At 53.3% G+C, this 225,273-nt stretch overlaps 5 protein-coding genes across 18 annotated transcripts; 1 reads left to right on the forward strand and 4 right to left on the reverse strand.

Moving 5' to 3' along the window:
- The first annotated feature begins 55,167 nt into the window (after positions 1-55,167).
- KIFC3 (kinesin family member C3) lies at positions 55,168-85,155 on the forward strand. Of its 6 annotated transcripts, XM_037516459.2 has the most exons (21): positions 55,168-55,421; positions 57,842-57,984; positions 62,359-62,497; positions 65,308-65,510; positions 73,060-73,125; positions 73,686-73,829; positions 73,947-74,186; positions 75,010-75,183; positions 75,719-75,866; positions 75,948-76,078; positions 77,273-77,384; positions 78,601-78,782; positions 79,871-79,975; positions 81,108-81,238; positions 81,776-81,899; positions 82,070-82,199; positions 82,276-82,505; positions 82,841-82,975; positions 83,355-83,466; positions 83,950-83,976; positions 84,182-84,219. In XM_037516459.2, the coding sequence occupies exons 1-20, from the start codon at positions 55,250-55,252 to the stop codon at positions 83,952-83,954; spliced, it is 2,826 nt and encodes a 941-aa protein (XP_037372356.2). In that variant the 5' UTR covers positions 55,168-55,249; the 3' UTR covers positions 83,955-83,976; positions 84,182-84,219. The 6 variants fall into 6 exon arrangements, with proteins under 6 accessions (XP_037372356.2, XP_037372355.2, XP_037372354.2 ...); XM_037516458.2 differs by lacking the exon at positions 83,950-83,976 and having other exon boundaries at positions 62,362-62,497; positions 84,182-85,155; XM_037516457.2 differs by lacking the exon at positions 83,950-83,976 and having other exon boundaries at positions 55,169-55,421; positions 84,182-85,155.
- Positions 85,156-85,524: 369 nt separating this feature from the next.
- On the reverse strand, positions 85,525-105,215 carry KATNB1 (katanin regulatory subunit B1). Its single transcript, XM_037516466.2, has 20 exons — positions 105,084-105,215; positions 103,680-103,984; positions 99,472-99,602; positions 96,101-96,218; positions 91,346-91,446; positions 91,020-91,061; positions 90,308-90,391; positions 89,966-90,081; positions 89,615-89,686; positions 89,310-89,460; positions 89,004-89,194; positions 88,761-88,891; positions 88,301-88,369; positions 87,603-87,670; positions 87,332-87,451; positions 87,088-87,237; positions 86,774-86,850; positions 86,627-86,701; positions 86,292-86,408; positions 85,525-86,008 (listed from the first exon to the last, which is right to left on the reverse strand). Exons 2-20 carry the CDS (start codon positions 103,717-103,719, stop codon positions 85,876-85,878), a joined length of 1,986 nt encoding a protein of 661 aa, XP_037372363.1. The 5' UTR covers positions 103,720-103,984; positions 105,084-105,215; the 3' UTR covers positions 85,525-85,875.
- Positions 105,216-108,685: 3,470 nt separating this feature from the next.
- On the reverse strand, positions 108,686-132,283 carry DRC7 (dynein regulatory complex subunit 7). 2 transcript variants are annotated; one of them, XM_054697084.1, is made up of 18 exons: positions 132,280-132,283; positions 125,591-125,828; positions 125,032-125,206; positions 123,942-124,067; positions 123,011-123,205; positions 121,399-121,557; positions 119,525-119,743; positions 117,581-117,712; positions 115,573-115,645; positions 114,448-114,576; positions 114,172-114,300; positions 113,096-113,316; positions 112,094-112,309; positions 111,377-111,487; positions 111,182-111,292; positions 109,867-110,061; positions 109,122-109,261; positions 108,686-109,028 (listed from the first exon to the last, which is right to left on the reverse strand). In XM_054697084.1, the coding sequence occupies exons 2-18, from the start codon at positions 125,785-125,787 to the stop codon at positions 108,935-108,937; spliced, it is 2,622 nt and encodes an 873-aa protein (XP_054553059.1). In that variant the 5' UTR covers positions 125,788-125,828; positions 132,280-132,283; the 3' UTR covers positions 108,686-108,934. The 2 variants fall into 2 exon arrangements, with proteins under 2 accessions (XP_054553059.1, XP_037372364.1); XM_037516467.2 differs by lacking the exon at positions 132,280-132,283 and adding an exon at positions 127,227-127,271 and having other exon boundaries at positions 125,591-125,829.
- A 73-nt stretch (positions 132,284-132,356) lies between these two features.
- ADGRG3 (adhesion G protein-coupled receptor G3) lies at positions 132,357-154,933 on the reverse strand. Its single transcript, XM_037518139.2, has 13 exons — positions 154,781-154,933; positions 153,875-153,978; positions 148,840-149,002; positions 142,718-142,853; positions 141,077-141,223; positions 140,232-140,366; positions 139,719-139,758; positions 139,502-139,602; positions 139,262-139,374; positions 136,784-137,064; positions 136,530-136,623; positions 134,588-134,862; positions 132,357-133,172 (listed from the first exon to the last, which is right to left on the reverse strand). Exons 2-13 carry the CDS (start codon positions 153,927-153,929, stop codon positions 133,060-133,062), a joined length of 1,653 nt encoding a protein of 550 aa, XP_037374036.2. The 5' UTR covers positions 153,930-153,978; positions 154,781-154,933; the 3' UTR covers positions 132,357-133,059.
- A 2,762-nt stretch (positions 154,934-157,695) lies between these two features.
- ADGRG1 (adhesion G protein-coupled receptor G1) lies at positions 157,696-196,225 on the reverse strand. Of its 8 annotated transcripts, XM_037516470.2 has the most exons (16): positions 189,514-189,816; positions 180,240-180,367; positions 171,295-171,392; positions 170,375-170,794; positions 168,819-168,948; positions 168,339-168,486; positions 167,694-167,825; positions 167,294-167,410; positions 167,055-167,100; positions 166,677-166,780; positions 165,767-165,885; positions 165,095-165,244; positions 164,109-164,377; positions 163,048-163,156; positions 161,472-161,740; positions 157,696-160,552 (listed from the first exon to the last, which is right to left on the reverse strand). In XM_037516470.2, exons 3-16 carry the CDS (start codon positions 171,356-171,358, stop codon positions 160,422-160,424), a joined length of 2,208 nt encoding a protein of 735 aa, XP_037372367.1. In that variant the 5' UTR covers positions 171,359-171,392; positions 180,240-180,367; positions 189,514-189,816; the 3' UTR covers positions 157,696-160,421. The 8 variants fall into 8 exon arrangements, with proteins under 8 accessions (XP_037372367.1, XP_037372372.1, XP_037372374.1 ...); XM_037516475.2 differs by lacking the exons at positions 180,240-180,367; positions 189,514-189,816 and adding an exon at positions 196,204-196,225; XM_037516477.2 differs by lacking the exons at positions 180,240-180,367; positions 189,514-189,816 and adding an exon at positions 190,027-190,115.
- Positions 196,226-225,273: the final 29,048 nt, after the last annotated feature.

Raw genomic sequence — 225,273 nt, forward strand, 5'->3', positions numbered from 1 at the left:
CCACAGCTATTATTTTTAAGAAAAAAAATTCTTTCCTGCTCTAAAAGTTCACAGGCAGGAAACAGAATGGGACTCCAGCCCCTATCCGTAGCTTTGCTGGAGAATTGAAGGGGTATTGATTGAGTGCTTGGGGGTTTCTCCTTCACCGCTGACTCCTTCCATTCAAGGGTAGGAACCATTCTGGCAGAAATGTACTGGGTTTGGCTAAGGGGGGATATGGCAAACCTGATCCCATCCGCCCATGTCATTTATCTTTGCCGGGCAGTCACATTAGGCGTGGTTAGGGTGTTGAGAACTTGATCGCCCCCAGACTCTGCTCATTTCAGAGTGGACACCATTATCTCAGAACAGATTAAATGGAAAGGGCTTGTTGGCAAGGAGCTGTGAGTGATTCTGGGCACACCCTTCTGCCTGTCACCCCACTCTCATCTGCACGGATTAATCTATTGCTTCTTTCTGACACCCTTGCATAGAGATGATGGTAGCGACTTCAATTAATCTGAGAAGATGAAAGAAATCTCACAGCGTAAGCTTCCCAGCTTTCTCCAGATCATGTCATGCTGCTTTTATGATTCAAAACAAGAAGGAAAAAGTCATTCAGTCAATGAATATTTTATTGAGAAGATTTTATTTGCATATTGATTGATGCTTAGGGGAATGGGTGATTAAACACAAAAACTTGTACTGGACCATTTGTTTCCACCAACATCAATAGACCCAAAAGGTCTGCCATTCCAATGGGTGCTGCCCACTTTATATAAAATTACGGGAACATTGCAAACTGCAGAAGGGTGCTTGTAAATGTGTGTTATTTGCTCATCAAGCTAACAACAGAACACTCACTTCTCCTTTGAAAAAAATTAAACAATATGGAAGCTCCCAGGCTGGCCTAAACATTACTAAATCCCAGAGTAACAAACAGATCTGTCTTTTCAATGACACATCTCACGATCTGAGTAATCGTCATATGGAATAGAACAATAATGGACATGATTATTTTATCCTTTAAAAAGACTTATATTAATTCCTTCTCGTTTGGTAACAGCACATTTACATGGATGCAAAGCCGTCACAGAAAAAATTCTCCCCGACTCCCGACTGCTCTATTCCCCTCCATGAAAGCAACCACTGTTAATCTGTCCCTTTTGTATCCTTTGAGTGATTTTTGGAGCTTACACAGGAAACGTGTAAATTCATTTTTGCTCCCTTCTCTTTTTATTTCTTTGTGACACAAATGGTAACATACTCAAGCTGCTGTTACTTTTCACTTGATTTCTTTCGAAGGTTGTTTCCTGGCACATAAGGGCGTCTCTGTGTCTCAATGACTGCAATCCAGTTGGTTGTGTGGAGAAATCAGCATTTCACTGCTTTTCCTTTGATGGGCATCCTTGCTGTTTCCCATCTCACACTGTTAAAAAAATATTGCTGCAACCAAAAATCTTACACAGACATAATTTCACTGGTAAACTCTGTTTTTTAAAGAAGGGAAGTCTGGCAATTTGTGCAATTTTTTTTCCTTTACCATTCCCATATTTGTAAGACATATTCTGAGATACAAGCATAGCGAATGCTTCCAATTCTAGCAAGTATTTCTGATGCATCAATAAAGTAAATGTATTGCCCTTCAGAGTAGATGGCAAAACATTTCAAGGGCACCTTCACTGTGAGATCCTATTTTATAAGGAATCTTTTTTTTTATATGAATGTACTTCAACCTTTAGCTATCAACCCTTGAATATATGCTGCTTATTATATCAAGCAAGAGGTTTTCGAGGTTCCTGAAAATTGTACTAGAGAGAAAAATTGATTTTGAAATGAGATTAGCAGTGTCTTAATTTCACTGAACTATCTCATTAAACTTGACACTTTCATAAAACTGGGATAGTAGATAAATTGAATTTGAGGCTGGTCTTATGCCCCAAGTAGAGTTGGACTGATTGGTGACCAAGGTGTGGCTGGCACAGCTCAGGAAGACAGTGATTCTGAAATTCTGCAGCTGAAACAGGCCCTTTATTGATGTTTATCGAACCTCTACTCATTTAAAATGGCTCATCATGTCTTGCATTTCAGTAGAAAGTAAATAGCAAGTTGTTTTTTTAATTACATCACTATTTTAAATGAGATCCAAAACCTAGAACCTATTTAAAATGCTATTATCAAAATGTATTCCACTACCTGGAAGAGTTTTCTCTGTTTTCTTAGTAAACATGAATACTGCATTTACAGTCTGGCTTTCATCATATCAGAGTGCATTTTAATTAAAGCATTTAGACAAGTGTTCCTGACTTGTGGCTTCATTTTGGAAATGGATGAGAATGGTAAACACTGTGGTAAGAAAAGTTAAGTGTATTTCTGCACTCGCTCCCTAGCTGATCTGCAGACACCACGGGGCTGGGATCCATCCTGCACTCCTGTTGCTGGAGGGGTTTCCTGTGACACACCCCATCAAACCTGCGCGAGTTCCCTAGGATCCTGAACCCTCAAAACCAGCCCTTTAAGTCTAATCTCACCTAGTGGTCTAACGAAGTCATGAGCTTCTGGTTCCCCACCCCCTTGCACTTGGACTTGTTCAGTGATGCAGAATACTGACAGGTTCAGCTCTGGATTCAATCTGCCTGGCCGCCACCCCCAGCCCAGCTGGACCACAAGCCACTGCTGACCATGACCCCGGCGAGCTCCATGGACATAACACCTTGCCCTGCACTGAGCTGCTGGAAGGGTAGAGAGGCATTGGCAAGTCTGAATGGGCACGAAAAAAAAAAAAAGCCAGCTCTGCACCTCTGACTCTGCTGCAGTTGAAGTAGAGAGGAAACCCCCTAGAACTCCATCTAGTCCCAATTCTGCCTCTGCCTGGGTTTCGGCTCATTCTTTCTTCCTCAACTGAGAGTTTGTGCAAAGGCAGGCCTGGACATATGTTAATGATAACAATATAGATCACAGCTTTCCCCACCAGCCACAAATGTATTTAATTCAAATTCATACAAAATCAGGCTGGAAAACACCTCAGCTTATCTTCTGGGGACGATCACTCCATTCTGGCCTGTTCTCAGAAGGCGCCTATGTTTGCTTAATGCTCTGCTCTCACTGCCTTGAAATTCTGATTAATTTTTTTTGAACAAGGGCTCCCACCTCTGTATTTACACTGGGCCCCACAATTGAAATCACCTGTTCTGGCCTGCTTGGGATCTCCCCTGATATCCGAAAGGGAGAGGGGGAGATGTGTATTTTGGGTGCTCAGCTTCTCTGTCCTTCCAGCCACAGGATCCAGCGTCCCTTTTGGAAGGTCATCTCTCACTTGTGCATGGGACCCTGGTTAGGCCAGTTGGTTCTCTGTCCTGGGAGCTGAGTCTTGAGAACTAGAGCCCCTGGCTGCCCCCTCTTCCTTGATTTAGTTTTGGGGAGCAACATGCCCAGCCCAGTGGGAGACGAAGCCAAGGTTTCAGGCCTGAGAAGTTCCCAAGGAGGCTCTTTCAGGAAGGGGAATGGTTTAGGCCACGGCTGCCCTTCTGGTCTGGCACCCACTTCCCCACCTGAGGCTGAGGGGGCCACTTGATCCAGTTCCCACCATGGAATTGTAAGGGTGATGGGAAGACTCCTCAACCAAGGGCCCCCACGATTCCCCCTTCCTGAAAGCACCTTCCTGGGAACTTCTCAGGCCTGAAACCTGACTCCAACCCTTGGTATATAAAGTCTCATCAGGTCAAGTCTCTGAGTTCTAGGACTTCGCCTCCTGTGACAGGTAAATATACAGGGAGTCTCCCTGGAGACTTCACACACCTGGGCCTTAGCCTAGGGACCCAGCCCAGCTGCAGTCATTTGGCCTCTCCCCAGGATAAGGGGAACTTTGTCCGCCTTTCAGAGGAGAGCCATTAACCAGGTAAATGGCTACATATCTAATGATCACAGCATGAGAAGAATCTCAGGAGATAAGGGCTCTTTCCCCAGAACACAGAGAAAGCCACAGAAATTGTCTTCCCTATTCTCCGTCTCCATTTAAATTACGGTAGAGGTTGCAATGGTCAACTCCACTTTTCAAATAGCTGAAACCAAAAGCATTTTGCTCTTCAAAGAAAAGGGAAAACGAATGTGAAATGTTTCTGGACAGGTCCAAGAGAATAAATCAGATCACACTGAAGACTTCGTGTATGTGTGAGCCTCAAAGAAGTATAAAGGTTTATAATCTTGAGATTGACCTCAAGTCCATGGAGCAGAATCTACTGGGTGACTTTTGGAAAATTTGTAACCAGCAGCACCCACCAAAAAAGGAAAAATTCCAGGAGGGGGAAGGTGAATGAGCCACTAAAGCTTGTACAGAAAATGATTCCTTTGCATTTTATCAGAAGCTAATTTGTTCTGTTTTATTGACGTATAATGGACAAATAAAATGGTTAGATATTTAAAGTGCACACATGGCTGGTTTGCTATACGTATACCTTGTGAGGATTCTGGTTAATTAACACATTCATCTCCTCCCATGTTTGTGTTTGTGTGTGTGTGCATGTGTGCGAGCTCGCAGAGAGCGAGAACACTTAAATTCTCTTAGCAAATTTCAATTATAGAATACAGTGCTAACCAGAATCTAAGTTTAGTTGAAAGGATCGAACTGAGGATGTAGGTAGATTTTTTTTTTTTTTTTGCAACGTTACAAGATGACAATGGGGAATAAGTGCTTGCAGACCAAAATTGGAGATTACAAACTGTGATTCAGGTCTGAATTCTCCATGGCAGTCTGGGGTAATTCTTCCAGATATGAGTAATGCCCCTGGAGATAATAACTGAAACAAAGACTAATGCTCATTGAGTCAGAGGGTGTCTCCTACTTGCTTAGAAAGCCATCAGAGGGGACCCACCCACCTTTAATTGCAGGACCCTTATACTATCTGCACAAGATGGCTAAAATGAAAAAAATATATAAGGTATTGCTCTTGTCAGCAAGTGATTTCACAGTGAGTGGCTGTAGGGTAAGTGAAAAATTATCAGGCTTTTCCAACCTCCTGCCATTAGCATTAATGATGGAACCCTGTGATCCTACATGCATGCCTGATGGCGGACACTTGGGGTAGGGTGTGGGCGAGCATAGGTGGGCACACCTGGGCTGAGACTGGGCTTCTAAAGGCAGCGTCACAGGGATGAGAGCAGAACGAGAGAGAAGGAAGAGACTAGCAGAACGAGAGCAGAATCAGCAGAGAAGCAAAGGAGAAGCAGAGACTACAAGAGAACGCCAGAGAGCTCAGGAAGAGTGAAGACTCACCGGGGGCTGGGAGGCCTGCCAGCCTCCCAGCACCCCCCCAACCCCGTCTCCCCTGCCTCATAAAAGCCCAATAAAAGCCTGAAAAATCCACTGAGGGCTCCAGGACCCTCAACCTGCTTGGATCATAGAGACCCTCAACCTCCAGGACCCTTTACCAACCTGCTTGGATCATAGAGATCCTGCTCTGGGCCTTCCTGGCTCATTACAAACAACACTTACAGTTATGTGCGCTTGGGATCTGGATTTGTTCTGCCTAACAACGTCTTCTGACCTTGGTGGCATACCTAGAAGAGAATTACGTTCTGAGAACAATACAGCAACAGAAGCGGTCAGCTCTGGGGACTTTACGCCTTTCCTGAGAGTTTTGTTTCATTATAAACATTGGTTCCTGCTGAGTTTGCTTTGACTCTATATTCTGTGTATCTGCAGGCTGCATCTCTGTGGCATCTTCAGTGAGCTTGCTCCCATTGCATACCGAGTGTTCTATGCTTAGGCAGAGCAGGGGAGCTCCTCTGTCCTGGGTGCTGTTCGGTTGTGAACCATCTCTGCAATGTCGCCTATGTTGTCCCTGGTTCTTCATCGGATCCTTGAAGTTAGTCTCGACATTGCTCATACTTGGACTTGTGTGAGCTGCACTGCTTCACTGAGCACTGTAGTACTGTAGTCCTGTGCCTGACCTGGGCCCCAGCCACTGCCCCGGATGCACTGCCCTGTGCTTCCTTTCCATTGGGTTCTGGGTCTTGCAATCTCGACTCTGGCTTTCTTATTATTTCATTGCATTTTAGATTTTTAGGATGTGGATCTTACGCATGTATATCCATGCACATAAGAACCCAAACATCAAAGAAGTGGGTTTTTGGTTTTTGGTTGTTTTTAATCTGGGATCCAGTGTGGCATCTGGAATTTTCCTTTATTCTTCTCATATGGGGTAGTCCATTGTTTTAGAACTTTGGTACCACTAGTCTTTATGATTCCCCTATAATTTATTCTGCCCAAATGATCATGAAATTTTTTAGAATAGTGTCTGTTAGAAGCTCAGAGTAGCCCCTATTTGTTCATTTATAATCTGAGCATTCTAATTCTTCCAGTGAAATGGAATCTTACTGACAACATAAAAAGCACCAGCAAATTTGACCAGCAACTCATCCAGCTTAAACTTTAACTGATCCCGACCTTGACTGATTGAAGCAAAACATTTTCATTTGAGGACTTTAGTTTTTCTGTCTCCAACCACTTGATTCTTGTGCAGTTTTAGCTCCAGGTGGGAATGGAAAAAATGGACGTATCTGCTCATCTATATTTTTATTTAAATGGTTAGCAGTTTAGCCGACAGGAGAGAAAAATAGAAGAGAAACAAAAACCCACACAAAAAATCAGCCTCCCTCCTAGGAAGCTCATTCTCTGAACAAAAGAAATGATTTCTGTCGAATTAAATAATTCACTTATCCACTCAATGTAACTTTCCTTACTATTAAGAAAACCCAAAATGAAATGCTAGGTCCAGCTGATAGGTGCACAAATAGGGTGCCTCAGAGGGCCTTGGACACCCAAGATAAGAAGTGACATTTTCCAGCGGAGTCTTTGTTGTGTGGCATCAGCTCATTGAGGTGACAGGTCCATTAATCAAGGGACACTTATATCCCGCAAGCCGGAGAGGCGGGCTTGGATTGCTGAGTGTTCATTACAGGGAAAAATGACTCTTCTGAAAACCGCCAAGCAGAACCCACTTATCAACAAAAAAGCACCCACGGAGACACAGAATTTCCAAATGGAATCTTAGGATAAAATGGGGGAGTTTGGAGAATAGGAACACATTTACATTTCAACGGGAGCCGGCTCAGAAGGTAATTTTTCACAACAACCTAATCTATCTTAAATCACCATGAAATTAATTGCAGGTGTTTCCTTGTCTCGCTTTTTATTACAAAGCAGATGGCTTTGCCCTGGGCTCCCGGGTGGACCCTCTTTGGGAAGCGCTTTGGTTACCCAGGTAAGCGTTATTTGAATTTAAGCATTTTATTTCTGTGAAGTTTGTTTTTCAATTCTGTGTGCTGGAAACTCTTTCTGAATTTGTCAGCTAAAATTGAGCCGATCCAAACAGAACATCTCATCCTTTATGTAACTGTATTAGGCAAAGGAAAGGTACATCTAGCAAGCAGACGGGCCGAGGCTTGTATTTAATGGCAGGTAAAATATAAAAATCAGGCACCAGCCTGCCTCTTCAGCCCATCACCCAGAACTTGCTACATTCTTGTAAGGTGCTAGCCTGGGCCAGCAAGTCATCATGCCCTTCCTTCAAAGCAGCTTCCAAAATCTACCCATTGGGTTCTGATCCCAGTTAAAAAAAAAAAAAAAGTCGCTTTATTCTCCTCCTGGAGTCTTTTCCCTTTCCAAATAATTCCAGGTTATAAATATCACAAGGGAGAAATATCTGGGGTGGTCTGTTTTGGCTTTCTCAGTTTCCTCTTTGTCTCTAGCCACACAACATTCTCGTCGTTACAAAGGGCCTTGGCTTTGGCCTTCAAAGAGATGATCACTGCAGGGCCAGATGGGCCAGAATTTCCAAGGGCGTAATAAGCACAGCTCGTGCATCAACAGTTTCCCAGACCCCAAGAATGTACGATGCCTAAGAAGGGGTTTATAAACGAACACACTCTGTGATGGGGGTTATTATTATTTGCAAGTGTAATTATGCTCCACAATGGAATCTTCCTTTACAGATTGTTTAAATGTGGGTCTGATTTGTCTTGCTCCCCATAGAAAGCCTCTTAAGTGTCTAGATGTTTGCCCAGAAAGTGGGGGTAAAGCTTGGACCTGTGGACAGATTATTGCAAGCCTCAGAGTCCTTGTTCTTCAGCAAATGTTCAATTGAAAAAAAAAATCACTTAGCAAATTTGGTTGGTTCTTGATTATGCTAACAAAAGTAATTTAGAAAACAAATACCGGACTGAAGAAAGTTTGATGGAACTTACACATGAACGTTATTTTGAACTAGAGTCTGATTATTTTGCTGCCTCTCTCACATCATCCTCAATATCTTCTATAATATTTTCATAGGCCATGTTTGGATTTTAACATTTCTTACCACACTCCGATAAAGATGAAAACAATTTGAAAAATACATATATATTCTTAATGAAACACTTTGGTTTTGTTGGTTATTAGCATTTAATGCTATGGGTTCTTCAAAAGTACATTCCCTCCCAAGGAAAATATTTAATTAGGATAACAAGCAGTAAATTGATAAAAGAACAAGAAGACCAGGATAAACAGGAAATGCTTTGTTGTCTTTCTCACGTTTCAGGCATCCTAATTGGCTGCTTTATGCAGGTTAATTAGTTATACCATCACCAGGATAAAGGACTCAAAGTCACTAAAGTCAGGCCTCTGGGTTTGACTTCACACTTGACCTAATTTCTTGCTGTTGGTGAAATAATGAAGCTTGGGGTTTGTCGACGCTCTCCTCACTGCTATGGTGCCTAGTTGCCACGAGGTGGCGCTGAGCCTTGGCTCATCACTGCGGAGACTCAGGGCATCAGTGGTCCAGCTCTGAGCCAAGTGGACTGGAATTTGAGAACTGGAAACTCCCTTCAAATCTCATCCAGGTAGCACTTTTGCCTTACAAACGAGGAAACAGGAACTCAGTGAAAATAAGTAATTTTTTAGTGTACTGTTGACCTCTCCTTGTGCTGCATTTTTTTTCTTGTTTGCTTGTTACCAGCGCCAGTGTAACCTCATCACCGAGAGTGAGTGCAGGAGGGGATAAAATTCAGAGAGTGATGCAGTTAGATTGCCTCTGTAGAAGAGCACCTTGGCGGCTGTGGGGCTTCGTTTATTCACACAGTGCTAGGCAGGGGAATAAAAAAAAAAAAAAAAAAAAAAGAGGGTCCTGGGAACTCACAATGTCTTAGGAAATACAGAAATGAGAAAAAAACAATCACACCCTAAATGAAAGATGTTCTGATAGAGGGGATGGTAGTATACTCTGCTTAGAGGAATTTCAAGCAAATGCATGAGGAATTTAAAGGGGAGATATGGAGAGACTGAGGCTGAGGACACAGAGGCTCCTGAGAAGGGGGGGCCTCGAAGTCAGAGAAAACCCTGAGTGGAGGTGCAGGGGCTGGGGTGTGGCTGACACTGAAGGCCAAGGGGTCTGGCAATCCTGGAAGGAGGGAACCACTGTGAGGGCCTTATCCTGCGTGTTATGCTGGGAATTTGCCCTTGATCCTGAGGTCGTGTGACAGCCCAGGAAGGAGGAGAGCTCAGAGAATGGTGGCAAGTGCCTGCAGGCCCGGAGGCAGAGGCAAGGAAATCTGGGGAAGGCCGGGGTGGGGTGGGGTGGGGGGTGCCTGGAGGCCTCAGGGATGCAGCGTGATGATGGAAGGGGAGAGAGTTCAGGGGTAGAACCCAGAGATTCCTCTGCAAAACAATGCCTGGGGGCCTCCCTGGTGACGCAAGGGGTTAAGCACCACACTAGGAAGCAATCCACAGCCTCTGCAGCACAAGTTCGATCCCAGCCGGTGCAGGGGCAGGATGGGCACAGGGCAGGTTCTCTATGATTCCAGCAGACCGGGTAAAGGAGAGTCCTGGAGCCCTCAGTGGCTTTCTCAGGCTTTTATTGAGCTTTACATGTAGTGTGGCTAACAGGTACACGGCAGGCAGGAGTGCTGGGGGGCCAGGCGGCCACCAGGCTTCTAAGCCCCTGGCAAGTCTTCACTCTGGTCTTCTCTGGCTTCTTTCTCCCCTTCTCTCTCCTGCTTCTCTCCTGCTTCTGCTTCTCTTGCAGACTATCTCAATATTCCCATGGCCCACAGAAGTAAATAACACAACAATGTACCAACTGCAGGTGCCCCATCAGACAGGGCAATCCTAATGGTGGGAGGGCAGAGAAGCCTGAAAACCATTTACGCTACAGCAGGCCAGGGAGCTACCCACATGGCAGAGCAGACCTCTCCTGTCTCACCCGCTGCTCCCCTCAGTAGTGTATTTCAGTCAGTCTGCCTGTTCTGCTCCCCACTCTGTCTCTGATGAATCCTCTCACCCCCCCTTGCCTGTACCCAGCTCTTGTATGCATAAATAAATAAATCTTTAAAAAAAAAAAAACAGTGCTTGGGATTGTAACCGGAATCTTTTTTTTTTTTTTTTAAATATATGAGATTTTTATTTATTTATTTTAAAAGATTTATTTATTTATGCATACAAGAGCTGGGGCACAGGCCAACGATGCGGGGGGTGAGAGGATTCACCAGAGACAGATTGGGGAGCAGAACAGGCAGACTGACTGAAATACACTGCTGAGGGAGCAGCGGGTGAGACAGGAGAGGTCTGCTGTGCCATGTGGGTTGCTCCCTGGTGGGCCAGGGATCAAACTCGTGCTGCAGGCTTCAGATTGCTTCATAGTGCAGTGCTTAACCCCTTGTGCCACCAGGGAGGCCCTGTAGCCGGTGTCTTTAGAGGGTCGCTGCATCTCTAGCTCTTGGATTACTTATAAAGCGTGGGCGAAACTGTTCTAAGTAAATGCACTTATTACTTGGATAATGTCTTCAAAGTTATTTTTAAAACGCATCTTGATAGCCTTCCAAGTTGAAGTACAACCCTGGAGAGCACCCCCCAACTTAAAAGGATCACTTATCCACCGCCCCAGCCTCCTCCCTCAGCTCTGACTAATCAGCACTAGGAAGAAATAGACCTCTCCCTGCCGCCTTCTCCAGCCTCCGTATCTTCTGGGAAAGTGAAACTGTCCAAATTCTGTTCCATCAGAGTCTTCTGGCTGCCACCACTGATGGGGACTGAGGACACCTTTGTTCTCTCCTGCACCCACTATTGACAATGGCAACCTTTATCTCGATTTTGACTTTGCTCCTTTCGTCCAAGACTTGTCTGGCACCTTCTCCCCTTTCCTATGGGCCCCCCAGAAGGTGCCTCATATATGAGACACACTTCTGGGCTTCAACGGTCCAACGGTTGGCTTTGGGCCAACCCAGTTTATCTGTGCATTTACTCATAAGGGGATGGGTAACTGGGTGTTCCATGTGCAGACTTTTTTTTTTTTTTAAAAAAGATGCATACAAGAACTGGGGTACAGGCCAGAGATTTGAGGGGGGTAAGAGGATTCACCAGAGACAGAGTGGGGAACAGGACAGGCAGACTGACTGAAACACACTGCTGAGGGGAGCAGCGGGAGAGACAGGAGAGGTCTGCAGCGCCATGTGGGTAGCTCCCTGGCCGTGCATCGAACACGTGCTGCAGAGGCTGCGGATAGCTTCACAGTGGTGTGCTTACCCCCTTCACACCAGGGAGGCCCTGTGAAGACTATTTTAACTATATTCTTGTCCTCTTTATTGCACACAACTTGTATAAAAGTTCCCTTTCCATTAAAAGGCCTAGAGTATGTTTTGTCTTGAGGTGGTGGATGGCAGAACCTATTTAGAGCAGGCAGTTTTGGGGCATGTGGGGCCCCTCACCCTGTCCTGTAGCACCTCCATACTGCAGACAGCACTGTGTTCTGAGTGTGCTGTGGGGAGGGGCCTCTAGTTCCACTCATTCCCGCCAGCCGCGTGTTTCCTCCAGCACTTCCAGGCTGGTCCCATCTAATTAATGAGATGGATGAATGAACACCCTAAGTTTTCAAGGGGGTCGGACAAGACGATGGAAGCCAGATTCGGTGATGTGTGACAATATGTAAGTTAATTTCACTTGCGTGTCCATGGAGACGTTGTACACTTCGTTCTGTCCTCACCTCTTTTCCTTGTGAGCCGAGAAAAGACTTTCATTTCAAGCCTTGTTTTTATTTTTGTAGGTGATGTGTTTTGAAATGAAACCAGTACTCCAGCGTTTCTACTTATTTACACAGTGGCCCTCCCTTGGCGGGGTGCAGTGGGAGAACAGTGGGAGGGGAGTTTCCGAGGCCAATGTAGACAACATAATCTCGGGGTCCCTGGCAGCTCAGCACGAATGGGTGAGCCCCCTGGTGGGGCTTCTGAAAGCTTGGTGAAAACAGCTGTAATTAGGATCTTTTAAAGTAATATCCTTTTTACCCTTAATTAAAGCTGTTCGTGCCATTTTAACAGCTCCAAACAAAGTTGTGGGGGAGGGACACTGGAGACAGCGTTTTCTTAAATTTGGAAGTGGAAGCAGGAATAATACTCAAAGCATATACATTAGTAAACAATCTATTTTTATTGTGCGGGAAGTGTCTTTTAGATAGAAGGTTCTGGAAAAGCTTTGCCTCTTCTCTTTGGAGTCAGGCCTAATATGACCTCTGCTGCCGAGTCCAGCAGTTTGTGTAAGCGCATCTGGAAAGAAAGTTTCCTTTAATTTCTCCAGAATAGAAACTGGTTCAGTCTTCTGAAATCAAAAAGGGGGTGGTGGTCCTATTTATTGACAAAATTCTAAGAATATAAAATAAAGGTGTCTTTTTGTTTACTCCCTTTTGCCATAAAACCAAAGGCTATTTCATTGACTATTTTCCTGTGCGTTTGTTGATACCCAGGGAAGTTAAATTTGTTTCAAGAAATCAAATAGGTATTGTCATTTCATGTGTGAGGGAGGGGTGGGTTAAATACAGGCGTGCTTGTAAATTAATGAACAATAGGAAGCAAGTGGTGTTTAATTACACACTTAGAGCAGGACCAGAGAAAAACAATGCTGACTGTCAGGATGTGCGCTGGGGTTTGCGTCCACACAGAACGCACATTGTCTTTCCACCATTCAAGTGTATCCAGAAGAAAAATAAAAAATAAATGAAATGAAAAGCAAATTAAAATGCAACAAAGACTGGAGTTAGCTGCTTCTAAGAAGACTTTATTGAGGCCTCTGACTGGGGTGATGAGGTTCTGAGATGAAAAAAAGCTAAATGTCTCTGCTTGAGTATCAGGATGTTTGAAAAGAGAAGAAAGGAAGTTTTGGGGCCTCCTAGGGAGTGAGGAATGAGAGAAGAGACTGGGATGTGAAGATTTGCTTTATGCCCCAGAATGTGGCCTGTTTTTGTGAAAGCTTTAGGTGGATTTGAAAAGAATGTGTGTTGTGCTATGACAGGGGGTAGAATGTTCCATGAGTGTCAATTCCATCCAGTTGGTTGATCATGTTCACTTCTAGATCCGCAGTTTTCTGCCTGTTCTATCGAATACTGAGCTCGGTGTGTTGACACCTTCAACCGTAATTTTGGATTTGTCTATTTCTTCTTTTAGCTTTATCAGTTTTTGCTTCATGTATTTTGAGGAATTGTTGTTTGCTGCATATACTTTTAGGATTGTTCTCTCTCCTTAGTGAAGGGACTTATCATTATGTATTGTCCCTCTTTATCCCTGATAATTTTCCTTACTCTGAAATTTAGTTTATCTGGATATTAATACAGCCACTCCAGGCTTCGTTTGCATGGGATGCGTTTTTTCCATCTTTCTACTTTTTTTTTTTAAGATTTATTTATTTATGCCTACAAGAACTGGGGTACAGGCCAGAGGTGTGGGTGGTGAGAGGATTCACCAGAAACAGAGTGGGGAGCAGAACAGGCAGACTGACTGAAATACACTGCTGAGGGAGCAGCGGGCGAGCCAGAAGAGGTCTGCTGTGCCACGTGGGTAGCTCCCTGGCCAGGGATGGAACTCATGCTGCAGTGGTTGTGGACAGCTTCATAGCTTGTGTCTTAACACCTTGCGCCACCAGGGAGGCCCCTTCATCTTTCTACTTCTGATAGCCTTAAACCATTATAGTAAAGTGAGTTCTTATAGTAGCATAGAGTAGCTTTTACACTTTCTGTCTCTTAATTGGTGTGTTTAGATTCTTACATTTAATGTAATGACAAGTATGTTTATTTTAGATCCACCATTTTATTATTATTATGTTAGTTCCCTTCATTTTTTTCCTGTATTTGCCTTCCTTGCCCTCTTTTAGGTTATTTGATACCCCATCACTCTGAGTGGAATGTAGAAACCTTCTGACGTTCTGTTTCCTCCCCCCCCCCATCAGCTCGTGGAACAGTGATGGTTGCTAACACAAGTGTGCTTTCAACTAACCCTCTTGAAGTAGAACATGAATGTGCAGGACTTCGGTTCAGTGTGGGAGTTTGAACATACGCCTTTATTCTCATCCCTTCCTAAACCCAAGTGAAATGACCATAAAGGATTAAAAAGGTAAAACCCCACAAGGATGAAGATACCAGAACGGGAAACAATAGCTGATTAAAGGTGTCGGGGAATCTGGATTTAGGGACACTTGGCCCAGAGGAGGGAGCGATGAGGCACTGAACCCAAAACAGGGGTGAAGTGAAACTCTGACTCAGAACAATGAGCTCTTGGCCACATTCCTTCTCTTGAGTCTCAGGAGACTGGTGGTGAGGTGTATGCCTGACTTCGGAACCGGGGCAACTCACTTCTAGGGAGACTGATCAGCTCGAGAAAGGACCTTGAGCTCCTGACAGCAGAGTCCCTCCAAGCAAGGTCTAGATCCCCCCATTGCCCTGCAGGAAGTCCTCAATCCCCATCTCTACCCACCACAGATTTGCCAGCTGACTTTGGGGGGCTCCACCCTTAACAGACCATCAGGTCAAGCCAAAAAAAGTCTCTAATGTAACTGTAGATGCCAAAACAAACAGGAAAAACAAGACACAAAGCCAACAACCCATTGACAGCCAGAGAGGCAGAAAAGCAACAATAAACACCCACCTTATCATTACAAACACCTACCTTATCATCAATAGTTCCAGAGAGGTGAGATCCACTTGTACTCCTGAGATGTTATTTAATAAAAGAGTAGTTAAAAAAAAAAATAAGAAAACCTCTAGGGAATTAAAAATATAATGTTAGGGGGTAATCAGGAGGGGTTGCAACTTCAAGCTGAGGGATTTTTCCTAGAGCTGCAACAGAGAAAGAGAAATAAAAAATAGAAGAGAAAGGAAAGAGACCAGCAAATCGGGGATTCCCAAAAACAGACTCATGTGTGTTCAGAGAGGACCAAGAAAATGAAGGGAGGGAAATATTTAAGTAACACAGGAAATCTCCCATAATGGAGGCAGCAAGTGCCCTGCTGGGGGTGGGGGGTGTCACATCTTGGACAGCCATCTCTGCAGTGGGTTTTCTCTCAGCGTCCCACCACTCAGGGCAGGAGGAAAAGGAGCTTATCCTTCTCTTACATAAAGATTCCAGTTGGGCAGGTTGATGTTGAGCTGCATCCCTGGGAGAAGAGGAAGCAGACCCCCGGCTCCAACAACAAGGGTGCCAGGCTCTGCGCCCCAGCCCCTTAAAAAATCCCCATTACAGCTGTGTGGAGTACCCTCAAATTACTAACAATGGCGCTACCATATGACCCAGCAATTCCACTCCTAGGAATTACCCAAAGGACATAAAAACATTCCTTCGAAAGGTAGCCTGCACTCTTGTGTGTATTGCAGCACCATTTATAATAGCTAAGCTATGGAAACAACCAAAATGCCTCCAAACAGATGACTGGATCAAGAAGATGTGGTCTAGATACACAATGGAATACTATTCAGCAATCAAAAAAGATAAACTCATGTGCCATTTGCAGCAACATGGATGGAGCTGGAAGGGATCATGCTGAGTGAAATAAGTCAGAAGGAAAAAGAAAACTATTGGATGGTTTCACTTATAGGAGAAATATAGGGAAACCAAACAAGGAGTCAGAAAAAAAAAAAGACAATAGGCAAATTATAAATCTGGGACAAAAAGCAGGGGAGGAGGAGGCAGAAGGGTCAAAACAGAGGATAGAGGAACACAAGGGACTGTGGTGATGACTGTTCTGATGTGATGGGAGATTTGTGGGGGTTATCCCTGAGGGGAGAAATCAAATATTGTACAAAAGTGAGCAGCAATAAAGCAATAAAGCCATAAAAACAAAACAAAAATCCCCATCGCAAACAAAAGTGCACCCCTGGAAATCCTTTGCGATCTTAAAACTTATCCGGGAAGAGCACATTCAGCCCCATCCTAAGCACCTCTGTGCAAAAGCTGCTAAGAGCAAAGTTTATTTCTTCCCTTTGTTAAACAAAGGGGGGCATTGACTCTGGAGTTGAAGATACTTTCTGATTCTTGGACAAGGGCCGCCGTGTGCCCACCAAGCACTTTGAAAAGTGTTTTCAAACAGTTCCATCGGTCATGAGCACGTCAGCGCCTTTGTGACACACACCCAGCAGTTGATCTCAGTGGACCTGGTGTGGGCAAGTTTGCCATCCATCTCTGCCAGGTAATTCGTCTCAATGAAACTGGTGTGTAGGGAATACACTGCTGAGTGAAGTTAGGTTTCATCTCTGTGCTTATTTCTAACTTAGCCTTTCTGCAGACATCACCAGGATCAGAAACTGTTCCAGTAGCTGCCTTGACTTGGCTAACAGGGTTTTCGTCGCCCAGATTAATGGAGCTACAGGTTTAAACCTCAAAGCTTATTACTAACCTCTCGGCTAATCCCTGCACCATCTGCTCTCTCGGCGCTATTGTTGTCTGCTTGTTAAAAAGCACATCCAAAGAGCGTTATTCATCATGACATCTAAAGGGAAAACATTTTTAGGACTCTTGGATTAATGTTTCATCCAGGGAAGAACAAGAAGAGAGAAATGAAGTCATCACAGGAATTCTCCCACAAAGCTGGAATTTATGTAAATATTTTCCACCTTGAGAACCAAGTGAAGTTCAAGATCACTGACTCCAGGGAATCTAAATACTTTAGTTTTTTTTTTTTTTTTTAGAGGCATATTTATTTATTTGTTTGTTTGTTTATTTATACAAGCACTGGGTACAGTCAGAAGCACGGGAGGGTGAGAGAATTCACCAGAGCCAGAGCGGGGAGCAGAGCAGGCAGAAGGACCGAAGTACACTGCTGAGGGGAGCAGCGGGCGGCAGGAGAGGTCTGCGCGCCATGTGGGACCCTCCTCCGGTGGCCGGGGAGCAGCTGGGGATCGAACCGGCGCCGCAGAGGCTGCGGGCAGCTTCGCAACCCAGCGCTCAACCGCTGCGCCACCGGGGAGGCCCTTTAGTTTTTTTTTCTTCCAACAGATTTGTGCAACCTTGAACAGAGTCTAAAACTCTGCAAGCTTTCTCTTTCAGGCTGCCTGAGAGTACCCCACGCATAAAGTCCTAAAACACGTCCCTCTTTTTGCAAAAACCACTACGTAGTCATTCTTGGGGCTTCTTGAGAGTGAGAGACGCTATCGTGTCTATACACAGAACTGAAAATGAGATTCATGTGCATCTTCACGCTGGCCTTGAATTTCAGCTGTGTGTGTGGTCTTCCTCCAGTCAGGTAAATCACTCCCTGTTCGCTTCCAGCTTTTCATTAAAGAAAACAATGACGACATAGCAGATGCAGCACACCTCTCACTTCCCAAGGGCGTCATAGAAACAGATGAACACCCATCTGGACAGAGTGAGCCTACAGCTTTAGTGGATCCCCCAAAATAGGCCTCAATTTCAAGGCTGTGGTTCTAAAATAATAACTTAAGACAGCGTTAGCTTCTATTTGGTTTTTCATGAACCACAAAGACGCTCCAACAATAATTTTTGGAGTATTTTATTTTATTATTTTATTTATATCCAAAAGGGCAAGTTTATTATGAAAAAAGGAGACATAGTCTGGCAGAAAGAGCTGCCCCTGAAAGAGACAGGTTGATTAGAGGGACGCCTGCATAGTCACAGGTGGGCAGCCTTGGGACAGGAGCTGGCAAGAATTGTTTGAGTATTTTAAAAGGGTTTGCAAAGGACTCCTCTGGACACATCTAGACTTAATCTGAAAAGACACACTCTTGAACAATAAGAGAGAGGAAAAGAAATCTTCAACTCCCTTTCTATGCCCCCACCACCTGCAGACCCCTTCTGGAGACCCGTGTCCCCTGCTTATTACAGAAAGGTGGGCGGGGCCTCTCTGGTGGTACAGGGATTAAAGTCTCAGGGCTGTTAAGTTGTCGCCAGCCACTGTGGCCTGAGTTTGATCCCCGGCCAGGGAGATGACCCACATGGTGCAGCAGACCTCTCCTGCCTCGCCCGCTGCTCCCCTCAGCAGTGCATTTCAGTAGATCTGCCTGTTCTGCGCCCCACTCTGTCTCTGGTGAATCCCCTCACCCCCCCGCACCTCTGGCCTACACCCCAGTTTTTATATGCATAAATAAATAAAAATCTTAAATTTTTTTAAAAAAAAGATGGGCAGCCCGTCGTGGGTCAGAAACGAACCTGTTCTATTTGGAATCAGAGCAAAACAAGTTCCTTTGCAGGTCATTTCTTTGTTTTGCTCATAAAAGAGTGACCCCAGGTCATAGTCGAGCTCGTGAGATTCATGTAAGTCGGAGGTTTCTCAAAACCCAATACCCAAGGGTGTGTCTGGGAAGGAAACTGGAGCTGCTGGCTTGGGACACACGTGGTGGTACCACTTTGAACCAGCCCAGGAGTGAAATTTCTAATCTGCTTTTCTCCTTAAGCCCAGATGGAGGGGGAGAGGAAGGACAGGGAACGGGCCGCCTGGGACTGGCACATTAAAGTCGGGGCGGGAGGGTTTGCTGAGGTGCTGCACCTGTTTGGGCTGAAGCCCCCATCCCTCTTGGCCCGGCAGCTCATTTCCCCCAGGACGGCACATTCCAGCGTCTGCAGCGAGCCACTCCCAATGGGATCACTTCCCCTTCGCTCTCTTCTGCAATCCTTATTTTTATTTAGAAAGCTGAGTGCCCGGATGCCCCGCATTCAGGTTGGTGGCAGCGGAGAGGCCACAGGTAGGGAAAGACACGTCCTATGCTCTGCTTCTCCAGCCTGCTCGGCTCCAGAGACAGGAGGCCACAGAGCTCTCAAGGCACCCGAGGACACAGTGGGTGGGAGTCCTCTCCTGGCCAGCCCCACCCAGGGATAAGGTAGGGTGCTTCTTCCGCCCGGCCACTAGCTCCTAAGCTCAGAGACCCCCTACCTCTGTTGGGGTGCAGTGGCTTCCAAGTGGTGATGATGGGGGGCCGCCTACATGGTCTCCAGTCCCAGCCCCTCTCCCTCTAGCTCCTCTCCCGGAGGAGCAGAAAAGTCAAAACAATTTCTCGGTCTCTTTCTCATCTTTGACAGAAATGCATACTTCTTGGGGTCTCCCTTCATTTCACAGATCTTAACTGAACCCCTTCCCATGCCAGGTACTGTACAAAATAAAAAAGACACAGAGTTCCACCTTGTAGAGTGTCTTGCCAACCCCTGCAGAGGAAAACAAGGAATACTGGACACAACCACTAAAGATATCATTAGGCCTGGCAGAAGGAATTAGGGAAAAGTGGAGTAGGGTGAGGGAGTCAGGGAGCTGGTGGGCAGAAATGGAAGGCAAGAAGGCAGGAGAGGGTTGTCATTTTCAATAAGGCAGGCAGCTGCGCTGAGGTCAAGATGTCTGAGACAGGGTGAAGGTGGGCGGGAGGGAGCCAGGTGGGTACCTGGGGTAGGAACGTTCAGGGGAGGAAAACAGCCTGTGCAAAGGCCCTGAGGTCCTGGTGGACTTCAGGAGTGCTGGAAGGAGTGGGAGGTTTAGAGCAGCAGCCACTAGAAGTCTCCGGCTTTCACTTGAAGTGATGTGGAAGCCGTGGAAGGTTCTGAGCAGGAGGATGACATGGCTTGACTTTGATTTTAATAGGATTACTCTGGCTACTGAGCCGAAAGTGTTCCTAGTGGGTCAAGGGCAGGAGCTGGGAGACCAGCTGGCCCCTATTGCAGGAATCCAGGTAGAGCTGGTGGGGAGCAGTGCCAGCGGGGAGTAGGGGTCAGATTCTGGAATATATGAGATTGGAGACAAGTTACAAGTTGTAACTCGGAGCTGGGCAGGAAGAGCTTGGGAGGTGGATGTGAAAGAGAGACAGTCCAAGATGCCTGCAAAGTTCCCTGCATCCTGAGGAAGGATGTCGCTGTGGTTAGCTGGGTGGGAAGGCTGGGGGTGAAGCAGGATTTGGGGGGGGGGGGGGATAGAAATCAGCATTTAATTTCGGATGTCTTATGTTTCCACTTGCATGTTAGGAGCCTAATTAACTTTATTTTGCTCCCCCACCCCGCTCTAAAAATGCTAATTTTTCTCGAGACTGATGAACCCCAAAGGACTCACTGGCTAGAAAATTTGGAGAACAGCATTTCAAGACCCTTGCTTGAAACGAGGGTCGTTCCCTGGAAGCTGAGGGAGAGTCTGCTCTCAAAGCCTTTTAATTGCTGGACAAAAGACTGAATGCCTGCCTGTTCAATGCCAAAGCTACAGCTGATCCAACAGGGAATTGGTGAACCGAGCAGAAAATTCCAGGGCACAGGCTATCCCAGGCTCCAGTTTGGAAGACTTTGCTCATAGCCTGCATTGGGCGAGGCCGTCATGTTTGTGGTTCCAGCCCTGGTGTGGCTGAGCTCGAACTGCTGGGCCCAGTGGCGGGGGTGGTGGAAACCAGGGGAGAGGCACCCAGTCACAGGCCAGGAGGCCACCCCCAGCTGTCACTGCTGGCACTGGCTTGAACCTGGTGCCCCCAACGAAGCTGTTCTCACCCAGCTCCAAGCCCCCTCCCCAGAAAGCATCCTGCTCTCAGAGGCAACAGTCTGCAACTTGCAGGTAAGAAGGAGAGAAGCTTCTCCGGGATAGAGTATGGACATCTGTCCTGCAAACACATCTGGAGGTTGACAGATGTGGGCATTTCTAGCATGTTCTAGCATGTTCTCAGAAAGCTGCTGTTAACTGCACAACTCTGAGCTGGGGATCAGGTTTGTCTATGCAGCCGGGGTTGAGTTCAGTACTGCTCCATCACTTCCTGGCCATGGAATCTTGAGCAAATCTCTTAATCGCTCTGTGCCTCAGTTTCCTCATTTGTAAAGTAGGTAATGAGGAGAAGCATAGAAAGGGCATAGGCCAGGGCCTGGTTGACAGCAGGCGCTCAATTACTGGTGGTTAGTATTCCTGTTCTCAAGATACTGCCTTAGAACTCCAAGTTGTTCAGAATGAATTGAAAATCCTTTTATCTAATTTGCCTTTGAGATAATTTATCTTTGAAATTCTTTCAGTTCCACGCACACCACCATGTTTGTTTAGAGGAACTTGAATATAATTGTGTTAGGATCCTGGCTGGGCCCTGTGCTGGCTGTGTGACCTTGGGCAAGTCACAAAACCTCTCCTAAACCTCAGTTTGGGGACCTATTAAAATGGAAATAAAAGACTGTCTTTCACTGGGTTGCATGGAGATAAAAAGAGATAGTCAGTGCTTGGAATATGGACCTAACTTATTAGTGTGTGGTTGACCTGTTTTAGTGAAATGGAATTATTGAATTATTATGGAGTAGATTTTTTTTTTTTTTGCTATTGTTGCTGTTCTTACCTTTGATGAAATGACAGAGCCTGAGACGGGGTTGATGAGTTGTTGAGTGATTCCCCATTTGTGGCCTTGGATCGTGTTAATTATTTACAAGTGTGTTATCTTGCGCTACTTGATCGATTGAGCTCTTCCCTCAATAAATATGTACTGAATGCTTGTTCTGTCCCAGCTGTGAGCAGGCTAATAGGGCTGTCTTTGTTGGAGCTTGCATTCCTGGTGGGGAGGCAGAAAGACAACAGGATGATTCCAGATGGCAACAAGAATCATGATGAGAATAGAACGCAGAAGGCGGGCAGGTGATGGAGGCTGGGGTGGTCAGGGAAGGCCCTCTGAACAGGTGACATCCTGAGGAACCCGAGGATGCACAGGAGCTGCCTTGAGAAAGGGAGAGCTGGGGTGGCGGTGTGTGTGGCGGGGTGACAGGGTGGACAGAAGCTCAAACACCCTGAAATGGAAAAGAGTCTGGTGTGGTGACCTGAGAGAGGCCCCTTGTGAAGAACAGGGGGTAAAGCACGTGAGGGGAGCTATAGGGAAGGCCCTGTAGCACCTAACAGGTAATAGTAAGGAATCTGGGTTTTATTTGAATGTGTTGGGAGCTGTTGGAGGGTAGTAACCCACCCCCTCCCCCAAGTATCATGTGGCTACATCTCCCACTTCCTTCAGATCTCAAAGCACTTTCAGTGAAGATTTCCCTGGCCACGTGGCCTAAAACTGCAACCCCCTATTTACAGGCCTGAATCCAGCCACTTACCACCCCAGCCTTCCTACCTGGTGTTGTTGTCTCCACAGCTCTTTGTCTCCTGAACACACTCTATGTTTCAGTCTTTGATTTTGTTTCACTCTCTGATGAGAATGCAAGATCTAGAATGACCCAGTTCTAGAATGGTCCAAGTCTAGAAAGGACTAGAAAGGTCTAGATCTAGAAAGTGTTGGCCCAGAGCAGATGCACACATATTTGTTGAATGCACACTGAAGAGTGACATGTTGTAGGTGTTGCTTTTACAAGGTTCCTCTGACTCCCCGTGAAGCAGGTTTTGGGGGACACAGGGAACCTAGAGAGGAGGCTCCCACTGTCTTTTAGGATGAGGGCAGTGGGAAGTGGTCTGGTTTGACTTCTTGCCTGTAGGGCCTGCTGGACTTGCTAGGGCTGGCGGGTGGGTTTTTGGAGTCAGAGGACTCGATCCAGATCTCTGACTTTGTAACAGGGTGGTCCCCAGGAAAGGGGGAGGTTCCCTGCCCCACCCAAGGGAGGGTGGAGCTGAGCAGGAAGAGGAGAAGCTGCAGAAGAGACTGAGGAAGGAAGCAGGATGGAGCCAGGAGACCTGGAGGAGGCGCGTGGAGCCTAGAGACACGTGAAGAAACTGCGCTTGTCTTGTGGTCGTGGACTGGGTGACACAGATGTGGGTGAGACCCGTGGGGAGGTGACCATGGCAGCTTTTATCTTGATGTTGATTTTGCTCTTTTCCTTCCGGGCTTGTCTGGTTGTTTCTGACCCTTTTCTGTGGGTCCCCACTGGAAAATGCTTGAGACTTGGGGCAGGCTTTGGGGCCTTGCTCTGGGCCGATCCCATAAGGATGGACTTTTACCCACAAGGGGACGGGTAACTTTGGGTGCTTCATTTAGAAACTAGACTCTTTGCCTTACCTGTATTGTTTCCTAGTTTTATTAAAGTTCCTTCCAATTAAAGTCTCCTATGTTTTGTGTTGATGTGGCGGATGGCAGAACCCATTTAGAATAGGCAGGTTTGCGGGGTTTGGGCTGCCCCTCTCCCTGTCCTATAACAACTTGAGCAACTGAGGACGACACTGAACAGCTGGGGAGGGAGAAGCCAGCGAGAAGACACGAGACTCAGAGCGCTGTTGCCAGTGGAAAAAGATGCTGGTGGAAAAGAAAGCACTTACACCACTGGAGAAATAGTCAAGTTGCCAGTTATGTGTTGCTCAAAGATCATGAAATTTTAGAAAAGATCCAAAAGTTGATCTGAGTAAATTTAGATAAATAAAACTGACATTTTGATTCCATTTGAGTACAAAGCTTCAGATAATAATGTTAGCCAACATTTCATTACCTTCAAATAAATGTCAATAAAATCTAAAATAAAGCGAAGGGAATGCCAGGGAGGGAAGTCTTGAATAGAGAGGAATTTTTTTCCCTCTTTCGGTTACAGAGATAATTACCGACACTGTTTATTATTTTAGGGGAGGGATACCACCCCCAATAAGGTTTTAGGGCCAGGCCACTGAGTTTCCTTCTGCAGGGACTAGCCAGGCCTCCTCCTCATCCTGGAAGCCTTCCAGCCAAGTCTCCACTCCACCAGGAGCTCCCACATCTGTGCGTGCAGGGCCTTTTTGCTGCTCGCTTTTCACACACACAGACGCTGCAGATTTTTCCAGGATGAGATTTGCTGCAATTGTAAGATGCAGGCACCATTCCAGAAGCAGGATGACAACACCAAACCCAGGAAAGCCTCTTGCTTTGTGGGAAGTGGAAGCTGCAGCCCCATAGCAATTTCAGCCCGTTTGGAGAAGTCATAAAGCAATAATTTCCATCTAAAGATTTTCCTGCCCCTGTGAAAATGACTCGCTGATGGCTCATATTTTCCCTCCCGGAGCTGTGCTTTCGGAGCCCTGCCTGGTAACAGATTCGCATGCAGCCTCGCCTTTGAGGGAAATTGCAGCAGACAGGCGCGGGCAGGGCTGGAGCCGGGTGGCATGTCTGGAACTCCCGGGGAGTGCTTAGTATTCTGAGTGCGTGGAGCTGCCAGAACCCAATCCCAACTGCCTCAGCCACTGCGCAGCTCACAGAGCCCTGAATTCCCAATCTCAGAAGCTGGTTGCAGGTTTTAGCTGCAGCTAAAACATCAGCTGCTTTTGTAGGTGAACGCAAGTTTAGTTCCACCTCTGATCGCTGTTTTTGGGGGTGCTGCTCACCTCCTGCCTCCCCCTGCCCCACCCCCATTTTACTTTTCTTTGTCCCTGGGTGGCAGATTTGCTGGCAGTGCATAGCCTGGTACGGAAAATGTGCCTCAAGAAAATAAAAGATGTCCCTGCTTTGCCAAAGGATGGAAGCTGTGCTTTGCTGCCTCCTCACCTCCTATTTGTTCCCCAACCCCAACTACTTAATTCTGGTTCAGCGAGTGAGTGGGGATCAGCCACTGGGAGTCAGCGGCTCTGGGTCCGAGCCCAGAGCCACAATTGCCACAACCACGCTTCATGACTCTCCACGTGAGCCTCAGCCTCTACCTCTTCCACTGCAACAATGCTCTGCTCACAAGGCTGCTAGGAGGAGACGCGGGGTTCTGTGTGAACTGACCGCCCAAGACCTCGACTCCAACCCCCCTGTTGTGAACGCCACCAGTGGAAAATGGGCTCCCTCTCATTCTCATACATCCCCGAGGACACCTGTGTGCCCACCCCACCCCAGAACAAATGCTGCAAAAATGAAAATGTCAATTAAATGGTTGCTAGGCAACGTGAGCTCCTGTTTGCTGCTACCTTGCAGTGTTGTGATCACTCTTCCCCACTGAGGTGACTGAATTCCTCCGTGTTGCCTCCTTCCCCAATCCTGTCTCTCTTGCAAAACACACATACTCATGAGCATTCACACACACACACACACACACACTACACACACTACACACATGGAAACCTGTGGAGACTAACAGAGCCTGTGGGGTTTCTTTAAAGAACTGAGAAGAAAACCCCAAAGGATATGTTGGGGGCCAGTGTGTACATTTTTGTGTTCTTTTTGTGCCTTTTGGGGACAGTTCAATAACATGTAGGGAATTTTCAGCCTGAGACCAGAAAAACTCCATCCTTCTTTCTTTCTTTTTTTTTTTTTTTTTTTTTTTTTTTTAATAGAGGCATGTTTTTATTTATTTATTTGTTTTGTTTGTTTGTTTTGTTTATACATGCACTGGGTACAGTCAGAAGCGCGGGAGGGTGAAAGAATTCACCAGAGCCAGAGTAGGGAGCAGACCAGGCAGAAGGACTGAAGTACACTGCTGAGGGGAGCAGCGGGCGGCAGGAGAGGTCTGCGCGCCATGTGGGACCCTCCTCCGGTGGCCGGGGAGCAGCCGGGGATCGAACCGGCGCCACAGAGGCCGCGGGCAGCTTCGCAACCCAGCGCTCTACCGCTGCGCCACCTGGGAGGCCCTCTTTTTTTTTTTTTTAAGATTTATTTATTTATTTATACAAGCACTGGGTACAGTCAGAGGCGTGGGAGGGTGAGAGGATTCACCAGAGCCAGAGCGGGGAGCAGAGCAGGCAGACTGACGAAGTACACTGCTGAGGGAGCAGCGGGTGCGGCAGGAGAGGTCTGTCACGCCATGTGGGACCCTCACCGGTGGCCGGGGATCAAACTGGTGCAGAGGCTGCGGGCAGTTTCGCAGCCCAAAGTTCAACCACTGCACCACCGGGGAGGCCCTCTATCCTTCTTTCTTTCTCACCTTTGATGAGCTCTCCAACTTCTTCAGCAACTTTAGCCCTTTATCAGATTATGTTAGCTGTTGCATCCTTGCCCTTGTTTATGACAAGGTCTAAAACTTCCTACGTAGGAGGAAGATAATTTAGCTCTCTCATCTTCTCTCTTCATACCTGTTTCATCTACCCCCAGCCTTCAAACAGTGATCATAATTTTTGACAAGGTCAACATTCAGTATTTATATGTTATAACATAAATATAACTTGTGAATTAGTCATGCAGAGTACTGTTTTACTTCCTTTCATACACAACTTTGGTTCCCCCAGAGCTAATGATTATTTCATTTTTTTATTTGCTTGGTTGTCAAGAAATCCCATTTTATCCTCAAACTGCTCAATTTAAGTGTGTATCTCCTCAGTCAGTATTCAATCACATCTGTGTAATCTGGCAGTTGTTTTATTTTTGTGGCTTTTTTTTTGTTGTTGTTGTTGTTGTTATCGCTTCTCGGCCTTTTGGCTAAGATCAAGTGTTGTTGTTGTTGTTGTTCTTGGTGCCGCGGACCAGCACAGCAGTGAACGATGAGGCCGTCTCAGGGTTGAGAGACTGCGTAGGGTGGTCAGGGATTCGGTTAAAGAAATGACAAACAGACACACTTCAAGAGTGAAAATCTGAGTGTAATTTTATTTGAGTTGGTGACCAGTATATATATGTTTTCTAAAAGCATAGGAAAGGCGAACATCAGTGAAGAAATCAGCTTGCTTATAGGTTTAGCTTATCATTGACAGGGCAGTGATTTACATCTGGACCCAGGCGCATTCCTAAGTAGTTAGGCTATTAATTTTTCTTTTTGTTTTATATGATTACTTTTTGTTTTAACTACTCACTATTACTATTAATTAACACGGGTGAATTTTACTTTTCACAATGTAATATTTTTATCATTTAGATTAATACAAACAAGGCTAAGTATACAACGGAGAAATTATTAAGCTAGCAGTTCAATTAATACACAGAGTTTAGTAACGTTTCATTTGAATCAGCCTAGTTATTAGATTTCGTATGTTCTTTTTTAATCGGCAAACCAATGACCTTTTAAACAGAGAAAGAGAAAAGATTTTAGAGAGACAGTTGTATTAGAATAAAGTTTGTGGGTCTAGAGAAGGTGAGATAAGTTTCCGTGGGGACAGCATTCCTGTAGTGGCTCCTGGTGGTCGTTATCTTTCAACAGGCTTCCGTCTTATCTATGTCTTCAGGCGGTTTTTGCTGTTCTCCTCCTGCGCGCTGGTTGCCCAGCCGGACCTAGGGATTCCTAGAGGTCACTGCAGGAGGAGGTGCAGCAGGTATATTTTCAGGGGGTTTTGCTGTTCTCCCCCTGCGCGCTGGTTGCCCAGCCGGACCTAGGGACCGTGGCGCAAGCCATTAGCCCTAAGGGTCACTGCAGGGGGAGGTGCAGCACTTGGGACCCGCCCTCCTTCCTCTCACTCTCTGAACTATTGCATATTGGTTGCCCTCACATCCTTTTTCTTTTCTTTGTTTTTTTTTATACTTAAAAAAAATATTTTATATAATTTTTTTAAAGATTTATTTATTTTTATACAAGAATTGGGGTACAGGCCAGAGATGTGGGGGGTGAGAGGATTCACCAGAGAACAGAGCAGGGAACAGAACAGGCAGACTGACTGAATACACTGCTGAGGGGAGCAGCGGGTGAGACAGGAGAGTTCTGTCTACCATGTGGGTTTCTCCCTGGCCCGCCGGGAATTGAACTTGTGCTGCAGTGGCTGCAGATTGCTTCGTAGGTTGCGTCTGAACCCCTGCACCACCAGGGAGGCCCATTATTTTATATAATTCTTACATCATTTTTCATTTTTGCACAATGTGTGCATTTTATTTTGGTTATATTCCCCATACAATTCCCACCCCCCTTATTTTGACCCCAATCCTTCCTCTCCCCACTTCCCCCCCCCCATAGTGTGTCTCTGGTTTATAGTTGCTTGTTGATTTTGATTTTTTCTTTATTATAGTTAGTCTTTTTCCTGGTCCCTTATTTAGGTTTTCTAAATTCCTGCTATGAGTGTGACCATGCAGTATTTTAAGAGAAAATAATACTCTTAACTCTTCCAGGAGGGTCTGGTAAGGTCCATGAGTGGTGGAGGGGCTTCCACACTGACCCTGGCTGGGTTTCACGCCAGCGTCCAAAGTGAGGAGCAAGTGTCTGGGTTGGAACTGAGTTTTATTAGTCATGCACCTTTTGAGTAAGTCACTTGACTCGCCTGTTAGTGTGTGAACCGGGACAGGCGAGAGTAATGGTTATCTCATAGAGCTGTTCTACATGAGAAGTCACGGAAGACACCCTATGTAGAAATACCCAATAGACAAGTGCGCTTATTCAAACCGCGTTGGTCACGCCAGGAAATCCACACAGAGAGTTGTAATGCAAACCATCAGAGTGGTAGGGCAGGCGCTTTATTTCCCGTGTGTGTGTCCTCACTGCTTTTTGGAACTCACCCTCCTTTGCCTTTCAAAGCAGGCCAGGATGCAAGAGGCAATTGTTTCTTTCTCTCCCCTATGGATAAATGAGCTGATTTGATGTTGATTTTTTAAAGATTTTTTATTTTATTTTTATTTTTGCATAGAACTGTGGGCAGGCAGAGGTGCCGGGGGGGTGAGAGGATTCACCAAAGACAGAGTGGGGAGCAGAAAGGCAGATCTACTTAAATACACTGCTGAGGGGAGCAGCAGGCAAGGCAGGAGAGGTCTGCTGCGCCATGTGGGTAGCTCCCTGCCTTGGGTATCGAACTCAGGCCATCGTGGTGGGCCTTCACGGTGGTAGTGCTGAGACTTAACCCCTGGGCCACCATCAGGGAGGCCCCCTGATATTGATATTTTTTGTTTTGTTTTGTTTGACTGTTGCCAAAACCTGATGAGGAAAACTGCTGATCACTGACTCAAATATCGGTGCTGGAACGCCTTGGGGGAAGAGGAGCAGCTCTCCCATGACTGCATGCCTAGAACAAAAGAGATCATCCTCCGAGCTTACTCACCGGGTGGAGGGGCCCTGCAGGGATCTTGTCAGGCTTGGCACAGAGGAAAGCCAAGGAAGGAAGCTTTTGTTGTTGCTCTTTTATTCCTCCTAGTTTTACTATCCCAGGCAGGTACCTCCTCCTGTTTCCTAGATCTGCTTCCTGGGGAAAAACAGTGGGCAGTGACAGCCAAGGCTTGAGCTTTGCTAATGAATTGATGTTTCTGCAGAATTGGGAAGCTCACCCAGAGTCAGGGGCGGGGCCTCATGGTCAGTGTCGCGGTCTTTGATGCTGGCACAGTGGCACCCTGCCTCTGGATCCTGGGGTCTTGGGGTGCCGTAGGGAAACCACTTGACCCAAGGAGCTGGGAGCTCCTATCTGAGGTTCAGCCCTGGCCATCTCAGCCATGGGCACAGCTTTGCTACCCCCTGCAGGACTGGTCCCCATGGGTGGGAATCCTCTGGGTGTTTGGCACCCACACCCCCAGAATGCTATGGCTAAGCTATGTTCAAGAATTAGGGAGGGGGTCCCAGTGGAGTCGATACCCCCTCTTTGGAGACTTAACTGCTCTCGCCACCATTACATCTTATACAAAATGGAAAGAGGAGGGACTCCCCGGTGGCGCAAAGGGTTAAGCACCGCATTATGAAGCATTCTGTAGCCTCTGCAGCACAAGTTCGATCCCCGACTGGCCAGGGAGCTACCCACATGGCGCAGCAGACCTCTCCTGTCTTGCCCGCTGCTCCCCTCAGCAGTGTATTTCAGTCAATCTACCTGTTCTGTTCCCCACTCTGTCTCTGGTGAATCCTCTCACCCCCGCACCTCTGGCTTATACCCCAGCTCTTGGATGCATAAATAAAATAATCTTAAAGAGAAAGAAAAGAAAGAAATACTGCACTCAGGTCATTAAAAAAAAAAAAAAGCAAAGAAAGAGCCACTTCAAGATTATTCCACAAAACCCCTCTTTTAAAATACTTTTGCATAAGCCAGGGAGTCCTCAGGCAGGGGTTAGGAGAAGGGGTGATAGAGGACTTAGCTTTATCCAGAGCCTTCTGTTTTTTAAGGCAAAGCATCTGACTACTGTAATTAGCTGTAATTTAAAAATCTCTATGGTGAGACAGCACCAGAGTCTTGCTACCTGGCTGTGTGGGGGGGGGGGTGGGTGGAGTGGATATCCTGGGGGGAAAATACCTTTCACTAAATTTCCCTGCCACCAATGACTACACATCATTCACTTTATACCCCATCTTCCACCCTCCCCAACAAAATAAGAAATTATGAGGGATCTAGTTTATAGTAGCGCTGCTGGCTCCTTGAACTGGTCCACTTTCTGGAATGCAAACTGCTGGGGGACCCCTGCTCTGTCAGGTGAAGGGCGGGCCCAAGTGTCCATGGGGACAGTCTAGGCCTTCACTGTACACACCGCAGCATCACCCAGGAGCTGGGCAGTGCTGCAGTGTCTGGGCCTCACTGCACCTGAAGCTGCCTTTTAACAGCATCTGGGTGCTTGGCATGCACAGTCCTGTTTGAGAGGCATGCTCTTGGGAGGGGGCTGGGGTGCAGTTTAGAACACCTTGAGAAAGGCCCTTGTTGGGCGAGCAGGGTCGGGCAGATGTGGTTCTAACTCTAGCACTGAGTCTCGGTGTAAGACAAGCTCACCTGCTGGGCAACAACACCACTCACCTGGAAGCAACCCCCAGGTCTACTCATTACTCAGCCCTCTGCTCTAATTTCACGGTTTCTGCCTGAGGTTGTGTAATCCCGGACTCGCAAGACTCAAGCGTGGCTCAGTCATCAGGTTGATGATTTCCAGCTCTGGTGACGCCTCCGTTGCCAGTGACACTCTCCTTCCATCACTAAGGTCACCTCGTCTAAACTCTTGCCTCAGAAACTTGGAGGAAAGAGGAGGCTGACCTCACAGGGTGGCCTCGGTTATGGGGGCTCGGCGACTCCCCCAAATTTACCAATATCCCAAAGCATAACAATCACTTGAGGAGGCAGGGACATCAAGATCACTTTTTTCCTTTTCCAAACAAATATTCTTCTGTTTTTGTCTGTTTGCAAGTGTTTTTCTATATAGAAAGCATTTTATTTCTACCCATTCTCACTATACCCGTATAGAGGGGAAGGATTCTTGGATTTCCCACTGAAGAGAAGGTGAAAGAGCCAGAGAGGGAGAGTAACTTTCTCAAGGGCACACAGGAAACTGAATAGCAGTGAAGTGAGGAGACGACATAGTCCAGAGCCTTCTCTGTCCTGGGTTTTATATATAAGGTGGTTATATGCAGGGTGGAAGAGCCTGTTGTTTTCCTTCAGGTGAGGAAGAAAAGCTCGAATATTCTTTGGAATATTCGGTTTCTTCCAGCTGGAGGTCAGGCACCTTCAATGGCACCTTCTCCCCATGAGAAACTGAGTCCCTAAATCTTTTTTTGTGTGTTTGTGTATGTGTAGAAGAACTGGGGTGCAGGCCAGAGGTGCGGGGGCTGAGAGGATTCATCAGAGACAGAGTGGGGAACAGAACAGGAGGCTCTGAGGGGAGCAGCAGGCAAGCCAGGAGAGGTCTGCTATGCCATGTGGGTCAGCTCCCTGGCAGGGGATCGAACTCAGGCTATTGTGGTAAGAGCACTGAGACTTAACCCCTAGGCCACCAGGGAGCCCCGGCTGGGTCCCTAAATGTATCTCATCTGTTCCAGTGCCTTCTCGGAAGGCCAGGAGCTGAGACTGGCCACTGGCTCACTCAGGAAGGAGGCAGGTGCGTCTGGCCAAGAGGCCCTCCCAGGGGCAGACTCACACCGTGGCCCCCAGATTACGTGGGGGCTCCTCCTTTGATCCTGGACCCTCAGAGGGGAGTGGATCTGGGTCCAGATCCTGCTTAATCTTTCCAGAGCCCTCTGCACTTTTGCCCTTGTGGGTCCCAAAGAGAAAAGCCTCAAAATACATTTTGCCAATATGGGGATGGAAAGATGAAAATATCAACGTTATATGTTAAAACATTTTCTTTGCCCTGAAAGGTTATTTTTTTTCCCTTCTAATTTAAGGGAAATTGAAACATTTTCCTGGGCCCCTGACAGCTCTGTAGGGCTGGGTGTCTGCTGCTGCACTTACCACTAGTCGGCCTTGCAGTGACCTTGCACTGGGCTTGCAGTGACCTTGAGCAAGTTGTCTGGCTTTCATGAACCTCAGTTTCCTCCTCTGTAAAGTGGGTGTAGCAACCAAGTCTGCTTTCTAGTGGCTTGCATGGAGGTAGCCCTGGCATGTGGCTAGTGCTCACACGGTGGTGTTGCCGCCACTGCCCTCTGCTGGGGGCTGAGGGGCTCGCTGCAGGGGGCTCAGTGCCCACCCTGAGGGGTGCCAAGTTCTTCTTTTTTTTCCCCCCAAAATCAAGAGATTTAACGCGCCAGGTACTTGTGGACGGCCACCGTGGGTAAGAGTTTATGCTGCTGGCCCTGGTCCTGTGTCATAAAGCATCGGGGTCAGGAGAGACCATATCCCATCCCAGGCTTGCACCCCAGCCTAGAGCTATTGGTCCCCTGTTTTCTCTTCAGGGGCTCCACCCTGAGGAACCCAATTACAAGCAGATCTACTTGGCAGAGGTGTAGACAAGGCCTCAGTCCTCCCTCCTGCCGCCCACATTGCCTCCCTGGCCTTTCCCCTTTTTCTCCTCATCCTCACGGCCTCATCTGTACGTGGGCAGCCGCATGCAGGACCAGTGAGGGCCAGGCCTTTACAGACGTCATGACCTGGGCCCCGTCTTGGCTCTGGCGTTACTTGGGCAGGTTGCTTCACGTCGGCCTCCTTGCCTGGGAAAGGGACGTGACCTGAGAAAGGGGCAATTGCACCGGTGACGTGAGATCACACAGGCAGAGCACTTGCTCGGTGACAGCACAGCCTTCCTCGTGAGGTGGAAGGCAGCAAGGAGGAGGAGGCACACAGACTGCTCAGAGGAAGGCCTGCAGCAGTTTGTGGGCAAAGTTAGACTGCCTGGGTTATAAATCTCCACCCTGCTACCTGCTGGGGGTGTGATGTTGAGCAAGTACTTTACCTTTTGTGCCTCAGTTCCCTCACCTGAAAAAGGAGATTATCACAGAACTTACCTAAAGGGGCTGTTAGGTGGAATGAATCAGTTAATCCTCCGAGGGTGCTCACGTTCCTGTTGTGCTGTGGGTACGGAGTAGATGTCAGGCACTTTTTCTCCCCCTGGTACATACAATCACAGATGGAAGCTTCTAGAACTTACAGAAGTTTTGGAAATAGGAATTCTCAGTTCCTTCCTTTCTGACGTGTGAGAGCCGCGCTCCCTGTTCTCTGGAAGGTTTGTAGCTCAGGAAGTGTAGGGGAGCTTCTGACTCTCTGTGGGCTCACAGTTGCTAAGGCCCAAGCTGGTGACTTCTCCTCAGCCTAGAAGATGGCCGTGTTCCCAGGGAGGCCATAGCCCTGAAAATCCCCCCCCCCCCGCCCCCATGTGTCGTCCAGGCAGCGTGAAGCTCTGAGGAGAGCTTGCCTCCAGGAGCTTGAGGGAGAAGGGGAAGAAGGGAATGAAATCACAAGTGGTCTCTGTGTCAGCTCCAAATTTGTGGAAACAGGCCTGTGTGAGGCTCTGTCTGGTGAGTGGCCTGGTGGACAATCAGGGCCCTTGGTTCTGGCCTCAGCTCTTGCCTCGTCTTCATTGTGGGCAGAGCCCTTGGCTTTAGAGATGGCTGCACAGCAGGGCCGGGGAAACTCCTGGCTTTTGAGAGCGCCAAGGTCAGACCCTGAGCCTTGGGCTGTTCACAGTTCTGTTTCCTTGTGGAACCCCTTTAGTCTGATGTGGACCCTGCATGAGAGGCCATGCAGAATGGGCTTTCTCTATAGTGCTTTCCTGGAGAGACTTTTGTTACCCCGTGTCCTCATTGGCTGCTGGCATAAAATATTAATACCTAACCCGGAGCCTTCCTGGTGCAGGGTCTGGTTTCACAGGCTGGAGGTGGCAGCTGCAGGCAGGGTCGACAGCAGGTCCCAGGGCTCCTGGGACGAGCAGCCGAAGCCCAGCACACCTACTCAGCAGCCACGGTCTGGGGATCTGAGGTGAAGGAGCATAATGACTCGGAGAGGTATGTACCCTGGTGGACAAAGCGTGATTAAGAATCTGACTTCTGGAATCCGAACCAAACTCTGCTAGCTGTCTCTGTGACAGTCAATGGAACAAACTGGGTGTTCCCTTTATAATGACTGAATCAACACACACACACACACACACACACACACACGCACCAATGGGGTGTATATCTTCTTTTCTCCTGTGCCAGGACTTCTCAATGTGGAGTCTGTGAGCCGCCCTCTGGAAATTGAAAGCAAAATAATTGCAGTTATTTTTTTCTGGGGAGAGGATTTTAATGTTTCATTAGCTCCTCAAGGGGTCCGTGATTCCTACCCCAAATTAAAAGTGATGATGCTAGCAATTCCACTTTTAGGGGCACCTACCACTCTTTATGAATGAGAACAAAGATCCAGGGAAAAGGACATTACCAGAAGCATTGTCTGGGGCTGCAAAAGACTAGCAACTATGCAATCATCCGTCTGTGGAGACTGGTGAACGGCTGGGTCTGTTCATCCTTTGGAAGGTACAGTTAAGGGGGCTGGGGGGACAGTGTCTCTGAGTGCTGTGCAGGGCTCTTCAAGGAGTTGAATAAGAAAAGCAAAATGCAGAGCAGGATGTGTGCTGTGCTAACATCCGAGGCCGAGCGGGGCATTTCTTAGTATGAGATTGCATGTGGAGAATTTCCTTGGGAAGGACCCACTGGCCACTGGCCTTGATGATTGTTTCAGAGAAGGCAGATCGGGGACCAGGGGTTGGGGTGAGGGGGAGAAGAACTTTCCACCCTCATTTGTGCCGTTTGAACTTGTTTGACTTAAAAACAGAAAACCCCACAGGGCAACATGCAGATTTGGCTTTCAAAAGAGGCATGTGAATGGCAGAGCTGGGGCCGAGAGGGGGGCAGCTAATTCGGGTGGGCAGCTGCCTCCTCTAAATTAAGAAGGTGGCCGAGGGCAAAGCCTGACTCACAGCTGGCCCCACAGCGGCCTGGGGAGTTAAGTGGAGTGGCGTCCTCATGGCTGGTGTTTAACAGCCTGCTGCGTGCAAGCTCGTATCCTCATAATCACAGTATCTAGGGCTTTCATGGATGAAGCTCAAAGCTCGTGGGCAAACCCCATTCAAGCTCCTCAGAGACCTTTGAGGCTGGGGTGGAGGTGGGGTGACTGCAGTGCAGTGGGTTGGTTGTGAGTGCCTTTGTTCAGCCTCCCCTGGGGAAATCCCCCAGGAGGTCACCCATGTGGCTTGACAGCTTGGGATGGCCCACGGACAGCCTGGGCAGCAATCAAGGTGCCAGGCAGGCCGGGCTGGGGATCACATTCCTCAGCATGAAGAGCTCTGTTGACAGGGGCAGAGCCTGGCCCATCCTTCACACGCTGGATTCCGGCTGCAGTGATAGAATTGCACAGGCTCCAGATGCAGGTTAACTATTTGCCTGGGGCCGAATGGGGGACTGGTCAAGAGGCGTTAGTGGGGCGGGGCTGACCTCACCATCTGCTTCCTTCTTTCCTGCCTCCATCGTGATCCTCACAGAGGGCTACTCCATTGCTTTGCAAATGTGTTCTTTCTCTCAGGTTGCCAGGAAGTCACAGGCCCAGCTCCTGTCGGGTGGGCTGCGATGCCCATGGGCACTCTGCTCTCTCACTGGACTCCCAGCCTCGGGCATTCCACCCTTACCCCCGTGCTGGGCAGGCTCACTGCTCCCACAGAGGCTCATTGTACAACTGCAATATCCATCCACATCTGATTCGCACAGGACTGAGGGATTTCCTAAGCTGTGAGATAAACACTAGGACGGTTCCCAGGCAAGTCTGGGCTGCTGGTCACCTTCCCTGGAAGTCTGCCGCCAAAGGAACATGTTCTCCCCTGGGAAAAGGACCCGCCGCTGTGCCTCCCCCAGGGGCAGGGAGCATCCATTTCTGCTTTTTTTCCATAAGCACAAAAAAATTACAGGTATTCCCAGGTGCCCTCCACCTAGATCCCTAAACATTTGACATCTGCCTTATCCTTTTCTCTCTCTGAAGTTGCAGACATGATGCCCTTTGCCCTCAATCCCTCACTGTGTGTTTCCTAAAATCCAGAGGTTCTCTTTATAATCACTGAACGATCATCATAATAAGCACATTACTATTGAAACAGTGCAGCTATCTAATCTGCAGATACCACTGGGATTTTGACAATTGTCCCCTATCCTGCCCTTTATAATACAGCTCAGGTGTTCATTCAGTGGTCATGTCACCTTAGTCTCCTGCCACCTGGAACAGTTGCTGAGTTGTTTGTCACGTCACCTTGGCATTTAGGAAGATGACAGGCCAGTTATTTTAGAGCATGAAAGACTCTCCAGCAGTACCTGACACATAAGAGACAGGTTGCCATGGTTGAGCACCTACTGTGTGCTAATATAGGTTGCCATGCTTGAGTGCCTACTATGTGCCAGGCCAGGCTCTTCACCCACACTTTCTTATTCATCTCTTTGACAACCCACAATGTGATGTGATTATTTTTGTTTTGCTCCGGGAGGTTAAGGGCTTGCCTGAGGTCAGTGAGTGAGTGAGTGGGAGCTGGGCCTGGACTGTAACCACAGAGCACTGGCTCCTAAGCACTGGGCCATTGTGCCCTGGGAAATTTTCTTGGTGTTTATTTGCAAGTGTTCAACTTCTGCAACTCTGAGGTCAGCAGTCGTGGTCCAGTTTCCCAGCCACCACCCCTCATACCCCCAACCCACTGCACCTCTAGAGATAAGACGCTGACCCTTGTTCTTTCCCCAGGATTACATGAAACCAAGGGCAATTAGCTTTCAAAGCCTTGGAGAGACTGTAAGGAAATGCATGCAGAAGATTAGGGGTGAAAGTTCATCTTTGAATCTAAAAATTCCTGCTTCCTGATTCATCCCTGTTATGGGCTGGCACAGGCTATGGACTAAGGAGCCCTCCCTGGTCTGGGCTGTGCCTGTGACTGTGCTGAAGCAATGAAGGCTGGTCACCTGGCTTCCCAGAGCTGCAGCCTGGGGTCTGGTCACCCTCCTCCAGGAAGACCTCCTGGCTTGAGGTGCAACAGCCCCAGATAGCCCCTGCCTCCTTTACCCTGTCCCCATCCCTAGCTCTGCCCCTCCAGAATATCTCTCCTTAACCATTGCACATAAAGGTATTTGACTGAAGAGTGAATGAATGAATGAATGGGTGCAGGATGCCTTGGGACCTACCTTTCCCTTCTCACCCTGACCTTTATGAGTAACCTTTATGCTCTCTCCAGCCTCTCCATGGGGTGTGCTGGTTGGCCATGAGGTCTTGTCTGCACTGCTTTTGAGAAAACAGTCTCCTTCTGTCCATTTCTGCCCTGGTGGCATGTTTGGGGTAGAAGAAGGAAGCCTGTGTGGCTGGAGTTGAGCTGAGGGGTGTCATTGGGGCCAGCCCACAGGGCCTCATCAGTCGCAGTAAAGAGTTGGATTCTGTCGTGAGCACCACACTGGAGAGTGTGGAGAGTGACTTGGACTCCTTTACATTTAAGAACTTTCTGGCTGTTGTGGTTGATCAATAGGAGGTCCTCCCGCCTCACACCACACTGCCCATGCCTTCCTGTTGCACCCCTTGCCTGCATGGCTCCAGAGTGCACTAGCTGGCCCAGGTCTCCCGGCCCTGTTCTCCCTCTCTCAACCCCCTCCTGGCCCAAAATGCCCCTTGTATGCTTTAAGATGCTCCCCCCAAAAGGACCCACCCTTTTAGCCTCAGGTCCCCATGAATGCCCTTCCCACAGGGACTGGACTCAGGCCAACCTGGCTTGGCCACTCACCAGCAGAGTGACCTTCTCCTGAGCCTCGGTTTTCTTTTTTTTTTTTTTTAAACTTCATATTTTTTTAAAGATTTTTTATTTATACGAGAACTGGGGTACAGGCCAGAAGCGTGGGAGGGTGAGAGGATTCACCAGAGACAGAGTGGGGAGCAGAACAGGCAGATCGACTGAAAGACACTGCTGAGGGGAGCAGCAGGCAAGACAGGAGAGGTCTGCCGCACCATGTGGGTAGCTTCCTGGCTGGCCGGGATCGAACCCGCACTGCAGAGGCTGCGGACAGCTTCACAGCGCTGCGCTCAACCTGCTGTGCCACCGGGGAGGCCCTGAGCCTTGGTTTTCTCCTTGGAATTTGGGGGTACCGACAGCACCTATCCATGTGCGGATTAACAGACAACACTAGACTGTGTCTGGGGCTGCCCCGGCATGGAGCTCACCGTGGCCGTGTTCATGTCTTGCCCCAACTCAGCCAGGAACAGCGGAGGGATCTCCCTTTCGGCCACACCAACTCCTCAGTTCAGCTGTGAAGGCCTCATGGGTTCTTCACCTGGTGTTTCTCTCCTTGGGAATGGCTCCAACAGCTGGCCTTGCTGCTGGCAGAGAGCAGGCGACAAGGGACTGAAACCCGAGAGGTGAGTGTAAACCCCGGATTTATAGTGCCTTTTATGAGCTTGGCAGGTGTAGCTCAAGTGGGTGTTATCAGTAAGCGCAGCAGGGCCATGGATCACGCCAGGTAAATTGCCTCAACCGGAGTGGCAAGTCTCAAGGTGTTTCCATCAGACCCCCATAGTGGAATGTGCTGGAACTGGCGTCACAAGACCTGCCGCTCCTTACCTGTGTGACCCGGGCCAGGTTAATTAGCGGGAACCCTTTTCCTCTTGGTTTGTGGCACAGAGAAGGAAAGGTGACGACGATCAGGAGAAGCTTTGTGACCTGCTGGGTGCCGGGAACCTCTTTGAGGAGAGGGTGATGAGGGTGATGTCGGGGCAATATGATGTGGGCACTAGGATCAGAAACTGGGGTCCAGTCCCGACTATGTGAACTCAGGCAAACTGCTTAAACTCCCTGAGCCTCCGCCATCTGTACACTGGCGCTAAGAGCAGTATCGGGGCTCTTGTATGAATGACACATGACATGCTGGATGGACCAAGATCTCCCACAAATTCAAGGTCTTTTGGAACCGTGATTGTGACTTTATTTAGCAATGGGCTCTTTGCAGATGTAATCAATTTAAGATGAGGTCACCCTAGATTAGAAAGAGCCCTAATCCAAAATGGACCGATGCCCTCAGAAGAACAAGATTTGGACAGAGACAGGGAGGGGGGAGCACCACGAGGAGATGGAGACAGAGGTTGGGGTGACCCGTCTACAAGCCAAGGGCTGCCAGCAACCATGAAAAGCTGAAAGAGACAAGGCAGGGATCTTCCCCAGCGTTGGCAGAGGGATTGTGGCTCTCGACGGTTTGGATTTGGGCCTGCAGCCTCCAGAACAGGGAGGGAATAAGTTCTTGCCATTAAACCATCCAGATCGTGGTGATTCGTTTCAGCAGCCACAGAAAACGCATGTGTGTCTTACTCCAGACACAGAGCGCAGTGCTGCAGAGAGACCGCATAGAGGTCAGCCATTATTATTATTATCGTTCTTATAATTATCTTTATTAATGGTTCGCGTTAGGTTGTGATGGCTGCGGACGTGGCTGGGGGCGAGCTCTGCAGCCGCCTTGGCCTAGAGTCTTAGCCTAGGGAGGAGGGCGGGTGGCTGCCCCCCTTGGTCTCCACGAGCCTTACCTGGATGGGGGCAGCTGGCTCCTGTGACTCCTGGGGGGCTGGTTTTGAGGTTTGGGGTGGGTCTAGTATGGGAAAGGGTGGTGGCTGCCCTGTGGCCTCCTGGGTGCTGCCTGGTGTGGCAAGAACCCAGGCCTGGTTTCTGCAGCCCATCTCAGCAGATGCCTCATAAACCTGTCTGGCAACAACATTCCTCTGAGTCTCAGGCCAGCGGCTGTCACCCCACAGCCCGTGATGGTTTTGTAACGCGCTTGATGAGGAACATCAGCTGTGACTTGCTTTGGCAGCTCTGAGCCCAGAGTTTCCATGCTGGACACAACCCTTGTCTTCTGCCCAGTTTCTGTTCAGAGATCCCCATGGGTTTTAGAGGCCTAGGGTGGGGGGGTGGAGACACAGCCTTGAGGATTCCCTGGACACATCGCGACTTCCTCGGGCCTGTCACAGTTTCTGGGTTCAGGACAAGTGGTGTCGTGGTTACATTTCAGGGGAGAGTGGGCCGCTGAGAGAAGTGGCCTCGGTATTCCTGGTTCTGGCACTTTCATTGGGCTGGCCACTCTCTGTTAGGGCCTGGGTTTCTCGCCTGTGAATGGGGGAGTCTCAGGAGCTGGAGAAATAGAGGGCACCCCTCCTCCCCCAACAATGACGCGAACACATTTGTTAGGACTATGATTAGCAGGTCGAATGGCTGGAAGAGGGTTTGATGACATCCTCTTCTGCATGTGTCCACTAATTTATATCAGGGCAGAGCAGCCCCTGGGGAGAAAAGGGACAGGGTGCCAAGCGGAAGTCACGGAGAAAAACCCATCTGCTCGGCAGGGGGTGCCCAGCTGAATCCATTGTAGGAATGGAGACTAGGGCTTCCCAGCAGAGCACAGGGCACAGACTTAACAGGTGCCCAGAGCTGGCTGCTTGCCTGGGAAGAGAAGTGGCAAGGAAAGGAGTGGGGGGGCATGGAGGGGCACTTGGGGTACATCAGAAGAAGTCTGTGCCACCACGAATCTGGGCAACGTCTGGGTGGGACAAGCCAGGCCGGCCATAGTGGGGATGGAAGACATGTCCCCCTTCTCTGGCCTGTGGGGGCTGTTTCTCAGGAGCTCAGTCCTCATGTTCACTTTTGAAGCCTAGTTTCCAACATCAGGCACTTGGGGGCACCCCCAGCCTCCCTGGAGAGGGGGTTCAGGTGTCAGCATTGGTCGTCCAGAGCATTGCAGTTGAATAGTCAGGTCAGGTGCTGATGTGGTCACAGCTCAGCCAGTGGGGGTGCTGGGCAAAGAACCTTGCAAGCAGCCCCTAGGGCTTCTGGGAAAAGTTTGGAGGGGCACCCATAGAACACTGGGGTGACTGGAGCTTGGAGCATGCACACATGGGGCATTCTGTGCTGTGGCTTTGAGCTGGCAAAACCAACCCTGAAGCTATTCTGTTATACAAGTGCACGGATTCTGTTCCGGGCCAGCCTCTAGGACCTCCTCAGAGCCTTGGTCAGTACCCAGAGGCCTGATCTCCAGGACTACGAGCATTGCTGGTTTGGGTCTGTGTCTGAGGGTAAAGACAGGACTGATGGGAAAGGGAAAGCCGGCCACCCAAGTCCCCAGCCTTAACTCTGCCAGCGTCAGGCCCCAAAGATGGTATCGTTCCAGCCATGATAGGGTGAGGCCTGAACTTTCTTTGGAGTGTGTACAGCTCTCTGTCTCTGAGCTCGTTCCCTGTCCAAGTCCACTCCCATTTTCATGCACACTTGAGTTTAACAAACAGGATTTGAGCATCTGGAGCTTTTTTAATTTTTTTTTGGCCTTTGTTGCAAAGCTCCAGGATTTGAGTATCTGGAGCACTGTTTTGGCTTTGTTGCCGAAGAAAGAACAGCAATAAGGATAATGGTGGTGGGGCCTCCCTGGTGGCGCAGTGGTTGAGCGCTGGGTTGCGAAGCTGCCGGCGATCTCTGCGGCGCCGGTTTGATCCCCGGCTGCTCCCCGGCCACCAGAGGAGGGTCCCACATGGCGCGCAGAACTCTCCTGCCGCCCGCTGCTCCCCTCAGCAGTGTACTTCGGTCTTTGCCTGCTCTGCTCCCCGCTCTGGCTCTGGTGAATTCTCTCACCCTCCCGCGCTTCTGACTGTACCCAGTGCATGTATAAACAAAAACAAACAAACAAATAAATAAATAAAAACATGCCTCTATTAAAAAAAAAAAAAGGATAATGGTGGTTACCCTAATAATAGCAATAATTTCTTCATCTGTCCCATGGGGTAATATTAATACTTGCCTCCGGGGGTGCTGTAAGATCATTTACATAAAGTGCACACACAGTGCCTGGCACATAGTATGTGCTCAATAAATATTTCCCATAGTAATCAGAACCATTATTGGTTGCCATTGATTGGTTGCCATCGAGGATCAGAGAAGTTAATGCCTTACCCAAGTTAATGCACAGCACGGGAGCCTGAGTCAAGGAACTCCAGTGTAATGGAGGAGACTGGCTATTCCCCCGCAAACTCCTCCATTACACTGGAGTAATTGGAGAGCCAGACTGGGGTCAAATCTTCAGGGCAAATAGCCCAACGTGCACCCCAGGGCAGGAGGAGAAGGCATTGCTAACTTATATTCCCTCAGTCTTTGCCAACCAGTGTGCGGGCTTGGGGTGGCATTTTATGCCAGGAGTGTATGGGTCTGTCTTGAGGCTGTGACCTTCCAGCCACCTTGGGTGTCCTGAGTCCCTGGGTCTCTTGCCTCTGAAGACGTGCACTGCAGGGGCTGTGGGAACACCAGACTTACCTTGGTGCACAGCCCTCCTGCTGGGACTTACTGGTCACAAGCAGACGGCCAGGCTGGAGGCTTGCTTCAGAGTCGAGAAAATCCTAATTGTTGGCAAGTAGGTACTTGGCAGCATGCGGGTTTGACCGCAGGGCTGAGATTCTTGAGAGCAGCTACAGTCTGCAAGACGCACTTCTCTTGTTCCTTTACGGCTAGGTCATCCTGTGCCTTATGCCCCAGGAGGCGGGCATGAAGGGATGTGTCTGCATGGATGGTGGTGGTTTGGCTGTGCTTCCAAGACCCTCTGGGAGTCTCCGCTTCCAACACTGAGTTGCCCAAACAGCAGGAGTGGCAGGCGCTTCTGTCTCTTATTGGCCCATTTTGCCATCCGTTTGAGTCCCCTGCACCTGTGCATCTGGCTCAGGGTCAAGTCTGAGCTGACATTTCCTCTGGGACGGTTGCATCCGTCTGTGTCCCCCACTGCTGCCAAGCAGCACCAGGCTCTACCAGTTTACGGAGGGGCCCTCAGGAGCAGCAGGAATTTCACATGCACACTGTGTAGATTGCAGCCGTGTTTCTAAGCCACAGTGAGAGATTCTGGAAGCTTCTGGATCTGGCTCTTTGTTTCCAGGCACACCCCATTTGGGCAACACTTCACTTTGACTCTCAGATCATCTCCATGACACTCCCCCTGCTTTGGCATCCGTCCATTTTCCGGGCCTCCCCCCTGTTCCTCCAAGCCCACACCTGTTCTTCTTTAGCCTCAAGGAAAGCAGCACCTGGGGCTGGGGCTTCCGCACTCTGGCTGGAATCTGGAGCCCTCGCCTGCCACTTGGTGTCTTCACATAAACCTTTACCTGGCCCTGGAGTGGGGATGCTTGGAGGGGGTCGTGAGTTCTGAGGACCCAGTGCCCAGGAGACAAATCCTAAGGTTGGCCCTGGCCTACCTCTGTGCAGGCCTCTCCTTCTGCTGCCCCCCACTCCCTCCCTCACCTCCTTTCTCTCTCTCCTTTCCTTTCTTCCTTCTTTCCTCTTTTAGACAGCCTTATTGGGATATAATTAGCATGCCATAAAATTCACCCATTTAAAGTGTACAATTTAATGGTTTTCAGCATATTTGCAGAATTGTGCAACCATCACCATAATCTAATTTTAGAACATTTCATCAACCCAAAAGAAATCCATTAACATTCCCTCCCCGGGTCCCCCCACCTCCCAGCCCCTGGAGGTTTTCATTCGTGAAGCTACTGTAAATGGTGACGCCTGAACCCCAGGTCCTGCACTGGAGCCCCTCTCTTGTACTAGGCCTCCAGCAAGCAGAATCACAGAATGACAATCATCCCTTCCAACTTGCCCACCCGCTCCCTCGAGGCTTGAGGGCCAAGACGGTGACCGGTCGACCCTCCTCTTTCACCCAGAGAGGAGAAGAAACCAGCCTGAGGTCACACAGTCGTGGGAAACATCACTGCCCCCCTACTCATGCTGGGGCCTCCTCCTGGCCATTCTTACAGTGGCTCAGATCTTCCATCTGTAGAATGGGAATTATACCCCCTGCACGCATGAAACTGTGAGGCTGACATGAAATCAAAGGCAATCTTGTGTGTAGTCCCGTGCCTAGCACACAGCTCCCCTCAACAGAGGCAGCGTAATCATAGTCCAAGGTTGATGGCCTTGGCCTTCCAGGCCCTGCATATTCATTCTGGTTGTTTGGGATGGTTGGGGGGCCACTCCGTCCCCCCTGAAAAATGACAAATGAGAGCCACTGAAACTACCAAGTTCCCCGCGGCTTCTTCCCTGCCCCCTGAAAGCTGGTTCTGTCGGCAGGGCGGGCGGAAGGTTGAGACTTGTCTTGATGACTAAGAAGTCAGAGCTGTGGGAGTCTGGTTAATCAGCAGCAGCGTCAAAACTTCCTGTGGCTGTTTGCAAACATGGGCCACCCCCAGAGGAGGAGGAGGAAAGACCAGGGCTGGGGGAGAGGCCTGTGGGCTGTGGCCGCCGCACCTGAGCCGTGCTGCTGTGTAAAGGTCAGCATGGTGGTGCTGGAGGCTGGCAGGGGGTGGGCCATCATGGCTGTGGTTCCTGGGGCACATGGATTCCCTCACCTGGCTGCTGCCTTGGCATGCCCCGCCCCTACCAGAACTTCCCCAGTGTCCCTCCAGGAACAGAAAACTTATTTTAATGCCCAGGTCTCTGAAGGATGCTCTTCCCAGGAGTTGATTGATTTATTCAAGAAGCCAGAAAGTGTCAGAGCAGGGGTAACCTCGGTTGCACTAATGATTGCCTGGCTAGACTCTTCCAGGGTTTAGAATGTTCCAGAACCTACCCGGGAAGGTTTTTGGGGGCTGAAGGGATGCTTCAGTGCTCCCTGCCTTTCCTAGCCCAGCCCAGCCCAGCAGACTGAAACACGGCCCAGGAATCTGACACTCCCCTCTCTTGACAGCCATCACTCAGACATCTTTTTACATGCCTCGTGTCTCACAGGGGAGCCAGCCTTCAGATCCAAGAGAAAAACTGTAAATTAGCGCGAAAAGTCATGCTCGTCAAAACTGCTGCCAACACTGTGTAAAGTGTAAATTTGGTGCCGTTTCCTGATGGCAATCTGGCGGCATGTTTAGAAAGTAGAAAAAGCAATACTCAGACTCAGCTCAGAAACACTTTATAGAATTTAACAACCTCTCTCCGCCCCATCCCCACACCCCCAGGTGTTGATGGCCAAGCTGTTTATGAAAGTGAAAAAAAAAGAGGGCTACTCCCATAATTGGCCCCCAGTCTCGGTCAGCTCATTTGGCACAGTCTTTCTGTGGAATATTATGCAGCCCTTAAAACATCTTTTTCAAGTCACTTTTACTGAGTGCTGGCTGTGCCCCCAGACACTGGGCCCCAGTGCTGAATGGAACCTGGGCCTCACTCTCAGTCCGGGGCCTCCAGTTCAGAAAAGAAAAGGCGTTAGGAGGAAAAAATAACTTGGGAAATGCTTGTTATATGATTTAAGAGGAGAAAAGGCAGAGTAGAAAATTGTAGCCTCTTTCTTCCTCCCACTATAAACTCACTCGAGTTTCTGGAACGCAGCTGCTGAGCTGTGGATGTGAGGAGCTTGTCCTTATTCTTGCAGCAACCCAATAGGTTAAGTACCAGCAACACGCCCATTGTCAAAGGAGGAAACTGAGGCATGGAGGAAGTGACTGAGCCACGGATCAAATCCAGGATCACCAGATCCCTAAAAACCCAGTTTTGATCATTGTCTGTACCGTCTCCCCTTAATATAGAAGTCATGTCTGTTCAAAGTCAAATACAAAAGAAAATTGAGGTCAATGACTATAAGTTAAAGGTGGGGGGGACAGGTGTCGGTAGGGGGGACCCCCTCTTGGTTTCTACTATGCTTGTACAGAAAAAGAAACTGAAGTTTAAAAAATAGTCACCTAGAATTTGCAGCAGATGAGGAGAAATGAATAGGGAACTATTTTTCCTTATTTCCCAAGTTGGGAAAAAATGGGGATGGTGTACATAATGCACATCTTAGTTTAGAATAGGAGATAGGATGATTTGGGAGCAAGAAGTGGAGGGGGCTGGCATTTGGGTGAAGGATGCCAGGCCTTTCAGGGTCCATGGGAAGAGAGGACTCAGAGGAAGGGGGGGCAGGGCAGGTCTTATCTTCCAGGCCATTCTTGCTAAATTTTTTTTTTTTAAGATTTACTTATGTATGTATACAAGAACTGGGGTATCGACCAGAAGTGTGGGGGGTGAGAGGATTCACCAGAGACAGAATGGGGAGAGAACAGGCAGATTGACTGAAATACACTGCTGAGGGGAGCAGCAAGCGAGACAGGGAGGTCTGCTGTGCCATGTGGGTAGCTCCCTGGCCGACTGGGGATCGAACTCTTGCTGCAGTGGCTGGTGATAGCTTGATAGCGCTGTCTTGAACCCCTGCACCACTAGGGAGGCCCCTCTTGTTAAATCTTTTTATTACCTGCTGCTTCAGTACATCTCTCCTCAATGTTTGCATTCCTCTCATTTTTATAGTGCAGGATATGATGAGGGGGGAGAGGAGGGAAGGCAAAAAAAAAAAAACAAAAAAAAAAAACCAAAACAAACCAACCCTCTGTTTGCTTTCCTCCCAGGAGTGCTAGGAGGTGGGTATCTCTGCCAAATTCTTCAGGTCATAGAGAGGTTTTAGGTTCCCCTTATCTGAGAGTAGGAAGCTAGCTGAGTCCAATCGCCCTGGCAAATGCAAAAAAGCATTCTCTGCCTAGACACTTGAAAACAGGTGATTTTACTAGGGGGAGGGTTGCCTTGGTTGGTGGCAGTTAGTTCTCCATTTAGAAATGGGAGAACTATTTTCCCTATTGGGTCTCCCTGGTGGCACAAGGGGTTAAGTATCAGCACTGTCTGCAGCTACTGCAGCAAGAGTTCGATCCCCGGCCAGGGAGCTACCCACATGGCGCAGCAGACCTCTCCTGTCTGACCTGTTGCTCCCCTCAGCAGTGTATTTCAGTAGATCTGCCTGTTCTGCTCCCCACTCTGTCTCTGGTGAATCCTCTCACCCCCCACACCTCTGGCCTGTACCCTAGTTCTTTCTTTTCTTTTTAAATGGCATTTTACATTTTTTTTAATAAAGGCATTTTTTTTTAAAATTTTATTTATTTATTTGTTTGCTTGTTTATACATGCACTGGGTACAGTTAGAAGCGCGGGAGGGTGAGAGAATTCACCAGAGCCAGAGCAGGGAGCAGAGCAGGCAGAAGGACCGAAGTACACTGCTGAGGGGAGCAGCGGGTGGCAGGAGAGGTCTGCGCACCATGCGGGACCCTCCTCCGGTGGCTGGGGAGCAGCTGGGGATCGAACCGGCGCCGCAGAGGCTGAGGGCAGCTTCGCAACCCAGCGCTCAAATGCTGCGCCACCGGGGAGGCCCCTGTACCCCAGTTCTTGTATGCATAAATAAAATGAATCTCTTAAAGAAAGAAATTAAAAAAGAAAGAAGGCACCCTTGGCCTGGGAGTGGAGGGCATTGGGGAGCAGGAAAGGAGAGGGCCAAGAAAGGTACCCTGTTTTCAAATGTGTGGAGTATCTGGTGCCTGTAGGAGCTGAGTCAACAGCAGAGGTGACACAGCAACTTCCAGTCCAGCCCAGGGTCGTCCAAGACACCACCCCTTCGTGTTGGAGCAGGGTGGCTTCTGGAGAGTTCTCTGGGCTGAGCCTCAAGCCAGCCCCTACAGTAGACCAGAGACTGATGCCCAAGGCTGCAGCTGGGAGTCAGACTCGAGCTCCCTGGGCTGGGTGCAGAGCCCTGTGGTCCCCTCCGCAGAGCCTCTGCAGCTCACTATTTCAGGGTGTTGGAAGATGTGTATTCAAAGTAGTGGCTTGTTGAGTCAGGATTATTTAATAGGCGACTCTTAATTCCAGAATGTTCTCTAACTTCAAGAACTGTTACCCAGAACTGTGTAGGGAGGTTAACTTCACAGCTGCAGGGTGCTCCTTACAGACCACATGGGCATAATCACTTAAGGATCCAGCTCTTCCTTCCTTTTGGTAAGAATTAGCATCAGTTTCTATGGAGAGAAAGTCTATTTGGATATGCTTAGTGTGCCCTGCCCACCCCTCTGAACTGTACTTGGTCTGTTAATTTATTCAATGAAAACATGTGGTACCAGGCACTCCAGAGGCTTTCCCAGTGTTAAGTCAGGAGAAGTTCTGCCTACAAGGAGCTGATGTGGAGAGAGGCCACTGCAATCCCCAGCAGGGGTTGGGGGTGGCTGCCTGGAGGTGAACAGTCAGGGATTGTGATGCCTGGGAGGGTCAGGGAAGATGATCTCTAAACTTGGAGGACTTGAGGGACAAGCGGGGAGTTGGCCAGGTAAAGGCGGGTGGGGCAGGTGGGAGTGAGAAGGAGAGAGTTCACCAGGGCAGGCAGGACTGTTGCAAAGGCCTGGGGGTGATCGAATCACAAGTTAAATCATTAAAACTGGAAAGTCTTGTAAATCTTATCTGCACTCTATTCTGGGTTACTAGGAGAATCAGATCAAACACAATCTGGCATTTATTCCGCCCCCTTATTTCCCTCTGGGCAGAACTCAGGCCTGTGGCTACCTGGGGGTGATGTCTGAGAGATAAGGGGTTTCAGGCTCTTTGAGCAAATAACAGGCACTGCTACTCCCTGACAGGAGGACTGGGTGGATGTGGTTTCTGATCTATAGTGTTCTGACCGCTGCCTCCCTGAGATAGCTGTGCCTGTGCCAGAGGATGGACAGGAGGTCAAGGCCAAGGCTGAGCCCATCAGTCCTTATTTAGTGGTACAGGACCTCAGGGTGAGAATCCTCCACCCTCCCTGTGGCAGCCTCCAGATCAAACCACCAGTGAAGTTTCTGGAATAGAAATGACCTTGAAGTCACTGGTATGTAGTTCCTGGTGAGGTAGTACATTCTTCAACTAAATTCCAGCAATCGTGAAGCAATTTGTTTTTGTATTTCAAGGCAGACTTTTGCTAGAATGCTGAAAAGTCCTCCTAAAACTTCAATTTTCTTTCTCCTTTGCTGGTTCTTTGATTTTTTTTTTTTTTTTTTGCATTTTGCTTTTGGGTCTTTAATTTGAATAAACTCTTGCACCCTTGCCTATATACACATGGTCGCATTATATATTATACATACACACCCATTAGGTTCATATTATTGTTCTATCACCAAGGGGAACAGGATGGTGCCCACCACACAGGGTATTGAGGGTTAAATGGGAGCTTGTTTATAAAGGGTTTAGTGCCGTGCCTGGCACCGTGTTAGCTTGAATAAATGGTCGCCTTTATGTGCATAGGGGAAAAGAAAAAAGGCTGCACTAAAGTGTTGGCAGCTTTATCTCTAGTGAGTGGGGTTATGGTTACAATGAACATCTTTTTTTTTGTAATCAGAAAAAAGAACAATAAATGTTATTATTAATTTAAAAATCTGGCTTTGGCTTTGCCGGAAGGAACCTGCAGTTAATGTCAATGTACTGGCGTGCAAATAAGACAAACTGTCCCGCGTTACACCAGGACTTAAAGACAGACACTCCACCACCTTCCAGCCAAGTGAAAGGGACACGCTTGGTCAGGAATCTAGAGAAATTTCACCCCATCTAAACTTGCAGTCGCTCTGACCACTGGAGGGCAGGCAGGGGGGGATCTGAGTAGGTAAATCCCAAATGATGGCCTTCACTCCCATTGCAGGGGGTGGGGGGAAAATTGGGGGTGATCCTGCTTCTTAACTGGCAATCTCTAACTCTCCAGGGAACTATTCCAGGAGAGTGACATTTATCCTCGAGTGGGCCTTCACGGGGCATGGCAGTTAGAAAATGACCCCCATGAGCCCACTTCCAGCAGAGGGATGGTGAGTGGCCTGGTCTGGCAGCCAGGACCCTCTGAGCACCTTGGCTGTGTCTCTGGTTGAGACTCTTGACCGCCAGCCCAAGACCAGGTGGCAGCAGGAGGCAGCACCCTCCTGGAGCCACAGTGCCCTCCAGTACCCTCTTTGCCTCCTGGGCCACCCCCTGCCAAGCAGGAAGGGGCCAAATGCCCATCCTCCTTGGATTATCTGCAGAAGCACCAGCCTGCGCTGGGCTTGCTTCTGAGCTTCTTTCTTCTCCTCCTTCCGCACCCTGGAGGGGACTGTGCTGTTGACTCTGGAGTAAAATGCCGCCTCTGTTTGGGAGACAAAGAACAGAGTGGCTCCCTCGGGTCAGCTGTCCCTCCTTGGCTGGCCGGCTCCCCGGCCTCCCCGGGGCCTCTTCTGAGGCATCTGTGACGAGGGCCTTGTGAGGCTAGACTGGGAGCTGCTGTCTGCTCGGGGAGCCACTGCCCTCTGAATGTGTCTTCACTGGCGCTTCAATGAATATTATTTTACCTTAAAATTACCTGCGCGGCTTCCCTGCCCTGGAAGATGTGAATTTGCAGGGGCCTGGGTGGGTGTGCGGTGGCTGGAGAGGCAGCCTGGCCTGTGTGTTCCTGCCAGAGCACAGGTGTGAAAGCGCATGTGCATGCTGACCAGCGTGAGAGCAGTGGGAAAGTGTGTGCCAGAGGTGAGCGGGAGTGTCACGGAGCACATGAGGGCATGCGTGTGACAGTGTGGAAGTGTCGTGTGCGCTGGGCAATGTGCCAAGCATTTGTGGGGCAGCAGGTGGGAAAGCACCTGTGCTGGACAGTAATTTGAGTGGCGTGAGATGGGGTGTGTGCAAGAATGGGGACCAGAATTTGTGGACGCATGTGTGTGAGAGAGCGAGCGCGCCACGGGAAGAGAATGTGTGAGGACTAACCAGAGCCCAGAGCGAGCGAAAGTTTCTGGTCCAGGGCTTGAGGCTGTTAAGGTTGGAGTGTGAGTGTGAGTGTAAGTGCAAGTGCAAACGCACGTGTGTGCGAATGAGTGTGGGCATGTGTGTAAGGACGGGGAATGTGCTCGTGTGAGCAGAAAAGCATGTGTGCAAGCAAGCGTGTGTGAGGCGTGTGTACTGGCGCGGGGCCTGCACGCAGCACGAGCACGCAAGGCGACGCGTGTGCACCGGCGGGGGAGTGCGCGCTTGTGCACCGGCGTCGGGACCAAGTGCGCGCTTGTGCACCGAGGTGTGGGGGCGCGGGTGGAGGGGGTGGGGGGCGGGAGGCCGAGTGGGCAGGCGGAGCACGGGGGGGGGGGCTACGGAGTGGGAGGCCCGCGTGTGGGTGTGAGCGCGCGTGAGTGCATGTGAGCGCGCGCGCGCCGCCCCCCACTCGGCTCCAGCGGTTGCCATGGGAACGCGCCGCGGCCCGAGTTAATCATTTCCTGTGGAAAGTGTGCGGGAGGGGGAGCGGGGCGGGCCCAGGAGGCGGCGGCGTGGAGCTCCCTCCCGCCGGCGGGCCGGGCCGGGCCGAGCCCCGGGCGCTGCGGCGAAGCCGGGATCCTGCCTCCCCCAGGCCGGTGAGTCGGGGCCCTGGGGCGGGCCGGAGTGCACGGGGTGCTCGGGGCGCGCCCGCTCTGCCGCTTGGGGCGCCGCGTGCCGGCCCCAGCTGTCTGCGGGACCCGCTCGCCGGACCGCTTGCGGGGGTGCGGGGTGCGGAGGCCGGGCTCTGGAGCCCCAGCGCTGCTCGGGTCCTGGTCAGCCGGTGCGTGCCTTCTGGACAGAACCTGGGACCTTTTCCACCCCCCCGGCAGGACAAGGGGCCGGGCGACACGTTCCCAGGGGTGGGATCAGCCTCGGGATCCCCTATTTGATTTGTTTGACCCCGGAGAGTTGGAAGCTACCCAATAACCGCGCGCCAGCCCGCGCCACCCTCTCACCTTGCAGGGGATCCCCTTTGCAGAGCTCCCTTAAAGGCTGCAGTTTTGGACCCTCCTGTCACCACCTCCCCTGGTCAGTTTGCTTTGCCTTTTGCGGGGCAGCCAGGAGGGGGGGAGCCAGCTCGGAGGTTATGGAGGAAGGCCAGGGTCTATGCCCTCCCGGGCACTGGGGAAATGAGCCATTGACAGCTGCAGCCTTGGGGGTCCCAGCTGGGAGGGGCACAAGAAGCCACCTCCTTCAGCTCCCTGTTGTGAGTTGGAGCAGAACTCTGGGTGCAGTGAGGGGCCTCCCCTGGAGAGTCTAAAGAAGCAGCTGTATTTAAATCCTTAAGTACCATTTGTCACCTTCTCCAAACCCCAACACATCTGTCTCAAGGTGTGGGGGCTTGCAGCCTCTTACCTTTCCTGCTTTTCCTTCCACCTAAGACTGGGTGAGCACCTCTTCCCGTCCAGGAATATTTCCTATGCCCTTGATAAAGTAGCCATCTCCTTTGTGGGGGAGTCATTTGCAAGGAATGCAGACTCATAAGGGCCCCAGTATTCGTACTGAGAATTTTAGGGATACAGGCTGATGAGTTTTGCCAAGCTTATGGGTCCCAGGGAGGTTGCCCTTGGAAGGTCCAGGACGTTTGACTGTTTGCAGGGGAGGTCTGGGTCCAGCCACCCTCACCTCTGCCTGCTCTCCCAAGGAGACTGAGCTCTCCCCAGTAGCAGTCTCTGGACAGTTCTCAAGTCTTTCCCCCAATCAGTGCAGCATCCTGGGTCTGGGTGGGGGTGGTGGTAGGGCTGCAGGTCTACCGCCTTGGCCTAAATCCAGAATGGCAGCCCTCCTCTCCTGCCCACCCCTCTGTCTTCACCCACCACTGGACAGAGGTCACTGAAAAAGAAAATGTTTGAGTTCTTTGTGTGTACCACTATTGTTCTATTGTATTCAGAGTGTCGAGTCCTTATCCCAAGGCGGTAAGTGCAGTTCCTTCCATTTTACAGATGGAGATACTGAGGCACAGAGAGGCAAAGTAATTCCTCCAAGGTCCCACAGCTAGTAGGTGGCACAGCAGGCCAGGGCAGTGGACCTGCAGCTTTTGCTATAACCACTCCTCTTTGATGCCCCCTCTGCCCTCCCTTCCTCTGGAGTCCTAGGTTGTTGGTAAAGGTCCTGCCTTGGGCTTATTTGAGAGTCTTTGATGCTTCTGACCTTCACACCTCCCCCCACCCCCACATCCTCAACTCCCCCTCCTACCCCTCCTCTCCCCAATGTTACTAAATTCAGCTGCCTTTCCTCTTCAGGATCTTGCACACACCCTTCCTCTTGATATCTTTCTGGCTGCCTCCCGGCTTCCCTTCCTGAAAGGCACAGAAATGTCTCCTGTCCCTGTCCCTCAGACTGAGCTTATCTTCAAGTCCATCCCCTCCACTGTGGAACCGACTTCAGTGCCCTGTACCATCTTACCTTCCCTCTGCTGGGCACGTCGTGGAGTGTCTCCCTGTGTGCCTGCTGGGCAGCTGCTCCTGGGGCGGGGGGTTGTGTGCCCGGTTCTGTGCCAAGCAGCTTGGAGAAGAGGACTTTGGCTGCTCCCCCTGCTTCCTGGAACTCCACGCTGGTGTGCCTCCGTTGCTTCAGTGCAGCCGGCCCACATATTTGGATGATCCTCTGAAGGCCTGCCCTGCGGCCTTCAGGAGCCTCCTCCTCCAAGTTGTCTTCCACAGTCACGGGAGGCGGAGACTGAACTCAGCCAGGAGCCTGGCGTTCTTCTAGGGCACTGTGCACATCGGGCACCAGATCTTCGGGCCGCTCTCCTTCTGCCTCTCGGTGCTTCAGCCTTTTCTGCCCCACTGCCCACCCAGCATGCTCGAGCCTTTCCTATTGTCAGTCTCCTCCTTCCCATCCTAATAAACTTCCTCGAAGAGCAGGAAGTGACTGGCTTCCTCTGAGCCCTTCCTGCCCCTCGGTCCTTCCCAGGTCAGTGCTCTGCCCTGCTTGGCTGACGTTCTCTTAAGGAGTGCCCCGGGCTTTCTTGCAGTTTGACCTCTGTGGCGGGGCTTACTGGGAGCTGACCATCCTCTCCTCACTTCCTGATAACTCTGAGGACTCTGCACTGCTTGGCATGCCTGCCACCCCTCTAGGGTTCCCTCCCCAGCCTCCCTCCCCACCAGGAGTGAGTGCTCCGGGTCACCTCTTGCCTTGCCCAACCTTTGGTGATTGCACCCTCACCTGTGGCACCAGTGACCTTTAGCCCTCTAGCTGAGTCCCCGCCTCCAGCACGCGCTCTCTCTTCCAAGCTTCAGTCCAAGCTTGTGCGCATTCATTCGGGACATTCACAGGCCATGGCAGAGTGATAGACTGGAGGTGGGTAGAGTGGGCAGGTGCTGCGGGGCTGTGAAGACAAATGTAGCCGTGAGTCCCACCCTGGGGAGCCAGAGTGTTGGGGAGGCGGGCTCTGTGCAAACAGATAAACCACAGAGAGCAGTCAGTGCTGTGAAAGTGGGGAGGCATGCGGAAGGCGGTCCACGGTCCAGGCAGCGTCATTTGGAAGTTCCTTGGGTGCCTCCAATCCCACTCTCTTTAAACTGAGAGCTTACTCCATTTTGCCTCTCTGAGCTGTAAATGGCATCACTGCCCATGTTTGGGGATACAGTTTGGTCCCCTTAGGTGCCCCGAAGGCTGCTCTGCACATAGTATGTGCTTGATAAATACTTGGGAAGTACGTGCTTGAAGTCTGTGCTGTTCATTTGCTCAGTTCACAAGGGACCCATGGGACTTTCCATCCAGACCAGCGTTCCCCCGCCACCTCCCTTCTCCCACACCACCTGGAGCTCCCTGCATCCTGTCTGAGCAGTGAGGGCTTCATGAAGTGCTTGCCTCCCTCCTGCCTGGGAGCTTTGAGGTCATGCCTCTCCTGATCAAAGAGGCCCCCTGGAAGGTGCCTGGCACAAAGCAGCACTTGATAAATAATTAGTAAATGGAGAATGAATGAATCCTTGTAGCCCAGCACCTAGCAGGGGGCCTTCCAAGTTGTAGGCACAGGGTGAAGGCTAGTTGAATACCCGAATGAGCTGACGCTGAAAGAATTTGCTCTATGGAAGCCTGGCCTGTCACTGACACAGTCTGAGCCCCTCCTTAGTGAAATGTTAATTTTCAGGGCTCCTGGCCAACAGCGCTGGGGCTGTGCCTGAGCCTCGGGGTTGGGCACTTGGGGGTGTGCAATCAGAAAATAAGATTGTCTTGGGGGAAAGGATCAGATAGAGACTCAGGCTTCCTCTTTGCGGGCTTGGCCAGTCATCCCGCTGCCTTCCCAGTGGCCGGGCTGAGAGGTGGGGTGTCCACCACGTGCTGCCCCTACCCGAGCACCTCCTGGCCCACCATGAGCCTCACTCTGGGGAAACACACATGGACAAATGATGCCAGGGTCTGAGTCACCGGGGAGCCCTGGGGTCTGGGGAGTGGGGTCTGCTGCTCTGGGTCCCAGGCCACCCCATTCCATAGACCATTCCAGAAGGGGGCCTGGGGTCTGCCCAGGGGTGCCGGTGAGCATTCTTCAATCTCGCCCCCCTTGTTCTCTCCTAGGCTGCCCGGCGCCCAGAGGAAGCCGCTGAGCCCCGGGCCATGGTCCCGTCTCGCAGGACGTGGAACTTGGGAGCCACGCCCTCGCTGCGCGGCCTGTGGAGAGTGGGCCGGGCCGGGGAGCCCGACCCGGGGATGGCTCGCCCCGCCCCAGCCCCAGCCGACCGGGCCGCCCGCCCATTCCCACACACCGGCCCGGGGAGGTTGAGAACTGGTGAGTCCGCATTTTTAAAATGCCTCTTTATTTCCCTTCCTTCCTCCAGATACCAGAGATGAGACCGGGGTTTCTCGCAAGTTCGTAGGCTCAGTCAGAGCTGTCAGGTAATTACAGGGTGCCCGGGCGCCCGCGGCGAGCGGGCGTGGAGTCAGGGCGTCAATCTCGCCGGCGCTCCCGCCTGGGTCGTCTGTAAAGAGAAGTCGTGGACGCCGAGTTAAACTTTAACGCGGTGGCTGGAGCGGGGGTGAGCGCTGCGGAGCGCCCCGGCACGCGCCCTGGCCCCTGCGTGCGCCCTGGCCCAGCGCCCGGCCGGGTCAGCGCGACCCCGCGGCCCTTGGCCGAGCGCACCCCCTGCTCTCGCTCCGGTGCCTGCCCGAGGCCGGTAAACAAGGTAGGTGAAGTGGCTGCCGGCTGCCGGCGCCCTGCGCAGCGCTGACACTTGATCCGCCGGGGCTGGCCGGGGGGTGGCCAGAGGAGTGGACGCAGGCTGCCCCGGAGCGTGGCCTCCCTCGTTTGGGTGCCATGCGCCTAGGGGTAGGTGCCTTCCAGGGCGGCTGCTATAGGGGCCCTCTGCAGGTGGGTGGTGAAGGAGCTTGCAGTCTGGGGTCCCCCCCTACTGTCCCCCTAGGGGAGCTGTCAACACCAGCTCTCCTTTCTGGGTCAGGTCCCCTGGTGACTCCAGCATCGAGGCTGCTCTGGTGCCCTCTGGGAGCTGAATGGCCCTGGGCTGGGGAGCTGCCGTTGACCCCATCACAAGCTCCACTAGGGCTGGTGGTCCTGAAGTGTGGGGAGAGAGGGGTCTCTAGGGAAGGTGACTTCAGGGGGTTGCTGAAGTCCCTCCTGACCTACAGGCTGGTTTAAATGACCAGCCTGTCTTCCTGCCATGGTGTCTAAGCCCCCATGGAGTCTGAGTACAGAAGGGGACACTGAGGCCCTGAGAGGACATAGGCAGACTTCTGTCTAGTCCCCTCCCACATTTGTGCATCACAAAGGTGAGGTCCTTTAAGGTCTCTGCAGGAGACAAGGCTAGGTATGATCCTGGGGGCCTCCCAGAAAAGCTTGGTCTTTGAGAGGTCAGATAGCCCCCGTTTTCTGGAAGAGTTCACTCCCAACCACAAATGTAATATGAATGAGTATTGCTTTTCAGGGGCGGTGGGCGGGAGGGGATAAGAACAAACAACCCCAAAACATGTTCTCTTGGAAAACTAAAAACCAAAAGAAACCACATAGGGGAGTATAAAAAAAAGAAAAGAAAAACCACCCATAAGCTTGTCACTGAACATTTTATATCTTTCTTGCCTCTGTACGTGTGTATGTGTGCGCTTGGTCTGTTAAATGTGTATTATAAGGATTATCTGACCATATAGGCTTTTATCCTTTTAAAATTTAAGTGCAGTCAAATGACATTCTCTGAAATGCTAAGCAGTGCCTGCCCCTAGATGGGGTTTCAGCCCATTTAGTTGCCCCAAGGCCCCTCTGCTATCCCCCACTAGCCCCCTAATCTTACTGCTGCCTTGAGGGGGAGTAGGTGAGCAGAGGATGCATTAATACGTGGGATCAGAATTCTGGCTCGTATAACCCTGGGCACGTTATTAACTCTCTGGGTCTCCAGTCCTCACCTATCAGGGCTGAGTGAGAAGCTGATGGCCATTGTGGTCTGCATTTGTGACCACTTCCTGTGTGCCTGGCCCTGTGAGCAGTTTATGTGTATTAGCCCCTTTAATCCTCACCACAGACGGTGAAGTAGGTTCTTCATCCCCATTTTATTGACAAGGAAACTTAAAATAAGAAGGGCTTTAAGCCTTGGCCCGTGGCTGGCATTTGGGATATTATTACGTCACCTGCAGTCTGCCCCTGTCAGGTGAGCCACTTTCCCACACTGTCCAGCCCACAGGCTGTGGAGGGGAATTTGAGGTGGGGTGGTTGGGGGGGTCATTGCCACATCAGCCCTCTCCCCCTTCTGGTGAGGGAGGCAGTGTGTTGGAGGCAGCGGGGAATAGTTTTGACTGGTTCTGATTGTGTTTCTGGAGACTGCTGGGTCAGGCCACTCCTGGGGTCTGTAGGAAGGCAGGGGAGAAATTGCCACCTAGAAGCAGCCTGGGCCATTGGGTGCTCCCCTGAGGGTTAGCACAGGCAGAGTGATGTGGGTTTTCTTCAGCTGCTGTCTGTAGAGGGTGCTCGTGAGCAGGCCCAAAAGCTGCTGTAGAAGTAGGGGAGCCCCCTTCCCCACCCCACAGGGTCTTGAGCACCCTTCCAAAGAGAATCTTGGGGCGGCTTTTGGTAAGAAAGGAGCGCAGCCTCTGGCTGGCACCAGGCTTCCCAGGCATGGGAGTCCCATCCAGGCCTGCCCGAGTCTGAAAGCTACGCTCAGCCAAAGCCTGTCAGAGGGTCTCACCATCTTCTCTGTCCTGGGGCAGCACGTGGAAAAGACACTCCAGCTGGCGGTGACGAGGACTCCGGTGCCCGAAGTGCAGCTCGCCCAGCCCTAGCTCAGTGCCGAGCCCTCAGCGTGGACTGGGCTGGCCCTGGGAGCCCCCACAGGCTCTACCTGACCGTGCAGGTAAGCACTGAAGCCTTCAGAAACAGGAGGGGTGGGGCTGGGCCGGGTGTGCCGTGGCCTCTGAGCCCCACCAGCTAGGTCCCGGGACTCCTTAGGGGAAGGAAGCACCTGGAGACCTGCCTCTCTGCTAAGCTCCTAGAGCAAATTGCTCCATCCGCCCCGCGAGCTCTCGTGGATGGAGCAATTTGCTTTATTAAGCTATCTCAGGGAAAATCTCCCAGGAGATGACAGAAGCGTTTCAGCCACTCCCTGGCTGAGGTGCTAAAGTGGGAAACGTGGAACCCTCACTGAGAAGCTGTTAGGAAAACAGGCAGGTTTTAGGGGAGCTGTTTGTTTATTCCTCTTGTGCATGACTCCATGGGATAATACTTTCGTGATTTAAATATGGCTTTCTTGTTTTCTGTGCGAATTCAAAGCTAGACAGAGGGCTTTGCCGAAACTTGGGTGCTTTGAAAGTCACCAAGTGACAATCAAAAGACAAACTATAACATTTTTGTATATTTGGTTGTAGAAAATAATATATGACAGCAGGAACAATAGCTCCTATTTCTCAAATGCTGACTTTGTACCAGCTACTGGGCATATGTTACATAACTCACATCGGTCCTCATAATCCTCATAACAATATCAAAACATAGTTATTGTTTTAGCTGTGTTTTATGGATGATGTAATAGAGACTCAGAGAGGTTAAGTAACTTGCTACTGGTCACACAGCAATCTGGGATCTTTACTAAAAATGACCAGTTTTATAACACAGAGTATAAAGAATTAACACCAGACAGAGATGCAATATCTAGAAATTAAATTCTTCCTGTATCTATGAGAAATCCACTATTAAAGAATTTGGTGCTTATCTTTCCTATGTAACTTTTTTTTTTTAAAGATTTATTTATTTATTTATACAAGCACTGGGTACAGTCAGAAGCGCGGGAGGGCGAGAGAATTCACCAGAGCCAGAGCGGGGAGCAGAGCAGGCAGAAGGACCGAAGTACACTGCTGAGGGGAGCAGCGGGCGGCAGGAGAGGTCTGCAAGCCATGTGGGACCCTCCTCCGGTGGCCAGGGAGCAGCCGGGGATCAAACCGGTGCTGCAGAGGCTGCGGGCAGCTTCGCAACCCAGCGCTCAACCGCTGCGCTGCCGGGGAGGCCCTCTTTTTTTTTTTTTTTTTTAAATAAAGATTTATTTATTTATTTATACAAGCACTGGGTACAGTCAGAGATACGGGAGGGTGAGAGAATTCACCAGAGCCAGAGCGGAGAGTAGAACAGGCAGACTGATGAAATACACTGCTGAGGGGAGCAGCGGGCGGCAGGAGAGGTCCGCACGCCATGTGGGACCCTCTCCCTGCGGCCGGGGATCGAACCGGCACCACAGAAGCTGCGGGCAGCTTTGCAACCCAGCGCTCAACCGCTGCACCACCGGGCAGGCCCCTATGTAACTTCTTAATTACATCCATGCAATGTTTACTTATGCCCACTATTTTGTGCTCTTTCCCTCAATAGTAAATCTTGATGATTTCTCCTTGCATGTCAGTATTTAGAGAACTACTGCATTCTTTTAAACTGCTGCATAATAGTCTACTTCAGGATTTACCGTAAATTATCTAGCCAAACCTCTGTATTATTTCTGATTGCAGTGAATTCTTTAAACAAATATCTGTGCATTCATGCAGCTGTAGTTTTGAGTTACTGCAGGCCAGCACAGGTTTGACGCTTTTAATTTGAATTTTGATAAAAGAAAATAAAGCCAAGAGCTTTAACAATAATAGGTATACCTCCTGTATGCCTGGGAGAGACTTAGCATAACTGAGTAACTCCTACACTCTGAAATGAACGCATTTGTTAGTAGATATTTATGAGGTGCTTACCTTGCCCAGGGCTGTGCTAGGTCCTGGCACCCAGGGAAGAAGAGAAATAGACCAGACAACCCAGCAAAAATACCAGATCACAAATATGTGAATGTAAATTGTGCAGGGGCCATGGACACAGTGGCAGAGGACGAAGAACTAGCTATCTGGGGGTGCTCACGCCAAGGCCCTTCACCCCCTGAGAAAGATTGTGCAGGGAAGGGACCACCTTGAGGAGACAGGTATGCGTGGAGGGCAGAATGGGGTGTAGAAAACATGTACCCTTTGAGGGTATTCTCCCTCTTGGGAAGGAAAGTCCTGGGCCCATGTGGTACTTGGCTGCAAGCCTTAATCTGAACCTGGACCCAGTGTCTGATGGGGCAGTCTTGGGCTTTGAGGTTCTTCTTGCTCCTTCTGCTATGGTTCATGTGAAAACTGATCCAAACATTCCTTCTTCCATCTGTGAGGTCTGAAGTCGGTGCAGGAACAGTTAAGGGAACCGGAGTCCATTTCTCCTGACCCGAGTCATTGGCAGTTAAATCGGGAGGTGGTCAGAAACTGGCTGCTTTCACTTGGGCGGTGGCTGTGCTCTTGACTTTTGATTATGGGCTGTGGGGTTGTGGTTACAGCTGAATCCTGGGGTCAGCAGATCTGCTGCAAGGATCTCCGAGAAGCTCCTGCCAGCAGCTAGTCTCCACAGCCATGTCCTGCGGGGCCCCTTGTAGCTCCATGATGTTGACAGGCTCTTGGCAGCCCAGCTTGTGGGGCCAAAATGGGGACCCACAGTGCGGTGACCCAGTAGGCTTCATGACACCCCCTTCCCCCGAGCTCTTCAGCAGCTAAAACCTGAGGCTATCCCTACAGAGACGCTGCAGAAATTCCCAACTCCCAGGGGCCTAGCTGCCCTTCCTGTGGCTTGGCCAATGGGCCAGAAATAGTGTAACCTTTGCTCTGGTCTGGCAAATGGAAACTTCCAGCTGCCACTGTGGCCGCTACCACCGACAAGCCTGCTTGTGATGGTGTGGCGGCGGGTTGAAGGGCAGGGACAAAATTAAGTTGGCGGGAAAATTCCTAAATTCAGAGATGTGCTCACCACAGTCTCTTCTTGGGTAGAAGTGGGGTCAGCAGTGGAGGGGAGTGGATTATGCACTAGCCAGCCTGCTGATAATGCTTTTCTCTCCTTTACAAATCTGTGGGTTTTTTTTTTTTTTATTATAAAAGTTTGTTTTAAAAAAAGGAAGAGTACAGAAATAATATAACACCACTGGCTACCTGACAGGGAGATGTCTCTCACTTTCTACACAAGCTGCTGGAGGGGGTGGTTATTATTGTTTCTATTTTAAGAAGGAGGAAAATGAAGCTTCGGGAAGGGAAGTGACTTGCCCACCAGCTCACAGCTCACATGAGGGAGAGCCTGGCCTTTCTGGCTTGACTTTGGAAGATAAAAAAAGGCAAAAAGTGGCACTTGTCTCTTTGCTTTACTACTGCGAGCTCAGGGACACACAGAGACACCGATTAGCCCTCTTCCTAGAGAACTTCTGTTGATGTTGAAAGGCAAAATGGAACACTGCAGATATTTACAAGGTTCACCGTGCCAGCACCAAAAAGGTCCAGGATGAAATGAAACATGTTCCTCTCCCTTCTTTGCACACTCTCGGTTAAGTCTCTTTTCACTCCTTAAAAGGTTTAAGTAATGCCCTATTTTTCTCTTAGCCATCACACCATCCCGACCTCCCAGGCAGAACCGCTGTCTATAAATTTCTGCTGATTTTTTGCCGATGCAGAAATTGTTATTTCTATTCTCAAACAGGATTGCACGTACCTGCTGTTCTGCTAGCCTGAGAGGTCTTTTTGTTTGAGCTGCAGGTGAATTTCTCTGGATAAAACTCTGCCTCTCCCCTTCCCCTGCCCCCTTCCCTGCCTGCCCACTGGCTTCCCCTACCTCGGCCTTCTTTGCCTCAGTTGGTCCTCCACCAGGAGACAGGGGCCCATGGTCCCTGTGTAACCATGTGGCTTGGGGGAGCCCACGGCCTTCCTCTGCTCAGCCGGCCCCGCATGTGTCATCTTGGTAGTGTGATGACAAGGCTGGGAAGGGAGGCACAGATGACATCATGGGGGAGTTGCCCTAAGATTGCCCTGTGCTCTGTGGGGCTGGACAGCCCTGTGACTGGTGGGGCTGTGGGCCTGAAGTGAGCGGGCATGACTCATGCTCCAAAGAGCCCGCAGGGATGGCTGAGTGAGCTTGTCCGTCTGAGGTTTCTGAGGGCCTGAGAGTGTTCTCCACTGGTGCAGAGGGCTGGCTGCTGCTGGTGGCCAGAACGCACTGCCACTGTCTCTCTGTGAGATCTGGACACAAGTTCTTCTGGAATCTGGGCCTTAATGTCACCACCCACCTACCCACCCAGTGGAGGACAGGCCTGCTGGGCCCCGGGTCCTCACCAGCTCCAGGTATGCGACATCCTCAGGCCGGAGGGTGCCCCCTTCCTGGCAGTCCCCTTCACGTGAGGATTCTGGTTGTGTCTTGGCAGCAGGCCCTGCAGGACAAGGGGTACGAGAACAAGAGTCAGGGGAAGAAGGAAGAGAAGCTCCTGAAGAGGCAGGCGCCGGCCCCCAGGCGGGACCGGGTGGCCCGGGAAGCTGGTGGCGCCATGAATGTTGAGAAAACAGGTAAAGGAGGGCTGCCCGCCAATCTGGAACAGTCCTGGCTGAAGCAGGAGCTGGAGGGGAGGCTTGCGGTGTCTACGTGGTCCTCCCTATGAGGCGGCCAGCTGAGCCCAGCCTGAGATGGAACTCAGAGACCCCAGAGACACCCTCTTCCCAGGGCCACTGGGGCCCCACCAAGTGATAAAGAGGCTCTTTGGCCCCTGTGGGCTGGGGTTGAAATTCTCCTCTTTTTGTCTTTTCCTCAGTCCCTATCAAAAGCAGGTGAGGGCGGCAGCCTCAAAGACGCCACCGCACGCAGGCCGAGCCTCTCCTCTCGAGTCTCTGTGTCTGTGGGGGCCAGAACAGGGCTTCGCTCTGATGCCTTCATACCAGGGAAAGTGGAGGTGGTCTCTCCACTCTTCTCTGTCAAGGCTGACTAATTCTAGAAGATTCCACAGGCTCCCTTTGTGGGGTCTCCCTGTGGGAAGCCTGAACCCAGAGGTAACTGGGACAGAACATCCTCAAATAGCCCCGCAATATGTGGGGGAAAGAAAACCAGAGTCAGTTTTCTCTCTAGAGTTCATCTGTGGGCCTGAACTTGTCCTGTGGTTGGCAGGAGCCGCTCCCTTGCCTGAGGCTATGTCTGGGCCCGCAGGTCTTAGGGTCTGGCCCACAACATGTAAGCAGATAGGCTTTGGGAGGGAGCATCATCCAGTCAAGCAGGAGAACATTCCTTCTGCAAGTTTGCTGAGAAGAGAAAGAAAGTCAAGAGCGAGGACAGCACCAGGCCCCTGTCTCCCTGAGACCAAGTGTCCACAGGGTCAGTGCCTAGGCAGGGCCTCCGAGGCTTGCCCCCAAAGCTGACCTAAGAGCATGCAGCCCCCTTGGCACAAGGTCCCTCACCCCCAGCGCCTCTTTGGTCTCCCCTCTCCGCTGGCGTTCTGGAGCTTCTCCAAGGCCTTTTCTACCCCAGCAAGCACCCTCTAGCCCCATGTGCTCCCAGGCATTGTGCTGAGGAGGGAGGAACCCCAAGGCGTGGGACCCAGGGCACCTCAGAACCTTCGGTAATATGAGCAGTGTCCCAAGGAAGAGAGCTTCTCCCCGTCTCATTTTAGCCCACGGCCAGACAGGTGACATGCTCCTGCGAGTCCCTGCTGGGTTCCAGGCTGCTCTTCTGAGACGCGGGGATCCCCTGCCACATGGCTCTTGAATGGGAGCCCCAGCTCCTGGATGTGGGATGCAGAGTACGCCCTACCAATCAGGGCCACCCCCAGAGGGCTGAGGACTGGAGGGTCACGTGCTGCCCGTGGCAGCCCTGGTGCAGGCCTGGAAACTTCCATCTGACCTCACTCTAGATCAAGAGCAAAAGCTCAGCCACCCGTGTGGCATGCAGGCTGTGGCAGGTGCAAGGCCCAGGGCCACGCGGTTCACTAGCTAGTGGCAGCTCCTGCTAGGCCTTCGGAGAGTCTGGAGCTGAATGAAGGTGCCCCAAGGAGTGGAAGGACACCAGTGGGCTTGGGGTGTGCTTGGCCTGCTGTCTCGAGAGTGCAAATTGGAGCATCTCACTGTCTCCCTTTCTGGGGACGGTGCTGACAGTTGCCCTGCCCAGAAGTTTCCCTAGGTTTCTTGCAGTCTCAGAGACTGGCTGCCTCCCAGTGCGTGGAAGCTGCCAGCTGGGTGTGTGACTTCAGGCACAGGTGGCTTTCTTCACAGCATAGGGGAGCCCCCCAGTCCGGTCTGCACGGGGCTGGCATTCCATGTGGGGGAACCCAGACGCCCTGGAGCCTCAAGAGAGCGTGATGACTAGCAGCTCGCAGATGCCTTGCTGCAGGCTTCCTTTCAGACACCTGGCTCTGCCTCTCAGGGCCTTGGGCCAGAACCAGATTGGGCGGCCTGAAGGGAGGAGGCAAACCCCTCTCCCCGGTACCCTCTCCTCCACCCCACTTCTGCCTCACCCTCACCAGCTCATCCTCCGAGACCACATCCATTCCTGGTGCCCTCCAAGCAGTTAGAACAAGCCTCCCGGCCCCTTTAGTAAGTCACAGGCCTTGAGTCTGTGTCTTTGTCCATCTGTCCACCTGTCTACCTGTCTGTCTCTCTCCTGCTCCGGGTGACAGGACAGTGGAAGCCATGGGAGGAGGAGGACTCAGCCTGAGGCTCTGCCCACCCCGGTATTTATCACTCCTCATCTGTGCTCTCTGCCTGCTCAGTCCTGCCTGGCGCAGGTCCCCTGGGGGCCTGGCTGTGCCCCCTGTGCTGCGTCTGTGTCCATGTCCTGGTCTGTCTGTCCCTTGCACAAGCACCCCCTCCCCTTGTTCCCTCTCCTTGTGCAGGTGATCTCTCCCTGCAGAGGGCGGGGGCAGGCTGGGGAGCCCCATCCTCTCTTCTGTACTCTTGAGAGGGTTTGGGTTTTAAAGATATCCTGTTCCCCCAAGAATAGCATTTTCTGGGAGTAGAACTCAGGCTCCTGGGCTGCTGCTGGAAGGCCTATCTGTCTCAGCTGCCGTTCTCTGCAGGCCGGCCGTGGAGAGGGTACTGCCCATCATACCCAGAACGCATGGTTTAAGGGAGGATTCAGCAAAAGTGGCATTCCTAAGCCCTGATCTGGGCAATGCTGCCCCCTAGAAGCTGCCCACTGTAGAGGCTTCCTCCGAGGCAGGCCCCGCAGGTCCCCAGCTAACCCAGGCTGCTGCTCCCCCCAGCCCTCACCCGGTCCCCCCCACCTGCTTGCATCCCTTTCCCTCCTCGATGTCTACCCTGCCTCGACGGCATCCCTGTCCCCCACCAGGGTGGGGCCTCTGCTGCCCTCTGATCGGCCGCTACTTTGCTCATAGGTGGGCGGCTCTTTGGCAGCGGGAGGTGCTCGAGCCTGTCGGGGCCGCCACGTGCGGCCCCCGTGGTGCATAGGATGGTGGAGGCCATGTCCCAGCTGCAGGAAGAGAAAGCCCGGCTGCAGGAGGAGCTGGCAGCCCTCCGGGAGAGGCTAGCCCTCCGAGACAGTGACCAGCAAGCCACATCCACCCAGCTGCAGAACCAGGTACCTGGGGAGGCCGGGATGGGCAGACACCACTGCCCACGGTGGAGCAGGTTGGAGGACGTCGTCCAGGGCACCTGGTACCCACCAGGCCACAGGCATAGTGTACAGACAGGATCCTCTCTTGGCTCAGGGATGCACAAGAGGGCAAGATGGCAAGAATCAGAGGCCCGGGCCTCCCGCCTGGTCATCCTTGCACTTCACTCCCCACGGTGACCAGGCATCAGGACCCACCTCTCCAGAAGGGATGCACCAGGTGTGCAGGCATGAGACCTGGAAGATACAGGGGTGCTGCCCTGAGGCCAGTGCTGAGTGCATCCCATCTTCATCTGTGCCCGGGACCGGGCAGCCTGAGTGGACAGAACTTGCATAGCCTCCTCCTGCTCCCCATACACAGAATACTGGCAGGGAAGGAGAGGCTGGTATAAATGTGCCGGGAGGGGGAGCACTCACTCCTGGGGAGCCAGGAAGCCCTGGGTTTATGTGGGTGAGCTTTGTGCATGTCTCAGCTAGCCAGGAAGATATTTAGGCAGTGAACCCTCTACGGGGGTTTGACCACTGGCCTTGCTCCTGGTGCATGGTTGCTTCATTCTCCTTCCCTACCTCCACCCCCAAGTCAGCCCTGAGGCCCCTTTCCTGGGACTCAGCCCCCTACACCCATGTCAGGGTCTGTCTCATGACTGACCCTCCCCACTTTCCAGGGTCTCAGCTCTGGGAGCCATGTCAGCCCTATCGGGGATCCGGTCCCTGAGCTCTGGGTTGTCTGCAGAAAGCCTTGCCTTCAGGAGAGGCCAAGTTATTCCTCTGTCCCAAGAGCCGGTTGCTCTGTCAGTCAAAGAGATGCCCCAGCCGTGTGGACCTGCTCCCTGTACCGTGACTGTTCACTTCCAGGAGCAGAAAATTTTTTCCATGCACCTTCAAGCGCACCGTTCCCAGCCTGCACATGTGTTCTTAAGAACCACACGTCCTGACCACCTGCCTTTGGCTAAGTTGGGTGTGTCTCCTGGCATCCCCTGTGTCTCTGTCTTACACGCTGACTTCATTGTTTATTGTCTTCCGGCCAGCTTGTCTGATTAATGGGGGTTCCCCTGTCACCTGCTGCGGTGCCTCCCTGTCTTCTGCCCTCAGATGTTTGCTGAGTGCCTGGCACATAGCTGAGAGCTGGGGATGCCCACGTGGGCAGGCACACCCTGGCCTGTGCAGCCTGCAGTCTGGGAGGACAGGCATTTGTTGTGTGCACACATGTAAAGTTGGAAGAGCGTTGAGGTCGTCATGCACCCAAGGCCTGAGGGCTGGTACCAGGGGACTTATTCCAGGAGGTAGGGTCTCTTGGGGAGGTCAGGCAGAGCCTCCCCAAGAAAATAGTGCTGGAGCTGAGGTCTGGCCCAAAGCAGAGGAGGTGTCTTCTAAGCTGAGGAATAATCCGTGCAAAGGGACTGTGGCAGGAGGAACAAGATGAGTCTAAGAGAGGAACCAAGGCAGGGGAAGCAGGAACATGGCACCAGGCGGCACTGCCCTGGAGGACTGTGGGTTGGCCCAGAGCCCATTCTGCAGGATACACGTGTGGTCTGCTGCAAGAGCTCAGCAGCAGCTCTGCCTTCCCTGAACACACCATTTTGGGCTGTCCAGGCATTTCCCTTTTCAAACAAGTTGTGTTTTCTTAAAAAGCTTTCCTGAGCTCATCCATCTCAATTTTATTACGATATAATTTACCCGCCATAAAACTCACCTCTGTCAGGTAAGCAGTTTAATGGCCTTAAGTATATTAAGATGGTGGTATAACCATCACCACTCTCTAATTTCAGAACATTTTCATCCCCCTGAAAAGACCTATTAGTCACCTCCCTGCAGCCCCCGGGACCACAGATCTGCATGCTGTACCGATCTGCCTTTTCTGAACACTTCATACCAATAGAATCATAATAAAATGTGGCCCTTTGTGACTTTAAACAAGTCTTTAAAAACATTTCCCCCTCTACTAGCAAAATCTACTTTTTTTTTTAAAGATTTATTTACTTATACAAGAGCTGGGGTACAGGTCAGAGGTGCAGGAGGGTGAGAGGATTCACCAGAGACAGTGGGGAGCAGAACAGGCAGACGGACTGAAGACACTGCTGAGGGGAGCAGCAGGCGAGACAGGAGAGGTCTGTTTCACCATGTGGGTTGCTTCCTGGCTGGCCAGGAATTGAACCCGCGCTGCAGAGGCTGCAGACAGTTCCACTGCGCTGCGCTCAACTGCTGCACCACTGGGGAGGCCCTGCAAAATCTGCTTTTGTAAGAGGAGAGGTTGAAGGTGAGCATCTCAGTGTTTTTGGTGTCTGAGCCCCAGCTCTGCAGAGACCCCCAAGTCCCTGCTCCTCTACATGCTTTGGAGAATTCAGAATGGCCCCTGGTATTTGCTCACTCTTTGCCTTTGAACTTTCTGACAATTTTTCCCCCAAAATTTCTTAGGGGATGCCCCTGAAGCTCCAGGTCTCGGGGCCACTCTCCAGAGGGTCAGACCTTGTGGCCAACCTCGGGGGCCTGGAGCTGGGTTCCAGTCCTGGCTTTGACACCGCTCGTCAGCCGTGTGACCTTGGGCTAGTCAATCACCAGACCCAAACTCGGGTTCCTCCTCTGTGAGATGTGATGGCACCGTGATAACAGTGCCTGATGAGACAAGCCAGTGTTGTTGGCGTTGCCACCTCCGCCATCAAGGTTACCAGGGAGGGCTTGAGATTTGGAATCACGCGATGAGGCTTGTGTTCCCAGCTGTGCGGCTGCCTGGCTGTGCAGCTGCAGGAAGTCCTCTATGAGCCTTCATTTCCTCATCTCTAATCCCAGGCTGCTAAGTGATGCTTCCCGGTTATTCGGCAGATAGATTTTGAGATCGGGCAGAAACGTGGACGGTAAGCTGTAAAGGGCTGTGCCTGGACAGGTGTGGCTGGTCTGGTTGACTTTCCTGGCTTTCTGAGTGTGGCTTCTTTGAGAAAGTCCACGTGGGGTACACTCCACCTCATGCCCCACCTTGTCCAGACTTGCCCTCTGAACGTGGCTGCTTCTCCATGTTGCTGTTCCTGAAGGGCAGGGTAGCCTAGTGGTTAGTGAGAGCCCTGTGGGGGTCACTCAGCCCACGTTCCCGTCTGAGGTCCACGACTTTGTGGCCAGGGGACCTGGGGCAAGTTGCTAAACCTAGGCCTAGTCTTGCAACCTCAGTTTTTCTTTCTGCAAAATGGGGGTACTGATTGCACCCACTCATGGGATTCATGAATTAATTTTTTCCAGCAACATTTGGTAGTTTTCAGGGTGTGGGTGCAGCTTGTTTTTTTGTGCTGTGCTTTATTACACTCTGCAGATATTGCAGTTTTTACAAATGGAGGGGTGGTGGCCACCCTGCCTGGAGCAAGTCTGTATGAGGGCCATTTTTCCAAAGCACGTGCTCACTTCCTGTCTCTGTGTCACAGTTAATTAAGGCATGTACAATTATTTTTATACCTAATGCTCTTGTTCCTCATAGACCACAGTAGAGTGCGGACATAACTTTTTTTTTTAAGATTTATTTATTTATTTATACAAGAACCAGGGTACAGGCCAGATGCGCGGGAGGGTGAGAGGATTCACCAGAGACAGAGTGGGGAACAGAACAGGCAGACTGACGAAATACACCGCTGAGGGGAGCAGCGGGCAAGACAGGAGAGGTCTGCCATGCCATGTGGGACCCTCGCCGGCTGTCAGGGATTGTACAGGCGCTGCAGAGGCTGCAGGCTGTGGCCCAGCTTCACAGTGTGGCGCTCGACCACCTGCGCCACCAGGGGAGGCCCGTGGATATAACTTTTGTATACCCGGGGAGACCAGAAAATTGGTGCAACTTGCTTTATGGTGATACTTGTTTTATTGCGAGATTCATCTTAGTGCGGGGGTCTGGAACTGAACCCACAACAGCTCTGAGCTGTGCCTGTACAGCTTTTTGCCTCCCTGGTGAAGTTTATTCCTCAGTATTTTATTCTTTCTAACGTGACTGTAAATGGAATTGAATTGTTTTCTGAATCCCTGTCTGGGTTGTTCATTGCTCGTGCGTGGAAACAACTGGATTAGACCCTCGGCAGTCAGGACGGAGAGTCCCTGTTCTCAAAGTGTGTCTCAGTGGCTGAGGACTTGAGTGTGAAAACTTGGCAGAGGAGGCAGGACAAGGTGGATGGGTTCAGGCGGTCAGTGGTCTCGTAGACAGGAGGAGACAGAGGGGGTGCTCCCCAGGGGTGTCCCTCTGGTCTCCAACCTGTTTTCCTTAAGGCCTCAGGATCCCAGGTCTTCTTGCCTTCCCAGCTCAGCAGAGTATCAGCCATGCTCCTGGGAGAGACCCCTCTTTTCCTCAGGAGACAGCCAGTTATGGGCCGGTGTGGTGGGAGGTAGGCAGGTAATCAGCAGGTTGTCTGCGTTGATAAGAGCAAACAGCTGAGAAAACAGATCTGAGAGGGCAGCCCCACCCTCTGCTGAACTGCTGAGCCAAGGAAATGGGGGTTTGTGTCAGATCAGCAGACTGGCCCCAGCTCCCTCTCCCTGCTCCCCCAAGCAGAGGCAGGCCTGAGGCCCCTCTCCACTAGGTCCGTGTCTCAATTTCTCCGACTGACGAGGAGCCTGGGTATGGGGAGGGGGTGGGGTTGACATCTGTGCGGACCTGTGGGCCTTCACAGCAGCCTGTCAGGAACCTCTTCTCCTTTGGCCTGGCTCTTTGTGCCCCTTACCTGTCACCTCAAGTGTTTATTGAGTATCTACTATGTGCTGGTAGGCCACCTGCTGGGGCTGGGGCATAAGGGATGGTGGGGGGCTTGTGGCTCACGGCCAACTCTATGGTAGAAGGTGAGGCTTTCTAGACTCCTCCTGGGCAGGGGCTGATGGGACACATGGGTGGAGCCAGGGCTCTGGGCAGTTAAAAGCTGCAGGGACTTTGGCCGTGGACCAGCTGCTGCTTTGGCAGTTAAACCGCTAATGAGAAGGGTTGTCTGTGGAGAAGCTTCGGCCACCACAGGGAAGGTGGTGACTGCCCAGTGCCCTGTGCTCTTGGGGGGCAGGCCTGTCCATGCCCGAGACAAGCAAGGTGACTAAGTGCTGACATCTCTGGCAAAAAGCAGTCTTTTACAGGTGCTTTCTCAGTCTGTTGCCCACACCCTCCAGTCTGCCCCATGTTGTAGGCACTTCCTTTGGGAGAGCCCCTTGGATTCCAGACTGAGCCTAGGAGCACCCAGAGTTTCGATTGTGATGCAAGAAGGCAACAGGAGTCTGGGCTGCAGGAGGGTGTTAGAGCATCCTGGCCTCCCAAGTAAACACTGGGGAACCCCATTTTCACTGCATCGGGGTCTGAAGGCCAGGCCGATGTTGGGGACAAGCGAGGTCACCACACACTCAGCCTGGTGCTGAGGAAGCAGCCTGTTGGGGGCACCGGGTCAGTGCAAGTGGACCTTTGGGGGGTGATTTCTGTGTGAAGGGTGTGGGGGTGGGTGATTCCAGACTTTCAGAAGGCAGTAGACCCACACCCTGTCAGGTGGGGGAGCACAGGAGGAATATATATTCTTTGAGACTTAAACATTACTCTGAGAAGCATAAAGGCTTTGTCTAATATAATCCTACAGTCCAGAGGGCTTTGCTTTCTTGTACTGCATGCACGACTTTGGTTTTGGGATTTTTCTTTGACTAAAAACATTGCTGGACCTTGATAAACGTTAGTTAACATCGTCTGTGTGCGTGTATACCATAGTTTACTGGACTGCTCCTCTCTGCTTGGGTTTTCGGGTTTCCCACATCTCAGGACTAAGGACTTAGGCAGGCACCTTAGGCGAGCTGTCCCCCACTGCCCTCGAGGCTCAAAGGGACAGCTCCAGGCCCCAGGCTCTTGGCAGAGGGGCCATGGTAGTGCGTAGAGCTGTGGCCCAGTGGAGTGAGAAGGAAGGTGGAGGTAGTGCCAGAGGTGACCTGTGCAGCCCAGCCCTCAGGCTTCCTGCTAGTCCACCAGGCCCTCCCTGGGCCTTGTGTCTAGCAGATCCGTCTCCAAACTCAAGCGAACAGCCCTGGTGTCACTGAGCTTTCTCGCCAAGGTGGGATGGAAGCCGTGGTCCACTTCAGAGAAGCAGAGGCCTCCTCCAGCCCCAGACGGAGCTCAGAGGCTGGGGTACCCACAGACTGTGGGTGACATTTCACCATGTCAAAGGAAGAAAAGACACCTCACCATGTAAAGTGGGGAGATTTCATGCACACCAGAAAATCCCAATGTCTGGCCTCTCTTGAAAGCCAGAAATTGGGAGATACTGGGCCTGTGTCTCTTCTCTGAGCCTCCTCCTGCAGGGTGTGTGTGGAGGCTGCCTCTGTCAAGTGCATCCTGGGTGTCGGGTCCTGCTCTGCCCCACACCTGCCTCGCCGGACCAGCCCCTGAGTGGTCCTATGTTTAGTTGTGAGAAGCCAGGTCCTCGTGGCCAGGATGAGCAAAACACCTCCCGAGCCTCCACAGAGTGAGCCTGACTCTGATCGCACAGAATGTTCTGCAAGGAAACCCCCAAATGTGCTCTGGTGAACCCCAGTACCCAAATTTTTGTCTGCATCTTGGGTTCTCCCCTGAGCAGGGTGCGTGGAGCTGGGCTGTGGAGCACCAGGGAGTGTGCTCGGCTGGAGGCAGGTCGCCATCCTGGAATGTTCTCTCAGGGCTGAGCTTTGGCGGAGCTGGGTCACCCAGGCCTCCTGATGGGAGGTGCACCCCTTTACTTTTCTTCCAGACTGGAAACTCTAGTGGGTGCAGGTCCCGCATGCACCCTAGTCCCCAGCAGACACACCTCCACAGGCCGACTCAGAACCACTCAAAGTGGAAAATTCTAGGGGCTGGGCAAGGACCAATTCAATTTTGTTGTTGTTTTAAAGATTTATTTATTTATGCATACAGGAGCTGGGGTACAGGCCAGAGATGCAGTGGGTGAGAGGTTTCATCAGAGACAGAGTAGGGAGCAGAGCAGGTGGATCCACTGAAATACCCTGCTGAGGGGAGCAGCGGGTGGTGAGTCAGGAGAAGTCTGCTGTGCCATGTGGGTAGCTCCCCGGCAGGGATCGAACTCGTGCTGCAGTGGCTGCGGATAGCTTCATAGGTTGCGTCTCAACCCCTATGCCACCAGGGAGGCCCCGATTCAGTTCTGTAGTGCCTAAAGCCTATGCATTTGGGGGGAGGGCCTTTTAAGAAAAAAGGATATAAAATGACATCTACAAAAATAGGCGCAGGTCTTGGCAGGGGCATGAGCAAGGCCACATTCTAAGGTTTGGCCTCCTGAGTCTCTAGGGAGCTGTCTTGAGTGTGGCCCGTGGTCAGGTGTGCCGCAGGAGTCGCCTCTGCTGGGCTCGCTCCCCAGACTTCCCTGGGAGCCCAGGCTGGCCCGTCTGGAGGTGGGACAGGCACTGACCCTCAGAACCAGGCCAGCCTTTTCCCATCTGGAGTCCCGGCTGTGGCCTGGTGCTTGAACACACAGAGCCAGGCCAGAGACCCAAGTGCAGGCTGGAGGTGAGGACAGGACTCATTGCAGCCCTGGCTTTATGCTGGCAGGTGGAGAGCCTGAAGGAGAAGCTCATTAGCCAAGCCCAGGAAGTGAACCGACTCCGATCAGAGCTGGTGAGCAGCCGTGCCATCTTGGGACGCTGGGTGGACGGGCAGCCCTGGGCAGACTGGACCTTCCAGAAAAGGGTGGTGAGCCCCCCGTCTCCCCAGACCGGGCGTCCAATCCAAGCAGGGCCGCATCCTGACCAAGCAAATGACTGCCCGCCTCAGAAACACGCCCGAAATACTTGCCACCAATCACTAGGCCCTCAGAGGTCGTGTGGCCCCCCCAAAGGGAGGGAGGTTCATGCTCATTTGCTGACGTAAAAAAGGAGTGTGAACTCTGTGTATAAATATGACTTTTCTTGTTACTTTCACACTCAGGAAATAGCAGGGAAGGGGCGGGGGGCAGCCGGGAGTGCAGGGCCTGGCTCCCGCCCGCTGGTGCTTTCTCTTTCTCTCTGTTTCTCTCATGGGCTCCTCTCTCCTCTCACTCCTCTTTCTTTTTCTGCCTCCGGCTTTCTCCCCACCTCTTTCTCTCCCCTACCCCTGCAATCTCTCGGCCTCCCCCCGCCTCCTTTCTTACCCTGATCCGGCTCCACCACATGCCCCCCCTGGGCCCTGGCTCTCTGCAGGGAGGCACCGACTTGGAGAAGCACCGAGACCTGCTGATGGTGGAGAATGAGCGACTGAGGCAGGAGATGCGGCGCTGTGAGGCTGAGCTGCAGGAGCTGCGGGCAAAGCCGGGGGCGGCCTGCACCAGCTGCGAGCACAGCCAGGTGAGCACAGACCCAGGGTGGTCCTGGGGGGTTCCCTCCCCAGCAGGACCCCAGTGCCTGATGGTGACCCCTGCCTGCCTGCCTCACACTTGTCTGGGGCCTCCCGACTGCCTGCAGGAGAGCGCCCAGCTCCGAGACAAGCTGTCGCAGCTGCAGCTGGAGGTGGCAGAGAACAAAGGCATGCTGTCCGAGCTGAACCTGGAGGTGCAGCAGAAGACGGACCGGCTGGCCGAGGTGGAGCTGAGGCTCAAGGACTGCCTGGCTGAGAAGGCCCAGGAGGAGGAGCGGCTCAGCCGGCGCCTGCGGGACAGCCACGAGACCATCGCCAGCTTGCGGGCCCAGTCGCCGCCGGTCAAGGTGAGCCTTGGCCGGTGGCAGAGAGCAGTGTGTGTCTGGGCTGTGCTGGGCCTTGGGTCCAGGTAGGAGGGGCTTGCCTGGTGAGTGTGTAGGTGTGAGCAGCTCCAGGAAGCAGGCCAGGTCTGCACGCAGCCTCGACCCTTCCCCATTTTGCTGTCCAAGACCAGGAGCATAGTAGGCACCCTGGAACTGAGGCCTGCGGCGCCCACCTCAAACCAGGTTTCCCTGGATTCCGCCCTCGTCTTACCCTTCTGTGTGGGTTGCTGCTGCTCTTAGTAGGCTTACCGAGATGAGAAGATTCCAGGAGCCCTGCAGCATTCTGCAAAGTGCAAACCTGGTGGCTCCTCCAGTTTTTTTTTTTCCAATTAATTCATTAATTAAAATTTTAGATTTATTTATTTATGCATACAAGAACTGGGCCCTGGGTCCAGGTAGGAGGGGCTTGCCTGGTGAGTTGGTAGGTGTGAGCAGCTCCAGGAAGCAGGCCAGGTCTACTTTCAGAGGAGGAGGCGGGGGTGAGAGGATTCACCAGAGTGGGGAGCAGAACAGGTAGACTGAATGAAATACACTGCTGAGGGGAGCAGCGGGGAGTCAGGAGAGTCTACTGCACCATGTGGGTAGCTCCCTGGCCGGGGATCGAACTCATGCTGTAGTAGCTGTGGATAGCTTCATAGTGCCAATGCTTAACCCCTTGTGCCATCAGGGAGGCCCCTCCTCCATTTTTTTCAGGAGCTCTTGGTGGGATGTTTGTTGAGGGCCCCCTCAGGGCCCTGGGTGAGGTTGAGGTGCCCACCCACCTCCACGTGCCTTTCTTGCTTCCCAGTATGTCATCAAGACGGTGGAGGTGGAGTCGTCCAAGACCAAGCAGGCCCTCAGTGAGTCCCAGGCCCGGAACCAGCACCTGCAAGAGCAGGTGGCCATGCAGAGGCAGGTGCTGAAGGAGATGGAGCAACAGCTGCAGAGCTCACACCAGCTGACCTCACAGCTCCGGGCACAGGTGGGCCTCGTGGGGGTGCGTGTGGCTATTGGGGGGCATGTGCATGCAGGCCTGGAAACCGAAGGTGGAGAGCAGTGGTTGAGCACTTGGGGATCCGATGGTCTTGGGGCCCAGTCCCTCCCTTCCCTACTGACCGTGTGACTAAGGGCAAGTTTTGTCTTAGTCTGTTTCCTCCTCTGTAAAATGACCTGGTCACAGAACCCACTTCACTGTGGGGCTCAGGGACAGTCACAAGAGCCTCTGCACAGCTTGGCACACAGGCTCTGGGAAAGTGGCCTGCAAGTGCTCGCCCCACCCTGCTAGGGTTTGTCACTCGTCACCTGTTTTGTGTGGAGACCCAGGTTGGTGTTGGAGCTGATGCAGGAAGGAAGCAGTAGCTGCAGAGTTCATAGTCCTGTGGGGGACAGACCAGGCCATTTAACTCCCTCGTGTGTGTGTTCACGGTGTGTGCATGGGGTGGGGATGGGCTTCATTTCCACACCTCTTCCCCTCCCTCCTGAGCCCCGAGTACTGAGCCCCTGACCCTGGCCGGCAGATCGCCATGTATGAGTCCGAGCTGGAGCGGGCACACGGGCAGATGCTGGAGGAGATGCAGTCCCTGGAGGAGGACAAGAACCGGGCCATCGAGGAGGCCTTCGCCAGGGCCCAGGTGGAGATGAAGGCCGTGCACGAGAACCTGGCAGGTGAGCTGGCTGGCTGGGCCCCGGCCTGCCCCATGCCGCAGCCCCTCACCCACCCATCTCACACCCTCCTTGTCCTCTTAGGCGTCCGGACCAACCTGCTGACCCTGCAGCCGGCTCTGCGGACCCTCACTAACGACTACAATGGGCTCAAGCGGCAGGTGCGCGGCTTCCCCCTGCTGCTGCAGGAGGCCCTGAAGACGGTCAAGGCGGAGGTGAGTGCAGGCTGTGGGCCTTCGGCTCCCCTCCCCCGATGCTGCCACCTTCAGACCCTGTTTGGCCTGCCCAGGGGCAGGTGTTTGGGGAATTGTCTTAAACCAGATCCATTACCCGCACGTCTTTATCTCAAATGTGCCACATACTTCTTAGATCTGTTGTGGTTAATTTAATTTTTTCAAGCTGCACTTGCACAGTATGAGAATAGCCAACGTCTCTTAAGTGCCTCCTACATGCTGAGCCTTTTATAGCCATTGGCTTGAATCTATACCCAGCTCTGCAGGGGAGAAAGACTGATATATTTTGGGAATAGAAAATAGTTTTCTTTCAAAAAGAAAATGTTGTTAATACATGGTAGAAAGTGCAAACCTTGCAGAAAGGCATAAGATGAAAAGGAAAGGCCTCTTTCTGCCACCCCATCTGGCTCCCAAGGACAGCCCGCCCCCAGCGCTGCCCCAGTGCAGTCTCAGTATGGTGAAGCCTGTTGATGTAATGTGCATGTGTACGAACTTCCTTTTACCAGCTCAGCTCTGGTAGATCCACGAGTTAGATGGTGTTACCCCACTTTACAGATGAGAAAATCGAGCCTCAGAGCCACTGAACCACTTCCTGATTTTCCCAGCTCCTCAGGGTAGAGCTGGAATTGAGTCCAGTCAGATCATGTTGTCAGGGGCCGTGGCGTTGAGGTCCGAGTCTCAGCTCTTTGCTTTTTTTTTTTAATTAAAGATTTTATTTATTTATACAAGAGCTGGGGCACAGGCCAGATGTGCGGGAGGGTGAGAGGATTCACCAGAGACAGAGCGGGGAACAGAACAGATATATAGACCGAAGTACACTGCTGAGGGGAGCAGCGGGCGAGTCAGGGGAGGTCTGACACGCCATGTTTGTATCTCCCCGGCCGGCCGGGAATCGAACCGGTGCTGCAGAGGCTGCGGACAGCTTCACAGCACTGCGCTCAACCCACTGCTCCACCTCAGCTCTTTGCTCCATAAGCGGGGCAGCTTGAACTATCGGTGGATAATGTGTCTGGGGCTCAGTTTCTTCCTCTGAGAATGGGCCTGCTAGCAGTACCCATCCCGAGGGGTCTTTGGGAAAATGTGATGTGTGACAGCACATGCCAAGCGCTCAGCCTGGGGGCGGGCAGTGAGCAGGCGAGGGCCGGTCCCCCAGCAGCGCTGCACATCCCTCTCCAGATCGGCCAGGCCATCGAGGAAGTCAACAGCAGCAACCAGGAGCTGCTCCGCAAGTACCGCCGGGAGCTGCAGCTGCGCAAGAAGTGCCACAACGAGCTCGTGCGGCTCAAAGGTGACTGCAGGGGCGGCTGGGGTGCCTGGCATTGGGGTCCCCAGCCTGGCTTGAAGGTGATTTTGCTCTTTCCCACGGCTCCTGACACTGCGTCTGGGAGCTGAGTCCTGCCATGGAAGCCTGAGTTATCACCCCCTCCGGTGGCTCCAGAAAAGGACAGAGAAGTCAGGGAAACTGCTGGAAATGGCGTGGCTAGTAAATGGCCCACCTGGGTTTGGCCCTGCATGAATGCAGGGTGTGGTGTGAAGTACTGGATGGTGGGTGCTGGAAGGCCACTTGTCCTGACCGGGGGGCCTGGTCAATCTTGAGACTCTACCTGGCCACTGCACAAAGACCTAGGGAGCGCCTACTCTGTGCCAGGTGCTGTTCCAGACACAGATGTGGTCGCAGGCCCCGCAGATGCCATCCCTGCCTGTAATACACCCACTCCAGTTGGGGGAGCAATGACCCAGCGCTGCCATTACCAGGGCGGGGGCTGGGCTCAGAGAGCCCTGGGGGTCTGACAGCTGGGCTGTCCTGGGTGCTTCCTGGAAGGGGTGAAGCTAGTGTTGAGACCTGAACTATGAGTTGAAGGAGATAGGGGATGCAGAAAGGCGGGGCTAGTCACCACTGCCGCCTGCGGTAGAGTTTTCCTTCATCCAGGAGCTTGAAGCCAGGGGGTGGAGTGATCAGGGTCATGCCTCCAAGCACCCCTGGGGTACCGTGGTGCCTGTGCCCTTTCAGTGTGCTGCCAGTCGTCCACCTGCTGTCTGGTCCCGTTTGCCCATCTGATTCCTAAGCCTTGTCCTGGCATTCATAATGCCTTCTAGAAGTATAGAACAAGTCCCCTGGCTCATGGGAACCCAAGTCCCTCATTGTGTAGATGAGGAAACTGAAGCCCAGAGATGTAAAGAGAGTGTTCATTTGGTTTCCCACCCAGACTGGGTGAGTGTCTGAGCCCCACAGTTGACATTTCTTCCTTGTCCCCAAGGTGAAGTTCTCATTCTCAGTTTGTTTGCTCATGAAGGAACTATACTGACGAGAATTCATACTATAGTGTGAATGACTGATAGCAGTCATTTGTGGGACACCCTGCCCTGGTGGGATGGAGGGGCATGCTTAGAAGGGAGGCCTCTCCTGAGTCACTACCCTGCTCGCAGCGTCAGCGGAGGCCATTGTGGAGGCAGTCTGGTCTTGACCGAGCCTGTACCTTTCTCTCCTCCCCACCTGCAACCAGGCAACATTAGGGTGATTGCTCGTGTCCGGCCAGTCACTAAAGAGGATGGGGAGGGGCCTGAGGCGACCAATGCTGTGACCTTCGATCCTGACGACGACTCCATCATCCACCTGTTGCACAAAGGAAAGCCTGTTTCCTTCGAGCTGGACAAGGTCTTCTCCCCGAGGGCCTCACAGCAGGACGTAAGTAGCCCTTTGGAGGGGCAGTAGGGACAGTGAGCAGTGGAGAGAGGGGGAGGCTCACAGGGAGAGGGACAGCTGGAAGGGCAGAAGGAAGTGTAAGAGGAGGATGGAGAAGATGGAGAAGCCTGTGGCACAGGGTCTCTTTTTCCCCTCTGGAAGAGAGAAGGTGGGAAGAGAGAAGCTGAGACTAAGCCCCTGATGGGTGAGAGCCTGCAACCATTGGCCTCCTCCCACCTGAAGGCCCCACCCACCCCCAGCTCCCACCCACCACACAGCCCACATGACTCCTCCCATCTGGGTGAGGTTGCCCAGGTCCCTTCTGCGCAGGCTTCCCTTCCATCCACATGACCCCTGCCAGCCTTGAAGCCCCTCCAGCCAGGACCCCTCTCAGGGATTAGTCTCTTGGGTCTTCTAGGGCCTCCCTTGTTGCCCTCAGCCCCAGTGCAGGGCCCTTGACTTAGCATCCCCTCTTCTCTCCGGCCATCTACCCAGCCTGTTGAAGGGCAGTGCTTACTGCCCACAGGCACTGGAGGTGGGGGCTGCCACCTGGGGGCTCAGGAGCTCCCCCCACCCTGGCTTTCCTTGCCCCTAAGGAGGACTCAGCAAATGAAGGCAGAGCCAGCATGGGCCTGGCACTTCTGGCCTGCCTGGCCTCCTCTGGGCACCTGCCAGTGCCCACACGTCCCCATGCCTCATTTCACCTTTGCTCCTCTTCTCTGCCCTGTAGTGGACAGGCAGGCAGGCCAGACGAGGTGCCAGACCTGTGCTGGCTCTGCCTTCATTTGCTGAGTCCTCCTGAGGGGCAAGAAAAGCCGGGGTGGGTGGGGAGCTCCTGAGCCCCGGGGCTGGCAGCCTGCACCTCCGGTGCCTGTGGACAGTAAGCACTGCCCTTCAGTCTTTCGGCAACCAGGTCACCACTGACACCCAGTCCTAGTGACAGGAGTTGTGAAATCTCCCACAGCTAGCGGTTGCCCGTAGTAACGTGCTGCATTAGTGCTGAAGGAGAGTGGCCTGGGAAGCTGGTGCTGGCCTTGCAGCTGGCGGCCCTGGCAGCCCCTCACCCTCCATCCCGCGTTCCCCCATTTCAGGTATTCCAGGAGGTGCAGGCACTGATCACCTCCTGCATCGATGGCTTCAACGTCTGCATCTTTGCCTACGGCCAGACGGGCGCTGGCAAGACCTACACCATGGAGGTGGGTAGTGCCTGCCACACGGGCAGGGGCTCAGAGTGAAGACCCCCCTGCTGCTGCTGCTGGAGCAGGGGTTAGGTCTCAGTCTCCACAACCCCCCGAGCAGAGCCCGTGGTTATTAGTGTTGACCCCCAGGCAGCAGGCCCCAAAGAGGGGACACCTTACCCAGGTGCACCTGTTGTTGTCCTGCCAGGTGTGGGGAAGGGGCAGGCGTGCTGACAACAGGGGGGCCCTGGCCTGGGATCAGGAGGGGTCAGTCATGGGCAGGATGTGGGTTTAATGCACTCCCACTGCGTGACCACCCCATGTTGGGCCCTGGGGGCATCAGGATGAATGAGGCAAGTGTGGGCCTTCGAGGAGATCCAAGGACAGCGGGTGACACTGGCCAGTGGGGGCCATCATGGGGTGCCCAGCTTTGCCTGTGGCCCCAGGATAGGGCTCATATCCCTACTTATGACCATCCCCCTCTCTCTGGGGTGTGGTTGGGGACATGGGGCATTGAGAGGAAAAAGAATCTTGACTGTAGAAAAATTGCAAAGCTGCCCCAGAGGGTGTCTTTGGTTTGTTAGCATTTCCCTGGCCCTCGAGGGGGTGCTCTCAGGCATTGGGGACAACAGGCTTGCCATGTGCCTGGGCAGGAGCTGCGAGTACTGAGTGGGAGTGGGACGGAGGTGCCATTTAAGGGGAGGTGCGGGCTCCATGTTTCTGTCTAGAAAAGCCAGCCAGCACATCCCAACCCAGGCACTTGCCAGCGCTGCCTGTGCCACCTCTGCACAGAGCCTGGCTCGTGCCCTCCCTGACATTGGGCAGCGGCAAGGTAGTTAGGTTCCCACTGCCCCCTTCCAGGTGGCCCCCCCATGTGTGTCTGGTGCCCAGCACCCTGTCAGTGCTTCACCTGGGTGGTCTGCTTCAAGTCCCGGGGTGGCCCTAGTGGGGTGCTGTCATTTTAAAGGTGAGGGGGACTGAGATGCCGGAGGTGAGATTGCCTGCCACTGGTGGAAGGGCAGAAGGGCAGCCAGGTGAGGGCTCCGGGCAGTGTAGTGGGGCGTGGGGCCACAGATGCCGCGTGCATGTCTGCAAGGCTCACCCTTTGTGGCGGGGTGGCAGGTTCACTGGGGTTGTCCTTCTACCCCAGGGGACCCTGGAGAACCCCGGCATCAACCAGCGGGCCCTGCAGCTGCTGTTCTCCGAGGTGCAGGAGAAGGCGGCCGACTGGGAATACACCATCACCGTGAGCGCGGCCGAGATCTACAACGAGGTCCTCAGGTGGGAGGCCCCCCGTGGGAGGCCCTCACAGGGGGCTCAGGCCTCCCGGAGCTTGAGGCCCTGAGGCTTTGTGTGGAGCCATGGGGGATAGGAAGCAGGGTCTCCCCAGAGGGCCAGGGCCATAGAAGGCAGTCAAGAGCCCAGGCAGGCTTAGCCCTAGGTTCCGACGGGTGGGGCCTGTGCTGGGGCCGACCCCAGGCAGCAGCAGGGAGGAAGGCTCTCTCTGAGCTCGTGAGGGGCACCCCAAACAGGCGCTTTTTCCCCACAAGCTGCTTCCCCCTACCTGTGGGCTGCTTTGGGTGGCAGTAAACCAGAGTGGGGCCTTGGAGAGCCCTGCCACGGGGTCTGTGCACCGGGGCACTGCAGGGTTGGTCCCCACCCTCTGCCAAGTGCAGGGGGCCGCTGGCGGAGGGCAGGGACACTAGCCGAAGCTCAGGGGTCGGGCCGGGGGACATTCTAGCCTGGGGGAGCAAGGCGTAGTGCAGCCGAGGCAGGAGTGGAGGGGGGTGGGTAACGGCCGCCTGCGTGTCCCTCCAGGGACCTGCTGGGACAGGAGCCTCAGGAGAAACTGGAGATCCGGCTGTGCCCAGACGGCAGCGGGCAGCTGTACGTGCCGGGGCTGACCGAGTTCCAGGTGCAGAGCGTGGAGGACATCAACAAGGTGCGGGGCCGGCGGCCAGGTGGACGATGCTGAGGGGACCCGGAGACAGCAGGGCGGGAGGAGCGCAGAGCCGGGGTCCACGCGGGCGCTGCTGTCCGGGCCTGGCAGTCCCCCGCGGCCCTGCGCTCAGTTTCTTCCTCTGCGAAGTGCTGAGCGCGTCGCCCCCGCAGGTGTTTGAGTTCGGCCACACCAACCGCACCACGGAGTTCACCAACCTGAACGAGCACAGCTCCCGCTCGCACGCGCTGCTCATCGTGACGGTGCGCGGCGTGGACGGCAGCACGGGCGTGCGCACCACCGGTGAGTGAGGCCCCGGCCGGCCCGGGCCCCTGCACCCCCGTGGGGCGGCCTTGACCTGCCCGTGTCCGCCCCGCAGGGAAGCTGAACCTGGTGGACTTGGCCGGCTCGGAGCGCGTGGGCAAGTCGGGCGCCGAGGGCAGCCGCCTGCGGGAGGCGCAGCACATCAACAAGTCGCTGTCCGCCCTGGGGGACGTCATCGCCGCCCTGCGCTCCCGCCAGGGCCACGTGCCCTTCCGCAACTCCAAGCTCACCTACCTGCTGCAGGACTCGCTCAGCGGGGACAGCAAGACCCTCATGGTGGTGCAGGTGAGGGCAGAGGGTGGGCAGGGTGGGGTGGCGGTCAGCGTCCGGGGGTCCAGGCAGCGCCTAGACCAGGGGTCCCCTCCTGGGTACTCCGTGCTGTGCAGGGAAGGGACCCTTGTCCTCAGCAGCTCCAGAGTCAGTGGCCTGCCTCCCAGCTCCCCCTGCAGACCTGACCACGTGCACCTCCATGTGCCCCCATCGCTGCCACCTCACCTTCTGACTCCCCCCAGAAGCTCTGGCTGTGAGCTCCACCCCCCCCCAAACCTGGAGCGTGCTGCCCCTTCCAGTTCTGTGGGGGCAGCTGGCTCGGGTGGGGTGCGAGCTCTCCTGTCTCCTAGGTGTCTCCCGTGGAGAAGAACACCAGCGAGACGCTCTACTCCCTCAAGTTTGCTGAGCGGGTGCGCTCGGTGGAGCTGGGCCCCGGGGTCCGCAGGGCAGAGCTCGGGTCCTGGTCCAGTCAGGAGCATCTGGAGGTACCGGACCACTGTAGGCCTGTCTCGGGGTGCCCCTGGGACAGAGACTCCCGGGTCATGAGCGGGAGGGCGGGCCTGGGGAGCAGACAGGAGATGCCCGAGGGGGTAGAAGAGCAACTTGAACCCAAACCTAGTGGTCTCTTTAGCCCATTTCTTCTTGGCCTCGGAGGCATGTGTGGGTCATCAGCTGAGGGGCGCCAGGAGCACAGGTGCCTGGTGTTGAGTTAATGCCCTTGAGCTGGTGCAGTTCTCGCGATCAGGAGGTGGAGGGCTGGCGCCCATTTTAGAGACGCGCAGTTTCGGGAGGCTAGGAGGGGAAGGAAGCATGGAGGGGCCAGGGCAGGCCCCCTTCCCACCCCACCCCTGTTTCTGCCGACAGTGGGAGACAGCGTCCCAGACGCCCCCACAGCCCTCAGCACGCGCCCATTCGGCTCCCAGCTCTGGGACCTCGAGCCGCCCGGGCTCCATCCGGAGGAAGCTGCAGCCCTCAGGTGAGCGTTGGGGCGCGGGCCGGGCGGGTGGCAGGAAGGCCTCCCCAGCAGCCATCACAGCCACCGGGTTGCCTGCACCTGGATGGGCTTTTTCTTGTTTTTCCTTTTAAAAGAGTGTATAAGAACTCTCCAGAACCTGTTGCCCGACCTCAGCCAGCCTTGGGAAGCAGTCACCCAGGGCTGGGCTTGAGGCCCCTTGGTGAGGGGGTAGCCCCACTGGGGCTGCTGTCTGAAGGGCCAGGACCCTGTTCTAGGCTGGGCTGCCTGTGGCTCCCAGAGGTGGGAAAGGCAGGGCTTCACTCCAGGGAGGAGTGACTCTAGCCCCAGGACCAGAATGAAGGGCTCCACCCCACCCCCAACTTGACCCCACGCATGTAAGGGCCTGGCCGATACTTGAGTTCAAAGGAGCAGGGGCAGCAGAGTTCAGGGGGCTCCTGGCCCAGGGTAAACCCACCAGTGAGACGTCTGTCGCTTTGATTTCAGCCTGAAGGCTGGCGCTGCCGTCTCCAGGTGAGTGTGGGGCCAGCGGCCCAGGGCTGCCGCCCACCCGCCTGCCTGGCTGCCTTGGGTTGCAGGGCTGCGCCGGGAGTTCTGCTGCTCAGGGCTGGGCCTGTCCCTCCGCTGTGTGCTGTCTGTGCGCTTCTGCCCGGCTCCCGCCTGCTCTCAGGGGTCCCCAGACTGTGCCGGTGCTGACAACCCTCCTCCCCCCCTGCAGGGAAGTCCAGGCCGGTGCCTGTGTGAGAGACGCGGTCGTCCCTCGGGCCAGGAGCTGGGTCCTGAGGCCTCGCTGGCCTGCTCCTGCTGCAGTGCTGGAGCCTGGGAGGCAGAAGGCAGTGTGGAGGCTCCTCCTGGCCTGTCTTCCCTCAGAGATGAGAAACATGTTCGAAAGGAAATGGTGTCTCTCGGCTGTGGCTAGCATGGGCTGGAAAGGTGGGGATGGCCTGTTCCACCTGGCGGGCCCAGGCTGCCGAGAGCGGGCCCTTGTGGAGAGGGTAGTAATGTGTGGGAGGGTGGCCCCTGCCGACCCAACTCTCCCCAGCCTGCAGGGCCCTTTCTGTGGTGGACGGGCTGAGGCAGCCCAGGAACTGTGGGGACTGGGCGGGCCGGCGGGTGCCCCATGCGGTCCACGCCCCCTCCCGCACTGGCGTGTACATAGTCCTCCTAGGTGTACATAGGAGCAGGCCCTGCCGCCGTGGGCCTGGCTGTATTTATGGCTGGCAGGAGGCCAGTGGGCGGGGATTCTGCTGCTCCCCTCTTCTGCCTGCCATCAGGCACTCTCCTTGCTCACTGGCCTCTTGACATTTTTCTCCCTCTGAAATCCTATTTAAGAACTTTTGGAAGTTTAGCCATTTATACTTATGAAAATAAAAGCCTTTTTACACAAGTGTAGCCTGAAAGAGTTGCTCTCGTGACCCCAGTCAGATCACAGGGAGCAGGGCATGGGCAGACACTGTTGGCCTGCCTACCCCCTCCCAACCTGCCCTCTAAGTCACGGGTCCTGAATGTCCACCAGTGGGAGGCCCAGCTCCTCCCACCCCCGAGTGTCTGAGGACCCCAACCACAAGTGTAGTTGGTCTGCACCTGGCCCCAAACTTGGGGAACCTGAGTAGGGGTTAAGAGGGGTCCTCCCTCTGAGACTGAACCCAACAGCTGCTGTCTTTGTCAGCCCTTTGGGGCTGACACCCAGGTCAGGAGAGCTTATTCTGCCCAGTCAGCCCTGGGGGCTCCAGCAGGGAATAAAGATTGTTCAGAATCCTCCTCCTTAGAGGACGGGAGTTGCCCTTGCAGGCCCATCCTTAGAAGGCCCCTGGGGAGTTGGGGGAGGGTGCTGGGCCCTGGCCAGCCTGGTGGTGGGTCCTGCAGTGCACCCTGCAGTGTACAGCTGTTGGCTGGCCTTGGACATCTATAGGACAGCTGAGATGTGACCAAGGCAGAGGGGTGGGCTAGTGGGGCCCACCCCTCACCTGTTTGTCCTGTCCACAGAAGGGGGTGTTGCTGTCTCTTTCCTCTTCCAGAGTTATCTGCGCTGGCCACCGCTCTGCTGCCCCCTGCTGGCCACAGTTTGGCACAGGCTTGCAGGGAGTGTTCTTTCTGAAGAGGCCAGGGAGGGCCACATGACCAGTAAGGAAACCAGGCCATAGTTACAAATTTAATAAAATTTGCCTTATAAATTACAGCAGCAGCCCCAGGGCTCGGTTTGCTGCCCCAAGAAGCAAGAGCTGGGCCAAGCTGGGCAGCCGTTGCCAGAGTTGTTTGAGAGTTCGGGGCTATGGAGGTGGCCAGTGAGCCGATGCCGCCACCTCCATGATGGCCACAGGGCAGCAGTGGGGGCTGGGCTGAGGCTCGTGGGCAGTGGGCACACCAGGAATCAGAGTGGGGGCTGAGGCGCGCCCCCACCCACTGGTCTCCTCAGTCCAAACTGGCCATGAGCAGGTGCAGCTCGCGGAAGGCACTGCCGTGGCGGCCGCTCAAGCCCGACTTGCTCTTGACGAGGCCGCTGATGCTCCTGAGCTGCTTGTAGCAGAGCCGGCACTTGTGTAGCCTGTGGGCCGAGGGCAGGGTAGTGTGGGAGGGACGCAGAGAGCAAGGCCACTGTGACCCACATCCGACCCCAGGGCTGCCGATGGTCTCATGGTGCCCACCTCCTCCCAGAGGAGAGCTGAGGCCCAAGTGCAGAGGACCCACCCAATCCCAGCCAGGGCTCAGGGCAGAGCTGGGCCACGGAGGAGCCTAGACGTGACCCCCACTCCGAGCAGCCACCCCGGCACAATCACCTCACAAGCGTGCCCTAGAGCCCTGTACCCCAGCACTGCCTGAGCCCTCACCTCTCCTCCCGGCTGATGTCCACACCAACGGAAGGTGGGGCTGACAGGATGTCTGTGATCAGGGGCAGAAACCGCTGCAGGATCAGCTTCAGAGAGGTGCAGCCCGTCTGGACGTAACTTCAGGGATGGACGACGGATAGAGCCACAGACAGAGGGAGCAAAGGCAGATCAGAGGTGGCATGGGCTTGTTTTCACGCTGGTTCCTCCAGCGCTTAGAGGGGACAGCAGCGCAGCGGCCACACATGGGCACTGGCCTGGCGCTCCCTGCGGCCCCTGCGGGGGCTCCTGCCCCCGCCCCTCCCCCTGGGGAGCAGGTGCGGCCTCCCGGGGCATACCTCTCATACTTGCTCTGCAGAAGCTTCTCGATCTGTGGCAGGACCGTGGTGCACAGGTCCAGCTTCCACAGGGAGCTGGGGAGATGGCAAGACATGCTCAGTGCCCCACCCCGGCCGGGCACCCACCCCACCCACCGCAGCACTTACGCTTTCTGGTTGACAATGTTAAGGAGATCCACCACCACCGACAGGTCGTTGATGGCCACGGCCGAGTCCACTGACGTCTGTGCAGACAGAACACCTGTCAGAGGGGGCTGGGGACAGTGGACCCAGCCGGGTGTGGTGTGGTGATGGGGTTTGCTGTGGGTGTTTGTAAGACTAGCTAAAATGAGCACGCGGCCAGGCCCAAGAACAGGTGCTGAATACAAGCAGCTTGTGAGGATGGTAATGACCAAGGGCCCCCTACTCCTGCCCCGGGCCTCCCCGGGTGCAGCCCAGCGCAGGGCAGGGGCAGGGCTTGCCTTGATGTCGCCCGTCGTCCACACGGCCCGCACGGTGTCCAGGTTCTTGTGGCGGCTGGTGAGAACGACACACATGGTGTCGTGGCCTTTGCGGATCTGCGACATGGCGTCCTCATCAACCAGCTCCGCCTGCTGGGGCATCTTCACGGCCTGGCAGGACAGATGCCCAGAGGCTAGCAGCAAAGCTCTGCCCTCGCTCCCCCCAGGCCTTCACCCCACCCTTGGGCTGGGTCCCCCCACTTACAGGCAGGAAGTCGGAGGCCTTCAGTCCAATGGGCTCATTCCGGGTGGCAGGGATGATGGCAGGCTCGGCCTTGGGAGCAGGGGTGGGCGTGACGACTGGGGGCCGGGGTGGGACTTCGAGCTGGAGGGGTTCAGAGCTCAGTGGGCGGCCAGTCTGAGGCCTTCCTCTCTGCCCCTGGCATGGGAGACCCTCCATGCTGGTTCAGGACTCCAGCCCCACCCCACCCCCGCTGCCCTGGTGCCCTCACCAGGTCCTCCCCAGCCGGACATACGTTTGGCACCGGAAACTGCGTGTCCACGGCTGGGCTGGCCTTGGCTGCCTCCTTTGCTGTGGCCACGTCTGTGGATACGAGGAAAGGTTCATTGGCTGGAGTCAGTGAATGGGAATGGTGGGAAGGCCCAGCTTGGGGTGGGATGCCGGCTGGCGTATGTAATTGGGGGTGATGATACAGGAGACAGTGGGGCAGCTTGGGCAGCTGGGAAAGCGCCTTTAGCAGTGCTGGGTGGGCTGTGCCCTCCCACTCACCCGCTCACAACGCTCTCAGAGCAGACTAGGGCCATGTGTGCATGGAACCTGGGGAGCTCTGGGGAGTGGTAACCCCATCACCAAGGCAGGAAGTGCAGGAGGGAGAGGCCCTTCAGAAGCCTCAAGAAGGGAGACGAGAAGACAGAGCCAGTGGCAGGGAGGGATGCTGTGAAGGACAGGGGTGGCCTGGCCCCTTCTCAATAAACAGATGGTGTTTTCTCCCTTAAAGCCTCCAGAAGCAAAACCCCAACACCCAAGTAGTAGTGGGTGGCCTGCACCTGTTGGCTCCTTCCCTCCTCACAGGGCTGACGTGGCCCCCACAAAGCCTCACACCCCATCTCTGCCACGCGCCTGGCTCTTCTCCAGCCGGCATCTCAGCAGGCCCGCTGTGAGGCTGTGCCTGCAGCATGAGCGAAGTCAGGGTGGGGGTGGGCCTGAACTCACCATCTTCTGGGGGTGCAACATCCTCCGGGGGTGCTGGGAAAGGCTCAGTCCTTCGGGGCGGGGTGCGACCTTAAAACAAAATGGGTGTGAATGTGAAGTTGGGGAGATGGAAGCCATGGGGGGAGAGAGGAGAGGGCCCTGATCTGCCCTCTTGGACCTTCTTCCCTTGGACCTCCAGGCCTCCCTCCCTTCTCACCTTCTCTTTGACCTTCCTCAGGGCCTCCCTCCCCTGGACTTCCCTCCTTTCTCTCCTTCCTCTGGCTCACCCTCCTCCCAACTTTCTCTCCAGCCTCCCTCCCTACAAACCTGTCCGTCCTGACCTTCCTCCTGACCTCCCAACCTCCCTCCCCCTCTGTCCTCCAGACCAACCTCCCTCCCTCCCAACTTCCTGACCTCTGTCCCGCCTCCCTCCGTCCATCTGTCAGTCTGCCCTCCGGCATAGGGGAGGGCCCGGGCTCACTGATTCTGTTCTTGGGCTGGAAGATCTCATTGTAGTCCTCCGTGTTCTGGATCTCCGCCCGCGACTCCCGCTCGTCCCGGTCATCCTCACTGCTGGGGCTGCGGCGCTCGCTCTCCGAGTTCTGCTTCACCCTGCGGAGCAAAGCCAAAGGGAGGCCCGGGTCCCCCAGTGAGCTCAAGGCTTCCCAGGGCCGAACCCATCTCCTGTGCATCCCTGCAACCCCCGAGGCCCAGAGCACCCTACCTCTGAGGCTTGCTGCAGGTGGTGCTGGGTCGCTCGTATATGCGCCGAAGGGGAGCGCTGGTCTGGGGTGGCTGCTGGGCCAGGGGCTGGCTGTCCTGCACAGGGTCCTGGGCCACCGTGCCTGTCCTGGTGACCCGCGTCAGGTCCACCACATAAGAGGACACGTTGCTCTGGGAGAAGGCCACGCCTATCTGCAGGAAGTGGCAGAGCTGGGGCCAGACCCTCTGGGGCAGGCTCTGGGGTGACGGCAAGGGGCGGGATCCCAGCTGGGCTACAGGAAGGTTGGGGGGTGGGCCGCTCGCTCACCAGCTGGTTGTTGCAGATGGCCAAGTCGGCCACCTTGCCCCAGTTGACGAGGACCACATCGAAGCAGCGTTCGGGCTCCCAGCCATAGACACGTAGCGAGTCCTGGCAGCCGCTGTACAGGCAGCAGCCGTCGGGGTTGAAGAGGACACTCCTGGGCCAGGCGAGAGGTGGCTGTGGGTCCCAAGAAACCCAGGGAGGCTGAGGGGTGCTCGGGACAGAAGGGAGCGGAAGCAGAGGTGGGAAAAGCCCGCCCGCGTGCACGGCCTGCTCCTGGGAGAGGCCAGGCTCATGCCCCACCTGCGTACCTAACGGGCCCTGGCTCCCCTTCGATGCAGCTCACCATCTGGAATTTCTCCAGATCCCAGAAACGGATGGTCCTGCAAAAGCAGCCAGGTTATGCTGGGGTGCCCAGTTTCTCTCTAGTCACGGCTCCCTCCAAGGGACCAGCCCACTCATGCTGGGCCTGGTTGGTGCCACTCATGCTGGCACCAGTATGGGGAAGGTGAATAGGGAGGGGCTCCGATGCTGCCTTGACTGGAATTTCTTCAGTTTCTGTGGGATCATCAGGCATATGACACCCCCGACAGCCAAATTGGGGAACCACAGGACAGATGTGAGGGAGAGCAGTCATGGGTGACAGGCCTGTCCCCTCTCACCTGTCAGAACTGCCAGAAGCCAGGAGGTACTCGTTGGGGTGAAACTCTACCACGTTGACAGGCCCCGCGTGGCCAGGGAACTCGGACATCATTTTGCCAGCAGTCAGATCCCAGAGCTGGTGGGGGGGCGGTCAGGGCAGGGTGGATGTCAGAAAGAGGCCGGGCAACTGTGCTGATCCCTCCCTCTATTCTAGCCCATGCTCTTTATCCATGCCCCCACCCCATTCTGGAAAGGCTTGAGACATGGGGGCCTGATCAGCAGGAAGCCCAGGACTGGCTTGAGTGTGATCAGCAGCCCCCAGCCCCCACCGTAGTTCTGGGCCCAGGTTAGCCAGGAGCTACCTTCACCATGTGGTCGTCTGCAGCTGATGCTAACCATTTCCCATCGGGGCTGAACCGGAGACACCGCACGGCCTGGCTGTGCCCCTGAGAGAGGACAGAACGCTGGCTCATCCAAGGGGTCCAGGCCCAAGGGGCTTCTCTCCCCACCACCCTCCGCCATCCCTGGCCTGCAAGCCGGGCTGCCTGGAGAACAGGCAGAGGGGACAAGGAGCCCCAGGTGGGTATCCTGGTGGGCACTTCTCCCTCATGGCAAGGACTCCCAGTATGCAGGGGGCTCTAGGGATCAAGCATGTGTAACTACACAGTTCGGGACACAACATCTAATACCTCTTTGGGGGAATTAAGACCCTCTCTTCATGTCCCAGAGTCTAAAAATCCCCACAAATAATTCATTAAACTCAGTGCTTCCAAACTCATAAGATCCTCCCTCACTAATGGCACCTGTCAGCTGTCTGGATAAGCCAGAACATGGAGCACAGGTGGGAAAACCTGGCTCTGGGGGGATGCATGGAAAGTTGGGGTTCAGGTGGACCACCCAGACACAGCCACTCAGCTTCAGAGTTCTCATTTAGACTCATTTCTCATGTTCTCACCCGCGTTGGAGAGCAGTACCCTCCCATCAGGGAGCAGTACCCATCCAGCCAGGCCTGGACGTCACCCCATCGCCATGCCTGGGGTACGTGTGGTATGTTTGGCGGGGTGCCCACCTTACCCTGTATCGGAAGACGCAGCCTTTCCTCCTGATGTCCCAGAGCTGTGGGGAGAGTGTACAGGGCAGAGTCAGGAGCGGTCACCTCCAAGGTGAGCCTGGTCGGGAGGACAGTGTGCAGCCAGGCCATTACACACCGCCCCCCCCCCCCGCCCCCGAGTGACAGGGTGTGGAGAATGTGCACCAAAACGGGCAGCCAAGTGAGCAGAAATGCTGGACAAATGCCTCCCAGACCCTTCTCTAGGAGGCTGTGAGCCAAGGCCCACCCCTCCCCGCAGCAGGGCACGAGGCCCATCCCACTGACAACAGGGCACTGAGGGGCGTCTCACCTTAATGTTGGTATCCTGGGAACCTGATGCTACGAACTCGCCATAGGGGTGGAAATCCAGGCTGCAGATGTTGGCCTTGTGTCCCATGAGTGTGCGAAGAACTAACCAAGTAGAGACAGACAACGGTGTGAGCGGCAAAGCACAAGGCCAGCAGAGGGGCTGCTGTGCTCATCTGTGTGCGTGCGCTATTAACTGCACAGAAAAGTTTAAAAGCAGACTTCTAAAATGGGGGGGAAGGACCTCCCCTGGTGGCGCAGCGGTTGAGCGCTGGGCTGCAAGGCTGCCCGCAGCCTCTGCAGCGCCGGTTCGTTCCCCGGCTGCCAGTAAGGGTCCCACCAAAAAGGGGGGTAATCAACCAGCATACTAACATGTGAGAAAAGATAGTCATTCTGTCATTACCTGGATCCCCAGTAAACCTACTGTAACACTCCCCCCGCCGTTGCCTTCCCATGCAAAGCCCCCCCCCCCCCCCCCCCGTCAGAGCCATGGCGCTGGGATCAGATGCTGGGGACATGCAGCGTATTACCAGGTTGCCCACGGCCGCACCCCCCCCCCCCCAACCTCAACCCACCCCAAGACGGCACAAGGACAGGGATGTTCAAATTGGGGAAGCTACTTAGTCGAAAAGAGAAATCCAGGAAGGCTTGATTTGAGTGGTAACTGAGCAGGCTGTCAGTGAGTTGAAGGCAGTGGTGGGCATGTCTGGGGTGACCCTGGTGTTCACACCAGTCTAGTCCAAGTGATCTTGGTGCTGAAGACGAGGTGCTGCGCTGCAGCGACATAGTTTACTCCTTGGGAGGGCTTCATTTTGTGGAATTGTTAACTTGGCGTGGGAGGGGGAAGGGGGAGAGGGAGATTCCCCCTCCCCCTTAACAACAGCTGGGGGATGCAGCAGACAATACGCAGGTCTGCTGCACCATACCTGCGTTTAGGCTCCCCGGCCGGGGCTCGAACTCAGGCAGTCCGTATTGATAGCACTGAGCCTTAAGCCCCTACGCCACTGGCGAGGCCTCCAGCCTAGCGCGTTTCAGAGTACCCGTTAAGGACCTTGAAACTGACGCAAGAGGAATAAGATGAGCAGGGCCTGAAAACAAGGCCAGCTATACCTCATCAGCTAAATGGACCCATTAACCCATTACCCATTGCACTAACCCTTCGCTTCTACTTTCAGGCTATTTCAGGGCGTAGATCACGAACACCCGGTACAGAACGCTTTCTGAATGCTGTAGGCCTGGTTTGGGAAATGCAATCACTACGTCCCATAAAGTATTTTCCATGAATCCGAGACACCACTTTAAACATGCCATAACTTGAAATCGGCAAACATGAACTTTCCTTGAATGCACACAGCAATGACTAGGGGTGTAGAGACCAAAGGGAGGGAGCCCCTGAACTATACTGAACCTATAACCCTTCAATATACACAGTTGTAGTCCAAGGAGACCTCAATAAAACTCATAGTTCAGGAGGAAGATCAGGAGGGAGGTTGGGAGGAAAGCCAGGAGGGAGGAAGGTCGCAGAGGGAGAACCCTCAGGAGTGGTGGGCTAGGAAACTAGGTCTGCCAGCCTTCAAGGTTTTGCAAGCAGCTTCGTGGTCCAGACACACCCACAGGCAAACTGTGTTACCGTCTCTAGTAGCACTCGAATCTGAGTCTTTAGGCTCATGTGTTAGTTTTTAAAAGATTTGTAAGTCCTGGGCCTTCCTGGTGGCACAGGGATTCAAGACACAGCACTATCAAGAGATCGGTAGCCATGTTTCCCGGCCAGGGAGCTACCCCCATGATGCAGCAGACCTCTCCTGTCTCGCCCACTGCTCCCCTCAGCAGTGTATCTCATTAGATCTGTCTGTTCTGCTCCCCACTCTGTCTCTGGTGTCTCCTCTCACCTCACACACCTCTGGCCTACACCCCAGTTCTTGTATGCATAAAGAAATAAACTTTAAGAAAGATTTATAAGTCCTCTGAACAAACCCAATCATTCCACAAGGGAGCTGCCAAGGGCTGTGGGTCCAGTCACCCAGGTTTGAGCCAAGGCGAAACAGCGTGCCTTGGAAGGTAGAGTGCTCGTAAGAGATGTTCAAAGAGACACCAGATGTCAAGTTTTAGAGACTACAGAGCTAGGCTCCAAGTGCTGGATGAATTAAATGAACTCTGTTGGACAACTGCTTCACATCTCTCAAGGTCCGGGTCCAGGGCTCTGGAGCCAGACAGAACTGGTTTCAGTCCTGACTTGGCTCCTTGCTTCCTATGGACCTTGGGGAATCCCTTACCTTCTCTGGGCGTCATGTTGGGCCATGGTGTGAATCAAGCAAGGAAATGAACATAAATGCGTAGCAAGGGCCTGACGCATGCTCGGTCGTGAGGGGCGGTAAGTATCATTATTGCTCTAATTTCTCCCTAAGCAAGATGCACCTTCACTGTCTTTTCTCTGTTCCCAAGCTGGACCTTCCTCAGGCCTCAGAGCACGGGTCCTGGTCCTCTATCTTCTGGACCCAATGATGAGCTAATACTCACTGCGAGGAGGCACCTCCCTCTTCCCCAGGATGTCCGCTGCACTTCACAGAAGTTGTGGTTCTGGTTCTAGGATAGGCTAAGAGATTTCTGCACATTCGTACTCATCCCCCTCCCCAGAAGTGCTAGGAGGGGGGCCAGGGCCTGATACAGAGACAAAGCAGCCGCCTAAGGTCAGCAGGAGCCAGACGGAAATCAAGCCTGACTCTCCAGCAGCACCAGGCGACCCGTTACCTGGGTCGAGGGCTCCTCTGTCCAAAGCTCCCAGGACAGGGCCAGGAGCACCAGAGGCAGGATAAGAGTGAGCAGCTCTGGCTGTTGTCCACTTGAGGACAAACTCCGTCCCACTGCCCACTGCGTCCACACACCCCACCAGGTAGCCTCTGCAGCAGGCCCCATGGGGTGCGAGCTGGGAAGAAGCCACCTTGATATTCTTCCCTGAAGCTGGCAAGGTACCCGCACATCTGTCCAGTCCGTGACTCCAGTGCACCAAAACCTGAGTGGCTGCCTTCCTGGGTCCCTGGAGTTGTCATGCATCGCTAGGGCTGTGCACCGCCTTGCTGGGCAAGGCAGCCTTGCGCATGGTCCAGGGCTCGGAGGCAGCAGGCTCATGTCCACATCCACGCCAGTCCACTTGCTTTGCATCTCACAGGCAGCTTCCAAAATGCTGCCCTGCCCCAGGGGATGGGGCTGGTCCTGCCCCTGCCCCACGTGGGCTGGCTCCGCGACGTGTCCTTCCTTCCTGTGGGATCCACTGGCCCGCCCCCAGCCTCTGGCTGCGCCGAGGAGAGCAGGCAGGGTCACATTCTTCAGGCGTGACTTCTGCCCGTGCGCTTCTGCTCCAGGAGGGCCCGCGGAAGGCCTCCTGATGCCGGAGTTCATTACAGGATCTGGGAACGGCCCAGAGGAGGTGTCTGAGGTCCGTCTGCCTCGTCCTCTAAATCCTCTAGCCGAGTAGCTGCTTGGGCTCCTGCCGAATCTCCCTAATGACAGGCCACGTTTCGGGGCACCAACGTGGCGGCCAAGCAGCCGTCAGAACACGTCCTGCACCTGGGTACCAGTGTGCTTCTCTGCGTTGTTTCGCTCACGCTGTGGGGGGTGGGGGTGGAGGCGGGCCTGAGGTCTTAGCTCTCCCTGCTGAGGCGGCTGAGGGCAAGATTCTCTTCTACTGGAGAGCACCCCAGATTCAAGGCAGCCATGGTCGGTGGCAAGCACCGGGAGGGGGTCTTGACACCAAGATCTGTGTCCCAGGCTCTGCCACCCCAGCCACGGGTCTTTAACAAGCGTGATGCCCTCTCAGGTGTCAGTCCGCCCATCTCTCAGCTTGCTGATGTGGCTCTGCATCAGAATCACCCCGAAGGCAGATTCTGGGCCATGCCCTACTGAGGCCGTCTAGGGGTCTGGGCCATGTGTCTGTAATGAAGAACAGCCAGCCCTAGAGTCCTGAGCCCAGAGTTCCAGAAGCCTTCAGTCTTCGTCCTTTGCCCACCTCAAGGAAATCCACACATCCCCACGAGGCGTGAAACAATCACGGTGTCCTTGGCCTTTCTCTCTCTTGTCCCTTCCCCTTAAATGAGCAGTGGATGGCGGTACCACCCACTGAGATGCAGGCGCCCCAGGAAGTGAACTGCCTCCTGACCAGCCTCTCTGCGGTCTCAGCAGCCCAGCCAGCCTGCACTTGCCCCTCCTGGCCCTCAAGTCTGGCGATGCCCGAGCACAGCAGGCCCTGGTCCTCCGCGTGACCAGGCTGTAGCACCACACACTAGACCTTGGGCACGCAGCCCCTCTTTGTTACCAGAAAGATCATGGGGCCCTCGCTCCTCAAACAACATGACCAGGGGAGACGCCATCACCGCAGAGGCCCAGGAGCATCCTTTTTTCCTGAGGCCCCCACAAGCAGAGCATGGACCCCTAAACCCCGCTCTCCAACATGACGACCTCAGGTATTTCTGGGACCCACGGGACCCCTGGCAGCACTTGATGTCGTTCCAGGTTCCGAGTCCACACAGACACCCACCACCCAGCCACACAGTTGTCCATTCAGACTCTGCCCGGGGGTCCCTTTGTGCCGCTGCTCAGACAGTAGCGCGTGTGGCTGCTGCTAGTCACCTAGGACACGGGCAGGGGGGCAGTCACAGACTGCTCAGCGCTCCAGCCTAGTCAGGGCAGGCTTCCTGAAGGAAGCGGCAAAGCGTGAGACAGCGTGAGTGCAGCGCAGCACAGAGGGAAAGCAAGCGGCACCTACTTTTGGCAGCTTCCAGGTCCCAGACGCGGATGGAGCCTGACTGAGAGCCGGCCACGATGAGCTCCTCGGGGGTGTTGAGACGGACGCTCTCCACTGGGGATGTGTGGCCCGTCAGGCTCTGTGGAGAGAGGGGGGCAGCTTCAGCGCCTGCATGGACAGACCCCCGAGGCTGCCCCAGATTCCAGGTCCCCGGGAAGAGTGTCAGTGAGAAGTGGCTCAAGTGGGAAGGCTGCCTCCAGCCTCACCTGCTTCCCTCAGCCTCAGCTCCCGGGGCCAACAGTGGGCCAGGCCTGTCATCCCCCACCTGCTTCCCCGTCCACTTCCCACTGTGCTCCAGGCATGCATATCACCTGCACCCTGGCCTGGGGCCCAGGGGCGCAGGGAGCAGCTGACCCTTTCACCCTGAATCCGAACCACCCCTGCCTCAGCTCTGCTCCCACCTCCACTCTGAGCCTGGCCCAAGCCCCTCAGGAGGGGAAACTGAGGCAGAACCAGGTTCTGACTGGTCAGCGACACACATCTTGGCCCTTCAGGATACCTGGGAGCTGCCCCCACTGCACGATGGTGCCAGGCTCCCAGCAGGGCATGCCCCAGGCCCCGCTCCTTGTGAGGGGTGGGAGGTGCCAGCATTTCCAGCTTTCTGGAGAGGAGGCTGAATCTCAAGTCCATGCGCCTGCCGCTCCTGCCCGGCACTGCCCCAAGGCCGACTCCATCAGTGCTGGCTCCACCAGTGCTCCACAGGGGCTGGGATGAGGGGGGACCACGACTCCTCAGAACTACCCGACACCCAGACAGTTACAGGCAGCTTGTCTGACTCCTGAACCCCACCGGCAGGAGCAGAGACAGGTACAAAGTCCACGGGGACACCTGGGCACCGTCTCTGCACATGTGGGTTGGCATACGCCCTGCACCCCAGCACCTCCGCTCTGCAGCTGCCCCTCCACACGCTCACACACGAGACACGCAGACCTGCGTTACCCACGGCGGGGAGGGCTGGACACGAGGTTGTAACAATAGAAACACCCGTGACGGGAAGCTGGATAAGCTGTGGTCCCCCCCAGTACCCCGTGCGATGGAGCACCCTCCGGCCAGATCAATGAACGAGGCAGCCCTCCGGCGACGGCACAGTCCTATCACCGTGATACTTTCAGAGAGAAAAGATAAAGGGCGGGGTGTGTGGTATGAGGTCACTGGGGTGAAAAAGGAGGGGCTGGGGAAGGTGGACATAACTCTTCATAAATGTGTAAGATCATCCTGGGGGGGACACAGAAATCAGAAGCCGTGGTGTCTCTAGGAAGGGACGTGGGGTCAGGGAAGAAGGGACTTCAGTTTTCCCCGGATCATCTGGAAGTGACACTGAGTTCACACGTATTCAATAATAGCTCCCGGTGGACTGCCGGCTGAGGGGTGGCGGGGCCTAAAATAAGGAGAAGGGCCGGGCAGGGGAGCGCGGAGAGGTGATGATGCGGGGTGTAGGGTAAGGTAAAAAGTGTCAGGCTTTTCTGCCCTCTCGCCATTAGGATGGATGATGGATCCTGCAGTTCTGAACGCATGCCTGACGGCGGGCGCCTAGAGGGCGTGTGGGCCTACGTAGGTGGGTTCACCTGGGCTGAGAGACTGGGCTTATAAGGGCAGCGTCACGGGAATGCCAGAGGAGCAGACGAGAGCGAAAGGAAGCAGAAACCAGAGCAGAAGGGAACGAGAGAACCAGCAGCAGAAAAGGCCACGAGAGAAGGCAGGAGAGCCCAGAAAGAGTGAGCACTCGCCGGGGGCTGGGAGGCCTGCCAGGCTCCCGGCCCCCTGGGCCCCCTGCCTGCCGTGTACCTGGTAATCCCAACAAAAGCCTGCAAAAGCCACCAAGGGCTCCAGGACTCCTCCTTCACCTGTCTGCCCGATCGCAGAGTTCCTGCCCTGTGCCCTTCCTGGCCCTACTGAGGGGACAGGCACAGGCTGAGACCAGCCCCAACCACTGTGTCTCTCTAGGGACGAGGGCACAGGGTCACTTCATGTCCATTTTTTCAGCCTTGATTCTTTCTCACCTTGTATATGTTACTTTGACACTGAGGAGGGGGGGGTAGGTAACACACTGGAGCCCTAAAAACAATCACAAAGAACAATCTATTCTGGTCTTACCCCTGGCTGAGGTTCAGAGCAAAGCCCAGATCTTCACTGGGTCTCCCCAAAACACTGAGGTGATTTGGTTCTACTCATAAAAATCACCTCCCACCCCCTTTCATCTTGACTTGGCCAAGATTCCAAAGAATGGCGATTCTTTCTGCTGTGAGGCTGAGGGGCAGGGCGGGGCGGGCTCCAGCTGCAGTCAGAGTGGACATCGGCCCCTGGCCGGCCACTTGGCTGCACGTTTGAAAGCTTTCTAAAAAGCGCACCCCTAGGTTGAACATAATGGTCACTGATCTGCTCAAAGATTCAGGTAGATGAGGATGTCGATCGCTGTGGCTGAGCCCAAAACTGGAAATGACCTCCATGCTGGGAACAGGGCGGGGCTAAGTTCATTCTGGCTCCTTCCTGTAATGCCATGGAGCCATTAAACAGCACTTTGCAGAAGAATATTGGCTGACACAGGAGAATGCTCACAATATTGTTATTTTAAACACCCAGGCTGCAGTCGAGTAAGACAGGGTCTGAAAACCTGCTGTTGGATATTTACGTGTGCATGTGCGCGCGCGCGTGTGTGTGCACAGTTCTGCACACACGCACATGCATGTGAGAGGGCTACATTAGCTCCTAGAAGGACAGACACTGAAACAGCAACTGTCATGGTCTTTGGATAATGAAACTATGTGTAATACCTGCCTGCATGCTTTCTTTCTGTATGCTTCCCTGCTCTGCAGAACCTTTTGGTGCTGAATACAGTTGTGTAACTCGTGGGGAAATGCTGTTACAGACAGCTCCCTAGCAGCTCCCACCAGGTGCGCTCCATCTTTGTTCGTGGGCAGAGGTGGGAGATGAGTGAAAATAAATGCCACCCACCTCCCATCCTGTGGAGCTGACAGGCAGCCTCAGGGCTGGTGGGCTCATCAGAACTTTCTAGCACAGGCGGCCTGGAGTTCTGCCCACACCCAGGAGACTCCCCCATTCCCAAAGACTGCCTTCCACCGTCCAGCCATCCGGGGGTGTCCTGGGTCTTCCTGAGCAGATGGCTGGGGGAGGCACTGATGATGATGAACTGTGTCTCCCCACCCCAGGTTGGGGATAGTGGAGGCTGATGCCTGAAGGATAGGGGAGAGGGTGTGCTGGGACCTAGAGAGTCTGAAAAGCTGCCTGTTCCCCTGCTGACAGCCCTGCTGCCCACAGGCCCTCCCAAGGCCCTCCCCAAGCCTGGCCCTGCCCCTGTGGACCACGAGGCTCACCATGATGCAGTTGGGCTTGTTGATGGACCACAGGTTGACGCGACAGTCATCCCCGCCCGTGGCCAGCAGTCTCCCGGAGGCTTTGCCCAGCACCAGTGAGGACACATTGCTGGCATGGGCGACGATCTCCTCTGTGTGTACAAAGGGCAGAGAGAAGGGTCAGGGGGCTAGACTGGGCCACGTGAGGAGGCGCAGGCCCCGCCCTGTCTGCCACCAGCTTTGGCCCTGGCCCCTGTGACTCCCCTTTGGTGCCCAGACACCCACATGGGCAGCAGAAACAGCTGACAGGTAGGGCTTGGACGCGAGGCAGAAGCGACTCTCGATTCAGCCATTCCTGTCCTGCAGGCACCATGATTTTTTCCTTCCTCCGCACATCATCGGGTCATGACTGAGTTACTAGGCTCAATTTTTAAACTGACTGGCTGTTTTTATTCAGTGGTCTTTTAAGCAATGATATCCATGAAATTCTACTCGGTATGTTCATTCACACCTTTCCTATGATACAGTAAGAAAAATGAAACCATTTGACTCGTACCACACGGTGCCCCTCGGCTGTGTGCATTACCCCCTTTTAGGGAACACCCTTCAGGAACCACTCAAGTCAACTCCAGACAGGCCGCATCCAGGTGAGCTCACCCTGGGCATCAGGCCCCAGTTCCAGAAACGTGGATCGAGTTCTAGCCTAAGCTCTGGCACTGTCAGCCATGTGGCCTTTGGCAAGCCACTCACCCCTCTGGAACCAGGCTCCTTGTCTGGTAGATGTGGGTAGTAATAATGTCTGGCTTGGGTGCTGCTGAGGATTCTGGAGCACGTGGCTGTGTTGGAGAGAGGGCCCTCTGGATGTCAGGCAGGCTAAGGGTTAGTCACCACAGGGAGACCCGGGCAGGCATAGGACTGTAAGCTGTGTGAGGAGGGGCCAGGACACAGCGGAAAGCCCTGGGTGCCAGGGTGGGAGTGAGGGCTGACTGGACAGAGCAGAAGGTCTGGCCATGGTGGGCAGCCTCGAGCTTGGGCCCCAGCCTGGATGGCCAGCCATGGGGCAGCAGACACAGGCCTCAGAAGGCATGGACTGGACTTCAGAGGAAACAAAACATGGGGAAGGCACCAAGAGGAGCCAGGCTTCCACTCAGTACCTGAGTTAGTTCCTCCTGGGAAGCAGAGGAGAAAGGACAGGTTTCCCCATACAGTGGAGGGAAAACCCCAACTATCAATGCCCTGAGGCAACTGGGAGGCTGGCTTGAGTGAGGGCAGACGCTCTGCAGTTCCACAGAGGGCCTCCCCTGAGTTCCTGGAAGCTCAACAGGCTTCCAGGCTGCCTGGGATGCTGTGGGGCTTCAGACCACAGGGCAGTGGGGAAAATGCGCCAGGAGGCATGTTTGCCAGGGGGCCTGGCTTCAGGAGCCATTGCGACTCCTCAGGGGACCAGGTTACAGGCTGGATCTCACAGATGACACCCAACTTCAGGGCCCGGTCAGGCCAGAGCCAGCACAGGTTGCTCCCAGCCCCAGTGGGAACAAGAGGCCCCTGAAGACCTAAATGTCACCTAGGGATTTGGCGACACCATCATTTGGATCCAAGGGAGCTGGGTCCCTCTCTTGTGTCCCCTGGGGATTGTAGGGACTGATGCCTGGCGTGCTCTGGCCCCAGACACTTGTTTGTTCAAAAGCATCTGCCAGACCCAAGTGATTGCCCAACCCAGAAATGACAAGCAACCTCTTCCAGAACACCGTTCCCAAGCCTCGGGCCTCTCCCCTTCTCTGAAGACACTCCCCACATGCTCTGTCTCCACCATGACCCACCCATAGGCCTGTCAACCCCAACTCTCATCCTTCTCAAGCAAGGTTCTGGCTGGGTCCCGCCTCCCTGGGCCTCAGGACTATGGCTCCTGAAAACAGCCATAATTCATAGAACAATGTTTCCCGGGAGCCTACTCTGCTCAGCACCGTGGAGACAGTGGGAGACAGTGGGAGACAAGAGGGATGAGGTTCTTCTGTGATAGCCTGAGCAGATGGCTCCCGAGACATGGACTCCAGCTGGAAGAACCAAACTCTAGGATGAGAGTGATTTAGAGGTTGGACCCTTCTAGAAGGGCTCAAACCATGCTCCTACCCACAAAGCAGCCTCACCAGGGACTGACTAGAGTCCATGGAGGGATGGGGGTGCAGTGGGGGAAAATAGCATGGGCATCAGGCAAAGGGCACAGGGCACAGGCCCACGAGTCCAATTCTGGCCTAAAGGACAGTAACCACCAATGGCCCGGGTCTGTGGGTAGTGAATTTTAATGCAAATAAATAAAATCTCAGCATCTACTGGAAGGCCAGGCTGACTGCTGGCTCCGCCCTGTGGCACAGGCCACACCAGTTTCCCAAGCTCAGGTGGCATAACCTGGGCCCCATGTCCCAATCAGAGCTGGGGAGCACTATGCCTGATCACGTTACCCACCCCCAAGACAGAATACTTTGACAGCTAGGCCTTGCCTTTCAGATTAATCCAAAGCCTCAGAAGAGCTGGGAGCTTGTGCTCAGGTGTCCCCCAAGACCTCAGCAACCTCACATGGCACCACATGCTCCTCACTGCTGTGCCACAGCCCATGCCTACTTCCAACGCACTGAGCTTCCTGCCTCTGGGCCTTTGCACATGCTATTTGGATAGCTTACACGTTCTGCTCCCAGCCTCCATCATCAAGTAAACCGAGTCAAAGCACAAGCCCCAGCTTGGAGGAGAGATGGAGAAGTGAAGGTGTGTGGTTACCTGATTCCTGTCTGTCCCTGTCCCCAAGCTGAGCCCCACAGCACAGGGACCTCGTCTATTTCGCACTCCATTGTCTCCATGTCAGGAAAGGTCAGCGGTCAAAGGGATAGACACACAACCCCAATAAACAGAGTCGTGATGCCAAAAGTGCACCCTTGGGGGGACCCATAACAAGGTTTTCAGAACCCTGGGATTATGAGGAATAACTTGAAATTGGCCCAAATCTCTCATTTTACAATTGAAGACATTGAGGCCCAGCAAGGGGCTTTGCCCAGGGTCTCAGTTAGAAAATGGTGGCGCCATGCAAAGTCCGGGGTAGCCCCCAGCGGAGGTGACCAGTATGAGTAGACCAAACCCATGCCAGCCGATCCTGAGAGGTGCAGAGAGCCCCACAGAGGCACCAACGTGCACAGCAAAATATGCTCTCAAAATATGAACTCTGAACCCCAACATCAGCCTCCTTCCTTCCGGGGGACTAAGAGAATCACCATTATTCTCATACCACTACTACTTTTTATACCGTCTTTGCTCACAAGCAGAGTTTTCCAGAGATAAGTGACAGGTATTGACATCGCCAATGGCGTGTGTGTTTGAAAGTGTCTCAGTATTCTTTTTTAGCATGGAAATATTGATATAACTCCTATGAACAAAAACTCTTTGGGGTCCTCAATACTTTTTAAGAGCATAAAGGGGTCCTACAAGCAGAGCCTGGAACTAACAGTGTCGAGTAATGTTGTACTAGGGGGTGCCAGTGCTATTACATTCCAGAGCCCTCTTGTCACCCCTCTGCCTTTCCTCTCACCTCCACCCAGTCCCGATGCCCTCATCTGATGGGAGCACTTGACTTGTGAGATGTCTGAAAATGCTGGGAACATCTTTCACGCTTTCTCACCCATCCGCCTACCAGCCTAACTGGAAATCCTGCACTTATGTTCATCATCTCACCTGAATCTCAGAGCAACTCTAGGAAGTAGGTGTTATTATCTCACAGACAGGAAAGTAAACCTCAGAGAGGCTAAAACACCTGCCCGATGCCACCCAGCTAAGAAGGGCCAAAGTCACGATTTGCATCTTGGTCTCTTACTAAGAGATTCTCTCCCTGGGCCAAAAACAAGAGACAAAATTCCCCTGGTGGCACAGCACTGTGAAGCTGTCCGCAGCCTCTGCAGCGTGGGTTCGATCCCCCCACCAGGGAGCTACCCACAGGGCGCGGCAGACCTCTCCTGTCTTGCCCGCTGCTCCCCTCAGCAGTGTATTTCAGTCAGTCTGCCTGTTCTGTTCCCCACTCTCTCTGGTGAATCCTCTCACCCTCCCGCACATCTGGCCTGTACCCTGGTTCTTGTATGCATGAATAAATAAATCTTAAAAAAACCCAAAACAACAAGAGACAAAGTTGGGAGTTCAAGCAACAAGCAGCTAACAAAATGGGGTGAGAAAGAAAAATGAAAACTACTCACGCAACTTCCAGGCGGTCTTGGTCACCACAGGGGTGGCCATCCTTCAGCTGGCTGGCACCTGAAGCTCCACCCACAAAATAGACAGTGCTTCCTCCTGGGGTGGGGGGTGGATCCCCCCCAGATTAGCCAATCAAGTTGGCAGGGAATTCCCACACATCCAGGCAGAGGGAATGCCTTGTCTTGCGGCCCCCGACCACCTTGCGGTTTTAAATCGTCCACAGCAACCACAGCAGCAGCCTGTGTATGTCCGTTGGGATCCTGGGTCATGGAATGTCAGGCTTGAGCCATCTCAGCTTACCACTGGGCTGGAATGGAAACAGGGATGGCTTGTTAGGAACACTCAATGGTAGCTGGGGGACCCTGGGTTTGCAGAACTGTGGCTGCAGCTCCCTGCATCACCGAGGCCACTTGATAAGACGGACACCCACCAATGCCACCAGAGTCAGAAGCTGCACTACAAATTGGGTTTGAGAAGCTGGAGAGGGGCCACTTGGAACCCAGAGAAAAAAACAGGTCCTCCCGGAGGCCAGGATGCTGGGAGGAGTCTCTGCTCCAGAATCCTGGCCACCTGAAGTGCAGCAGCCGCAGTGGGGCGGGGAAGACCACATGTCTGCAGTTCAGACAGATTTCAGATAGAGTCACTGTTTTGTCACTGTTTTGTATGGGAAGGGGGTGGAGTCAGAAGCTAAGCTTAGTGGCCCATGAGAGGCAGCCCACAGCCAGGCATTTGAAGTCTTCTCTGGGGAAAACCTCAAACAGGGCCCTGAGGATCCAACTCCCCAGTCTGTGGCACGGGAATTACTCCTGGCCCTGCGATTCCAAGGATAGTGCTGGGAACGAGGTTCGGGCCCGATTCGAGTCAGAATGACTCCTGAACTACAAAAGGTTACCTCATGGGGCCGCCTAACCCCACACCTCTTTCCCATGAACCCTCTGCTCTCCTTATCTGTCTACCGGGTTCCCCCAGCTGCCTCTCCAGTGCTCCCGTGCACACCCCTTCCCCAAGCCCCACCCGGGCACGTCCTGTCTCCCGAGTTCCCTCACTTGGCTCCTGCCTCTTCTGCACCCCCTCTAATTCTTTCCCCCTCTGCTCGCGGTATCCCCCATTCATTCACTCTCCTGCTTTTTGGGTCCCTCGTCATCATCCATCCTCCTGCAGACCCCCAGCTCTGCTTCCGGCCTCCCGGGCTTTTCCTTCCAGCCCCCAAGCGGGTCCCGCCAGTCCCGAGGCTGGGGCTGGTCCCTCGGCCTCGCCAGATCCCCCCTACTCCTCTCAGCTTGCGGGGCGCGGAAGCCGGCGTCCCCACCGCCGGAGCCGCCGCCCGCCCCGCCCCGCCCCGCCGGGCTGGGCCGACTTCCCCGCCCACGGTCGCGGAGCCTCCTCGCCCCCTCGGCCCACTCTACCTGCAGCGGCGGCTCCGGAGGCCGAGGCTCTGCTCCAGGCGCGACCCCCACTTGCCTCCATCCCCTGCTCTGATTGGACGCTGCTTGACAACCGACCCTCACAACAAAACCTCCGGGTCATAGCCCCGCCTTCTTCACCTGCCCCGCCAATCAGCCGCCGCAGGCGCTCCGCCTCTCGCTAGATTTGGCCAATCGAAAGAGGCGCTTATGCCGCTTTTCGAAGTACCCGCCCCCTCTACCCGAAATGGACGAATCACAAGGACGGAGCGTACAAGAGCCGCCCCTCAGCCTCTGGTGAACCAATGCAGGCTGCCATTTCCTTGATCCCGCCTCCGCATCAAGCTGTTCCTTTCCTTCCCGTGCTGGAACCTGGTTTGCGTTTGAAAAATTTTGAGCGACGCCTTCTAATGGCGACTTCACCAATCGCGTTAGCAACAGTCCTAGATTGACCAATAAGCACCAATATTGTTGGCAAGCCCCTGTCCCAGCTAGCCAATGGGAAGGGGTCCTCGGGAGTCGGGTGAAGCCACTGGCCTTCCATCTTGGAGTGGGGCGAAGCGAGGGCGAAGTCTTATTCAGCATTTTGCCACGATTCCTGCTTCTTCCCTTTGCCCCGGGGCGGTACCGCCGTGGTCTGAGGACTTTGCTCCTCTTCTTTGGCTCGGACGCGGGATTGAGCCAAAGAGGCCTAAAGGGGAGCGGAGCTAGATGCCGAGTGGAATCTGCAGGGCCTAGACCTTGGTGGATGTATGAATGGGCTGCTCTCTTCAAGGGACCGCCCTGTGTCATTCCCTTTAACTTTTTCGCATTTCCCCTTCGTTTATTTATTTGTTATTTTCATTGACATAACAGTGGCTATGTTAGGGGGAAAGGATGGTCTGAGCTAATCCCATACAGGCTTTGTGGACTCCACCCTCACTCCAGACCAAAGCCATCAGGACATTGGGAAAGACAAATCCCGTCATCACCGAAGGGAAGGTGGCTGGGACATGAGGGTGGAGTTAAGCAGCCAAGAGTGGTATAAAAACCAAACACGTGGGCCTTGGGGTTGCTCTCACCTCCTGGCTTGAGGCCAGCTCTCAGAGTACCATTTGGGGTTCCAGATCGGTGGATCGGGTAGGACCCATTTAAAACTTTGTCTTCCACTTTTCTCCCTGAGTTGTACATTTCCTCATTTGCCCTTCCCTTGTAAATAAACCTTTTATTAACCTTTTGCGTGTGCCTGCCGTAGAGTATTGATAAGTCCTTTGAAGCACGCGGGTGAGGACCCACAGTCAGTCACCCCGTTTTGTATCGGGGCTGCTCTATAACAGTTGAATAGTTTTGATAATGAAAGGTCCATGCAGGAAGCCAGAATGCAGGAGCCAACCAGGAAGCCCACCTGGGGGGCAGGAATGCGGATACCTGCCTGGAGGACTCAGACAATGAGCCTCCCCCCTCCCCCTATGAGTCTCATCTCAGACAAAGAACCTCTACCTGCCCTACAAACTTTTCCCGCCGTCCGAGCCCAACTACCCACCTGACCTCTCCTCGCCCTATAAAACCCTGCTTCCCCCTAACAACGTGCGCGACTCCACTGACCCCCCCCCCCTTGGGTCTGTGAGGTCCGCCCGGGGTGCAATAAACTTTCCCTCCCTTTGAGAAATGTAGCCTGACTCTCCTTTTCTTTACCACACCGAACCTTTCAGATAATACAGTGTGACCCAGGTACCTACCCCATGAATTTTAAATTTTCATTATTTGCTAACATTTTGCCATATTTACTTTGATATGTTATTTTTTTCGGATTCCATCAAAAGTTGAGACGTCATGAGATTTCACCCCGACCTAAACAAGTAGCTCTTAAAAACAAGGCCCTTTCCCTACCATTGTATTACCACCTCTAACAGAACTAATATTCTCTAACATCTGGCGCATATAAGATTTCCTGAATCATTCCAAAAAGATCTTCAGTTTTTTCTTAACTAGATGACCATTCCTATCAAAGAATGGCAATTCACAAATTCAGGTTGGAATCTAGGAGTGTTAGGGGGAAAAGGATGTCCCAAAGCAAATTCCATATAGGCTTTGTGGACTCCACCCCCACCCCAGGTCAAAGCCAAAGACACTGGGAACTCCAAATCCCATCACCACCAAAGGGAAGGTGGCTGGGACCTGAGGGTGGGGTTAAGCAGCCAGGTGGATACAAAAGGCAGACACGTGGGCTTTGGGGGCTCTCCATTTTTGGGCTCTCGGCCAGCTCGCAGCGTCCGGCCACCTCTGAGAGTGACTTTGGGTTTCCAGGTCGTCGGATCAGGTAGGACGCATTAAAAACTTTATTTCCCTATTTTCTCCCTGAGTTGTACATTTTTTTTATTTTTTATTTTTTTGTAAATAAACCTTTTATTAACCCTTTTGCGTGTGTCTGTAGTAGAGTATTCATAAGTCCCTTTAAAGCGCGCGGGTGAGGACCCACAGCCAGGAACCCGCTTAATATCGGGGTTGCTCTATAACAGGAGGAACCCGGAGGAGGGACAAAGTTAGGAGATTTTGTGGAAAGATGAAATAAGTAGGGAAAGAGAAGACTTAGTATAACAAGCTTAACCTGTTCTTGGCTACATTTAATTGGTTACTGATTCTGCCTGTAAAAATTCCCTGTCATTTCCTTAAGAAATCTTGGAGCAAACAATTGTTTGAGAAATCATGTGGATCCCAGGGACTGAAGATTAGGGACTTTTTGCCAGAGATTAGAAGTTAAAAGCTCCTTTACCTAAATCAAAGACAGGTGAGACAATGTCTCAGGAATGGCTGCCTAGCTCGATTTTTAAAATGGCTCTGCAGATGTCAACTTTCCACGTAGATTCAGCATATTTGGCTTTTTAAATCTTATCCTGTTTCAGTCCCCTAATTTTTTTTTTTTTTATGACATTGATATTTCAGAGGCAACGGGCCTGGTACACCATCCCAAATGGATTTTGCCTGTTGCTATCTGAATTTTGCTATTCTCACTTTGTGAGCTGGGCCACCCTAGTCACATTGAGACCTAACTAGATGTTTACAGGTAGCTCTGGGGCCACCTGCAGAGATACTGCAACATTCCAATGGAAAGGTGAACAGGAAGCAAGTGAGGAAGGTGGTCAAGTTGAGGGAGTGGGGTGATCCCTGCTATAAAGAAGTTGTAGGGTAAGTGTCAGGCTTTTCTGCCCTCCGGCCATTAGGATTGCTGATGGATCCCTGCGGTCCTGAATGCATTCCTGATGGCAGGCACCTGGAGTGGGGTGTGGGCATAAGTAGGTAGGTTCACCTGAGCTGAGACTGTGCCTATAAGGGCAGCGTCACGGGGACAGCAGAGTGAAAGACACCAGGAAGAGAACCAGCAGAGAAGCAGAGGCTACAAGAGAACGCCAGAGAGCCCAGAAAGAGTGAAGACTTGCTGCCAGCCTCCTGGCACCCCAGACCTCCTGCCTGCCGTGGACCTGGTAAACCCCAGTAAAAGCCTGCAAAAGCCACCAAGGGCTCCAGGACTCCTGCTTTACCTGTCTGTTTGAATCATAGAGATCCTGCCCTGTGGCCTTCCCGCTGCTACAGAAGGAAAAGAGATAAAGGCTGGTGCTGGTGCCTGTGAAACATGAGGTACAAATAGCAAGTTTAAAGTGTGTTCATTTATAGGGAACTCATGAGAAGCAGGACAGACAGGGCTACAGGGGGGTGGAGTGGCAGTGGGGCCTGGTGCCTGAGTCGATGGTCATTAGCTAAGGGTAGGAGCACAGGGACTGGGGCGGGCGGGTGGGTGGGGGGGCAGGTTTCTTTCTCTGGCAGCTTCAGCTGAGGCCCATAAGGGGCATGCAGGGGCCAGAGGAGCCGGAGGGTCATCAAGCAAAGACTTTGAGGAACTCCACCAGGCGTGGATCTTTGTAGAGCTTTTCCTCCAGAGCCAGGTACTTCAGTGGGGCCAGCTCCTTATGTCTGAAATTAGAGGGCGGAGTGAGAGGTGATGGGGGTAACAAAGCTGATGCTCCAGCTTTCTAGTGGGTCCCCTCTGGCTCCCCAGCCCCTCACCGATTGAGCCGCTGCTCCAGGATGCGGATGCGGAACATGGCCTGAGAGCAGTAACTCAGGTACAAGTCTTCATCCTCAGTCGTCAAGGTCACCTGGTTCTCCTGGTACCACTGCTGCTTCTTCTGTAGCTCCTGGGTCTCCTGCAGGCACAGGGAGGAGTGGACAGCACAGCTGATGAGGACTGACTGTCACCCAGACTGGAGTCCCACCGGCAGAAGCCAGAGGAGCAGAAATGAGGGCAGCAAAATATTTTGGATGGGAGCCACGGTGGTCTTGTGGAGTCGTATCTATCACATCAGAACGGTCAGAGTAGGGGTCAAGATTGAGAGCCACATGATGCTGGACAAGTTACTGGTATGTTCAGAGACTTCAATTCCTTGTCTGCAGAATGAGAACCACTGCACACACACATCTGCCCATAGAGTCTTCGAGAAGATGAAATAAGATAATATGTGGGAAGCACACAGGGCCACCTGGCCCACAGAAATGGGTCAAGGACTAAATGTCGTTAAAATGCATCATCAGTCCTCCCACCCACCTACTCAACCAGGCATCTGCCTCCCACCCACCAATCCACTACCTACCTATCCATCCTGCCTTTCATCTCTCCACCCACCTCCACCCAGTCCTGCATTCACCTGTCCTTCCACCTAATGAACAGGAGTGAGGAAGGCCAAACCGGTCATTTGGAAACTCCCAGCATGAGGATGCCAATGTCCCTCCTCTGCCTGGGCTCTGACCGCACCTTCTCAAAACGGGCTTGGATGAGGTTGGCCTTGTCAATCAGCCGCTGCTTGAAGTCGTTGAGGCACTCGTCCTTGAGCCGGATGGCCTGCCAGCGTGTCAGCTTCTCTGTCGGGGGCAGCTGTGCCAGGAATGGGGCAAGGTAGTCCAGCTGGGCCTCTACCTGCCGCAAGTGCTCCTCGTGCATCACACGTTCCTGTGGGGACAAGGGGTCAGCTGGACCAGCAAGAGCTGCAGAGACCCCCGCCAGCTCTGTATCAACGCAGGACCCCCCAAAACCAGGCCTCCACTCCTCAGGCCTGGTAGCTCAGAGAGAGCCTGTGTGCTCTTGTTACCTGCCGTTATTGGTAACACTCATGTCTTAAATGAATTCCCTGAGTCTCAGCACGTATATAACGTTCAGTAAATACTTGCTTAATAAATGGTGGTTATTAATGAGGTACGACCAGAAATTGCCAGTAACTCTCTTCCTTTTTCTCTCACCCTGAGACCTTACGTTTTGCATTGGCCAAGAGGCCAGTGAAGTTGGACGTGTGGAGGCTGATGCCCCTCCCTGGGAGTCTGAGAGCCAATTACCTGATACCCTGCCCGCCAACCCCAAAACTTGGGGGAAGGGGATTCAGCAGTGGCCTAGAAAACTAAGTGGGTCTTGCATCCTGAGGTGTAACCTTAATGCTCTGTGCTTTGGGACATGGAGAACTCGGGCCTGTGGCCAGAGTCAGTTCACTATGGTTGGGCTGAGGTCAAGGCTGAACGAGAGACTGGGCAGAGGTGGGTGCACGATTTTAATGGTGAGAGAGGCCTTGACTTGGAGGAAGTGGGATGGGGAGACCTGGCCTAGATCCTGAATGCTCTTGGGGGTGAGCCATAAACATGGGCTCCTCAGAAACCAGGATGCTCAGTGTGATGTCAATAACCGCACCCCCTGTTAAGGGCTTCCAGGCAGGGCCTCCCTGGTGGCGCAAGGGGTTAAGACACAACCTATGAAGCTATCCGCAGCTACTGCAGCATGAGTTCGATTCCCGGGCAGGGAGCTACCCACATGGCGCAGCAGACCTCTCCTGACTCGCCCGCTGCTCCCCTCAGCAGTGTATTTCAGTCAGTCTGCCTGTTCTGTTCCCCACTCTGTCTCTGGTGAATCCTCTCACCACCCCCCACCCCCACACACACCTCTGGCCTGTACCCTAGCGCTTGTATGCATAAATAAATAAATCTTTAAAAAAAAAAAAAAAGGCTTCCCTAAGTCATCATCAGCACCCGAGAAGCCCTGGGGAGTGGTCTGGGAAAGCCAGGCCCGGGCCAGGGAGCAGGCTCACCATGGCCTCCCGATACTCCTTGCTCTTCTCATTGCGCTTGGTGTCGTAGATGGAGATGGCCAGCGTGTGCGCCTCCTCCTCTTCCTCTCGAAGCTTCAGGATCTCTAGCACCTGGATTGGGAATGGGAAGGACGGGCTGAAGACCCCCTCTGCCAGTGCTGCTTCCCACCTGCCCGCTTTCCCCGGGGTCCCCACCTCCAGCTCTGACTCCCAGGCCTGATGTCGGGACAACTTCTCCTCATTCTTCAACTGCATCATGGCCTCGTACTGGTAGAGGAGCTTCTTGGTGTGCTCCATGGGCTCCACCTGCGGCAACAACCACCACAGTGACCAGAGAGGCTGTAGGGTGTGGTCATAGGCAGACTCCAAAGTCCCAGGGTTCGAATCTCCCTCTGCCAGTTTCCAGCTGTGTGATCTCAAGGAAGATGCTTAACCTTTCTGGGCCTTGTTTGCCTTATCTATAGAAACAATAATCATAGAAGAGAAGAGAAACCGGAGACTCGGTGGAGATGAGGAACATGCCAGGAGCATGAGGAACCAGGAAAGCCAGCCAGAGCTTCTGAGATCATCTACCCCAGCACTGGCCTCAGGCTGTGGGGTCTGCTTTGTCCACAGCAGAGAAGGGAGCTGCGGGGGGCTGGGGGAGGCAGGAATGAAGAGTAGTTTTGGCCAGCTAGGCTGTCTTATTTGGGGGTAAAGGGAAGATTTTCAGAGTGGCAAAGAGAAGGGTACCCAGATGGGAGCTCTGATTTTCTCTTGGGACAGAGATGAATTTCCAGGCTGAGAACCAGGAGTTTCAATCCTAGTTCTCCTAAGTTGCTAGGATGGAACAGAAGGCCCAGTTCCTTCCCCTCAACACCCTCAACCCCAGGCCCCTGGTCCCCGGCCTCCAGCCAGAGCTCCCAGGCCCACCTCGTAACTGATACACATGTCAGGGGTCATGATGATCTTGTTGCCTTTGCTGTCCACATCCATGCGCCGCAGGAACTCCCGCTTGGAGGAGGTGATGTGGTCCTCGCAGCAGTGGTAGCGCAGCTGGATGCGTTCCTCCTGGATCAGGAACACACGCTCCTCCACATCCTCATCTGCTCCCTTGGCGTGGTTGCGGAAGAACCGCTCGGTGATTTTCTGCGGCCCCAACATGCATAGGGTAAGTGGGAAAGGCGGCTTCTGTGCATCCCCCCAGGGCAGGAGCGAGGGTCGCTGCTGGGGGCACCCCAGCCTGGGGGCACTTGAGGGTTCAAGCGGAGCATCCCTTGAGCCTCCTGTGGCCCCAAGGGTCTCAGTGCCTGGCAACTGCAGCCCCTTTGGGGGTAGATCTCCTCTAGCTCCCTCCTTGAGACTCTGTTGCCCACCTCTGGAGATGGGGCGCTGAGCACCTGCTCAGGCAGCTCACCAGACATCCCTTCCTGCTAGAAAGAACTTCGGTATCAGCCACCAAACACAGCTGCCAAATAGCAACAATTTATAAAGGCATGCAGCAAAAAAATGCACAATGTAATGTGTGATGGGGTGATCTAGGGGTTCTAGACACACACACACACACACAGCCTGGATTAAATTGGGACTGACTCTCAAAACCATACCTGTTAATGCTCAAAATGTCTAAGAGATGCCATTCTGAGATACTATTACTTTTCTACTGATATTTTCCCACATTTTCTAAATGTTTAGTCACAGGGTGTATTTTTATACCGGTAAGGAAATAACACCTCCTGGGCCAAGTGGCTGAGGGCACCGTTTGGCATCAGAACAGCCTTGAGAATGCATGTTCCGTAAAACACCTGGCTCACAGAGCTTGGGAAAGGCTGATAGGGAAAGACACTGCTCCAGAGTTGGGGTTCTCCCCACCTGGGGTGACCTGAGCCTGCCACAGCGGGCAGCACCCCGTCTCCAGGCCCGGGGAGCGCTCACCACCATGGGCCGGGGATTCGACTCTGCGCTGTTCTGAGCCACCTTCTTGACCCTGGGTCCGAAATTGACATGGCGGTAGGAGAGGAAGTCGGGTCGCCCTTGGTAGTGCTCTGTCATCGTCAGGGGCGTCTCCTCCCGCTTTATCAGGCCGTCCACGCGGGCCGATTCGTAAAACTCCATGACGCGGTCCATCTCCGGCTGCATGGACTTGTACGAGTGCACTGCGGAGGGAGGCGGGGGCCGGAGACAGCAGTGAGCGCCAGGCTCTGGCCACCGGGGTGACAACCCCACCCCAGGCCCTGGGAGAAGGCGCATCCACAGACGCTCAGGGAAGAGTATGAAGCTTGTGGCCAGCCCCGCCTGCTGCGGATTCAGGCCATTTTCAACTTTTTGTATTACACCCACCATGCTGAACATCTGCACCATGCAGCTGTTATTCTTGCCTGGTAGTTGTTGCAGACAAATCCTCAGCAGTGGAAGTGAAAACGTTACTTTCCAGAAAAGCTGTGCCAGCTGACTACCCTCCGGCAGGAAGGTGGTGATGCTGGTTTACACCACGTACTCACACCCAGAAGGTCATTTTTTTCATCATTGCCCACATGAGGATTGTAAGATGGCCCCGTATTGGTTTAAATCAGGTTTTTTTTTTTTTTTAAATTCAACCATCAAGTGAAGCTCATCATGTTTTTTCAAACTTACATGAACCCGATGTTTTCCTTTGGTGAGTTCTTGGTTAGTGTTGCTGATGCTCTCCCAAGACACGCCTCCCGCCCTCCATCACCTCCCAACCTCCATCGCCTCCCAACCACCATCACCTCCCGCCCTCCATCGCCTCCCGCCCTCCATCGCCTCCCACCCTCCATCACCTCCCGTCCTCCTGACTCCTGGGCTCCTGGCCATGTCCACACCCTTCTCACCCCTACCTCTGCATCCCCCTTGTGGGTGCACTGGTTGGCTTCCCAACCCCCTGTAAACACGCCCCCATGTGTCCTGGGTCCCAGCCACGGAAAGGGCAGTTGGCCCAGCTCTGACTTCTCTGGGCGAGCGAGCAAAGCCCCCCTCTGGCATCCATGCACCTCGCAGAGCCTGGGGATGGCCCGGCTTGAAGTAGTCAGTGTTCAGGCCCGTGGTCTTGTCTATGTGCTTCAGCTCCAGCTTGTCCTCCCGGTTCTGGTACCATTCCTTTATCTCCAGAATGCTGGTACCTGTGGGACCCGATTCATGCTGGCGGCCAGGCCGCCTCCCCTGCCTCCAGCCCACACTCACGCCAGAGAGCGGCAGCCACGTGCCCAAGATCACCCAGCATGTCAGGGACCCAGGTCTCTGCCCCCCGCCTTCCCCAGCCCCCTTACAGTCTAAGTCCTCGAAGGTGGTGAGGCGGCACACTAGGCCGTTGCTGTTGAGGTAGGGGCTCCACTTCTCCAGCTTGGCCTTCTTGTACTGGATCACCTTCTTCCCGCCTGGGCATCGGGTCTCGAATGCTGTGGACACAAGGAGCTGGGGTCCTCCTCCCCAGATTGGGGGAGGGCCACCTGCCGGGCCGTCCTCTGGCCACTGTCCCTCGTCTGTCTGCCCAGCTCCTCCAGGCCCCACCCCACCCCAGGGAGGCAGGAGGGAGAGGGCACCAAGAGCCGCTCTGCCCCTGGAGGAGTTCTCAGGTCAGGCAGGAGCACAGGCCCCTCCAAGAATGGGGTTGAGCCCAAGAAGAGTGTGCCCCCCACCCCACGCTCTCTCGCTGCCAGGCCTGTGCATGTGCAAGTCTCTGCTGGGAACAAGACTCCCTCCTGTCTCACTGGGCTGACCTCCTCCGATCCCTCAAAACTTAGCTCAGATGACCGCCCTCTCACCCCCAGACCTCACCCCCATCATTGGTTATGGTCCTGACAGCAGGATGGGGTCAGGAAGGGAAATGGCTCTACGGGACTTGAACTTATGTCCTTTATCACCTCCCATCCTCCATCACCTCCTGTCCTCCATCACCTCCCGCCCTCCATCACCTCCTGTCCTCCATCACCTCCCACCCTCCATCACCTCCCATCCTCCATTATCACCTCCCACCCTCCATCATCACCTCCCGCCCTCCATCACCTCCCGCCCTCCATCATCACCTCCCATTCTCCATCACCTCCCGCCCTCCATCACCTCCCGCCCTCCATCACCTCCCATCCTCCATCACCTCCCACCCTCCATCATCACCTCCCATCCCCCATCACCTCCCGCCCTCCATCACCCATTGAGTGTTAAAGCCCCCCTCCTATATGCTACACAGGTGTTAAACCTTTGGTCACAGAACTGGGGGGAGGGGTTGGGGAGAAAGGGAGGAACGGGGTACAGCAAAAAGCAGGAGGGGTGGAAATGAGAGGCCAGGGGCTTTAGCCTGTTTCCTAGGGGTCCCCCACCCCCCGACCTAGCTGTTGCTGAAGATTGCTCCAGAGACCCAGGACCTGATCCTGGGGAGCAAACAGACCTGCTCATACCTTCTGGGGAGATCTCAATCTGCTCCACCCACGAGGGAGGCATGTCGAAGCTCTTGTTGTCATCTTCCTTGCCCTGCAGGGAGAGGGCTGGTTCTGGTCAGGGCTGGGTCTTGGAGCAGAAGTTAGGGTTAGAGCCTCTGTGTCCACCCCCACCCCACCCCCAGCCAAGCCAGGCTTGTGAGCTCCCTGGGGGAGCCAGAGGTCACCAGCAGGCCTGACCTGACCCAAGATGGGGTTGAAGGAGGGGCGTCAGCTTGGCCAGAAGGCCCCTGCACCCGCCTGGCTCACAGCAACACGCTGGTCCTGCGTTCCCTGTCTCCCCCAGTCTGCAGAGGCACCAGGCACAACCACAGGCTCTTGGCTAAGAGCCCCCCATCCATCCAACCAGCTTAGGGGTCCTGGATGAGGCCCTTAACTGCTCTAGCCTGTTTTCAGCCAGATGCTGTTGGAGGATTAACTGATGTAAAGCACTTGGGATGCTGCCTGGCTGCTGTTGTTATTGTTTTTGTTTTCCTCTTCAAGAGTTAGTGTCCCCGTCTGTAAAGTAAGTTTGGATAAGATGTTCTCAATTTACAACTTTTCTCCCGCAGACGTTCAGACTTCTGAGGCCTGGTCATCTAATTAAGGCCAGCAGGGGGCGCCTGTGCCCCAGGATTCACTGCCCAGGGCCAGGGTCAGGTCTCCAGGGACACCGAGGGTGTCAAGAACTCCGTGTTTTCCAGGCACGTCTACACCGCTGTGCCAGGCACACCACAACTCAAGCAGTTTTGGGAGGGAGAACAGAGCTGCCACTGCAAACCCAGATTTGGGAACCAAACTGTCAGACCCCCAGTTCAAATCTCAGCTCTGTCACTTACTGGCCTTGTAACTTTGGGAAAGTTACTTCATTCTCTGTGTCTAAGTCTTCCTATCTGTAAAATGGGATATTAATCGTGGGTGATAATATTACCGCCCACCTCACTGGGTAGTTATGGCGATGCAGACAAGTTCATCAGGTTAAGGACCATAGTAAGGGCCACACGAGTATAATCATATTGTCACAGACAGAATGGCGCCACCCCCTCAACCCCCAATTCATATGTTCTAACCCTCAGGACTTCATAATCTGACTTTGGAGATAGGATCTTCAAAGAGGTAATTAAGTCAAAATGAGGTCACTGGTGTGTGTGTGTCTGACGTGGCCAGTGTCTTTACGAAGAGGGAAGACGGTGTGAGGACCCGGGGGAAGGAGGCCCCTTGGGAGAAAGCCACCCAGCTGACCCCTTGATCTCAGGCGTCTAACCTCCAGGCTGCGAGAAAATACATTTCTGTTGTCTGAACCCCCCAGTCTGGGGCTCTGTGCGGCAGCCCTAGCAGACAGACGCACCTGCTATTATTACTATGAGACAACGGGCCCCACTCCCCCATTTTCCACCATTCAAGGAAACAGAAGCTTGTGGCTTTGGGACATTTCCCCAGTGTCACAGCCATCACCCAAGGCCTCTGGGCCCCTGGCCTCCACACACAGGGCCGCAGGCAGGCTGCCTGGAAGGCCCCTGACTATGAGACCAGAGAAAGGAAGCCGAAGACCTGGGGAAGACCCAGGTCAGTGACCCCATGAGGAGGGCTGAAAGGATGGACAAGAAAGGCCTGGAAGTGAGGACTGGCCGGGCCTGGGGTTTCTGGGCTTGTGGAGAGGGTCTTACCCCCTAGTCCAAGAGGCATGCTTCCTACTGTCAATCCCTGACTGGAGTGGGTGATGAAAGGGGCGGGAGACCTGAATATAAGTCCCAGCCCTCCTCTCTCCCCCACTCGGGAGTCGTGGTCAGGTCACCAGACTGTCTGGGCCTCCGTGTGCCCATCTGTAAAATGTGGGCATGGTCCAGGTTCTTGTGTTTTGAGGTGTCTGTGGTCTATCTGGACTGCCCCCCCCCCCAATATCCATGCAAGTGGTGGGGACTTTCATCAGGCTGGACTGAAGGAAGACGAGACGTGAGCTGCCCCACCCCCATGTGCCGCTGAGACTCACCAAGTTCTCCACGTCATCGTCTTCTTCATTTGTCCCATCTTCATATTCCTCAGAAGTGGCCAGGTACGGCTTATCAGTCCCCAAAAGCAGGTATTCCCACTTCACAGGGTCTCCCAGGTCAAAGATCATGTCCTGGTAGAGGAGGGGAGCAGCTGAGTGCACCCACAGTCATCAGGCCCCCTCTCGCTCTGAGGGATTGGGCAGCTGCACCCCAGGTAGAGAGGATGTCAGCCCCATCAACCCCAGGCAGTCTCTGAGGATCCTGGTCTATCCTCATTTCAACAGGGAAACAGAGGCCCAGGGAGGGGGCAGAACCACTTCCTCACTGTCTGAAGTTCCCATGAAGAAACCCCTGCTGGCCTGGGATAGGCCTGACTATGGAGGAAGGTGGGGACATGAAGATCTTTCTTTGTGCCCTCACTTGGTGATGCAGTACTGCATCCCAGACTTGTTTCGAGCCAGTGAGGTTTCCTGGGAGGGGGATGGCGGCCTCCTGATGCAACTGGGCAGGGGTGTGGAATTGTGCATAAGAGGCAGCTGGCTATTTCTCCTCACTCCTATGGGTCCTCCACCTCCTTTTCACCCCAGCCCACCTGAGCCTCAGCTTTCCTCCCAGCATTGGGGAGCACCCCACAACCCAACCTACGACCCCAGGTGTAACCTCCATCCCAATGCCCTCAAAAATCACTGTTCAGAGGGATATCAAGGACTATGGATGACAGTCCAGGGGCTCCTGAACCTGCCCTAATCCTCATCCTCACTCTCCCGTCTGATCCTGCAGGGCTGCTCCTGGTGCTTTGCTCTAGCGGAGGTGGGGGAGAGAAGAGGAGGAAATAGAGGAGGAGTCTGGGAGACAACTGCTTGCAGATAACAGTGACTGAGGATGGTGAAAGCTTCGCAGGGAGGAACCTGAGCCCGGGGTTTCCCACACTCCGTGTGGTGCACATCCCCACTTCTACGCCCCCGCCCACACCCACCACCATTTTCAAGGCACTTTGAAAGAACAAAGCAGCACATTTGTCAGTGAAAGAAAGCACCTGCATCAGGATCTTTCTTCATGCCCTCACTTGGTGACGTTGTACTGCCCCTTGGCCTCTCTTTCCCACCAGGTCACCTTTCTACCTTCATTTCATAACTTCTGTTATCCCCGCCATGAATTTCCTTCCCTGTCACTGGTGCAAGGCATGCTGGGGCGGGGTGGGGGGAGAATAAGGGGGGGGGCATTAAGGGGCAGAACCTGGGAAAGGGGCTGACAGAGGACTGTGAAACCTCAGGGGGCCATTATCCTTTAGCAGAGACTGATCCCCAAGGGCATGACAGGGGGAGGGAAGTCTTGGCTCTGTCCTGTCTGCATAGCTCAGCAGAAGTTATTTCTGTAAAATGAGGGCAGCAATAACTAACGCTGAATGGCCAGAGGACTAGTCTACACCCCTGCCAGGTGTTACTTCCCACAATCCTATGAGGGACTGAAAAGAGCATAGGTGGGGCCTGTCCCTCTTTGCATTTTGTACAGCTTAGTGAATTTCTACAAGCTGGAAGCACCGTGGTTCCCGACACCCAGATCAAGTCAGAACATCGCCCACAGTCTCTTGGGTCCAATTAAGACATGCCCCCAAATGTGTGCATGCATTTGTCACTTGAATGATATCTATACTCTATATACATCTGGAAATTCACTGAGCTGTACTCATCTGCATGGACACATACTTCAACAAAAAGTGTTTTTGAAAAATCATTCATAAAAATGAACAACCCATATTTTACAAAGATGCACAAACCAGGAGAGAGAACACTTCTGTTTGAACGGTTACCAATGGGCAATGTGGGGGAGTAGGAGGGCTCTGCTTTAAGGCTCCGTGGCCTAGTGGCCAGTTCTCTCCTTAGGTTACCTGCTGTGCACCTCTGACTGTGTCTGCCACGCCCACCCAGGCCCCAGGCTGGCACCTTGCAGCAGTTCCAACAGTCCTGCATGTTGATCCAGTAGTTCTTGTGGTTCCAGATGCTCTCAATGCCCAGGAAGTGGTCGTCCTGGGTGCTGTAGCTGCGCGCTGTGAGCGGATCAATGAAAAAGCTCTCAGGTACCTCACGCTTCCCCGACAGCACCAGGACCCAGCAGTGCACCCGCAGGCCATGCAGGGGGTCGGTGTTTGCCTTCTCCAATTGCTGCGTAAGAAAGGAGGGTGACCATGGGCCAGATGGGTAGGAAGGGGGGCATGGGGGCTAGAACATCTCAGGTGGGGAGCAGAGTGCTGACCCAGACTGCATCCTGGCTGGCCGCGCCACCTTGAGCACATCACCTGCCTCTGAGCCTTGGCAGAAGCTTGGAGGATCGGGTTAGAGCTGTGCTTTATTTATTTTTTTTTTAAGATTTATTTATTTATTTATACAAGAACCAGGGTACAGGCCAGATGCGCGGGAGGGTGAGAGGATTCACCAGACAGAGTGGGGAACAGAACAGGCAGACTGATGAAATACACTGCTGAGAGGAGCGGCGGGCGAGACAGGAGAGGTCTGCTGCGCCATGTGGGACCCTCGCCGGCCAGCAGGGATCAAACCGGCGCTGCAGAGGCTGCGGACAGCTTCACAGTGCAGCGCTCAACTGCCTGAGCCACCAGGGGAGGCCCTAGAGCTGTGCCTTATAACCTGGGCCTTGTGGAGGTCTGGGCTGTGGGGGATTTACTGGCTTTCTGTGCTGGGTCCTGGGCATGGTGTCATCAAAGAAAGGTAGTGGGAGCTGGGGTGACTGGCTTGTGTGTTTCCCTCTGGGAGAAGGGTGTGTCGTGTTCATTATTGTATATCCAGGGTCTGGACAGAGGAGAAGCTCAGTAAATACTATAAGGGAGGAAGGAAAAACAAGAGGGAAGAAAAGAGGCTGGAAGGGAGGCTGGAAGGAGATCTGGCGCGCTAGAACGAGAACTGAAAGGACAGATGGATACAAGGAGACCTGAGGATGCAGGGACAGAGGGTGATGGAGGCTACGAGTAGAAAATTTGGGAAGGAGGCATCCCATGACCAGAAACTGGAGGTGGGGCTAGAAATGATTAACAGGGCCGTTGTAAGAAAATCACCAGTCCCTTCAAATCTACCTAGTGCAACCAAATATAGAAAAAAATCCCTTTGGTGCCAACCCTAGAAATAATTAATTTAGCAGCAGTTAATGATCCCACAAAGGAATGAGCCCCTCCCAGAAGAGAAGGCTATCTCAGTGCATTTTCTACTCTTGCAAAATGGAGCCCTCCTGCCCGCCTGTGCCTACGCAAGGGTCTCCTGCCCGTGTCTATGCAGGTGCCTCTTTCATCAAACCTGTCCCCCCTTCCAGGGACAACTCTTTCTGCCTGCTTGGGTCCGGGCGAGCATTCCTTATTTCTCTTCCCTTTTTATAATAAACCTGTCCTTTTGGCTATAACAAAACGTCTCTGCCTCGTGGGGAAACTGCGTGCTAGTGAAATTTTCTCAGAGGTACCCCAAGGACCCTGCTCTCTGAACCCCATACCTCTCCAAACTGACATCAAGGGTACACAGAGGGATGACCTGGGTTCCAGAGTCTGGAATGCGACAGGGCAGCACCCCCAGCACACAGTGGCCGTCCAGGCAGCAGAGCGCTCTGGCTTAGAGGTCTGTCCCCAGAGCTGCTGACCTCCAGTGGGCGAGCCCCGCTGGTAGGGCAGGAGGAGATGGTGGAGGGGTGGAGGGGTGGAGGAGAGGATTTGGGCCTGGGGGGTCCATGTACACCTCCCATTCATGACCCAGGTCTGCACCCCACTTTTAGCACCCCTTAAAAGCAGAGCTTAGCCCTGAGGGGAGGATGGGAGACCCACCATGAGGCGCTCCTCCTCCTCCCTCAGCAGCCTTTCTTCTTCAGCTTTGCTCTGCTCCAACTTCTTTATCGCCTGCTCCTGCTCGAACCGGCTGCTCAGGTCGCGGGGAGGCTTGATGGTGTACTTCTTCGGGGGTGCCTTTTCCTCCTCCAGCACCATCTGCTCAATGACAAGGATCAGCTACCATAACTGGCACCCCTCAGACCGGGAGAGGGTGGTGGCTCCTGCAGCCTGCGGGCTTCCAGGCCCTGAACGCAGCTCACTCAGGCCCCCTCCAGCCAGAACCTGGCCAGTCCTCCCACTTCAGCCAAATGTAGTGAGGAGAGTAAGAACCTTCTCTCCAGGCTGTTCTGAGACCCAAAGAGAGCAACATGCCCATGTGAGGTGAGGGCAGCAGCTCAGGAAATGTGATTTTCTCCTCTTAGGCCAAAGAAGAGGGTCTGTTAAGGTTATGAGGGAGGGATGGCAAGACTCTATGGAAAGTTGGACAGAGTCCAGCCCCCCCCTCACCCCCAATTACCAGCCCTGCAACTTTGGTGCTATCTCACTTTCCTGTTTCATTTGTAAATAGGGGTGCTAATGCCTACCACACAGAGCTATGGTGAGGGGCAACGGAGACTGTGGCCCTGGAAGTGGTTTATAAACTGGAAAGTTCTCTGTGGCTGTTAACTAATGATCTCACTTTAATGATTAACATTTTGGCTGAGATGAGAGTTCTGCAATGTGAGCACACAGGCCCTAGGAGTCAAAAGCAGAGAGGGGGAGAGGTTTCAGGGGGAGTGGTTTCGGGCTCACCTAGGTGGAACACAGGGGCACAAGCCTCCCGCCCCAGCTGCAGATACCCACAGGGCGTAACTGATGCCACAGTCCTGGAATGAATCCAGTTCACGAAAAACATTTTCTGTCTTTGCACAGACTCTTCACCAAATGTCAAGATGCCTTGAGGTCCCTAAATTTAAACTCTCTTTTGAGTATTTCTTGGTCCACAGTAGCCTGTGGTCATGGAGTTCTCAATCAAGACATACAACACTCCCACCACCATCTGGAGGCAGGATGACTTTTGTTGTTGTTGTTAAAAAAAACTCCCCCTGGTTGGGGAGAGGGGTAGGAAGACAGAACAAAATGCCTGTCCGTGTGTCTGTTTTTCCATGTATGATAAAAGCTGCATGGATTTTTACCAAAAGCATAAGGTAAATTTGGAAGTGTTGGACTTAAGAGGAGGCATGTGGCTTTCCCTCAACTGACCTGGCGGGGCACACAATCGCTGAAACTAAGAAGGGGAGAGGGACAGCGGGTTTAAGACGCTGCGGACAGCAAAATAATCAGTGGTTTGATATAACAACTCTGGGGCAGCCAATGGGATTCTTGCTAATGGGAGCAGAACCCTGTGGGCGGGGCCTGTGGTGTGGGCGGGACCTTGGTGTAGGTGGGGCCTTGGTATGGGCGGGGCCTGTGGTATGGGCGGGGCCTGTGGTTTGCGGGACCTGTGGTGTGGGTGGGGCCTGTGGTGTGGGCGGGGCCTTGGTGTGGGTGAGGCCTGTATTGTGGGCGGGGCCTTGGTGTAGGTGGGGCCTGTGGTGTGGGCGGGGCCTGTGGTGTGGGCGGGGCCTACCTTCTTCTGCGTGGTCATGAGCGGGCACACCTCCCGCGTCAGGTCCATGTGGCACAGGCTCTTGGAGCCATAGCCATTGACGCAGTAGGCGTCGTAGCCAGAGCCGAGCAGCATGGAGCAGAGCAGTGTGCTGAAGTCGAAGCAGTTCCCTTTCTGGTACTTGAGCACGGTGGTCGACGAGTACAGGTGGGTGGGCTGGCCAGAGTGGGCTGGTCAGCACTGCTGGGCCCACTGCGCCAGCCTGTCCTCCCACTTGTCAGGAGCTGGGGGCTGGGGCCATTGGGCAGGCTGGACCCCACAGGGCCCCTCCCCTTTGGCAGGTTAGGGAGCCTGCTCCTTAGGGGCTGGAAACCACAGACCCCTGACTAGAAAGTGCAGTCCACATTGGCCTATACTTTTAAGACACCTGTGGACTTCCTAACAGCAAAGACCCTCTGGACTGCAGAAGCTCTGGTCTAATGCTCTCTAGTGATTTCATGTCTTTCTTTGCCGAAAGTTCCCGTCACCTTCTATCCCTATCTTTTCCTTCTCTCTCCTTGCTCAAATCTCCACCTACACCCATCCCTCTCGCCCTCCCTCCATTTTCAGTGAGAAATGGATGGAGCTGATCAGAAATCCACAGATGGGGCCAAGGCACAGCAGTGAGGCCTCCTCTCTCTCTCCCCCACCTCCTGAAGTCATGAAAGGAAGACTCTAAAGGCAAAGAGAGGCAAAGAGGAGGGAGCTGGGAGACCAGGCTTGCTGTGTAACCTCAGGCCAGTGACTCTCTCTCTGGCCCTCCCCCAGAGACCTCCCCAGGGCGTCTATGAGAGGCTCAGCCCAGGCAGACTTGAAGGCTTTGAGCTTAGCCCACCCATCCTCTTGCCAACCCATCTGGTTCCCCATCTTGGGCCTCACGGGCCTAGGGATGTGGCCCCAGGGTGTGGCTCACCGGCTTGAGGGGGTCAGGCAGGGGGACCATGGAAAGGAAGTCCGAGACAAACTGGGCGCAGGTGTCCCAGTTGTAGAGCTCAGGGTACGGCATCAGTGTGGGCCGGATGGTTGTGCTCACGAACTTCTGCAGGGGGCGAGATCGAGGCCCCAGGAGGGCATTCCACCTGGGAGGATACCCCAGAGCTCCCAGGAGGCGGGGAACTGAGGTGACTATCTGGGTCTCCCCTTGGGTGCCTTGAGAGCTGGAGGGAGGGATTCCCCAACGCCCTTCCAGTCTCAGGTTCTGCTGCCCCCACTCCCTGGTGGAAATGTTATCAGGGCCCCTCCATTGTCTCCAAGCCCTCACTAGGTGCTGCCAGACCCCGGTCCCCAGCAACTGTGAGGACTGTGTGGGGGGCAGTTCCCCCCACCGGTGGGGTGACAGAGGTTCTGGGAGGCGAGCAGACTTGCTTAGGTTCACAGTAATAGTGGAGCTGGGTCTAGACCTTGAAGAGCTGGCAGGTCCCCTGAGGGCTGGGGGCCACAGGCCAGGCCTGGCTCTCCGGGGTATCCCCACAGATTCAAGGAAGGCGCCCCCAGCACCAGATCTCACAGGTCCAGACTGCATGTGGCCCCACCTCACAGGCAGCCCAGGGCAGCCCCCCTGATTGCTGCAGGGGAAATGTAGGAAACAGAGTTCCCAGATCAAAGGGGAGAAGAGATCTATGTGGGAATCTGAGTTTCAAATGCAGGCAGCTTATGCAAATATTGAATATTACCAAGTGGGCCAGAGAATAATCCGATGCACCACCCATCTACAGATGGGGAAACTGAGGCCCAGAGAGAGCCAGGGATATGCCCTGGGTCACAGGGCTGGAAGGAAGGAGGCCTGCATTATCCCTGGCCAGTCTTGTTTCATTCCCTGCCCTTCCCTGGACAAGACTGGCCTCTGGAGCTGGAGACTGCACTGGGTATCCGCTGCCCCTGAGGTGGACAGGGGTTCCTCATACCCAACCCGCTGGCATTTGAATTCAGGCTGCCCCAGACTATAAGCTCTGACCCCACGAGAAGTCTGTGCTTTGACCACCCCCTCCCTCTGCCAGCCTTACCGGCACTTCACACTCATTCAGCGGGTGCAGGAAGAGGGGCATGCGGTCCGGGCACAGGTGGCTGTACTGGGAGGCGAAGTTGTCAGCCACCTGCAGCAGGTGTTCCTCCTTGAGCGTGTTGCTCTGGTAGGAAGGGGGCAGCTTGGAGGTGTCAATGGTGTCCTTGGTAAAGGCCCTGTGTCCACGGACGGGTGGTGTTAGTGTGCGTGAGACCAGGCCTGGCGTGCTCCTGATCCACCTTAGCTGCTGCTGGCTCTACCCCTTCCTCCTTAGTCCTCACAACTAACTAGGAGGGAAGCATCTGTACTTCGAAACTGATGAGAGAACCAAAGCACAGAGAGGCTGAGTGACTTACCCAGAGTCACACAGCTAGTGGGGGCGCGTGGGGACTTGGACCAAACAGTCTGGAAGCTCAGCCCTCACTCTGTGCTCCTCCCTCCAAGTGCTGCTCCCACCTCTCAGGCACCATGCCAAGCACCATGCTACTCAGCTGTCCTTTTGCTCAGTCCTCCTCTGGCCCTCCGCAGGGCTGCCGGAGGAAGCCCTGACCGGTACTCACGCGGGCAGCTCCGGCACAGTGATCTCAATGGCCGACAGCTTCTTCTGCAGCTCTCTGACCATCTCCTGCGTCATGATGGCTTCCTCCCTCCGCGCCTCCACTGGCTTCATCATTTTCTCGCCTCTTTCTGCCCGCTCGGCTGCCTCCTCCCGCTCGGCCTCTTCTTCCTCCTCCACTTTCTCCTTCAGGACCTCCATGCCGGCCAGTCTCTGGCGTCGAGGGATGGACTCCCTGCAAGGCTGGCAAATGCACTCAGGATAATGGCGCTCAGCCCAGGAAGGGGCCGCCGATAGCCCTGAGGTCCCTCTGGGAGATAGTGTGAGGCGGTGAAGGTCACCTCAGGAGGAAGCCAGTCCCTGTTAAACATCCTTTCCATCAAGGAGAACGCCCCCCTCCGGTGAGGACCGAGGAGAAAAGGGAAGGGTCCCCTAGACTCGTCACAGCCCCTGGGCACAATAGGACTGAGACAGCAAAAGGCAGGAGGAAAGAGCTAGGTCCCCCTTGCTGCTCCAACCCCAATCTGGGCTGCCTCGGACGGCCAGCCTGGTCGGGGGAGCTCAGTTCTGCCGACAGCAGCGCTTACTGGGCCCTCGGGCCAATCCCCGCCCCTTTCTGAGTCTGCAGAAGGCAAGGCCTGGACTAGCTAGGGTGGGGGACTGCGGGACGGATGTTTTCTGTCCAAGGCTAACATAGGACGGGACTCTGCAGGTCTCAGGAGGGACTGGCCACTCGTGTTGCTGCCTGAGTCCCAGGCGGTCAGCATCACAGCTGGGCCTTGTGTCCAGCAGGCCCATGCAGGACCCCAGTTTCCGGTGGGCCAAACTCCCGCTCTGCCTGTCAGCCAAGCACAGCCTGGTGGTGATCCCATTCACTGCCTGCCACTTGCGCACAGAGAGGATAAGCCCAGAGGGGACAGTGGTAACCGTCACCAGGCTGTTACAGTTCACCGAACACCTGCTGTGTGTCAGGCACTGTGCCAAGGATTTCTCGGAGATGATCTCATTTATCTGCCGAGAGTATGAGGCAGACACCATTATGATACCCATTTTGCAGGTGATAAAACTGATGCCTAGAGAGGTTAAGGACACAGAGCTTGTATGTAGCCAATCTGGGGCTTGAACCTGTGCATTTCTGGCTTCTGACCCAGGCACCGAAGGCCTTAATGAGAAGGGCAAGCCCCAAATAGCTAGGGTAGGGGAGTGGTAAGATCAGAGGTTGGAAGGGGAGAAGGCCTTGGAGCCAGTGGGCAGCAGGGGTCATGACTGGGCAGGCACTGAGTTGGTCCCTGAGCCCGAGGTCACAGACCACCTTACTCAGACACAGCTGGGCCAGCACCAGCGTCCTCTGTGCCCCACACAGGCAACAGGGTGGTTTGGGGAGAGCAGTCCCACCTCAAGCTCTCCAGACCCTGCCCTTAAGTCCAGAGGCCCTCCCTATCCCACAGGTCCTTCCCTACTCCCTGTTCCTAGCAGCAGCCTCCCCCTTACACACACACACACACGCACACAAACACACACACACAAAACACACACACACACAGAAAATCTCCCCAGGAAGATCAGGACTGAAAGCCCCCACCATCGGCACCCTCCCCAGCCAGGGCCCAGCCACCCCCAGCCCCCAGCTCCCTCCTCACCCCTGTCAGGACAGCCTGTACAATCTGTTAGCCCGTCTCCATGGTAACAGCTTTCGCAGCTGAAGGCAGGCCCTGGAAGAGGAGGTTTCTGGGAAATGTAGTCGGCCACTGCCCAGGTCTAGGCCCTTGGCCAGTGGAGGGCTGCAGCCAGCTAGTGCCAACTCACAGAGCCGGTTGTCAACATTCAGGCATCTAGTGAGTCAGTTGAAAAACATACCCATTATTACAAATTAAGTTATAAAAACTTACAAGTCAATAGATTATATTAAAAGTAAAGGCAAGAAATTCTCCAAATTTAACACTTTCTAATTCTTTTATGACCTTTTACTATTATGGATGCTCTTGACGTTATTCTGCTTATTGTATTTGTACAATGCAAATATTATATGATGGTGAGTCCCCAGCTTCTATTCAGTGATGTCACACTGATGGCTTAAAATCAGCCATGGGGTTATTTATACTACAGAGATAGAAAATGCCATAGACCAGGGTTTTCTCTCCTAGAAAGCCAGTGGGTAGACATTTACCAGGATAACACTGCCTCTGACCCCTGCACGGTCATCATGGCCTTCAGCAAGACAGATGGAAACAAGTGTGGAGCCTGGCATGGCTGCCTGGCACAGTGGACAGAAGCAGCCTGCCTATCTGAGTGCTGGGTTCTAGTCTGCAGTGGGCCTCTGGGTTAGTATATAAGCCAAGGGAGAGGGAAAGGTAAAGGAAAATATATTAAGTTAGGGGCCCATGAAAATGTTTGATTTTCTTTTTTTTTTTAATTCAGAAGAAAAAAGGAATAGATTAATAACGAAGATGTCATTATGAATCCTCTTGTCTTTGTACCAATGCAGTCTTCAACTTTATAGTCACTGTTACTGGTGGAAAAGTAGGTATCACCTCAATTATCAATAAGAAACAGTTCTCAATGTGGGTTGGAATATTATGCAGCCATGAAAAATAAAATGTGATATAGATAAATTAGACCTGGGGAAAGGTCATGAGACAGGGCATGGACCTAAGTCCTGGTGCATGCCCTGGGATGACCTCTGGAATATTCACCTGGGGTGAGGGCAGGAAGGGAAGAGGCAAAGGAGAATACATGATATGTTAGGTTGCTAAGTGGAATGTAGGTTTCCCATGTAATATCTCATTTCCTTCGCATATTTACTCCCTTTTATCTCTATGCCCACTTCTATTCCCCATGCCTTATAGGCAACTGTTCTAATGTATTCTCCCCTCTCCCCGCCAAATGAGCACTGTTTTGCATACTGATGTTTTTAACTTATGTAAATGATATTGTGCTTATATCTCCTTCTGTCTCTTATATTTTCATAAAGAATTTTTTTCTTTAAGCTCAATCCACATTGCTTTGTGGCCATGATCTTGCTCCACACTGATTACCTCTCTACTCCCCCTGTGATGGACACTCTGTTTTGCCACCATCTCCCTCCCACCACAGATAATGCCTTCAGGGGTGTCCTTCCAGACCTATAAGAGTGTTCCTTTGGGGTGAAATTCCTTTGCCGCACACAGATCACCTCTGCAGCCAACGTCACGGCCAAGGCAAAGCTCTGACCTAGTTGCATTCATACCTAGCCCAGGAGCTGGGCTGCTGGGTCAGAAGAAGTACCCCATTTTTCCCTAGGCAGAAACCTATGTTCTCCCTACCTTCTAAATATGAGGGAGCCTAAAGCCTTCACTCTTGCAGGCAGTCTATCATTTCTAGCTCCCTAATGTTTGCCCATCTAATGTAGACATGAGAGCTCACTGTCATTTTAACGTGCGGCTTTCTGGTCGCCAATGCTTCTAAATATGTCTGCATGTGCTAATGTGTTCATTTTAGTGATTCTTCCTCCGAAATTGTCTTTAAAAACCTCAGCCTATTTTTCACACTTGGGGACTTCCTCATTTTGATTTCCAGGACTCAAGAGTGTTAATCCCTGCTTTCAGATGTTGCAATTACCTTCCCATATTCTGTCATATGTCTGTAAACATCATGCCGGGGAAGAAGGGAGTAAGAGGAAGAGGTCCTTCATTAAACAGAAAGCCCCATTTTGCACGCAGACCTCTCCTGCTGCCCACTGCTCCCCTCAGCAGTGTATTTCGTCAGTCTGCCTGTTCTGCTCCCTGCTCTGTCTCTGGTGAATCCTTTCACCCTCCCACACTTCTTTAAAAAAAACAAAGCAAAACCAGAAAGCCCTATTTTGAATGACATTAACCTGATCGCGTTTGGGTCCGATGTCTTGTGCGTTTGGATTTTGGTTTGAGAAGTCCTTCCTAGTCCTTTGTCACATTTTCCTACATTGACTTTACAGTTTTGCCCTCCCATTTCAACCTTTGATGTATCTGGATTCATCTCGGCAGGAGGAAGGAATCCCACTTGTCTTTCCCCATAGGATCACCAATTTTCCAGAATCATTATCACACCTTCCAGCCCTTCTTGGTGGTAGCATCTTGTGTGTTAAGTCCTCCGGGGACACCCATGTCTCCTACTCAGTCCTCTGTTCTGTTCTCCTGGTCTTCATGCCTATCCCTGCACAGACCACACATTGGACCTACCACCATGACTTTGAAAGCTATTTGCAATATCTTCATAAGATCAAATCTTCCTTCTGTGCACTCATGCTATAAAACTGACTGAGCCATTTGAGGCCCGGGTGCCTCCGTTTCCATTTTGGGATATCTTTGCAAAGTCTAAAAAAATTCATTTGGCTCTGTTGGAATTGCATTGTCCATTCATGGATGATTTTAACAAATTTTATCTTTTGATATTACAGTATCTAGCTGGGAGCACAGAACAAGTTAAGTCTCCTTATTTCCTGCAAAACTGTTATATTGTAATGGAAAATACTAGGAATGAAGAAATTGGGCCTAAACAGAGTCCAGAGCCATGGGGGGGCGGGGGCGAATCTCCCTGCTGCACACAGATCACCTCTGAAGCCAAAGTCACGGCCAAAGCAAAGCTCTGACCTAGTTGCTTTCATACCTAGGCCAGGGCAGCCAGGGACCAGCAGCCCTTTTAGCCAGTGCCTCATTTAATCCTCACACACCCATTGGGGCAGCTACTGTGTGCCTGCTTCCAGGTTCAGTAGACGAGGGGCTGGACCAAAGGAAGCAGCAAAGGCAGAATTTGCACCAGGCAGGCTGACCTCAGAGTTCCTGCCATTGTCTATCCTCATCCTGGACTGCTATTATGATGAGTAAATATCCTCCAGAATGTTCTGGAACAAACCCCTGCCTGGTCTAACAGATGAGAGGACAGAGCCACCTGCATGGACTTGAAGTCTGTGAAGCAACTATGCAAAAATCTACTTACGGGGTGGGGGGTGGGCGCTAGGTAAGCAGCCTTCTCAACCCCCACTCATGACCAAGGAGCCACACGGTGCATTTATTTAGAAGTGGGATGGTGATTTTTCAAACTCCAGCATCTGCCTTCCTCTGAGCAAAGATCAGCATATCTTTAGGTCAAAATAACTTAGGACCAGAAGCCCAACTACACTTTTTATGTCGATGGTTCACTGTTTGTATCTACATAAACTGAACTTAAATTTGTGACGGTTGACCGTGCCCACAGAGTGAAATATGTCAGGCTGCATCCTGGCTTTTGGTGCACTTTGATTGTCTAGTAAAGGCTTTATCTGTTATTCCAGGTAATGCTTGTTTCAACAACGGGGCAACCTGTCCATCCGTGCTGGGCCTTGTATTTTTGCCCTACCCGCTCTAGGCCTTAGTATGTGCTGGGTGTAGCCATCAGAGCCACTTTGGGGGTGACTCCAGACAACGGGGGAGCCCAGCCTCTCAACCCTGCCTGGACCTGGCTGGACACATACCCACAATTAGCTGTTCCCCTTGGCCCTCTCCATCTGCACTAGGAAGCCCCATTTGGGTCTGTGGTTTGGGTGGTCCCACATCCCACTGAGTAAGTCTGAGCAAACCACAGTCTGGGGTTTCCCTTGAGCCTCGGGGGCTAGAATCCTCAAACCCAGGGAGTGCTCTGGGAGGAGCCGCCAGCACTGTCAGCTCCCTCTGTGTGGCCCTGGGCAGGTCGCCTGGCTTGGCTTGGCCTCCATCCCCTCCCCCCCCACAAAAGCTGGTCCACTTGGCAGAGCTGTAGGAGGACTCTAGGAGGGGTCTCTAACCTGCTCCCCTCCTTGTTTCCACACAGAATCCAGATTTGCTTTCCACAAGGGGTCCAGCTAACTTTGTATAAGTCAGGGGCATCCCAGGGAGCTGATCCACTCCTGCTGAGTTACTTTACTTCTGTCACCTCACTTAATGTTCTTGGGACAAGGACTTGATGATCCCCATCTTATGGAGGGGAAACTGAGTCTCAGAGAGGGGAGGTGACTGGCCCAGGGTCACAGAGCGTCTAAGGACCGGAGCCAGGATTTGAACCCAGGCCTGTCAACCCTGGGACAGCTGTTCTGAGAAATGCTGAGCCTCTGGCTAAGGGGACTCAGCCTTTCAGCATGAGGCACACAGATGCCTGTGAAGATAAGCAGAGACTGATAAAGTGGCTCAACCCAAGCGATGTCCACACCCTGAGATTTCCCTTCCAGGAACGAGGCTTGCACAAAACAAGAGCCCCAGCCTTCCGGTCTTTCATGTCTCTGCTGTGTGGGAGGAGGGAGAAGGGAGAGAATCCCTACCAGTCCAGAGATCAACCCTGGCATGGTGGCTGGTAACCCCGGAGGTTGTGAGGGAGGATCTAATGATAGCAACCTCTCTCCTGGAGAAAGTATTTCCAGCGTGCAAACCACACTGGAAACAGTGAGAGTTTCTGGTGTTTAGTTAGGCTGGAGTGGGGGCATGGATACGGGGTTGGGGCTCTGGGGAGGCCCCCATACCGATACCCTGCCGTCCTGGTAGGGAGTGGGGGCGGGGACTGTCTTTCTTCCTCTCTCTGCTCCGTGTCAACTTACTGATGCATGCTCTCTCTACCCCTATCTCTGTCGGTTTCCTACTGAGGAAACCAACACATGGTTGTGAAATGGTGGTCCGGCCACTGGAAGTGACGTACCCAGCCAGGGTCTGGCCTGAGACACTCACCTGGCCCAAGGCCCTGTCAGACTGATGCGAATCTCACATCTGTTTGCACAGCAAATATTTATCCAGGGCCTGGAAACACCAGGTTCTGTAGGGCCTCAGACCAGAGTAAGCATCTGCCCAGCAAATCTAAGACACCCCCAGCAAATGCTATCATTTTATTTCAGCCTAATTGTGACAATTCCCTTGACATTACCATTTCTTGAAATGCAGTGTCGCCAGACATCTGGGGGACCCCTGAATGGGCTAGGGGGGGGTTTTCTGTGAGGGTGGACCTTGGTGGGATTGGTCCAGGCCAGGGGCAGGTGGGTGGCAGGGCCAAAAACAAACCTCTGTTGCATTCCTTCCCTTGGTCTCCCCCTTCCTGAATGCCCCTCACATGTGGGTCGGGGGAGCTGTGGAGGCAGGGGCAGTGACAAGGGGAAGAGAGGGGAGAGGCTGTGTGAACAATAACTCCCCTATTTGGGCTTGGGCCCATCCTGAGAGCAGAAGTGGGGCCCTGTCAGAAGGGATGAGCTTGCGGGTGGGGGTGAAGGCATGTTAGCAGGTAGCTCAGGATGGCAGGGACTTTAGACTCCTGCAAGGCTGGATCTGGACTCTCAAAACCACAGGTACATCTGGATGAAACCTCTGAGGCCAGGTGGCCCAACCTGGTCTCCAACCCCTCCCTCCCCAGTTACATTATGCAAACACGGAAACTGAGTCCCAGCAGGAGCCACCCGAGGGCACAAGGTGAATCAGAGCTGAGCCTAGGGTGCAGGTTAGGGCCTGGGCTGGGCCACACTGCGGCCCCCTATTCGCGAGACGAGGAGTGGGTCTGGCTGACGGCGGCAGTGCCGGAAGAGGAGGACTCGGCCCACTGGCCCGGGAGGTACAGCACCACGAACCAGCAGAAGATGAAGACTCCTGTCAGGGGGAGAGGGCCAAGGTGAGCGTGAGGAGACTGAGAGGGCTCGGAGGTCTAGCTGGCAGCTGTCCAGAGATAAGTAGCTCTCCTGTCAATGTTCGAGAACTTGCCAGAAAGGCAAAAATGAAACCTACTTCTAAAAAAGAACCAGATAGCCATCTGGGACGTGAAAGCCAGAGAACTTGAAATAAAATCCATCCATGCATAGTTCTATGCCAGAAGAGAAAGAGCAAAGGAAAGCAATGTTTAGATGTATATCCCAGCCACCCCACTGGGGTCTCCCCACCTCTCCACAAAGGCGTATCATAGGATGCACTTCAGCAAGAAAAGGGAAGTGTGAGGTGTACAAAGTGGAGTAAAGACGGAAACTAATAGTAAAATAAGAGCTTTGTGTGGATTTAGTCCCTGGGATTCTCCAGACATAGACTCGTGACCCTCCATGGACTTGGGGGGGGCTCCCAGATGACCTCGTGGTGAAGATTTCTGATGTTATTAACACAGTTCCCACATATTAAAAACCTATTGTGGGGCTTCCCTGGTGGCACAAGGGGTTAAATGCCAGCACTATGGAGCAATCTGCAGCCTCTGCGGCACGAGTTCTATCTCTGGCCAGGGAGCTACCCACATGGTGCAGCAGACCTCTCCTGTCTCACCCGCTGCTCCCCTCAGCAGTGTATTTCTGTCAGTGCACCTGTTCTGCTCGCCACTCTGCCTCTGGTGAATCCTCTCACCCCTCACCTCTGGCCTGTACCCCAGTTCTTGTATGCATAAGTAAATAAATCTTAACCAAAAAAAGAATTTCAATTAAAAAAAAAGAAAAGAAAGAAAACCTACTGTGCTCCTCACAGGCAGTTCCTCCAAAAATCATTTCCCTCCCACTTCCACAGTTCCTTAAAGACTGTCCCTGTCATGTGGCCATCATGTCACATGACCCTGCCCTCCTGGTCACAACTGGCTGGACCAGAGATGGACAGCTGACCCAAGATGGCCCGGTCAGATCCTTGCCTCTCCTAAGAATGTGGAAGAGATGGCCTCAGACTGTGGTCTGTAGACTTGGAAGATCAGGAAAGGTTGAGGCTGCCATATTGGGAAGCCATTGATGACCATGGGAAGGAATGGGCGGTAGAGAGGCCATGAAGGAGTTTCCACAGAAAAAAGAAGGTGAGAGACATAGTTCCAGGGAAGAAGATGGACAAAGTGTCTGCTTTGATTGGTGACTTTTCCCGACCTTGATTCCAGCACCCCCATCTCCCCTGGGGTCCTTGGGGGAGCCCTGGATATTTCAAACCAATACTCTTGATCTCAGTTAGCCTGAGTGGAGTCCTGCTTCTTGCCATCCACCCTTCCCTACCTCCCAACCCCGGCCAGGGCAGATGAGGCACCCCCATCAGCTCCCCAGGTCCTGGAGTCTCACCTTGTAGGGAGTTGAATAATGCGAAGACATAGATAGTGGACAGGCCCAGGGGCGTGAGGATGGCCAGCCACCATGTCATGCCCACCAGGATCGAAAGGCCCAGCACAGTGAAAACTGATTTCCATCTTGGTCCCTCCTCTTTGCCCGCAGTGATGGTTGGTAGTGTGAAGATCTTCCAGGCCACCAGGCCCAGGACCACGGCGCTGAAGAGCGAGGTGATGAGGAAGTAGCCGTGGACAGTGATGTAGAGGGCAGTTTCTTTATGGAACCAGCACCTGGAGGAAGTGGATGGCCATGGGGATGGGGAGAGGTACCCCCTGACCAGCAAGCCCTGGGCAACCCCCCTCGACTGGCCATCTGTGACCAAGATGTCTTCTTTCATCTCCACCACTGATTCCTGCTCTCCTGGGGAATCCCCGCTCCAGAGGCTCCACTCTGCTCTCTCTTTGGACCAATGGGTGCAAAAGGGGCAATTTGGCCCCCAAAACACATTTTGCTTGCTCCATATTATGTTTAAAAAATGGAATTATTGGGCCTCCCCGGTGGCGCAGCGGTTGAGCGCTGGATTGCGAAGCTGCCCGCAGACTCTGCAGCGCAGGTTCGATCCCCAGCTGCTCCCCGGCCACCGGAGGAGGGTCCCACATGGCGCGCAGACCTCTCCTGCCACCCGCTGCTCCCCTCAGCAGTGTACTTCGGTCCTTCTGCCTGCTCTGCTCCCCGCTCTGGCTCTGGTGAATTCTCTCACCCTCCCGCGCTTCTGACTGTACCCAGTGCTTGTATAAATAAATAAATATTTTTTTTAAAAAAATGGAATTATTGGCCTCCATTTAAAAAGCAGTTTGGCAGGCTTTCCTGGTGGCGCAGCAGGTTAAGCACAGCACTGTGAAGCTGTCCGCAGCCTCTGCAGCGCGGATTCGATTCCCGGCCAGCCGGAGAGAAACCCACATGGCGCAGCAGACCTCTCCTGCCTCGCCCGCTGCTCCCCTCAACAGTGCTTTCCATCTGTCTGCCTGTTCTGCTCCCTGCTCTGTCTCTGGTGAATCCTCTCACTCTCCCGTGCTTCTGGCCTGTATCCCAGCAATTGTATGAATAAAAATTAAATCTTTAAAAAAAAAAGGGCAGTTTGGCATAAATATCCAGTATGCTTCTGTTGTAAAACAATGTACCAGGCAAGTCTGTGGACACCCCTAGGTGCAGCAATCAGCTGCCCATAAGTGGGGTGTGGCCAGTTCACTCTGGCCAATGCCTGCCATTAAGTTACCCGCTCAGTCCCTGTGGTCTCTGCATTCGAGGGCCTGAGGACAGGACAAGGCCCGCCAGCCCCTCCGAGCACAGGATCATGGGCCCAGGGTCGGAGCCAAGAAGAGGTTCAGGCCACCCCGCTGCCCCAGCACTGCAGAGCTGAAGGCTCCCATCGTACAGACGAGGAGAGGCCCTGGCAGGGGGTGGGCTAACCCAGGGTCACTCAGGGGCAGAGCCTAGACAGAATCAGGCCACTGCGGATGGCTGAGCAGGTTGTGCCCTACACTGGGCACTTGGCTGACAGCAAATGGGACGGAACTCCAGCACCCCACTGCTCACCAGCCCAAACACCTGGCATGGCGGGCGGGGGTGGCAGATGGGAGTAGCTTTTATAATGTGCCAATTATAAAGGGGCCATGTGCATTGGTGGTGGCTAGAATCAGGGAGGGCAGGGCAGGGGAGGGGAGGAGAGGCGAGGTGGGGTCTTCAGTCTAGTTCTCTTCTCTCTTCCCCTCTCCTCGTTCTCTTCCTCCCTCCAGGCCTCAACTTAGCCCTCCACCCTCCACCAGGGGCAGCCCAGATCTGAGACTCATCCTTGGCCTTGAACACTGGTGTCTCTTCCCAGGATCCCCTCCTCTTCCCCCTCCCCCTGGCACAGGCAGGGCCAGTGTGCACCCCGGCTCCCATGGCTCCCACTTACAGCTTCATCGTGATGCGTTTCTCCTGGTCAAGAATGGTGTAGGGGCCATAGCTGTTGGCACTTCCGGTGCCAATGACCATCAGGGCGGGCAGTCCTGGGCGCAAGGGGAAGAGGCATGGCGTCACTGGCTTCCTTGACATGGCCTCCTCTAAAGCTCCCTCCAGCTGCCTGTCCCTGAGCCCTGGGCCCAGACCACTCCCCTCCCTGCTCCTTCCAGGGCAGCCACCCCCTCTGCCGCTCCAGACAGCACCTACCCCAGCCCACGAGGCTCAGCTTGAGGAAGTAGTGCCCGAAGTAGGTGTTGAAGACCCTGATGGCCAGCAGGTAGAGGTGGAAGGCCTCCAGGCCCATCCAGGTAAAGACGCAGAGCAGGAAGTAGTGGAAGACGGCACCCTGGGCCCGGCAGGCTACATGAGGCCCCCGGGACCCCTCCTCCACATTGATGATGAAGGTGAGATTCAGGAGAAATAAGCTAGCGCTCAGGGCCACGTGGATCTTGGGGGCATCTTCCGACTTGAGCCTCTGCCTGAAACATCTGGGGAGAAAAGGGGCCGCAGCGCCCGTGGGGCACCCAGTCAGTCATCTCTACCCCGCCACCCATGTTGCACTGGGTGTAACACTGCCAGTTTCCACCCCTGCAGCAGCCAGCCCGCAGCCAGCCGGCCCACATCCACTTCCTTGGGCCTAGCTCAGTCGGCAGGAGGAGGCCCTGGACATGAGCTTGAGTAGATGGCAGGGCATGGGTATGTGAGGCCTGTGAAGCAGCAGGGAGAGTGAGCACAGAGGGACTTGGACTCTTGTGGAGTCACAGCAGAGCAGGGCCTCCAGGCTCCCATCCCCAGAGTGTGGAGCCCGGCTCCAAATTCTGAGCAAATCAAATCCCAAAGGGCCTGAATGTGGGAGCACAGGGAGGCCTAGAGGGGACAATGAGGGACAATGTCCACCTCACCTGCCAGGCCCTACCAGCTGCCCTGGGGAGCTGGTGACCCTTCCTCCTGGGCTCCAGGGTTGAGCGGGCAACCAGCTCTGGGGATGGACCAGTGTCCTAGGCCAGGGCTTGGGGGATGGAGACAGGGGCACCTCTACATGCACAACAGCACCTGGGAAGGAGGGGGTGGGGCTAATAGGGGCCGCAATTCAAGGTCAGATGGTGGCTGAATCAAGTGGAGAAGGGCAGTGGACTGGGGATCAGGAGACCCCAGGGCTGCTCCAGGCCAGACAGGTAAGGAAGCTGAGGAACAGGGCAGTCTGGGGCGTGGGGCTGCTCCTACACACTCTTCAGGCAGGGGATCCTGTGGGTCCCTCAGTCACAGCCTGGACCTGCAGCAGACTTGGCTGTGTCTGCCTGTCCTGCATCCTATGCATCTTCCAGCTTCCCGGACGAACACAGTCCCCAACTCTCAGCCATGAAATCGGGTGGGCTTGGTCTTGGTTTGCTCAAATCCAAGTGCAGTCTCGTGATCTGATCTGGTCAGTCAGGGGCCTCTTCAGTCATGGACATATGGTCCAAGTTAGACCAGGAAAACTCATTCTGGTATACATTAATTGTGTGTAGACAGCAGCCTCACCCCCGCCAAAAAAAAAAAAAAAAAAATGATGCCAGTGTCATAGTCATGTGAATGCTGCGGGGCCATATTTAGAAGAGCCCTGGGCTTGGTTTAATGCTCTGCTCTAACCAGTCTGAAAGGGAGCATTTCTAGTACATTTTTTCTTAAAGATTTATTTTATTTATTTATACAAGAACCAGGGTACAGGCCACATGCGCGGGAAGGTGAGAGGATTCACCAGAGACAGAGCAGGGAACAGAACAGGCAGACTGACAAAATACACTGCTGAGGGGAGCAGCAGGTGCAACAGGAGAGGTCTGCCGCGCCATGTGGGACCCTTGCCGGCCGGCTGGGATTGAACCAGCACTGCAGAGGCTGTGGACAGCTTCACCATGACGCGCTCAACCACCTGTGCCACCAGGGGAGGCCCAATTTCTAGTACATTTTGAACAAGTGGGCCACATATTTTCCTTTTGCACTGGGTCATACAAATGATAGTCAATCCTGTGCACATGTGTGTGCACACACGCGCGTATATGCACACATGATTAAAAATGTAAAAGTGGACTGCAGTCTTCATTCTAGTTAGCAGCACTGGGCCAGTGTCAATTTCCTGGCTGTGATATTTGTAAGTTATATCAAACATCATCACTGAGGACAGTGGGTGAAGGAACCAAGGACTCTTTAGACTATGTCTGCAAGTACCTATTTGTCTATAATTATTGCAAAATAATTTTTTAAAAAGAACTTAATTTGGGGACTTAGTTTAGCCTATTAGCTATGTAGACAGCTAAGAAACCATTTTAATTCCTTAGGTCCTCAAAGTCCCTGAATGTGCAAATGTTGCTGGTTGTGACTCAGGAGAAAGCAAAGTTGGGAGACCAAACCTTGGGGGCATCTTTTGAGCCCCTGGATCCAACCATGCCTGAAGGGAGCTCACTTTGGATTGTCCAGTTACACGAAACACACATTTCCTATTATGTTTAAGACAATTTGAGTTGAGTTTCTGTCACTTGCCACTGAAATAACCCAAACACAATTCAGCCTCCAAACCCATTTTGTAGATGAGGAAATAGGTTTGGAGAAGCAGGTGTAAGGCTACAGCACCAATGGGGGCTTTCTACCCCACACTGCAGCCGCCCTGAGGCCTGGCGGAAGATGTGGACTAGGTTGCAGGCCACCCACCTCAGGAAAATGTAGAGGGCAATGGTGAGGGCCAGGAAGAACATGGAGGCTGTGCAGCCAACCTCAGAAATGCGTGTGAGGACCTTCACCGTGGCCCAGTCCAAGATTGGCTTCTGTGGCAAACCGGGGAACAAGAACCCTGTTAGTTGGAAGCCAAAGACCCTGGCCCCTGCCTGGCAGCCTGTTCCCAGGAGCCCTGGTACTCCCAGAACCGCCAGGGTCAGGTGGGCCAGCAGTTACCAGAAGCAGGGCGAAGAAGGTGAAGTGGTCACAGCGGCACACGGTGCTCTTGTTCCCAATCTCTGTAGAGCAGCCCTCGGACGACCAGTCTCCTGTTGACCCTGGACAGGAGGGGTGAACAGGGAGGGAAAGGGAAGAGAGGAGCCCAGGGTGGAGCCCTGCCCCCCAAGGGAGCCATCCCCCATCCCCCCATTTATCTTTCCAGGGGATGGCCTACCTTTTGTCTCATCCCAGAATACACAGCTGAAGGTCATGTTCTGAAACCAGACAGTGGGAGGCGGGGGAGAGGCAGGGGAGGCTGAGTTAGGGAAAGAAGGTTGGGAAGTGGGGAGGAGGGTGCACCCCCTTGTGTCTGCACGTGTGCACCAGGTAGAAGGCGGGGCTCGCCCATGGGTCACACAGGCACAAGAACTGCGTGTTTGACGTGTCCCGGACCAGCGTGGAAGGGGCGTGGCTGTGGTGTGAGGCTGGGTGGGCACATGCTTTAGGGGAACATATATGTGAGTGGATGAGCAATGCCTGTGCATGCACGTGGCTTGTCCTGTGGGCACCCCAGTGGGCACCTGAGTGGGGCAGGGGCACATGTCTTGGGCACAATTGTGTGTGGTCCTCATGCTGTCCTGGGCGGATTTTGATGGGTACAGAGTCCCCTGCATCTCTGCCTTAGTCCCATGGGTGCCCACTGCCTGTCTGCCGCTCAGTTACCGCCAGGCCTGAGTGGGGGACTCACAAGCAGAGGAGGCTGGTGGGAGAAGGTGATCTCAAAAGGCTCGGCCAGCCCAGTGACAGAGAGGTTGCCCAGCCTGAGGCCCACCAGGCGGTTGTTCAGCACGCTGCTACCGTCCTTCAGCCTGAGCTGGGGGCCCTGTGGAGGGATGGGGGAGGCCAGTTGCAGAAGGGGATGTCCCAACCCGAGCCAGATGGGGCCTCCAGAGAACCTCCAAGACTCAGGGCCCTGGCCTGGAGAGCAAAACCAGAGCCTGCTCCCTGGGGTCCCCTGTGGCCCAGCTGGGCCAGAGCAGGTCCTGCACTCCAGGCCAAGGGTCTCAAAGCCTTATACCCGAGTTCTCCACTGCTGGCCCCTGGAGCTACTAGAGGGGCTCAGGCCAGAAGCGATAGCCACCCAGAGATGGAGGGCAAGGGGTGACAGGCAGGGGAGTTGCTCATACCAGCCCTCGGGGGTACACATGTCTACGAGTGGGTACACATCTCTAGGACACACGCCTGGCAAATATTTGCACACAAGCTACATGTGCTCGTGTGAACACAGCCACTCCTATGCACAAGTGAGCCTGTATGCGCCAGGAACATGAAAGATTTGTGCACATGCAAGAACACTTGAGAGACACAGTCACTCAGGATCCACATCCACGAATCTAGAGTGTGTGAGCAGTGTGGGTCTGCAGGTTGTGGAGAGAGGGGTTTGGAATGACCGTGGGATGCTTTAGAATCACTCTCCAGAAGCTCATCGCCCCTCTGTCTCCATTAGGCCCCTTTGCAGAAAACTCCTCAGTGAAGGCAAGGCCCCAATGAGGGCCTCCTTGCTGCCTTGAGTCCCCCCAAGCCTCAACTCACCTTAAAGACATCCCCATCTCCAATGTCCAGGATAGTTACGGCCAGCCGGACCTTATTCCTGCTGCTTCCCAGGGACGCAAAAAGGCTCTGGGGAAACCGGACTCTGTCGGGGGGCTTGTCCTCACTTGCTGTCACGGGCCTCGGAATCTGCAACCACAGACCCAGCTGTTCCTGTCTTTACCCAGGATTCCAGCTCCAGACACAGGTCCTGCCACAACCCCCACTTGGGAGGGGGAACAGGCACATGGGTGGAGGCTCAGCACCCAAGGGCCTCAGGCAGGACACTTGGGGGCACAATGCAAGCTCAGCTCTGCCCAGGCGAGTCCCTGGATAAGGCACAGAGCTCATGGAGCCCCAGTTAACCCAACATGGAGAAATGAGCAATTTGTGGCCACTGGTCAGGTGAAGAGATGACACCTGGACAAGGCCAGTTTGCAAGCAGGTCAGGGGTCAGCTCTGATGTGCTTTTGGCCAAAGTTCTGACAGCCTGTGTGTTGACATAGGGCTTATGTGGACAGTTGTCTGGCTTCTCACTGGGGAATAAATGGAAAGAATAGGGTCACCAGGAAGGCCACAGCGAGTGCAGCATGGAGGACACAAGAATTCACACTGAAGGGCCTGTCCACCCTCCCTACAATAACACATTTTGTAATAGCTAAGGATGGCCACTACAGTCCACTCGATTCCCTGGTCATCGCTGGGCATGCTTTGTTCCTTCTCAGTCCTCGGGCTGTCCTTGTCCTCTAGGGCTACCTCCTGATCCCCCTGGTCTGCCCCTAAAGCATCCTGTGAGCATGGAAATGGGGAACTTGGCTGGAGCTAAGGGCCCCCACTTTCTCCTTCCCTGTCTTATCAAAGGGACACATGGGTAATTTCTGGGGCCAGTATGTACCCCACACAGAGGAGTCAGGTGCTTGGGTGACATATCAGGTGTGAAAAAGCCCTATCTATCTTCCATCTCCCCTTCTCCAGACAGCTCAAGAACCTCGATGAGGGCCTGAACCTTTTTCCTTGAGGGAGGCTGAGCCGTCTGTGCACCGAGCTTTCGGGAGCATTATCTCTTATGCTCCCCCCAATAGCCTTGAAAGTGGGCGATACCATCACCATTTTACAGAAGGCGAAACCAATGCAGAAACGTTAAGTAATTTGCCAAGATCACAATAGCTGCTGAGGGGTAGACCTGGGACTCGAATCCAGACTGAAACAAACCCAGAATCTGCCCGCTTGTCCATAGGCAGTCCTGGGTATGCCTTCGTGCCCTGGCTGGAAGAGCTCCTGGGAACCTCAGGCTTTGGAGGAGACTTAGAGTTCATTTTCCAGTTGAAGACTTGGGGGCCAGACAGTGGAAGGGATTTCCTGGAGGAAGCCGAGTGACGTGGTGGGAGCTGGGGACCAGGACCCAGGTCCCCTGACTATCAACTTGGTGATCTCCTCGGGGTGTCCTCTGAGCAGGCGGGCTGAGCTGCTAGGACGACCCCTGCATCCGATGTGCTCACCAGCACCCATTAGCGAGGTGGCAGAGGGGTACTGGATGGGACTGGGGGCCACGAAAGCCCATGACTATCTCTGAATTCTGAAAAATGTGCCTTCCCTAGGAAAATAGGGCCTGAACCACCAGAGGGGATGGGAGGATCACTTCACCTGAGAGGGGGTCAGAGAGAAGTACAGGTCTTCTGAGATGTTGGTGTTGACGTCATTGACAGAAGACTTCACAAAAGTTGTATTCACATGGTCCAGCTGGCTGCTCACCAGGAAGTGCTCCATGTTCAGCCAGTAACTGCAGGGGACCAGAGATTGGGGGAAGGAGCGCTCGGGCAGGCTGTTAGCTCTCACCTGGCCCCCAGTCCGGATGACAGGAGGAGAGGTCACCACGGGCAGCGATCATCAGGCTCTTAGGGGACACAGAGTATCAGAGGAAAACTCTGGTATCACCCAGGAGCAGAAGGGTGTCTTGGGAGTAACGCAGGCTGGCTCTGAGGGATTCCAACCAGCGGTCCCTCTTGAGTATTTTGTTTTTCATGTGTGATAAAATACATATAATGCAATGTAGCATGAACCTTGACAGTTTGGTTTTCTTTTTCTTTTTTTTTTTTAAAGAAAGCCTTGGGTTTTTTTTTTTTTTAAGATTTACTTATTTATGCATACAAGAACTGGGGTGCAGGCCAGAGGTATGGGGTGTGAGAGGATTCACCAGAGACAGAGTGGGAAGCAGAACAGGCAGATTGACCAAAATACACTGCTGAGGGGAGCAGCGGGCAAGACAGGAGAGGTCTGCTGTGCCATGTGGGTAGCTCCCTGGCTGGGGATTGAGTTCATGTTGCAGTGGCTACAGATAGCTTCATAGTGTTGTGTCTTAACCCCTTGCACCACCAGGGAGGCCCTGGTTTTCTTTTTCTAATGCCTGATTTATGCTTTGTTTGCAGAGGCATCCACTTCAAAGAGGATATTTCGATTAAACACTCTGCTTGACATGAAATGAAGAGCCGCTCACCTCCCCTCTCCCACCCAAGCCCCTTTGCTTTAGATATCCTGGCTGATTCCAATAACTGACCATTTCAGAGATCTCTCTTTCTCTCGCCGCCCCCCGACCCCCGCCACCGCCTCTCTGTACCTATGCTTCACCGTGTGACCCCAAAAGTGCTGTGTACTTTCCAGGTCTTGTAAGTAGTAAACCTTTGTATAATTTTAAGTTTCCCCATGGTTATTACTGAAGGACATCTTGCAATCATCCAACAACCACTTTGCGTAATGATAGGCTGAAACTGGCACAAAACACAGGAAATTTACCATGTTGATCATTTTGAAGAGTAAAATTATGTGGCATTAAATATATACAGAATGTTGTGCAACCATCATCTCCCCAAAATGAACCCTTGTCTCATTAAGCCATCACTCCCTTCCTTCTCCCCACAACCCCTGGAAACCGCTTTCTATTTCTGTGATTTTTGCCTATTCTAGGTATTTCATTACAGTGGAATTTATGATATCTAGTCTTTTATAATGGGCTATTCTCATTTTGAATAATGTTTTCAAGGTTCATTCATATTGTATCACATACTTCATTTCTTTTCATGGGTGAATAGTATTCCCTTGTATGGATACAGCACATTTTGTTTATCTATTCATCCATCATTGGACATTTTCTACTTTTTGACTACTCAAAATCAGGGTGCTGTGAGCATTCATGTAAAAACTTTCCATGAATTAAAAAGACTTTTCCCCCCCAATTCTCCTGGCTATACACCTGGCATGGAATTGCTGGGCAATTCTATATTTTATTTTTGAGGAGCCACCAAATTATTTTCCACAGCAGCTGCACCATTTGACATTTCCACTAGTAATATCTGAGGGTTCCAATTTCTCTGGATCCCTACCAACATTTCAATATTGTGATTTTAATTATAGTCATTCTAGTGAGTGTGAAGTAGTTTCTCATTGTGGTTTAGTTTGCATCTCCCTAGTGAGTGATGGTATTGAGCATATTTTCATGCACTTGTTAGCCTTTCTGTACATTCTTTGGAGAAATTCCTCAGATCATTTATGTGTGTGACTTATAACACTGTATATGATTTAGAGGTATAGGTTTACACCTCCTCAGGTGTATGTCCCCACACCACGCCCACCACCAAAGCACCCAGTCTTTTACCCTAGGCCCCTCCACCCTTTATTTCCTACCCTCCCCTCTGGTAGCCTCCTCGGAGTATTTTAAAACGTAGAATGGTGATTTTGTGGGCATGAATGGGCAGGTTCGTACACGTGAATGCTAATTGAATACCGAGAATTGGGTTTGCTCTTGAAGACTGAGCTATATAGGAACTGACTTATGGGAACTGTGCTGGTGTTGAAACCACAAAGAATTACAAAAGCTAATCAGCATTTGTTTCACTGCAGTGCCTTTGCCATTGGCTGCAAAAAAAAAAGGGGGGGGGGAGGTGTAAGTCATGCTCGTGGCGCTCTCCATGGTGCTGAAACTTCACGGTGGGCCAGCGTTTCTTCTCCTAAAGGAGAGGTTTTAAGATGTGCTACCCAGGTGAGGGCTGCTGTAGCAATGGGAAGGAAGGGGAACCAAGGAGAGACAACCATAATTAGTCTGTTGGGAGGTAATAGTCATGGAAGATTTGCCAAGAGATAAAAGGAAGTCTTCTATTTTGACATCATTTTTGAATAATCAGTTACCAAGAGAACATCTCCCAAAAAGAGGATATTCTATTCAAAAGAAAAGTAAACTATGCTAATATGTCCAAATGTGCCTGGGTGGAATAGGCAGTAAGAATGCTATTCAGGGCCTCCCTGGTGGCGCAAGGGGTTAAGCACAGCACTATGAAGCTATCCTCAGCCTCTGCAGCATGAGTTCGATCCCCACCCAGGGAGCTACCCACATGGCACAGCAGACCTCTCCTGTCTCACCCGCTGCTCCTCTCAGCAGTGTATTTCAGTCAGTGTGCCTGGAGAGAATCTAGTGTCTATCAGTTGGTGGTTGAATGAACAAAATAGGATGTATCTATACAATGGAATGTTACTCTGCAATAAAAAGGAATGAACTATTGATACATGTGAAAATATGGATGAAACTCAAACACCATATAAGCAGGAAGCCAGACTCAAAAGCAAGCCTGTTGTAAATTTCCTTCTTTATGAAAGGCCCTGGAAAGGCAAATCTATAGACTTGACAGCAGATAGTGGTTGACTGTGGCTGGGGATGGAGCAGGGATATATTGGAAAAAGGCACAAGGGTATGTTTGGGGGTGATGGAAGTGTCCAGAAATATGCAAATCACTGCGCTGCCCTCTCCAATGTACAGATTGTATGGTATAGCACCTGTCCCCTAAAAATGCTCTCCAGATCAATAGAAATAAATGAGGTACCATTCTATACTTTGCAGAATGGCTAAAAATAAACACTGATAATACCAAGTATCACAAGGATGTGGGTCTGAACCTGGAACTCTCACACATGGCCTGCCGGAGTGTAAATTGATACAGCCACACAGAAAATGATGGCAGTGCTTGCTAAAATTCACCATATACCTACATTTCACAGCAATTCATCTGTGGGTATTTACTCCAGAGAACTGAATGCACATGTGAAAAGACATGTAGAAAAATGCTCATCATAGCTTTATTTGTAAAATTCCCTGTTGTACCACTATGGAGAGCTGTGTGGAGATTTCTGGACCTACTAAACATAGAGCTTCCATATGATCCAGCAATTCCACTCCTAGGTATTTACCCAAAGGACACAGAAACATCAATTCCGAAGAACACCTGCACCCCTATGTTTATAGCAGCACTGTTTACAATAGCTAAGCTTTGGAAACAACCCAAATGCCCAAAAATAGATGACTGGATCAAGAAGATGTGGTACATATATACCATGGAATATTACTCAGCATTCAAAAAAGATAAACACATGCAATTTGCAGCAACATGGATGGCGCTGGAAGGGATCATGCTCAGCGAAATAAGCCAAAAAGAAAAAGAAAAATACCGGATGGTCTCACTCATAGCAGGAATCTAGAAAACTTAAATAAGGGACCAGGAAAATGAATATAAGAAAGTGAAAATCAAAATCAACAAAAAACTATGAACCAGAGACACTTTTTGGGGGGTGGGGGGCGGGAGGGGAAGGATTGGGGTCAGAATGGGGCGTTTGCAATTATATGGGGGAATATAAAAATAAAATTTAATATTAAAAAAAAATTCCCTGTTGTAGACTAAATATTTGCTTTCCCTCAAATGCATATGTTGAAATCCTAACCCACCATGAATTGGCTCAGAGGCGGGGGCTTTGGGAGTTAAGTGGGTGGTGGGGGTGGAGCCTCCATGAGTGGAATTAGCACTAAACAACCAGCACAAAGTGGAATCATTTATGCCAGTTTCCACCAAGGCTTTATACTTAATCTCACTGCAATTTCAGTTTCTCCCCCAAAATGAATTGTAAACAATCCATCCAGAAATTTCTGGTCAGCACAAGTGAGGTAACCCTGATTTTGTCCCCCACCCCACCCCACTGCCTTCCCTTCAGGGAAAGTTGCATTGCCTGAAATAATCTTTCTTTTTTTTATTCCACTCTCTTTCCAATTGTAACAGGGTGGTCCCCAGGAAAGGGGGAGGTTCCAGGTTTCCTGCCCCACCCAAGGGAGGGTGGAGCTGAGCAGGGAGAGGAGAAGCTGCAGAGGAGACTGAGGAAGGAAGGAAGCAGGATGGGGAGTCAGAAGGAGACCTGCAGGAGGCACATGGAGCCAAGAGACACGTGAAGAAACTGCACTTGCCTGTTGGTCGTGGACGGGGTGACACAGATGTGGGTGAGACCCGTGGGGAGGTGACAATGGTGGTTTTTGTCTTGATTTTGATTTTGCTCTTTTGCCTCCAGACTTGTCTGATTGTTTTTGATCCTTTTCTGTGGGTCCCCACTGGAAGATGCTTTAGACTTGTGGCAGGCCTTGGGGCCTTGCTCTGGGCCAATCCCATTTGGATGGACTTTTACCCACGAGGGGATGGGTAACTTTGGGTGCTTCATTTAGAAACTAGATTCTTTGCCTTTCCTGGATTGTTTCCCAATTGTGTTAAAGTTCCTTCCCATTTAAAGTCTCATATGTTTGGTGTTGATGCAGCAATGGCAGAACCCATTTAGAGTAGGCAGGTTTGTGGGGTGTGGGCTGCCCCTCTCCCTGCCCTGTAACACAACTATAAAAATTCTCTAATTTGTACAACTCTGGGAGGATCTCTGGGAGGATTCTGCCCCATTCATGAATCACTTAGTAAAGCTAATTAGGTCGCAACATTTTCAAAAAGCCTACAGCACCAGTGTTCCTAAGCTGTCTCCCATCCAAGCACTCACCAAGCCTGACCCCGCTTAGCTCCTGAGATCAGACAAGATGGGCATGTTCAGGGTGGTATGGCCTAGACTCTAAACTTTTTTAAAAAAATGTTAGCAAGGGCCTCCCTGGTGGCACAAAGAGTTAAGTCTCAGCACTCTGAAGCTCTCCGCAGCCACTGCAGCACAAGTTCGACCCCCAGCCAGGAAGCTACCCACATGCATTAGACCTCTCCTGTCTCACCCGCTGCTCCCCTCAGCAGTGTATTTCAGTCAGTCTGCCTGTTCTGTTCCCCGCCTGTCTCTGGTGAATCCTCTCACTGCTCGCACCTCTGGCCTGTACCCCAGTTCTTGTATGCATAAATAAATAAATATTTTTTTAAAAAAAATTTAGCAGATTTGGTTGCAGCAGTGAGATTTAATTTAAATTTCCCCCCCCACCCCCCTCACCATTGCTGCCTCCCTCCCTGGCACTTCACTTTCACAATTCACAGCATTGCATGCAGTTCCCCCAATAGTCCCCAACATTGTGCTTCCCTGACATTGTGTGGGCCCATCTGGAAAACTTCTATAGAGCTTTCAAAACCCATTCATTGGCCACCACTTCTGTGAAATCTTGGGAGACTTCCCTCTTTTAAGCAACCCTGGCACCTCGTCCACTTTTTTCTATGATCACACGCTAGAGGCATCACCATTTGGGTCTGTGCCTGTCCCTCCTGAACTCCCAGTGGTAGGAATAGGGACTGATTCATCTCTCTAGCCCCAGGATCAGAGAGGTCTCTGTGTTCAGGGGAAATGTGGGTATCAAACAACAAGGTAGAAGGGTGGGGTGGGAGCAGCATTTTCTGGGGCCATGGGGGCTGGTAGCTCCATCCCCTTGTAAGAGCATTTCCCCAACCCTCCCAGAAGACCCAGATTTCTGCTCCATCTCAGGGGGCCCCGCTTACCTCTGCAGGTTTCCCAGATGACAGGACTCGTTCCCCTCCTGGTTGCACTTTTCGAAGCACTCAGCAGTGTTCTTAAGGGCGAAGTCACTATATTGGTTCATATTGGCCAGTCCCTTGCAAACATTCCTTGGCAGCTCTACCATGTTTGCGAAATTTCTCATACCTAAGGGAGGAGGCAGGTCGAATAACTGAGTGTGGGGGCGGGGGTATAGGCAGCAAGGGCCAAGGGAAGGGAAGAAAGAGGTTGGGCTCCAGAGACTGGTGCTATGCCTAACTGTGGGCACTTCAGCTGGACTCATACCCTCCCTGGGTCTGGGTTTCCAAAGTGAAAGGAGATACTAGTCCCTCAACTCTCTCACCTCCTACCCCCTCTACCCCTACTCCTAGCCACAGTCTCATAGCCAGTGAGATGCTTTGGAGCAGATATATAAAAAGGTCTTAGCACATGGCTCTGTAGATAAAAGGTTTCATATGCTAGTGCTATTGCCCTTTACCACTTCCTCCAGGGAGTCTGCCTGGCTTTTCACAGTTGTTCCATAGCAGATTTCCCCAAGTCCTTGCAACTATAACCTTATGGTATAATTCTTGAATGTATTCTGTCTTGGTTTTATTCTGTCTTGGGGTACCTTGTTCTCCCACATTCCCATTATAGTCGTCAGGGCTACCTCCTAGGGTGAGTAGAGAATACAGCAAACTGAGGTCTCTGGGAGCACAGTGACTAGTGCAAGGTGACTGGGTAGTTGGAGGCAGCTCCAGAACCAGGTACGAGCTTTAATGACTTCTAGTTTGTTTTCCATTCACATTGGGTCACTGACTAGCTGTGACCTTAGGCCAAGTTCTTTAAACTCCCTTCTATTCAATATTCTATTCAGCCAAATGAGGCTCACAAGCCTCTTGTGAGTTTTGGGGAGCATTAGAGACCATATGCATAAAGGACAGAGCTCACTTAGATCTTCAAAGTGTTATCTATTCCCAGGAAGTAGGCATTTCATTGCAAGACTATTTATATATTTGCATTATATGTCCATGTGTCTCCGTCTTTATCTAGCACAACAACAGTAAAACACGCAAAATTTAAAAAAAAAAAATTAAACTGTACGCAAGGAACTAACACGCAAAGTAAAGACCTCTTCCTGTGGCTTGAAGGTCACCTCCAGACTCCCCTACCTATAACTGTTTATTATACAAACTTCCCGGAAAGTTCTCTGCATATGCAAGTACATTTACGTAAGCCGTCTTAAAACTTACATGAATGGGCTCATGTAGCAATAGATCTTAGACAGTTTCCCTCACCAGCTTGGGGCCTCATCTGCCTCTTTTTTTTTTTTTAATTTTGAGTTTTTTTTTTAAAGATTTATTTATGCATACAAGAACCGGGGTACAGGCCAGATGCATGGAGGGTGAGAAGATTCAGCAGAGACAGAGTGGGGAACAGAACAGGCAGACTGACTGAAATACACTGCTGAGGGGAGCAGCGGGTGAGACAGGAGAGGTCTGCCGTGCCATGTGGGACCCAGGATCAAACCGGTGCTGCAGAGGCTATGGACAGCTTCACAGCGCTGCACTCAATCCCCTGCACCACCAGGAGATGCCCTCATCTCCCTCTTATGTGCCTGCATCCTGTTCTGTTACATGGGTTTGCAACACTTTCTCAAGGGGTGGTCTCTCAGTGGCCATGAGGGGTGATTTTTGTTTGGGTTTTGTTTGTTTTGAACAAAGCTGTGAACATCTTTCTTCACTTTTGCTAAGAATTCATAAAAAAACATTCCCATCATATGGATTTCTGGGTCAAAAGAACATACTTTTAAAAATTGCTAGGCAGGGCCTCCCTGGTGGCACAAGGGGTTAAGACACAACCTATGAAGCTGTCTGCAGCCACTGCAGCATGAGTTCAATCCCCAGTTGGCCAGGGAGCTACCCACATGGTGCAGCAGACCTCTCCTGACTTGCCCGCTGCTCCCCTCAGCAGTGTACTTTGGTCAGTCTGCCTGTTCTGTTCCCCAATCTGTCTCTGGTGAATCCCCTCACACTCTGCACCACTGGCCTGTACCCCAGCTCTTGTACGCATAAATAAATCTTAAAAAAAAAAAACAAAAAACAATGAGGTGATGATCACAACAGAGCAAAGTTAGAGTAGATGTCAGTTAAAATATATATCCCTATCATTATATACAAAGAACTCACAGGGCTCAGCAAAAACAAAAATAAACAATCCTGTCAAGAAATGGGCAGAAGAACTCAAAAGACATTTCACCAAAGAGGAAATGCAAATGGCCAACAGGCGTATGAAAAAATGTTCAACATCCCTTATCATCAGGGAAATGCAAATCAAAACCACACTGAGATTCCACCGTACACCAGTGAGAATGGCACATATCAAAAAAACAAGCAACAACAAATGTTGGCGAGGATGTGGTGAAAAAGGAACTCTCCTGCATTGCTGGTGGGAGTGCAAACTGGTTGATCCAACCATTGTGGAAAGCTGTCTGGAGATTCCTCAGTCTACTAAAAATGGAGCTACCACACGATCCAGCAATTCTACTCCTAGGGATCTACCCAAAGGACACAAAAACAGTGATTCATCTGCACCCCTATGTTTATAGCAGCACTGTTTACAATAGCTAAGCTTTGGAAACAACCCAAATGCCCAAAAATAGATGACTGGATCAAGAAGATGTGGTACATATATACCATGGAATATTACTCAGCATTCAAAAAAGATAAACTCATGTCATTCGCAGCAACGTGGATGGAGCTGGAAGGAATTATGCTCAGTGAAATAAGCCAGAAGGAAAAAGAAAAATAGCGGATGGTCTCACTTACAGCAGGAATATAGGGGAACCAAATAAGACATCAGTGTAAAAAAAAATAATAACAGTACAAACCACAAAAAGCAAAAACAGACAATTACAAACCAGTGACATCCTGCCGGGGAGGAGGAGGGAGAGGAGTGAGAGAGGGAGGGAGGAGCACAGGGGACTGTGGGGACAGTGCACAGGTGCGTTGGTGAAGGAAATTCTATGGGGACGCAATCTGAGGGGGTGGGGGGAAGCAAATATTGTCTAAAAATGTTTTAAGCAGCCTATAAAAGAGCTTTGATTTTCTGTTAGATTGTAAGTGTCGCTTGAGGGGTAAAAACAAAGTGGGTGAGCATGCAGTAATGTAAGCCATGTTCGCTTTTTTAAACAAAGGAAGAAGAGAGAAAAGGAGAGGAGAGGGGAGAGAGAAAGCAGGGGGGAGCCATTCTCTACCTACTCCCAGGGTTTTTGTGTGCCTGGGAGGTCCCCAGGGTGCTGGGTGCAGGGTCTTGCAGTGGGTGTTAACAGAAACCCCTCCTGGCTGTGGAATTTCAGGCCAGTCGTGCACGAGGCTCTTGGCAAGAGCTGAGGGCAGAGGAGACTATGAAATAGCTCCTTTCTGACTCTATTTTGAAGACATCGGCAGCTTCTAACCAAGCCTGCGAGGCTGACGCAGGCCTGGACATGAGGAGGGAAGGTGCCTCTCTGCCCCCCACAGCCTGCCCTGCTCTGCGCCCAGAGTCAAAGGGGGACAGGCTGGAGGGCAGAAGGCAGGAGGAGGGCGAGGTGGTTATTGGTCTCCACACACACCACCCTTTTGCCCTGGTGCTGCCCCAACATGTGACCTCCCTTCTTGGCTCCCCTGCCCCCACCCCACCTTGCAAAGTGTCCTTTATAAAGGAGTGTGTCTGCTTCCTGCTAGACCCTGACCTCCCAGGCCCCACGCTGGGTCCCCCACCACACCCTGACTCCTTTGAAGGCCCCTGACTGCTCCCCGTCAGCCCCTAAAGGGTAAGGACTATGTACAGGTCAGGGCACTACCCCTAGTTCTAGAATGAACGAATGAACAAGAGGATGTGTGACCATTAACCCATAAACATCCCCAAAGGAAGGCTCCCCACACCATTCCTGTGGCCGAGGCTTTGTGTGACCCGGAGACCCCACATCAACACTGGGTCAACTCTATCCCTCAGAGGAGCCTTGAAGGCCCAACCAGAGAATTTCAGTTTTATGATGGTCCCAGTGTCCTTATGCTGCCCACCGATGACAGTCCCTTTGCTCATTAAGGTAATTAATCCATCGAGTGTTCCCCAATGGCCTGCTCTGCCCTAGGCGCTCCCAGGCCACTGTGGGGACCGCTTGGCCATTTTCAGCCACGATTGAACTTTGCATATCACTGAGTCTCCCAACATTTGAAGAGGGTTCTCTAGAGCCCAAAGAACTGATCCATCCGTGTGCTCAAAGCCACAGGACCCCCGTGCTGCACAGACACCAGGAGGCTGCTCACTGAATGGAGCAAGGCAGCAGGAGCACAAGACACCAAAATGGGAGCACAGAGCAGAGAGCACCCCCCTGCCTGAAGGGATCACTACAGATGACCCAGCACAGACAAAAGTGGGAATGAGGTGGGCAGGTGGGCCACGGTTGGGGGTGGCTTTCTTGGAGGAGGTGACAGCAGGGCCAGTTCTGGGGTTCTCATACCCCCACTGCTGGTATAAGGCTGGGAGGGCAGGGGCAGGAAGAGTTTGGTCCTGCCTCCAGCGATGAGGGGTTATTGCTGGGACAGGAAGAGAGGAGAGTTGGGAGGTGTGGGGACCAGACTAGGGGGAGCAGGCGGGGATACAGTGCAAGCATTCCCTGGCCTCAGCCTGTGGAGGGCCCAGCTGCTTCCCCGGGAGCTCAGAGGCCAGCTGGAGAAGGCTGGGCCAGGGTCCAGCCCCAGCCAGGCCTATCAAGGAACAGCCACCCAGGGTGGGGGGGAGACACTTTCCATTAACCACCCCCCCCCCATCTCCAGGGCACTCAGGGGATGCAAAGGGGAGATGAGACCCAGACTTGGCTAACGTTTATCAGGACACAGGACTGGCAAGGAGGAGACGAGGTTAGGGATGGTGCTGAGGTAGTCAGGGTGGGCTCCCCGGAGGACTGGTTCCAGGCACCTCCGCTCCCTATCTCTTCCCAGTCCCCACCCCGGGATCTCCCAGGCTTGGCAGAAGGGCTGAGGAGCCAGTGCTCACCTGGGAGCAGGAGGGGCAGCAGGAGCAGGACCCCGGGGGCGGCGGGTATCGCCATCCACGGCAGCCTCGCTGGAGCTCTGCGGTTCGCGTTCCTGGCTGGAGCTCTGCAGTGCACGTTCCTGTTAGGCTCTGCCTACTTGACCTGCTCCCACCCAGTGCACACCACCCACTGCCCTCGGCCACATCACAGCTTCCTGCGGTCTCTCCAAGTGTCATCATTTGGATTGTGTCATCTCCCCACAATCCTCTGTTGGGGCCACACAAGGGCCAGACTCTACAGGAGCTGCCAGAACCACCAAGGGCCTCTGCTCCCAGAGCCCTGACTGGGTGGGCATTGAGGTGCTGGGGTCCTGCCGCCGCAGGGGCCTCTACAACTAGCAGACACCCCTTGGTAGGGTAATGAGCCCCAGCCATGGCATCAGGGCACCTAGGTCAGAAGCGGGGAACCCCCTAGGCCTTGTAGCCCTCCTTTATAAAGTGGAGCCATGTTGGGGCCAAGACGTCACACCTGGACCACAGCCGCCTCTAGGGAAAGGATGAAGATGCACACAGAACTCACACTCCCTCGTGCATGCTTCGGAGTTCCAAGTGCTGACAGATACCAATATTAAAAATCACCAAGTGGGGGGCCTCCCTGGTGGCACAAGGGGTTAAGATGCAGCACTATGAAGCTGTCTGCAGCTACTACAGCACAAGTTCGATCCCCCACCAGGGAGGTGACACACAGGGCGCAGCAGACCTCTCCTGTCTCGCCCGCTGCTCCCCTCAGCAGTGTACGTCAGTCAGTCTGCCTGTTCTGTTCCCCACTCTGTCTCTGGTGAATCCTCTCACTCCCTCCATCTCTGGCCTGCACCCCAGCTCTTGTATGCATAAATAAATCTTTTTGAAAAATAAAATAAAACTCACCAAGTGGGCCCAAGGATTAGTGCCGTGCCATTCCATCTACAGATGGGGAAACTGAGGCCCAGAGAAAGTCAGGGACATGCTCTGGTCACAGACTGGAAGGAAGGATCCCGGTACTTGGTCTTGAACAGGAAGGGCTCAAGCCCATGATTGCTGGAGGCTGCGGGGAGCCAAGAACCCCACTGCAAGCCCAGCTCTTCCCCACCAGGCCGGGGAATGGGCAATGGGAGAGGCGTGATGGCGGGAGGGCCAGGGAGGACACCGTGGGCCCTGGGGGTGGTGAGGCCAGGGCTGACATTGCTCCTGGCTAATTCCTGGTTGGGTGAACTCAGCGTGAATGCAGCTCCTAGTCTCCCACCAGGCCCGTGGGGAAGACAAACCGCTCGGTCAGCTAGTTTGGCCGTTGCTATGGCCGTCGTTTTACAATGCTGAGAAAGTTCTGCCATTGTCACCCAGCAGGTCACAGGTGGTCTAGGCGGGAAGTGGGAGCAGCAGGCAGACATGGGGCGCGGCATGAGGGAAGGAGTGGGACTGACCGCTCAGGCCCCAGCCCTGGTGGCGCCAAGGAAGCCACGTGGATAGGCCCAGGCCTTGCGGTGGTCCCACAGCCACCGCGAGATCAGAAGGTGAGGGGCACCCCGCCAAGAGGGCGCGTCCTCACCAGCACCCTCTCAGGCCTGCAGGCCGGACTCGCCCTGTCTGGCCCCCATTTGCTCTTCCTTTCACACAGTCCAGACACACAGGGCACAGCCTCAGTGCCCTGCTGGGCCCTCTGGGCCTGGGGACGGCTGTGGAGGGGATGTTGGGTCACTTGTGGGGTGTGAGCGGCAGATGGGAATGGAGCCCAGGCACATCCTCTGTGGGAAAGGTGGGGGGACAGATGGGAACTACATGGCCTGACCCTCCCCCTTCTGCAGCCTCTCCCAATCGACATTCCCCTCCCAGCTGCCGGCCAGGGTGAGAGGAGGTGGCGGACAAGGGCTCTGTGAACTAGGCTGGCTAGGACCCCCCACTGAACCCCCATCCTAGTGCCCTCAGAGGGGCTCTTGGGTGGCTGTCAGTGAAGAAGGGCCTGGAGATCTGCATCCTGGAGCACCCAGCACGCCCGGGGAGTGCTGGGTGGGTGCTGGGAGAGTGGCAAGGAGGAGGGGCCTGGGTAGTGTCAGGGTGAGCCCCCCCTCCCCCCCGCTCCGCCGCTGAGCCGCTCAGGGGCTGGAAACTAGCCTGGGCCACTCACAGAGCCCTGGGACCTCCAAATCCCTGGGCAAACCAAACTGCCCTTCTGCCACTTCCCTCAGGCTTGTCCTAAGGGCTCCAGGTGGGCTCCAGGCTCCAGGAGCAAGGTCCCCCTCGGCCTGTCCATCTCCCTTGCCCGGGGCTGTCTCCAGATGCTGACATAGTCAGGTCCTGCTGGCAACAGTGGCTCTGTAACAGGGTGGTCCCCAGGAAAGGGGGAGGTTCCAGGTTCCCTGCCCCCCCCCCAAGGGAGGTGGAGCTGAGCAGGGAGAGAAGAGGCTGCAGAGGAGACTGAGGAAGGAAGGAAGCAGGATGGAGCCAGAAGGAGACCTGGAGGAGGCGCATGGAGCCAAGAGACACGTGAAGAAACTGCGCTTGTCTTTTGGTCGTGGACGGGGTGACACAGATGTGGGTGAGACCTGTGGGGAGGTGACAATGGTGGGTTTTGTCTTGATTTTGATTTTGCTCATTTCCCTCCAGACTTGTCTGGTTGTTTCTGATCCTTTTCCGTGGGTCCTCGCTGACTTGGGGCAGGCTTTGGGGCCTGGCTCTGGGCCAATCCTGCTTGGATGGATTTTTACCCACAAGGGGACGGGTACCTTTGGGTACTTGATTTAGAAACTAGACTCTTTGCCTTTCCTGTGTTGTTTCCTAATTGTATTAAAGCTCCTTCCCATTAAAGTCTCATATGTTTTGTGTTGATGCGGCGGATGGCAGAGCCTAGTTAGAGCAGACAAGTTTGCGGGGTCTGGGCTGCCCCCTCCCTGCCCTGTAACAGATTCACACAGTGGGCCCAAAGCCCCACAGCCAGCGCCATCACGAGGGATATCAGGGTCAAGGACACCTTGGCCAGGGCTGATAGAGAAGATGGGGCCCAACCTAAGAGCCCCCCCACCCCCCACCAAGCTGAGCCAGCCTGGAAAACAGAGGAGATTTCAGGAGCTGTCCTTAAAGTGGGAGAGTTTGTGTGGGGGAGTGCGCTCTGCCTGGGAGAAGATCCTTTCCTTCCCTCCCTGAAGATGGAGAGGGGGAGGTAGCCCCCCGGGCCAGCCCACTGATGGGCTCCACCCTCTCTGAGACTGAGGGGTCCATGAGGAAGGGGGCCAGCTCTGCTCCCTCTAGCTGGACAATGGGGATGTGAGGTGGGGGGCGGCATCTTGAGGTTTGTTCTCTGTTCTCAGGACTGGAGAAAGGTGGAGGCAGGAGCCAAGGGAAGGAGCATGGAGGGCGGAATGGTGGGAGAAAGGCAGGGTACAGTGGCTCCCCATGTGCTGAGGTCCCTGCCAGCCAATCCCTGGCTGCCACGGTGGCTTCCTGTCCATCCTGCCAGCTTTGGGGCTCGCTGCCCCTTTCCCCAGCCCACCAGGCATCAGGTAGGCAGCTCCAGGCGGCTCTGGGGGGACCCCCCATACTTTTAGACCTGGGCACAGACAGCAATGCTCATAACTGAAGGGGGACAGAAACCTAGTAGATCTGCCCCCCTGAGTCCCGGTGGGGGAGGGGAGATTGGTTGGCCTGACATTGCAGGCAATCAAACAGCCTACCTGACCTTTTTTTGAAGAGGTGTGGGGTTCAGTGAGCTGGATTCTTGGGGGTCCTCTGAGAGAAACTTTCGGCAGAGTTCCCTTTTCAGCAGCACACAGCGAGACGACCCAGGAGATGAAGACGTTTGCACAGACACAGGCAGGTTACATTTGAAAAGGGTTTATTAGGAAAAGGAGAAAGAAAAAGAAACACCTGCATAGTCACAGGTGGTCACAAGAGGGGCCCCTGCTTTGCAAAGGGAACGGGCTGGTGAAAAGAAACACCTGAATAGCCAGCGGGTGGGAGAGCTGCCTCCAGTCCAGCAGAAACTCTGCTGAGTGTCCTTGCTTGGGGGAGGGGCTCATTCCTTTGTGGAATTGTTATCTTTTGTGAAATTACTTCCAGGGTGTGACTGGGTGGATTTGAAAGGACAAGTGATTCTCTACAAAGGCCCCCCCATCTCCATCTCTGGATTTTTTCCTTGCTACAGAGGTGCGATTTTCGTCTCTACGGCTGGTTTCACCAACTACATAAATCATGTTTACCCTCACCTTCCGTTTCTGGCCCTGTGATGCCCCCATCCCAAATTTTCTACTCTTAGCCTCCACCGCAGCCACTTCACACTAATCAGTAAACTGGTTACACATGTCACGTACCTGGCAAGGCCTGAACTTGGTCCTCAAATGTGACGTCTTTGGGCAGTGAATGTTTGGCATTCACCGAAATTGCTCCATCAGGGGACACTCTGAATTTCTTCTTGCTTATTAAAGGCAAGAAGACTCTGGACCCTATCTCGCTACTGGACCCTCATTCTGCAAGGCAGAGACCAGCTGGAGCTGGGAAGTAGCTGCTTTCCTCTCCAGCTCGCCACAGACGCCACAGCCCCACTATAACAGGGTGGTCCCCAGGAAAAGGAAGTTCCAGCTTCCCTGTCCCACCCAAAGGAGGCTGGAGCTAAACAGAAGAGAAGCAGCAGAGGAGACTGAGGAAGGAAGGACGCAGGATGGGGAGCCAGGAGACCTGGAGGAGGCATGTGGAGCAGAGAGACACCAGAAGAAACTGCGCTTGCCTTTTGGTCGGGGACTGTTTGAAGCAGATGTGGGTGAGACCCGTGGGAGGTGACAATGGCAGCTTTTATCTTGATTTTGCTCTTTTCCTTCCAGACTTGTCTGGTGTTTCTGATCCTTTTCTGTGGGTCCCCACTGGAAGGTGATTTAGACTTGTGACAGGCTTTCGGGCCTTGCTCTGGGCCAATCCTGTTTGGGTGGACTTTTACCCACGAGGGGACAGGTAACTTTGGGTGCTTGATTTAGGAAGTATATTCTTTGCCTTTCCTGTATTGTTTCCTAATTGTATTAAAGTTCCTTTTCATTAAAGTCTCATATGCTTCGTGTTGATGAGACAGATGGCAGAACATCTGCCTATTTAGAGCAGGCAGGCTTGAGGGGTTTGGGGTGCCCCGCTCCCTGCCCTGTAACAGATTTGGTGTCCAATGTGATTTAGGGAAGTGCCAGAACCTATTTAGAGCAGGCAGGTTTGTGGGGTCTGGGATGCCCCCTCTCCCTCCCCTGTAACATCACCACGCCCTATTGTCTCCCTAACACTGAGCGGCCATGTCTCCTCCCCCCGCCCAAGTTGATAGTTTCCAGAAGTTCATTATTTTCCTGATTGGCCCCAGGTGATAGTATTAGTGCCGCTAAACAGAAGCACAGAAAAAGAGCTCAGAAAATGCTCCAAAATGTTTACATCAGTTTGTTAGGTGAGAACAACAGCTGATTTTATTTTCTTCCATAATTTCTTCTACAGTTTCCAAAAACTCAACGACGAACATGTATTTCTCTTTCATATCAAAGGATGAATGAACGGGTAATTAAAAAAAGTTCTCAAAAAAGAAAGAAAATCCACTCCATCTTTAAGACTCAGATCCAGGTCAAATGCTGCCACCTGCGAGACGTCTTCATGGATTTCCCGCCTGGATTGATGCTTCCGCCAACCCCTCGTCTGTAGCTCCGGGAGTTCTTGTCTCATACGTGCCTCCGACACTAGACTGAGAGCTTACAATTGAGCAACCCAGTCTGTAGCCCCAAAAGATCTGTTTTGTACAGATCTAGCTGTGATGGGCTTGAGTGTGTAGGAAGCCAGACTAGGGATCCAGGTTGACCCCTAATGAGCACGTAGGGCTTAAGATGGAGGTCACCAGGGGAAGCGTGTCTCAGTCTTACGTGTGTTGGGATGGAATCAAGAATGCTCCACATCACAGTTCTTGCCACAAGGGGGCTCAGGGAGGCTGAGGATCCCTGTGAGATGTGGGCTTGGCAGTGGTGAGCAAGGCTGACGCATCTTACAAAGAAGCCCAGGTGAACAGATGGACCTGGCCCAGCCCGGGTGGCCTGAGTCAGGGACAGCAAAGGCCATACATAGATAAAGGTTTATGGCTGACACCAGGTGACTCGAGAATCACCACCCAAAACCCAGTATTGGAATTGGGGGGTCCTGGCTAAGAGCAGAGGACTAGGGAGAATAGACACGGGAAGGAAAAGGGAGAAGGGTCTGACAAAGGCCAAAGGCCCTGAATTCAGGTCCAGGCCAGACCCTTGGGGTCATCCCACCCCCAGCCATCAGGGCCCAGTAAGGCGTATGTTAAACCCCGACTTCAGCCACCGGATATCCATCTAAGTTATCCACTGGAGAGGCCAACACGGAAACCTGGGAGTCTGGTCACCATGGCAACAACTCCATTCCCAACAACCCATCCCTCTGATGCCCCTGCACCTCCTCAAGTTTTTGGTTGAAGGGCCAGGGCCAGGGCCCACTCTGGGGCCCACAGGCAGTGGTGAGAAGAGGTCACATCTCTGTCTCCTCACACCAGGCGGTGGCTGGCAGCCTAGATGCGATTGGACGAGGTGCTGCCGGAGCTGATGGGGAGCCGGGCGCTGTCCGAGTGGCTCTTCAGAGGAGAGGGGCCGCCCCGGGCCTGCAGACGCATGGACCAGTACCAGAGGAAGATGAGGAAACCTGAGGGTAGTGCAGGGCACAGGGCTCAGCAGACTGGGGGTAGCCCCCATAGGACCCCTCCCTCCCAGAGTCACACTGACTCAGATCTGGCCCCCCCAATAAGGCCACCCAGGTCAATGGGACCCCAGAGGGGCCGCTATGTCCAGGCACCGTGCAATCCATTGCTCGTCAGCTCACTTGTATTCTCCCAAGGTTCCTAGGAGGTCAGGCCTATTATTCTGCTTTGCAAAGAAGGAAACTGGGCCCAGGGAGGTGAGGGGAGTCGGTCAAGCCAGGAGTCTGGTGCTGGCCTGGCTCCAGGGCCCTCCTGTCTAGTTCCCTCCCCAAATACTAACACTACTTCTTAATAGCTCAGTAAATGTTCGTGTGACTTCATGGGCATCATTTGTAGGGGAACTTACAAAGTCCCCTTCATTTCACGGAGAAGAGAAAACACTCACCTCCCTCACCCCATCCCTGGCAGCCCTGGTGTGGCCCTGGGTCTGGCCTCACCATTCCTGTTGTCCTGTCCAAGTCCTTCTCCCAACCCAGCACAGCCAAGAACAGAGCAGAGTGTGTGTGTGTGTGTGTGTGTGTGTGAGAGAGAGATGTGGGAGGCAGAGGTGAAGGGCAAATAGACCACAAAGGGACTCTGTTGGCATCAAGTTCAGGCCCTCATGATCCAGCCCCTGTACTTCTCTCTTTCATGACTCCTATTCACACCGGTAGCCCTAGGGCTTGGCATAGGGCCTGCATGCAGTAGGTACTCAATAAAGCCTTGGTGACTGTGGTCTGGATGCCTCCACTTTATGGATAGCAAGTCTGAGGCCCAGAGAAGGACAGCCTTCAGGTTGTCTGGGCCATTTCATTCCTGCCCTGTGTTCTCAAGTCTGGACACCCACGTGTGGCGGCCGGGGGGCAGAGTCTTCTCCATGCCTACCTTGGAAGGAGGTGATGATGCTGAAGAAGTAGAGGACCACAAGCTGGAAGGTGCCAGAACCAAAGGAGAAGAAGACCAAGGCCCAGGGCAGGCCGAGGACCAGGCTGAGGCCCAGCAGCGTGAGCACGTGGGGCCACTTCTGGCCATGTGGGCGCAGCCGCAGGATCTGCACCACCATGGTGCCCAGCATGGCCATGTTGAACAGAAACACCAGGCTGAAGAGGCCAAGGTTGATGACATGGCTGATCAAGGAGTCCCGGATCCAGCACCTGCGGGCAAGACTGGGATCAGCCCACAGCATGGCCAGGGTATGGGTGTGCACCAGCGTGAACCCCAGTTCCAAGGCAACTTTAGACACCATGGACTCACTGGGTGAAAAGTCACTTTTCAGTTCTCCTTCATTCCTTCTCTGTGGTCAAGGGAGAGGCTCGTTTTGGTGCAAGTATGTTTTCAACACCCTGAAACTTCCTAATCTCTGTTCTTCAAAGAACAGTCCAAGGCTCAGCCCACCAGCTAGTATTGAGGATAGGGTTTCTTTTCTTTTCTTTTTTTTAAAAGATTTATTTATTATACAAGAACAGGGATACAGGTCAGAGGTGCGGGAAGATGAGCGAATTCACCAGAGAGGGGGTCCTTCAGGCAGAAGGACCGAAGACACTGCTGAGGGGAGCAGCTGGAGTGACAGGAGAGGTTTGTTAGGCCATGTGGGAATCTCCCTGGCCGGCCGGGAATTGAACCCGCGCTGCAGAGTCTACGGACAGTTTCACAGCGCAGCGCTCAACCTGCTGCGCCACAGGGGAGGCCCGAGGACAGGGTTTTCTTGTCCCTGTTTTTACTTTCCTGGTACACTCACTGTTTATGTGATGCTTGTTCCCTACCTACCCTATTGACATCATTTAAAAATTTTAGTTAACACGTTTTAAAATGTATTAAGTTAGATCATTTAAAGAAAAAACATGAGATCGATAATAATATAGATGGTCCAGACATCACACAAAACTCATAAGGTCAAGATGTAAAAAGACTGAAAATTTTAAAACACTGAGGCAATGAAAGAATTCCTTCCGAGCCTGGGGGGCCTGGGGAATCTTGGGCTCTAGTCTAGGTTTGGGGGGGACACACAGTCCTGGCTTTGTCATCCACCCCTGCTGGATGCCTCTGAGCTGTGTGGTCTAATCACCCTCTCTGGGCTCCGTGTGAACAGAGACAGCAGCCAAGGGACACAGGGGCAGGGGGTAGGGGGGTGCTCATCTGCTCCAACCTGCCCTCACCAGTGAGGAAACTGAGGCCCAGCCAGGGGTCAGGACCTGTGCAAAGAGGCCTGGTGAGTGGGAGACAGAGAAGGCTGTTCTCACCCTCCCAGGGCGCTGGCCGTCCCCAGGCCAAAACCTCCAGACCAACACCCTGAGACCAACACTCCCAGGCTAACACCCCCAGGCCAACACCCCCAGGCCAAACCCCCAGGCCAACACTCCCAGCAGCCCGGGACTCAAGCAACTCCTGGGCAGTGACACTGGGCCCAGGCTGCTCTCCAGCCCCAGCACCCCAGACCCCCACAGCCGGCCCCCAGACTCACATGGAAGGGTAGGTGACAGTCTCCGGAGTCCTGTGCACAGCCAGGATGATGGGGCCATAGGTGTTCACGTCCACCAGCACCACCAATATCACCAGGAAGATGGGGAAGCCTGTGGGCAGTCAGGCATGGAGCTAAGCTCCACCCAAGCATGGAGCCTGCCTGCCCCCGCTCTCTGGCCAGACCTCCTGTTAGGCCTGGGTCCCCAGAGTTGATCCAGCCCTGGGTGGAGGAGGTCCTCCAAGCTCCAGCCCCTCCCCCGTTCCAGTTTGGGATTCGAAGAGGGAGACTCGCTCTGCGCGGGCCTTTTAGAGAAAGGGCCTGCAGTTCCCTGCTGAAGGGCTCTTGTCACAGGAGGGATGGGAGGAGCTGACAGGACATAAGTGGGGTGCAAGGACTATTCAAGGGGGATGTTCAGAGTTCTGCCCCCAAGGGTCATGTGTCCTGGGCCTTGACCTCACTCATGAGGTAGAGAGTAAGAGCTCCCCAGAGAGAGTCACCCACCACCAAATGCCTGGGAGTTGACAGAGTCAACTCTGAGGAATTTCATGTAAATCAACAGAGTGACCCAAAAAAAGGCTGAACGAGGAACAGAGAAAAGCAGGGAGCTGGGGTGAGGGACATGGGGAGGCTGGTGACTGAGTGTCCAAAAGGACGTGTTTTGTGAGCCCCTGGGCCTCCAGGTCTGATGTGAGAGAGGCCTGGGCCACAGGTGAATGGGGCCGTCACTGGCCAAGCACAAAGGTTAACCGAGGGACATGGTACCTTTGAGCAGCGCGCAACCTGCTCATCCACACCTGGTGGCTCTTTTCACACCCTCCCCCCACAGACATGTTTTGAGGGAGTGAACAATGTGGAGCGTGTGGAAGTGTTTCTTGGGCACAGAGGTCACCGTCTCATCATCCTAAAGGGGACCTTGACCCATCCAGGGTAAGGAACACCTGAGAGAGGGTGGGCGAAGGAAACTGAGGAGCAGTCAGAGAAGTGGATGGAGACATGGAACCACTCGCCAAGAGCCACTGGGGGCACGTCTGAGGGGCCACCATCACCCTCCCGCGACTCACCCCAGCCCACGGCGCTCAGCTTGAGCAGGTAGCCAGGGACATAGGTGCCAAAGACCTCCACCACGAGCCTGTAGAGGTTGTAGCCCTCAAGGCCCATCCAGGTGAGGCAGGCGAGCAGGGAGAAGTGCAGGAAGATGGCGCTGGCCTGGCAACCGGCCTGGGAGCCTGACAGGGCCGCGGGCTCGCTGAGCAGGAAGCTCACGTCCAGCAGGAAGACGGCGAACAGCAGGTTCATGTGCACCTTGATGGTGTAATCACGAGACTTCCTCCTGCACGGGGGTGGGAGAGAGAAGGTCACACCCATAGGGTCTGGGGAGGAACGAGAAGGGCACCCTCAGAGCTGAGGCACCTGCACCCACACATGTGTCTGCCCCGTGACCCGCTTGCTCCGAGTCACCTTCCCAGTTCAGGGGCGCCAGGGAGAGGGGTGGGGCCGCTTCTGTCAGGGATGAGCCATCCCAGAGAGAAGGCGCTAAACCCAGATGCCAGCAGAGGGGGCCGCGGGGGAACTGGGGCACCGTAAAACCCCCAGAAGCTGTCAGCTGCCTGGAGTGAAGGCCCCTCCCTGATAATGAACTGTCTTTGCTTAACTAGTTGTAAACAGTCAGTGAGAGACGGGGGGTTAGAGGGACCTTGGGAGCACGATGCTTGAAGATCAGCTGGCTGGTCTAATCAAAGTGCACATTCAAGATTCCATCCCCGTCCTTTGCTGTTTCTGGTTTCCTTGGAACGTGACAGGCAAAGAACCCACAATTTCCCGGGAACAACCCTGGGTAGGAACAGGGGCAAGGAGTACACACTCCTCTTCCAGGCAGGCTTCCTAGAATATGAACACACACACACACCCCTATCCTTCTCCTATGGCTGCAGTCTGGCCACTGCCCACTTGTCCCTGCAGATCTGCTGTGTGCCCACCACCCACGGGCACGCTGGGCATTTAACATGCCTGTGGACAGAGCGAGGAAGAAGGGCTCCCCCACACCTGCCTGACAATCCAGAGCATCTGAGGGTGGGTGGAGGTGCTCTTCATTGCACCAAAGGTGGCTCCTTCTTTCCCCAGGCACCCCAGAAACTGGGGGTCACAGAAGCATCCGTGGAGGGGAGACATCAAACCCAACTGCTTGCAGAGGTCAGGCCTCAAAATAGACAGCAGGGAGTGGGGGCCTGGAGAGAACTCTGGAGGTATGCCTGTCACTGCCACCCAGCCCCCAGGCAACGGGAGCCTGATGGGCCTGGAGCCAGCCTGCTGGGTGCCAGGCGGCCTCCAACACCTCCTTGCTGTGTGACAACAGGCAAGTCACTTGCCCACTCTGAGCCCTCTTTTGTGAGGACAAAGCAAGGTCAAGGATGTGAAGTGCTTAGCAGCATGCGGGGCACGCTATGTACATGCTAACCATGGTTTTCTCTGCTATCATGTGGTTATGTGTCCCCAGTGGAGTCACACCTGATTATTCAGAGGCAGATTCTTATGTCAACTCTGTCAACTTTAAATGCTGGCAGTTAATACAATTTGCAAATGCTGTTATCCAAAGAGGAGATGCACCCCAGGGCTCTCCCAACCCTGCAAGCATGTCAGGGCCAGTCTCCGGGGTGGGTCTCCACAGTTCTGGGGTCCCATCCCAGGCCCTTCCCTGCCAATGATCCCTCCCAGGTCCTACCTGGAGCAGAAGTAGGTGGCGATGGTGAGGACACAGGCCAGGGCAGAGATCACGCAGCCCACGTAGGAGACAAGGGTCAGGTAGTGTTTGTGCACTGCGTCCAGCTCCACGGAGGGGACCTGGGCCACGAGACAGATCAGGCATCTGTCCCCAAGTCCACATGAGGCTTTGCCCCACATTGGGACTAGCCTCTGGCCCCGGGGGGTGGCTTAGGAGTCCATGAACCACCCTCCAAAACTAAGTAGAATGTGTCCCCATCACTACCTTCTCTGGGGTGCTCCCTGATTCACAAAGGTCAAGAACCCTGCACCAGAGGATCCCTGTTATGTGCTGGCACTAATTATTGTTCTTAACATTCAACAGAGGAATAGGTTTCCTGCATGGTAGTGAGCTCCCTGTACCCAGGGGTATTCAAGTCATAGCTGCACACTCATGGGAGAGCTGGTCCTGGCTCCTAAGAATCTGGGAACGTGAAACCAGCACACAAACCCTCTGAGCTCCTGGGGGCACTAAAGCCCACCTCAAGGCCCCACACTCAGCATCCCTTTGGGGGCCCCTTCGAAACATACTCCTGTGCCACCCCCTCCCAGCTGGTGCAGTCAGAATCCTAGGTTAGGACCAGGAATCTGAGTTTCATCACACACCCAATTTAGGAACCAAAAGCAAGAAATTTAGAGATGAACTCTAACTTACTAGCTCTTTGATCTTGGGTAAATCACTGAACTTCTCTGAGCTCAACTCTTTACTTATGAAACGAGACAACTGGAGCCCCCAGGGGCAGGGAGTTGTGGGGTAGAAAAGCCACACTCTGGGCAGAGCGCATGGCCCACAGCGAGAGGTTGGCCTGTGGAGTAGCAGTGGGGTGGGAGTGGCCGGGGAGGTGGCAAGAGGATGCTGGAGGGGCGCTCACCATCAGCACCGCAAAGTAGGTCAGGTGGTTGCAGAAGCAGGATGTCTGTGTCTCTTTCCTCACAGTCTCACACCCAGCGTCGCTCCAGCTCCCAGAGCCATTCACTGAGGAGGAGAGAGCACGGGGCTCTGATCAAGCCCAGATCCCCTAGGACCTCACTTTATACCTCCCTCCCCCAAATACAAGGCTTCTCACTCTTCCAAGGCTTTGATCCACCTGGCAGATCTGTAGTCTGCCAATGCCTGGTCTGCCATCATTCCCTCAAAGCTCACCTTCCTCCAGGAAGCCCTCCCTGATTCACCCCCATTTCCCTCCCCACTCCAGGTTCCCCTTTCTCCTCCAGATAACTGCCCGACATACAACCCCTTCCATACTCACTTGTCAGGTCTTCAACCCAGAAGACACATTGGAGAGTCATGTTCTTCTGTAGGGACAAGAAAGGAGAGTGGGTCCTAGTACTGTCCGGGCCAGGCTATGGCAGCGAGTCAGTGCCAAATACCACCCTGTTTGGACCTGACTGGCCAATGGTTTTGTCAAAGACAGGTGACTCAGAAGAGAGGGGGATGAAAGGAGGAACAGACCAGGGGAGTCCCTGAATCCTTGGTTTACTCACTCACCGGCTGTGGCTGGTGCTGAAAGGTGATCTCCACCGGCTTCGAGAGGTTGGCCACTTTGGTGTCTTGAACAACGATACCCACGACCTTCTCACCCAAGACTTGGCTAGAACTCTTGTCCTAGGTATGTGGGGTGAGGGACGGGAATAAGGAGGGAGCTCAGGGCTGAGAAGACAGATTCTGAAGTCCCCTAGACTCTCGAGTCCTATGGCCCCAAAAGATCACTCCAAGACCCTTGAGTCTCCCTCTGGAAATATTTCTTGCACAGGTAGTCATTTACACTGTAGTTAGAACACCATGGAGACTTCTCCCAGGGAGATCTGCATGTTGTTGTCCAATTTCTGACTTTATAAGAAAAGGCTCTTGCTCCCCAGGGGTGGGCGGGCAGGATGAGGTCCCATACCTGGAACAGGGCCTGGCTGCTGAAGTCCACCAGGAGGAGTCTCTTTGCGGCTTGTCCTCTCCGGCCTTTGGCTCTCTGGAAGAGCGTGTGGGGCAGCAGCACCGAGTACTCCAGAATCTCGCTCTGCTCCTCCTGCAAACCAGAGTCCCTTGAGCGCTCAGACAGACCTTCCGCATGCCAGCACATCCACCCTGGTGGCTGCCACCACTAAGCCCACCTCCTTCAGGAAGCTGTGATTGTCTCATGCCAGCCCCTCTTCCTGCTCTTTTCCTCGGCACCAGCTCCAGCAGGGAAGCCTCAGGGCCTCAGGGGCAGGCATCGTCTGCCTACAGCACCCTGGTGTGATGGAACATCCCAGCAGGGGTGACTCCCAGCTAACCAGGCCCACTCAAGGGGCTGTCTCAGGACTGGGGTGCATACCCAGGCATTGGGGGTTGGCACAGCCAGGTGAGCAGGGAGCAGGCCTGCTCCCACTATGCCCCACCATATGCTGTGGGGTGACCACTGACTGCGGGTATTCCTGGGGCCTGGGGCTGCCTAGTCAGCACACATCTGAGTCCCGGAGGCCTGGAGGAGGGGCATGCTCCCGGCCTCTGCATCTGCTTCCCACCCCGGCTGCTTGGATACTGGCCCCTGGCCCCTGACCTCCTTCCGGGAGTGGATGTGCAGGTCCTGGAGGCTGGCCTCAGGCTGTAGCTTCCACACCGTGGCATTGACCTTGTCCTCTTCAAAGGACACCGTGTCCCCCGTGAACTTCACAGAGGTCAGCTTTGACTCCAGGCTCTGCAGCTGCCTGGCAGAGGGAGGGTGGTGACAGTGGGTGGGAGGCAGACCCAGGTGGGTCGGGGTTGGAGGGCGAGGAGGCTCAGAGATACACAGGAAGAGCCCCAGGAGAGGGGAAGGGGCTGGGGGCAAGAGAGAAAAACTGCCAGGTGAACGCAGGGGTGGGATGGGGAGAGAGGAAGCATCGGAGCAGCAGGGAAGGAGAGGGACCGGACAGGCTAGGGGGTTCTCCAGGGACCCAGTCACCAGGGTCTGACCCAGTTTTGCTTGGAGTCCAGAAGGAGGTGGAAGGAACATCCCAGCCCCGAGCCCCACCCTGCCCAGTCTGAGGGCCGCACTCACTGGCCAGCAAGGGAGGGAAGGAGCTTTCTGGACTTCCGGGGATGCTTCAGAAGCTGGCTGAGCACCAGCAGGTCCCTCTTCAGCTCACACATGCCAAGTGACGCAGTGTGGGAGGCATTCTGGGGAGGAGCTGGGGGAACAGATGGGCAGACCCACTGAAGGCTGGTGACCGAGGTGCCCGCCACACCCAGCCTATCCCCATTCTCACTGAAGGTGTCTATTCCCATTTCACAGAAGAGGAAACTGAGGCTCCGAGTGGAGAGTGGATGAGGCCAGCCAGAGGGGCCTCTGCGCTCAGGACTCCCCAGCAATCCCAGGGGCCTGCCGGCCAGGGTGGGACACGCCTAGCCAGGCGCCCGCTGGCTGCATGAATGGAGCCGGCTGCTTCCGGCCCCCATCAGGAGGGGAGGGGGAGGCTTGTGAAGTGGCTCAAGGGCCTCCCACCACCCCAGGCTCCAGGGCCCCCACCCAGGTATCCCGCACTCCGAGATGGCAGGCTGGTGTCTCCAGGGATCCGAAGGATTCAGAAGAGTTAGTGACATGGGGATGGAGACACAGGGGAGGAGGCATGCACTGAGCATCAAGGCAGGCCCTGCGTAGTCAGGCGACATTCGTAAGGCAGACAGCCCGGCTTCCGTGATGTGAACGTTCTGGCTCGTGTTTTTAAAAACTCTTTACAGACCAGACCGGAAGTGTTACTCAGGACCCAAATTTATAGCAGAGCCTACTTGACCTAAACGCTCCCAGGCTGGGGTGGAATCTGGCCTGCCCAGCCTGGGGGTGGGGCGCCCCATCTATGCTCCAGCCCCTGATGACCCCCAGGCTAGGACTTAGGCCTGCCCCTGCCACACACATCCTCCCAGCTTTGTTACGGGCCTGCACACTGCTCAGGGTGCTGTGTCCACCATTGCTGGGGGTCCCCCAAAGCAGAACTGCCTGGAGGAAACAGGATCAAGGAACTTTTAGAGTCTCAGTAGAGCCTCCAGCTCCTCCTGGCACCTCTCCTCCGGTCCCCCATTGAGCACTTCATGGAAACCAGTGGCCTTATCCTTCCTTCCTTCCATCCTTTCTTTCTTCCTTCCTTCCTAGGCAGGACATAGGGTCCTAGGCAGCACATATGCCCTTCACACCTGAGAGTGTGACCTCTGACCCCCTCTTTGCTCTCCCCAATCCTCCCAACCAATCAGCTGCTGGGTTCAAGTCCTGCTCCCTCACTTGCTAGCTGTGCAATCTTGTGCCTCTCTGTGCCTCAGTTTCCTCCTCTGTGAAATGGAGATTCATCATTTGTGATGATACTGACGAAGCAGAATTTTTCCTCTGGCTTCCAACATCTGTCTTTCCAGCCTCTCATCCCACTCTGGACTCCATCTTCCTTCAAGGGAAACTTCCCTGTCTCCTGTGCATGGGACTTTGGCTTCACCCTCCCCTACCATCCCGGCCCCTCCTCAGACACCTTCACTGCCTGGGGGCCTGACACTCACACCCAGTCCACTTCCAAGCCAGGCTTGCTTGTTGCCTCCCCTGCCTCAGGCCTCCGTCCCTGGGAGCTGACTTACTGTGGAAGGAGAAGGTGTAGCCGGAAGCACTGGGCAGGCTCGTATTCCGTGGGTTCCACCAGGACCTCACGGAAGTGGCGAGCAGTGGGGGGCCCCGTGCCTGTCTCTCCTCCTGGTGCCGGAAGCACAGGAAGTCAGAGGCTTGCTTGCTCAGTACGAAGTCGTTCTTGCCATAGCGAAGGTGCAATTTCCCAGCGTGGCGGTCCCAGTAGAGGCAGAAGTGGTAGATGCCCCTGGGCTCAGGGAAGTGGAAGACTGACTGGACCTCAGGGAAGGGAGCGTGGATTGTGAGATTCTCCTCGGAGTTCCAAATGGAGAGGTGCAGCTCCTCCACCTGCTTGTACTGGAGGCTGCTCTTGTGTGTCTGGTTCCGCTGGCCGCAGAAGTGGAAGTCTTCCCGGTGGCCCCCACCATGGGCACCTGGGGAGGTAGAAAGTGAGGATGGGTTTCGAGAACACTGGCTAGACAGGGGCATGGGACGGGCATATCCTGGGCCTAGAACGCAGGAGCCCAGTGCCTTGGACCCACAAACATTCCAAGGACCTGTATAAAAATGTGTGTCTGTCCTGCTGAAAAAGTATGGGCTGGACTTCAAAATATGAGAAGAAGCACTCTAACATTAATAATAATTTCAAAGACAAAATCAATTTCATAGCAAAAACGTATTTAATGAGGCCATATCTGCCATGGACAGTTGTGCAGGCTGTGCACTGTACAAGAATGTTATGGTTGCAAAGGTGAGTCTGTGGATCCACTCCTGCCAAAAGACTAGTGGATTTTTTTTCCCTCAAAGGTACAATCCATTTTCTAAACTGTCCATATACCCATGCCTCCCAGAAGGCTAGTGGATGTCCTAGATTGGGGGGTGGTGGCGCTTAACATAAGTCACAACAGTCCAGGGCATCCTGAAGAAAGCCTACCTTGAACCAGGAGGAGCAGATCCAGCAGGAGCAGCGCAATCTGCAACAGCACTTGCGAAGCCATCTTCCTTCCTGAAGTCAGCCTGGGATGGCACTGCCTGCAAGAGGTCAGGAGTGTTAGCTGGGGCCTGGCCTTCAGGATGGTTTGCCTACTTAGCAGTCGGGGAGACTAGTGGAGCATGACTAAGGGATGTGAGTGAGGGAAGCAAGTGTAGACTCCCCAGAGCTGCCAGAAACAGAGCATCAAAAGGCAGCAGTGGGCCTCCCCTGGTGGTGCAGCGGTTGAGCGCTGGGCTGCGAAGCTGTCCGCAGCCTCTGCAGCGCCAGTTCGATTCCCGGCTGCCGGTGAGGGTCCCACATGGCGCGCAGACCTCTCTTGCCGTGCCTGCTGCTCCCCTCAGCAGTGTATTTCATCGGTCTGCCTGTTCTGTTCCCCGCTCTGGCTCTGGTGAATTCTCTCACCCTCCCGCGCTTCTGACTGCACCCAGTGCTTATATAAACAAATAAATAAATCTTAAAAAAAAAAAAAAGAAAGGCAGCAGTGGTCCAGAGCCCATTTAGTTTCAAGCCTGGCTGCACCCCCGCTTGCTGCATGACCCTGTGTCAGTCATGGAAAATGGGGCTAATCATCATCAGAGTGCCCCTTCTGGACCCAGCAGTGCTGGGGTGATCTTGGCTAGAATCTTTTGGGGACAGCTCCATAGCCTCTCCTGGAACTGCCACCATTACCCTGCTCCTACCAGCCTGGTAGTAAAGGGGGCTCTTGGAGTTATTCCCCAAGAATCTCAACATCATCATCCCTGAGACCCAGTTCAGAGGACACTTGCTTTAGGAAGGCTTCCCTAAAGAGGGTGTCTTCTGGTTTCCACCACTGGCCAGGACACGGTGGGGCCTTCCCTCCTTAGGCAGCCAAAGAAACCCTGATTCATCGCTGTGGACAGGTTGCAGCGCACCCAGGTTTCTGGACAAGGTTGGCCAGTGGGCGGGCAAAGGAAAGGGAGTGATGTCACGGCGCCCTCTACAGGAGGCAGGAGGGAATGACACGTCACACCATGATCACCAGGGGGAGCCAGTTTCCAGGGCGTTGAGCAGCTGGAACCTGGGCGGGGATACTCAATGTGACCTAGGAAGGGGAGGCCCAATTATCCTCACCCCAAGTCTTATATAGGGTGGGCACTTATGACGCCGCCCCTCCGCACCCCAGCCTCTACTAGCTGAGCACCAACTCTCTGATCCACACCTGTCTTAGTGCTCATTCCAATCCTGTGAGATGAACCTATTGTTGGCCCATTTCACAGACAGGCAACCTGAAGCCTAAAGGGCTTAAACAATTTGCCCGAGATTTCTCCAGAGGCCTGGAACTTTCCCTACCTGGTCAGAACTTAGTGCCTGACAGGGAACTTGCATGCTTAGCACTCTTAAATGGATGCCAGGTGGTTTGGCTGGCACCACTGCCAGCCACCATACCACCAAAACAGATGCTGACAGATATGGTTGGGCATCCTCATCCTGTGGCAAACTGCATTTAGGCATCGTAACATGCAATCATCTGCCACAGGTCAAACAAGTCTGGCAATCTAGGGACATGTGAGGAATCTGAGTTTGGGGGAAAACCAAGGAGGGCTTCCAGGAAGAGGTGACTTATGACTAGACTATTTAAAGACAGAACTAAAGGAAAGAATGTTCCTGACAGGCACTCATTATCTCCTTTCTGGGCAGGGAAGGGTCCAGTCTCCTATGAGCCAGTCTCCAGCTAGAGTCAGTCTCCTATGTCTCACTACCCATAATGGAGTCCCAATTTCTCAAGCCTCATCATTCTGTTCAGAGGTTTCACTCTGCATCCTCTCTGAGAATTTTGGCTCCTTTTGAAAATGCTTCCCACCACCTCAGACCAGACGGAACACCCGCATCCGGAGACAGGAACACGTTCTTCCTGGAGTCTTCTTTCCTTCTCCTTTCTGCCAGTCTCTGTCGCTGCCTCCCCCCTGCTCCCCAATCCAAATGTCACTTACTAGAAGCAGACCCTTACCCTGACCGGTGCTCTCAATCCCTTTGAGAATCTGGCCAGATTCCCCATTTTTCAATATTTACATTTGAGGCCCAGAGAGGGTCGGTGTCTTCCTGGCATCACACAGCAAGCAATGATGGAGTTGGCTTGAACCCACATACTTCTCTGGCCCACTGACTTTCAACGTGAGCCCCCGCTGTCAGCAGACAGGGCCCTACTGCAGGGCATAGCCACTCAGGTGCATCAACCCTCCTGGATTAACCTTTGAGAAGAAAGGAGGCAGAGACAGGGAGTCGACTCCCCATTACTTGAGGGGCACAAATGAGGTTGTAACACTGGGACGTACGGTGGCAGGGAGTCAAATATAGACAAGGGGACAGTCACATGACCTGACGCTCGGCTCAGTCCCTCTCCACGCTGGCTGTTGGAAGAGCTGCCCCAAAGCAGACCACTCTGACCCCATTATTGCTTTGGGATCTGAGGGGGTGGGCTGCCTGACTTCCTGGAGCCCAAATTTAGTCTGTGGAGTGGACTCTGGACCTAGACTACCTGGGTTCAAATCCCAGTTCCCCAACTCACTAGCTGTGTGTCCTTGGATGAATTACCCACCCTCTCTGGGCCTTAATTTCTTCGCCTGTAAATAGGAATAAACATCTAAGCAACTTCAAAAGTTGTGAGAGTTAAATGAATTGATTAAAGGAATCGGCTCCTGTGAAGGACTTGGAGCAGGGCCATCGTGTCAGCTGAATACCCGTGTTCTTTCTGGCCAGCGCACGCCTGCCCCTAACCCATAGCCCCCCACCCCCACACACCGACCTATCACGGGTATTCCCTGCCTCCCCACCCCCTCTCCTTGCCCCTCTGCCCTCCAGTGCACCTTGACAGGAAATTCTTAGTGCATGAAACTTCCTTTCCTGGAGCAATGGGAAAACTGAAGCCCCACCCAGAAAACTTCCCTCTTGCAGATAACCTGAGGTGGTCCCCAGGGCCCTCTGAGGGGCTGGAGAACTGGATTGGGGACAGGGGGATTCCAGCCCAGGAGGGGCAGTGGAGGGCACTGAGCTGCTTGTCCTCCGGCACGTTCCCCACCCCACCCCACTGAGAACACCCCCTTCTGGCCATAGCCTCCTCTCTGCCCCCTCTCCTGCCAGGCTGGGGAAGCCCACAGGTCTTCTCTGCACACACACCCCACGCAGCCCACTCGGGGGCACAGTCAGTATCCACAACGGAGGTCACACTCTCCCAGCACCCCCCGCAGGGCTGCAGAAAGCCCGGACACCACCCCGGGGCACACTGGGCTCAGTCAGGGAGGAGGGGCCTGCACTCTGGAGGTTGAGGCCACACCGACAGAACAGGGTCCCTGGGCCCCGGAGCGGGGACCTGCGGGCTACTTGGGTCTCGGCATCAACACTCTTGGAACCCGCCACTGGGCCGCAGATCAGATTCACCTCACACTGCACGGGCCAGGGCAGGGGTGCCTGAGAAGGGTTATTCTCTCCACAGCACCACGGAAATAATAACCATCCTTCTCCATTAGCACCCAGGCTCCTCAGTCACGCTCTGAAGCTGCCCCTACAGATGAGGAAACCGAGGCTTGGCAAAGCTCTCTGTTCTAAGACCACCACAGGATGGAGTGGAGGTGTGGACTGAAATGGAGCTAGCAAAGATCCCCTGGCTTTGAGAGACCCGCCCCCCGCAAGGAGAGAGGAGACAGTCAAGCCAATAGGCCATGCAGACTATTCCAGCTTAGGACAGAGGGTTTGGGGGGCCAACATCCCCCAGGGAAATGTCCCCCTCCAGCTCCTTCCGGAGCCGCTACCCTTGACCTCAGGCCTTCCGTAAACACACGGAGAACAGAACAGTCCGGCCCAGTGTGACACAATGGGCCACCCTCAGAGGGTCCCCAAGGATCCAGCAGAGCGGAGGTCGGTCAGGGCTTCTCCAAGCCAACTCTCCCCAGCCCCCTCAATTTCCCCCAGGACTAGCTGGACCAGGGAAGGAGCTGGAGCCCCAGCTCAGGCCCAGTCCTGCCAGCCTCACGGTCGGCAGGGAGAAGGGGGGCACGTGGGCAGGGGACCCGCTGCTCACTTTCTCCCCAGGGCCTGAGTCACTTCCTTCTGCCAGCCGTGTCAAGCTGGCCACGTTCACTCCTGGAAAACCCATTTCCTCGGGGGATGGAGTGGAAGTTGAGTGGACAGGAGCTGGGCGGCCCCAGGCTTAACCCTTCCCCGGCCTTCCCGTCTCTGCCCGCCCCACACTGCGTGGTCCAGACTGACACCCCACCCCACCCCATGCTCCCTGCCCCTGGAACAGCCTGACCCATCTTTCCAGACAGCTAAGACCGTCCGTCCGCCCACCCCATCAGAACTCACTGTGTGCCTGTCCGGCCCACGGCCCAGCCACCTGCCCTGCGGCCCGCGAGGAGCTCACAGGCCAGGTGCCCAGACCCACCGGAGGGTGAGAGCCACCCAGGTTCGACGACAATGCAGGCTCACAGGCCCCCCGCAGAGTCAGACGTGCAGGGCAGGCCCAGGAACACACTAACCAGCGTCCCATTGACTGACATTCCTTGGGCCTGGGAACCCCCAAGCTTGTTACAACCCCCGACCCTGTTTCAGGAGCCCCAGGGGCTGGGCACAGCCTGGGATCGCCCTCGAGGAAATGGCAACCTGATTGGACACCCTGGCGCCCTGATGGTCTCTTCTCTTCCTGGTGACCACAACAAGGAGGTGCCCCCCTCCGCTGTACCACACCTAGTGCTTGCTGGGCACGGGGCGGGGCTCCAGAACCTGCGTGGGGTGTCCAAGAGCAGCCAAGAGCAGGAGCCAAGTGGTGGGAAGGGAGCCAGAGAGAGGCGCCCCAGGGGCAATTCAGGTCTGGTCTGGGCTTGCCCTCCTGGGAGAGACAGGAGCGTGCTGGCCTGCTCCAGACCCCATGGCCACTGCTCCCCACGCTCGCTGCTCCCCCCTGGGGGAGGGAGGGGGCGCCATCCTGCTGCCCCTTTGAGCCCTGGGCAGAGGGCAGTGGAGCGGAACAAGGAGCGGGTAGGTGAGGATGGAGCCTTGAAAGTGTGGGCTCGCCCCTGAGTGTAGATGTGGGTGTGCCAGGTGCCTGTGCCCCTGCTGTGGGGGGGCTGCAGGGGAGCCAGGAGGAGAAAGCACGAGGGGGCTGGGAGCAGCCGTTAGCGGAGGCGGCCCAGACAGACCTCGAAGGCCCCCAAACAACTGCGTCAGAAATGAACAGGGTACCGGGTTCTTGCAGGTGTTTCCTCCTTGGGGGCTGAGGGCGGGGGCTGAGGACCCTCCATCAACCGTTTCCGAACTGATTCCTCAGTTGATCTTAATTAGGTGCCCTATCAGAGCTTGGTGGGTCCCGGGGCCACACCCCAATCCCCACCCAGCCCCCAAGCCCTCAGCAGTGCCTAAGGCTCCCAGGGGCACAGTTTGTCAATGCTGAGTGATTGCCCCTTCCTCTCTCACTGTCTACAAGTGGGGGTTCTGTGGCCCGAGCTAGGGGAGCCCCAGGAAAGGCATTCTGGGATTACTGGGGAAGTGGAGTGACTTCAGGTTTCAGGAATTTTTCCACAATAAAGGAGAATAAAAACGAAGCTAACTGCCTGCCCCTGAGGCTGGGGATGCCAGGCCTCACCCGTTCACTGGCCAGGACATCTTGCATTCTTGCCCCAGACCCGCTGCAGGGCAGTCCCTGCCAGGGCAGATCCCACCTCCCTGCAGCCAACCGTCCAGCCAAGATTCCTGGGGGAATCAAATCCTGGAGCCAAGATTCCCTCAGCAAGCCCAGACAGCCCTGGCCCTATGGGGACACCAGGAAGGGAAGAGGGGCGCTCCCTGCCAGCCCAGGTGGAAAGGGCCTGCCCTTGGGAAGGACTGTGAGTTCTCCTAGAGAGCCCCCACTCTGCAGGCCGCTCTGCTCGACACGGAGTGTTTGCTTAAGAGGCCAACACACGGTCACCCTGGTACGGAGATGAGCCGTACCAGGGTGCTCTCTCCAAGCCTGTGCACATTCTGGCTCCCCTCCCGGGATGCCAGCCTTGTGTCTGTGAAGGTCCCAATGCCTGGCACCTCAGGCTTCCACCTCCTCCCCGTCCCCCTGCCGCCGCGCTCCAGCCCTGGGCGCCTGGCAGAACACCAGATAGTAGGTGGCAGTAAACAGCTGTCTATCTGGCACAGTGAAAAGTACCTGGAATTCATGACAAGGTGGGGAGTCTTGTGCCTCCCCTTTAGCAGGGGCTCAAATGCCCTGGAATCTTGCAAAAGATTTGCCACAAATTATATTCCCTCCTCACCATAAGACTGGGGCAAATGCTGTTATTATCCCCATTCTAAAGAGAAGGAAACTGAAGTCCAAAGAGGTTACATGATAGGGCCTCCCGGTGACGCAGCGGTTGAGCGCTGGATTGCGAAGCTGCCCGCAGTCTCTGCAGCGCCGGTTCGATCCCCGGCCGCCAGCGAGCGTCCCACATGGCGCGCAGACCTCTCCTGCCGTGCCCACTGCTCCCCTCTGTAGTGTATTTCGTCAGTCTGCCTGTTCTGTTCCCCGCTCTGGCTCTGGAGAATTCTCTCACCCTCCCATGCTTCTGACTGTACCCAGTGCATGTATAAATAAATAAATAAATAAATAAACAAACAAACAAATAAATCTTTAAAAAAAAAAAAAGAGGTTACGTGATAACTAAGATCACACAACCAGTAAGTCACCTCACCAGGACCCCAGCCCCAGTCCACCCAAGTTCAAGTCCAGGCCTTTAGCTGTTGCGATGTTTTGAATCCTTTCTCTTCCCCTGGACTGTCTGTCTCCCGCTCTCTACCATGCGGTATATCACTTCCCAAGGCACTTTCTAAGAAACGCTAGTGCCCAAGTGAGAGGCCCTTCTTGGTCATTTGCAAACTAAAGGCTCTGATAAGTCCTGCAGGGAAGAAGTGGCAGGGTTTGCTTGGGCTTGGTTTCCCAGCCCAGAGTGATGGTGCACCTTTTTTTAAAAAAAAAAAAATATGGACACCTGTTATCAACATGAAAAGCAAGCTCTCAGAAATCTTGACACCATGTGGATAGAAGCCTGAGATCAGGATCCCCCCAGTCAGCCTCGCCCCCCTCCTTTCCCCTTTGAGTTGTCCCTCAGGCCATTATCGAGGCTAAAATGGCCGCAGAAGCCATTCAAGACACTCCCCAGGGAAGCCCATCCTCATCCCTGACACTTCCAGGCCGAGAGGTCTCCGGGGAGCCTGGGGTAAATCCCACTCTTGGGGAAAGGGGCACTGCCAGCCCCGTCCCCAGGTTGGCCATTCCATTAACGCCAGCATAGCCAGCAGGGTCCTCAGCCTCACCTCAAGCAGCCGAGACACTTAGGGTGCTGGAATTGAGAGGGAGGGGGTGCGGAGGGTTTGGGGGTAGAGAGAAAGAGGGAGAGAAAATGAGAATGTGAAGACACAAAAGATTTTAGGAGCTGAGAATCAAAGCCTTTTTGAAGTTTAGGGTAGATTGAAGAGTTCTAGAACCTAAGGGAGCAGAAGCGGTTAGGAGTACCAGATGTGGCCCAGACCCAACTCTCACAAGCAGCCCGGGCACTCTGGTGCCAGACCCGGGACTACCTGCAGCTCACGGCCAAGTCACCCTGTCTCTGAGGAGCCACTGAGGCTGGACTTGAGGACCCCAGGCACCTCCCATCCATACCTGCACAGGGATTGTGGATCCCTGAGCAAGGTGGCAGGAGTCAGACACATGTTCTGGAACTAGCTCTGTAGCTGACTGGCCCTGGGACCTTGGGGCCAGCCGCCTGTCTCCAGGCCCCAGTTTCTTCCTGTTGAATAGGAGACTGTGGTCCCTATCCCTGGCCCCTACTTTCTCTGTAGCCCAGGGCCCTCCAGGCCTCATCCAAGCAGAGCAGGCCTCAGCATGCCAAAGGTAAGGGTGGGGCTTAACTCCCGGCTGGCAGCAATGGCCAAAGAGGGTAATGGGCTGTCAGGCTCGCCCCTCAGACCACAGGCAGACGTCAGCTGCCTGGCTGAAGTCCCCCTCCCCCATCCGTGCTCCCACACTGCCCAAGGCCAGGCCTGCAAGGTCAGCCAGTTACCTCCCTGCTGGTTCCCAGGAGATTGCAGTTTGGCTATCTTGGGTCTGGCAGAGGGCCTGTCTCTGGATGCAGGACCCTTAGCATTCCCAAGGTCAGTCACAACGCCCCCTTCTTTCTCTCCCTCCTCCTTCAGGTCCCAGATCCCTGGCTGAGGGGTGGACAGGATAGCCAGGCCTACTCCCCCATAAGGCTGGGGGCCTGGGCAGCGCGGAAGCACCAGTCCTCCTGGGAATTGTTGGCACTGCCAGGCAGCCTGTGCCAGCTCCAGTGCTGTGCACCCAGGCACTTCCACCCACCTGGAGCCCAGGATGCCTCCTCCCAGGCCTCCTCAGCCACGAGGTGTAGGGCCCAGGCCGAGCACTGAAAGTTATTTTTTGTTGGAGTGTGAAGAAGGGGAGGGGTGTGGGATGTGGGGTGTGAGGTCCTCGCCCCTAACCGCTTCCTCATCACTCCTGAGGCTGCTGTCTGTCCAACTGATCCATCGATCCATTGCCCTTTGATTGTTACCTATGATTCCCCCAGGGTCCTGCGTGCCACCCCAGCCCCACCTCGACCCGGCCCTCAGCTAAGCTGTGGGTGCTGGGGAGAAGGGGCTCCCGAGGGGAAGCAAAGGCTGGAGAGGCAGAGAGAAGGGGAGTGAGAAGGAAGGAGCAGGCGGGAGGGAAGAGAAGGCAGGAGAGGAGCAAGAGGAGGGGAGAGAAAGGACAGAGCAGGGGTGGTAGGAGGAGGGGAGAAGGGGAAGGAGAGGGCTTGGGAAATGGTGGGGGGCGGGGGCAGGAGGAGAGGGAGCAGGGCCAGCAGCGAGAATGGGAGACTGGAGAAAGGAAATGTAGGGGAGACTCTTACCTGGATCCTCCTCCTGGGCGTCAAGCAAACTAGAAAGACATCCGTGCGAGTGAGGGAGCGAAGCGCTTGCTTTGTCTGCTGCAGCGGGTGGCTGGGGTGGTAGGTCAGTTACTTCCCAGTTCAAGAGGCTAGAGGGGGCCGAGATGCTTAGCCAGACCCACCTGCACCTCCTTGTCCTCACGGAGCCTCAAACAAAGGGGGCAGCCTGGGGAGATAGGCTGCAACCAGGGAGCCAGCCAGCCCGCCAACCAGGGAGAGGGGCGCAGGTGACAGCAGCCCCTGGCAACCGTTTCCCTGGCAACCGTTGGCAGCTGTGGGGACTACTACGTCACTGCCAGCTCAATTCAACACAGTGAGGCCCCCTAACTTGAGGGGCACCCAAGTGCCCCAAACTCAGATGCTGGCCAGGCCAGACGGGGAACAGGCAAGAGGGAGGTAGGAGTTTAGGACGGACGTTTATGGAGAATATTGAGCACATCTGTCTGTCTAGAGGGGACCGCAGGGAGCCAGAGCTCCCAATTTCTCAGGATAAGCTCAACAACAGATTTTCACATGAACTCTATTAAGTTTGATTTTAAAGCAAAAGCTTTTTAGAAACCAGTGGGAGTCACCCCTTGACCAAAAATGCCTCTTGTCAGCTGCCCTTAGAGGCTGGCAGACTGACTTTGGCCTCTGCTCAGGCTGGACACCCTCCAACTTCCACCATCGACTGCTACGAGCATAGAGTGTGCACCAGACCTCCCTGCAAGTGGCCTAGGGGCCACCTCCTCCAGGGAACGTGGCCCCTCCCCAGATTGCCACTACCCCCCCCCCAGGCCTTGGGGTGTGGTATTCTTCAGAGCTCCCTGGCAGCCCAGAGTGACTCAGCCCCTCCATTCTGTGCCCCAGAGGAAGCACCAGTCCAGGGAGGGAGAACAGAGGCAAAGCTTCTGGAACTCCTCTTATGGCTTAGGGTATTTTGGAGGTCCATGCCTCCACTCTGCCAGGTTAGCTCTGTCACCCCTTTTACAGATCAGGAAACCGAGATTCAAGGACATGATATGACGGGCTCAAAGTCACCTCACTGGTAAGGGAGAGGTAAGGGCTCTGAGACATCAAGACTGAGTGTCTGTCGGATGTTTGACTAACCCTGCGGTCACACCCAAACATTCAATTTGATCATCTCCAGCAACAGGGAGCACACCTCTTCCGAAGGGAGCACATCCTTTTGACCTCTAAAAAGTCCCTCGTGGTCACTGAGTCAAAGGGAAAAGACCATCAAAGCCATGAGTGGCCTCCGTGTGCTGGCCAGGGTGCCAGAGAAAACGAGGTACAGGGGTCCCCACATGGGGTGGCAGCTGCAGACCAGCAGCAGAGCAGGCACAGGGCAGGGCTGCTCAGGAGTCTAAGGGCTGGGATGTCAGCCAAGCAGCCAGAAGCACTTTCCCAGGGTGCTTCCAGAGGAGGGGAACCCTCCTGGCCGTCAAACTCCCAAGGGCCTGGGGGGCTTTGGGATGGTTTCTGCAGAGGCCATGGGAAATGCAGCAGGGACGTGGGGCCAAGGGGACAATGTGCCACGCACCCCACACCTCCTCCCCCACCGGTGGGCCAATGCCAGGAGCCGGCTGCAACGGGGAGTCTGCTATTGTCCCGCTGCCCGCCTAGAGCTGAGCCCCATTCAGTCACTATTTTTGGCCCCCGGAGGAAAAGGAAAAGAAAGCAAAGAAAGGAGTTGCTGTTCTCGGTGGAGCCTTGGCCAGGAAAGGAGCGCAGGGCCCGCTGGGTCAGAGAAGGCAGCCACTGTGGGATTAAAAGATCCTGCGCTCAAAGGAGCTGGCACGGGGCTGCCTTTCGGGGGAGGCAGGGAGTGAGCGCTGAGCACGGATGTGCACCCTGATGTTTGCACACGCTTGGGGCTCACTGACTGTACATGACCCAGAGAAATAGAGGCCGGGACTCCTGGGACCCGCCGGTGGTGTCTAAGCACTTGCAATAAAACTTCCTCCAGCATGGAGGGGAGGGAGCGAGGAGGGGATACAGAGATGGCGGTGGTGGGGAAAATAAAGAAATAAAATAAAACCCAACCCCAACCCAGGTCATTCTGATTACATTGAGGTGACCCGTCTCCCTTACCCAAAAAATAAATAAAAGACAGAGAGAAACCGCATAGAGGTGAAGGTCTGCACCAGCTCGAGGCTCCTTGCTGCTCACAACAAACCAGATCAGCACACACTAAACACGGCGAGGCTCGTTGTGTAAGTCAGACACCTGAGGCCCAGGGGAAGCACCAAACAGCAAGCTGGTGACCCCGATCTACTCTACTCCCTTCACCTTCCGCCACCCCGCCTTCAGGCACTCACCAACTCCAGCCGGCTCCCTTCTTGCTGCGCTCAGACACCCCTCAGGGCCTTTGCATGCGCTCGGTCCTCAACGCAGCTCGTTTTTTCTTCTTTCCCTTCTCAGCCTACATTTCCAATGTCTTCTCTCCCACGACCTCCCCCTAACCAGAGTCACCCTCACGCCACCCATCGCTCTTCCCAGCCGCCTGATCTTACTAAGGACACAGCGCTTAGCACCGTCTGAAAGGCCCCTGTGATTTGCTTGTTACCCTGCTCTGTCTCGGTCACCACTCATGTCTCCAGCAGCCCGGCCCAAGCAGAAGCTCCGGCATCGCTAGTTTAGTAAGTGACTGAATGAGAAGAACTGGACGGACGCCCAGGTCAGGTTCCCAGCCTCTGCCCAGTAGGAGCTGGCTCCTGATTCTGTTATCCATGTCAAAGTGACCCTCGACGGCAGGCACTCGGCACCCAGCCATCTCAACAGGCAATCTGACCCGGATGGGGCACCACGCTCCTGGGCACACACTCCCGAGGGCAGGCACGGGAGGTTAAACACCAGCCCAGTAAAGGCCCTGAGGAGTCCTGCCGCCCAGAAGCCCAGGAGGTCCAAACTTTCTGAAACCACAGACACTTTCATAGTCGCTGGAGGAGAGGATGTCTGAGGTCCTGTCTGAGTCTGGGCTCACCAAGCCTATGAGGCAGTTGCCACCCTCACGGCCCTTGGCGATCTGCTCCTGCAGCCCAGGGCTAAGGGAGGAAGGGCCGGGAGGGGATCTGCCAACGAAGGTAGGTCATGTCCTATTGCTACAAATGCCAAGCTTGCATCTGAGGTCCCCGTAGGCTCTGTGAGGTGGAGCTGAGAGAGGAAATGGCTTGTGTCTATGGCCAGCAAGGATCCTGGCATCTTGAAACCTGGGGGCAGGTGTACCCCAAGCCTGCAGACTCATAAGGGTGCTGGGGCAGAGAAGTGAACCTGTAAAAGCATGAGCCACGTGGTGCATACTTGATGTCCCTAACTCACCCCATGCCCTCTGAGGAGGCACTATGATGCCCATTTCACAGCTGAGAAATCTGAGGCTCAGAGAGGTGAAGTTGCTGGCCTGGGGTCACACAGCTGGCAAAACTGGACCTGAGCCCAGCTCCACACACTCCTTTGCCTATCTGGCTGCCACGTTCCTACGTGGCACCCAGCCCTGGCTCTGGCATCTCCGGGACACAGAGGAAGCAGCACATTTCAAAGAGGTGAACACGCAGGTCCAGGAGGCTGCTCCAGGGGACCAAGGCCTCACACAGGAACAGGGGCAGGCCCCTCCCCCTATACCCTCAGGCTCTGGAAACACCCCCACCCCTAGACAGCAGTTTCTGCAACTTCCAATTCTGGGTCCCCAAACACAGGTGGGAGAGCAGGGGAGGAACTCGCAGGCTTGCTGACATCCACCGCAGGGTCCCCCTGGGGGCACTGGCTGTCTGCCCCACCCCAGCTGGGGTGCACCCCTGCCCAGGCACCAGGACCTGAGCATCAGGAGCTGGACAGCAGGTCCCACCCATCCAGTCCAGGCTGTGTGCTTAGGTGGCAGCAGGCGTGGCATTGGCGACTTGGGATACGCGTAGTTTGGAGGAAACCACAGGATTCCTTCTCATCTGCCCACTGCCCACAGCTCCCGAAAGGTGGTGCCCCGTGCACATGTGTGGGAGAAGGATGAGCATGAGGGGGAACGCCCCTGCCCAGGTGCGGTTGGATGGGGGAGCAAGGAGCAGCATCAGCTTCCGGATGACTGGGGAGGTGGGTGTCCCCCATCCCAACTTCGTCATCAGCACCTCCTTCCCACTGCAGTCCTGAGCCCTTCCAGTCTCTCACCCTCTGCACCTCCCATCCAGCACGAGGAGACTACCACAGGCTCAGAGGGGCCTCTGTGGAAGCCTGACTTCCACCGGAGTTCTGCATGGTACAGGTAGGGCTACGGAGAGGGTTTCTGGAAGGAGGCCCACAAGCTTCGCCTGACGTGGCTAAAAGGACCAATGCTTAGGGGCTTGATACCCGGGCAGAATGAGGGAACTGGGTGCCTTTCCCCACAACCCCCCGAGGCCAGAAAAGCTCCAGGCTGGAAGAGGTGGTGAAGAACCACACAATGCTCAAATTCCCTCTACAACTTCCCAAACTTAAATGCCCCCAGGGACGGGGAGCTCACTACCCCAAATGGGAACACCCCCTGTGGGGCCAGCAGAAAAGCTCCCAGCTCAGAGACAGGAGATTACCTCTACCGGGACCTTCGAGCTGTCTCTTCATCTGTGAACTCTGAGGACCAGCAGCAGCCAGGGCTGAATGACATTTTGTGGGCAGTGAAGCCCTTACCACTGAGGGGCGGGGTCTGGGTGATGAGTAGCCTGGGGGGATGTACACAAGCTCAGCTGGTGACACAGCCCAAGCAGCAACAGACAGAGGGGGCCAGACCCAGTGTGACTCAGCTGCCCCAACCAGCAACTGGGGTTCACCCCTGACATTTGTTACCATAGAGGCAGGTGGGCCTGGGCAGTTGCACACAGGGTCAGGGTCCAGGGTACTAGCCACAGAGCCACACCCTTAGGGCCGGACTCAGCCAGAGATCCAGAGAGGTGACCCAATCCCCCACGGGCCAAGGGAATGCAGCCCAGCAGAGAAGTGACCACATAGTGCAGGCACCAGACCAGCACAAACCCAGGCCCCCCCTGCAGGCCCAGGACCGTGGCCGTCAGTCAGGCTTTTGGTCTCAGGGAGCTGGAGGGAGCCCCGGTTCTGGACAACTTCTCAGGCCAACAAGTCAGGACCCCATTAGATGGGAGTGTCCACAGGTCCTGGTGCCTTTCCCAGTGATATCATGGGAGGACAGGGCCAGCACCCCAGGATAAGCTCACTGCTGGTCCCCAAGGGGAGGGCATGGTCTGACAATGCTCACTTACGTTGTGCCAGGCACTTTACTCGGCACTTGCCATTTACTGGCTCACTTAACTCTCTCAAGATGCCGGCACCACCCCCATTTTAACAATGAGGACAACCAGGCCCAGAGAGGTGAATACAGCTGCCCAACTTGGCACAGCTGGTGTGGTTGAAGCAGCCGCAGGCAGCCGCAGGGCTACCCAGCTTGTGCCATCTCAGCTGGGAGACAGCTGAGCTGGGTGATAGGGGAACAAAGGTCCAGGACAGCTGGGGGGGTTGTGGGGGGGGTAATACTTCTGGGCACCTACAGGATGTGGGTTGCCTCAGTCCATCCCCACAGGGTCATGTCTAGATATTAGAGGTTTAGGTTTCTTCACCCCCATTTTACAGCCTAAGGAACGAGACTTAGAGAAATAAAACAGTTTGCTCGAGGTCACTTCAAGGATTTGAACCTTATTCTGCTCCACATGACCCTGAAGCAAGACCTTAGCTAAGGTTAGGGAACACTCTAGAAGTCTGTCATGGTGCAAAGTACACGCTTTACAGCACTGAGTGCTCCAAATTCCAGGCAGGGGTGTCAATGTCGTCTCCCCGGGTAGATGAAGACACTGAGATCAGGGGGGCTGCATCCTTGGGGGTCCAAATGTGTGCTTTCTCCTTGGGTCCAAGAGAGACAAGGTCTGGACTTCTGGGCAGAGGCAGGCAGAGGCCTGGGGCGGGAGGGAGGGCGTGGGAGGCAGCAGAGACGGCTCTGGTCTCACTGTTTCTCCTGCTGGACTAAGTGGCCCTGAGCCTGGGGAGCCACAATGGAGCCATTAGCTACAGAAGGGCTGGTGTTTCAGGGGGGTGGTGCTGGGCTGGCTCCTAGACAGCAAGACCCCCACTCCCAGACCAGCTCCCTCTAATGCAGAGTTGCCATCGGGCAGAAGTTCTGCCAGTTCTTCCAGGCCTCAGCTTTTATCTCTGCTGCCTGGAACTGCCAAATGCACCACAAACCGCCTGAGCCGGCGCCAACCCAGGGGCCTGATGCGAGCCCACTGGTCTCCCTGCCAAAACACAAGTCAGGTTGCGGGGGTGGGTGGGTGGGGGCCTGCCTGAACCCAAGGGGCCCCAGTTGTCCCAGAATGGAAGGCAGGAGGAAGTCCCCCCAAGTCATCACAAGTCATCTCCAGCTGAGTGTACCCAGTGGGGAAGGCATGGTGAAGGTGAACATTTTTACGGGCCAGACGCTGTTCTCACCTCTTGCCCACATGACTCCTGGTACACAGCAGCCCCTGGAGCAGATGCTATTGTTATCCACTTTTTCCAGATAAGGAAACTGAGGCAGACGCTCACACAACCAGGGAGAAACAAAGTCAGGGTTCTCGCTGGGCAAACAGCCTTACTACTGCTGTGCGTCTGGCTCCCTGGAGGATTGTGGGTGCAGACATGGGGTTCCAGTCTCCCCCAGACCCTCTCTCTGGCAAGCCAGGTCTGATTTCAGAAACTGCAGGGCTCCTGAGGGCCTCAGGGAATGCCCAATGGTGCATGAAGGCCACACTGACCCAGGGCAAGCCTGGGGAGATTGAGGTCCAGCCAGAGGCCTGCCCCACCCCGTCTCGGAGAGGCCCCTTTGTGCCAGTCGTATCTCGCCCCCCACTTGCCATCTGCCTGGTCCCCGGGGTCCTGGTGCCCCGGCTGCCTGGTTTGCTCACGTGATGTCCCCATCTGCTGTGAGTCACAGGACCACCCAGAGTTGGGGTTGGGGATGCAGAGCCTGCTCAGGCTCTGGTTTGAGGGAGGGGCTTGGACCTGTGTTGTCACATTTCCCCCATGGCCCCACCAGCCTGTCCCTGACCCTCCACTGCCAGGTGGAAGCTCACCTGCATCTCTGAAATGGAAGCAGCCCCCCTCCACGCACCCACCACCCACCAGCCCCAGGCAGCTCTCACTGAGGATGCCTGGCCCATGTCTGTCGCTGTCCCCCAGTCCTCTTGTCTTTGTCATGCTGGGTCCTGCCAGGAAGGCCAGGCTGTCCCCCACAGCCCTGCCACCTCTTTCCCCTGCCCTTCCCCTGGGCTGGATGGCCACCTCGCCCTCTGCGCCCACAGCCCTGAACTGTCTCCCCCAGCAGGTGCCTTGAACCTGCACCCTGGGTGGGCAGCTGGGACCCAGCCCCCATCCAGCTTGTCCTGACTGCCAAGTCCTCCTCCACCCCTCCCCCTGCACAGCAGATTGGGACCTGCTGGTCTGGCCCTCCAGGCCCCTTAAAATGACCCAGGCCAGGTGTCCACTGCCATAGCCTTCCCCACCCCCCTGGCTCTCACATTCCCAACCCTTTGCCCACACGGGGTCCTCTGTCAGGAATGCACCCCCAGTAGTGCAAGCCTCATGCATGCACCTAAAGCCCTCTCCCCTGCCCACTTCTCTAAGCCCCCTGAACATCGTTGGCAGAGCCCCCCAGGCCTCTCCGCCTCTCCCAGCATGCGATCTCTCTCCCCAGCCGCAGCTCCTGTCTTGTTTGTGTCCCTGGCAAGATGGGAGTGTCCATGCAGGCTAACCGTCCCTCCCCAGGGGCCCAGCAGCATCGGCGCAGGCTGCCCAGCACAGCCTCTCCCTGGCCGGCCACTCCTGGAGCTGCCGTCTGACACTCTAGAGCCAAGGCTGGGACCACGGGCACCGCCCCCCAATACCCACTAAGCAGCCGGGGCAACTGAGGCCCAGAAAGAAGCAAGGCAAGGGGACCATGGGGTACAGTGGCCATAGCGAGTCTGGATCTCAGGTCCCTTGGGCCCCTGAAGCAAAGGGGGATCAGGCCTGGCCCCAAGAGCTAATCCCACCCCAGGACATTGGCAGGAAAGACCAGGCAGGGAGCTAACTCAGAGCTGTTGGGGCTCGCTGTCAGGAGATGATTCCCACCCTCAGTCTCAGCCCCAAGGAACTACCTTTGCCCTCGAGGTACCCACAGAGAGGGGGCTGAGGGCTTGGTTCTGGATCTACCCCACCTTATCTGGCTCACTCCCTACCGTGCCCCCATCCCTAGGACAGTACTAGGTACACAGTAGGCGCTCAATCAATGTTTACATGAATCACTTCCTTGGCCCTCTGGAGCCACAAGGGCTATTCCTACCCACCCCCGCCTACCCCAGGCCAGAGACGGCTTGATTCAGGCAGAGTGAGGGGGACAAGGGGCGTGCCGGAGTCCTGCCTTTGCTCCTGCCCTCCAACCCCCAGTCACATGAGTGCCAGTCCCCTCCCTCGGGGCCCTGGGAGATCCTGAGTGGGCACCACAGGAAGGGGACTGGTTGGGGTGAGGAAAAAACTGGAACTGCCAGCTCCCTGGGGGGTACAAGGTGGGCGCTGCAGTAGCACCAGGGCGGGGCGGTCCTATCAGCACCAAGCAGACGGGAGCCCTGAGGTCTGGTGGGTTGTGGGCAGGAAGCTCCCCAGCCCCCAGCGCCCACTTCCCCATCTACCCACCCCAGGTTCTCTTAACATTCTCGGAGTCCAGGTCCCCCACGTTCAGACCCCATTGCTGGGACCATCGCCCCCCGAAGAGGGCCCAGTGCCTGTGTGAAGGCGCACCAGACTGCCCCTGGCTCATTCTGGGGTCCCGGATGAGCTCTATGGCAGCCGCAAGTGAAGCCACCTTCAAGAGCCCCCTGCACACACTCCTCCCCAAGCCTGGACCCCGGCTCTCCATCCCCACTTGCTGTGTGACCTCAGGTGAGCCACCTGCCCCGTCTGTGCTGAAGGAGAAGGGACTGTTATCTCAGAACTCAGCCAGCAGACCCCAGCTCCGCACCCTGAGCCTGTGTCCACAACTCACAGCTGACTAGCGGCTCTGAGAGGTTCCATCCCCTTGAGCCCCTCCCCCTTCCTGGACATGCCCCGTCCATGCACCCCAACTCTATAGACAACCCCACTGACCCACATAGCAGAGCTCATCAGGGCAGCTCCCACCAGATGCTAGTGGGGATACCAGTTCCCCATGCCACCACCTGCCCTACTGCCCACCACCCCCCACCTACTCTCCACAGCTGTCACGCCCTGGATCTCCTACCGGGTTCCCGATGGAGGGTCCCGCGTGGGGCCAGGAGGCTAAACTGCCTTTTAAGATCCACTTCGGAGAGTCAGCGAGCCAGCTGGCAAGCTAGCAGGCTGGTGAGCGTGGGAGGCTGGGCTGCACGCACCGCGATAGCCAGTGTGCAGCAGGGGGCGGCGCTGTGTGTGTGTGTGTGTGTGTGTGTGTGTGTGTGTGTGTGTGAGTGTGTGCAGACGCCCCTGTCCTGCTGCCTCCTCCTCCTCCGGGTTGGGGTTGGGATGACAGACCAAGTGAGTCACAGATTTCTCGGAGCGCCTGGAAAGGGGCGGGACTAAGAGCTGAGGTGGCGACCCTGAGGGATGCCCATGACTCAGCGCTGGGCAAAGGGGCATCTCCTTGTCCCCTCAAGGCCCCCCCAACCAGGCAGACAGGTGATGTCGGCTAGAGAGACCACGGCCTCCTAGCCTTCCATCTCTGCCATTCCTCCTCCGGCTAGTCACCCCAAAATTCCCCCAAAGAGGCCAGAGTTACCGTGGATACGGGTGCTGAGATGCCCCCCCTCTCCATCCCAGGCAGCAACTGCCCCTTCCTGAGGAGAGTCCAGCCTCCTTGGCAGCAGGCAGGAGGCAGGCTGACCGGCAGAGCGGAAGGCTCCGCGGGGGAGGGGGTGTCAAGTGGGCTGGCCGGCAGCCCATGAACTACTCGCCACCTAACCTTGAATTCTCCCTGAAGCCCTGGCAGCCCTCACAGCAAAGGGGCTGTCTCAATGTCCCCCGAATAGCAACATTCCAAGACTCCAGGCCTGGATTCTGTCACCCCAGGGGCTTCTGGAAACAGCCTCCTTCAGTGCCTCTGCTGGGTCAAAGGGGAAACTGAGGTCCAGGTGCAGAAGCAATCCTGGCGGCTCCAAAGGCTCAGAGAGAGACATCTGGAGATGGGCAGAATCCCTCACCCCCTTTCTGGCCATGGACCCCTGTCTGCAGCTCCATCCCCTGCCCAGGTTCACAGCTGCTCTGGGAGCAAGAGAGTTCCAGAGAGCTCCTGGCTCACCCTGCAGAGGGGGGCTGTCCGGCTCCCCTCATCCCTCCAGCATGGACAGATGACTCCCAAGCCCCAGGTATTCTGAGGATTTCCCAACATCACGAGGGGGGTGATGACATCAACAATAACAGTAATAATAACAGCAATTACCTCCACTAACCATCGCCGCCCTCCGGACCCCTCCCTCACGCCATGACCTTAGCGCCACAGACAGTGGGGAGGGGAAGGCGGCTTGCTCGGGCCAGGGCCTGGCACCTGATGAGCCCTCTATAATGTCCGGGTGTGTGGTGATGAAGAGGGGAAGGCACAGGCAGAGAAGGGAATTAACTTGGCCAAGGTCACACAGCTGGGAAGTGGCAGAATTGGCTCTCCCAGACACTCCCAGGTCGGCCTCCCCAAGCCTCCAGAACAGAGCCTGCACCGGCCACCTCTGACACTGCAGGTCCCTTCCCGCTCACAGGGAGACCCTAAAGGAGGACCCTGGAAAACCACGTGTGGCCACTGAAATGGAAGCTTGGTAGGGGGCATAACTGACCAGGGGTGGCAGCTGGGGAAGGGTACCCCCACCTGCCCGTGCAGATCAAGGCGCAGGGAGGGGCCTCCCTGGGGGTGCAAAGGGTTAAGCACAGCGCTGTGAAGCCTCTGCAGCACCAATTTGATCCCTGGCAGGCCAGGGAGCTACCTACATGGCGCGGCAGACCTCTTCTATCTTACCTGCTACTCCCCTCAGCAGTGTGTTTCAGTGGATCCACCTGTTCTGCTCCCCACTCTGTCTCTGGTGAATCCTCTCACCCCCTCTACCCTAGCTCTTGTATGCATAAATAAACAAACCTTTAAAAAAATACTACAGGGCCTCCCCTGGTGACGCAGCGGCTGAGCGCTGGGCTGAGAAGCTGCCCACAGCCTCTGCAGCACCAGTTCGATTCCCGGCCGCCAGTGAGGGTCCCAAATGGCGCACAGACCTCTCCTGCTGCGCCCGCTGCTCCCCTCAGCAGTGTACTTCACAGTCTGCCTGTTCTGTTCCCCGCTCTGCTCTGGTGAATTCTCTCACCCTCCCGCGCTTCTGACTGTACCCAGTGCTTGTATAAATAAATAAATAAATCTTTAAATAAATACTACAATCTTAAAATTTTAGTTAAAAAAAATTGGAGTCCACAGGTCTGCAGCCTGCATGGCCCAAGAACTTATTAGAAATCCAGGGTCTCAGGTGTGCCCAGGACCTGGTGAGTCCGAAGATGCATTTCCACAAGATGCCCAGGTGATGCCAGCATGTGTTTCACAGGAGGTGCCCCATCTAGACTCCAGGGGTTATACAGCAGTGGTAGGTGGGATGGGGAGCAGGGGAAGAGGAGGCCAGGGTCCAGTTGGGACACGGGGGGCTGCAGAGGGGAAGCCAGAAGGCAGGCTAGGACCCACCCATCCCTACCTCACATGCAAAGGTGAGCGGAGAAGGGAGATGAGAGAGGTCAGCATTGCCCTGGAGTTGGGGGTTGAGGGGGTGCAGGTTTGGAATGCAGACCTGGGAGGCAGGGAAGAAGCTGCCTCAGGCTCAGTGGAATGGAAGTTACCTTGAGACATGTGGGGGAGCCTTCCAACAGGCAGCTGGGGTACCCCAGCCATAGAAAGTCATAAGCACACTGGCTGGTGACAAAGACCAGAGGGGGGTGCAGGAAGCTGCAAGTGCAGAGAGGCCTTCATTTCAGGGGTGAAAGGGGCGATGCTGCTGCCCAGTGGCTGGGAACCCGGACTCCAGGTCAAATGACTTCTACTCCTAGCTTCTACTCCTGGGCCACCCAAGCCACATGTCCCTAGCCAGCCGCCTCACCTGCCAAGTGGGGACAATAATAGCACCACTAATAGCCATAAATGAAGCCACATAATAAAACTCACCGCCGAGGCTGGCAGGAAGGAGGGCCCCATGTACACTGGCAAGGGCTTTATTGTCACAGCAGCTTGCCAGGAAGGTGGGAGCAGGTCTGTGTGACCCCAGGACGGGTGTCCACGCACCCCTGGGACAGAGGCCCACCCAGAGGCCTCTGTGAGCGGAGGCCCCATGGGCCCGGGCAGTACGGTGTGAACCAGCTTTGCAAACAGCGAGGGGCTCTGCTCACCTGGGGAGGGTCACTGGCCCCCACTGCCTGCCTGGAGGGGTTTTTTTATGAGACAAGAGCAGTTCAATCCAGGCTTCTCCCCTTTACAAGCCGCGTCGCCTTTGCACTACACGGTGCCCGCGCAAAGGTCACTATGGTTATTACAAAGTGAACACAAACGCTGGAGACCGGGTGCGCCGTTTGCAAAGTCCTTTCCTGTCCAGCACCTCCTCTACAAGACAGGGATGGTTGTTCGCAGAGATCAACACTGAGGCTCAGGGAGAGAACCTCCCCAAAGCCTCACAGCAAATCAGCAGCAGAGCCGGGACTTGAACCCAGGACCTGTGGTCCGGACACGTGCTTTGCAGCCGCAGCTCCCAGCCACCACCCTGCTAGTCCCGTGGGAATGGCTCCCGGCCGCCAACGCGGGGGCAGCAAGCCCCGTGACAACTCCGTCTCCCGTCACCCTGCCCCGGGCCAGCAGGGATGGTGCGGCCCATGTGACTCAGCACCCGCACAAAGGGTGCTGTGTGCCCCCGAGTGCTGGGCCTGCCTCCCCCGCCCACAGTGCATCCCCTTGTTGGGGAAGGCACAAGGAGCCTGACTTAGTCTAGACTCGGGGTGAGCAAGAGCAACGGGGTGTTGAAACGGGACAGGTCTGCTGGAGAACCAGGCCCAGGCTTGGGTGCAACAGCTGGCTGCTGGCTCCACAGAGGGAAGAAAAAAGCCAGACCTGCCCGAGGGCGGGGCCACCGGGTCCCGATGCCGCTGTCTGAGACCTTATTTGGATGTCCAGGACAGACTCACCCAGGTTGGCTCCTGGGCGGGGCCCAGGCCGGAGCCCCGACCGTGTTTACCTGCATCAGGTGTCAAAAGAGCTTGGACTTGCAATCAGGAAAATGACACCCGGATGCCAGCCAGTGGGCTCCTGTGTGCACACCTGTCCCCGGCAGTGGCCCCTCTCCACCCTCGCCCCTGAAGGTTTCACACTCATTGCCACACGCCCTTATTGAGCACCAACTGCATGCCAGAGAAGTGATTCGCCTTTTCCTCACCTCCTACCAAGCAAGGCTTGCTGCATTTGCTGAAGGAGGAAACTGAGGCTCAGAGAAGAGGGTGGGGCAACCCCAAGTCACACAGGATTCCAGCCAGGACAGCACTTCAAGGTCCATTTCCTCCCTAGTTCTCAGTGCTGTCTTGACCACGTGCCAATAAGTGGCCTTGGGCAGCGCCCAGACAAGCAGACAACCCCCAGCCCCTCTCCTGCACGGTCACCCAGGTCCTGTCCTGCGGGGAGGGCATCACTGTAGAATGCAGGTCCTCAGAGTTCAGTCTGGCTGGACCTCCCAGGGTCGCGCCCTCCCTGGAAGGCGGGCATGCCTGGGTGCCCAGTGCCGAGACAGGAGGGAGACGGCGCGGTGTAGCCATGACGGAATGTCTGACCCTAGCGCCCGCCCCCACCAAGTGCACTGGGGCGGAGGTCGGATCCCGCCGGAACAGACCCGGAAGGTGGTCCTGGACAGACTCCTGCTTCCCAGCTCCCAGAAGGCCCTGCGCCTGGGACAAGGCTGGGTCTACCAAGGATGGGCCCTTGCGACCTTCCTACCCACCGATGCCAGCAGCCTGGACAGCTCTTGCAGGTGCCCAGCCAGGAATCCAGAGGCCTGGCCTCCTCAGGTGGGACCTCAGCCATCTGCAAATGGCAGGGACTCCCCCACCCTATGCAGCTAGGGGACTGAAGTGGGTGCTCTGGGATCCCCAGCACCCTCTTCAGAGGCAGCCTTGCTTGGGGGAGGCCCAGGGATTTGGCGGCTACAAGCCATCCCTCACCCAACCTAGACTCCTCCCAGCGTTGCCCCCAGAGTCTTCTAGAGAGCACTCTGGGCTGTGGTACCTGCGGTTGGAAAGTGGGGCCACCAAGGTTGGTCTCAAAGGGCCCCCGGTTGCGCAACAGCAGGCTTTGTCAGTCTCCTGCGTGCCCCACTGTGGGCAGCAGAAGAGGCTCCTAAGTCCTCCACAGAAGTCTCCCCTCCTGAACAAGAGGGTCCCTCTCCGCACTCCCCACCATGTCGTCACAGTTGTGTCTCTCTGTCCCTCACTCCCTTAGGCCCTGGTGGGGGAGATTTGACTGGCAGCTACACAAATGCCCAAGATGTGGGCTAGGTGCCTCCGGTGGACAGTGAAGTATATCGTTCCTGTGCCAGCAGAGGCAAATGAGGCCCAGAGAGGTTTAGCGACTCCCACAAGGTGGCACAGCAGTGTGCAAAGATGCAGGACTTGCTTCACCTTGAGGTGACAATGTGTCACCTCATTTGCCTTGCCCAGGGCTCAGGATCTCAGCCTTGACTGTCCCGTGCACCCACCCCCACTGCCACACATACCCCACTGGTGCCCAGCGCAGAACTGGGTTGCCTGCTGGGGACTTGTGGAGAGGACACCTCTGGTTCCTCCCTTGGAAATTGGGGCTCCTACCTCTTCTATTCTAAGAAATAAAGAGCTAGAGCTGCTCTTTGTGGAAAGCCCATGGGGTGCCCAGCTTCCTGCCCTGGAGATACACTGAGGCCTCCCAGAAGTGCCGCCTTCTGCATGTGCCTCTGCCCCCACAGTTAGGGAGCCCCCGGGGTCTCCCCCTAAGTGCTGGGGCGCAGCTGGCTCTGGAGGTGTAATGGAGCGGTGATGGCAGCCACTCATTAGCAGGGCAACCTCATTAACAGGGGAGACGTGGGGGCCCATCTTGCTGCCCACACACTCCAGGGAGCCGAGGTGGTGGGAGCAGAGCTGGCCAGGCGCCAGGCCCCTCTGGGCTCTCACCCACCACTGTCTGGCTGGCATGTGGGGCCCGGAGACTGGGGTTTTTTTTTTGGGGGGGGGGTAAGTGGAGGGTAATTGAAGGGGGAGAACACTACTCTAGTCAAAGGAAGGCCCAGCCCAGGAAGACCCGGCAGGGCAGGCCCTTCCCTGTCTGGGGGCTCCTCCTCCTGGTGTCCTCACCACCCACCTCATAAGGGTCTTACCACGGAGGCCATTCACCTCCTCTTGCAGTGGTGGGGGGCCCACCACGCAGCCAGGTGAGGGGGCTGGGAGAGGGCTCGCCTGGGGAGTCTGCCTTCTTTCTCCTCCTTGTCAAAAGTCAAACAACCCAGCTAACCTGCTCCCAAACCGGTTTCCATGGGCTCCCAGGAGGAAACAGGCTCTGGGCACAAAGCAGGCAGAGCGCTGGGGGCATGGCCCCTCCTTCCTCTCCAGACACCGGGGTCCACAGCCCTCCCCACACCGAGTCTTCCGCAGTTGCCTCACCTGGGCACTGGGAACACACCCCACGCTTCGCTGGCCTCTCTGTGCTGGGGTTACCACCATCAGGGGACACGCAGGCGCACTCGGAATAGTACGGGGTGATCCGGGACAGCCAGTGCCTCCCAACCAGCCCAGCGCCCCGAGCAGGCCAAGGGCCACACCTCACACCTGCCCCCAAGACACTGAATGAGACCCAAGGGACAGCCAAGGTCAAGCGGGCCATGCTGGGGCCACACTGCCTGCCCCTCTGTCCTGTCCCCCACCCAGAGCAGCAGCCTCTTACCTCTGGTCTGGGCAGGCCTCTGGCTGGCTGGCCAATGTTCCCTCCTCCTCGTCTACCTCCTCCCCTTCTACCTTCGTCCAGGGCTCACACAAATCCTGGCTGAGCTTGTCTAGGCAGGTGGCTCCAGGTGAGGCCCCGCCTCGTTCCATTTCCGGTCTCCCCACAGCAGTGGCTGCCACCTCCCTCTTATTCCTGAGCTTTCCTTCTGGAGCTGACCAGGCCCCTGGGGTGCTGAGGGCCCCCACCTTTCCCTGCAGCCCTTCGTAGGCTTTGGGTACTTTCACCCCAGGGTACACAACTGGTGGTCCACCCCCAGTCCCTGGTTGAGCCTGGGGGAGTCGTTGAAAGTCTCTGAGGCTCAGTGCCCCCCAGGAATGTTGGGGGATGCTGCCCTCTCCACATGTAATTACCAATTCTGCGAGTTCCCTCCTGCCTCTTTCTTGAGTTTAGGCCCCACCTGTAATCCTGGGCCCAGACTTACCTGCTGGAGGCAAGGGTGGGGTGCGGGGAGGATGAAGAATGGGGAAGTCTCTGAACTTAGAACAGCCACCTGTAGGACACAAAAGGGGAAAGAGATGTGGGGGGGGCAGGCATGAATAAGAGCTTCCTCCCGGGAGGGAGTGGGGGCATCTGCCCCAGGTATAGAAGGGGGTGTGGGAGAGTGGCCCAGACAGGCTCTACTCCACCCCATGGAGCACCCCCTGAAACACCCCCTAGCCAAGACCCTGCTCAACTCTTCAAGCCTGGCCTCGGACCAGGAGTTCTCGGGAGGGACTTTCAAACCCACTCCCCTAAGTGACTTCTGAGTCCCTCCCCACCCCCAGTAGCCACAATTTTGAGCTACCCAGACTGTCACTGAGTCACTAAACAAACTTTGCGTCAGGTGCCATTGTGGGTCTGCAGGGCGAGTGAGGAGGGGTCTGAAATTTGCCTGGGAGGCCAGGGACCTCCCACTGCCTCCCAGGCCTCCCGCACCCCTGGGTCTCCCTTCACCTGGGACCCATATCCCAGTGTTAGAATTTTTTCTTTTCTTCATCCCCTGTCAAATGACCAAACCTAACTCCAGCCCTGGGTATGGTGCAGAGGAATTCTGGGACACTGGAGGATGGACGGCGAATGTGGGCAGAAGGAGTGGATGATGGACAGACAGATGGAAGGATGAACAGGTAATGGCTTCAACCACACATTTAGCAAGTGTTTATTGAGGGTCCACTGTGCGCCAGGTGGTGAACAACATACAAAAATCTCTGCCCTCTTAAAGCTGGGAAGATAGATTATTAATTAATAACCAAATAAAGATTAAATGTATCCAGGGGTAAGAACCGTGAGGCAAAACTAAGCAAGGGAACAGGAGAGGGAGTGATAGGGGAGGGAGGTTCGTTTGGAGTCTCTGAAACACTTGAACACACACTGAATGTGGTAGGAGCAGCACAGGCAAAGCCCCTGTGGTAAGTGCTTGGTGCAGTTAAGGAACAGAAGGAGGCTGACCTAGCCGAATGAAGTCGAGGTAGAGATGAGACCAGGGAGGGCCAGGAAGGATAGACAGATGGACAAAAGGGAGCAAAAGTGGGTCCAGGGCTGAAGTGTTGGGAAGCTCCAGTGCCCAGAGGGAGGGTCTGTCGTGGCCAGAGCTCAGATCCATTCCTGGAGTCTAGCCCAGATCCACTGGGGCTCCTGGCCCCCAGATCACTCCCTCAACCCCTCTCTCCTGGCAAATTCCCAACTGCTGATACTGCCCATGGACACGCATGCCCGCCCTGCCAGCAGGAAGTGCACACACACACACACAGACACACACACACACAGAGACTGGACACAAATGAGGGGCACTGGGAAGGAGGTGGAACGTCTGAGAGAGAAACAGTTGGGAGGAAAACACTCTGTCTCTTGAAGCCGTGGAGTTTCCCCAGGGCCCTGAAAGCTGCCCCATTAACCCTGAGATGCCCCCCACACCCTGATAAGGACATTTGGAGAATCCCTTTAACATCCTGTCTACTTGTGGGTGACTCCCCCGCTCCTGATGCCCATTCTCCTCCCCCTGCTGTGCCCTGAGGGTCCAGCTTGGGATACAAGGTGGGGGGCTCCTGGACTTTGACACTGAGCCTCAAACCATCTATTAAGCGAGGACACCTGCTTTGCCTTGCTTGCCTGCCAGAGGCAAAAGGAGGGGGCCAGGCAAGTGCCCCCCAGAGCAGGTATCTGAGGAGTATTTTTGGGCCTGGGGGTTGGTCTCTAGGACTCCCATCAGGTCCTGCAAATGATCCCAGCGACCCCTCACCACCCCAGAAGTCAGCAGCCACTCTTTTTTTTTTAAGATTTGTTTATTTATGCATACAAGAACTGGGGTACAGGCCGGAGGTGTGGGGGGGTGAGAGAATTCACCAGAGACAGAGTGGGGAACAGAACAAGCGGATTGACCGAAGTACACTGCTGAGGGGAGCAGCAGGGGAGGGGAACAGTGGGAGAGTCAGGGAAGTTCTGCTGTGCCATGTGGGTTGCTCCCTGGCCGGCCGGGGATCGAACTTGTGCTGCAGAGGCTGTGGATTGCTTCTTAGTGCGCTGCTTAACCCCTTGCGCCACCGGGGAGGCCCCAGCAGCCACTCTTAATTCAGATTTTACAGATCAAGATGGGTGGGTGGGGTGCAGTTAAAGGCCTTTCTCTGAGCCTCAGAGATCCCATCTAGGAAATGGGCATGTCAAGAGAACCCAAGCTGCAGAGTTTCCAAGTGAATCACGCGAGGCGGCGGGGAGGCAGGGAAGCGCTCTGAATCGCCTGGTGATAACCCACTCACTTGACTGTCTCCATTTTACAGATGAGGAGACAGAGGGTAAGCCCAGAGTCAGAGCGATTGGCCAGATCTGGTGAATCAGGGCATGGGCCCACATCCTTGCTGGTCCGTGACACCACGGCTGTCCTCGCATAGCCCTGTGCCCTTTCCAGGTTGGCCCTGTGTCTAGGTGATGCGCTCTGCCAGGCTGGGATTGGGGTGACTGAGTCACCTTCTCCTGGGTGTTTTCAGTGGGGCAGCCCCATGTAGAGTCAGTACCTGCTGTAGGCAGGAAATGGGTACAAATCAAATGTCAAGACTGCGGAGGCAGGAGGCTGTACCCCTCAAAGCAGATAGCTTGTGGTGGGCATGTCTGCCTCTCATCACGGCTCTGGTTCAGGCCTGCCCTGCCCATGTATCTCTCACTGGGACCAGGGGTCCTCCCTATTCCTTATCTCCCCACCCCTTCTCTGCCTAGAAAAATTCCACCCCTAGTTCAAATGCCCCCTCTTCCAAAAAGCTCTCTTGGATTTATCCTATCTTCCCCCATAGGAATTCAGTCTGTGAATCTCTAGACCTCAAAAGTCCTGCAGTCCTTGACCGACAAGTACACTAACATCCTGGTGAAGGACTATGGGTGTTTTGGGGGTCGGGGTGGTATGGAAACATATAGCTCAAAAGGTGTGAACCTATTTCTCTATAACATACACAGTGTTGTAAACCAAAGTAACCTCAACTTTTTAAAAGCTAAGGAAAAAAAAAAACAGTTCTGAGACAAGTCAAATGTAGAATAAATTTTTTTAAAAGCATACCAATAGCTGACTCTCTTTAGCACCTCCCTATGCCCTTTTCTTTAAACTCCACATGGATCCCAAAATAATCCTATGAAAGGGGGTGCTATTATGACAAGGAGACTGAGTCCCAGAGACATTAGTCAATTGTCCCAGAGGCATCACTAATTTGCCCCAGAGCCAGGATTTGAACCCATGTTGCTGATGGGCTGATTTATCTCTATGTCATGTAGCTCTTTGGTGAATTTATGTCATCGCTCTTTCAACCATCTTTTCCCAAGTGCCCAGTAAGTGCCAGTAAGCATGCTTTTCTCTAAGACCATGAGACAGACATCCCCTCCTGACTTTATAGGACTATGACTTGATGGGCTGAAGGATTAAAAAAAAAAATCAGTGATGCAATTAATTATCAAATAGCTCAATAAGTATGGAGACAATACATATGTATATGTATATGTACATATACATATATGTATATGTAAGATCAATGAAGAAAGCAAACCAAAAAACAACTGGGTAGAGATAGCATGCAACACGGAGCCTATTTTAGCTAAGTAATCAAGGAAGGCTTCTTGGAGGAAGTGACATTTGTAACAAGGGCCCGATAGATGAGGAGGAGCCAACTTTAGAAAGAATGGATCTGAGCATAGAATTCGAGGCCGAAGGGACTGTTCATACAAAGACTTAGAGGGGGAGACAAGTTCAGAGCACTGGAAAAACTAGCAGCTGGTACATGTAGCTAGAGCAAGGGACAAATGAGAGGGGGCTGAAGGGCAGAGCTATGGATACAGGAATAGAATGGCAGCCTTAATCCCAGAGCAGTGGGAAGCCATGGGTGGATTTAAGCAGGAAGTAAGATGATCGATCAAGGAAAGTAGGCTAAAGGACTAGGCTCTGCCGTGACCAGGTCAAGGCTATTGGTCAAGGCTGGGACAGGCCAAGTCTGATTGGCAATTCAGCTGTTAACACCACAGGGTCCTAATAGACAGACGTAATGGGACACCAAGCAGCAGCTCTGCAGAACCGCCCCTGGGCAGAGAGTGGAGTGGCCTCCATCTTCTCCAGAGGAGACACAGTGGGTCATCCAGTAGCCTGACTCTGGTCCACACTGAGCAGCAGTTTCCCACAGAGCAGGACGGCAAGCCTCTTCCATCTATCGGGCATTCTGTCTGCCCATCTACCAGGGAGCCCTACGCAGCCTTGGGTCCTGGGCAAGCCAGAGCCGCCACTGCCCCCAGTGGTGAGCTGCTAAATGGTGGTTCTCTGAGTATCGTTCCAACAAGAACAGTGATCTCGGGCCTCCCTGGTGGCACAAGGGGTTAAGCACCACACTATGAAGCAATCCGCAGCCTCTGCAGCACAAGTTCCATCCCCAGCCGGCCAGAGAGAAACCCACATGGCACAGCAGACCTCTCCTGTCTCGCCCGCTGCTCCCCTCAGCAGTGTGTTTCAGTCCGTCTGCTTGTTCTGTTTCCTGCTGTCTCTGATGAATCCTCTCATCCCTGGCATCTCTGGCCTGTACCCCAGCTCTTCTATGTATAAATAAATAACTCTTTAAAAAAAAAAAAAGATCTCTTCATTGACATTGACAAGTAAGACAAAAGTGAAATGAAAACTTACGGTGGAACTTTGCTTGCTCATCAGTGATGTCAGCAATTTTGTGTGGGACTGGATAATAGTCTTCAGATACTGCAATCCTGCTGAATCAGATAATAGCTTCTGAATCCGTTACTGAATGGGATGATAATAATAATCTGCTTCTTTGTGCTATTCTCGCTGTCACCGCACAGACATGACACTGGGTTGACTGTGCCTTATTAACATTTTCCCCGCTGCTTTCTTAAGTCTTTTGAGACAAGCAACAAAACATTAAGTCAAAGCCTGATTTGTGGTATTTGCAAACTTCTGTGGCATAAAAACTCCTACCACGGCAAGTGTCAAGATAGAAGCATTGACCGTGGACTTGGGAAAAAATGGGCCCAGCTCACCATGCTATAGGTTTTCCTGCTCTACCATTACAATTGGTGTCGGGAACCTCCAGAGCAAAGAGGATTTCTTTGCTGGGACCAGTGTAGCCACAAGTTGGGCAGCTTTCACGACAGAAATGCATGTCTCCAGTCCTGGAGGCTGGAAGTCCAAGTTCAGGGTGTAGGCAGGGCTGGTTCCTTCTGAGGATTGGAGGGAGAAGCTGCCCTAGCGCTCCCCTAGCTTCTGGTGGCTTCCAGGCAATCTCTGCCATTTCTCTGCCCTCACCTTCACATCACTCTGTATGTGTGTGTGGGGGGGGTCCTGTCTGTCTATCCAAATTACCCCCTTTAATACAGACACCAGTCCTATTAGATGAGGGTCCATCCAAATGGCCTCATATCGACTTGGTGACCCCTGTAAAGACACTGTCTCCAAATAAGGCCCCAGGCTGAGGTGCTGGGGGTGGGGCTGGGACTTCGACATAGGAATTTGACTGAAACACACTTCAACCCATATCAACAGATAATAGCAAAAGGCGGCAAGATAATCAGGAAGTAAAGGTAATAAAGGTATTTTGTACCATTTTAATATAAAGGTCGAATTATTTTTAATAATCTTGATTGAAGTAACCTTGGTTGCTGATACCAGGTGGGGTGCAGGTGTACAGCATGATAGTGGGACACCTGTATACGTTACATTGACCCCCCCTTTTACCTGATTCATCCATTTATTCCTCTTCACCGTAACTTCATTCTTTTTTTTTTTTTTAAGATTTATTTATTTATTTATGTATTTATACAAGCACTGGGTACAGTCAGAAGCGCAGGAGGGTGAGAGAATTCACCAGAGCCAGAGTGGGGAGCAGAGCAGGCAGAAGGACCGAAGGACACTGCTGAGGGGAGCAGCAGGCGGCAGGAGAGGTCTGCGCGCCATGCGGGACCCTCCTCCGGTGGCCGGGGAGCAGCCGGGGATCGAACCGGCGCCGCAGAGGCTGCGGGCAGCTTTGCAACCCAGCGTTCAACCGCTGCGCCACTGGGGAGGCCCTCAATGACAAATTTCTTCATTGCACAAACATTAGAACACCTTCATGGAAATAACACCCAAAATGCTGATTTTTTTTAGCCAAAATGCTCAATTCAGTGAATATAAGCAGAATACAAAGACAATGACCCAGAAATGCTCTGCGTGATGTGGACCATGAGGCCAAATGTGTGTCTCTGGGTCAAGCCCGAAGGTGACAGGGACACGAAGGAAAAGAGGCGACAGGGAAGAAGGGGTAAGCGGCAGGCACAGCTAGATCGAGTCCTAGCCCTACCCTGCCCTGTGGTGTGACCTTCAGGGGGTGACCTGACAGCCCTGCCTCCGCTTCCTCCTCTGTAATATGTTCCCACCTTGCTCAAGGTTGTGCAGCCTCCGTGAGGTCAGCCCGCTGACACAGCGCCTGTAGCGCTTGGCAATGCGATTAGAAAGCCAAGCCTGGTGTGGACGGTGTTCGTTATTTCCATCAAGGATATTCCAGTGTCTATGCAAATAAATAAAAAAAAGGGGGGACCCTTAGGTCTCTATGTCATAGATATATAGTCTGAAAACAAATGATGGGCTGAGGTGGGGGTGCGGTGGGGTGGCTCTCTGCCTCTGCGTGTGTTTAGAACAGCTGACTGGAGAAACAGCTGGCGTTCTCTGAGGTTATGCTGACCCAGGTCAAAACTGAACCTGAGTGGGAGCGCCCCGAGGAAGTGCAGCCAGTGGGTGGGTGCAGTTTCTGAGTCAGTGAGGGTATCTGTGCTTCTGGTGCAGCCTAGCACCCGCAGACTACCAGCTCCTGCACAGCTGACAGATTCTACTCTTCGGCGCCCCTGGTCCTCACCCTGCAGAGAGAAGCTTCAGCAACGTCGGGCTGGCGGGCCTCCAGAAGGGGGAGAAGCTTCCCTTTACCGAGAAGGGGTGACCACACCCACCCAGACTGCTTTTCCACTGGCCTCTGAGCACCTGTCGTAATATGTCTGGTGCAGAGTGGAGCCAGGCAGGCTCCGAGAATGCAAAATGTGAGGTACTCGGCAGGTGCTGACTGATGACATTGCCCTTCACTTTAACCCTCTAGGGCTCTGTGTGACAGGCTCTGTTATTACCCCATTGCACAGTCAAAACAAAAGGAAACACTTGTTCTGGAAAGTGGCAGAGCCAGGATTTGAACCTGAGTCCATCAGGGTTCAAACCTGAGCCATCCTCTCCCCTCCCCCTCCCCATGGGCACCTGGCCAACCCTCAGATAACAGGCGAGGCAGGAAGGACACGGAAACTGAGTTTACAAGCTGGTGCTGGGATCCTAACCCTGTCCAGGCCCACTGGGTGACTGTGGGCAAATCCCATCTTTCCTCTGTGCCTCAGTTTCCTTGCCTGTGGAAACTGATCACTGTGCTGGAGCAGGAGGTACAAACTGCAGTGCCCACCTGGCCAGGCAGTCAAGTGTGTGGGAGCAGGAGGGCTGAGGAGTGGGAGGCAATAGGGAGTGGGGTGGCCTGAAGTGAACCAGGGAGTACCATGGAGTTTCTTGGATTTTCTGTCACCTCCAACCAACTATCACTTGGTGGGATTTAGGTCCAGTGGGGTCTGATTCTTCAGTTTTTAAGAGAAGTCAGAAATCTGATTTTTATGTGACAATCTAAAGTGTCAAAAGTTGGGAACTGGGGCCTCCCTGGTGGCGCAGGGGTTAAAGTCTCAGCGCTATCAAGCTATGATCAGCACTGCGGCAGGAGTTAGCTCCCCAGCCAGGCCAGGGAGCAACCCACATCACGTAGCAGACCTCTCCTGTTTTGCTCACTGTTCCCCTCAGCAGTGTATTTCAGTCAATCCCCTCTGTCTCTGGTGAATCCTCTCACCCCCTACACCTCTGGCCTACACCCCAGTTCTTGTGTGCATAAATAAATGAAATAAATAAATCTTTTTAAAAAGTTGGGAATTAATTCAAATAGATTTAAAGTCCTTTGAGAATCAATCAGAAACTATCCAGAGACAGACATCACCCGTGGGGGTACAGCTGGCAACCTCTGGATTCCCCGTCAGGCTGATAGGTTGTTCCTCAGCATCTATATCCCCCTTGCAGATAAACAGAACTTCGGATGTTTAGCTGGGCTCATAGTCCCCTGACCCAAAATAAAGACACCATTCCCTGTTACCCTTGCAGCTAAGTGGCCACATGACCAAGTGCACCCACGCACGCAAGAGCGAGATAATGACAAAGGCTAACATTTCCATGGGTCAGACGCTGTTCTAAGCACTTTACTATATTGACTCCTTAGTGCTCACAACAACTCCCAACATAAATGTTATTGCTATTTACTTTTTTTTTTTTTTTTTTTTTATAGAGGCATGCTTTATTTATTTGTTTTGCTGGTTTGTTTGTTTGTTTTGTTTATACATGCACTGGGTACAGTCAGAAGCGCGGGAGGGTGAGAGAATTCACCAGAGCCAGAGCGGGGAGCAGAGCAGGCAGAAGGACCGAGGTACACTGCTGAGGGGAGCAGCGGGCGGCAGGAGAGGTCTGCGCACCATGTGGGACCCTCGCCGGCGGACGGGAGCAGCCGGGATCGAACCGGCGCCGCAGAGGCCGCGGGCAGCTTCGCAACCCAGCGCTCAACCGCTGCGCCACCGGGGAGGCCTGCTATTTACTTTTACTTTTCCCAATGGGGAAACTGAGGCACGTGCCCACATTCACAAAACCAGAAACAAAGCCAGGATTCTCCCACAGACAAGTGGTCCTAATAATATCTGTGGACCCTGGTTCCCTACAGAAGCATAGGCAGGGGCAGGGATGGGGTGCAAGACAAGGGTAATGTGCCCCCCAAAACCCACATGGAGACTGGGCTGGCGAAGGAGCCCCTTCTCCCTGCCCTCACCCCAGAAGGTAGAACAGAGGACAAGTATGCAGCCTCTGGGACCCCAAAGATGAGATATTACTTGTAAGTCAGCCTCCTGGGCCTCAGTGTCATCTCTACAGTGGCTCACAGGAGTGCCTGCCTTCTGGGAATAAAGGTGTGAGCAGGGAAGGTTCAGGATTGTTCTAGGCCAGATGAGTCACAGGGAACCCGGAAGAGCTCGGGATTTGAGGGTCCTGGGTCGCTGCCTCAATCTGTCTGTGCTAGGAGTCAGAAAATGTGTGTCCCCGACTCTTCCCCCACCCATGGGCCTTCTGCCTGCTAGCCCAGGCCTGAACCCAGAATATACAGGGACCCCCAAGGGCTTCAAGGAACTCACAATAGGGCATGAGGGCCACATTGGCAGGAGATTGCGATCCAGCCAGGGTCCCTCCCCACCCCGTCTCAGAGGCCCCTTTGTGCCAGCGCTGTGTTGCCCACCCCCACCCCCACTTACCATCTGCCTGGTCCCTGGGGTCCCGGTGACCTGGCTGCCCAGTTGCTCACGTGATGTCCCCATCTGCTCTGGTTTGGGGGAGGGATGGCACTGGGGTTTGGGCCTGTGTTGTCACATTTCCCCATCGCCCCCCACCAGCCTGTCCCTGACCCTCCACTGCCAGGAGGAAGCCCACCTGCATCTCTGAAATGGAAGCAGAGCCCCTTCACCCCCCACCAGTCCCAGGCAGCTCTCACTGAGGATGCCATGAGTGGGGCCCGCGCACCCGGAGCCCAGCCCATGTCTGACACAGTCCCCCAGTCCTCCTGTCTTTGTCATGCTGGGTCCTGCTGGGAAGGCCAGGCTGCTCCCAACACACAGACCCTGCCACAGCCCTGCCTTCTTTCCCCTACCCTTCCCCTGAGCTGGACGGCTACCTCGCCCTCTGCTCCCCAGCCCTGCAGCTGCCCTGGTCCTGCCTTTCCTCACTGCCCCCACTCAGCCTGCTTCTCTCCAGGCTAAAGAGGCTTCAGGCCCAAGCTCCTATCTCCTTATCCCATAATTGCTGTGTGACCTCTGGCAAATCACTGCCTTCTCTGAGCTCCTCTCCATCTAGTCTCCAGACCTCCTGCCCTAATTTCTGATGTAATCATTTTGGGCTGGGGCCCAGCATAGGTGATTTTGTCTTTAAGCCACTCCACCAGGTGACTCCAGCGTAGGGAGGGGAGGCGGTGCTTTCTTCTCAAGCATCTTGGGAGGCGGTGATCAGGAAGGCAGAGGGTTCAGACGGTCAAAGTCTGGGCCCTGAGTGGCTAACCAAACACCGGGAGCTGCACCTGCCACTCTGCAAACACCCTCCGCACCTTCGGGCAGCAGGTGGCCTCAGGCCAGCCTCAAGGCACCCACTGTGGGGGGGGTCCTCTCAGGCCTGGGGTGTGCCATAGCTGCCCTTGGGACAAGCCACAGGGCTTCACAGAAACAGCCTGGCCCTGGAGACCAGCAGACCAGGAGTCCAGTCACTGTTCCATCCTGGCTGGCAGTGAACTTGGACAAGTACCTTCATGATGTGGCGCATCAGTGGGCCTAGTCTTAGGCACAGTGGGGTGAAGTGCCCAGCCCACAGCCAGCCTAGAGTCAGTCAGTAAATGGCACCATAATAGGAAGAGAAAGGAAGGAAAAAAAAAAAAGATAAGCTGATTTTTTTTTCCTCTAGTACTCGCAGAAATCATAAGATAATGTCCATGTTTAATAAATTAAGAAATGATGTTATTTATTGAACAAAAACTAAAATTGCCTTTATGGAGGGGTTTCTAGGAAACTGGGGCTTTTGATAAGTCCTTCTTACCAGTTCATATTTTTTAATGTTCATTTATTAAACGTATCTGCTAAAAAGTGACTTGGTCTCTCCAACTGTTGATTTGAGAGGCCACTATTAACAGAAGTATTTTGGGACTGTAGGCCAAAGTGAGAGCAAGTATTCAGGTTATAGAGTCAGGCTGCCAGGGTTTAAATCCCGCTCTTCCACTGACAAGCTGTGCCTCGTTGGGCAAGTTACTTAACCACCCTGTGCCTCTGTTCCTCATCTATAGAGTAATAATAATTCCATGTTCTGACATGTACATTAAACACTCAAAAAATTGTGAGACTTTATTATCTTCTATACCTATACCCCATATATGCAATTGTTTTACAAAAATAGGATTATTCTGCTGTACGTGCTTTCTTTTCTCTTGCCAAGATTTAATGGATATTGTTCCAGATCAGAACACAGAGTTCTATTTTATACTTTGTAATTGATGCAAGAATTCCCACTGCACAGAAGGTAAAATTGATATATCCATAACCCCTAAGGAAGGAAATTTAGGCACTTGCCAATTTGCAGTAATTGCTGTTTATCTTGGGGTTCACATATGGCTATTTCTGAAGGAAAGTTTCCTAAGAGAGGGACTGTTGGATCAGGGTTTGTGCGATTGAAATTTGTATAGATACTATTAAATTGGCTTCCTTAAGAAGTCACACCAGGCCTTCCCTGGTAGAGCAGTGGTTGAGTGCTGGGCTGTGAAGGAGCCCGCAGCCTCTGCAGCACCAGTTCGATCCCCGGCTGCCGGCGAGGGTCCCACATGGCACAGCAGACCTCTCCTGTCTCGCCCGCTGCTCCCCTCAGCAGTGTATTTCATCGGTCTGCCTGTTCTGTTCCCTGCTCTGGCTCTAGTGAATTCTCTCACCCTCCCGCGCTTCTGACTGTACCCAGCGCTTGTACAAATAAATAAATAAATCTTTTTTAAAAAAAAAAAAGAAGTCACACCGGTTTCAACTCCTACCAATGTTGCATCAAAGTGCTCATTTTCCCATATCCATACACAAGTTTTGTAACTCTTACTAATCCAAAGAGGGGTGATCTCACCTTCATAGTTTTGTAATCTAATTTTTTTTCTCCTTCTGTGATATAAATATTTATATATTGTACACTTTTAATTGTGCTTTTTTGGTCATTTTCTTACTGATTTATTTGACCTCTTTGCATAATAAAAACCTCTTATTCTTTAATACCTACTGGGAAAATTTTTTCCAGCAGTATAATGCTTGCCTTTTAACTAAATCTTGGTGTTTTTGGTGATAGTAAGTTTTACATTATTATATGGTCAAAATGTGACCTTCCTTTATGATTTCTGACTTTCATATCTTGCTTTTAAAGGTTTTTTCTGGAATTTAAAAAATATGTTATCCTATATTCTCTTTTAATAGTTTTAAGTTCTTATTCATCATTTAATCAACCCATCTTTATTCCATCTGGAATGTTTGTTATGTGTCTATGGTGTGAGGCTGGGATCTAATTTTATTTCTTTCTGCATGAACAGTGAATTGCCTCAATGCCATTTACTGATTAATTCATCCGTTCCTGGCAGACTTGTGATATCCCTTTGCCAATTGTATCTCCCTGACATTTTAAGTCCTTGTTGTGACTGGCGCATGGCAGAACTCTGCAAATATTGACTTTGGGAGCAGCTGAAATGAGGGTCAAATGGAAACTAGCTCCCTGCAGTGCAACAAAGCACAGGTCTCAGAACCCAGAAATGAAAAGGAGTGGCTCCTGATGGAACACACATGAATATTTGTGGCTTTGGTTTTAATTTGGCTTTCAAATCAGCTTTATTTACCTATACATTTGCACATTTTATGTGTTCTGGTAGATGACAAATGTGTGCATGTAACGAACACCCCTATCAAGATATAGAACATTTTTATCTTTCCAGAAAGTTCCTGTGTGCCCCTTTGTAGTCAACCTCTCCTCCGCTTCTGCTCCAGGCAACCATGATTAATTTTACACTGTGTGCATGGCCTACATTGATAACATGTGCAGAGAAAAAAATAACCTGGTGGCAACACAAACCCGTTGGCTAAGGAGGAAGGTCAACTTCCCCTCAGAGAAAGGACTTCTCTTTTGGGCTGAAAAACAGCCTTGGAGGTCCAGGGATGGTTAAGAAGAGATAGGGTAACCCAGACCAGGCCTTCCCAACTTCAGGCAGGGAAATTCTGCTCTTATGTTGGGTTTTTTTTTTTTCCTGTATCTATAAATAAAATCAGCCAAATATTAATTTAACATTTTCTTTTAACTCTATGGATCTTTTAAAATTTAATCAAAATGATTGCTTTTACAAGAAAACACAGTATTTCTATGTTAAATGGCCAGGATCACAGGCTATAATTAATGAAAGACTATTCATGAAACTAAAATTCAAAATGAATCTCCCAGTGCCTTCTATTACCTTATTGCCTCTTGGAGAGAACCAGAGACATGGAAGAGGCCAGTGAGCAATGAGGAAGGATCAGGAACCTGAGGATAGAGGCTAATGGCTTGAGAGGCCTAAGCATGACTGGAGATGACAAGCCAGCCTCAGGGGTTTAATGGCCTGAGGGCCTCCTGCATCACTAAAGTCACACATTGCTTTGGGATCAGACCTGATCCCTGAACAGGGGAGAGGGAGTCGGCTAGCAGTCCCTTTTCTGGAAGGTTCCAGGCTTCCAACCTTAAGAAAGGAAACAGGGGATTAGAGGGGTCACTCAGGGGAAGCTCCATTGGAGGCAGACAGACTGGGACCCATTTACACTCAGTTATGTGTCCTTGGGAAAGAGAATCACCTCTCTGAGTCTCACTTGCCTGGCCTATGAAATGGGCATACAACAGTATCTCATTGTAAGGACTGGATGAGATGGGCTTGGCACAGCACTGATGCTCTAGAAATGATAATCAGCCTGTGGGGAAGCAATCAAACGAACGGCTCTGGTTGTGGACCTGATCCTGACCTGGCATTGGAGGCACCTCACCCCCTCCCTGTCCTTAGAATGTGTGCACTGCTCCCCCTCCAGACTCTGCCCGAGGGCATCTCTCTGAGATAAAACATGTTGTTGAGACCATCAGGTCAGGGCATGTGACCAAGCCCAACTAAAGCTTCTATAGAAACTTTTAAGACTGGGGGAGGGAGTGTGCAAAGAACTGCTCATCCTGCAGACCACCCAAGACAAAAAGCCTCATTAGGAAGTTCTCTTGGTTGTTTAAACTGCCACCTGCCAATATAGAGTGATATGCCTTTTTTCTTTAGTGTCACCTTGTCCTCCAGGTGTGGGGGGTCAGCTTCACATGACACCTGGGAAGCTCCTGAGGGTGCCGGATGGAAATCCACAACTAACTGCCTTTACGAATCAGTTCCGGCTGAAAGCAGCGACTCCATTAATTAGTTGTTCATTAAAGCCTTCTTGTTTTGCTCATGGGAGCAAAGAGCTGCCTGCAGGCTGGTGGGCCTGACTCAACAACAGATCTTGCAGAGGGCTGGATACTAGGCAGGATGTGGGTGTGTGGAAACCCTAGCCACAGGGAGGGAGCACAGGGTCTACTCTGGAAGGCTGCAAGGGAGCCTGGCAGGGGCAAGGAGGAGTAGAGTAGAAATTGTTAGGGCAGGCTCTGGATGAGTGGAGGCGGTTTATTTCACATAACCTTACCAGGTTTGCTATGGAGACTCAGAGAGGTCAAGTAATAAGGTGGTGGGGCAGTGGCCCCCAAGCTCACATCTAGTGCTGCTTTTCTCCCACAGAGGAGACAGGTGGATGGCAGAGCCATGGACAAGGAGGATCATTCACACATTTGCCTGATGGGTGGGTCAGGAAGGGCCCTTGAGACATATCAATACTGTTCCTTGTCCCATTTCATTGGCGGGGCTGAGACTCAGAGAGGAGGAAGGATTGGCTTTGAGGCACAGAGTTAGAGGGCAGAACCCAGAGGTCCTGCCTACGTGCTGGGAAAGCAAATCTGACCCAGGCTCGGAGGCCCAGGGAGAAAGGGCTGCCTGAGATCACCCAGGCAGAAGGCTCAGTAAATTCTCACTCCAGGTTGCTGTCCACCCTCCCTGAGAAGCCACTTATCAAGCCAGCTCTTGGGTAACACCTTCTTAAGTGCCATGTGTGCAGCAACCGTGGGTTCTCAAGCTTGTGAGTTCCAAGAATACCTATTCCATTGCGCCTCCCCCAGCCTGTTGGGTCCTTGAAATTGTGAACCCCAAACCTCCCAGTGCAGATTTTGGGGTTTTGGTCAGAGAACACACCCTTCCTCCCCGATTGAGTCAGACAGAACAATCACACAACCAGTCCGCAGCGGCAGAGTTGGGTTGGGACTCAGAGAGCTGCTTTCGGGTGCCTGCTGGGCGGCCTGTGCCAAGTCCTTGCCCTCTCTGATTCTCAGTTGCTCATCTGTAAAGCTTAACCCAGTATCACAATAGTGATACTGTCTCTGTGATCCCAGTTAACCTGGAGAGGTACAGGAGACAGATTTATCATCCCTTTTTAAAAAGAAGCTCATCCTTGGGCCTCCCTAGTGGCACAAGGGGTTAAGCACCGCACTATGAAGCAATCTGCAGCCTCTGCAGCACGAGTTCGATCCCTGGCCGGCCAGGGAGAAACACAGCAGACCTCTCCTGTCTCACCTGCTGCTCCCCTCAGCAGTGTATTTCAGTCAGTCTGCCTGTTCTGTTCCCCGCCCTGTCTCTGGTGAATCCTCTCACCCCCTGCATCTCTGGCCTGTACCCCAGCTCTTGTACGCATATATAAATAAATCTTTAAAAAAAAAAAACTCATCTTATACCAGCACTCTCTTAAAGGTATTAATTACACTTATTATCTCATTTATTTTCCAATCAACTCTAGGAGATAGTTATGCCCATAGTAAAGTCCTAGAAACTAAGGTATATATGGAGAGGCTTGGTAACTAACCAACCCAGGCTCATGCAACTCATACCCCAGGGGAGCTGGGGTTTCCACCAGTCTACCTGGCTTCAGAGTTGATTTTATTTTATTTTTTAAAGGTTTATTTATTTATGCATACAAGAGCTGGGATACAGGCCAGAGGTGTGCAGGGGTGAGAGGATTCACCAGAGACAGAGTGGGGAGCAGAGCAGGCAGACTGACTGAAATACACTACTGAGGGGAGAAGTGGGTGAGACAGGAGAGTTCTGCTGCTCCATATGGGTAGCTCCCTGGCCGGGCATCAAACTCATGCTGCAGAGGCTGCAAATATCTTCATATTTGCAGTCTTAACCCCTTGTGCCACCAGGGAGGCCCCCAGAGCTGGTGATTTTAACCAGCCCACGCACTGCTTCCCATCCACGGAGGAGATGATAGGAGCTCCTTAAAGGGCTGTTTGGGGGACAAGTAGACACAGGAGAGGACCTTGAGAGCTACCACAAGGGAGTCAGGCTTCCTGCCTCCCCAACAAAGAGGAATCACCTGGTCTTCCCTGAATTCCACCTACTGAGTCTAACCCACTTCTGCCCACACCATCAGAGGATACAGTGTCCTGGCAGCAGGACACCACGTTGGTAATAAATCATGGGCTGAATGTGTCGGTAGAGACTAGCATTCTACAGAAAATATTTTGTTTTATGCAACACTACACAAAACGGCCTTTCAAAAATGTGTCCCCTCAGATCCTCCAACCCAGTGAATCTAAAACCCATCTTAAGATTTCCATCTCCAGTGATAGCAGATTCCTTTTCCCATGAATGGCAAAAAAATGCTAAGTAAAATATTTGAAAGCATTGAAGAACTAAAAAGACCTGGGAGAAATAGCAGGGTAAACTCAAGGAGGAAATATAAACTCAGATAGGTAAGCAAGACAACAGAACCACCAAAGCCACTTCTGTCTCAAGGGTATTTGCAGATGCCACATACTTGAGGCTCAGGATTGGAGCTCTCAGGATGGAAGTCAAGGCCCAGCGCCAGTCTAGGAAGGGGAGTCTTAAGGCAGCTCCCCATGTAGGTTGGGATCCCCTCCCTAGGAAGAAGATAAAGTAGAACTGAACAGCTTTCTGCCCCTAGCCCCAGAAAAATATTTGAGACCCAGATGAGCAGGATGCATGGGGAAGGGTGGAAGCCTGTTCTGAGAAGTGGTAGCCACAGACTTATACTCAGGCTCACAGTCAGCCCAGGGACAAAAGCTTGGGTAGACAAGGAACCTCAGACAGCACCGCAGCCTGAAATCTTTCCATTTGTATGTGCCCCGACCGCCTATCAGAAGCAAATGCAAGGCTGGAGGAAGCCACATCCATTCAAAGTCAGTGTCCATAACAAGATCAAAGACGAGAACAGACATGAAGATGAGTAGGGAATACAAACCAGTGGACATTCTGGTTACTTCAGGTAGAGGATAAAATAACTCCTCTTACTATGTTTTTTAAAAATGAGCAACAAACTTGACAATAGCTACAGGAAATAGAAAGTGACAAGGCATATTTTAAAAAGAACCAAGAGAAAGTTCTAGAAGTTTTTTTAAGAAATCAATTAAAATAAAAACACAATGGACCTATTTAGCAGCAAGCTGAACATAACAGAAAAAGAGAATTATCAAATTTGAAGATAGATCAAAAGAAATTACCTGGGCCTGCCCGGTGGCAAGAGGGTGTTAAGCACTGCACTATGAAGCAATCTGCAGCCTCTGTAGCATGAGTTCGATCCCTGGCCGGCCAAGGAGAAACCCACATGGTGAGGCAGACCTCTCCTGTCTCGCCTGCTGCTCCCCTCAGCAGCGTGTTTCAGTCAGTCTGCCTGTTCTGTTCCCCATTCTGTCTCTGGTGAATCCTTTCACCCCCCACATCTCTGGCCTGTGCCCCAGCTCTTGCATGCATAAATAAATAAATCTTAAAAAAAAAAAAGAAAGAAATTATCTGCAATGTACTTCATAGCGACAAAATGGTGGAAGATCGTGACAAAAGGGTAGAAAACTTGGAGAACATACTGAGATGACACCTAACATATTTAATCAGAATCCTGAGGAAAAAGAGAATGAATGGAGCAGTGGAAATATCTGAAGGGGCCATGTCTGAATATTTTGAGTATTTTCCAGAATTGGTGCAAGATATCTATCCACAGACTTAAGTAGCTTAAAAAATCCCAAGCAGATCCGATAAATAGACATTGATCTTTAATGAAAGACAGAAACAATAAAAATATTAAAAGTAATCTGAAAACAAAACAATTTACTTTCAAAGAATGGTGATGAGACTTCCAGATCTTTCTGAATGGCAGGGATAGAAACCAGAGGACAATCGAATGGCATCTCCAAGGTAATGAAACAAAATATGTGCCAACCTAGAATCTATACTCATCTGAAATATCTTTTAAAAATGAAAGGAAAATAAAGATTCTTTTGGGCAAATGAAATCTGAGAGTTCATCACAGGCAAACCCTCACTAAAGAATATTCTAAAACATAGACTTGAAGCAGAAGGAAAATGATTTAGACGGGAGGTTGGAGGCATAAATAAAGGATAGGTAATAGAGAACATGGTAACTATGTGGACAAGTATTTAAAACATTTACTGTAATAAAACAGCAATAATAAAGTCTAGTGAAGTCTAAAATAAAATGAAAATACCAGACAATATACCTATAAATTGGGGTAAGAAGTAGTGTTATCCAAGAGCAGGGTAGAGATTTTGATTTTAGTCTCTGATAAGTGAAATGCATGTGTTATCAGCTCTAGGGTAAACACTAAAACAAGGGTCTAGGTCAGGATGTGAAGGTCCATGGGCCAAATTCAGCTTGCAGCCTGTTTTCGTATGTCCTGCAAGCCAAGAATGGCTTCTACCTATTAAAAGGGATATAAAGATCCAAACAAAGACTGTCTATCAAACTGTGGTGTGCAAAGTCTAAAATATTTGCTATCTGATCCTTTAGAGAAAAAGGGTGTACTAAAGGAATAGAAATAGAATATATCATTTCAAACTAGTTAAGGGGACAAAATGAAATAAAACCTTTGCATGCAATGTTTTAAAGCACATGAAGAAATAAATTAGCATGAGGAAGATAAGCAGTACAAAATAAGATGGTAGATTTAATTTCAACAATGTGTAGAAGATATATAACACATTTACATTGATTATAAGTAGATTAACTGCTCCAGTAAAAAGGCAAAGAATTTCAGACTAGATGGTGGGGGTAGAAGAGGAGGTGGTGGATTACACTGTTTGAAATGGACAGATACATCTAAAACATAAGAACAGAAAGTTTAAGATAATAAGATAAAACTAGTAGAAAGAAAGCTGATGTAGCTATATTTATAAAAGACAAAGCAGACTTAAGGCAAAAAGCATTACCAGAGATAAAAAAATAATGATAAAAGTTAATTTCCCTAGAAAGACACAGCACTATTAAGTTTTTCTGTACCTAGTAAGTTCAAAATAAAGAAAACAAAACTTAATAAGGCTACACAGAAAAATAGACAAATCAACAGCCATAATAGAATGGGGATACAGAAGATTTGAAGAACTCAGTTAATAAACTACACTTAATTAACATAGTCGAACCCTGCACAAAACAATTACAAAATACACATTTCAGGCATATTTAGAACATTTGTAAATATGACTCAAATTCTGAACCTCAAAGCAAATCTCAAAAAATTGCAAGGAATTTAAATCATTCAAATAATGTTTCTCTGATCACAATGTGATTAAGATAGGAGTCAATATAAAAGACATAACTAGATATAATCATGTGTTTGAAACACTTACAGACACACTTCTTTCTAACATATGAGTTAAAGAAGAAATCATGATTTGAAAATAAAAATATTTAGAAATTTTGCTAAAGTCATCTTTATAAGATTAGAAAAGAATAACATTAATTAGGTAAACATCCACCTCAAAGAGCTGGAAAAGGATAATAAATTAAACATAAAAAAGGCTAAGTTAGAAAATTATGAAGATAAAAGCACAAGTTATTAAAACAGAAAGTAAACATAAAATTAAGAAATTCAAAAAACTGATTTGGTTCTTTGAAAGACAAACAAAATTGACAAATCTCTGGAGAACTGATAAAGGTAAAGAAAAAGTCACAAATAACTTAAGTCAGGTAGGAGAAGGGGAACATCATTTTGCTACATATGAAAGAGAATACTTAGACCAAAAATTTAATTATAAAAACCTAGAAAAACATTGTTTACTCTAACTGACTTAAACAGAAATATCCCAAACTGTCCTATACATTAAATGATTTCTCTCTAGAGTCAAAATCTTCCCACAAGGAAAATTTATAGCAAGACAGCTTCTCTGGCAAATTCCCTGAAACATTCTAAAGAGAAATAACTACAAGTCGGCCCAAATGCTTATGAAGACTCAAAATCATTTTAGGAGGTTAGCACCAAAACCCAACATGGATGAGAAAAAAATTACAACCTGCTCTCTCAAGAACCCAGATGCAACAGTTCTAAACAAATATTAGCAAACTGAATCTGTTCATACTTCAAAAGATGTTATGATCTAATTAAATTTAACCGGGCCTCCCTGGTGTCACAAGGGGTTATGACACAACCCCTGGCCGGGGAGCTGCCCACATGCTCCAGCAGACCTCTCCGACTCACCCACTGCTCCCCTCAGCAGTGTGTTCAGTGTGTTTCAGTTTCCGCCAGTTTTGTTGCCCACGGTCTCTGATGAATCCTCTCACCACCACCACCCCGCCCCCGCGCACCTCTGACCTGTGCCCCAGTTCTTGTGTACATAAATAAATAAATCTTTTTTAAAAATTAGATTTAACCATTGTAAAGTAGATTTGACATTAAAAAATTCATGTAACTCACAGCATGAATAGACCAAAGAAGAAAATTCTAATGGCTTGCAATTATGCAAGAAAGATATTTGACAAAATTCAATATTTATTTATGATTTTAAATGAAAAAAAAAAAAAACTTAGCAAACTAGGAACTTCCTGAATCTGATAAGTGTATATTTTTAAATCTTATGGCAAATTATAATTTATGATAAAATGGCCCAAAACTCTCCCTTTGAGATTAATAGCAAGATAAGAAAACCCTCTTATAACTGCAGCTGTTTGATAATATTCTGTAAAAACAAGTCTGTGCAGGGCCTCCCTGGTGGGATAAGGGGTTAAGCTGCAACCTATGAAGCTATCTGCAGCCTCTGCAGCATGAGTTCAATACCCGGCCAGGGAGCTACCCACATGGCACAGCAGACCTCTCCTGTCTTGCCCACTGCTCCCCTCAGCAATGTATTTCAGTCAGTCTGCCTGTTCTGTTCCCTACTCTGTCTCTAGTGAATCCTCTTACCCCCCACACCTCTGGCCTGTACCCCGGCTCTTGTATGCATAAATAAATAAATCTTTAAAAAAAAAAAGAAAAAGAAAAAATTAAGTCAGAGAGGCCAAGAAACTTGCCAGATCAGTGGTGAGCAAGTGGCAGAAGCAGGATTTGAACCCAGGCTGTCTGGAGGTGCTGTATCCTTGCTTCCTGCCTCCCCACCGACCCTCATAGAATAATTGTGGTGAACATTCTGGGCATCCCATATGGAGCTGCAAACTGACACATACAGCCCCTGCTGCGACAGAACTCACTGTCCAGACCCCTCCCTGCCGTCCCTTCACTGTTCTGAAAAGGAATCAGAGGCTGGTCTGAATCTCAGCTCCAGCACTGAGCAGCTGTGTGACCCTGGGCAAGTCACTTAACCTTCCTAGGCTTCAGTTTCTTTGTGGGTTAGTGAGTACGATAATAATCAGACTTACGGGCCTCCCCGGTGGTGCAGCTGTTGAGCGCTGGGCTGCGAAGATGCCCGCAGCCTCTGCAGCATGGGTTCGATCCCTGGCCCCCGGATGAGGGACCTACATGGTGCGCGACATCTCCTGCCCTGCCCGCTGCTCCCCTCAGCAGTGTACTTCTGTCAGTCTCCCTGTTCTGCTCCCTGCTCTGGTGAATTCTCTCACCTTCCTGCGCTTCTGACTGTACCCAGTGCTTGTATAAATAAATAAATTAAATCTTTAAAAAAAAAATCAGACTTACCTCACAAGGTTGCTGTAGGGTAAATAATTGTCAGGCTTTTCTGCCCTCCCGCCATTAGGCTTGATGATGGATCCCTGTGGTCCTGAATGCATGCCTGATGGCGGGCACCTGGAGTGGGGTGTGGACCTACATAGGTGGGTACACCTGGGCTGAGAGACTGGGTTTATCAGGGCGGCGTCACGGGGATGCCAGCAGAGCGAAAGACAGTGATCAGAAAAGGAGCAGAAAGAGCTGCAGAAAAGAGTGAAGCAGAGGCCACGAGAGAACGCCAGAGAGCCCAGAAAGAGTGACGATTCACTGGGGGCTGGGAAGTCTGCCAGCCTCCCGGCCCCCTGGCACCCTGGCCTGCCATGTACCTGGTAAACTCAATAAAAGCCTGAAAAAGCCACCAAGGGCTCCAGGACTCTCTCCTTCACCCGTCTGCTCCAGTCATAGAGACCCTGCCCTGTGCCCTACCTGCCTCGACAGTTGCTGTGAAAATTAAATGAGTTGGGCCTCCCCTGGTGGTGCAGGCGGTTGAGTGCCACACTGTGAAGCTGTCTGCAGCCTCTGCTGCTCTGGTTCGATCCCAGCCAGCCGGCGAGGGTCCCACATGGCGCAGCAGACCTCTCCTGTCGTACCCTCTGCTCCCCTCAGCAGTGTATTGCAGTCAGTCTGCCTGTTCTGCTCCCCGCTCTGTCTGGTGAATCCTCTCACCCTCCAGTGAATCTGGCCTGTACCCCGGTTCTTGTATAAATAAATAAATAAATCTTAAAAAAAAAAGAAAGAAAATTAAATGAGCTAATATATGGAGAGAGCAGCCTGTACATCATGTGTTCTCCCATCATTATTACGGAGAAAGCGGGGCTCAGAGAAAGACAGGCTGACACAAGCATGGCCATGTCCACTTCCACATTTTTATCATTTTTCCAAAAACTGGTAGAATCACATAATTCTTCTCAAAAACACTCTCCCTTTTGCCATTAAATAAAACCCAAATTCCTCAGCCTCCTCTTTCCCGCCCTGAACACTGTATCAGTCACTTGTTCTGTCTATACTGCTGAGTAGTATACATGCTTAGATATTACTTACTTTTGCTAGGTTTCAGTCTTCATTCAAAGGTAGCAAGCTATGGGTCGTCTCTGGGACTCTGGGACTTGTTTCTGGTCCGCTCAGCACCATGCATCTTCGTTCCAGTGTTTCTACAATTGTAAACAGCCCATTAGCAGATCCTGGGGTGGAACTGCTAGGACACAGGTGTGCCAGGGTTCTCTTTACACAAGCTGCCAAACAGCATTTGCAACAGTGCTTGACCAATTTATGCTCCTACCAGCAATTTTTTTTAAAGATTTATTTTATTTATGCATACAAAAGCTGGGGGTAGAGGCCAGAGATGCGGGGGGTGGGAAGACCCACCAGAGACAGAGTGGGGAACAGAACAGGCAGACTGACTGAAATACACTGCTGAGGGGAGCAGCGGGCGAGACAGGACTTGCTCCCTGGCAGGTCGGGGATCGAACTTGTGCTGCAGAGGCTGCAGATTGCTTCATAGTGTGGTGCTTACCTCCTTGCACCACCAGGGAGGCCCCTCCTACCAGTAATTTTGAAAATTCCTTTTGTTTCACATCCTCACCAACATTTTAATGTTCCAGACACCTGTGTTTACCAAGTAAACAGGTAGAAAATAATGTCTCACTGTCTCATTTCCATGGCCCTGATCACCATGAGCTGAAAGATCGCTGTTTTCTGGCCACAGCTTTTTCATCCTTTTGTGAAATGTGGCTTTCTGATTTCTGCTTCTTTTTCTCCCGAGTGATTGATCCTTTTCTGATTGACCCATAGAGTTTCTTGACACCCACCTGAGTCTGTTATATGCTTATACTTCTCCTCCCTGGCTTCACCTGTCTCCCACTTCCTTAAAGGTGAATTTGGGGAAAAATTTTTTCAAAGATTTATTTATTTATGCGTACAAGAGCTGGGGTGCTGGCCAGAGGTGCGGGGGGTGAGAGGATTCACCAGAGACAGAGTGGGAAACTGAACAGGCAGATTGACCAAAGTACAGTGCTGAGGGGAGCAGCGGGCGAGACAGGAGAGGTCTGCTGCGCCAGGCGGGTAGCTCCCTGGCCGGCCGGGGATCGAACTCACACTGCAGAGGCTGCAGACAGCTTCACAGGCTGTGTCTTAACCCCTTGTGCCACCAGGGAAGCCCTGGGAAATTATTTTTATTGTGGTCAATTGTATCAACCTTTTTCTCATGGTGGACACTTTTTTGGGGTTTCATTTAAGAATTCTTTTCCCACCCTGAAGTAAGAAATAATAACTTCCAATAGTATTCAAGTTGTGCTTTTGACTGTACATACTTAGTCTATTTAGAATTCACGCTCACCTATGCTATAAGGCAACGCTCCAATTGCTCTTTTCCCTACGTGTGGCCAGTTTTGCCAGCTCCAAGTCTGTCTGTGCCCTCTCGCCCACTACTCTGCAAGCTTGCACTGCCGGTAATCAGGGACCCGCATCCTCCTCCATCTGTTTCCCAGCTTCTTTTTCTATTTGTTTGGCCAGTGGCTTTATCCGGGGGCAAATTTCCAAATATACGGGGATCTTTTTGATTATATTTTTGTTATCTCTAAAGCCGTGACATTGGGGACAAAGAATGTGCTCTGTTTGCGAACTGTTCTTTGAAGTTTGGAGCTTGTTTTCTACTCTAGTTACACAATCAGGTTTTGAAAATTGCTCATAGATGCCGGTGAAGCATCTGATTGTGGGATGAAAGAATCCAGTCAGTGTCCTAGCTCACGCTCCTTGCTCCTGTTGTCCATCCAGATCGCCTCCATTTGGGCCAATTTGTTCGCTTTGCTATCGACAGTTGAGTGTTTGAAATACCCCAGGCTGCTGGTGGATTTGTCAGTTTCTTCCTATTCAATTTTTGGAGGTCAGATTTATTGAAGTCAACTTATCCATGATGAAATTGACTTTTTAAATGGGCAGTTCTGAGTTGTAAGAGGTGTGTTATCTTGACCACGATCAAAATAAGGGACCAGGAAAATGAATAACTATAAGAATCAAAATCAACAAAAAACTATGAACCAGAGACACTCTATGGGGGGTGGGGGGCAGGGAGGGGAGGGATTGGGGTCAAAATAAGGGGATTGCAATTGTATGGGGAATATAAAAATAAAATTTATTTTTAAAAATAAATAAATAAATAAATAAAAACCATAAATAAATAAATAAATAAATAAATAAATAAATAAAAAACAAAACAAAATATTTACTCTTTTCATCACCCTAGAGAGGTCCTTCAAATAGCTGACACACACTGCATCACCTGGGTGATCATGAGCAGATCAACGGGATAAACCACGCAGCCAGATGGGCCCGGTGTCAAATGCTGCCCTATCCCCATCCCCTCGATTGTTGCCACTCCCTCATGGAAGAGCTTCTCGTTCTAGCCTCCAAGTCTCTTCTCTCTTTCTTGTCATGCACCTCCTTATCCCTCTTTCTGCATTCTTCATACGGAGCTTCCAGGTCACTAATTCTCAGAGCAGCTTTTTACCATTCATTGAAGTTCAGAGCTTGAAATTCTTTCATTGCTAGAAGCTCCACACATCTTCTCCCTACATCTCTCTTCCTTGCTATCTGCTTCATATGCTCATTTCTGTCATCTTTTTTCTTTCTTTATTTTTTTTGTTTTTAAGGATTTATTTATATATAGAAGAACTGGGGTACAGGCCAGAGGTGTGGGGGGTGAGAGGATTCACCAGAGACAGAGTGGGGAGCAGAACAGGCAGATCGACCGAAGTACGCTGCTGAGGGGAGCAGCGGGTGAGACAGGAGAGGTCTGCTGCACCATGTGGGTAGCTCCCTGACCAGGGCTTGAACTCATGCTGCAGTGGCTACGGATAGCTTCATAGGTTGCGTCTTAACCCCTTGCACCACCAGGGAGGCCCCTTTATTTCTTTAAACATCTCCCACTCCAGCTCCTGTTCCCTGGGGACTAAATCTGTTGCTCTCGAGAAGGTCAAGCTTGCCTTCTGGTGACTTGGTGAGTTTTGCATTGAAGCACCTGGGCTCCCGCCTCCACAGGCTGTGCTGAAACCTGAGCTCCTGCCACTTTATCCCATCACCGCTTTTATTTCTCTTCGTTGCACAGGAAATATTATGTTTACTGGTTAAATTGCTCGTTCATGTCTTCCCCGCTACTAGGAGGTGCTGACGGGTCATTTACACGTCCTCAGCCACCAGTACGGAGCCTGGCGTGTGGTGAGGCCTAGCGTTGTGTGATGGGAACACGAATCCTTGGGCCACAAGGCATAGGACCTGTGGCCAAAAGTCTTTCAGTCTGGCAGCTGAGCCCGATGGGGACCCAGACAGTCACACTGTGTGGGGTGGGTCGAGCGGGCAGGGCTGTGCCCCAGCTTAGATCCTAGAGGTCAGGGACAGCAGGGAGGTTAGAGGAGGGCCAAGCTGAGATCTTGGAGATGCTCTGTCTTCTTGCCACAGTGAATGGCGTGAGGGAGTGTTCCAGGCAGAGGACAAGGCCCTGTTCTGGCAGATGAGAGCAGCTCACTGTGACAGGATCCGTGAGGGGATGGAGGTGGGAGATGGCTCTGGAGAAATGGGCCCTTCAGCTCCTAAGCGAAGAGGGAGGGCAAGTGGAGGGTTTCAGCAAGGAAGGCAGTGGTCAGGGATGGCAGTGTGGAAAATTCTCTCTGGCTGCTGAGCAAAGCTGGGACTGGGCATGGGAGGTGGGGAGCCAGTTAGGAGGCTCTGCAGGGGCGGAGGCCGGGCCCGGGAGAGGATCGATTTTGGGGGTACCACAAAGCAGTCCCTTAGACAGTCCTGGTGATGACGCTGGCTGGCAAGGGGTGCACTGGGGAAGCCTTGACTTGAGTCAGCAAACGTGCAGGCTCACTCAGCGGGCAGAGGGACTTGCAGAGAGCACATGGGGGTGAGCTCAGGGTAAAGCAAGCACACCCCAGATTCCGGGCCAGTGCTCCTTTCTAAAAGGGTTGTGAGACTTACCAAAAGAATCTTTAGGATGTGCAGCTAAATCTGAATTTCAGATAAACAACAAATGCCTTTTCAGTATGTGTCGTCCAAATCGGACACCCTGTATTTCATCTGCCAGCCCTGCTCTCAAGCCCGCTCCCCACAGACCCACTAGGACTTTCTGAAACAACAGCAATAAAACGATGCAGAAACCTCTAGTCTGTGTCCCTCTAGCATCTATTTCTCATCCTTCACCAAGTGCCACCTCGGAGACCCTGCCCAGGCACAGTAGCACCCCAGACTCTAACTGCTCCATCTGTCTGCTAGTCTGGAAACCCCAAGAGCTGGACCAGGACCCAGCCTGGGCTAGGTCAGGACCTTGCTGGGGGTGAGGGGGAGCAGGGAGGCCCCGAGTGGTCTTTTTCTTCCCGGAGTGAAGCATTTCAGGAAGTGGTCCCTGCCCCGAGTCTGGACCCCAGCTGGGCTCAGAGCCTCACACCGGGGTCCATTACTTGGAAGACCAGACCCATCTTGTGTCTCTATGGCCACATCCTCCCTTGGACAGACCTGGGCCTGGTAGGGTCCTAGAGGCAGAGTGCAAGTTGGGGTCTGGGGGCCCAGTCAGAGCCCTGTCTCACTGAGCCACTGCTCCCTAGAGCTGCCCCAGACGAGGCATGGCCCCTCAGCACCCGCATTAGCCTGGGACTACCCCGAAGGCCTGGGGTACAACTCGGGACTGGGCCAAACCAAGGCAGCTGGGATTGGGGTGTACATCACCCTGATAGAGTGGTGGGTGCTCTGCTTGGAGTCAGAGCAGGAAAGACCTGGCAGTTGGCGAGTTTCCTGGAAGATGTGCTAAGTGAGCCCCTGGGACTTTATATAAATAGAGGAGGGGTGGAGAAGTAGGGGCAATGGCCTGGAGCTTGTACTGTGTAGGGAATATTCCTGAAACCGCCAAAGGCTAACAAAGGCTCTGGTCTTTTCTGAGGAGAGAGGGCAAGGAGGTGGCAAAGGTGAGGGACAGACGGTGTGCCCCAGTGAGGAGCAGGGCCTGGGGCTGGTCAGCCTCTGCGCTCAGCTGACATGGTTAATAACAGCAAAAACACACAATAACAGTAACAACCACTTCCTGAGCAGGGACTCCGTGCAAAGCCTCTTCAAATGGATGCTTTTTTTGTGTTGTCAGCATTCATTTGCTTTCTGGATTCGAAGGTTGAGGATTCAGTTTCTTGATATAATTTTGCAACTGAATTTTGTATTGTTTTGTTTTCTTTGCTTTTTTTATCTTTTTAGTTGTATCTGGTCTTATTTTCATTTCCTGATGTTATATTCTTTGAGTTCACTTTGTGACTATGAAGTATGTAGGCAGATGTGTGGGGGGGGAATAATAAAAATTGATCTTCCAAGGTTCTTTGCTGTTATGTTATTGTAACGAATTAGATGATGATAATAATCATAATTGCTAGCCTTTGGGTTATTTTATATTTCTTTCCTTTATTTTCTTTTTATATTTTAAAAGGACAGTTTTATTAGGAAAAGGAGAAACAAAAAGAGACACTTGCACAGACACAGGTGGGCAGAGAGCTGCTTTGCAAAGGCAAAAGAAATGACTGAGTAGTTACAGGACAGATGCGTAAATTTTTTTTTTAAGATTTATTCATTTTTATACAAGAACTGGGGTACAGGTCACATGCGTGGGAGGGTGAGAGGATTCACCAGAGACAGAGTGGGGAACAGAACAGGCAGACTGACTGAAATACACTGCTGAGGGGAGCAGCTGCCGAGGCAGGAGAGGTCTGCCACGCCATGTGGGTTTCTCCCTGGCTGGCTGGGAATCGAACCCGAGCTGCAGAGGCTGCGGACAGCTTCACAGCGCTGCGCTCAACCCTC

The sequence above is a fragment of the Talpa occidentalis genome, unplaced genomic scaffold, assembly GCF_014898055.3.
Source record: "Talpa occidentalis isolate TD23 unplaced genomic scaffold, MPIMG_talOcc4v2.1 talOcc4.17, whole genome shotgun sequence".
NCBI lineage: Eukaryota > Metazoa > Chordata > Mammalia > Eulipotyphla > Talpidae > Talpa > Talpa occidentalis.

What these genes read in the sequence shown, in the direction of transcription:
- KATNB1 (XM_037516466.2), bottom strand. Translation starts at nt 103,719, where the DNA reads ATGGCCACCCCTGTGGTGACCAAGACCGCCTGGAAGTTGC. An exon ending in GGACCTGGAAGCTGCCAAAA is followed by an intron (nt 91,447 to 96,100) that starts GTAGGTGCCGCT and finishes CTACTTGGTTAG; the next exon opens with TTCTTCGCACACTCATGGGA. An exon ending in ACCTGCAGCAAGCCTCAGAG is followed by an intron (nt 88,892 to 89,003) that starts GTAGGGTGCTCT and finishes TTTGCTCCGCAG; the next exon opens with GGTGAAGCAGAACTCGGAGA.
- DRC7 (XM_054697084.1), bottom strand. Translation starts at nt 125,787, where the DNA reads ATGGAGGTCCTGAAGGAGAAAGTGGAGGAGGAAGAAGAGGCCGAGCGG. An exon ending in ACTGTGCCGGAGCTGCCCGC is followed by an intron (nt 125,207 to 125,590) that starts GTGAGTACCGGT and finishes CCGTGGACACAG; the next exon opens with GGCCTTTACCAAGGACACCA. An exon ending in CCTGGGAGTCAGAGCTGGAG is followed by an intron (nt 111,293 to 111,376) that starts GTGGGGACCCCG and finishes TTCCCAATCCAG; the next exon opens with GTGCTAGAGATCCTGAAGCT.
- ADGRG3 (XM_037518139.2), bottom strand. Translation starts at nt 153,929, where the DNA reads ATGGCGATACCCGCCGCCCCCGGGGTCCTGCTCCTGCTGCCCCTCCTG. An exon ending in GAGATGGGGATGTCTTTAAG is followed by an intron (nt 140,367 to 141,076) that starts GTGAGTTGAGGC and finishes ATCCCTCCACAG; the next exon opens with GGCCCCCAGCTCAGGCTGAA. An exon ending in ATTCTGGGATGAGACAAAAG is followed by an intron (nt 139,603 to 139,718) that starts GTAGGCCATCCC and finishes CCTCCTGTCCAG; the next exon opens with GGTCAACAGGAGACTGGTCG.
- KIFC3 (XM_037516457.2), top strand. Translation starts at nt 55,250, where the DNA reads ATGGTCCCGTCTCGCAGGACGTGGAACTTGGGAGCCACGCCCTCGCTG. An exon ending in GCAAGACCTACACCATGGAG is followed by an intron (nt 79,976 to 81,107) that starts GTGGGTAGTGCC and finishes CTTCTACCCCAG; the next exon opens with GGGACCCTGGAGAACCCCGG. An exon ending in ATCTACAACGAGGTCCTCAG is followed by an intron (nt 81,239 to 81,775) that starts GTGGGAGGCCCC and finishes GTGTCCCTCCAG; the next exon opens with GGACCTGCTGGGACAGGAGC.
- ADGRG1 (XM_037516475.2), bottom strand. Translation starts at nt 171,358, where the DNA reads ATGGCTTCGCAAGTGCTGTTGCAGATTGCGCTGCTCCTGCTGGATCTG. An exon ending in GCAGCCAGGCCCTGTTCCAG is followed by an intron (nt 167,411 to 167,693) that starts GTATGGGACCTC and finishes CCACATACCTAG; the next exon opens with GACAAGAGTTCTAGCCAAGT. An exon ending in GCTGAGCGCCGTGGGCTGGG is followed by an intron (nt 163,157 to 164,108) that starts GTGAGTCGCGGG and finishes GACTGCCCACAG; the next exon opens with GCTTCCCCATCTTCCTGGTG.